The sequence below is a fragment of the Rhinolophus hipposideros genome (assembly GCF_964194185.1).
Source record: "Rhinolophus hipposideros genome assembly, chromosome: 7".
Taxonomy (NCBI): domain Eukaryota; kingdom Metazoa; phylum Chordata; class Mammalia; order Chiroptera; family Rhinolophidae; genus Rhinolophus; species Rhinolophus hipposideros.
In genome coordinates, this window is record NC_138053.1 from 54,974,187 (window position 1) to 55,232,742 (window position 258,556).

Here is a 258,556-nt window from a genome sequence, read left to right on the forward strand (position 1 = left end):
CTCATAAACTGTAAACTGATTTTACCAAATTATTTATTTCAAACATGTTATATTTGCTGCCAAGCAACTTAGACATAAACATGAAGTTTACTATGATGGGTTTTTACTTATGCCACCAAATGAAGCCATTTCTCCCTGAACCTTTTCACTCATGAAAATTCTATGAACTTGTTTTGTTTCTTGCTAACGATGGTGATGCGTGGACTGTTACAGCTGTGAGATGCACTCGAGTGCATGCACGACCTTCATTCACCACGTCCTCCCAAGGTAACCTGATACATCTTTGATAATAGAACCCCCGTGCACCCAATGACCCCAAGAGGAAATTAGTAAGAACAACTTTGGGGAGTGATTTCCTCCTTCCCTCATTCTACCGTCCAGTCTATTTTAAGACAGCTGTACATGAACAGGCCTATTGCCTGCATGACTCAGCCTCTGTTAACCATGGAGAACAGGCGTTTGCTTGGCAGGAGAATCAGCCACCATCTCCACGCTTCTATGCTTATGGTTGGTGTGGGGGTTTTCTCTTCTGCCCAGGCATGAGCATTCGATGATAATTACCTGTCCATCCTGTGCATTTAAGTGGAAGTTGCGCATGATTTGTTCCATAATGTTAGTGCATTTCTTGGGGACAACATCCCATTTTGGGGGTTGCAGTGGTCCCTATACCTATCACAATGATCCAGAATAAAGTCCGCCTACCGTCTTTAATAGTGTCGTTGAATATGTTTTTCTTTAACAGAGCCCAGGTTACAAACTCCTACCACAACCTCAATGGGAGTCATCATTAGCAAAACTTACTTCAAGTTCTTGTTAACATCATCAAGTTCATGTCATTGAACTTGTCAACATTTATTGAATTTTTCGACATTAGGCTAAACCTGTTAACTCTTTTCTGTTTAAAATCTGTAAGTAAATCTTTTAAGTCAATACCAAGAAAATAGGATATAGAGGTGGCCAGCTGATGCTCCAGCTGTGTCTGAAGCTGACCACTGGGTCTGCCAGCCCCAGGGCCTCCTGGGAGAGGCCCCACCATAGGCTTTTCTGTTTTTTTGTTTCCATTTTCATAAAATATCTTTTTCCACTCCTTTACTTTCAGTCTGTGTGTGTCTTTCGATTTGAAGTGAGTCTCTTGTAGGCAGCATATGTTTATGGGTCTTGTTTTCTACTCCCTTCTGCCACCCTATCTTTTGATTGGAGCATTTAATTCATTTACACAGGAATTAATTGTTTATAGATATGTAGTTATTGTCATTTTACTATTCATATTTTTGGGCTTTTTGTTGTTGTTGTTCTTCTTCTTCTTTAAAAAGTCCCTCTAAGATTCCTTGTAATTCTGGTTTGGTGGTGGTGAACTCCTTTAGTTTTTTTGTGTCTGGGAAGCAATTTATCTGTCTTTTATTTTAAATGATAGCTTTGCTAAGTAGAGTAATCTTGGTTGTAGGTCCTTACTTTTCATCAATTTGAATATTCCTGCTAATCCCTTATGGCCTGCAAAGTTTCTGTTGAGATATAAGCTGATAATCTGATGGGACCTCCCTTGTAAGTTACCAGTTGTCTTTCCCTTGCTTCTTTTAGGATTCTCTCTTTGTCTTTAACCTTTGCCATTTACTTATAATGTGTCTTAGTGTGGGCCTCTTTGGATTCATCTTGTTTGGGACTCTCTGCGCTTCCTGGTCTTAAATACTCATTTTCTTCACCAGGTTAGGAAAGTTTTCTGTCATTATTTCTTCAAATAGGTTTTCAATTCCTTGTTCTCTCTTTTTCTTCTGGTACTCCTATGATGTGAATGTTGATACACTTGATGTTGTCCCAGAGGCCCCTTAAACTGTGCTTATATTTTTGGATTTTTTTTTTCTTTTTGCTCTTCTGATTAGGTGTTTTCTGTTGCTTTATCTTCTAAATTGCTGATTCAATTCTCTGCTTCATCTAATCTCTTGATTCCCTCTAATGTATTCTTCATTTCATTTACTGTAGTCTTTATTTCTGACTGGTTCTTTTTTATGTTTTCTACCTCCATTTTTATGTTTTATATCTCTTTGTTAAGTTCTCCCTGAGATCATCGAGCATCCTTATAACAAGTGTTTTGAAATCTGTGTCTGATAGATTGCTTGTCTCCATTTTGTTTAGTTCTTTCTCTGGGTCTTGTTCTGTTCTTTGTCTCCCCATTTTGGCTGCCTCCCTGTGTTTGTTTCTATATATTAGGGTAGAGCCTGTATGTCTCCCAGTCTCAGTAAGGGTCTTATGTAGTAGGTATGCTGTGGGGCTCAATGGCGCAGTCTTCCTGGTCACCTGAGATGGGTGCTCCAGGGATGTCCCTTGTGTAGGTTGTGTGTGCCCTCCTGTTATAATTGAGTCTTGGTTGCTGTTTGTACATCAATGAGAGGAATTGATCCTGAGGCTGATTGGTTGTGAGAACTGGCTGTGACTACAGTGGAGGGGCTGTAGTTCAGGGGCTGCTCCTATGGAGCAGGATTTGCTTTAGCAGTGCTCTGGTGCCTGCCCAGTCTGTTCTTTGGGTGTGTTGTTCCCAGAGGTGGCCAGCTGATGCTACAGCTGTGTCTGAAGCTGACCACTGGGTCTTCCAGCCCCAGGGCCTCCTGGGAGAGGCCCCACCGTAGGCCAAGTTCAACCATAGCCTGTGCCCTGCCTGGAGCCACCTAGCATGGGCCACAAAGCAATCCACTGCCTGCACTGAGCTTGGAGATGCCCTGAGAGGCCCAGACACAAATCAAGGCTAGCTGTTGCTAGTGCCACACTTAGGACACACTGAAGCTAGAGGCTGCTTGTTTGGGTTTTAAGAACCTTTGAGAGATTTTAGGAAAGTCTGCAACATGAGTCAATGCAAGCCATTTATATGGAAAAGCCAATGGAAGTGGCTTGGGTGGGCTGGAAATTTGAGTGGGGCAGGGTGTCATGGAATCACAGTAAACAAATGGTGTTAGCCAAGTCAATGGACACTCAGATATGGCAGCCACCTGCATCTGAGGGGAGAGGACTCAACAAAGTAACAATAACTTCCGCAAGCTCCTCCATCCAGGAAAAAGCTGCCCTTCCAGCCCTCTCCTTGAAGCTAAACAATTCAGTTCCTCCCCCTATGTTCCTGGTGCCTTTCAAGCTGCTGCCCCAGCACTGGAGTTCAGAGCAATGAGTGTTTCAGCAAGTAAGTCTGTGTGCAGACCCTTTAAGAGGAGCACCTGCGACTGAAGCCACCCTCATCTCACTCAGCCACAATCTCCACTGGTTTTCACTGTCAGAAGTTATGGGGACGTCTCTCCCCGGCACTGGAACCCAGGCTGGGGAGCCTGGTGTGGTGCTGAGACCCCTTGCTCCTCTGGGGGAGACCTCTGCAGCCAAGATAGCTCTCCCAATTTTTAATGGTCACACATGGGTGTGGGACCAGCCTGTTCAGCAGCTCTGTCCCTCCTACCAGTCTTGAGGTGGCTTCTTCTGTATGTCCTTAGTTGTAGGACTTCTGTTCAGCTATATTTTTGATGATTGTCAATGATGGTTATTCTGCAGTTCAGTTGTAATTTTGATATGGTCCTGAGAGGAGGTAAGCATAACATTTACCTACTCCACCATCTTGACTGGATCTCAAGATAAGGAATTTTAAATACAGATATAAGAAGCAATTGGAATCATAGATTGAGGATGTTTAGAGATCTTAGAATCATAAGATTTGGAGTGAAAATGCCCTTTTGATGATACACACACAAACTACTTCCTTTGATTGATGGGTGAGACCCCAAATAGGTCATGTGTGCTGCCCAAGTTTGCCCAGCCAGTGAGTGGCAGAATTGAAATACAGGTGTCCAGACTCCTGGTACAGAGTCTTTATTTTCCTTCTAGGCTGCTTCCTTTTCTAATCTAATGGGGAAAAAAAAATTCACTTACAAGTTTAATATATTATTAATTCCAGAAGTCACTTTAGTGATCATCTGTCACAAGGGAGGAAACTGAGTCTCAAAGAGATAAAGTGTTTTACTTGGGGTCATAGGGTTGTGGGTGTACACCAATCACAGGGCAAAGGTGGCACATCTTATTGCCCAAGAGGGCTTTCTCTACCACATCACCCTGGCATTCCCCACCAGGATGATCCAAGTTCTTAAAGCAGGTGGAAACGTTTTTTGAAGTGTCAGATTATGGTGGCTGCCCTCAGAAGTGACATAATAAGAGGCTCCTTCTGCCAGTGCTTTGAGAAAATATTAGTTTGTCCTTTAAGGAAATCTAAACTTGCACCTTATGTCTTACTAAAAAATATGCCTGTGGTCCTCTTGGTTTTGTGACTTGTGGAACAGGACGTGTTTTCAGAGTCAGTGCATTTACATTTTCCTAGCAGTAAAATATTTCACTGCTTTCCTACTATTTAAGTTAGGTCCTTTGTTTATAAGGAATGCTGATGTAAGTTAGCTTGAGACAGGGGATTTTCTTGTAGGAACTGAGATCACTCCAAAGACTGAGGTGGCCTGAGGAACTGGTCAGCCCCAGAGACCCACTGCTCTCTCCATCTCTTTCTCATGGCTTTTTGCTTCTCCTTGTGCTACTCCTCACTTCTGTTCTCCTCTCTTTACTCACTAATTCTGCTTATTATAGGTTCCTGAACTTTCTTAACTCTGGCTTGCTCAGCCTTTTGCTTGCCTTGTCCCTGACTCCCCCTTACAGTTTCTACTCCTGTTGCAATTCTTGAAAGACAGGGAATCTGATTGGCTCACCTCATCTTTTTGCACTAGGACATAAAACACAGTTACTCTCCAGCCTATTGAATTGGCTGCTCTTTGGTCAGGTGCCCACCCCTGCACAAATCACACGTGCCCAAAGAAGGGTTCCATGGCCTGGAGAATTGCCTGCCAAATTAAGGGGTTCTTGGTGGGTCAATTTCTTTCACAGGGGCTTAGACATCATAAACACATCTAATGCATCTGTTTAAAAAAAATTAAGATTCCAGTATCATGGAACTGAATCTGTTCATTGGCATTATTTGTACATTTGGGGGGAATTATTAAAATACGTTATTCAGGAACTCTTTCAACTATCTAACAGTGAGTCATATCAATACTATAATTTCCCATCTGTGGAATGGTGGGCTCTTTTCCAAGTACTTGTATTGGGTTTCACTCCGTTGAAATTGAAATTTCAGTGTGTTACTGGTAGAGAATAAACCCATGCACCTTGTCCTCTGAGCTTTGTCCTGAGAGGGTCTTACAATGTCTACATTCCTGACCTGGCCCATTCCTTGATGACGCTTTACTGCACCTAAACCTTATTCTCACATATAAACTCTATTTTATAATTTGATAGAAATTAGTTGATTTAGGAGCTTGGGAAGGAGGGTGCACAGGAGTTGGGTAGACATGCAGAAGAAAGGGAATTCATCTTTACTGAGCATCTACCATGGACCTGCTGTGAACATTCTCATTTTATAGATGAGGAAGCTGAGGATCAGAGAAGATAAGACACTTGCCCAATGACACACAGCAAGCAGTAGTAGAGATAGAAATTAACCCAGATCTACCTAATTCCAAATCCTACTCTTTGTATCATTCATACCCTGGAATTAGTGGTTGAGAAGGGGTGTCGTAGAGAGAATGGAGAAACCATCCCAGGTAAAGGTCTAGAGGTGGGCAAAGAGAAAGCAGTGCAGTGTGGCAAATTTGACTGGAGTGGCAAATTCCTGTTGGCCTTAGCGGGGGAATGAATGTCAGAGGCAGCCAGATTCCTGCACAATATAAAGACCAGCCTAGGGTATATCTGGCGTTTTTGGAGGTCTTGGGGAATCACTACAGGCAAGGCATGATGTGATCAAGGCAGCTGTTTAGATTAGAGGGATTAGTCTGCAGACAGGTGTCAGAGGCTTGGAATAGGAAAAGACTCGAAGTGATTTAGGCACGCATAGCTGTGGGGGCCCCTGTAATCTTAGAGAATGTTTCACAGCTGGCTTCGTCATCTCAGACAGGGACCCCTTTACAAGTCTTCTCTCTCCTCGTCCTCTCTGTGACAATCACAACTTGGAATTGTCAGTCATCTAAGAGGGGAATTCTGTTATATAGCATCACCTTTGATGGAGAGAAATTCTTCTCATAATACATCCTATTTGAAACGAAACTTCCAAATGCTGCTTTTTTAAATTTTTTTATTTTTAAAAACAGAACTACTCCAAAGGGTAGTGAGCACTGAGAAGCTGAGACTGTGGTCTAAATTTCCCCTGAAAGTCTTAACCACTGGTGAGATTTTGTATATGTATCAATCATACCATTTCCATCCTCGCTCTCTGTTCCTGTCACTCCAAGTGTGAGAAGAGATAGACGATTGAGATAAGGAGAAGTTCCTAGGACTTTACCTTCTATTTCTCCTTTTTTTCTTTTCCATAGTAAATTACCATGAAATTACTTATAAGAAGTTGCAGGCCATTTGGCTAAGCTACTTGTGGATTTGTCTGGAGAAGAGTAAAAAACAGTCAATTTTCTTTTCTTCCCTGTGTTTTGCAGCTATCTAAGGCTATTTATATAACTCAGGCATGCCAATAAAATAAATAATGTTGGCACGGGAACATGTCTGTCTGTCACTGGATATTGAGTATTGAGTTTGGCGGTGAATTAGCTTGTCGGTTTTATTGGTGAGAAACTGAAGAGGGGAAAGTTTAACCGTTAAGCCCTGAGGGAGTCAGTAATAATATAGGAGGAAACCCAGTGGATAAAAATGGTGACAGGTTGACCTGCCTTTTCCTTTTGCTCCAGGCTAAACGTGGAGCCTCTCTTGTTTTGAAATACCTGAAGTCATAAAACAAACTTAAAACCTTGACAAAACAGAAAAAGAACTCCTATGTACAAACGTTAAACTGGTGTTTCCCCCTACCCAATGAAACAGTAATGAAACCAAATCAAAAACCTTAATTAATTGGCTGCCCTCAGTGTGTAACGCACCATGCTAGAAGTGAACACTGAATAATTTTTCCTTACGTTTAGAAACAGAGAATTTGTGGACTGTCATAGTAACAGTCAGCACTGAAGCACAGCTGGGTTGTTGTTAAAATATCAAATTTCATTTAGCGACGAACTTAGGGACGCACTCTTAGCCAGTGGTTTCTCTGCTGAGTGCTACAGTCACCTCAGTGAATTCTCCAGTGCTTAAAGCAGAGGCTGTTAGAGATTTCAGACAATACAACACCCGTGGATTCCTAAAAACATCCACTTCTTCGGGCGACTGTGTGGATGTGAGAACGGGCCACGGCTATTGGGTCCTGGAGCTTTGCTGTCAGGCAAGGATGAGGCCAGGTGCTGGGTGATCTTTAAAGCCAAGCCTTAGAGCGGTCCGGCAGCTGGGATAACCATGTCCTCCTCTGGATTCCATCACAGCTGGGCTGGGTGGGTTAATGGTGTTTTAGGTGGGAGTTTGGAGAAATAGTGTATATTCCACAGAACGGAGTTGGTCAAGGCCAGCTTCGTGCACAGTCCTGTCGGTATCCAGTTCTTATCCCGGGCTGGCTCATGGTGGTCTCGTCTGTATATTTGTATCTGGGAATTCCAAGATCCAGGGCAGACCGGCCACAGTGGAACTAAGGATGATAGGTGTTTAAGCTCCATGGAAAATAGCAGGAACTTTGGGGTTCTTGGACATAGAGAGTAGACTGTGTCAGTGTCGACCTCTTGGCAGAGAGGAGTGCCCCAAGTCGGCAGAGAAATCTCTGAGACGAACGATGGACAAAGCTCAGATTCCCCATCTTGAGACAGACACGTTTCATAGTCAGTGGATGCTTTTGGGCACAACAAAAAGCTGTGTCTTCCAGCCCAGACCACTAGTAAATGCCTACACAGAAGCTACCTCAAGGAGCCTTAAAAGTCTGTGGTTCACTTCAAGGTCAGACAACTCAAGGTTATCTGAAAGAATTGTATTTGCTTGGGATGGAGGCTGGGGTACAAACCCTCTAGTTCTGAGAGAAAACCTGCAGAGCGGGGACTGCAGGAGAATTGGCATGGCAATAAAGAATGAAAGCACCTGTTGAGAAGTGGAACACTCCAGAAGTAGTGGCAAATACTCTAGGGAGGTACCAGGGATCACTGGGGAAGGCAGGGGCCTTAGGAGTTTAGAGTTACAGTAACATAACCATGTGGGCACTCAGGGCCAAATACCTCTGTGCCCATCATCCACGCTTTGACTATCGCCAAAGCCTGTGTAGCCTAAGAAAACAAAGGTTTTCTCAATATTTGTTAAATATTGGCAACTTTTAAAATGTCACCATTGTCATCAAAGTTTTGTGGTGTGAAAGCCTTGTGGAAGGTGAATATAAGTGAGGCATTGGTCTGAGTGGTATGCTAGTTGCTGGGGGTTGGGGACAGAGAGGCGAGTCTTGGCGTAAGAATTGTCCAGCTACTTGGAGAGGTGACCTGCATATCTGACACATAAATAACATTGGAATATCTGATTCAGTGTCCAGTAATCGTCTCCAAAATTTATCTGATGGCGCAAATAGCACCAGCAGGACCTTCTCAGCTTCCTCAGGTGAGTTGCTGAGAATGTCTACTTTAGTTATCTCCTCAGTTTTGAGGAAGGAAAAGTCCAAATTTGGTCAAAATCAGCCTTCCTACCTCATAGCTCCTGTGAACTGAAATCAATCAAGAACAAGAATTGACCAAGTGGGGGGTATTTCTTTATTGATATTTTTACCTATTTATTTACAATAATAGCATATTATTTACTTATTGCTATGTAATTAATTACCCCCAAACTTAACAGCTTAAAACAATAAGCATTTACCTCACAGTTTCTGTAGATCAGGAATCTGGGAATGGCTTAACTGGGTGTTTTTAGCTTAAGATCTCTCATGAGGTGATAGTCATCTAGAGACTTGGCTTGGACCGGAAGATCAGTTTCTAAGATGGCACACTCACCTGGATGGTGACTTGATGTCTACCCTTGTAAAAAGCCTACTTCCTCACCACATGGACTTCTGCACAGGGCTGCCTGTCTATCCTCATGACACGGGATCTAACCCAGAGCAAGTGATTCAAAAGAAAGCAATCAAGAAGCCTCAATCATTTTTATGACCAGGTCTCCCATAAGTCACACTGTCATTTCATATCCTTTGGTCACATAGTTACTCCTATCCACTGTGAGAGGGGACTACCCAAGGGAATGGATACCAGGAGGTCAGAGCCATCTCAGAGGCTGGCTACCACACAGAGCTGCCATCTATTGAGACAGGCATCTTTCAAGCACATTACATACCATAATCCTTCAGGGTATTGTTTCCTTATTATCCCCATTTAACAGATGAGAAACTGAGGCTTTGAGAGACCAAATGACTTTCCCATGCCCAGCTTGCCCTTAATTTGCACTTCTAAAGAATAAAGATCATGCCATGCTTTTGATTCAGCACACAGGCATGGAGTGGCTACAGTGAGACAGGCACTGTGTTAAGATCTGGAAATCCAGGAACAGCAAGACCCAGGCCCTGAGGATGTGAAAGGAGTTTCAGGCACAAAGTTAGCGCTGTATTTAAGGTATGGTGGGGATCAACTGAGGGAGCAATCCATTCATTGTGGGTGTGAATGGGTTAGCAAAGCCTTCTTGCAGGCTTGATGCTTGAGATAAGTCTTAAAAGAGATAGGGCATATTCTCAGCTCGGAATGCATCACCACCTTCCAGCCTGAGGATAGGAGTGGGGAGTTCAATTGATTCCTACTGAGCTTGACCACCTTCGTTTCCTAGATTTGGGGCTATGTTTAGTGAAGCCACATGACGCTTTTCAATATGGTCTGCTGAATGGAGCCATGGGGTCTGGAGTCAGAAGACTCAAGTTTTACACCTTATTTTTCCACCCCTTTCCCCCCACCCCACCATAAGACCTCAGGCAAAATCTTAACTTCCTTATGCCTTGGTTCTAGCTTCTGTTAAATGGGGATAAAGCAATCTTTCCTTAGGTCATGGAGGAGGGAGAGTGGTTATAAGCACCAAATAAGATGAGAGAATGTAAAATGCTACTGAAAAGTTCAAAGCTCTGCTTTCAAAATGAATGAAGTCATGAGCTTGTTCTCTCGCAAGCATTTCTTCCCTCTGCCACCCCACCCTGCCCTGCTCTACAGACACAGAGGGGCTGTAATTTTCGTAGTTTGCATTTAGCCAAGGGGAAGAAGAAACGATAGCTCCTGAGGTTGTTTGGCCACGAGGCTACCTCTGAAAAATCTAGTGATGAGGTTGTTTGGCCACAAGGCTACCTCTGAAAAATCTAGTGATGAGGTTGTTTGGCCACGAGGCTACCTCTGAAAAATCTAGTGATGCTCCAATTGTCCACCTGGAGTTACGTTGCTGAAAAAGTGGGATGATGGGGGACAAAGAGAAAGGAGTACAATCGTTTTGCTTGTGACATTGTGTGCGCTGTGTGCAGCTCTTTCAGGATGAATATCAAGCAGGTGTCACTTTATGAGTCTCACTGTTGCCATACATTTCATTCTTTTAGAAGTCCAACATTCTTTTGTGATGTGATAATCTTGTGGTTTATTATTATTATTGCACAAGCGAATGAGCAACACTTTCCTGTGAAGGACTCTTTCATGTATAGATAAACCACAGCCTGCAGTTCCCCAACAAAAGGGAGGAATGCTGGCTATTCGGTAAGCATTTACCCTGAACAGGATGCTTCCTGGGTAGGCTTCTCCATACAGGTTACCACTACCTTCCCGTACATATCCTGGGCCCCATCGTCATCAGAGATGAACAGAGTAAGTACTTCGGGTGAATAAAAAAATCCCCTGGAAATACTGTTTCATATACATACGAACCTGGTGATACTATTCGTATGAGTAACATCGCAGGATATTGATCTCTTTTAGAATCGAGTCACTTTCCTGCATTATGCTCTCTGTTTCTTCTCTTGCCTGGAGCCTTGCAAAGCTAGCCTCACACTCTTAGGTTCTACTTTATCACTTGCAGTAGCCTTTTTTTCACCTACACAAGAGTAGCGTATCAATACAGTGTTAGAACTCTGTATACGCCTTGAAGCATGCAGGCAAATCTACTCCAATATACATCAGTTCCGAAAACATTTTCTCCCTTATTCCCAAGGAGGCTCAACCAATTCTGGGGTGAAATTTGGTAACCCTGGATTGGGAAGTGAAGATCACCTTGTTCTGTGGAAAGTGAAAGAGGAATTGAAGCAAGGAAGCTAGCTCTTCATGTAGTTCCAGAATATCTACTTTCTCTTATTACCATGAGTGGTCAAAGCCTCATTGCCTGACGTATTTTTTTAAATATGGTTTTAAATGCTTTATTGTGGTTAGAAAACATATAAGTATCAAACTCCTACCATATCCTTCAGGAACAACTTTTTTTAAAAAAAATTGACATATGGTAAAGTTAAGTGTTTTTTGGTGCTCAGTTGTATGAGGTTTAATGCATGTATAGATTCATTTAACCACCACCACAATCTGGACACACAACAGTTCCGTCATCCCAGAAAACTCTCATCCTGTCGCTTTGTAGTCACACTCTCCCCTCACTCCAAACCCTTGTTACCACCAATCTGTTCTCACTATAGTTTTGCCTTTTCCAGAAAGTCATGTAAGTGGAATCAGGATAATATATAATCTTTTAAAACTGTCTTCTTTCCCACAGTGTCCTCATACCTTTGAGATTCTTTCAGGTTGCTGTATTTGTCAATACAGCAACTATCAACTATCAAGCTATCAATACAGCTTATTCTCTATTATTGCTGAGTAGGAGCCGTATGGTCCTAGTGCATATTTAACTTCACATTTTTCAGTATAGCGCAGACTCTGTGAGTACCGGAAACAGCACTTGAGTAATCAAGTGAAGAAGTAGCTAAGGTTTATTCTTCAAATGCTATGGTTACTTGTCATAATCATGTTGGGTGGTCACCTGGAGATGAAAAGGAACAGGCAGTTATTGTTGCAGAGCACCTAGGCTTCCAAAAATCTCCTCTATCCAGCATTGGCCAGTTGTCAACATAGTTCATCTTCAAGTAGTCCAGTGTGTTTTACTGGCACTGTCTAACGTCATGGCTATCAACAGAGGGTGATAGTGCCCCTCGGGGGACATTTGGTGACATCTGGCGACATTTTGGTGTCACAGTTGGGGAGTGATACTGGCATCCAGTGGGTAGAGGCCAGGGAGGCTGCTAACCATCCTACAAGACCGGACATCCCACAAAGAATTATTTGTCAATAGTTCGGAGGTTGAAAAACCTTGATCTAATGTATCTCAGATATCCCTTCAAAAACCGCAGTTGGTGTGTTTTGGATAGGGCCGAAGACATAAGCTGAAAAGGGGCAGCCTTTTTGTCAAAAGTCATTATTATCCTCCAAATTTTAAATGAAAACCAAGGGAGTTAAGAGTCAGAAAGATGAGGAGAGTGATTATTCAAACCCAGAAAGAAATTGTTCAACCCCCCTTCAAATAACTCTTCTATACCTGTTGCTTCTCAGAGAACTGTGGTTACCTGCCTGTGGACCAACGCACATTCCAGTCTCTGCCCGCAATGCCCTTCACACTGCTCTCTCTTTACTTGGAGAACTCATCCTTACAGGCCACCCATCTGTGGGTGCCTCGGTCAGGTATCCTTCCTTATGGCTCCCATAACACCTGGCACTTACCTGTAAACTGACTTTCCTCACAGTGCCTTTGAATTTATTGGTCTGTCATCATTATGGTGTCCCCTGCACAGATTCAACGCCTGGCTCAAGTTGGTGCTCAGTTATTGTTGAGTTAAGAAAAACATTTTCTAGATACAGTTGGATATTCATTCATCTGTGTATTCAATCATTTAATAAATATTTACCTACTAAATGCCAGGCAATATTCTGAGTGCTGGAGATACAGAATTGAGCAAAAAGGACAAAGTACCTGTCCTCATAGGGCTTACATTCTGGAGCAGGTCTTAGCAAACTTTTTCTGTAAAGGGCCAGATAATAAATATTTTTGGCTTTGTTGACCATGCAGTTTCTATTGCAACTACTCAACCTTACAGTTGTAGTGTGAAAGCAGCCAAAGACAACACGTATCAATAAACTTTATTTACAAAACAGGCAGCAAGTGTGATTCGGCTCTCAGGCTGTAGTTTGCCAATCCGTATTCTAGAGAGAAGACAAATAATACATAAATATAAAACTAAAATAGTACATGCTTTTTTAAAAAAAAGGCAAGATTAGAGATAGAGAGGAGGAGGGGTGCAATTTAGACTAGGTGGTCAGGGTAGGCCTCTGTGAGGAGATGATATTTGATCAGATATCTGCATGAGGTAAGGGAACAAGCCAGAGAAAACAGCCAGTGCAAAGGCCCTGAAGCAGGAAAGTGCTGGGGGTCTTTGGGGAAAGGTAAAGAGGCCCGTGTGACAGGAGTAGAGCAAGTAAGGGAAGAGTGTGAGAACTGAGAATGGAGATCAGTGGGGACAGATACCAAATGGACTTTGGAGTTGTTTCTCGGTTGCAATGGGAAACGCTTGGAGGTTGTGAGGGAGGGAATGAGATGTTCTGAGTTTCTACCATCAAGCGCAAGGGGTTAGGGTGACTTTAGAGCTCCCACTTGGCCACATAGTGCGCTTGGGTGAATTAGGAAAAGGTGCTTCCTTCCTAGAGGTGGAAGCAGCCTGGATTTTAGCCTCCACTCAGCTCCTCTTCCAAATATCCGTGATTGGGGTACAAATCACACAGCTGTACATCATGGTCCTTGATCGTAAGGGCTGCTTAGGTTACTTAAACTCCAAATCAAATGGTATTCTTGAGACTTTCTAGGACTTTGATGTATTTGTTATGCAAATTATTATCGTTAAGGCCGTGGTTTCTGGGGCTCCAGCCCAGTTGTTGGAACAAAGGGGAGGGTGCAGAATCCTAGGTGTGCACCTTCCTTTTCCCCTAAAAGGAGTCTCAGCCAATGCCTGAGACCTTTCTCCACTGGGACAAGCACTTCATTTTGAGGGAATGCAAAAAGCAGCATAGATGAAGAAAATAGGGCAGAAAGTAAACAGCAAAGGTACCTCTCTAAGTTATGGAAACTTGTGTAAGAGGAACCTTGTGGTGATAATGATGGTTTTCGTTTCCTATTCTTTGTTGAACTATAGGTTGCCAGGAAAGGCCTGTCACACATTTGAGTTGAAGGATAAATTTCTCAAAATGTGAGCCACAACAGCCTCTTAACAGTAGGGAATGTGAAACAAAAGGGTGAGCTTGCTTCTGTCATTGTCAGCAGCTACATTTCTTTAGCAATTTGCTGTATTTCTGTTGGATCCGACTGGAACAAATATAGCCACAAACTCATCATTTGTTAGTTGGTCATCCTTCCTTTTTTCTTATTATTTTGGACAAGGAATCTAATAGACAAGGTGAAGAAATAAAAGGCATTTTCATCGTCATCTTTAAATATCAATGATAGGTGACTACAGAGGCTTCCAAAATAATTCTGGACAGACTCATCCCAGACCAGCATCTTTTCCTTTCCCATGTGCTTCTGAAAGTTTTGACACCAGGGATCAGGGATGAAGCAGTGCTTTCCAAACAGTGTGGATTTTACCTAAAAGTGTTGTCAGCTGAGTCATAATGAGCATCATGGTTCATTCTTTTCCCATTGTTGTCTTAATTAGGTGTACAATTTTCCTTAATATCACACGCATACAATCTTTGACTTCTACTCTGAGGTCTGAGCATCTTCTACTCATTTATGCATTTATAAGAATGAGGAAATGGCATCAAATTAAAAATAAATATTCCTCTCCTTCCTAGTTGCTACAGAAACACAATTTGGTTGCCTCAACTTAAAACAATAAAGATGAAAGTGATGGGATAATGTTATTAATTTTGTGGTAATAAGCCACTTCTAAGCTTGAATAGAGGATGTGACCCCGTAGCTGGGCTTTAAACCTAGACTTGAAGTACATAGTTAGGATGTATCTGAATATCAGGTCTGGAAATATTGAACTGGCAAACACATATGTTATTTTTAAGCTGTCTTCTCTGTTTTCCAGGCAAAATGGGTACTTGCTAAATATTCTCTGTTCAACAAACTGGGAAAGTAGAAATGTACCTTGGATTGTAGCAAAAGACAGTTTTAGTTGGTTAATCTCACCGTGTCTTACTTGGAGAGACTTAATTTATATCAAAGGCTGCACAAGATACTGGACCTGGAGATATATTTAGAGAACAAATGGGCAGCTCCAACTGGCCTTGTTACCTTTCTTCAGAATATAGCCCAAGGGCAGGTGGTGAAGAAAATGGGTTTGTAGGCCTGTTGCTTGCTTTTCTCAGTTTGACTTATTCAGATCTTCTCCCCAGAAATAAGATTTTATGCTGGGGGGGGAAACAGGACAGAAAACAAATCTCTGGTTTCTTCTAAGTTCCAGTAAAGCAGCCTCCACTCTTAGTCAGTGAGTGAAAGAGTGAGAACACAGGAAGCCAAACTCCGTCACCAAAGAGTCCAAAAAAGGGACCTAAAATATTTTTTTTTCAAAGGGAGAAGCATTAACAAAATGATGGGGAAGACGCAAAATAGAAGAACAGAGAAAGAAAAAAGAGGAAGTAGAATTTGAGGAGGAAAAAAACCATTAAGACATTAATTTATTGAAATGTGAATAGAAGGCAAATTGCACCCAACCTACTCAAGCTCAGCATGCTTGCCAAAATTTTAACTCGAAGACATGGAGACTCATATCACCTATCTGTCTCAGAATCCTCAACATGGAGTCAGGAGATTTGTTATCTAGAAATAGCAATGGTGCACCGGTTATCTCTGTTTCCCCCTCTATCTATGTCCAGATGTTTTGTGCATAAAAGGATTTCAATAGAGTGAAATAATCAATAATTTATAAGTCTCACTTTGCTACACTGGCAAAGTGAAATGTGGAATTGAAAGGAGACAAAGATTTTTTAAAAAGACTCAAATAGTCCTTATGAATAGAAGATTTATTTTACTTTTGGGCCAGACCCAAAAGTAAATGGTTCACTGAGTGCAATAGTTTGACTCTAAGAGAATAACACAGGCTGTGGAAGGCCAGGGATGTAGAAGTCCAGAGCCACCATTCATACCAGTTGGTTCACTGGTTCACTGCTCAGTTCTTCCCTTTGTCAAGACAGATCCTGCATGAGCGAGCTTCATGCCACCGATTGTTTACTTGCAATGCAGTCATCTTGTCACCTCCCCCTGTGCAGTGCAGTAGAACACTACCTTCATATGACCCTTCTTCCATCTCTAACATCCTAATGGGATAAAAGCGTGTTAATGCTGCTTATAAAGAGAGACTGAGTTCTATCCATTCAACTGCAGACTCCTAGAGGAATTTGACCCAATTGACATCAGCCAGGTGTTTTGGGATTCTTGTCTTCATTTTATAAGTGAGGTAAATCAAAGCAAATATGTGGGGAATAGCATCTAGTATACAATTTTTTCCCCCAGACCTTTATTCCTGAGTTAGTAGTATGCCCAACACACACCAACTCATTGGGCCACTTTTAGAGTAATTAACAGTTTGGGTTTTTTTTTTTTTTACCCCCATGAGTTGTCGTAGAAAGTCCAGTTGCACAGAATCTCGTCCAGATATTTTTGGTGACTCCAAAGAGTTATCTATTGAGTTATTGTGAGCAAGTTGTCTTGAGCAAGGGCCATTGTCCTCCTCCCTAGCTCAGTGATGTCTTTCACCAAAATCCCAACCCCAATCCCATTAATCAGTACTCTATGAAGCTTACATGGATATTAAAGGTTTCTGATAATGGAAACTTGCTCTTTGACCTATTCCCCAAAATGAGCAGTGATCAATACACCAGGTTGCCGAAATGCCCCTCACTTAAGTGAAGAAAGTTCCAAGACTGAGTACCTTCCCGATGATGGCAGGAAGAGATAGTCAGGCTGTTATCATTTTTGATGTAATTGAGTAGGATAGAAAGGCAACAGAAATTTAAAGCCAAATTCCTTTGCACATCTGTCACATACTAATGTGATTTTAGAATATAAAGGTAAGCAGTTCATCATGAGGTTTCCTTCTTCATTTAGGAGAAAACTCTTTCCCGAGTGAGAGAGAGGATCATGCTTTTTCTTTATAAGGAGCTGAGTTGGGTGTTTTCTCGTGAAACATCTAGCGTATGGCACACACACTTCTATTTGTGTGCTACCAGAAGAGGACCATCCTCGCTGTTTCATTTTTCTAAGAACATCCTTTGGACACTGCATAATTCTTAATCTGAACAAAGGAAATAGCCTATATCTTCCTTAAAGTCTATCTACAGCTACCTTTCCTGTGGACCTCTGTTCTCTCTGATTCCAGAAATGGAAGATGCTTTTGAAAACTGCCACCTTTTAAAAATGGTGACTCTGGGAGCCCTCTGCTGGCTACTCTATATTCTTCAGCTGTATACTACGTGGTGACGGAGCATGAGGCCAGGCAGGGATTACTAAAAAAAAAAAAAAAAAAAATAAGATACACATTTATGTATGTGTGTGTGTATAATATGTTCATATATGTATGTGTATGTGTATTCATATATATTTTAGCCTTTTTTTGCTCAGAGGCCCCTTTGAGGTTCTGTAGAATCAATGGTATAAATCAACTTTCCTGAAAAGTGCACACATGCGTATGTGTGTCTTTACACACATGTCTACGTGAGTGCTCGCGCACCCACATACACACTGTTATCATTTGGACAGCCAATACAGAGACAGAGTTTAAAACATGACCGCTGGCATCGGACTACCTGTGCCCACCAATTCTCTAGTATTACATTCATGAGCAAGTAACTTAACCTCTCTGAGCTTTAGATCCTCATCTGTAAAATGGGGTGATAAGACTATGTGAGGGTTTTCTGAGGATCAAATGAGATACTATATATAAAGTGCTTTGCCTAGCGCCTGATAAATGGTCTTATTATGTATTAGCTGGTGTTTTTTTTTTTTTAATTTTAATTGGAAATGACATTTCGTCTGCTCTCTAGTTTTATGTAGGGAGACAAACCCTATGGCCCCAAAGCCTCATGTTCAGTTGCTTGGTTCTGTCCTGGTTTCTCAGTGAGCAGCGTTTGTGTTGAATTATCTTTGGACACGCAAGTGGCCATCCTGTCATCAGCTACAAGAATGTACTTACTCCTTACACTACGTTGTTAATCCAATAATTTCTAGCCATGAAACCGAAGGTCATCTGAACCTTGTTGAACTTCAATGACTGCATAATGTGTCCCCCAGAGGTGCAGTGGGAGGTTCTGCTGCTCAGTTGCGAGGCATGTGACTTACCCCCATGGATTCCAAATGAAAGGGAGCCGCACAGCAGTCGTTGTGCAGGGTTTAAGCCTTCCTTTGTGATGTCATTTGTAATTCAACAGGATTGTCTTGCTGCCTGGGAGTGAGGGAGATGTGGGAGACTCCATGGCGTGGTGACACTGGACTGTTCTGAGAGAGCAGCTGGGCCTGACTTGGGGCAGGCAAGGAATTGGGAAGATGAGGGGTAGAAGCATCACTAATCCAGCAATGCATTTCCCAGGCAGGCCTGCAGGTGACAGATCGTGCTGCTCTGATGCCTTTCAGGCCAACTCAGGAGTTCCCAGTGCATTTTCCTCTCAAAGCCTGATAAATGAGCCTTCTCTCCTGAAGCAGCCAGCTTTGGAGTGTTTCAGCTGCAGGGTAGTGATTAGCAGCCCAGCGTGGGGGGTTTTCCCCCTCTGGACCTTCTTTCCCGAACCCCCCTTTTAATCACGTTGGTAATGCTGCCTCTGAAGCCCTTAGAAACCATAGCCCCAGAGGGTCAGCAGAACGAGGCTGGCAAGTGGGTACCGTGGGCAATTCAGTGGCGTTTTGATCCCCTTTCATTAGCGGCTTGGAAGTTATACCTGGAACCCTTGTGCTCTCCACCTACGCCCCTTTCTCCCCAAATCACTTCTGTCAGATCACCTGAGTGCTCGGAAATGCTGCGGGTAGGGAACCCTATGGAGTCAGAAATGGAAGAGGGATTTGGGGCTAATGTGTGAATGTCCTAGTCAGCCCAGGGCCCCTTCTCAGCCATTCCACCTCTCTGGGTCTTGGCTCTGTCATATGTTAAACTGGGAAAAAAAGAATGACCAGTATATGAAAAAGCTGTGAGGTACTTAAGCATATCATAGCAGATTATACATATTAACTAAAATCTGCCATGAATTAATTCACTCTTACAAAACATATTAGGCCCCATTATATGTACGATATTATGCTACATAGGCACTTTGGGGTCACATAAAACCAAGGTAGACTTCTGTGTCCTTCAGGAGACTCTATATATTTGGAGAGAAAACTTCTGTAACAACAGAAGGCAATGTACTTTATGTGTCAAAATGAGTGACATACATAATTGGTGCTACAAAAATCTGGAAAAGGTCCTCCTGTTAGTGTGTGTGTGCGTGTGTGTGCTCACACACAGCACTTATTATCTTTGTCACAGGGTGATAGGAGTATCACCTGAGACTTATTATTTATCCCAGTTATGATCATGTGGTCGTTTGCCCAGTTATCTATTTAATATCTGCTCCTCTTGCAGAATGAAAACTCCATGAGAACACAGCATTTTTTAATCCCCTTGTTTTGAGTCCATGTTGCAAATAAAAAATATTTCAATCAGAATTACACCAATATCCAATTTTGTTCAGAAGATATTTTTGAACTAATGCCATTTAAGCCATCTTAATTCCTTTATTACCTATGCAAGATAGTCAAACCATTGCCTTAATCATTTTTTTTCCACTCTTCTGAAATATTTCCATTGGAACCAATTCACAATGATTTGGTTCATCACTTTTTTTGTGCATAATGCATATCAAATTTCACTGATCACAGCTTCTGCCATTGTGATTTTTTTAAATGGGTATTTTATCTACTAAGTTTAATTTTCCCAAATCTATAGATAGAAATGTTATAAATTTGAATCTTAGGTTATTTTTGTCAAGCTCTGTGCAATTTTCCCATATGTTGCCTTAGTTTACATGGACGTGTATCAGGTTGGTGCAAAAGTAACTGTGGTTTAAAAGGTTAAAAATAATTGCAAAAACCACAAGTCCTTCTGCACCAACCTAATGTAAGTATGTGTAGATGATTGGGCCTCAGCCTCAGCTGAGGTCCTGCTATAAAATTGCCCGAAATATAAGTGAGGAAGAAAGCCTTTGAGGTGACTCCAGTCCCAGCCATCACCTGATTACAACCTCAGGAGACCCTGAGTAAGGACTGCCTGGCTGAGCCCAATTATCCTCATCCCCAAAGGATAATGAGAAATAATCAGATAATTGGTGTTGTTTTAAGCCATTAAATTCTGGAGTGTTTTAGACACAGCAATTGATAACCAGAACACTGTCCTGATGTCCTAAGTAAAGAGACACCTTTTTGTGTCTCACATACTGTTCTGTACTCACCAGGGCGATTTTTGGATTCTGGAGCAATAGACATTTATTTACAAGAAGTGAAAACAATCTACAGAGGCACATAACAGAGTTGGGGAATAAGACGTTCTGTCCAGAGAAATATTCTCATTAACAGAATAAGTACAAGCTTCAGGCAAATTGCTGAAGAGTAAGTAGATGCTTTAGGCAAATCATTGAATGCAAAGAAATACTTTTCAAACAAATTAACCAAATTTTAAAAAATAAAATGCTCACTATATACTCAACATACTTTTCCCTTTTTTTTTTTTTTGCCTTCAGAATCGTGTTTTTGGAGGGTGACCATTATGTACACCAGTTACCTCTGTACTAAGCTGCCCCTCAGTATGATTTGTGGTGATAGGTCACATAGCCCCGCTCTTGCAGTCGATAGGACACTAGGTACCTACTGCCCAGAGCGGCAGGGCTCAAGGTCACTCCTGCTATTTATCGCTCACAGCTTTTTTTTTTTTTTTTTTTTTTTTTTTGCTAATGAATGGTTGTTAGCTAACAACCAGGACCACATCTACTCAGGGCATAACAGTCATTTTAATGTTCTTTGTTGATGTTGGAGAAGATGAAAGATAAGTTGGGGGACAGGAAGCATGCCCTATTATTCCCTAGGACTTTGAAGGTAGAGAAATCCAAATATTTGTTTTGTTTTGTTTTTGCAAAGCACTAGGCACACAAGATGCAATTAAGAGTCTATGAAGGCAGAGAATTTCCTTTAAAAGTGGCTACTAATGCTTCACAGAGCATAAGCAAAGAAATTCTTTTGATATTTCTGAGCAGGAGGAAAAACTCATTTGTTTATATAATTCTTCAACTAAGGGCAGACATTCTGAATGTTACCAGAGTAAAACAGCAACAGTTAAGGTTTATATAGCACCTACTTTGTGCCAGGGACTGTCTTGCTTGCTTTCTCTATCTCATTCCATCCTCTGACCACACCTATGAGGTGGGGACTATTATTATCCCCCTTACCAAATGAGGAAACTGAGGTGAGCCCATGCCACACAGTAAGTCGCGAGAGCCCTTAGTATTCTATCTCTGAAGAGATTCTCCCATTTTCTCTCAGAAGAGACATAATGTGGTATAATGGGAAGGGTATGAGACTACGATTCTAGATTTTAATTTCAGATCCACTTCACATAAACGATCCCAATTTGGACAAGTTATTTCCTCAACCTGAGAGATGAGGGAGTTAAATAGGAGACTCAGAAAATCTCTCCTCCTCTCAAATTTCTGATTCTATGAACAAGTTTTGCCTCCAAATAATGATAAAGTTAGCCTTGGCTTGTGAAGCAGCACTGAAGAGTCTGCAGCACTCTAGGAAGATGCTGAGGCCTGAACCTCCCATGGGCACAGCTCACCAGGTGCTGGGCTTCAAACCAGCAAGTAGCAGATCAGTATGAGAAAATTCTGACCTGCTGTCATGACATTTATTTTTACCAAAAAACAAAATATACAAAGAGAGAACAGAGAAAATGATACACAAATGAGATGAACTTTAGAACCAAATATTTATGACCCATAGAAACCTGAGCAATACAGAGAGCATTATGTGGTTTTCCTTGGCACAAATTTTGAAAAGCACATGGCTTACCCACGCCCAAAGTAGTAGACATTTAAATTTTCGCTTACTTATTAGTTCTGAGAGCTAAATTCTAGTTTTGTTTGTGCTGCTGAGAAAACAAAACGGAATCCCAAGAAGTTTTCTGGGGGATTTTTTTTTTTTTTTATTTCTCTTATTTTTTGAGAAAATTTGACCTTACTGAACCTTGAATGAAAATTTCAAATGAATACACAGGTTCATATAGACACTATTATTTTACAGATGGAAAAATGAGGACTTAAGTATCTTGTTTAGGGTTACAGATAAATTCTGACAGAAGCAAGGAGAAAATCCTAGGCTATTGCCCAGCATGGTAGAATGGGGATTCAGACCTTAAGGGTATAATCTGCAAGTACCTACTTCCCGGAGTTAGTAGGAGTTGACCACTGACAGTGAAATTCCTTCCCACTGTTGCTTATTGGATTCTACTCTGGTACTGGAAGCTGGACTGGAGGCTTCCAGAATCCTCACCAGTTTACACAGGAGAAACCTCCTTTCTGAGAGAGCTGAGCCTTCTGTTCACTTGTATCTAGATCTTCAAAGTGGCAGAGAATATTAACTTCTCAGGTCAGCATGCAGCACTCAGTGAGCTTGGAAATTAAGGAGCAGACCAAGTGTTAATTAGTACAGTGTGCACTGGCGTCGGTGCCTGATTCCTTGGGACACCAGTGACTCACTAGAAGCAGGCCCCCTCCAACGTGATCCTACGGCGGTCGGAACCAAGGCTCACTCAGCCCACAGGGACTGGCTGAGCGGCTGGAAGGTCCGACGGCTGATTGTCCTCCTGTTTAATAGTATTACGTGGGATTTCTGGTCCTTGGGGGTATGGCAGAGCAGAGCATCCAAAGTGTAGGTGGTGACCTGGCCATTTATGTGCAGTTTCTCATAGAGCTCATCAAATCTGGCCAGAAGCGCGGGCACATCCTTCACTTTTTCCCTCACTTTGGCCAGCTGAAAAAATGCAGAAAAAGCAAGTCATTTCATCTTTGAAAGATTTCTTCCTGGTTCTTTCGATCCTCCAAGAAGCAGACATAAATACGTAGAAATGTATAGTGTATACCTAAAGTGGTAAAAACCAGGGTATGGGGCACAGAGAGGTATGACTGACTAAAAGGGATTCCACAAGCTACACACAAAATTCAGAATTTGTACTTGAAAATCATACCTAATATTTTATAAAAGGGGGTTTAAATGGCACCAACTATACAGTGAGACATACCAGGAAATGGAGCTCAAACCTGAATGGAACAAGTTTGTCCAGTTTAATGACCAGAGCAGGAGGCAGGGTCAAAATACGTACAGTTTTCAGTGCAATGTAAGATTGGTTTTCTTTCTTCAGAGAATGGAAATCTTTTGTGAAGAAATGTTGTGTGTTAGGTTAGGAACATGTTCCATTCTGGCATTTTTCAGAGTGTATTTGGGGTGGAATGAACACATCTTCAGTCTTGAGAGACAGGTTGAATGTGCAGATTCTCACAAGAACAGGTGAGTATGTGTCCCTGTTATTTAGTGTCCTGCCAGCCAAGGTGTTAGTTTTTGGTAGTGGCAAAAAGTAAGTACAGGGAGTCCGTACTCCAGAGTATATGTACCTCTACACACCACTTGCTTTTCTTTTACATCCTCTTCTCTCTGGCCTGGTTTTTCTCTTCTCACTTATTGCATCCACTTGAATGTTGGCTTCGGTGTTATGCATGGCAAGTTTTTTGGAATTTTCCTAAATACCATCACAGAGTCTAAGCTGGGACATAATGGGATTTCGGTTTACAAAGCTCTGTAGAGAACGGATGGGTGTGAGAATATGGAGACTGCTCAGGACGATCCCACCATTGCCCAGAGGAGAGGATGCTGGTTTAGACTGGGAAATGTACAGAAAAGACGGAGAAGCAGATGTATGTGAGGCATATTTTGGAGGTTAAACTGAAAGGATTTATTATTGAAGGGATGAGGGAAGGGAGGAATCAAAGTATCATCCCAATTTGGGCTTTATAACTTGGGGATGGGTGATGTCATTAACTGAGATAAAAAGATGGGAGGACCAGATGTAGAGAAAGTCAAGAGTTCTGTTTTGCACATGACTGAGATGCCTGTCAAACATCAAAGTGGATATGTGAAGAGTTTGTTGGATGTACAAGAATGAGGCATTGAGGAGAGGTCTAGACCAGAGCTTTAAATATTACAGTCACAAGTATATAAATGGTACTTAATTCTACAAAAATGAGTGGACTCAAAATTAGAATGTGAAGCTACTTTCTGAATGAAATAAACATTCTACTCAGTTCAATCCTTATTAATGATATAACCTAACATTTCTTGATGAAATTTAATTGTAATCAAGATCCCTAACATATCCTTTGATCATTTTCTAAATATACCATAATCCTATTTGCTACCTGCACACCTTCCTTTCAAACAAAGGCTCCCCACTGAACCTGCAGATAAAAAGTTTAAGCACTTCTTAATGTTCTTAAAAAGAATAGCATGTTTAGTCCTCATGTTCAAGGTGAAGTGACTTAATGTGCAACTTGTGGCTTCCAAAAGAAGCAAAGCAAAATACACCACACTGGAGGTCCTGTGCTCTAACTGCACATATGACATCAGTTCTCTTACATCACTACAAACATATTAAATGGAGTCATTGGGACCATTCTACAATTCAAGCAGGAAAGAGGTTGTATCCCATTGTTTGTTCATTTCGTTTTAAAAAATAAATCAGTGAAGAAACAGCTAATGTTTGAGTAGTTTCCGTCCCAGTATTGCAGAAAATCAACAAATCTTTTCAACATTCCTCTAGGGGTATAATAGCACCTAATCTCCACACATGAGACATTCTAATAACTGTTGGTGTAAACACTGAGTAGAGCAGTTGTAAAATATAGAGTTGTACAATATAAGACTCTCCATGCAATCTCACAAACATTTAAAACTAGCTCAAAAGCTACCTGGGTTATATGGATAATTCATTTCTCCACAGGCAATTCCCTGAGTGTCTCACGACACCCAGGGGAATACAATGAACTAGAGTGTGAGCTTTCTACTAAGAAAATCAGTCATCTAGGCTTTGGGGGAAAAATTGTTTTTCAGATAAAAACAATCAGTAGTTTTCAATGTGGAGCTTGTTTAGATGCTTTAGTCAGATAGTTGACAACATATTGATGGCCCAGATGTAAGGAATGATGGATGAACAGTAGTGCTATTGAGAAACTGATGATGTGTCAGTATCACACACACGCACACGATTATGCACTTAAAAGTCTGTTTACATTTCCAATGCCCCCACTTTTCCAAAAGGGTTTGGTTGGGTCACAACTTACACAGAGCTCAAGCCCCAAAGAGAAAGAAGCCTTAAATTTAATCATATCAGTTAGTTTCCTACCAAGCACCCTTAACCAGCAGGAAGAAGCCGTTGCGTGGAAGTGAGGAAATGGGATAGGGTGTGGAAGGCAACGGTGTGGCAGAGGGGGAGAAAGCAGCCACCTACCTTCTACTGCAATCCTGCCATCTCAGCCACCAGCCCTGACCAGTAGTATAAAAGGCAAGGGAAGGAGGGAGAAAAGCTGGGAAGGAGAAACAGCCAACAGGCTCCTTCGTTGTCAAAACGACAATACCTGTATCATTCTTAGCACTATGATCATTGCCAGTCATTTATGTTTTCTTTACAGTTATTTTTTTTCCCCCTTTAGGCTATATACTACTAGAAATATACAAATCACTAAATTTCAAGTGACTTATAATTACTTTCTTTGTATGCTTAAGCCATCAATGTGACACATGGGTTCGTTTGTTTCATTTTGCTTTCAATTTTTAGAAATTGATTCTTTGTCTTCATTTTTATTTAATTTTGTTTTAGAATTTTGCAAAGCATTTATACAGTTCTATTAGTGGGTTTACTTATTCAGGAGCTAAAACCACAATTCTAATTATAGAAGCATTAATGTGGTTTAATATCTGGCAAGTCTAGCACCTCTTCCTGCTCTTCTTTCACAGGGTTTTTGCCGCTGTTCGTCCTACTGTGTTTCCCCAAAAATAAAACCTAGCCGGACCATCAGCTCTAATGTGTCTTTTGGAGCAAAAATTAATATAATATAATATAATATAATATAATATAATATAATATAATAAATATAATATAAGGTCTTATATAAGTCCCTGTCTTATTCTTACCGGTCTTATGAAAGACCCGGTCTTATATTAATTTTTGCTCCAAAATACTCATTAAAGCTGATGGTCCAGCTAGGTCTTATTTTTTGGGGAAACATGGTACCAAACCTTAACTACAGAAAAAAACCCTTATGGAATTATATTTTTATTGGGATGTTACATTATAACGTTAACTTGGGAAAAAATGACTTTGTGAGCTTGAGTCTTCCTATCTAAACTTTGCATTTGTTTAAATAGGGGAGATAAGAGATCCCATAGCCTATTGTTTGCTAATGGGAATGATCCACAGAGAAGGGGATATTAATGATGCTCAGAGAGGGTGAGGAAACTTCTGGGCTGATGCCCTGGAGTGGGTCAGAGGGGACGGGCTCCTGGCCACAACTGGAGAGCTGTCTCTAGAGGTATGAGCTGTCACCATGGCTTCAGGAGGGCAGGCTGAGCCCACAGGGAGAGGAGCAAGAAGGCTGGCAATGGGGCAGCAGTTTTCTTCTGATTGCTTCTATTTCCTCCCAGAAACAGGAAGTAATGTCATCACTGAGAGTGAGGACTGGGGAGAAGGTACTAGAGGCTTGAGAGGTAGGAAAAAGAAAGAGAGAGCCAGGACCCATGCTAACAGTGTGGGGAAAAGAAGAACGTCAAGGGAAAAAGTTTTCCTAGCATTTCAGAGGATATATTCTGTTGGAAGGAAAAAAATCTTTGCACCCACACAGAGAAATCTTACCGTAGGAATGAGAGAGATTGCCATATTTGACCATCTCTCTAAGGAGGTGGCCTTTTTAAAGGGTGCCCTTCACCAGTCCATGATTTCTGTAGCAACCCCATACTCACCACTTCTTCTGAGAACTCATGTTTTTTCACAAATCTTGATAAATTTCCCTCAGTAGCATCCTTTAGTATTTCCATCAGGGTTTTAAACATATTTGACTGTACATGGATCATAATCTGAATGAAAAGAAGATACAAGCAAAACCAAGAGTGAGTCGGTACTCAACATTGAGAAACGCACCGTTAGATAAGCGTACATAGGTACCTACCCTGTTTTCATGCTATTTCCTAATTGATTTGCTTGCATAAGGTCAAAAAACTGCTCCAAATGTGTGTCCACCAGCCCAAACTTGTTTTCCAATGGCTAATCAAAATACCACAACATCAAAACTCACTTACGGGTAGAAATGGAGCGAGCGTAGATTTGGGGCGGGTTTTCCAACACTGGCAATTATCAGCTACGTGACTCTGGCCGGATACTTAATCTCTCTTTCAATTTCTTTATTTGTAAAATGAGGAAAATACCTTTACATGTTACATTCTGAGTTACTGTGAACATTACGTAAAATACCAGCACACAGAAGATAATTAATAAACATTACTATCAGCTTCTTCCTCCCTATTTCCTCTAGATTCGAGGCTATGACAATCAGACAATTTCCTAAGACTGCCTTTAGGGCCAATGATACCTTGACATTTATTTATTTATTTATTTATTTATTTATTTATTTATTTATTTATTTATGGTTAAGAAATTGAAGGCACATATGTTGCTGCAGGTATAAAGTGGAAGCTAGTTAAAGTTTTAGTGAGGCACTTCTATTTACACTATTGCTATTAAGGAATTTTCAAAAAACTGGGTACTGTACTTGGCTTTCAAAATGATACTACTAACTACCTTCCATCAGACAGACACAGTAACACAAGGAAAAAAATAAGAATATTATTTTCCCCCCTCATCACCAATGTTCATTAGTACAATTTAGAAAATACAGAAATGTTTAAAGAAAATGAAAATAACTCTGAATTCACCAACTAATGTTAACCATTATTTATAATTTTATGTGTTAGCTTCCAAACATATTAATTTCCCCCCAAATTTGATTCTGCTCTTTGTCAATTATCCAGTGGACATTTTCTTATAGCATTAAAAAGAAATTTAAAAAAAAAAGAAAATCTTTTAATGATGAGTGAATACTATACTGCAATCGATCATATAAACAAAATAATGCATCAAATAAAATATCATGCTTTACTATGTTGGTAAACATGCATTTTTTTAAAAATAAACTTGTTGATTTCTTAGACATAATTCCCAGAGGTGAAATTACAAAGTCAAAGGGCATAAACATTTTTAAGGCTCTTGGTCCTTAGAAAAGGTAGTTTTTCTGGAAGAGATATTCATTTTTGATACCAAACCAGCTAAGTTCTCTCAATAGTCCATTTTATAACATCTTATGTTTGCTGAACAGTTGATTAGGCCAAGGCTTATCTCTGGTCCTGAAGAACAGAAAGAAATCATCCCAAGTAGACTAAATCCAAAGGACTAGATCTAAATTCAGTGTTTTAAAGCACAGGCTAACTCTGAGCACACCTTTTGCTGGGGGACAACTCTTCATGGGTCTCTCACATTTGACCATAAGCACTGACAGCTTTTATTCCAAAGTATTTTCTCAAAGATGTTTGTATAACCAACAGCCTGGGAAGAGAGACAAAGTGTCTCACACAGAGCAAAGGCATACTTACTGACCATTATAAGAGATTTGGGTTCCTCAAATTCAGGGTTCCTCTCTTAATATGTAGCCCCTGTGTGTTTAAAAGGCATATAGACCTCTTCACATCACCCTATGGGAAGTAGGGCTCAGGGAACTGATACAAAAATTCTAATACTCTGACTAATGCTATTGCCATAAGTCATAAGCTGTCCTTTACCTCCCGATGTCTTGTACTTTCTGCCAGCATCCATGAAACTGTGGCAGGCTAACTCGTTAGCTTGCATGTAGAGGAAAACCTCCACTCTTCATAGTTCTTAACCCGTGTTAATAAAAACCAATCCAAATTTGGTTGGCAGTGGTCTGTCTTATTGAGGGCAAGGACAATCCTACCTTGTTAACTGCTACCTCTCCAGTGCCTGGCATCTAGTAGACCCTCAGTACTAACGAATGACAAGGGGGGCACAGCAATTTTCAAGGGTAAACCCCCTGAAGATGCATGTTAAAAACTATTAATGATGTGCTTCTGGAAGATTTCAACTTTCTTCCATAAGTTTTCCCAATTTATTTCCTTGCCTTCAGCAACTATCTCTGATTACTGCAATAGGGATTTCAAGAGTAAAATTCAATACCTTGAAGTGTACTGATGAAGGATGAAACAGGTGAGGCAGTTACTGATGAAAGGCAAAGAGAAATTTTTAAACTAGGAGCTTGTCTCAAATCGAAGTCTCAGGGTACAATTAAGAAATACTAAATCAGGGTACAGCACCTAGCTTTCATCTTACAGATTTCAAACAAAGGCTAGGAAAATTGAATTAGCAAGGAGCAGGGGTAATGTTGGTAAGAAAAACTATTAAAAAGTATTAACATACTTCCTGCTAATCGGATTTTCTATGGCCTCAGGAGTATGTTGAAAAATTACTGGATACCTTTGACGGAAAAAGAAAACAGAAACCCTAAACATGCCAGAAATTTGCACTTTGTTTTTTATTTTCTTTTTAAGTTTGCTATATTTGAAGTAGAATATCATAGTGTGGTAGAGACTGCTACAATATCTATTCTCCCACTCTTTTTTTGATAACAGGACTCCCCAATTTTAACTGATGCTGTCATGTATGGAACTCAAAGACGATCTTTCTCAGGTTTCTTTGCAACTACATGTGGTCATGGGATTAAGTTCCGGCCAATAACATGTAAGTACCAATTGCTGGGTGAGACAATTTGGAAAGCATCCTTTAAAAGCGCAAACTTCTTTGTCCTTCTCCATTCTTCCTACTTCTTGCTGGAGAAGCGACGCCATGGATGGAAGTCACGTGCTTAGGATAGTGTTATGGAATTACAGAAAGAGACTGGTTCCCTGATGATATCATGGAGTGTCACACCAGACCTAGACTGACCACCTCTGATTTTCTATGAAAGAAAAAGCCTCTAATTTGTACAAACGCTCGGGATTTTTTTTGACTCTACATTGCTCCCTATCAAATGCAATTCTTAACTTATACGCATAGGTGAGATGCTGCCACAAAGAGCTTTACAAGAAATGAGTCCTGTCTCTTCCTACTTGTGCAGCCCAAGAGACTTCCCAGCATGAGCTAGAACATTAGGTGACCTGAGTGAGTAGGAGAAAAGAGCACTAAAGCATTCACCTGTGCTAAATAAATGATAAAAGCAGCAAAACTAACCACTTGTTAATTCCCTTCCAAGGTAATTCAGTTCCAAAATGAGTGTCCATTTGGGGACATGCCAGATTTCTAGAGAAATGATTAGAATTCAAATAGAATTGGTGGAAAGTTACCCTGTGTTGGTCATCTCTGATACTTTAAGACATATTTGGAAGAGGAAATTAATCCTTTGATATAAGCAGCATCACTAAAGAGGGAGCTATAGTTCTTTTAAGGTTGATGGGTTTAAATTCAGAACAAAAGGGCAAAGTCAACATGTATGTGCTTTGATGAGATCACCTGCTAAATCAGCGCAAAACACAGCACATACTAGCTGAGGAAAATGGGAAACCAGACCCTCTGGGTCATATTGGCAGAAGGAGCAATTTCAATGAAAAAAAAAAATTGAGGAGGAATAATTGAGTAAGTTCAAATTCCAATTGGCAGCAGAAAAAGGATTTTAGGCATTAATTTTTAAAGTAGATCAGGAAATAAAAAAGTCATTTATTTCTGCTAATACTACTGAACAGACTCTACTCAACTTACTTGTCAGGTTTCCATTTCTTAATAATTAACAAATTGCCCCTAAGGATTCCAAGTAGATGACTCACACTTGGAGAAGCTCGGGCCCGTTAAATCATTTTTTCAAAAAACCCATTCTAATAACAGAGACCCAGAATCTGAAAGATTATTAAACCTGAGAATAGCAACCATCTCTTTTTCATCATTCCTGAAGAAGACGAAACAGGCTTATATTGAAATATGAGAAATTTAGATTGGACATTTGGAAGAATTTCCTGAGAATTTTTAAGCAAAACTATTTTTAAGTTTGCTGACAATGGATAATTCTGTGACCCAATTCATGGAGAGGATAATTCACATTCAGGATCAACTCAAGCTTCCTCACATAGTCCTTGCCTGAAACATGCCCATTCCCTACACTTATCAGCTGCCTTTGCTTTCCAGCTGTTCTTAAAGAAAGGGAGTGGTTCCAGCTGCCGGGGCTCACGAGTACACTTCCCACCATGCTTTGGATTTCTCCTCCTACTGTGAGTGGACAGCTTCACTCTAGGCAGGCTCATGTTTTATTTCCACCAAAGCATTTTCTCATTTGGGAAAACAAAAAAATCGTTGCTAGATTCTCATTAACAACTGTGAGAGATAGCCAAGGATTGAAATAGATGAGGAATCTAAAGTCAAGGGTGCACTAACAGCAGATTTGATTTTTGGCTTCTAGTCCTATGTTGTTTTCATTACTCAGGAGGAGCAGCGAGTCCCAATCCTGGAGAAAAGAGACACAGCCCTTCTCTCTGTAGATCTGACTGGTGGCTGGGTTTTGTATTCAAACAGATTTGTTTGTGTTAAAATCCTGACTGCCATTTAATTAACTGGGAGAACTTGGGTACTTTACCTACCCATTGAGTCTTCGTTTTCCACATCATGGAGACATATTGTTCTGACAAGTTGTATAAAGTGAACCAACAAATGTAAAGTATCTAGCATGGTACCTTAGCTAAATTATATTAAAACCCTGTCGATCTCACTCTTTTCAATATCTCGCCACCAATCCCTCTTGATCTCCACAACCTCACTTCAACTAGGAAAAGCTACTAATGGCCCATATAAACCTCTCTCACCATCACTCTCTCCTGTATTTCTTTCCTACGTGATGCTATGAACCACTTGGAATCTTTGCAATTCTACTTCTGTCCAATCATGAAATGAGGGCATCTGCAGGCCTCTCTCTCAGAAGCAGGTATGTATTTGGGATACCCAAAGCAGTTCATATCCAGCAGGAAGCAGAGATGAGAAAAGACATACGACATCTGCTGGAAGACCAGGCTTCTTAATCTGTTTGGCTTACCGGTATTGCTGGCTTAAATAACTTCAACTTCTGGACTCGGGACCTTTGCCACCTTGGCGTCCCAGACCTGCTTGAGCCTGTGAGCTTATCAGGCTGACCCACCTACTGTGATTTGCAGCTTCTACTTAGGTGTCCAGTCCCTTAGGTGATTCGCTGCTCACTGGGGCAGATGGGCCATGGCAGGCTGGCAGCATAAGAATGAAAATAGCTAATGTTTATTGAATGTTAGCCACATCGGGCAGTGTTTTATGCACCGTAGGTATATTGATTCCATGAGTTAGGTAGCATGGAAGGGATGCAATTAGCATGCAGATTTCTCTCAAGTCTTAGTAAAGAGACTGGAGTGTCCATCTCCCTTCTCTCTACACCTACAGCCGTCTGTAGTCATGTGTTATAGTTGCAGCATTTACCTCTGTCTTACACCTAAGCATATCTATACTTCCCACCTATTTACAAACTCCTGGAAACATAGGCTGTGTTGAATCCTCTCACAGGGACTATATTGTAACTTTCACACAATAAATGAATGAATTGAATTAAGCCCTCAAGAGATCAAGTCATTGTATACAAACAAAAACCTCTAGTCATTATTTTAGTACATTTCAAGCCTTACTTTAAAACATAAAGTCACTTACATTTAAATTAGTGCAGATTATGCTTTCTGGCTTCATGATTTGAGAGAAAATGGATATAGCTTTTTCCACCTGGTTCTAGAAAGAAGAAAACAAGTCATACCCCAAGTCATTTGAACATTACTCTGCTATCATAAAGATCATTTGAAGATGTCAGAATACTCCTGTTCGTGGTGCCCCAGGGTTTTGAAGTCCACAAAGAAAAAACATTGTTTGGTAATCAAGAATGTCTATTCTATAAAACACATCCTACAGTATCACATTACCGAATGTTTCAAGAATGTGCCTGAGTTCCAGTGTTTAAGAGGGAGGCATAAAGTTGACATTTTCCCTTTTCCCACTAGAATGAAATTAAAAAAAAAAGATTGAGAAACAGAAATGCAAACCTCATCTTTGACATAATTAGAACATAGCGAAACTTCAAGCCACAGAAGAGGTGGAAGCACTGCCCAAAACACTGGCTGTGGAGCAGGGGAAGGCCAGAGAAGGCAGTGAGAGGACAACACTGCTACGTATCTCAAAAAGAGCCCACAAAGTAGTTCTCAAAGGTGAGGGGCACGGCAGTGAAAAACCTGAATTCCTATTTACAATGATGGTAACAGAGTTTATGACTAGCAATGAGGAATCCTCTGGATCCTTTTAGTGGCAGAGCTAAGGCTAATCAAGGATTTACACAGATAAGCCACAGTCACAGGAAGCAGTATGTCACGATAGCAGCAGCAAAGAGACTTTTTATTGAAAACCCCCTCCATGCCTACTCCTATTGGCCAGCGAGAAATAAAGCCTATGCATATATGTAGGCAAAACTCTGCATTACATAAAGAAAAATCCTGCTAGCCTAAACATGGCAACACAGCTCTGGTCTCTCTCTGACATGGATCTTCTGCAAATGGCTGGTCTAAGAGAAACTTATGTTTTTCAATAATGAATGATCAAACAAGAATCAGCACATGATCTAATATAAAGACACTACGAGGAAAAAAAAGAAGAGAAAAAGAACATAGCAGAAGAAAATAAGAAAATAACTGGCAGATGAAGAAATCCCAGCTAAAAGTGTTTCCATGGATACAGAAATGAGAAAAATGAACATGATCAAGTCACTCAGAAATGGGAAACACTCAGGCAGGCGGCAGATTCTCCATGGCAATATACCATACTAGAAGACAAAAGAGCAATACCTAAAAAAAACTCGAGAAAAGTGTTACCTCAAAATTTTATATTTCACTGAACAATTAAAAAAAAAACAGGCAAATAATTTAAAATACCAAAAACTTGGGGAATACTGTTCCCCTGAAGAATTTACCAGAAGACATACTTCGGTCATAAAGAGATGACTGAAAAATCAATAGTAAAACAAGTAGCAGTAAACAATGAACATATTTAAATATATATAAGTCTAAAACCTATGTGGGAGATATGGTCACAGAATGGATCATAAATGTTATACACCTGTATAATGAAGAAATGATAATACTAACAAAAGTTGGAAAGAGAAGAAGGAAGATAAGCTGTGGAGAGAGTATGCCCATTTCCTTATCTTTACTACCTGGGGTCAAAAAAAAAATCATTTAAAGCTGACAAATAAAGCATATGTAAGGGAAAAGTGAATACTGTGAAAGATAACACATCAACCAAAATTGGGTGGTGGAGAAGAAGTAAAATAAGAGAGGAAAAAGAAGAAATATACTAATTTCACCATTACTTACAGCAGGAATTAATAGGTACTGCCAAAAGAATTAGAGGACTAAGATAATTAAATAAAGTTATGGTTTTAAAGTAACCACTAGAGCAGAAATATATACCAAAATAAAACCACCACATGACATAAGTGATCTAAAAAGTTACAAAAATAGAAAGCATCACTGAAACCTAAGATTAAATATGTGTTGTCCACACAGATGCGCTATATTAAAAGACTAGCAGTACCTTATAAAGCAAAGTCCAAATCTATGCAGTATAAAGAAGTAAACCTAAAACAAAATAATTCAGTAAGATTGCAAATAAAAGGACAGAAAAAGGTGTATGGCAGGTAAATGCAAACCTAACCAAACTAAAGTGACGAACAAACAAAAACAGGGATGGAGATATTATTAGACAAGATTGAATTCAAGGAGAAAGCATTAAATAAGACAAAGAAAGGCACTTTATGATGCTCCAATGCGTGATGCAGAATGACGGTTTCACAGTCACGATGTAACACCGACATGTCTAGCTGTGGCCCACATGGCATTATTTAAACTCATAAAGGAAGAAATATGGGAACAACGAAGAGAAACAGAGAACATACTCCTAAGAAGAGACTTTCATTCATCTTCCTCAACTCCTGGCAGACTAAGAACACAAAGCAATCCCCCTAGCCAGAGAGGGAAACTCAGAAAGGTAAAGCAGTGGAAGCCGGTGTGTATTCCTTAAGCCTTTGTCCTTCCATGACGGTCCCAGCAGTACATGGAAATGGATTACCCTGGTATTTTCACTTCTAAATAATGATAAACAAGAGTTCTCCAGCCACATTTTACCAGCCAGGTAAATCAACCTAGCTTACTTATTATTTTTGCTGCCATAAAATTTCCTTTTACTACATATTAAATGTGTAAAGGAGTTCACATTTTCTTAGGCTTTGGAATAGGACATCTTGGGAGGAACTCTTCAAGAGAGGGGGTTTCCAGGATTCCAGTTTTAACTGTCCTTCACTGAGGTGTGACGACAGGGAGGTCCCCTCTTCTCTGAACCGCAGCTACCTGTGTCCAGTGAGAGGGGAAGCTAAGAGATCACTGACGTATCTTCTAAATAAGAGTATTTGGGTCTAACTATGAAATATAATGGACCCCACTTCTACAATGGGTTCACTGTGGGAGTAGTCAGTCATCTGAGGCGAATTCAGCTTAATATTAAACTGTTCTCTGAGAACGTTACATAGTCAACTGATCACTTAAAATTTCACTTTAATTACCTGAGACAATTCTCTCAGAGGGCAGCTTCTCTCACTGATTTTCCACAGGATCCCAGCCAGCCCCTTCTAAATAGCAACGCACATTATGTCCTCGACTGTAAATGGAGACATTCTTTGGAGGTATAGTATACATGCCGGTGCCCTGGCACCAAAAGAATTGGCTTCTTTATGTGGACTTTTTCTTTATGATACAGCCAGAAGGGAAAAACAAATAAATAAAAGCAAGACCAAATGGAAGTGGCAACACGCTGCACATTCCCACGTCACCTATGTGCACCCCAAAGCCTTACCTGATTCAGAGCTAAAGCCACAGCAAAACAGGATGCTCTTGTGGAAAGGACTTCTCCTTTGATTAGGGCTTCTTCTCTTAATGTAGTACAGATTTTGAAAGACTCAGGGCTATTCTGGGGAGAAGATATTTGCAATGATACTTCCGATAAGGGGTTAATATCCAAAATTTATAAAAAACTCATAGAACTCAACACCAAAACACCAAACAATCCCATTAAAAAACGGGCAGAGGACCTGAATAAACATGTCTCCAAAGATGACATACAGATGGCCAACAGACATAGGAAAAGATGCTCAACATCACTAATCATCAGAGAAATGCAAATAAAAACCATAATGAGATACCACCTCACACCTATCAGAATGACTAACATCAATACATCAAGAAACAAGTGTTGGCGAGGATGTGGAGAAAAGGGAACCCTTGTGCACTGCTGGTGGGATTGCAGATTGGTGCAGCCACTACTGAAAACAGTATGGAGGGTCCTTAAATAATTAAATAGAACTACCTTATGATCCCTCCACTCCTAGGTATCTATCCAGAGAAATCCAAAACACTAATTCAAAAAAATATATGCACCCCTATGTTTACTGCAATGCTATTCACAATAGCCAGGACATGGAAACGACTAAAATGTGGATCAATAGATTGGATTAAGAAGATATGGTACGTATATATAATAGAATATTACTTGGCCATAAAAAAGGAATGAAATCTTACATTTGCAACAACATGGATGGACCTAGAGAGTATTATGCTAAGTGAAATAAGTCAGACTGAGAAAGACAAATACAACATGATCTCACTTATATGTGGAATCTAAAGAACAGAGTAAATGAACAAACAAAGCAGAAATAGACTCATAGATGCAGAGAACAAACTGATGGCTGTTAGATGGGAGGGGGGTTGGGGAGATGGGTGAGAAAGGTGAAGGGACTAGGAAGTACAAACTGATAGTCATAGGAATGTGAAATACAGTATGGGGACTATAATCAATAGTATTATAAATACTATGTATGGTATCAGGTGGCTGGGTACTAGACTTATTGAGGGGATCACTTCATAGTTTATATAAATGCCTAACCACCAAGCTGTATACCTGAAACTAATATAAAGTAATACTGAATGTCAACTATAATTAAACACACACACACACACACACACACACAGTTATGAGATATAAAGTACAGCATAGGGAATATAGTCAATGGTATTGCAATAGCTATGTATGGTGTCAGATGGGTAGTAGACTTGGTGGAATTATCAGTTTGTGAGGTTTGTAAATGTCCAATCATTATGTTGAAATTAATAATAATTTTTTTAAAAGACTCAGGGCTGTTCTGGAAGGAGATAAGATTGCTCTATAAATAAATGCCATGAAACTTCAAGTTGATTAAAATGATTAATAGTCCTCAGCATTTCACATTTCCTTTTGCAAGAATTTCTCAGGGCCTATCTCAAGCCCCTTAAAAGATTAAGAACCACATAGAGAATATTTGCAAATAGATGAGGTTATCTATATATCAGTGTTGCATCCTGCACAACACAAGCCGTGGGAAGGCGAGGGAGGCGGCGAGGGTTAAACTATCATAAAGAGACAGAGACTCAAATATAATTAAATCACAGAGGACCAAGGGACTCACAGCCTCAAGGGACTGGAGCCCCGGGGGTCACCGTGGGTATTTATTGATTTTTCACAATAGAAATCACATGATTAAGGGCAGGGTCTGCGAAACTCTTACACCATACAATAATCATTCATTCCAAATCCCATAATTGTCCCAAAGCAACCGATGCATACCATCCCCCAAATGACCAAGGTGTGGTGCATACAATCCCTGGGGGAACAAGTCTCACAAGATAAGATTATTCCATAAGCCAAACAGGAGGGGCGAGATGCTATTGTTTTAATGGGTCCATTACACCTGAGGGTAAAGGACAACAGTTGAGGCATGCCGTCAGCAGCTTCTCAGAAGAGGAGGGGCACAGCTACCTCCTAACTTTACATTAGCTCATGAGGGTCCTAGGGGGGTCCCGTCTGGCTTAGGTTGTTTCTCCCGTGAGAAAACTTACCCGTCTTTGACTGCAGACCCTGCTTACAAGGACCAAACATGGAGACTCAGAGTAGCATAAACTCAACCCCAATGAGGGACAATCCCACAGGGTCACCTTTCCCTAAGGAAAGATTGGAGGGGAGAGACTGCTAGGTTGCTGTGTGACTACATATCAGCAGCTCAAATCTAAATTAACTTTATTTTTAAAGCTCTTTGTCAATTTTCCAACTTGGGGCAGTTCCACCAGCAAACATACAGGTCTCTTTGTATCTGGACAGGCTGGTTTCTAGACACAGGTACCATAATATAAAAGTATAGTCAGCCTGCTACTCTATTAAACAATAAAGCTCCAATTTAAAAATATCCACATAAGTCAAATATCTGAAAGCATGAACACTAATTTGAACATAAATCATGAAAGAATACCATGAAAACAGAAAACTTAAAAAAAAATTCCAAGTGAGTGATACACAAACCAGCAGCCAGCTGAATCCTCTCCTTTGTACATGACGTGGGAGGATTAGGTTTAGGAGAGCAGCATCAGCTTTCCATCTGTGTATATATGCCATGACATGATTCACAACTCAAATCCTAAAGTAGAACCTGAATTTGACGAGAGAGGACAGGTCCGAGAATTGGCTTGGAACTTGTAATGGCTGACCAGTTCAATTTTTCAACTCCAGATTCCACTGAGTGAAACAAGCTATTCTTGGACACAACACCGGGGAGAAAAATCCTCTGGCCCTCTGTAAGTGGCAGAATGAAGTTCTCTCCACTTCAGTATACACTCAGGAGGACATCTCCAAGTAGGTTATAAAACTGGATATCACAATGCTGAATAACTGATGCTCAAGTGTTGTGCAATTATTTTTAACCTTTTAAACTGCAATGACTTTTGCACCCACCTAATATTTTCTTGGCCTTCTGTTTCACAGAGCCATGGAATGGTGTGATTAGGAAGGATCGTGAATAATTCAGGGAGAAGCAAACTATGATCCTCAGGCCAAATCCAGCCTATGGCTAAAATGATTTTTACACTTTTAAAGGTTTGTAAAAACACAAACAAAGAATATGTGACAGAGACCACATATGGGCCCCAAAGCCTAAAATATTTACTGTCTGGCCTTTTATATAAAAAGTTTGCTGAACTCTGAATCCAACACCCTTGTTTCACAAATAAGGAAAGTGACCAGTTTAAAGCCAGTCAATGCAAAAGTTGAGACTAGCCTCCAAGTTTCTCGATTTGCAGGTTGGTTTTCTTTCCACTGTAACCCAACTGCCCCTCTAGTTTTGGAATATTGGTATTGCTACATTTTTGAGGGGAGTTTTTCAATGGCTCATGTTCTTCTACCTTGCTTGGTGTTCTTTTGTTTTCAGCATAAAACAGTTTTGTTTCCAAAGTTTAAATGGCATGAATGACTACAGTTGTGCATGGAAACTTGGTCAATGCACTACTTAAGTTATCATTTATTCATTCATTCATTCAATAATGAAATAGTTTCTATGTGTAAGAAACAATCCTGATACAGTAATGACAGGGGGACTTAGGAGTCATGTTCTCCTCAGAGTTCATTTTAATGTTACGTACATTTATGAAAGACTGATTTTGTACCAGGCCATGTGTTAGGTGCTGGCATACCAAGATGCCTCAAGGAGCTTACACTCTAGTGCGGAGGATGAAATGTGCTACTACTTAGTACAACATCAGGCAGTGTCACAAGTGCCATATATGTGATACAAATAGAGTACAATCAAGGGATGCTGGAGGAGATGCCAACTTAGGTGACTATAGGAAAATTCACAGATGAGGACAAGTAGGCCTTGAGTTTGCCAATGAAGGATGTAAGATTTCCATTGGAGAGGGTCACAGAGAAAACTGGTCCAGTAGAGTCCAGCATGAACATGGGAGCAAGACTACTTGAAAGCAGAGCTGAATCCAGCATACTGTTTTCTGTTCTCACCATCTACGCAATTGCCAGAGAAGAGGGAAAGATGATAAAATTGCTTTTCCCATAATAAAACTGTCTGACATGGCTAACTTGAGTTTTCTAAAAATGAACACAATTAAAATGGAAATATCTGCACCAGATGGAAAACAGACGTCAGAAGAACTGAATTTTACTGTAGAGAAAAAAAATAAATCAATCCTCTCTCAAACACTATCCACAATGCTCTGAAGGTTAACAGGAGATAGTCTTACCAGTTTGTAGCAAATTGCAAAAGCAAGGACATAGGTGTCTTTGCTGAACTTCACATCTTGGTTTTTCATCTCAATCAATACTTCCAATGCACCTGCCAAAAGTCAGCAACATTAAATGCATTCAAGTGAGTTCAGAGTCCTCTACTGTTGATCTCCAGAGTTCTAATTGGTTCAGCACCATCTACTGAAACATGCATTTCCGCACAATAAAAGCTATTAGTGAAAGTCACTTAGCAACCAACTACATTTCAAAATTAATGATCAGGTTATACAGAAAGAACTAAAGTATCGTACGATGCAATGTTTTCACACTTAAACAATGAGTTGTCCATAATGCAGGCACTCATCAGGAACGTAGGCATCATTTCTGCATGGTCTATGGTTTCTCCAACTGCTACACCAGCAAAGACAGCTGAAGTTTTCAGCAAATATGGATTATAATACTTACTTTTATATTTGCCTTTGATAAATAACATATCCATCAAAATATTGAATGACGTGGAATCTGAGAAGAAACCTCGTAAGCGCTAATGAAGAAAAACAATAGTTAGTTAAAACTATTATGGGAGTATTTTTCCTTACACAGCACGTCACCTGTCCAGAACTTATTTTTGTGCATACCTTACTCATGTGGCCTCCTTACGTCTCAGATAGATCTCTGATAGGCCAAGGATTTCTTTTTCAAAAATTTAAAATGCTGCCCACTTCCTCTTGGCTGTCATGCCTCTGGCGATGGGCAGACAGAACAAGAAGCAAGAGGTACAGTAAGAGCTATCTGGGTTTCAGGAATACAGTAAAGAACATCTTCATGAAATGTGGTTCTGCCATGCTTCAGAGAAAAGAAACAAGCAATAAACCCTGGTGGGGGTGGTCCTGGAACCTGGGTGGCGGCATATTAACATGAGATGGCAGCTAGAAGTGTACTTGAGCACTAAGGAAGTAGAGTCTAACACAACTAAGATCCTCTTTTGGCAAACAAATAATAGAGTTGATAATTCACTTTCAGTATACTAATGATTATTAATGATTATTAATTCACTAATAATCATAATTATTTAGTGAATAATTCACTAAAACATTTTTCAATGGTTGTAAGATTTTTTTCCTCAACATTTTGAATGACATGATAATGTGACATATGACATTTAAATGTGCCATTAAATGCCTTGCTCAAGTTTGTTCTTTTTTGAGAGCAGACCCTGTTCTAGGTGCTTAGAATAAGGAAAGGATAAACAAGACACAGACCCTGCCCTAAACTCCAGTGGGACTTATCATCTAGTGGAGCTTAAATTTTAGCAGGGGAGACAATGAACAAGTGAAATAAACAAGCAAGAAAAATAATACACAATCTCACATATCAGTAAGAGTTATGAGAAACAATGAAACAGGATAAAAGGGTAGAGAAGATGATGGAAGATGGTCAGGGAAGGCTGCCTGGGAAGAGAGCTCAGTGAAGTACAGGAGAAAGCCTCCGTGATGCAGGTGTAGTGCCTTCCCGTCTGAGGCCATCGGCTTGGCACATCTCAGAAAGAAGAAGGTGCAGCGTGGAGTGCACAGGGGGCAGTAGCAGGAGATGAGACACCACACAGGGCCCTCTGGGTCATGGTCTGGGCTCTGAGTTCTAGTCTAAGTGTGATGAGAAGCCAGCAGAGCAACCACAAGTGCTAGCCATGTATGTTTTCAAGTAGACTCATTTTAAAAAGTAAAAAGAAATACATGAAATCAGTTTTAATAATGTTACTTAGCCATCTAAATCCAAAATATAATTTCAAGATGTAATCAAAGTAAAAAATTATTAAAAAGGTACTTTACATTCTCTTTCTACCAAAGACTGGCATGTATCACGTATTTTACATTTATAGCCCATATAAATATGAAATAGTCACAGTCCAAGGGCTCGAGATACATGTGACTAGTGGCTACTGTACTGGCAGCATTATAGGGGACACGGCAAGTTCGGGTGGAAGCAGCATTAGGCTTTATACCACTTGAGGCGAGTTCAGTTTACTCTGCTACTCCAGGAAACGAACTCATACATGACTGTTTCAAACACAAGCAGGTTTAGAAAACACAAAAACTCTACTTTTGTTTTCTTCCTTTTTTGTTTGTTTTTTAATCATTATACTCCTGGCTATGATTTATTACAATAAAACTTTTGTTTTCTTTTAATTACAACATTAAATTACAACATTAATTACAGGCTTATTATAAACTAGTCAAACAATATAAAAATGTAGAAAGTAAAAAGTGAAAATTTTCTATAATTCTACCCTCTAAAACATAAGCAGTTTAGTGTGTATCTTTCCAGATTTTTAATACATCTATCCTAAAATGTAAATATATATTTATTCTTTTAGGAAAAAATAGGCTCCAACTCATCCATACTGTTCTGAAACCACCTTTTCTCTGCTTAGTCATATGTTATGGTCATCTTTCTAATGCATAGGTGTCCTTAAAAGAGGGGCAAGCTGAGAGTTAATTCCACTATGGACAGAACCTTTATATGAACAAAAGTTAGAGGCAGAAGGGCAACTTAGTTAGTTGTGGAGGTTCCTAAAAATATTAAAATGTCCCCTGCAGGTTTAACAAATGTTTCTGACCATAGATAAATTTATAATGTCTCTGAGTCTCAGTTTCCTCAGCTGTAAAATGGAAATAATAATAGTAGTATCTAGTTCATCAGGGCTATTGTGGGAAATGAACATATAGTGCTTAAGCACAATGCTGAGGACATAGTCAGTACTCAATAAATAATTTAAAAATAATCGTTGCTATTTTGTTTTTAGGAAAAAAATTGGAATATATAAAAGTATTTTGAAAATAGAAAAGTACTTACAATGTAGCCTTCAACCAGAAGTAAAACTACAAAAACTGGAGAAAAGGACAAGAAAGGCAGTCTTACAACGGCAGCTGGTCTTAAACTGTCCCCCACTAAAAGCTCCTCAAAAGCGAGGATATCGGTCCCAGATGGACACACATCCCAGGTAGGTAGGTACCGTGTAATCCCTACGTCCCTTCCACATCGGTTCTATACCTCTGTGTAAAGAGACCTACACCTCTTCATGGGAGCCACTCCAAGGAAACCTTAAAAATGCAGGGAAGAGCTCATTCGTTCAGATCAGCAGCCCTTCTCTAACAATAATGTGTACAGGGCAGATGCCTTTCCCAACATCACTGAAAACAACCAAGTCTCAGCACAAGGAAATGACATTGGCAGTGAAAGCAATCAGGAGACAACCTGGTCTTTGATGAGCTCTGCTGCAGACTCCTCATCATCCAACTCGTAGCACAACCTCATGAAAAGTGGTCCAAACTTATACTCCCCCAAAGTGATGTTTCTGTTCTCCGCATGGTACCTGGTAACCAAAATGATTCAATGAGCCAAACGGTGGGACGGAGGAAAACGGACAGACAGACCGTGGCATGCACTTTGCTAGGTGCTAAGAACACAATAAAGGAGGTACTCTCACAGTCTGAAGGGGGAAAAGTGTAGAACTGAAGATAATCAGAAGAACCCTGATGTGCAGAAATATACCGGGCATTTAAATCAGCAAATAAACAAACTGGACGCCCACACACCCTGTGAAATAAAAGAGAGGAAAACGTACAGTGATTATTTTCTCAATCGGCCAACAACGCGCTAGGATGGAGTGTGGGCACATGTCTTTCCACACTGTATGTCAGGAAATAGCAGAGTCTCACCTCTGTAGCCCATCAGAACGACACTGCCTCCACACAGGAGCAAAGGAAAAGGCTGGGGGATGCTCTGTCCCCATCAAGGCTGGCTTCGTCCACATCTAGGGTGGCAGACAGCCAACAGATGCATTTTACCATTCAGACCAATCTCTCTGTTTTTCTCAGCTCAGGGAAAGGCATAGACAAGCTACAACTACTAGCAAAACGAGTTAAACGCCGGTTTGAAATTTTAGGTTTAGGTAAAGGCAAATTTCAAAGACAGGGATGTCTTACATGTGGCTTGAGATTTCTTCCAGCGGCCAGTCTGCCAGTTAGAACTGCAGAACTGTAAATCATTAGCATAAATTTACTTTCAATAACCAACTCTTTGTGCTTTGTATACCAAGGAGACAATCTAGTAACAAAACAAGTGCCTCGTGATTACATGTAATTCAGATTTTAAGACAATTCATACATTGAGTGAATAAATCCCAAATACCATGGGGACAAGCTCTGACTTTAAAAAACAGAACACTTTTTAACCTACTGAAGAAAGCCACAGTACTCTGTGAATAGTCTATCCTAAACATATATACTGCCAAACAGAATGATGATGTGTACTTAAAGACACATTTGAAATTCCAATTACAAAAGTTATATCAAAACATAAAGTTGTTACAACTTCAATGTATATAAAGAATTATCTGTATTTCTTGGGGCATGAATTATCAGTTTGTCAATCATATCTCAATAAAGCAAGACAATATAGTGTAGTGAAGAGGATTTTTAGATTCTGATTCCAAAGTGACAGTTCAAATCCCAGATCTTCTATTTATTAACCGTGTAACCATGAGCAAATTAACCACTCCTTGCTTCAGTTTTCCTCATCTGTAAAATGGAGATAGGAAGAGAACTCAACTCAGAGTTTTTCTGGGGATTAAATGAAATAGCATGCCATTGTATTCTGGTGTGGTGTGTTATGCAGCAAGAGACAACTGAAACAGCAGGATTTATGATACCTTTCTTCTTTCTACTTTTTTGGTATTTTTCAAATTTTCAATGAATTTTGTGTAATTTTGTTTTTTCTCTTCTTTTTGAAAAAAACATCAATTTTTTCACATTATAAAGTTGATAATGTCCACTATACACAAGTTGGAGAAATAAAAAAAGTACACATTTAGACAAATAAAAAATATGCAATGTGTAATTCCCAGAGAACCATGGTTAACTTTTGATATGTATTCTTCTAGTAGTCTATATATTAATACCTTGTATTTCTCTCTATAAGTATGCAATATAAATGCAGGTCCGTGTGTAGAAATATATATTTAAAGAATGGTAAAAAGAAGCAATGGACTTAATTTCAGAAATGCAGCCTATTGATTTGCTCCCGAGGAAGCAGAACCTTTGCTGGGTCTCACCTAACAGCTGACTGATTTCATGTGAGTCAGAAGGCTGACATAGGAAACTCTGGCAAAGGATCAGAGACAATGCAACATCACAGGCATAAGCTTGGAGGAGGGAGACTAGTCAGGAGTCCACGTGAGAGACGTCGAGGCCTGAACTAAGACACTGAGAAATGGGGACAGAGGTCTACTGGGGAAGGAGAAGCAGTCGGATTTCTTACCCTGTCAGGGAGAGCAAATGAGACTAGGAGAAAGAGGGAGGCTCCCCGGTATCCATCCTGAGTGACTGGTCAGTGCAACAGGAAACAAAGCGAGAAAGAAATTTATAGGGGACGTGTAAGTGGAGTTAGTAAACAGGCTGGTGATTTCTTGGGGCATGAATTATCTGTTTTTCTATCCTCAGCACTTGGCATGTAATAGGAACCCAATAAGTGTTTGCTAAATGAATGAATTTAAATGTCTGGAGCTCAGGACAGGCATCTGAATGACAGATTTGGAAATCATCAGTGTTTAGGTGATGGCTGAAATCTTGGAAGCAGATTAGACTGCTCAGGAAAAGGAACAGAGTGAGAAGAGACAAAGGCTGACAGAATTCTAAGGAAATGCCTCACCTGTAAATGACTTTTTTAACCAGTTCCACATCATCCCGGGATTCACACAAATGGAGCACGGTTCTCAATTCCTCCTTCAGGATGAGCTTGTTCTGGGTCAATTTCTCTTCCAACTTTCTCAAATAGGTTTCTGGAAGAAAGCACAGGGTGGTGGCCATCGCTAAGGCAGACCGGACTGTCAGAGTCTGACCTCAGGGCGAAGGGGAAGCCAGAACTTGGCATGTTGCATAGGGGCCGTGAGGGGCTCATGGCTATGCAGCCCCCCCATCCCAGGCTGGTCTCCTCGAGAGCAGTGTCAGAGACGGTGCATAAAGCAAAGCATGTGTGTCACAGGGGCACAAGCCCAGGCCCCATTCCTGACTTTCTAACCAGAATCTCTGAGGATAGGAGCGCAAGAATATGCATTTGTGACTACCTAGGTGATCCTTATGCACGCTGAAGTTTAAGAACTAATATCCAAGAGGGTTAGCCCAAAGAACTGTATTTACAGGTGACCCACAAGGGGAGAAAAAAAAAGAAAGAAAATGTAACTGAGATATCCAAACTATCAATTATCAGGGCATCTAGGTGGAAAACTGAAAGAAAAACTGAAGATACCTTTACCCATAGTGGTTGACACATGATTCAGGAATACTTCGGGTCTCTTTCATTTGGTTCAACTTTAACTCTCATTCCTCTTTGTGCCTCTCTACTCAGTTGTTAGAAAGCATGCCATAGGAGTATATAATGCATAGAGGGTAAAAAAAAAAAAGTCCCTTTTTAATAAGAATCATTTCAAGGTGATCATAATCTGCCTCTGTCCCTTGTCTTGTACCTGATCAACCAGGGTGGGGACGGGAGAACAGTCAAACACCAAAAGGAAACCACTGTTTCTTGGCATTAGAAAGGGACTGTATTCTCCCCAGAATGTGGGGTGAGATGCAAGGCAGGCACGAAGTAAGCAGCTGCTTTCCAGAAGGCAAAGCTGTTCTCAGTATCAGAAGCTGCCAAAAAAAAATTTACAGGATTTGCTCCAAGGCCCAGAGCTTTGAAGGAATGCTGCTTAAAGGAGTGGCACGATATACATTAAAAACATAAGATCTGGAAGCTGAAACAGGCACTGCCCTTGATTTATAAGAAAAGAAAGCCCACTAGGTTGTGAGATAATGTAGTGGGTCCTCCAATCTTGATTTGCAGAACCACATAATGGTTAAAGGTTTTAGAGATAGAGGGACCTGGGCTGAAATCTAGGCTCTGCCACCTGCATGCACTCTTGTCATCGAGACCTGATTCCCCATGTGTAAAGTAAGGATCATGACACCTATCTCATGGGGTTGAGATAATGTATGTGAAGCAGTTAGCACAGGGCCTAGCAAAGAGTAACTGCCAGTAAATCACAGACATTATTGTTCTCATTTTCATTCCTTCAATCACTCAGATTTAAGAGGATTTATTCTATTAAATATTTCTAAATAATTTCCAACATAAAAAATTTCAATAGGATGACTTTACATCTTTTACTCCTTAATTCTTCTTAATAAACCTTAAGAACCCAAAATTTCAACAACTGTAATTTGTATTTTAATAAATCAATCAAGATTTAAATGCTTATCATATATGCATACACAGAAGTATGGCTCCTGCCCTGGAAGGGCAAATTCTATTCAAGAAGACAAGATGTATTTATACAAAGTTATCTGACAATGGTGGTGACACATGACTGATTATAAATGTAATAGGAGAGAAGAGAGAAATCAGGGTGGCAGAAACAGACCTGGTTTGGGGAAGTGGAGATGTTACCAGAGAGGAAGAAAGCAGCTGGATAGGGTTGGAGAAACAGAGAAGAGGGGTCATTTTAGGTATGGGAATTAGCATGAGTAACAGCATAAACTTGGGGTAGGGGGAGGCGGAGAGGGGAGAACTGTGACTAGATAAATAGGAAATCACACTGGACTTCAGACAGGGTAAGGTCAATTATGGAAGAGCTAGGAAACCAGGGGGTGAGTTTGTACATGTAGTATATAACCCAGTCCCCTTTTGGAGTCTTATAATAGGAAATGTTGACTGGATTTTATAAGTATCAACCTGACAGTGGAGTAGATGGGCACTCATATGAATTGCCTCAGAACATATGCAGAACTGTCACAGCCTTAAAAAGACTATGACCATTGGAAATAACAACCAGATAATGACATGGAGTCCTAATTTTGCAAACTTCGCATAACTCCAAAAGACTGAAGTAAAATTTAAACTGGGTCTACTAAATAGGTTACTAATATATTCTCCCTCACTCTGAAGGCATATCTTCTTGTACCACAAGTGGTATTATATAAAAGTATGTTTGGCAGAGAAGTGAGGGGAGACTGATTTCTGAAGGCAAGACTGTGAGTGAAGAGAAGCAAGAAGTGTTAATTAGGTGCTCATAAACTCTTGACAGTGAGAAGCAGGACAGCAAAAAAGTCAGCAGGGACACACAAAAAGAGTTATTAAAAGAGCAGAATTTTGTTGTGTTTATAAAGATGTCGAAGAATTGGGAAAAACTCAATGTGCAGGAGAGAACGAATGAATGCAATAGATTCAATTACCTTTGGTGCCAGAAAGACTATGTGCAATAGCCACCTTCTTATGCTGAAATTCTTTTAATTTCATAATATTATCTGTAAGTAGATATCTTTTAGCTAAAAATTAGAGAAAGAAAAAGAGTAAAATTATTTTGTTTTATATTTAGCAAGTAACATGAGTAGAGCTTGATAGCTTCTAATAACTAATTTTATCTTTACTTAGTATAAGTAATCCACCTAGGCAGATACAAATATAAGTCACCCCAGAGGGAAAAACATCTCCAAACTAACAAAGACAAGTTTTGTTTGTGTGTGTGAAAGGAGCTGGTGATTGTGTGTGAGGATGGGTTGACAGGAATCTGGGATCTGAAAGACAAATAGACATTCACCATCAGGTTAAGGGATAACAAGGGAATTTAAAAACAAACTAACTAAAGGTCATCGATTAAATGCAAAACAAGTATATCTAGTTTACCTACAAAGAATCATATAGTGTAGTGGAAAAACTATAGTGTGACCATTGGAATTCCCAGTTCTGTCATTTCTGAAATGAAGTGTTCGGGCCTCTCAGATGTGGACTCTCAGTATCCTCAAAGATCACATCAGAAATCACTGACCACAACTTAGAAGAAAAGATGAGTTTGGAAAACATCATCATTTCTTTAGGATGCTCGGCTGTGCATGGAGTGGGTGGAGCTTGGTCAAAGGCTCACCCATTAAAAGAGCTCTGGGTACTGCAATAACAAGGTAACAACAAAAGTTGCTGCTTATTTATGAAAAGGCAGTCCAGAGAAGTGGTTACATCTGGACTCTGCTGTTGGGCTGCCGGTGTTCAAATCCCAACCCTACCGGTTCCCTCGGACCTTGGGCAGATTAGTTCGACTTGCTGTTTCCTCCTATATAAATGGAGAAAAGAATGGTACCTCTATTACTGGGTCTGGTTGGGAGAAAAGGAAAGAGTGTACGTAAAATGCACTGATACAAAGTATTAAATATTTTATTATCGCTCACCAGGATTTTCAAATTTAATCATTCTCATATAAAGATATTAAGGGATAATTTTACAAATCAAGAAACCTGCTCAAAGTCTTTCGGATTGTTAGCTAACACCTCGGCTCCCAATCTCAGTACAACCAAGAGGGAAGAGGGGTTTCCGGAGAGCAACGTAGCCCCATCCGAGGGAGCGCTACAGCCCCAAGGTCAAGAGCGCTGTCCTGTGGTTCCCTGGCACACCGGCGTCCACGACAGCCAGGAGCCACCGCTGCAGCCACGCACAGCCAGAGGGCGAGGGCACGCTCGGCTGCTCCAGGCCCGTAAATAACGAGGCGCTGTTATTTCTCCAAAGTGATGTGCGCTGAGCTGAGGTCCCTCCTGTCCCATCCCTCCCCTCCTTCACGGCCCGAGGCCGCGGATACCTCCGACTGGGCAGCGGCAGCAGGGGGAGCCTGAGCCTCCCACCCCGGGATACACCAAACTCCGCAGCGCAGGCAGCAGGACTTGCTTCGGGGGCCGAAAAGCAGCTGCCATGCCGTCCCGGGACGCACCAACTGCCGGAACAGGGAGGGGGGAGGAGCGTCGGCTCGACTGGGCCCCGCCCTCCACCGCCCCAGACCGGCTTTCTCCTTGGTATGCTCCAAGATGGCGGCCCCCATGGTGCGACGCGGGATCCTCCTGGCGCGGAAAGTACTTGTGCCTCGGCATTCCCTGGCAGGTTGGTGGCTGCTGCCTTCGTGGGGCTGCTTCCTCAGGTCCCTGAGCTCTATGTTCCTTGAGTGAAGGGAGCGGTGGGCTTTCAAGAGGAGAAGAAATGCTCCTGGAATCTAGTTGCTGGAGAAATGATTTGGAGCAGTTGGTAGCCCAGAAAGGGGAGGCAGGGTCTCTGACCCATTTCCATCGGTAAAATAATGTGTCTGCCCATCCAAAGATGGAAACAGCAGAAAAAGTCAAGGCATGAACGCTGTTGCCTATGATTTGCTGAGTTTGTGCGTTATGGATGATTGTCTTTTTGCGGACCGTGAAAAGTCCGAATATGTCCCCCCCACCGGGGCTCTGCATTTTCCTCCCCGCTGAGGTTTCCTTGGAGCGGCGTTATAAACGTTCTCCTCACCACCTCACTCCTGGCCAGACCCCTAGTCTTCAGTTGGTGGAAGAATTTTTCAGTATACTAATCTTACTTTTCCTGATGACATTGGGCACAACTTTTGATTGACCTTTCTTTGCTACAGTTTTCCATGTATAGACAATAAATCCTAATATAGTTACTTCTAAAAAGTACTTTGATACCTGAGTGAATGGCAGCCCACTCAAAACCTATTTGTTTAATGGATCTGCTGCTGAAGACATTGGAAATTTTTTTAAACATTTCCAGAAGCTTAGTCCTGACAAGTTATATGATTAAAATGCAATAATTACAATCCATGTTTCCAGTGCCTACTATCTCCTGTTTTCTACATACCTCCTTGAGCCCCTATAAAAAAGTAACACACACACTCTCTGGCTCACACTTTTTTAGGAACAGCAATTAAATATCAACGTGAAACCTCAGAGTTGGCCACCAGAAGTTTTCTGAGGATTAAACTGGTTGACCAAACTGGTTGACCTACCTGGTGAAAATATTTAATGCCACACATTAGATAAAGTGGTATGCTCAATACCTGGCGCGTCAGTAAGAATTAGCTGTTGTAGCTGTTTACAGGTATGTGTAGCTTTGTTGTTAGTGAATGCTTTTCAATTTAAACAAGACCTTAGATTGTTTGTCAGGGAGGGTATCTTGGTTGCTTAGAATGTTCGGGGGCAATCATTCTAACAAGGGAATGGAAATTAGATAATGGTGAATTGAGAGAATTTCCGGTTAGTATTTTGGTCTTAGTTTGAACTGGTGAACTTGTAGGTTATACACCTGTGCTACCCTCATTGTGGTAACTACTAGCTACATATGGCTATTTAAATTACTATAAATTAAATAAAATTTAAAATTCTGTTTCTTAGTTGCACTAGCTACATTTTAAGAGCTCAGTGGACACCTGTGACTAATAGGTACTGTATTTATTGGACAGCTCATAATTGAGCATTTCCATCATTACAGAAAGTTATATTGAGCATGCACTGGGTTAGACCATGGATGAAAGGAATTTTGAAATCAGGAACTAGAGGCTATACGGCAAATAATATCAGTCAGTAGGGTAGTACATTATGAACCACTCGGGGTTTTGAAAATGCTGATAACTTGACTTTAAATCATCAAAACATCTTGAACCATTGCAGGATAAGAGAGAAAAAATCGTCTCCTTTGTACAAACTCATGATATATAAATATTTGGAACACTTTGGTGCTTCCATTGACTCTCCTTACTTCATAATGAAGAAGGGCAACTTAAAATGAGCAAGAGGATACAAGGAAACTTTATTGAGTTGAACCAAAAAGTGACTTCACTAAATGAAGAGATTAGAGAAAGGAAACTTACTGGGCACCTACAACATAGGGGATGTTAGGTTAGGCACTTACGAGGTTTGATCAAAAGATACGGTGAATGTATAAATAAATAAAAAATTTATTACAATAAAAGACATATTGTCATTAATCCCCCACAAAATACTCCCCCTCACTTCGAACACACATCCCATCGTTCTTGCCACTTTCTGAAGCAGTTCTGGAAGTCCTCTTTCATGAGTGTCTTTAGCTGTGCTGAAATTCTGGTTTTAATTCTTTTCAGAATTAAATGGAGAAAATGTTTCTTTTTATAGCGGATATTTGAGTTAGAGCATATGTTTGCCTCAAAAACTTCCTGGATGAAGGGCAAGAAGGTTACCAAATTAGCACAAATGTGGTGGCTTAAAACAACACAGATTTTTTATCTTAGCACGCTGTAGGCCAAAAGCCCAATACAGGAGCCTACTGTGCTAAAATCAAGGTGTTGAAAGGGATGTGATCCCTTTGAGAATCTGTTTCCTCGCCTTTGCCATTTTTTAGAGACCACCTGCACTCGTTGGTTGATGGTCCCCGTTCTCAAACATCTTCAAAGTGAGCAAGGGCAAATTAAGTTCTTATATCATTCTGTCTTTCACACATCACACTAACCAACCTGACTCCCTCTTCCAGCCATCACCACAATCAATTTAGGACATTTTCACCACCTCAAGAACAAGCAAACCTATTTAAAGTTACTCTCCAATTTCCCCCAAGCTTTCCTGACTCCCTACCCTCCAAATCTAGGCAACCACTAATCTGCTATCTGTCTCTATAGATTTGCATACTGTGGACTTTACATATAAAGAGAATTATATAATATGTGATCTTTTGTAACTGGCCTCTTTTTCACTTAGCATAATGTTTTAGAGATCCGTCCATGTCATATCACATATATGTACTTCATTTCATTTTACTGCCAAATAATATTCCATTGTAAGAATATACCACATTTCGTTTATTCATCAGTTGATGGATATATGCATTGTTTCCATTTTTGGGCTACTATGAATAATATTGCTATGAACATTTGTATATAAATTTTACCTAGGAGAGGAATTGCTGGGTTATATGGCAACTCCAATGTTAATATTTTGAGGAACTGCCAAACTTCTCCAAAATGGCTGCACTATTTTACATTTTCACCTGCAATGCATGGGGGTTCCATATCAATAGCTAGTATCTCTCTTTTTTATTATAGTCATCCTACTGGGTATGGAGTGGCATTTCAATGTATTTTGCATTTCCCTAATGGCAAGTGATACTAAATATCTTTCCATGTACTTGTTGGCCATTTGTGTGTACTTGCATATGTTTGTGTGTATGTATACGTCTTTTTGAGAAATATTTGTTCAAATCATTTGCCAATTTTTCAGTTGATTGCTCTTCTTTTTAAATTTTGACTAGTAAGAGTTATTTATGTATTCTAGTTACAAGTCCCTTATCATATAAATGATTTGCAAATATTTTCTCCCATTCTGTGAATTGTCCTTTTACTTTCTGGATAGTGTCCTTTGACACATGAAGCACAAAGGTTTTAATTTTGAGTAAGTTGCCACTCATTGTTTCTCATGCATTCCTTGAGCTCATAATTATTGAATATTGCCATACGCCAGTCATTGTGCCAGGTGCTGGGAATACACCTATGTCATTTTGTGGGTTATCTCAAATTTGGCTTACCAGGTTTCTCTTATTTACCACTAGGGTGCTGGGTAAGATGTTATTGGTTGCTTTATGTGAAATAAGGGTAAATTTGCTGATCCAAGTCAGATGGCAATGTTTTTAGGAGTAACTAACGATTATAAAGCATTTGATTAATGCATTGAGCAACAGTTCAGCAAATGTTTTCGGTGCTATGGAGTTCTAGGGCTCACCTAGGCTGTAATTTAGTGGAAACAAATGGCTCCTAGTCCTGAAGTTATACGATCAAAATTACCAGCAGTTTTGCCCATAACATTATTGTAAAAATTTTCAGTTTTCTACGTCTTCTGCTTGTTAGAGCTTGTATGCTCTGAGTTGTGCATGTATGCTCTAACTGTGCATGCACTGAATTGTTAACAGTGCAATGTTGATTACAGTATCATGCTAGGATCTTCAATAATCTAATAAATTGAAGATATGATAGATATGTTTAATAAAACAGATAAACAGAACCTGTTGTAGAACCATACATGTTGATATAATTATCTTTTTCCTCAGGTAAAAGATGCCTGCTTTCTGCGGCATATGTGGACAGCCACAAATGGGAAACAAGAGAAAAAGAAGAGTGTCACCTTGGTAGGTACCTATGTGTCATTTCAGTCACTCCATATGTTTATTATCACATATTCATATGATGTATATATGAAATAATGCTTTTATGATCATCTAATTCAGATAAGCACATTTTCGGTCTTAAAATGAATTAAGACTATTGTTTCACGTGTGGCAAAATCATTTTTGCTATCCTGCAAATTTCTGTTTCTTTTTTGCCTTGACAATTAGTCTTTCTAAATTATATAAGCAATTCTTTTCTTTCTTGTTTTTGTCCATTTTTTATTATATAGTTAGTTGACACGCAGCCTTTCTGTTCTACATTATCTGCAGAGAAAAACATATTTCATACTTTCATCTTTTGTAATTTTCATTACTTAACTTGTGGTCCTTAGAAAGCTTTTTGACTCTTCTCTATTTTATCACCAGGTAGATTTGAAAGCAGTGTTATAATCTCATTTAAACCATTTAGGGAAAATAGTTGGCTAATATCTTCCGGGTAGTAGGCTCCTCATTATACAGAACTTCCCTTTCCCTGTTCCCTGTGTCGTATTACACAGATAGCAGCCTTTCTTTTATAAAAGAACAAGGCCTAAAAGAAATCACTGACCCTATGAGCACTTTGTAGAAATGTACATACTTCGTAAATATAGTATGTATTATATATAACATCATTGGAACATTGATAAAGTCAGACAATTGGTGATAGTTTTATGAAACTAATGTAATTTTTGGATCAGTTCCAGTACTGATCTAATATTTTCCCCCGTGGGGGTAGGGAAGGGACATTCTATTACAACTGCCTATAATAGCTACCTTGGGAGTGGCAGAGGGTGGAGTGGGAATGTTCAAAGAACTCATTTGCTTCCGTGATAGTAGGATTGCAAGAGCAAAGTTGGTTTGTGAGACCTGGGGTTGGGTGTATGGGCAGGGGCCAGCCAAAGCAGAGCTGTGTAGAGTCTGAAGACTAGTAATTGCATGCTTGCACTGAAATGTAGACTCACTGTGAACAACAGATAGACATACAGGTGCTCCAAATGTGGTGTGCTGGCAAAGTCAAATACCGTGGCAAATAAGGCATCATCATAAGTGACACAGTTTTATTCACAAAATGGTGAACTCTTAGTAAAGTTCTGAATGAATCCAAGTGCTGTCTTTCCACAATTTACATAACAGTTGCATTTATGGAAAATTTAGTTATTTTCAAAGTATGCCCCCAAAAGTGCTTTGTATTTATACTCGTATGTAAAATGGAGTTAGTTTTGTTCATTATGAACAGGTTATTTTTTTTAAATGTGAATGTCTGCCATGTCATACATGGCATGAAATATGGACCAAATATTTTAAATTTTGTTTTGGGAAATAATTTGAAACTTTCAAAAAGTTATAAGAATAATACAAAGAGCATCTGTATACCTTTAGCCCAGATTCACACATTGTCACCATTTTGACCCATTTGTTTTTGCTTTATCATTCTCTGTATGCACACACGTTTTTTTTTAACCATTTGAGAGTTTTTTTGCATGCATTATAGCCCTTTATCCTGAATGCTTTAGTCTGTGTACTAATGACAGTTTTTAAGAAGCCAGCTCCTTTTTTAACGAAGTATTCTTTTTGGGTTTGTCTGATATTTTCTCATGATTAGATCGAGTTGTGCTTTCCCAGTTGCGATATTTTCAGTGATATTTGTCCTTCTCCATACACATGTAAAGAGATACCTGTTGTTGCTCTACCTTCACTGGTGATGTTAACTTTGATCACGCAGTCAAGTGTGTCTGATTTCCCCTCTGGAGAGTTACTGTTTTCCTCCTTTATGACTAACCGGCAGTCTGTGGGGAGATGTTTTAATATCATGCAAATATCCTGCTCTTTATCAAAAGTTTCCCCCTAGATTTAGCATCCATTTATGCGTCTTGCCTGAATCCGTCTTTACTAAGAGAGTTACAAAATGATGGTTTTCCAGTTCCATTAGTACTTCTACATTTACTACTTAGTATTCAGGATTCTACTCTAATCAAGAGCTCCATCTTCTCTCATTTCTTTCTTTGAACTCTGTTATCCACATGGTCTTATGGATTGTGGATTCCTCTTTTTATGATTCATTACCATCCTTAATTATTTGGGTGACGAAATTGTCCCAGATTTGGCTAGTAGAAGCCCTTTCAAGCTGGCTCTCCATCTTCTGGGCTCATCTTCTACCTTTCGTGCTGTAGCTCTGGAATCAACTATTTCTCCAAGAGGTCCTGGTTCCTTTTAGTAGGGAATGGTATTAGAAACAAAGATCTGTATAATGGATGTCTTCTTGCTACTGTGGAGTTATTGCTTCTTGGCCCATTCAGTGGACAGGACTAGGAAAACATGTATACATATACACATAAGTATACAGGTGTGCACATTCATGCATGTATGCACACATGTACATAGTTTATAAATAATGAGTTCATACTGAAACCTCCAATTCCAGTTCATCCCCACAGGGTTCTTCTTTGCCTTCCTTTAGTCCATATTTGTATTTCCTTTTCATGCTGAAAATGTTGGCTCCCAATAGAGATGATGTTTTGATATGTTGGATTGTCTCAGCATCGCAGGTTATCTAATTTTCCTGTCTTCTGCCCATTAAGTGCCAGCAATGCCCTACAGCCATTCTGACAGTCAAGAAAATACCCCCATGTATTCTAAAATTTCCTTTAGGGCCAGTAGTACTCCTTTTGGAAACCACTGTTACAGTGAGGAAACCAACATGGACTCAATTATATTGCAAAGTTTGTTCTGATGTGCCATATATGAATTAAAAAAAAGTGCTATGGAAGTACAGAGAAGAGAAGAATTTCAGGCAAGTTATTGTTAGCACTTTCTTATATGAAGGGGAGATTAATAAATAAGACCATTGTATTTGGCACCTTGGTGTGGGGTATAGTCTGTTATAGTCTGTACTCTTGTTATTTGGAGACAAATCTAAGGGAAGATTTTCATGGATTCCTGAATAAACAAAAGCTGTTTGCCAGAGAATAAACATAATAATATGCAACGAATAAATATATGGGGGTAATTGTCTCCTCTCTGTTAAAATTGTAATACTTGGAAAAGCAGTACCGCCTGCTGTTTACTGCGCGTCCTGAATCTCGACCCAGTTAGATTTTTTTCCTTGTAAAGTATTTTTACAGTACTTTATACCTCCTTATGCAGTGTGATGTGAAAAGTCGGCACTTGGGGGCCAGACATCTAAGTGTGAACCCCAAGTCTGCCAGCTTTCACAAACTCAACCTCCGTTCCTGTACCTATAAATTGGGGATGATGGTAATGCCTGCCTCTGCTAATAGCCTGACATACAGTAGGTGCTCCAGAAATATGTGGAATGAATGAGTCCCTAGGCCACTTGATTTTACCCCAATATAAAGCGTGGGAGGTGAATAAGGTTTTGAAACTCAAACGGCTTGGAAAGAAAAGAGGTTCTTTGAGACAATAATTTTTTTTCCCTACTGTCTAACAGAATGTGAATAAAACAAACTTGAACTCCTGCGTGCTATTCATACGTTAGCCCTAACTCTTGAGTGTTTGGGATGGGAGATTGGCACTGAGAAGTGAGACCAGCGCGGGGTCAGGCGCGCCTCCTGCCGCTTCAGGAGATACGGCAGTAGGTGGCGGTGCGCCCCCTTCGGAGACCGCGGCGCAGCCGGTGGAGCCCGGCGTCTGGGTCCCATCCTTGCCGAAAGCCTCCCCGTGCGCGCGTGCGCGGAGGGCTACCTTCAGTGGGTAGAGCTCTGCGATTGGAGGTTGTTATCGGAGCGGCCTCGTGGGTTGGGGGAGGGACGATGTGAGGCATTAGCTCCACGCATCCGGGTTGGAGGGCGTGGAGGGGAGTGGAGCTGGGCAGAGAGGGAAGAGGTGTGGTGTGGCTCTTGGTCTTCCATCTGCTTAAACGATTTGTCTTCATGCAGAATCCAGTGCAGACGTTCTGGGTTCTTCTCTCTGATGGGCGTGCGGCTCTGGTGCCTCCTTTCTTCAGTGTCCTTTGTGGTTCTCAGAGCCTTGGGGAGGCTCTGTCCAGCTCCCAGTCTGAGGGTAGTTTATTACCATGGGAGTCTTGATTCACCTGGAGTTCTCTGTAGTACAGTGTACCTTCACTGCAGTCTAGGGGGCAAGCAGGCCATGAATGCAGTGCTGGTCCTTAGACAAAAATCAAAAGATAAGCTCTGTTCACTGCTAGCGGCGTGCCGGTTCTCTGCGAAGCCCTTCACACGCACCATCCTATTTAATGCTCACATCAGACGACTAAGGCAGCTGCTATTTACCCCTCAGAGATAAGGAAACTGAAGCCATGTTGTGACATTTGCTTAGAGCCGTACAGTATTCTATTGCTTTTCTGCTCAAAAATAGCTTTCTCTGTTACTGCTGTAGTACCTGCAGTTCTACCATAGTGTCTTCCCTTGCATTGAAGCAGTGGATTTCTTGCTTTAAAAAATACACAAAAAACAGCTTTTTGATTGCATTGTAAAATATTCTGAGAAGTGCACAAATCATTACTATACAGACTGATAAGTTATCACAAAGTGAGCAAACCTGTGTAAGACAGAACATTCCTACCACTCCAGAAGCCCTTGTTGCAGCTCCCATTCTCTTCAAAGGTAACCGTTATCCTGACTTCTGACACCATAGGTTAATTTTTTTAATGTTTTTAATGACATATCTGAAATATATACAAAAGTAGAGTGGTATAAGGAATCCCCTTTACCCATAATCTGGTTTCAACAGTTATCAGCCCTGGCCAATGTACTTCATCTCTACTTCTACTTATTTCCCCATCCAGATCCTTTGGATTATTTTGAGGCATATCCCAAGCATGATGTCATTTCATCCATAAATATTTCATTCTATACCTCTAAAAGATAAGGATATTTTAATACCATTATCACACCTAAAATATTAATAACTTTAAATATGAAATATCTAGTCAGTGTTCAAATTTCCCTGACTCTCAAATATTTTAATGGTTTGGTTGAACCAGCATGCACATAAGTTTTGTATAGTGTAATTGGTTATGTCCGTTCTTGCTGCTTTTAAAATATTTTTATAGAAACATAAAAGTAGAGAGAATAGTATAATGGACCCCCGTGTACCATGACCCAGCTTCAACAGTTATCAGTTCCCAGCCAGTCTTGTTTCATCAATCTTCTACCCCATCAGCAGATTGCTGTTTAACAAATCTTTGTTATCAGGTCATTTTATATGTATTTTGATATGTACCTCTAAAAGATAAGGATTTTTTTTTAGACCATAACTATATCATTTTCATATCTAAAAATTAGTTATTCCTTAACATCATTATATCCGTCAATGTTCACATTTCCCCTCAAATGTCTTATATATTTTTTTTTTAATTTATAGTTTTTTGAAATGGAATCCAGATAAGGTCCATATCTTGTAATGTGCTGAGAGGTCTCTTAGGTATCTGTTAATCTGTAGGTTTCGCTCTCTTTCTTTTAATGTATTTGTTGAAGAAAACAGATCTTTGTCTTGTAGAGTTTCCCACATTCTGAATTTGCTGTTTTTATCCTTATGGTGGTTTTAACATATACTTCTACCTTCCATATGTCCTATAAAACTGGCAGAGAAGGAGGCTTCATCAGATTCAGGTTTTTTCTGCTGTTGTTGTTTTACTTTTGGCATGAATACTTCATAAGAAGTATTGTTTTGTCAGGAGGCACACAGCAGGTTTTCCCTCTGTGATGTTAAGGCCATTCCTGATCATTGCTTAGATCCATTATGAACATTAGGAGCTGCAAACTGTTGCTATTTGAATTCTATCCTTTCTTCCTCACTTATCATCCAGAAAAATTTTTGTAACAGAATGTCCTTTCATCAACATTTTAGGTATCCTGAGATGCAGTTTGTATGGAAGAGGCAGTTTTCAATAATGAGTTGACCCCTTACCATCCTCCAAAGATGACAATAAGGGTTTTTAAAATCTGATTATAAATTTATGGATTTAAGCATTCCAGACATTTTTATTCATTGCAGATATTTTTTTATTGAAAGTACCTTAGTTCTCTGTAGAGCCGTAGGAGTTCTTGGGCTTTACAACTCAAGTCAGATTTCAGTTTTAGACTGTTTCTGTACTGGGCGTCCTTGGGGTTAAAATAAACACTGAATGAAAGAATTGCCTCTGAAATTCCTCTACTGACTGTCACATCTGTTGGAGAAGGTACAGGGTGAAAGTTATTATCATTAGCCAGTTAGTAGCTTTTGAATTCCACACTAGGACCCACAGTGAATAGGATTTAGGAGAAAACCATTTGAGGGAACGGGAACATGGTAGGAAGACAGGCCTGATGGAGAAGCTCCCTGGGTTCCATGAGAGGAAGTTTGCTTGTCACCCTGCTAGGTTCAGGGCCCAGGTGACTTAAGCTGAATTGGATGCCTGAGCCCTACTGAATTAAATATTTTACTTCTGATTTTTCAGTTTATAAGTAATTGTAAAGTAAGGGACACCTTTTGGTTTTGGTTACTGTTTTGTTTTTTAAGAACTCCCTTTCAGAAACCAAGGAGAATTTTACCATTGACACATTTGCGTTCAGGCTGAACCTGAGCACTATGGCCGTCTTTCACAGACGCCTCTCTCTCCCATTAGCTGAGGTTTGGTTTTGCAGTAGCATTTCATCTGTGAAAGCCTTTGGCTTGTTGCAGTAATTTTTCAAATTCTGCTCTTGAAGCCTGATGGAGATTTTCTGAAGCCTATTTTCTTAACTTTTATCAATTCCATATTTGTATCTCTGTGACATCTATTCATTTACTAGGTCATATTTACCATCAGCTGCCTAGTCTAAAGGTGGCCTGACTTGTGCATATCATCCTCCTTTAGTCTCATTTTTTAGTATATATGTGTAAAAAGCTTCGCTTCACATTTTTCCTTTTTTGGAACTATTTGTTTTAAACTTCCTGGTGACAGATAGAGAGACAAATAGAAGGAAATCTAAATATCTATATTCAAAATGGTTCCTAGATTAGTTTTTCCTACTTTCTTCTATTACTTTTATACATGTTATACTCGTATGTCATCTGTCCTTGTTTTTCTTTTTAAATGTGGGGAGCAAAAACACCATTTCAGCCTGTTTTTCAGATCACTTTTTCTAGAAAATATAATTATAACTTGTATCCAGTTATCTATTATGTAAATATTATAGATAAGGTTTGTAGATGGTCCTAAGCCCAGAAAGAGCTTAGGGTTGACCGAATGAATAAAAATGATGTACAGTTACACAGAAATCATGAAAAACGGAAACCATCTAATAATTTCTCACTTAAAACTCTCAGGATTCAATAGAGGATCCATCTTTCCTTCAGCGACCTTCCCCATCACAACTTTCACCCAGAGAGCCTGCTCTCTTATAAGACACTTCTTTCTCAGCACATCTCTGCTACAGATTTTGTGATCATTAAGAAGATTGCCATTTTTTTTCCTGAGAATTTTATATACTTTAAAGCTGTGTTACTTTGGTGCACACCAGGTTAAAATTATCGTCTTGAAAAAATGAATGTTTTTATCATTACGTAATGACCCACCTGTAAAAATAATGCTTTTTTTTTAAAAAAGTTTATTGGGGTGACAAGTTTAAGTAAAGTTACATAGATTTCAGGTGTACAATTCTGTATTACATCATCTATAAATCCCATTGTGTGTTCACCACCCAGAGTCAATTCTTCATCCATCATCATATATTTGAAAATGATGCTTTTTACCTTTAAGTCTATTGTGTCTAATGTTAATACAGCTACACCAGGTTTTGTTTGCCTGCTGTTTGCCTAGTATATTTTTGATACATTTATTTTTAACTCTTCAGTGTTCCTTTGATTTATATAGCTAGATTTTGTATTTTTAACCAATCTGACAATCGTCTTTTTAACTAGAAAATGTAGTCTATTTATATTGTCATTTTGTGATGACTGATATATTTGGATTTATTTCTATCATATTTTGTTATTTCTCTCATCTTTCTTGTTTTTTTGTGTTTTTTTCCCCCCTTTCTTCTTTTGGATTGATTACCACTGTTTTTGTTTTTTACATTTTTCCCCCTTACTGGGCTAGAAATTATTTCCTCAGTTTCTACTCTTTTAGAATGTTAGATTCTAGCATTCTAAATCTATATATTTTAGATAATTGCTCTAACTTCCAACATGTATATTTAACTTAAAATCTAATGTTAATCACACTCCACTATTTTTCAGTCCAGACATGCACATACCCCCAACCATATGTTTTGTCTGATGTTAACATTTTATCCTTTAAAACACAAACACAACACATTATTATTTTAAACAGTCAATTTTCCCTCAGATTTAAGCAGTTTTACTTATTTGCCATTCTTTTTAGTCTCTCAAGTTTTCTTTAAAAGATCATTTTCCTTCTTGCAAAAAAATACATCTTCTTAAAAACACAAATTCTACAAAATTCCTTGTTTGTTGCTAATAAATTCTCTGTTTTTGTTTGTCTAAAAATATCTTACTTTTCCCTAAATCTTGAAACATAAGATTATTAGATTTGTAAATCTATGTTGATAGTATTTACTCCCAACATATTATTCTACTGTCTACTGTTGTTCCTACTGAGAAAACACCTGTTGGTGTAGTTGTTTTTCCTTTATAAGTAATTTATATTTTCCTTCTGGCTACTTTTAAAATCCTCGTTTTCTTCAGTTTCACTGTAATGTATCATGGTGCAGGTGTTGACTTAATTGATTTGAGATTTTATGTGTTTCCTGAATCTGAAAACACATCTTTTGTTAATTCTAAAAAACTACTTATTTATTATCTCGTTGTGTATCACCTCTCCTCATTCTTTTTATTAACTTCTTTTATAAATTCAGTTAAATGTAGTTTAGGCCTTCTTATTCTATTTTCTATATCTCTTATTCCTCTTTCATACATTTCATCTTTATCTTTGCTGCATTCTGTGTCATTTCTTTTAGACCTTTCACTTCATTAACTCTCACCTCACCTCTGTCTAACCTCCTCTTTAACTTATTCACCAAGTTTTTTTTAGCAGCTTTATTAAGGTATTCTTTATATAAAATACACTGCACATATTTAATTTGATAAGTTTTGACACATGTACTTGTATGTACATCCATGAAATCTTCACCACAGTCATGATAATGAGCGTGTCTGCCACGCCACACACAGTTTTCTCCTACTCCTCTGTCATCCTTTCCTCCCCTTCCTGCTGACCCTCCCAGATTCCCAGGCAACCACTGATATGCTTCCTATCACTGCAAAATGAGTTTGTATTTTCTAGAATTTCACATAGTAAAATAAACTCTTTAAACCACTTTGACCAAAATTCTCAGGTTGACATATCATGTGTAACACAGAAGTATGAATTCGGCCGTCAGAGGTGTGAGGGCATAGGTGTCAGAGGATCCTCAGGGCATAGCGTCCTTGCATTTATCTTTGCAGGGTGCGTTATTTTCTAATTCACCTTCCCACTCTTGTAGCCCCTAAGTGGTCCTGGCTTTACCTGTGGATTCCTGAACCAGTTTGTCATCTTATAAAAGCCTCGGTTTTATCCTCGATGCCCCGTAAGCCATTAAAACCAAAGCTGTGTCTCTAGAGACCTGCAGATGCCCTCAGGTGACTGCTACCATCAGTGCTCCCTTACAAACTCAAGGCTTGTGCTCCTGTCCTGCCTTTGGCCTCTGGCATTTACATCTACCTTCTTGAAAGCTCAGTCATATTTGCAAAAAACTTTTAGAAATATTTTACGTAGGTGTTTTTCTACTAGGAGGAAAATTTTAAAGGATATTTTGTCCACCTTATTCCAGAAACAAAATTCCATTTAACATCTTTTCAAGCTTGGGAGGAGCATGCAAGACTGATTCTGTGTTGCGCCCATGGTAGTTTTTAAATATAACTCACTCTAGTCTTGAGAAGCTGCATCCCAGTTTCCTGGGGCTTTGTTTAAAAACTTGGATTCCCCTGGTCTCGCCTCAAACCTACAGAATTAGAATTGCCGTCTAGGTGTGAGGTTAGGAATCCTCAACCATGTTTGTGAACCACTACACTCCTATACTTGGAATAGTGTAGAGTCCTCAAGAAAATCTTTTATGTCCTCAGATCATCAATGGTGTTGTTTTCTTCAAATAAGAAGGGCATTTTTATACTAGTAGACATGTCATTTTCTGGGCATACTTCCACATTATCGGTACAGCGTTAAGTTTTGTTAAATAAAGAATTCAAATTTTCAGACTCATTTTCCCTTGTAATCTTTGTTGACTTCAACCATCCACTGCAGTTTATATTCCTGAGGAGCTGAGTGACGGGAAAGAAAGCATCTTCCTTAGCACATCCCTTTGAACAAAATCTGGGCATCTGCTGGGCCCTCGGTGAAACATGAAGTGTGATCTTGACTGTTGAAGCCCACAGTCCAGAAGCCTGTGGTGCCAGTCCTCTGCAGGCCGCAGCTGCCCCAGCTTTCCTGGCCATCCCTGCCCTGTGCAGTTTTCCGCCTCATTCATCACGCCGATGCTATCATGTGAAGTCATTGGTCACATATTTAGCAGCAAACCTCTCTCTGACTTGCAATATGCAAATGTTATTCAGCAGATGCTGGGTCTGCAGCTGTTGCCTTTTTGGAGGTCTCAGCGATTTCACTTGACGGAAGATGTCTTGCTGTGAAGGATTAAACCGGAATCTTGGGTTATCACACTACAGAAGCCAACCTAATCCAATGTTACGTTCTACATTGTGCACTATGTGAAATCCACAAAGAAATGGAGGCCACTTTAATTAGGCCAGTAGAGCCTGATCCTCCTTTTTTTTTTTTTAAGTAAAAGTTTAAATTTTGAATAAAGGGAGGTAATTCTTTTAATGTCTATCATCTCAACATAAGGGCCTCTATTATGAAATGATCATAAAGATTTGGTATCACAGGAGTGCTGTTTAATATCATTCTGTGAGCAACTAGATTTAACAATATTAATTTGCCTTAGTGTGAAGAGGTTTTAGGGACTTCTTTGTGTGTGCATGTGATGGGGGTGGGAGTCTTTATCTTTCTTTAATCACCTGGTGTCAGTCTCTTTAAGACTGTCATAAGAAAAACTGATTACTTTTATATCACACTAGGTTTTAGGGATTTTGCAAAGTTGTTTTACCCCAGTAGCTGCTGAATCAAGAGAGGGAAAAAAGTGGTCAATGCACTCAATAGGTCTTCAAAAGATACTTGTCCGTTGATTACCTCTGTCTTCTTATTACTTGATACAGATATCTTCCTTTCCCTAGAGTCTGTCAATAATAACACTTTCTTGTGCCTCCTTCCAGGGACACTTTATTGGTGTATTTTTTTAAAACTAAATATATGCTGGGATTTTTAAAATAGTCCTTACTGCAATTAAATAAATCATTTAAAAATTTTTTTAAATGTCACTAATATTCAGTATCTTCTTTGATTTATACAATAATGATTTCTAACGAGAGCAAGAAAGTGCATCACTTTTAATACTAGTTTTGTAATGATGGCAGCCATCTGGTAAGAGTTGTATCTGTTAAGTTGTCCATAAGAAATGTGTAAATTTAACAAGGTTCGTTTCTCTTCTTTGTCTTCACAGCTGATCTAGCATCTTTAATGGATAAAACATACGAGAGAAAGTTGCCTGTTAGTTCTTTAACAATATCACGGGTAAGAAAACCTAAATATATATTTTCAAACAGGAAGGAGGAAGAAAGCAAGAAAGGCTCTTTATATAGATGAAGCTGCATAAAGAAAGAATATCTTTCATAGGAAATATTTTTCCAGAATTTGGTATGTTTTTGTAGTTACCAATAGACATTTTATGGTGAAGTAGCAAATTTCTTTAACTGAAATAAAAGGTAATAAATTTTACCAGACTCTGCTATCAGTGATCACTGTTGTGTTTCTGATTTATTTTACTTTTTTCAGAATATATTATGCTATATGATGTCATGATTTTAAAAAATTGATACACTCTTCAAAGTAATAGTATTTACTTGTTAATATTGGAAATATTTTTGGTAGCTGAAAAAGTCTATAAAAATGTACATTAATGTTAATGTTAAACTGTTACAGAACAATGAAGAAGAGAACAATTAGGCTCGGAATTGGGAATAGGAATTGATAGTAACCATTATTGAACACCTTCTGTGCCACCTATGGTACTAGTTTTTGTAACATACATTATCTCATATGTTAATTCTTATAGCAGCCATAAGATATAAACATTACTACTTCCATTTTACATGTGAGACTCAGAATGGTTGATAGCTTTCTCAAGTTCACACAGGTCATAAGTGGAAAAATTGGGCTTCAAACCTAGTTCCCTGTGACATCGAAGTTCTTTTCCCTCAAATAATATCTGATTTGTCTTTATCACAAAATAACTTTGTGACATTGGGCAACTGGGCCCCTCTCAATTTTCTCATTTCCAGTATGGGGACGATAGTATCTTCCTCACAGGGCTGATGTGATGCTAAAATGAGATCTTAGTTGTGAAAGCTCTTTGTAGAAATTAATGGCACCATAAAATTCAAGGTTATTGTTAAATCTAGAAGAGGAAAAGGAAAGGAACTATCATCCTTTTTAGTCTGGGTCCTTTCTTTCTGCCTCTTGATAGGCTCCTTTTAGAAGGGCAACAGTTTAAGTCATAACATAAATTTTATAGACTCATAATTTTCAGATTGAAGGGGAACTTAAATACCACTGGTTCATCCCTTGCATGATAGATAAAAATCTCTGTTGCCATAATACCTCATATTTGTTTACGCAGCACCAAAGAGTTTAAAGAGATTTCACATGCATTTCTCATTGGAGCTTCAGACTCTTCCTGGCAGGTGCCTTTATTCTGTTTATGCAGATGGAGCAACTAAGTACCAGAGGGGCTATGCCATCTGTTTATGCCACACAGCAAGCAATCAAGAGATTTAGTTCTCAACTTCAGATCCTGTGTGTGTCCCATATTTCATCCACTCCTTAATGAGATTTCTAAACCAAATTCAAAAGTCTGAGTCCTTTTAAGAAAGTCTCTTCCCTTTTACTCTCCTCTCCCTCTTTATGAGGTTTTAATTATATTCACAACATGCATTATCTCCTACTCCATCTTTTTTGCCTCTGCGTCTCTACTTTAGGGTCCATCTTTGGACTAGCCCTTTCTGTTTGTTTATTTGGTTTAGAATTAAGGAACATAGTCACAGATTTTATGGTTCGAGGGGAGACTTGGTAGAAGAATCACAGGTTGACTAGGTCCATAGCAGAACTTAAATCAGAGTAGGAAAAATGGTTTCAAGATTGAATTCTCTAAATTTAAATTTTCATCGCTTGGACCATATTTTTGTTGTCATTAGAGACTTTAGCCATTTAGCTACACATTCCCATGTATTTGGAGCATGGAGTGTAGAGAAAATATCTGGATATAAAGATGAAGGGAAATATGAATGGCTAGTTGTAAATAGCGTAGTAAGTGTAGTAGTATAGTTGTAGAATAAGAGGATCTCTCTCGTTCTGAGTAAGGTTCATGTTTGGTTTTCACACAGTTTTTCTGACCAAGGTTGTTCTGCACAAAGAAAAAAGGGAAGCCTTTGAATAGTCTTCATTTGCATCTGCATAAGGGGGTGTCAAGGATGGCATCACACCACATGAACATTGTTCCAATAAAAAAATGGGCGTTTTGTTTATTTTAAGGTCAATGTGTGAATTAGGCCCGATATATGGCATAATTTATATTCAACCAAAGGTTTATTTTTTTGTCTTTTAGTTTGTGGACAACATTTCATCTCGAGAAGAGGTAGACCATGCAGAGTATTATCTTTACAAGTAAGTTTTTCATTTTATTTGGCTCTATACTCTCCTGTTTTACACCACTTTTTAGCTCAAATGGTGATATATATTATATACAATGTTCAGCACCTTGCTTTTTAAGTTTATGTTTTGGAGATTTTTCCGTATCAGTATATAGAGAGCTTCCTCATTTTTTATAATGGCATCATATTCCGTACTATGAATATCTTATTTAAACCGGTTCCCAACTGAAGGATCTTTAGGTTGTTTGCTCTCTTTTTATATTGTATACAATGTAATAATTAATAACCTTATACATGTGTAATTTTGAACATAATTCTCATAAGTATATACTTTTGTAATTTCAACAGCTGTTGCCAAATTGCTTTTCATTGAGGTTTTACCAGTTTACCTTCCCAGCGGCAGTGTATGAAAGAGGCCTATTTTTATAGGTTGGCCAATAAGGCTATTTTCACACTTTTGGACTTTTTCTGTCAAACTGATAGGTGAAAAATTATGTATCTATCTCTTCTCTCCCTTTTTCTATTCAGATGGAAATATACAGTTTTTGTACTGTTTGGCACCTATAATTAATTAAGACTATATTTTAAAACATTTTCTATATTACCACACCTAACTTCATTCTTTCTGTCAGCTGTGAGCCATCCGACTGTGAATTACAGATACACTCATCCATGTGTACAAAGAAGCATGTTCAGTACATTACCATCTATAGTAGCCATAACCTAAAGCTTATTAAATAGACTAGAATAACCTAAAGCTTATTAAATAAGTGACTGGTCAAATAAATTACAATTCATCCTTATTGTTTAATATTTCACCTATCAAATGTCTGTCAAAAGGATACCTTACAACTGCCTTTTTGTTATGATTCCATGTTGTGATTTTAAAAATCTGATGTATCATTTGTTCCAATTCCTAGTTTCCAAAAATGGACTCAGACTGAAATTTAAGATGTTTTCAGTAAGCATTGCATTAGACTGTCCCACTTGATCTTATGTTATTGTGATCAAGAAAGTTTCAGTTACTTCCATCTGGGTGCATTTTTAAAAGGTTTCTCTGTATAGTGGAAATTTATTCAACTTTCTTTTATTTGATTTTCAAAATAGTAATGATGTTTCTTTTCTTTCTTACTTTTTTATTTGGGGAAATTCTACCACTGTTTTGTTGTTTTCTGTTTAAATATAAATCTCAAGTAGATTACATTACATACTCTAAGAAACCTTTATTTTAAATTTAAGATGGCCTTTAACAATGTCCTAAGTTCATATTCTCGTTCCTGAAATCAGAATCGCAAGTGCCTTCCTATTCTTCATTAAGATAAGCATCAATAGATCCCTTGATGAGAGCAAGCCCTGTCTTCCTTTAGTGGGTCTTTGGTACTGTGGGGTGCCTTTGATAGTTATCTTTGCCTATGATGAAAGGTGTATTTGGGCTTGGCATCTGCCCAGTTCTCAGTCTTCTGCTTTGTTTATGGCAAAATGCAGAAAATAATTCAATTTCTAAATAGAAACTATTTCTTAGAATTCCATCCCATGGAATACAGTGCCATAGTCTTGAAAGAAAGAAGTCCCAAATTTACTTATGTTCGAAAGTAGCTCTGTAACATATAATTGATTTCAATGATGCAACATTCAACAGTATTTACTGAGCGCCTAGTATCCAGGCTCTGTCCAAGGTGCTGGGCGTAGAGCAGTGAATAGGTTGGACATTGTCCCTCACGGTCGTCGTACATGAGTGTAGCTGAGAAATTTAAGTCCTACCTTCACGAACTTCCATGATTAAGTCTTCATATGATACCCGGTTTTGCATGACCTGGAGTCTTGCTTAAAGTTTCATAAAATCTCTATTGCTTGTTTCCATACAGATCGTATAAAACACTGTTGTCCATTTTAAATCTGAGCCACTATTTAATTTGACATCCCATGCTTTGCTTAATCAAAACTAATATTCTAACTATGACCTATCACTTTTTTAGTTGTATTGCTTCTCCCCCTTCTATTGACAAGAAAATCAGCTTTCTTTTTCCCAGCTTTGTTTTATTTTTAAGAAAAAAAACATTTTTATGACTTCACGAGATGTCTGTTGGAAGTGTATGAGACTAGGTATAACTCCATAAAGCTGCATCCAGGGGTAGATAATGGAGGTTGGCTTGTGTTCACTCATTAGCTAGCTTTCCAGCCTTAGAGAACATACAAAACATAGTAATGCCTTAGCAAAAGTAAAAATTAGAGTTATGGTCTCTTAGAGTTTATCTACATTAATTGGAATCAAGAATGTCAATCCTGAAAGCACCAAGGGCCTGTGGTATTTTCATTAGCTAGGTCTTCAGCACGTCGTGGTCGTGATGCCCAGCACCCCCACATTGGATGTTTTTAGACATCTCAGTAAATGTACAATCACAAGTCTAGGGTGAGGAAATATAGAAGCAATTTCTTAATCCTGTAACTAACAGCTTCTTGCTGATCTGCCTGGAGGATTTTTCCTTTCCCAGGCAGTACTGTCTTTAGGGTAAGGCCCACAGCAGGGCTCTTGGCTGCCACCCCGGTCATTGGCTGAACTCTTTCCCTGTCTCGGCCTGTAGAGGTCAGACACTGCAAGCAGAGTGTAGCGACTACATCATCTCATCTTCTACTGATCAGATCTCCCTGATGACTATGTAAAGAGCGTTAGAGCCAAAGAGGTTTGGAAACCTCAAGTGACCCGTGGAGAGCTAATTGAACCTCTGCCGTTGTATCAGGTGCACAAGTAAGCAGTTCTAGCAGTTCAGGATGCTGCTAGCGCATGCCAGCTTGTTATTATCCTGTCACCCCAGGAGAGAATTCCAGCCTTTGAATCTCCTGAAGTACATGGGTTTAAAAGTTTGGGGGCTTCAACATTAAAGAGTCCCAGGGATCTTTTAAGGAGTGTTAGAAAAGCTGCTATTTAGACAGTGGGAGGGAAAGCAAATATCTAACCACCATTGCTGGGGCTGTGGGCTGTACTCTGGGGGCCCACAACCCCGTGTTCAGCATCTGTCCTGCCACGTAGAAACAAAACATGGTAACATTAAAGAAAGGGAAATGATCTGTAAACAAAGAATAATGTAAACTAAGGATGATTAAGGCAGTTAATGCCAGAAACTATATAGGTTGTCAATAAAAAATTAAAAAAAAAAACCCTGATAATACTCCACACAATCTAAAGGGAAAATAAACCAAGAGTAAAAATGATTAACACAATAAAAAGGCTAAATTGAAGTAAAACACACAAAATATGAAAGCTAAGAAACAAATTGAGGTATGCTACGAACTATTGGGCTGTAACAAAATAAAACATGAAAATAAGAGGATGAAAACATTTGAAAAATGAGATAAGAAGCACCTGATACAGGAACTTCAAAAATATGTATAGCTTTGGTTGGGAGGTGGGAAAATAGAAAATTAAAATTAAGGGATAGGAAATCCCGTATCTTGTAGTCTGTGGGTTACTGTTTGTTTTCTAAGGACCATGATGTTAGCTTTTTCTCCACAGGGATCCCCTTTTGGGGTCTGTCAGCTTAAGGTCAATGTTATTTTATAGAGAGCTTATCTGGAGTTTTCCTTGATCGTTTTGTGGAGAGCATTGCTTTCCTGGCCATCTAGTCAGTAGTTCTGAGCTCAGCACCTCCCATGTGCTGCCCACATGCAGACAAGTGAGCCCTGCGGCAGCTTCTGTGTTTCCCTTTTCAGGAGATAAGACTGCATTTCATGGTAAAATTGTGGCATTAGTAAAAGCCATTATTTTCATGGTTGTAACAAGCTTTAACAATTCCTATATCAGTATTTGATTATTGCATTAATAAAATGCAAACTCAAGCCATAAACATTCCTTCTTTCCTATGGTAGCCTCCTCTTCGCTGAGGATGTTTGCACATTACATTTTGAAAGGCTTTTTTAGACTTTCAAATCATTTTGGAACCATGGCAGTTTACAGATGCATGAAATTAAATGTGTTCATTTTATTATCAGAGCATAATAATCAGAATTGATCATTTTATCTCCAACATAATGGTCATTCCTGAAGGATAAGTGATAGAAATTTCTAACATATGTATAAAAACCTGTTCTATTTTAAGAATATAACATTTATTTAAAGTTGCCTTTTGGTTTTTAGCAAAAATGTGGGGAATGCTGAATTGTCATAAGAAGAAAAGATGGTTGCTGAGCTCCATGGAAGGTCTGTTTTTCTCAGAATACAGCTCTGTGTTGTCATGGAGAGTGGCATGCCACACTCATTAATGAGAAGAAGTCAAGGTTGCATTGCAGGCTGTGGGCTGTCAATACATTCATCCACACTGTACCTTGGCCTAAAGCATCTTTCATCAGTTGCTTAAGTGACCTGGCGGATACCAGGCGTCCCTGGTTGGAGACGGATGGCAGGTCAGGAACAGCTGGGGTGAGGCAGATGGCAGCCTGCATGTCTCCCGGTCCTAGTTGGCAGCCAGCCTAAAAAGGAAGGACCAAAATAGTTTCATTTTTCAATAAGCAAAAATATTCTGAAGGTGAGCACACTATCCCAGGCCTATGCTGTAAGCATCTATGTCTGCCTAGGCAAAGAGCAGGGGGGGGGGGGGGCTGATGAGGAGAGAATAGCATTCATGAGTTTAAGCAATAATGATTTTCCTTTGAGGGCATAGAGATTGTTTGCCTATTACAACAATAAAAAGGAATTAACTTTTTTTCTGTTAGCATATTGCCAGGTCTCATTATGTTTGAACATTATTAAGAAAAGCGTAAGATCCCAAGGGGCGGTAAATGACTCTTGAAGCATGTTTTAGAAACACTTCCATACTTTATATTGCCAAGTACTTTATTTAGTTCCTATTTGCTGATCCTAACCACAGGCCTGGGAGAGTTTCTTGTTGTTAATGGCTCTGCATTAGAGAATAGCAGATTGTCATGGGCATTGCAAAGGCTCATGGGAGCTTTGTGGTGAGAGTTAGGATGAGAACCCTCAGCCTCCGATCCTTCAGACTTTGCACTTCCCTCCCCACTGGTCTTGTGATGTTGTCCTGGAGCCCGGGGATGGGTGGCATGTTGGGTAACCTTCAAGGTGTACAAAACAATATAGTGCTTAGACATTTGTATACCTCGCAAAGTGATAACCCCAATAAATCTATTACCCATCTGACACTGGATCCACTGTTTTCACTCAGCTCCCACTTTATGAAAGTCAGTAATCACCTTTTCCTTTGAAGGCAAATTTAAACTCCCCTGGCAGAATTTGAGATGAGCATCCACGAAAACAGATTTCATGTCTATAAGACCAATGAATCTCAGCTCTGTTTATAAAGGAAGTTCTGAAGCCAACAGCAGGTTAAGAGAAGTATTTTCTAATTTGCCAGAACGGAGGTATGTTCAAAGGAAGGACATTTATTTAAAAAAAATTATAAATTGGTTGGAGATAACTAACTACGGGGAACAACTGAAAATCAACACAAACCCAAGATATAATAAATAGGTGAATTGACTATATGTAACAAAATGTGTGCTTTAGAGAAAACATGCTTTGGGCAGGCTGGAAGAGGGATTCATGTCATTATTAGCGAACAGTCATAAAAGAAATAGAACTTGAGAGCACCTTGAGGATTGGATAAATAGAAGAAACAGGAGCGAGTGTTCAAGATGGAACAAGCAGTACAAATGGAGTTAATAGAGTGGGTGAGAACGGGTGTTACAGGTGTTGACAGGGAACTGTCCTTACCAGGGAGACTGGGACCTATTGGGGAGCAGTGAGAAATAAGGGAGGCAGTTTATAGAAGGAATGGAAAGTAGTCAGGGGAGAAAGGAGAGTTTAAAATCTGTCGTTATCATACGTTGCTAGTAGACGTATAAATTGGTACAACTTCTACAGAGAGAACTTTGGCAACATGTATCAAAATTACAAATGCACATACTCTTTGACCGAATCATTTCATCTCTAAGAATTTAGCCTCCAGATACACTCATGCCCGTGTGAAATAATATTCGTTACAAAAAAGTAAAAATTATGTTCATCGTTTATGGCCTGGCTAAGTTAATTACTGTACAGCCGTACAGAGGAATGCTGTGAAGTAAAGAATAAGGCAGCTTTATTTGTATTTCATATGGAACAAGTTATAAAATGTGTTAAATGAAAAAAAACAAGGTACAGAACTTTTGTGTTACATTATCACTGTGGTTTCCGTGTATATGTACATATGTGTATATGTGCTTTGATACACATGCGTGCGTGTGTCTGTGTGTGTGTGTGTGTGTGTGCATGTGTGTATTTGCATAGAATTTGCATAGACTGTCTCTGGAATGATACATACACCAAAAAAACAATTAACATTGTTTTCTTTAGGGGAAGAGACCTGGGTGACTTTCCATTGACTTCTCTCTTGTACCTTTTGAATTTTATATCATGGGTGTATATAGTACTTACTCAAGAAATATTTTTTTAAAAGATCCACAAGATAGTCATCGTAGGTTTTTTGAGAAGTACATATCATACTAAAAATATTTCAGAAATATTTATTATTGTAAATTTTGGATTGAAAAGGAGGTGAGTGTTAGAGGGAAATTGTGTATGCATAAGGTGCTGGAAGGCCTGACCTGTGGTAATTGACAGTGAAACGAAGAGAGAAATCTTTTGCACATAGAAGGGGAAAATAAATCAACAGGATTAATGACAGCTTGAATATAAAGACAAAACAAGGAGGGTCCAAAATGAACTGCAAATTGAACCTCAGTGAATGAGAAAATGGCTAGTCCGTTGATAGAAGTAATAAATTGGAAGCAGATTTAGAAGACGGTAGAGTGTGGGTTTTTCTTTTGCATTTTCATTGTCCACACCCAGATTTACTGCTAAGTTTGCTGCATCATGTCTTATGCCCGCGGACCACACTTGAACTGTTTGAGAGGCACTGTCCAGACCTTGGAGAAAGAGCAGCTGCCGACACATACCGACCTTCGGGTCTTCCTGGTGTCCTGGCACCCGCTGGGAAATTTTAGACTATGTCATCCTGAAGTCCTAACAATGTCCAGAACCTGGCATTTAGACCTGGGAAGACGACGCAGTTTTCTTGGAGCCGTTCAACAAGTCCAAGCTTCCCGGGGATGCAGGCCTGCGGTCAAGCTCAGCGGTTCGTCAGCCTGACCGGCGTGTCTCTCTGGGACGGTTCTTTTTCCTAGGGCAGTCCAGGGAATAAACCAGAAGATATAGACTCAATGGATACAGAAATAACTCATAACTAAGCAACACGAAATTAATTAAACCCAGAAAAAAACCTAGAATATCCAGAGATTCAGTGGTAAAAATACATAATCATTTTTTTAAAAAAGTGCTGAAAAGACCCTGAAGAATCAGGATGGGAGGAAAGAGTCAGGTGACCTGGGTTTTGGGACCAGTTGAGTTCCCACTTTGATCTGTGACTTGGAACTAGTTAATAAAGTCTCTGGACATCAGCTTCCTAGATGAGCCCATGATATTGGATGCCTCTCAAGGCGCCTTACCCATCTAACACTCTGTGTTTCTCAATCTCATTCATAGAGACGCTAGACTTTATAACCAGAAGCCTCAACTTCGAAAGCATGCATTTCTGGTCATTGTGTAGTTTCTCACTCAGAACTTTATTTACTTAAACAGTGGAATTGAAGTTTCAGCCACATTAATTATGAATACCAAAAGGAAAACTAATAGATGTTTCCAGACGTGGGATTTAAAAGGAGCCTAAATAGATCTCATAACTGCAGAACCCTTTGTGGATTAAACCTAAAAAATGACAGTTTCATATAAAAAGATATATCCCAAGTTGTCTTTTTCCACAGTATGAAGTCCTTTGATCTAAAAATCTTTTTACTGGCCATTTCCATACCTGTGAGATCATAATCAAGGTACCAGGAATTACAGCTGTAGGACAGAGCAGAAGGCATAACTAAATATATTTACTAAAGAGACTTCAGTAAGGTTTTACATGTAAAGCTGTTTGATTTCACGATAAGAGATCTTTTCAAGAGCTGGTGCAATATTTTAAGGGAGAGATGAGTAGATAAACAGAAGCTTGAAGAAGAGATTTGTGGGAACAGAAGTTTCCATTGATTGCATTGTGAGTTTTGAGGCCAGTGACAGATAAATTCCTGAGTTTTTCCAGATGCTGTGTGTCTAAGAAAGAGGGCATTTGAGGAGCTAGAAGTATTTGATGTGAATTCTCTTTAGTGGTCTTGGCCACTATCATTTCCAAGATAGATTTCCAGCTATGTTTGTTTTCACTAGATGTATTTTATATTTTTGAGGTCTATTCTGTTCTTTTTTAATAGCAATGCTGATTTTAAGACAAATGGTATCACCAGTTTCATAGCTAGTAGTAATAAGCAAGGCCATTACAGCATCTGAGCATTGCATTTATTATATACGGGCCGTTACCCATCTCAGTGATGGATGCTACCAAGAGGTGAAACTCAAATTGGTCATTAGTCTCCATTGATAAAAGCACAGGCAGTTTTGATAGGAAGAACACTGAAATTATTGGTTAAAATGAGAGCTTTGTGGATCTCATACATATAGATTATTACAACCCTCCATTTGCTGACTTAATAGCAGGTAATAGCAGTTCATTAACATGCATAGCACACTTAAATACAACACCTTGAGACGCCAGCCATAGTGCACTACTGTTCTCTGAGTGTGCCCTGTACTTTCTTATCTTTGCCTATCCCACCCTACAACCTTCCACCCCACCCCCATCTTCTTCTAATAGAACGCAACCTGTCTTATGAGGCCTGTCCCAAATTCTATATATCCATAATCTTGCCCTGATTTTCACTATTTAAATATGATCTCTCTGACCCCTTCTGTGAAATTGTCTTTTATCTATTCAAGGGTGCTTACTTACTTTGTTTTGTCTTTTGACGAATCAAAAATATGTTTCTTTTTTTTTTCTTGATATATTATATATAATAGTTATATATATATATATATATATATATATATATATATATATTATAATAGTTAAGATCACAGCCTCTGGAGCCAACTTGCAAAGATTTGAACCCCAGATATGCCATCTATTAGCTGTGTGATTTAGTTACTTATATTCTCTGCCCCTCAGTTTTCTCATCCAAAAATGGGAATTAAAACAGTGACTGTGATTTAGGATAGTTGTGTGACTTCAAGAAATTAATACCTTGTAAGGCCCTTAAAACAGTCTTAGGACGAAGGTCAATGCTCAATACATTTTAGCTTTAATGTTAGCGATACTAAATTGTAACATGTTGAAAAACAAGGACTATTCCTTCCCCATATTTCTCTCCTTAGAGAAAAATGTATTTTGAACTCCAGTTTCATCAATTGCCTTCACCACCCCCTCCCCAAGGTCATCAAGGTACAAAGATTATCAGGACTCAAGGACAGAGAGAAATAGATGCTTATGAACACTAAAAGGTCACCACCCAGATGGAAAGGATGTCACATTTTGGAGGAAGCTGCCTAAAAGACAGCCAGTTGAAGGTCTCATATGTATACTCCTATTGCTAAGCTTACAGCAGCCAAACACCAGAAGGGGGCAGCAGAAAGTCATCTGCTTCCCATCTGTGGAGCAGGGAAAAGCCGAAGGTGATTACCAGTTAGGAACAATCTGCACCCAAACTGATCTCTGATAAGATGTTATTGAATCAGCAATCAAAATACAGATTAGACTTAAAAAGAGAGGTCTGTTCTGAGAGCTAGGAGCATGACAGGAAAACATTTAAACAGTTGAAATAGAAATTGAGGGACTGTTTTCACTGATTTTAGCTCTGATATCTGGAGTATACAAGAGCAGTTCAGAATGGCTGAAGATGTTCAATGTTGTCAGCATTCCCCACTATTTATTTTATTTTATTGGCTTATTCCCAGCTATAGAAACTGAGGAAGAGCTGCTTTTGTGTCGCCTGTTATTATATGGAAATCTGGGCTGATTGCTAGGGCCCTGCAGGCTAGGTTAGAATATACAGATTTTTCTACATTTTTAAAATTATTTCTTGCTTATGAAAAAAGTAACTACATGCTTTTTTTTTCAATATATAAAAGAAACATCACTCGCTTTTTAGTATGTTTCCTGCCAGGTTTTTTACTACACATTTCCATTTTGTTTGTTTTAAACTACTTGACACTAACTCTCAGATTTCATCTATAAATTCAATGTAATTCCAACCAAAATCTCTGCAGAATTTTTTTGTGGAATCTGAGAAGATGATTGTAAAATTCAAATGAAAGAGTAAGTGTCCAAGAATAACTAAGTCAGTTTTAAGAAGACTAAGATAAAGTGATTGGTTTACCAGATAGATAACAAGACTTAGAAAGCTACAATAAATAAAATGAAATGTTGGCTTAGACAAACAGACTAGTAGAACAGAATAGATAGAGCCCAGAAATGAATCTCTACATATGTGGAAACTTAAGATGTTTTACATATCAATGGGAAAAGAATGGATTTGTCAATAAGTGGTGTTTGGACAATTGATTATCTATATGGAAAAAAATATTAATTCATACCTGAAAACACATTTGCAAACATAGATTAAAAACATAAATAGAAATCATAACATAAAACTTTTAGAAAGAAATATAGGAGAATATATTCGTATGACATATGAAGGATTGTTTTGAACAAGACACAAAAAAATAACTGATAAGAGATTCATAAATTTTAATGCATTAAAATTAAAAAGTTCTAGACCGCAAAAGACACCATTGACACCATTGACAAATTAAAAGACAAGCCAAAGGCAAGGGAAAGATTTGCCATGAATGTAACTGACAAAGATTAGTATCTAGAATATATCTATAGATCAGTAAGAGAAGATAATCCAATAAAAAAAATAGGTAGGGAATATGAATAACAATTCACAGAATAAAAAACCAAAATGGCCATAAATACAACTATCTACAAAAGTAAAAACGATTCTTAGCTAACAAGCTGTCAAAAAACCCCTGCTGAGGATGTGACCCTCGGGCCCTAGTTTGCCAGCTCTTTGTCTATACCCTCACCTACTCCCCTGTTCTTACCATTGTTGGAGGGGAAAATCCCAATGTATCATTTCATTCATCCTTACTGTTTTGTTTTGTTTTGTTTTGTTTTGTTTTAAGGGAAAAAAAGTAAAGAGTGAAAATAAAGCTTTAACTCCTGAGCTGATTTTGGAACTTGTAGCTTGAGGAGAAACAATCAGTTGGATGTGTATTTCATATCCCAGGATGAGCATAGATGTCATTTTTATCAGTCCTGTAACAAATGCTGGATAACAGCAGATGGCTGGCATGAGCTCCTTTTTCACACAGGTTCCAGAATAAGAAAGATGACCTTGTTAACTGATAAACACCCAACTTACATTGATATTTTTTATTGATACTAATAATTTGACCTTTTATTTAGGCATTTCTCATACATAAGTACTATACAATGATTAAAATCAGAAATCTTAACAGTAATACAATACTATAATACACAGTCCATATTCAAATTTTGTCTGTTGCCTCATTGATGTTCTTTATGGATATTTCTTTTTCCTGGTCTAGGACCCAGACCAGGATCACACAGTATGCTTAGTGATCCTGTCCGGTTAGTCTCCTTTCATTTAGAAACGGCTCCTCAGCGTGTGTGTGTGTGTTCCTTGACATTGACCTTTTTGAAGAGTACAGCCCAGTTATTCTGTAGGATGTCCCTCAGTTTATGTTTCTCAGATATTTCCTAGGAAGGAAGGAGTTTGTGGGCAGGAGTACCACAGAAGTGATGTGTTCTTCCCAGTGCATCATTATAAGGAAGTACATGTTGATAGTGCGTTCCTATATTGGTATTAATTTTGATCACTTTAGTAAGCTGGTTTATCCACTCTAAATTTACTATTTTCCCCTTTATAATTAGTAAGTAATGTGTGGAGAAATATTTTGAAATGAAGAAATATCCTGTTTCTCATCAAATTTTCACCCACTAATATTGGCATCCTTTGATGATTTTCTAACTGTATCATGCCTTCTGTATTTTAGTTAGTATTTTACTGTAAGAAAGAACTTGTTCTTTCTCCTCATTTATTTATTCGTTTATTTCTACCATAAGGACTCATGACTTTATTTTACTCTGTAAGTTATAATCCATTACTATTTTGATACTCAAAATGTCCCAGATTTGGCCAGTAGGTGATCCTGTCTTTTGCATTGTTTTGATATGTCCCCAGCATTCTTCAAGCATTTTCTTATTTTCTAGCATCAAAATATGTTTTAGTCTCATCTTACGCTTTACCTGCCCCAGCCCTGGAATCAGCCATTTTTCCAAACAGAGCTGGTTCTTTTTAGAGGAGAATGGTATTGAGACATCAAAATCTGGATGTCACGTAATCTCATTGCTATTGGGGTGTCACTGTTCCCAGGCTTTCTCAGCAGACAGAGCTTGAAAAATCTATCTATCTATCATTTATCTATCTATCCATCTATCCTTCCATCCATCTACCTGTCATTAGGATATATATTTTAAACCATCTTGCTGGTGCCTCTAGTTTCAATCTAACACTTCAGGTTTCATTTTAGTTTTGACCCTTCCCTTCTTTTGTAATTCCCTTCTTTGATGGTGAGAAATCTGATTTTCAGTATTTGTTGCATATCTGTTTTGCAGATATTTTCTCCTCTAATATATGGCTAATTCTATTTAGTTTCTTAATGGGGTATTTTGATGAGCAGAAATTTTTAATTTTGATGAAATCTAATTTACCTGGTTTTTATTTTATGATTACTATTTTCTGTGTTCTAAGTGGTTATTGCCTACCTCTTGGTCATAAATATTCTTCTTTTTCTTCTTTAAAAACTTTATCAATTTAGATTTTATGTCTCAATTTAATTTTACATCTCAAACCAATTCTTCTGTATGGTGTCAGTGTTGACATTAATTGTTTTTCTGTATGGATGTTTCTGTTTTCTTTATTCTTTTTCCATTGATCTATCTATCCTCATACCAGGACTACACTCTTAATTACTGTAGGTCTTGAAGCTAGATGCTGTAAGTCCTTCAACTTTGTTCTAGCTTAGGCCCTTTGTCTTTTCACACACATTTTAGAATCAGATTGGCTAATTTCTATTAAATAGGCCTGTTGGGATTCTGATTGGGATTTTGTAAATATATAGATCAATTTCAGAAGAATTAACATCTTAATTTGATATCATAAAATATTGAGTCTTTTAACCCATGAACATGATTTAACCTTTTTTTTTAGGTCTTCTTTACACTTTTCTCAGCAATGTTTTATAAATTTCAGTGTAGGCGTCTTATAAGTCTTGTTAAATGTATTGTACTTCATGGGTTTTGATGTAATTGAAGTTGTTTGCTAAATTTCATTTTCTAATTGTTTGCTGCTAGAAGTACAACTGATTTTTGTGTCTTGACCCTTTATCTTGAGACCTTGATCAACTCACTCATTCTAGAAGTTGTTTGTACATTCCTAGTGTTTTCTACATATCTGGTTATGTTGTCTATGTATAGAAATGCATTTTCATCTTTCTTTACAAATTTTAAGCGTTTTAATTCCTTCATCTTGCCTTATTGCTCTAGTTAGGACCTCTGATACAGCATTGAATAGAAGTAGTGGGGACGACATCCTTGTTTTGTTCCCAGTCTTAGGCGGAAAGTGTTTAATATTTATTTCACCATTAAGAATGGTGTTATCTGTAGGTTTTTCAGAGATGATCTTTATCAGGTTGAAGAAGTTCCCTTTTATTTCTAGTTTGCTGAGAGTTTTTATCATGAATAGATGCCAAATTTTGTTAAATACTTTTTCTACAAATACAGATACAATCATATGGATTTTCTCCTTTATTTGGTTATTATACTGAATTATTTTTATTAGTTTTCAAATGTTAATCCAGTCTTGGATTCTTGGGATGAAGTCCCAAGAATGGATTTTTTTAATGTAGTCATAAAGCTAATTTAATATTTGTGTCTATGTTGTCAGTAATACTAGTCTCTAAATATCTTTGCTTATAACATCCTTATGTGGTTTTGGTATCAGGATTATGTTATGTTATAAAATGCATTGTGAACTCTTTCCTCCTTTATTTTCTCAAATTTTATATAAGACATATTATTTCTTCGGTGTTTGATAGCGTTTACCAGTAAAGTTATCTGAGCCTGGGGTTTTCTTAAGAAGATTTTTAAATTACAAATTAATATTTTAGAACAGATATATAGCTTCTCGATGTAGTTTTATTTTGTATATTTTATTATTGATGACTTTAACATGTGACTAAATGTTAGGAATCACTTGTATTTCTGTGAACTTTCTTATATCCTTTCTACTGGGTTGTGGTCTTTCAATTATTGATTTGTAGGACCTCTCTTAGTGTTTAGTAAATAACTTTGAATTTCCAAATGTATTATTTAAATATGCATTCCCTCCTTTTTCTCCCTAGTGGGGAGGTTCCAGTGATGGTTCGAAGTCTCACACTTGACCAGGACCTCAAATAGCCTGGAGGTCATCTTTGTGCAAATAAGAAAAAGACTGCCTTTTCTAGACAGATGAGTTAGGGGGAAAGTACCTTTTTCTGAAAGACGTAACCTTATACCTGATTATATCATTCCTGAGGCTGATTTTAATCCCTGTTCACACATTTGGTCAGTGCTCAAAATGAACCACTTCACCATGCAGACCTGTATGTAATAATCTTGAATTGCAGTGCACCATACAAATAATGTAGTCAGTGAAAGAATTGCAAGGAAAGCCAGATGCGTATTCCTTCCCTGGCCTCCTCCTTCCCATCTGAGCTGCTAGTCCCAGAGCTGGTTAATTACATCATTCAATAAAGTGCTTCCTTAAGTGGAAGTACAAATGGCTGTTTGCACCAACTCCCTGCCTTTGGGAATGCTCAGTCAGATCGGGGTGAGAGCGAATAAACCTCTCAAAAGTCCAGTTGGCCACCCATCAATTGGAATGACATTGTGGGTCATCAAGATAAAGGTCAAACTATAATAATGACCAGTATCTATACAGAAGTACATTGTCATCTCATTTTTTATTATCATCCTCATGTAACAGCCTGCAGAATTGAAAGGGCAGATGTTGTTTTGCCCTTCTTTTACCAATAAAGGAAGTAAACCAGAGAGGAAGCTTTTCCAAGGCCAAATAGCTAGTGAGCGATGGCAGAGGGCCCTGATCCTAGGCATTTTGAGGTTCGGACTCCTTCCTCCAAGTCTGAAAACACTTATTTCCCATATCACCCAATCCCATAAAAACATTATTGTCAGCTCCACAAACATCCAATTCAGTTAAATTTAAATCATCATGAAACTGTAGTGATGTGTTTCATCCTCCTCAAAGTATACGTTCATATTTTTCGCATGTTCATATCTATCTTCCTTAGTCGTGCCAAAACACTGTACTTCCTGTTCAGAAACACTCGTGCTGCAAAGAGAACAATATCTTTTTAAGGACAAAAGCAAAACTTGCCGAGTATTTGTTTTGATTTGGTAGAGGTCTATAAGCCTCTGGGCTTTTAGAAGGTTGAAAGAAAATGATTTTGAGAGTAAGATTATATTGTGATATATATAGTCCTATGATAAATTAAGTTTGTCATGTTTACGATTCCAAAATTTTATTATATTTTAAAGAGTTGAATTTTAGATTTTTCTCTTAGGGTGATCATTCCCTACCTTAGAAACAAAGTTAGCTTTCAACTCTGGATATGGATTTGAAACCAAGCAAGAAAACTGCTGAGGCTGGTTTTGGTGCCCATGTTTCTTGGGGTTGGAAGTCACTGTGAAAAGAGTTTATAATGCTTCTGGATGGTTTGTTCCTTTCTCTCTCTCTATTTTCATTGCCTCGTATTACATTTCTTTGCAGATAGTAATCATTTGGACTCTACTCTCAGATCTTTTTGGCCAAGTATTTTGTAGTGATTCAAATAGTTCACCTGGATATTTATCTGGAAAGCAGCATCTGACCACACATTTTTATTTTTTAAAGGTCTTGATATCTTATTACGGCAAGATAGTACTGATTCTTTTTCATTTGTTTTGATATCTACGTATTTGGCAGCTGTAGATTTGATTTTGACTGTAGGCATTTTAACTTTGGACAAAATGTATTTCTGGAGAACCACCAATATAAAGTGAACTTTTTGAGGATAATGATTATATCTTATTCGATTTTGAATTCCCAGCACTTATCCATGCCTGGAACGTAGCTGAGCCTCATTCAATATTTGTTTAATGAATGATAGAATGAAGTCTATGAGCAAATTAATGCCGTTTAAAATCCTAACTGCATACACATTGTCTTCCTCTGTATTGTTTGAACCCATTTAATGAGCAAAGATGGATACATTTTTTAGGCAGTTTCAAGTTAATCTCATTGTGAAACAAAATATGTCTAGAGAAATGTGGTTAACAGTAAGCCCTGGACTGAATTAGAAGTTCCGTGTGGCTCTACCAAAATTATTATAGTCTAATACTCCTCAGGTCACAGCCTTGCCGACCTCAGTTTTCTCATCCTTCAAGATATTAAGTGGCATAGGAATCACTCAGCTCATACTTGTGGAAATGCTCTGGGAAGCTTACAGCATTCTATAGCTACACATGGGCACTGCTGTCTGGGTGGCTTTCCTCAGAGTCCTAAGCCCCACTTTGGGAAGGTTTGGAGGTCTGTTTGTCACATAATTAAGCATATTTTTTACTTTGAGGAAAGGTTCATGAACCTAATGGTAACACATAGCACATTTATGGCTCCTTCTGTATTTGCTGCTTTTCCTGTAGTTCAATAACATTTTCCTTGTCATTTCTCTGTCTGTGGCTAGGAACTGAGTTGGCAGCAGCAACACAGGGCATGAAAAAGCACAGTGTCACTGGGGACATCACTTACATTCAAATTCAGGCCTTGCGAAGGTTGGTATTGAGCTCGTTTACTGAGTTAGGGCAGTCATGTGTGCACTACATCTCGTGATACTTGAAGGAAGCTGATACAGACACCCATTTCCGTGACATGTTAGGAGTGGGTCAGACACGGGAAGTGTGGGTCTTAGAACTAGGAGGAGGCAGTGTGGATATCCGATGTTTTTAGACCCCATTTCTTTTCAATTCTGTGAGAATAAAGGAACTACTACATAGGTGGATATACCGGGGGTGCCAAAAAAATGTATACACATGACTGTCTTCATCTTTTGTTATCAGTATATATTGAATATTACAATTTTAATACAGTTTTTCCTTTCTTAAAATGTGTATACATTTTTTTGGCACCTTCTCTACCTATTCTCAAATTGACACCGCTTTCTTTCTTTTTTTTTTTAATTTTGTATTAGTTTCAGGTATACAAAGCAATGTAATAGACATTTACACCCCTCACAAAGTGATAATCTTCCCACAATCTACTACCCGTCTGACTCCATATATAGCCGTTACAGTATCATTGAGTATATTCCCTATGCTGTACTTTACATCCTATGACTACACACACACACACACACACACACACACACACACACACATTTAATAGTAGTTGACATTCAATGTTCTACATCAGCTTCAGGTGTATAGCGCAGTGGTCAGGCATCTATAATTCCCACTGATAAGTCCAGCACCATCTGGCACCCGACATAATCTTTACACCCTTTCTATTGTTCTTCATGATTGACTCTTAATACCCCAGCACCTTTGCTTCATTGTTTTTTTTTAATCTATTCCACCAGGGCCTGTTGTTTCTCCCTCCACATTCTTGAATCTCCCCCTTCTCTGTCCTATGGAGTGTAATAAGAAGAGAGAATATTAGTAACAAATTTCAAATCAGAATCATTCTCTTTCCTTCTGAAAGTCTAGTTATTAGTTTAAAATAAGGAATTTGACCTTAAATTCACTGATGTCATAGATTGCTTGAAGTCATATTCTTGGTTTTCATAACAGAACCAGGCTCCTTTCTTCAATCAAGACACTAGATATTGCTTGTGCTTTACAAGTTATATTCATGGCTCCTTGGATTTACAATTCCCAGTTGTAAAATAGAGATGTGAACTTCATCATTCACTTATTTTATAACTGTGTGAGACATCTGTCCAAGAAAACTTTATTGAGGTGATAAAGCTGTGTGACTCATATGTTCTGACGGTCATCAGTAAGTCCACTATCATTTACTAGATTAGAAGTTAGAAGAGCAATAAAATGATTACTCAGCCTTCCCATCTCCTAACGCTCAGTCCTGTTCTTGAGACCACATATATCAAGGATAATGCAGACGGTTTATATAATTTGGTTCTAACTTAATTTTTCAGCCAGATATCACTACTCCCTAACATAAACCCTACATTTATGCACTTATCTTTCCTGGCTCATTCAGTTTTGCTCAACACATATTAATTGTATTTCCTCTGTGAACTGGGCTGTGCTGCTACACTGGGGATTTGTTCCTTTCCTTTATAAAGTCCGCCAAATGTTAAGTGCCCAGACTCCATGATAGCATTCCGGGTCGCTCCAGCCAGCAGTAGCCCCTGACCCGCGCACTGGTAGCACTCAGTTTGCATTACTCAGGTATATTGGTCACATGTAGCCTAGCTTTATGGTATTATCAGATTGTGAGCTTATCTGCATTTTCAGTAAACCTTGTCTGATAAAACTTGATAATTAGCAAAGGGCCCTAAAAATGAGTTCTAAGCTATCAATAATAGAAAGACAAACATTCAGTAGAAAAAAACAAAGAAGGCAAATAGACCGTAAGCATATGAAAAGATAGATGTTCAGCCTTACCACTAAATAGAATATGTAAAAAAATAATGATAACCAAATGAAGTGATTTTTGCCTATCCTATTGAGGAAGATTGAAAGTTTACCAATACCCATTTTCATGGCAACAGACCTTCTGAGCAAACCAGTGGTAATTTAAATTAGTACTTTTTTGAAAGAATTTATTCTAAGGAGAAATATGTATTGTGTTTCCCCGAAAATAAGACCTAGCTGGACAATCAGCTCTAATGTGTCTTTTGGAGCAAAAATTCATATAATACTTGGTATTATATTATGTCATATATCATATCATATATCATAGCACATATCGTATCATATTATATCATATTACATTATATTATACCTGGTCTTATAGTAAAATAAGGCCAGGTATATATTATATTATATTATATTATATTATATTATATTATATTATATTATATTATACCCAGTCTTATAGTAAAATAAGACGGAGTCTTATATTAATTTTTGCTCCAAAAGATGCATTAGAGCTGATTGTCCGGCATGGTCTTATTTTCGGGGAAACATGGTACATTGCTCAAGAAAACTAACTGTATTTGTTTATACTAGTGAAATGTGCCCATCATTAGGGGATTAGTTAAATCGCTAGAGGATTAGTTAAATAAACAATGGAAAACTAGCTCTGGGTGGTAAAAATTCAAGTAATTTTTTCCTTCTCTGTACTTTTCTATAATGATTAAATTTACATGAAAATTACAGTTATATCAGAAAAAACAGTTTCTTGCAACTTAAAAGAAGGTTTTCAAAGGAAGTTTGTAAAGAAGCTACTGGGGAAATTGGAATTTTAAACTGGATAGACAGAGATTAACAGATGTTCAGGAGGTCTGGTTAGTTACTAGTATTCAGAGCAGAGAGTTTTCTGGGTTGGGCCATCTGAGTGATCTTCAGTCTTGGACACTGGAGATCAAGAATACAGAAAATTGAAGAACTATGGTTGAGAGAGGGAGGGTGGGAAGCAAAGTAGATGTAATATGCTCGGTTATGAATATGGTGTTTGAAGAGCCTGTGTGAGGTCCAAATGGAGGTGTCTAGGAGGCAACTGAGTATATGGTTCAGTAGCCGGAGGAGATGTTTAGGCTGGAGATGTAGTTACCTACAGCTTCAATAGTTACCTACAGCTAAGTTTTTTTGTTATCTACACTTCCACCCAAGGTCTTTCTTAGGCATTGCAATCATGATGGCAAAATGGTTCATATTCAGCCCAGAGCATAGAAAGCACAAAATTTATGGACTCCCTCCGCTTGATAAGCCTCTAACAACAAAAGTTAGACAACGTAGTAGCCTTCTTTATCTGACACATTAGACATCAGTGCATAATGGAATAGCAGGTACATTCACTCAGATGTGTGGGCTGGGCTGTCCTAGCAGCTTCTCTGGTCAGAGTTCTTTGATGTCATCTGTCTTTGTCGTGGCCTCTTGATCTTTGTAGTGTTTTGATGGCAGGGACTCCATGTGTTGATCAAATGCTTGGGTAGATAAGCAGTGACTTCTGCTACTGTGTATAACCACAAAATCCTATCTCAACTGAGACAGACATTTCTAAATTCTCTTTATTACCACCACTCCAATTCACACGTAATAAATAATAACAGTGAAATTGTAATACATTTGGAGTGTCATAAAAATTTGATGCTTATTCTTTCTCCCCATCATGGCCTGGAATATGAATTTGTAGTCTCCTGAAACAGACTGCCCGTAAAACCCATGCACATGAATCTCCACAGGAGCAATGGAGCTACCACCACCAGGCAGATTCAATTGATTCTGAATGTCATAGGCATAGAGGGGAGTTTCTCTCTAGCAGCCTATAGTGAGCGAACAGAAAGAAGACATCAGTCAGGGAGGACGAAAAGTCTACAGTCATATTAGTGTAGGGAGAAAAAAATAGTCTCCAAAGGCCAGGTCATATTGTAGATTCATAGTCCATTGGAGCTGTTCAAAATCTTATTTGCAGATGGAAACTATAAACAGAGAAGGAATAAAAGACTTTCCCAAAGGTACGTAGCTATTTGTAATAGGGTACAGTTACATAAAACTTCTACCAAAAATCATGACAATTGTAAATAGAGTTGGGGGAGGGGAAGGAATCAAAGCTGAACCTTCAAGTACCTGGGATACCTTATCAGTGATTTTTCTTCCTACATACTGTGGTATGTAACTGACATATATAACTGCACATCCACTGTACTTATTCTTACATTTGTATTTAGGAAATCATCTTAGAGACTGCCTTCAATCCTGGGTTTACCAAGAATGGCATGGCTAATTGTTCTGTACAGGAACACACTACACCGTCTTATAAGAATAGTAATATCCTCTGATGATTGATGGAGGAATGCATTAGGCTTTAAGGAATCTCATAATGTTTCCATCTTATTCTTGAGATCTGATAACAGCAGAATCAGCATAGAGGAGCTGAGAACTTGTGGACATTTTATAAGAGAATGAGCGCATTCTAATAGACTGATTGTTTTGAAGATCACTTAGGCAAATAACTAAAATCAGCGCGTGGAATAATTCCCCCTCCTCAGAGGCTTCTTTCTGAACTGCTTCTACTCTTCCTCACCGTATATTTCTGCAGTCACACCCACTACAGTGCTAAAGGACTGGCTAGCTGGGAGGAAAGACAACGGGCAATACATTAAGGCTCAGATAACATAATTTACATAATGAAATTGTCAAAGAGCTCTTGCCAAGTTTGCATAATCGTTTCAAACTCACTTTTGTATAATGAAGAGGCGAAAGGGTTGAATGGATGATTTGAAGAGCTTCTTTCCAGCTCTACAATACTCTTACAATAGGATGCCTTTTGCACTGAGTTAGCATGGGTCTTTTCTCCTATCTATCCCTCCCTTAAATTTCATTTTACTCATTCTTCTAAAAATACTTTTAAGTATTTACATTTTGGAATGGCTGTAGCTCTGCTTCTTAAATATGAGGTGCATATTATCCATTTGATAGCGTTTCTGACGTGTGAGTATATGTATAAACCTGTAAGAAAGTACAGCATAATTCTGTAATGCATGGAATATATCAAATATACACAGATATACAGACATGTATGTGATGTCATTAGATGCATATAGTCACTGAGTGGATGTCGTAGCACATGGTGTCATTATGAATAATGGTGGAAACTCCAGGTCTGACGTAGCTCGCTAAACATCTGTTTATAATACTACATTCCAGGATCAGGAGGGAAATGACAATGGCTTTCATTCAGTATGATTCAAACCAAATTATTTTATCTCTAACTTCTGAAATGCAAGATTTTCTAGCTCAATGCCCCTTCCTAAGAGGATAATCTTACTTGGCATAACGCCTCCTATTCCAGTGTCGATAACTTGATTGGAGCATTAAGAAGCCCCGATTGTTGGTGTAGCCGTGGCAGCTTCCCCTTTGAGTGGTTCAGTTTATCTTCAGCAGGTGTCCATACCCCTCAGCTGACTCCAGCCAGAGGCCGGTGGGCACTCACCCGACAGAGGACTCTGGCGTAGACCCTGTCGTGTTGTAACCTGCCTTGCCATGCTTGTGAAAATCAGTCCAAGGGCAGAAGAGCACTAACGGGGGAACCAACTCCTCACTAGGTCTCCTCCCAACTTCCTTTCCCTGTCTGGACCTTTTTCTATTGTAAAGATCAGCAACCCTGCAACAGTCATCAGACTGCCTGGCACACCGCAGCACTGATTGGCTTTGAGCCTTTGTGATTGTAAAAAGGCTCTCTGTTCTCCCCTCGGCTTCCCCTTCGGCCCCTCATTTGAGATTGTTTCTAGAGGAAAGAGGGCAAAGGACTCTTTATCTTCTTACGGACCATGGTTTCCCTACTATTCCCATCCCAGTTGGCCAATGGCAGTCAGGTATTTGTCACACACGTGTGCCCAGCACTATGAAGTCACATCTGTATGGAGGGAGTTGGTCCTCCTAAGAGTGTACATAGAACCCTGGTCCTAGGAGCTCGCATAGAACCCAGGGGCCCTTTCATGGGGCTGTTCTGGCTGCTCCATCAGGTCGGCTCAGAGAGCTGTGTGCCGAGCCACTGTACTAAGCAGCTCACGTGCCTTATTTCCTCAGTGCTCAGGTCAGCCCTGAGTTGTACTCTATAAAGTGAGTACAGCTTTTATTCCCATTTTGCAAATTAGGATCCTGAGGTTTTACAGTCAGTTTCCTGGGGGTATAAAGTAGGAATGAGGTCTGTCTGATGCTTACCTACTTCTCTACTACCCAAGGCAGTTAGGCCGCAGGCCTTAACCTTAGGAAATACTCACGTGTAAAGCAACTAGTAAGCAATAGTAGACAGGATGTCATAAGTGCTATATCAAGTAAATAGACTGTAACAATAATGTTACTTGTGCGTGTGCGCGTATTTTTACTCTGCTTAGTTCCAAAAAGGATTAAAAGTTGTCAAAAGAAAAAAAGTTTCAAAATACTTACCTAATTCTCCACTGATTTTCATGAGGAACCCGGTGTTAAAGACATTATCACCTCTATTTTATAGATGACAAGACTGATTGATTCTCAGGTTGATTTAACCAAGTCTGTAAGTGAGTCAGGGCTGAGTTCCAATCAAATGCAGAGAAGCAAACACCTTACCAGGGAATCGTCTTGTGGCGATGCTGATCAGTCTCCACAGTAAAAGTGGCCTCCAAGCCTCCCTCCTGTCCAACATAGCAGTTAACTGTATTTCTTCTGCTCTTGGAAAATGACGTATTACTGTGATTTGGCTCAGGGCTCTATCAGACAGGCCCTTGGATGCAGAGTTAAAAGGCGCATGTGCCTTAAAGAGCACCTCCCTAAATAATACAGGTATAAAAACATGTCTGAGAGGGCTGGACACCCACTTTCCTCCTCTGGAAAGTAAACGGAGGATATACGCGTAGCTTTATTTATAGCTGTAACATGTTCTTTCTTAAGTATATTCAAAGAGCACAAATAAAGAGATTATTGGGAATGGGAGAGAAAAGTTGAATTCACTTTCCTATTGAGAGCCAATTTAAAAAAATTTTAGTGCCCGGTTATTATGAAATAATCAGGTATATAAATGAGGACTTGCATGTGCCTTTTAAGCTTGTTTTCGAGGCTCACCACATACTTGTTTTTTGGTAATCTCAGTCTAACCTCATTGAAGGCAAAGAATGTGTTTGTGTATCTTTGTCACTTAGTGCCCCGCATAATATCTTGATCATAGTAGGTTGATAAATGACCACATGCAGAAGAGAGAAGCTTTGCCCTCACCAAATGCTCCATTCTGTTGTAGTAAGTGATTCCATCTAGGTACAGGTGGAACTATTCTCTGTCTAGTTTAACATTCAGTTTTTCCTTAATATTATTCTATGGGTTTGAAGTGTTTTTGTTTTGTTTTTTAACTAGCTCCCTTGCTGTTTTGCCCAAAGTCAGTAAAGGAAAATTGTGCCTGTTCAGTGAAGGCTGCGTGCACTGTCGCAGCCATGTACGTACACACGGATAGCCTGCAGCCCCTGCAGCCGGGATTCCATTGAATGTGCATACACAAAGGACAAGCTCCCGACCATCCCGGCTCACTCGGCTCACTCTCCTTGTTTGGCATAGGAGCTAATGATGTTTAGGAAGCTAGGGAAGCGGAGGTATTTGCGTAGCTTATTTTCTCTCCTCCCCCGCAAAGTGCACCATCGTCAGACACACCATCAGTGAATGCACCCAGCCCTTGTTAGGATGCAGAAGATGCGTCCCTGTGTCTGGGTCTCACAGTGACAACAATAGAGACTCCTGCAATGATGTTTTCTCTCCCTGCTGTTCAAACTTCTTCAGTTAAGCCTGTCTGGAATCTATTTAACTATTATCCATCAAAGTTTATATATATTAAAATAAGGGGGAGGCAGGGTGGCACCAGAGAGGAGAGACTCTATCTTTGCCAGGGAGCTCTCTCCTCTCTTTATGACTCAGACTTAGAAAAGCAGAAGCCCTTGGAAAGCTGCCTGCAGTCACATCGAGGCAGGCAGCTCTCCTGGCACTTTCCGCCATTTAAAAAATGTTTTCTCAGGCAATAAAAGATGTTTTTCAAATTGTCCGTGCCCTCCTTCTGGGCCGGCCTAAGAGCTCGTTTAGCTGGAGCACGGCAGTTTTATGGAAGGGTTGCCGGCCAGAACAGATGAACCCAGGTCTTTGTATTTGGTATTTTACTAAGGAACTAGCTCTTCCATGTTCAAAATTTGTAATCATTCTTTCTTATGATTGTTATCATAGTGAATGGAATTGCCTCGACCCCTTAGTCTTCCCCAGGCATGAAGTGTGCATTTGGTCATTCTTAAGAATTTTTTCAGTATATTATGTGTGCTTGTACAATGTCAAATGTTTCTTTAAAAAGTTTGACTTTAGTATAGAGAGCGTTAGCTTGAGCTAAATAGAGAAGCTGCTGATTAAATGTAATTGTCCTGATTTTTACCATTTGGCAGCACAGGAAAGAAAGAAAGGTCACCCTAATTTTCCTACCTTCGTATACAAATAAGGGTATTTGGTTAAGCAGTAAATTAAAGCTTCCTGAAAACCAACTGGACTGACAAATCTAAATCTCAATTTTTAAACTTCTGTCCTTTTTAGCTACAAAAAGTGATTATGTCCTTTTATGGTTCCAGAAACTGGCAGGTAATTTCTTAATATCCCTATGGTCACCCCCATCTACACCCCCTTTTGTAAAGGGTTCAACCATTTGTGCTCTAGGAGTTGCCAGATAACAAGGGTTCTAAGTAGGTCATGGTGGTGAACTGTTGGGGTGATTATGATTACTTAACAGTAATTTATTTAAGGAATAAAAGTAGCAGCATACAAAACAATTTGTGTTGTATAAGAAAGTTACTTTGAATGGCTGACTTTTAGGTATATATTGAATACAATGAAGTATTCATTTTAGTAAAAAATATTTTACTAATGGAGGGATCAATTGCTGAAGATTTTATTTCCCACAAAACTTGATCTCCAAGTAAAATCTGCTTTTAGGGACCCTGAGTTTAACTTTAGTGATTGTATCATTTCATCTTGAAATTTCAGATGCCAGTTGGCAGGGTCCGCTATTCCCGTAATAATCTATGCTGACTGCCCAAACTGGATAAAATGATGTTTACCTGGTAGAGAAATGGAAGCTGATGGAATAGAGCAGAATACGCTGTTGGCTGAATGGTAGCTTGTTTATCTTTGTTTGTTTGTATCACTGCCTCAATTCTGGTTTAATAGAAACATGTAAATAACTGATGTTTTCATGAGTGGATTAGGCTTATTATTCTTTTCATTTTTTCATTTTTTTATTTATTAGTTTCATGTGTACAAAACACTGTAATAGACATTTATCATTTATACCCCTCACAAAGTGATAACCCCTCTCCCCAAGGCTTATTATTCTTTAGAATTATAAGAATTAAACTTGAGAGCTGGAAGGAGTTTTGGGGTCTGGTCTCGTCCAGAGTTCTGGTATATTTTGTTTGGCCTATATAGTATGTTTTCAAAAACAGTATAACAAGGCAGCCGGTTTGCTTGATGAGAATGCAGGCAGCTTTGCACCTATTATCTCACATGATTCTTCACGCATTTATACTAACTGGCCCCTGTAGAACTTTGAGTTCGTGATCCAGATAATCCTACCTCTTCATCTGACAGTCATGGGAACTAAAACCCTGAAGGACTGAGTGCTTTTCCAGCGGCAAACAGCTAGTTCAGGACAATTCAGAACTGTTTCATAACCTGAGTATTTTTCTCTGAATTCTGCTTCTAAATTTAGAAGAGTTGTTATTTATTTTTCATTATGTGAGAGACCTTTGTCAAACTGCAGGGATGGTTTTTAAAGATGTCTTACAAATAAAAGAATTGAGAGGTCACCATAGCCAAGATATAGAAGCAACCAGAATTCCCATCAGTAGACGACTAAATAAAGACATTGTGGTATATTTCTATCATGGAACATTACTCTGCCATAAAAAAGAATGAACTTTTACCACATGTGACAACGTGGGTTATTAGGCTAAGTGAAATAAGTCCAACTGAGGAAGACAAATACCATACGATCTCACTTACGTGGAATCTAAAGAACAGAATAAACGAACAAATGAAACAGAAATGGACTCATAGATATAGGGAATAAACTGATGGTTGCTAGGTGGGAGGGATTTGAGGGATGGGGAGAAGGTGAAGGGACTAGGAAGTACAAATTGGTAGCCACAAAATAGTCACGGGGATATGAAATACAGTACGGGGAGTGTAGTCAACGATGTTGTAAAAACTGTGTAGTGTCAGATGGGTACTAGACTTATCGAGGGCATAATTTCATAAATTGTAAAAATGCCTAACCACTGCACTATACACGTGAACCAAATATAAAATAATATTGAATGTCAACTATAATTATATATATATATATTGTTTTTTACCCACAGGATATAAAGTGCAGCATAGGGAATATTGTCAAAGGTATTGTAATAGCTATGTAAGATGTCAAATGGGTAATAGATTTGTTGGGGTTATCACTTTGTGAGGTGTGTAAATGTCTATTCATTATGTTGTTCTGTACACCTGAATCTAATAATAAAATATTTTTTAAATAAAAATTGAGAGGCAATGGTAGAATAGTACAGAGTCAAGTTTAGTTCCTGTTACTAACTGTGCTTATCTTGGGCAAATCATTTTATCTCACTGAACACCAAAATTCCTCATCTACAAAGTAAAGGAATTAGACTGGACAATTTCACATCACCTAGTACAGGGCTTGGTAAATACTAACTTCTGAATAAGTAGTTCAGTGAACAGTGGATATTGAAGAACCCTAACAGCACTAAATTGTAGGTTCTCTAATTCTACATAGACTTTTCTTCCTTCCTCTATCTCTAGTTTACTTGACCTGAGATGGCTTTCAAGGTCTCTTCCGATCTTCAGAGGAGTCTGTTTCGATTGAGAATTTGTTGGGGGAATTCTTTGAACCCATGTACTGTGTCCTACTCTTTTTGGTTTCCTCTCCTATCAGCTTGTCTATTCCCTGAACTTGTACTGCAGACTCCATGTGTCCTTTCATGTACGATGGGAACGAGACAGCAGGGGGAAGAAACAAGTAGGTGGCTTTCCAGAATGACCTCATATTATTCCCCGCCATCTGTAATCTCTGATCTCCTTTTGCCTTGTACAAAAAAAGAGAGCATTTCCTCCTGGCTTCATCTGTTTATAGGCAGGATGATTCTTCAAAACGAGAAGTGGATTATTCTTTCATATATAAATAATACTCATCAATTTCAACATACGTTATTAGTATTTATACAATCTTAGCGGGCCTAGCCACTGTTGCCAATTCATTAGGTATCTACTAGTGTAGGACACACAAACACAAAAAACAACAGAAAACTTGTCCCCTTCCTTTTAAGAGCTTGAAGGCTTAATAGGAGACTTAGAGTTACAGAAGTAGTAAATAGCTACGAACTTGGATTGTATAACTGGAAGTAAGTCCAATCTTAACTTTTGCTTTAACCAGAGAATCCCTATGGATTCAACTTTTCCATGAATTAGAGAATCAGGACTTTTAAAACATTGAGATGCTTTTCTTCTTTATTAAAGAAAAATAATTTGATTCTTAAGAAATCCAGATTAGTGCTGAGCTTCCCTTCCATCAAAAATGCCCCTAAAGAAGTCCATAATCTCACATGGAAACATACAAGTCTCAACACCAGCTTAATTCTTCCTGCTTTTATGCTGCTGTGCTTCATCGTCCAGGCCACTCTCCTTTGCCTGCTCATTTCTTTTGTAGCAGACTTAATCCTGACAACTTCACTAAGCCTAGAATACTTCTGAAATTCTCACTTCTGTTCCTTTGTCTTCCTCCTTTTTGCTCTCTGAACTTTCTTTTCCTCAGAACTATTCTGATCCACAGCCTACCAGTGATTAATACATGTGATCTTCCTGTCTTAGTCACTGTATTACTCATGATTTTTGCAGACATTTTATCTGAAGTTTCTAGCCAAAACTTTAGAAGACATCGGGAAATGTTTGTGTCTTGTTAAAATTGGCTCATTCATTGCACATAGATTTCCTGTTCAAAACCAGAAATATTTCCCTTATCTCCACCCAAACCAAGTAGTTCCCACAACTTTATGTGCTTTTATAAATAGGACTGGTTCCAAGATCCATTTCTTCTCAACTTCCTGCTGTTCCTTGCTAACGACCCTCTCCCTTTAGCCTCACCTTGCCCTTGAATGACTCTCTCAGGCATGAAGCTCACCTGTGTGTCCAGCTTTAAAGTGGCTGGTGTGGCCCCATCAGGTGCTTTTGGGTGCAATTTCACTGACAGGTCAATTGTTGGCCCCAAAGACAGCCATTTTCTGCTTTTAGACCATCTCAAAGAAGGTCCCTCAGCAGTCAGTGTAAATGCTTTTTTTCTTTTTCCATTCTCCCCACAAATAATCCTTCCCTGTTACCCATATACATCACTTTTTGGAGGCTGATAAAAATAGCATTCCAGGCTTCAGACAAAGAACAATTGGCTTCATTCTAACTGGCTCCTTCCCTTTCTGTACCATGAAAAAAAGAGAAGCAGAGCAGAGTCAATCTAGGTGTTTTTCTTTCTGTCAGAAAGGAGGCGATGTCATCTTTAAGACTATTTGAAGTTAGAGGAAATTGGGTAGACCAACAGGGATAGAATAGAGATTACTTTTTCTATACCTGGCACATATTTTGTGAATAAGAAATATGTCTCCTAGATTGAGAGAGGTCAGTCGGGCAAAATAACAGCCAGGTCAGAGAGTAGAAAGATAATAATTTGGGGACATAATATCCTACTTGACATTACTTTTTTTCTGTTCCATGAGAGGACGTGAAAAATAGACTATTTCTCCTAGAGTAGTTTCTCGTATATCATACCAGTGTGTTTCCAGGTGAAATGCTAATGACCTCATTTTTAAACCCTGGATCTGACAAATTTAGACTTTGAGTCTGAGATCTTGCAAGCCCCTCTTATATATCTTCACTTCAAAAAAATGTGTTATTAAGCTGCATTTATTTAGCACTTCACATTTGCAAAAATCTATGCCTGTGTTATTCTCTACCAAAATCCACTTACTTATCACTCTTTTTAGAACGGCAAACAGGGATACCAGCAGGTCTAATAACTGTATGTAGGACTCAGAAAGTGACTTGCAAACTGGGTTTTAATTTTTTCAAATTCTTTTTGAAAATTGGCAGAATATAAATTATACACTAACAGATAAAAATGGTAGTTTTATTACCTTATTTGCTTTTCCTCTTATAAAAATAAATAACTGTGGGGTTAGAAAGAGATCCTTGAGGTTATCTATATAAAGTTTTTTTAAATTGGCCAGCCAATTTAAACCTGGAAAGATTGCCTACAAAGGAGACATTAAGGGATGTTTAGGGATGACAGACTGCTCTTACCTCTGGATTGTGGTGGTGGTTACACAACTGGACACATTTGTCAAAACTCATAGACCGATATACATTGAAAGTACAGTCGTACCTCGGTTTTCTTTTTTTTATTTCTTTTTATTTTATTTTATTAGTTTCAGGTGCACAAGACAAAGTAATACTTAGACGTTTATCATTTATATCCCTCACACTGTGTGGACCCCCTCCCCCCATCCGCTATCCCTCTGACATCGCACAGAGCCATTGCATTTCCACTGTCTCTATTCCTAATGTTGTACTCCGCTTCTTGTAGGTATATGCATACATATATATACATATATATATAAAATTATAGTTGACATTCATTATTGTTCAGCTTCAGCTTCAGTTGGACAGTGCAGTGATCAGGCATCTACATCATCCCTGAGGTGGTCTTCCAAATGGGACACGTGTCCATCGGATACCCTACAAAATCTTTACCACATTACTGATTACGTTCCCCAAATTAATTTTCAAAACCCCGTGGCCATCTTGTGTTTACCGACTGTTTTCTAATCCCCTCACCTTACCTCGGTTTTCAAACATCTCTGTTGTCGAACATTTCAGTTTACGAACGTTGTAAATTTTATGGATCTGTGGTATCATTAGATAGTAAAATTCATGCTAAATTTCCAGTCTTAGGGGTTGATTTTAAAGGTCTGGAATGGATTAATCCATTTTGCATTACTTTCTATGGGGAAACCGTGTCTCGGTTTTCGAATGTTGCAGAACTCGAATGGGCTTCTAGAACAGATTATGTTCGAAAACCACGGTTCCACTGTATGCATTTTACTCTTTGTGCATTGTATCTCTGTAAACCTGTCTTCTAAAAAAGAAAAAAGTATTAGAACGTTTTTTAAAGGACAATTTAAAAAGTCAGAGAATGAATTCATTGGAAATGTCTGCGTCCACACTGGTTGGCCATTGGAGGGTGAAATGTGTAGCGGGGGGAGATTTTTCCTCTTGGTGCTTTGTTAAGGGCACACTCCGGACCTGTTTGTCAGAAGTGAAAGTTAACTGAAGTTGCCTTATAAGAAGAGTAAGAACCTAGGATCTAAAGCAGGAAAGAGATTTTAATCTACTGATGCCTTTATTATCCGTTGCTATATTAGACCCTGCCCCCCTTGTTTAAACACTTGACAGACATATAATAGTCATTACAAAATTATCTCACCAAAATTTAATTTTATTTGTGGTAGTTGGCAGCAACTACTAATTGATTGATGAAAGCAGAATTTCCAGCAGGATGAAAAAGGAAGTTAATTATCCTTTTAGAATGAGAAAGTGGGTGTCAGTGTTTGAATCAGATTCTGGCTTAAATAATCATACACACCTTCTTTGGTTCTAGTTCAGGAAAGAGCTCAAACCTTTTAATAATTACTGTACACACCTTGCTTCATGAATGAGATCCTCAGGCCACAATCAAGCTTTGGAGGCAGCTGTATTTTCTGCTTGGCATTCTTTCTTTCCTCCCCTTACCCGCTCACTCACCCATCTCCCTGTCTGCCCAGCTCAGGGACTGAGGTTTCCATCTGTAAAGCCTGTTGCCACAGGATACAGAATTCAAATTCACGAGGGAGGAGAGAAAGCTTCGTGTGTGTGTGTGTGTGTGTGTGTGTGTGTGTTTGAGGATGGTGGCTCTCATGATCAGCTAAACGTTGTGGAAAGCTTGCTCATTCATATGGAAGAGCCAGTGCTGCCACTGGCCACTGGATGGTGAAGCAGATGAGCTCCAGGCTCTGGCATCTGTGCATTAACCCCGCTCAGCCAGGAGCACTTTTATTTGTGATACTGCAACAGCTGACGAGCATGGCCACATTTGCCGTCCACAGCAGCCTTTACTTGAATCCCGTAGAAGAAAGGCTATCCCACTTTTTTTTTTTTAATTAAATGATGAAATTGATTACAAATAGGAAATCCCATGTGACTTTTACACACAGTAAAGTACCTTCTATGGAATCATAGTAAGTCTCTGGTGTTTTTCTTTTCACTCTGAACTTCTTTTGTACAACTGCACCTCCCTTCTCAGCTGTCTCTCAGGTGGCCACGACCTCTGCCCCCTTGTCAGTTTTGCAGCCTGTGATTCTGCTCCCCTTCCTTCCTGATGACATCAATCTTGGACGAGCTATTGCTGATTATAATAGTGCAGGCAAATGCCCTGAAGAGTCCTGAAGACAGGAAGCTTCTATGCCTGCCATTTGGCCATGATTTGGCTTCCTAAGCAAGTTCTGTCTTCACCTGGAAACCCCACTCAGCACTGTGGACAGAGATCTCTTCAACCCTGGGATAGCAGCTTTTAGAACTAGAGTCAGGACTTGAGAACATCCTTCCTCATTCTCTCCTTCTTCTTTTGCCTTCCCTTCCTCCAAGAGATGCTCAGGTCTTTAGAATTAGTGTAAGTTTACTTACATTTTGTCATCTGGAAACTCAGAATGTGTGCTGCCTTCACGAGCACAAGCGTTGTTGGGGTTATTGGGGTTGCATTTGTTTATCTTTTCCACACTCACATGGTTTACCTCGCTTGGCAGACTGCTGGCCTGGACAATAATAAAGCTTCTCGAGGTGAGCAAACAGCTGATGGCATGGGGCACAGAGGGAGGGGACTCCTACAGTGATGCCTGTAACCTGCCAGGCCGGTGGTCAGAGCAGGCGAGAACAAAAGCCAGTCTGTTTGGAGGCAAACTGGAAAATCAGTGTGTTAGTTGTGTTCTTGTCTCATTGCCTTTCTCCTGGCTGAAAGGGAGAATGCTGGTCCAGCAGTCCACAGAACCACTCCAGGCAAGTATCTGGTCCAGAGACTTACCTGCCTATCATATTACCCCTGGCAGTTGTGAAAAATGATGCAATTTTATCTGTCTGAACTGCTTAAAAAGTCATTGACAGGAATTCTTTCCAATCTCACTATTTAAAGTTAGACCCTACTATCTTAGTGTTTTGAGTTGTTCATGGTCTAGATTGCTACTCCCATAAGTTGTGTGCTGATTTCTTTTTTGATACTGATGGAGGCTTATTTGCTGCCTGGCTGGGAAGTGCAGGAATTACATTTGGGGCAGCATGTTTCGTAATATGTGTGTTTCCCTCTTATTCCTAAACTGACTTCATGTTGTTACTTAGTTGAAATGTTTTAGTCATAGGTATGTATCTGGATTATTAGGTCTTAGAAAGCAGAGATCACACCAAGCAGCGCTACTCCAGGATGGGAGAGGGAGTAGACGTATTCAAGACCCTTCTGAGTCGCTGACAGATCTCTCAAAGAGCTGCAGTGCAGAGCTGATTATAGGAGAAGTATGAAGTGTTAAAATACAGCATGAGAATGAAAGACGTTTCTGTTCCTCTAGGCTGCAGTTAGCCTCAGAAGGTTAGCAAATGGCTTTAAACAGATTTTCATTTGAGCTTTGAAGGTCTATAGCTAGGTCCTATCAGTCTTTGTTATTATTGCTCAAAGCCTAGAAATGGTCTGCAGATCATGAGTAAGAGAAATGGGGGTTTGGCTGGATAGGGTCATGGTGCTCTTATTTTAAAGTCCATCAAAAAGAAAAGTCATAACGGTAGTGGTCATTGGAGACATCCTACAGCAGATTAGATTTTAAATGAGGATTAAGTTTAAAATAATCTTGGGTAAAGTTGGTAACTGACATTTTTAAATTTTGTTTTGTTTGTTTATTTTTAAAAGGAAAGTAGACTGAACCTACAACCACTACTACCAAAAACACCTCTAAGCAACTCGCAGTGCCCCTTGTGTCTTTAGCACTTAATGTCCCACCTTGTATCGTTAACCTTTATTTGTATACTTTGCTTTTGTAATGAGATTATAAGTGCCCCAAACAGGGAATTTACAATTCTTCTTATATACCATAGATGTTAACAAGATGATCAGTACATAATAACATTTAATACCTGTGCTGATTAAAGCTCTTTTTTTATTTGCTGACGCCCTACTGTGGGCTACAGATTGTGTCAGACACTGAGGAGTCAGTGTTGAGCAAGTCGTTCTCTGCCCCTACTTGCCCAGGGAGGTTACAGGATAACGAAGAAGCAACACCATCATTTAAGCAACAGAACTGCTGTCACTTGACTTTTTTTTCTTTAAAAAATAAAATTTACTTGGCCAAGTTTAATTGGCCATCATACTTTACATGTCAGATTTTTCAGAGTAACGAGGAAAGGAGCTCAAGTAACTCAATTGATTTTTAAAAATGTGAGGGAAAGCATGAAATAGTAAAAGATAGATTTTATTTCATTTCTATGCGCAGGATCTTGTTACATCTAGTATCTCAGGCACCAGTATGATGCCTTCTTCTGATTAGATCACTCTTATCCTGATCATAACTTGACTTATTTCTATCTTTATGCTTTTAAAGAGGTTAATTCTGTAGAGAAAGAATAAGAGGGACATTTTCCAGTCAAATCTAAGACATTTCAAAAGACTGGAGAGGGCTAGATGACTCTAAATCCATAAAACAGTTTCAGATCTTATCTTTGCCAAATCTCTAACCAGAGCACTAACAAATAGCCTAAATTAAATACTACTTCTCACTTCCTCTCTTTTTCTCAGTTTTTACTTTGGCAGAGAACCTATTCAGCAGGAAACTACTCCCAATAGCAGATGGCAGGAAATAGCAGGTGGCAGATCGAATAACCAGCCTCTGAAAAACACTAGTATTAGCTTGTAGCCCTGACTGTCAAATATAGCACAAAATCCTTTCACTCCAAATTGCTGTCTTCCTTTTTTGTTTTTAAGAAAACAGTTCAATTTTTGTGGGGCCCAGAGATTGATCTGCTTTCCGAATGGTTAAAAAAAAAGTGGGACTTCAGCTGACATGATAGGATGTTTGAGAATCCATCCCAATCAAAACAGATAAACAAAAAGAGGACTGGAAAGCCCTTTACAGAACCTCCTCATGGCCCTGTCTCTGCACCCCATCTCTGTTCTCACTCTGTCTTACGGCATGGATTCCCAGGAGCCAGGAGAAGTCACTCAACCCACAGTGTCACCAGTGTATGCAAACTCAAGGCAAGAGTAGCATCCAGAATTCCTTTCTGAGTTCCATTTCTTTGTGGGAATATTGTTACTACAGAGGGTGCCAAAAAAAAAAAAATGTATACACATTTTAAGAAAGGAAAATACTGTATTAAAATTGTAATAATATATACCAGTAACAAAAGATGAATACAGTCATGAGTATACATTTTTGGGGGACCCCCGGTATATACACCTCAGCTTAGACTGCTTAGGCCTTTTAAAACCATGTGGGGAGCAGTAGGAAGCAAGAGGAGATAAACTGAAGAGCTAGAATGCAGCTATGAAGAAGGCTATGGAATTGTGGGTCCTGAAGACCCTAAGGTTCTGAATGTTCAATTTGGCTTAATTTTTATTATTTTTTCTTCTTTTTTGTTTTCTTTTGGTTCAGTGAAGAGTATCCCAATCTCTCCTAAGTGCCGCAAGAACTATCAATATTATCAATATAACGCAAAGCTGATTTCCCTCTCTAGAGTTGCTATGTTATTATATTTTTCGTTTTTCTTCCTTTGTTTCATTTTAAACTTCTAAGGTGTCAGCTTCAGCTTCGCATCTCTGTTCTAATGAAGTATGTACTTACATAACCCCATGGTTAGTAGAACACTTTCCCAAATCGTTTGTCATAAATCTGAGATTGAAATTAGATGTTGGGGGGCGGCCTGGTTGCTCAGGCGGGTGGAGCTCTGTGCTCCTAACTCCGAAGGCTGCCAGTTCAATTCCCACATGGGCCAGTGGGCTCTCAACCACAAGGTTGCCGGTTTGATTCCTCGAGTCTGGCAAGGGATGGTGGGCTCCGCCCCCTGCAACTAAGATTGAACACGGCACCTTGAATTGAGCTGCCCCTGAGCTCCTGGATGGCTCAGTTGGTTGGAGTGCGTCCTCTCAACCACAAGGTTGCTGGTTCGACTCCTGCAAGGGATGGTGGGCTGCGCCCCCTGCAACTAGCAACGGCAACTGGACCTGGAGCTGAGCTGCACCCTCCACAACTAAGATTGAAAGGACAACAACTTGACTTGGAAAACAGGCCTGGAAGTACACACTGTTCCCCAATAAAGTCCTGTTAGAAAAATAAATAAATAAATAAATAATAAAATTAGACGTTGAATTAGGGAATATTAAATAAAGAATAAATTTTTTATAACATTTTTGTTTACTATTTTTCCTTCTCTTTCCCATTTCAGACTTTATAGTTAATCATCAATTTTTTGTCAACTGTTGACTTTTATGACTTTGGTCACCAGACTGCACATCTGTAAACATCTAAGAGAAGGGCCTACTGATGGCAGATGTATTTTGGCATTGACATTGAAGAGTTAACATTAGTTTTCTCTCCTCTTATACTTTATTTAGATTCCGACACAGCCCCAATTGCTGGTACCTGAGAGATTGGACTATCCACACGTGGATTAGGCAGTGTCTAAAATACGGTGCACAAGACAAAGCCTTATATACCCTTGTAAATAAGGTGAGTGCTTTCTTGGCCTTTGCAGCTTGTTCTTTGAGTTTAGATGATACGGTGTTTGAACCTATTATAGTACAGCAAAAATTGTGCAAGAAATACCTTTTTAAAATTTTTTACCCTCAGATATCCTTTTTAGAAATGGAGTTGGATTTAAATTAACCCTTTAAAAATAAAAATTCCTGTAGCTGCTGCTTTTTCAAGCATAGTGACGCAGAAATGGACAGGTAGAAACAAAGGTAGTTCAATCACAAGAACTCTGCATTAATTTCATTTTAGGGAGTTTTTGCTCCGATGACTTGGGCCCAATTCAACTTAATATATGTTGCGGACAGTTGGTGAGTGAGAGACATTGCACTGGGTAGGGCATTGTCTAAAAGATGAACAATATCCTGTCCTCGCCCTCAGGAAACTAAGATTTAATAAGGCAGATAAGCAGGTTTACTAATAAATCTAATATTTGGCCCCAGGGGAAGAAATAGATTAAATCCTGCTCGCTTCCGTTCAGAGTTTAATGACAGAAGAAGATTCTTATGGAAACAAAGCAAGAAGGGTCTAAAAAGTCAGAAAAGTCTGTCTGATTTTCTGCTGCTCCTAGTGTTTTAGTGGAAAGAACACTGGACAAGGCGTGAGAAGACCCAGGCTTTTATCCCGTAATTTCCACCAATTTCTTGTAACTTCAGGCAGGTAATTTATCCCCTGGGTCTTATCAGCTCTAAGTTAAGTGAGTTGTACTTGAACCAGTGATTTCCAACCCTGGCTGCCCTGTAGAATCACACAAGAAGCTTTTAAAATTTATGGATGCTTTTCTCCATCCCCAAGATTCTGGAACCCAGGCATTGGTACTTGTTTTCAGTGGGTCCTTTTTTTTAAAAAAATAGACTATTTTTTAGAGCAGTTTTAGGTTCACAGCAGAACTGAGCAGAAGGCACAGAGATTTCCCATAAGTCCCCTACCCCCGCACAGGCGCAGCCTCCCCCATTATCAACGTCCCTCACCAACCAGAGCGGTACAGTTGTTACCATTAATGAACCCATATTGACACGTCCTAATCACCCAAAGTCCATACTTTTACATTAGGGTTCATTCTTGGTGCTGTACATTCTATGGATTTGGACAAATGTGTAATACCGTACAGAGCAATTTTACCGTGTTTAAAATTCTCTACGCTCTGCCTATTCATCCTTCACTGATATCTTTTTAAAGCTCCCACGTTGATTCTAATTTGCCACCAGGGTTAAGAGTCACTGGCCAGTTGATTCTAAGGCTCCTTCCAGCTTGCTGTAATGACTTATCATTCTAAAATATTTTGTTTAAAAAATAAATAAATAAATAAAATAAAATATTTTGTTTTCTCCCTGCCCCGAGGGATTAGTGCTGATTTGGATGACTGCTTTTACGAATATAGGCACTGTCCATGATCTGCAACCTTTCAAACAGTGGCCTCTGGACATTTTTTCCATTTCAGCACACCTGAGACATCCCGTACAGCATACTAGTAACAGTGACTCTGTTCAGCAGCGAGTCAGAACTGGGGTTAGGACGAACAGACTTCTCCAGGGGAATGTGTATACTTGGGAAAAATTCCTCAGGTGTTTCTAGTGGTTGGTGGGGGAAGGATGACGTAGTGTGGGGAATGGTGGTTAATCCTACTGAAGTAAAATTTAAACAAACAAAAATATAACCATAATTTAGATTGTTAGTAGCCAAACTTGATTGCGCATGAAAGTCACATGGGAAGGTCATTAAACCTTCAGGTTTCTGTGCCTCATTCCCACAGATTCTGATTTATAAGTCTGAGGCCTAGGAATCTACAGAGTTAAATTCACTACTAGAAAATTCTGAGGCAGATGCTAACAGGTCCACATTTGGAGAAATCTGGATTATCAAATACTCAACTGCTCCTGAACAGAACATCCTAGGAGCTGGATTAGTAATATTTTGTTGGCATATTTCTTGGATCTTTAAAAACCAGTGTAAGAGACAAGAGATAACAAGTGCTGGAAAGGATGTAGCAAAGAGGAAACTCTTACACCATGTTGGTGGGAATGTAAATTAGTGCAGCCATTATGGAAAACAGGATGGAGGTTCCTCAAAAAATTAAAAGTAGAACTACCATATGATCCAGCAATTCCGTTCTGGGTATATAGCCAAAGGAAATAAAATCACTCTCTCAAAGAGATACCTTCTCCCCCATATTCATTGCAGCATTATTCACAAAGGCACGAACGACATGGAAACAACCTAAATTTGTATTGACAAATGAACAGATAAAGACAGTGGTATATATATGTACTAGAATATTATTCAGCTATAAAAGAGGAGATCCTGCCATTTGTGACAACATGGATGAAACTTAAGGGCATTGTGATAAGTGAAATAAGTCAATCAGAGAAAGACAAATACCCTATGATCTTACTTATATGTGGAATCTAAAAAAGCCAAACTCATAGAAACAGAGTGTAGCATGGTAGATGCCAGGGGCCGGAGATCGGGAGAAATGGGGAGATTTTGGTCATAGGGCACAAACTTCTAGTTATAAGATGGATAAGTTCTGAGGAGCTAATGTACAACACGGTGGCTATAGTTAACAATTCTGTACTGTATACTTGAAAGCTTCTGAGAGAGTAAATCTTACATGTTCTTACCACAACCACAAAAAAAATGGTAATTATGTGATGTGATGGATGTGTTAATCAACCTAATTGTAGTAATTATTTCTCAGTGTAATGTGTATTAAATCATCATGGTGTACACCTTAAACTTATACAATACTATATGCCAATTATATCTCAATAACTTTGAGGGGAAAAACAGCCTGAGGACCAAAAAATGCTACATAATGTGATAATGTGTGCTTTCTCATGGGAATCCATTTTTGCATTGATATTCATGCCTCATAAAAAGAATCACTGAACCCATGGCACATGTGGGGGGTTTGGTGTGGTTTGTTTTTTTTTTTTTTTTAGCTAGTATGAGATGTTAGAATTGAGTTTTATTTTTCATGTATCAATTGTCTTATATCAGATACGCCCTCACAACTTTCTTACCCTGACCAACAGTTCCAATTACCAAACCTCATGAGTCACAGCTTCTATTTCATTGTCACAGATGCTGTAAAATGATAGTCAAATATTTTAAAGCTAATGGTGGCAAGTCTTGTCCTGAATAATATATAGGCATGTATTATAAATCGAGTTAAAGTGGATATTTTTCTCTGATTTTCCTGTCATTTTCATTTTCATTACAGGTTCAATATGGAATTTTTCCAGATAACTTTACATTCAATTTACTGATGGATTATTTCATAAAGAAGGAAAATTACGAAAGTAAGAAATGAATCCCAGGTCCATGTATAATGAGGCTTCAGCTCCCAAAGGGAAGTAAATGTAGTCATTTGCCCTTTTTTGTTTCTTAATGACATTTTACATCACTCTTTCAGTCAGAAATAGATTCGTGGTTGATTTATTATACCATTTGGCCAGATAGGAAAATCGTATCCAGGTGTTTTTTTTTCCTGAGTTTCTCAAGTTTATTTGTTCATGTCTCTTTAGGCAAAGAACAGTGAATTTAGTTAAGCAATAAACGCTGCCTGAGCTTCCGTGGCTAGTTAAGATTATAGTGATGCTGTTATTAGCTTGCCCTTTTTTTAGCATCAGCTAACTGTGTTTTATTTAAATCACAGTTGTTGTATTGTGTAAAATATAAAATCAGTTGACTTTTCTTAGGAAACACAGTATACTGTCTATGAAGGAATGTCATTTGCCATCACTAGGCTTTTATTTCCTCATCTGTAGCATAAGTGGATCCGTCATCTCCGAGATACCTTTACCCCCGATTCTCTGAGCCCATGAGATTAATTTAAAGTAACTTTTTAGCTTCAGCTGCAATAAGGAAGGTCAAGGAAGGATAGGGATTGCAGCAGACTGCAGAGCGCTCAGGTGGGACCCTGCCGGTTCTACTGCAGCATGCTTGTGCTTGCAGCTCCGCAGACAGTGAGGAAGGAAAGAGGAGGCCTTGCTATTTTTGTAAAGACACACAGTGGCTCTCCCCTTCTACCGTTTCATCCAGGCTTGGTACCGAGGAGCCATGAAAGAGCCATGCCTGTGCTCGGGGCGTTACTACCTCAGGAACATGGTTGTGGGCTGGTGGTCACTTACATGTTTATGACATCTGTGATCCTGTCATTGGATTCCATCACCTCATCCCTGCACGCCAGCACCCTCGGCTTATCCCATCACATCCGTACTCAATGATTAGGCTGGGCACTGGGCATCTCCGCCCTTCGTGTGGGCTCTTCTCTCCTTTCTCTCCTCTGGGTCTCTGCTCCGTCGTCTTTCTCATCGGACTTGCAGTTGCTGGCTGCCAAAGGATGTTTGCTGCATATTATTTTTTGAAATGTTATTAAATCTTGTCCATTTCTTTCTCCATTTTAAACATGCATTTCCTGAATTCAACTAAAAGATAATTGGCTTTTACAAAATCTAATTTTCATAACCTAGTCTCTGAACATCAGATTTAAGAATCCATATTACTGTATCATTGGAAAATTATGTAGAGGCAGTTTTCTCTCCTCACTCTCTCTGAAGGGATGGTGGGAGGATCAAAGGAATTCTTCCCCCCTAAATACGGAGTAAATAATTAATATTGAGTATTTTTTAAAATAAAGTTTTGATAAAGGCTATTATTATTATTTGGCAAAAACTTAGAAAATAATATACTTTTTATTGTTGTTAGGATAGGAAATATCAAAGTACATAAATGATTATGGAAGAAAAGGAAATTAATTATCCAGGCCAATCTAATTTTACTTCCCCAGTTGACTGAAATGCAGACAATAAATAAAAGACAAAGTCAGTTTGATTTATTTTTCATGTGTAATTTTGGATTCAGTAGTGAACAGTTGTGAAAACTGAGTTTTGTTTTTTTGTTTTTTGAACTAGATTTTTAGCTTTAACTGTGTTCTTTAAAAATACTGGTTTATTTGGATTTTGCTTTGTTTTTGTTTTTAATCTCTTCCGGGTCCTCATTTTGCTACTGACTGACTAGATGACTCCCTTGTCTGCCCGTCTGTCTCAGTTTCCCCACTTGTAAAAAGAATATAGAAATTCTTGCATGTGGCCTCATTCAGAACCATGACAACATGTACAAAACCAGCTGGCTAGGAACAGCTGCAAACCACTGTTAGCTCTTATAATTATGAGTGTATGCAAAAAGCAGTGAAGAGAGCAACTCAATCAATTAGTCAAGAATATTTTTGGTTCCTGTTATGTTGCAGGCACCGCATTTTAAACCTCTAAATTCTCATTTTAAACCTTTAAATTCTCTAATTGAACAACAAACATTAAGCAAATTAAGGAATTGTTTGAAGGATTTTCTTGGCTTCTATCTGTATTGTGGAATATTGAGGGAAAATAAAAATTTTTCAAGGTCTGATCTCCTATGGCCAGCATTCACGTGGAAACAAATATGTTGTATATTACACTCAGGAGCTTGTAATTTATGAATGAGCATTTTCTTTTCCCTTTGTTCAAGTCTTGTAAACTGAACTCAATTATCCTTTTTATAGTCATCTGTTTTCTGTCTTTGAAGTAATACCTGGGATTTAGAATTGCCTGTAGCATTGTCCTCTTTTGCCCTACCAGGAAGAAGTTCCCAGTACACAGAGTGGGGCAGTCAGCCCAGCCCTGCTCTGCTTGTCAGGATGACCTGGAAAATATAGTGGTCTCCTTCCTGTATGCCTCGTCTCTTCTGTCTGACGGGCATGATGACTTCAATTTGCTTCTCAATTTTTGAGGCATTTTCATGTGTATTATCTTGTTGGGTATTTCTTTTCTGTATTTGTTGGACTGTCCAACAGTTTTTTTTTTTGGGGGGGGAGAAGGTGAACAGGCCTTTTTTATTGGGGAACAGTGTGTACTTCCAGGACTTTTTCCAAGTCAAATTGTTGTCCTTTCAGTCTTAGTTGTGGAGGGTGCTGTTCAGCTTCAAGTTGTCCTTTCAGTGGAGGGCACAGCTCAGCTCCAGGTCCAGTTGCCATTGTTAGTTGCAAGGGACGCTGCCCACCATCCCTTGTGGGACTCAAGGAATTGAACTGGCAACCTTGTGGTTGAGAGCCCACTGGCCCATGTGGGAATCGAACTGGCAGCCTTCGGAGTTAGGAACACGGAGCTCTAACCGCCTGAGCCACCGGGCCGGCCCCCTGTCCAACAGTTTTTTGAAGTAGGTGGGACAAATGGTATCTTATTATTAGAAGATGATGCTAGATGAAATTCAGTGGTTTATTCAATGTCCTCACGGACAAGGGTGCAATGGCACCTGAGTTAGTGCATACTGGTATGTGCAATAGAAGCTAAAAGTTTGGGAAAGACCTAATTTGTAGAAGAACTGGGACCAGAGCCCACATTTTTTACTTCTTAATTCTGCCTGTTTTTGTATCACACCCCACTTTCGTTTTCCCTCCCCTCTCTCCCGCTCCACCCCCAACTCCAATTCAAGCTGTTGTTCTCAGTCTAGTTGGGGAGGACGCAGCCCCCTGGCCCGTGTTGGTGTTATGAGCCTTGCACTTCCCCCGGCTGAGGCAGTCGGTCGGGAGCTGCTAACGGCAGCTCACATCATCATCTGGCCACTCACTGAATCGAACCGGTGACCTCGGTGTTAGGAGCACAGTGCTCCAACCACCTGGGCCACCCCGCCCCCCCACACAGCCCACTTTTTAAGAGTGTTTATACCGGTAGTTACAAATTTGATGATGTTACCTGCAGCTAATGTCCTCTCGTTTTTACTTTGATTGTTTTGTCAGATGCTCTAGCTGTGGTTTTTGAGGTCATGATGCAAGAAGCCTTTGAAGCACCTTCCACTCAGCTCCTCTCCCTCTATGTTTTATACCATTGCCTGGCAAAGAAGACAGACCTCACTGTAAGTGATCTACCTTAAAGCAGTACCAAGGGCCTTAGGAAAAGCAAATAGCAGCTGCTCCGTAGGGATGAGGTGGCCAGAGGCAACCTCGGCTCAGAATCTTCCAAGAAGGTATCTGATGTGCAGCTCTGTGGCCATGTACAAGCAGGAAGGAGTGTTCAGTCTGTACATTGTAGTTACTGGCTCCTAACAAAGTGGAAATGGATGTCCCTCCATTCAGGAGAATCTCCCGTGAAAGTCCTTATGCACATTTTGAAACCTGAGCTAGGCTAAGTACACCCCAGATATTCAGAAATGGGTCACTGATAATCAGTAAGAGCTGGATGTGGCATAGCAAAGAAGCAGTGAGGTAGGTGACTTTGACCACAACCTCGGGTATTAAATACCAATTATTTGTATCAGTATTTTCCTGAGGTTACTCTGGGTCAATCCAGAATACTAAGTTTTGGTTTTATCCCTTAGTTTAGGTATTTAGTCACTATTTATTGCTATTCTAAGAATAACCACAATAACTAATATTTAAGTAGCACTTACTTTATACCAGGCGGTGTTCTTGGTGTTTCAAGTTTATTACTGCATTTAATCCTTACAACTCTATACAGATGAGAAGAATGGGGCACAGAGATGTCAGTTAACAGCATGAAGCCACCTCATGAAGCCAGGGACTGTGGTCCCGTAGTCCACCCTTAAACCTCAAATATAACATCAAAAAAATCCTACTTTGAGTAGAAACTGAAAAGGTCATCTAGTCCAGCCTGCATTCTGAAGAATGTGTGGTGTATTTTGCTTTTCTAAGATGAGTGTTACAGCCTATGCATACACCATATTCACTAGTTCATCAAATATCCATTGAGCATCTATGACATTCCATACATTGCCAGTGCTATTTATAGAACGGTGAGCAAATATTTCCTGCTTACAATCTATGAAAAACACAGGCATTTAAAAACAGTCAAACAAACACACAAATACAAAATTATGACGATACAAAGATGTCTGTGAAAAACCTAGTATTGTAGGGAATCTTTGTTTGTATTCTAAACTTAGATAGGTGAGTAGTCTTCCTTAAAATATTTCTTGGGTTAATATTTGAAGGATGAATAGGAATTAACTGGCAGAAGAGGGAAAGAAAGTCTAAAAAGAGGAAATAGCATGTGCAGGAGCCCTGGGGCAGATGGAACATGGTGAACAGAAAGGGGCTGGAAGAAGATAGGAAGATTATCAGTGTTGCTGCCACAGAGAGATGGTAGGAAGGACGTGGTGCGAGACAAGGTTGGAGAGTCTAGGTTGTGCTAAGGCACATCGTCTTCTTCAAAGTACTGAGAAGCCATTGAAAAGTTTCAGCAGCATGGAGAGTGACATAATCAGATTTGTGTTTTGAAAAGATGCCTCTGGCTGTAATGTGCATAAGAGATGGGAGCAGGGGTGCTATTAGGAGATGATTTTGGTTGTCTGAGCAAGAGGTGATGGTAGTGTGGGGAGCAAAACGTGGTGAAGTTGGAGAGTAGCCGATGGACACATTTGGGAGGCAAATAACATGGTGAGGAACTAGATATGGAGGCAGAGAATAGGGGTCAAATCTTATCTCCTCCATTTCTGACTTGTGTATCTGGACGGAAGAGTCGCCATGTGTTTGCAAAGGGAACTCTGGAAAAAGGCTAGGTTTTATGAGGAAAATCATTAATTTGGCTTTGAACATGCGCATCTTGAGATACCTTTGAGACAATCAAGAGATTTCATAAGAGAAATTGGGATCTTAATGGAAAAATCTGGACTGGAGATATAATTTATACATTCACATGTAAATATCTACAAATGAGCCTCAGAGCAAAAAGGAAAATCAGGAATGTGTGGACCACAAAAACCACGGGAAGAGAGTGGTCTACAATGTAGAATGCTTCTGAGGAAGATGAGAACTAAAAAGTTCATTGTAAAATTTAGTGGTGTGAAGGCACCAAATTTCCTGTGTTTCCGTAGAATAATGGAGCAGGAACCAAATCAAAGTGGATTGCAGAGTGAGAGTTGCGGAAAGGAGGCAGCTTGTGTAGGCAAGTGTTTTGAGGTGTCTAGCTGTGAAGGGGAGTGCAGCAGAGGGAAGAGGAGAAATGAGGGTTTGCTTTGTATTAATGGGAAAGGCAGACGCATAAAATGGAAAAACCTTGAGGACATTGGTGAAATAGCACCTGACTTAGTCTGTAGTATTACATACGACAGAAGCTAACAGCTTGGAAGAGACCTAATGCTTTAGCCATGGTTGCATTATGCTCAGACAAGCTTCAGAAAACCCTCTAGGACATTGTTTGTTTTCATGCATCTTTTCAAAAGCCCTTTTGGAAGTATCACCAATCCAGTCAGCGTCACCTCCCTGCTCAGCCCCCAGCTCAGCAGGGATGCTGCCTACGTGGATTTTAGTGCCTAGTGCATTCTGGCACCATAGATCATTTTCCCCTAAAGAAAAGAAAAAATGTTTTTAAGGTTCCCTATTTATTATTCACTGGGCCCATTTTCATACAGTTCATATGGGAGGAAATCAAACCTCACAGTGATTTGCTTTTGAAAGTGAAATGACCTGATCCTTAATTACCAGCAATTTTACTTAGATGCAGGCAGAAGTGCCTGCAGAGGTTTTGTGTTTCTCCCAAAGTGTTTGCTTTTTTCAGACCTTGAGAAATTACACTTTTATTGCACAAAGGCCATCCCAGTGGAAAGGTTTGGGTGCCATTAACACCTGGGGTGCCTCACTTACACACCCGGCTGGCTGGACTTCCTTCATTCTCTGCGTGCCCCCCCCCCCCCCCCCCCCCCCGCGACCTCTGAGTGCAGAGACCAGGGCAGGGGCAACCTGAGCTTTGTCATATGTATTTCCAAGCCCCATCAGGGCTCAGGCTTTCGCCTACTCATCTGGCACCCAGAAGATCACCGCTCGTGTCTGGGGAATTGCCGAGGCTCTCCTGTGGGCCCTGCTTTTCCAGAGAGCCCCCCGCCCCCGTCACTGTTGATGCCATTCTGCAGCACGCTTAACAATGCTTATGGTTTTGCCCCTTTTTTCTTATGTCTCAAAAGGCTCCGAGTTTATTGAAGTATAATTTTGCACCCTGGGTTGAAAGAAACGATCACTAAGTGTTTCTGATTGCCTAATTTATTTTTCAGAGCCACTAATCTATCTAAAAGCAACATAACGGTTGTATTTATTTTAACACTGTGAAGTAGGAGTCTTATCATTGCTGAATTGTTTAAAATTCAAAAGCTTGCTCCATCACGTCAGAGCGTGTGAGTGAATGTGGGGCTGACAGCGTGTTACATCTGTGTTGATTGTCTCGAGGCAGTGTTGGCCCAGAGTGTACTCTTTAGTTTTGGCTTGTTTTGCTTTTCTGATTGTAAAAGGAGCTCTTGTTCATTGCCAACAATTTGGAAAGTAATGAAAAGTACAAAGAAAACCAAAATTACTCATAATTTTATAAGCCAGAAACCTGTTAACATATTGGGTATTTCTTTTCTGTATTTGTCGTTAGACATAAATACCTTTTGCTTAAAAAATTGGGATTATAATCTACTTACAGCTTTGTTGTTTTGCTTTTTTAACTAAATGCTATACCATGTCCTTTTTCCTCCTTGTCAGTAAAAATCATGTTTTTGCATAACATATTCGTTGGTTGGCTGGACGGTGATCTGGTCTCTTGTGTTGCAGTGGGAAGAGGAGAGGAACTTTGGGGCGTCCCTGTTACTCCCCGGCCTAAAGCAGAAGAACTCAGTGGGGTTGAGTTCCCAGCTGTATGGCTACACACTTCTTGGTAAGCTAAGTGATCCTTACAAATACTGTTCTTCAGGGGTAGAACGAACGCATTCTTCTAATTCGTAATAAAATTATCATTTGATTGAAATTTGCTAGTGAAATTCCTATACAGCTTTCATTTTTAGGCAAAAAAAAAAAAAGAAAGACTTTGATGGCCTTACAGTTATGACATAAGAGAATAAAGAGGGTTCTAAAACCTGTCATCAGTGGTGCTAGTGGCAGTAGATTATTTTAGTGATAATCAAGGTGAGGAAGGACTAGAAAAAGGAAAGTTCTAGCCTTGTTTTGGGAGAACCAGCCAGTAGAATCTTCCCCAGTATTAACAAAGACCTTTCTCTTTCTAGAGACGTTAAAGTCCAGGAAGTGAGAAATTAAGAGTTAAGGCTGAAATCCTATCCGTGGGATTGTTTTCGGAGGGAGGGGAAGAAACTAAGAGAGCACAGCTAGGAGGCTTTGGGAAAGCAGAGAGAGACTCATCAGAGCAGTGTGACTGTGCCACGTAGGGGGAGGTCGCTTTACTCCAGTGACCCAGTCGCACTGAAATCAGACTGCCCTCTAGACAAAGGCTTCTGAGGTGTGGCCTCAGAACCTGGGCTGTGTGAAATCTGGGCAAATCAAATTCAACATTAAATGTGCATTAAATGTGCCCTGTTTTACAGAGGTTTCTTAGATGCATATTATTCTTTCATTCTCTCTCTTAAGTGATAGGCATTTGAGAAAGCACCTTTTCTTGATTACACATGGCTTCTGCTTACCTTGGTTTTCTGAAAATCATCCAAGTTATAGCAATTTGGCTGCTTCTGAAGTGGATCTTCACCAGCAAACTGCAGTGTGGCTTTCTTGGATGCTAATTCTGACATAAACTGACTCAGAGAGGAATTTCAGAATTTATCAGACTGGCTATCAGACTAGCAAAAGAGATGACCACTTTTTTAAAAAATCACCTTCTCCTTATTTGCCATCTACTTTTGATGCTGATTTATATGTTTTTGCCATCAGATTAGTATTCAGGACTGTTATGCTGCAGGAATTATTCAGGACGTTGTCGGGGCTAAGAATATTTACTTTGTTATTGCTTCTAAGCAGGGGCTTTGGGACTGGCGGCCATCAGATCAAAAGCTCTTTGCTTTCATTGTATCAGGCACTGTGTACGCACTCCCATGGAAGCAGCTTCCCAGAGTGTGACTGCAGTCTAGCCCCAAGCATCTTAAAGGTCTAAAATTATCTGTCACCTGATAAGCTTGGTATATTTATGTCCTCCTGCAGCTTTCCCAAATCCTTCCCAGGAAAGATGAGCGAAGGTGGATTTAAGACCTGGCCGCTCAAGGTGACTTTGGTCCTTAGTGCAGAAATGGTTTTTGTTCCACAGGAGTGCAGAGACCGTCCCACTCCCGACCCACGGACCCTGCTGTCTGGGGTCCATATCTTGAGCTCCAGTGGGGGTGGTTTAAACTCCCAAGAGAGGCATTCATGACCTGAGATCCAAAAGGATGATGATTTTATGATTAAAGTGTTGATGAAGCTCGAATAAAGGAAAGAAGAGCAAAATGAGGGCAGTCAATGGCGTGTTTTAGAGCATTTCAAAAAATGTCAAACATTTCCTGGCAGGGAATGTTGCAGATGTTGACAAGATTTTCACTGTAGGGAAGCTGTGGAATTTATTTTTCTGGGGAAGATTTTGTTCTTAAAACAAAAATAGTATTTCAGTTGCTTGACTTATTTTATAAGGGTAGCCCCATGTAGAGGCAGATGTATCAGCCTCTCTACATTTCCCTCAGCCCTGTGATTCAGACCTCCTCATAATCTCACCAGCCCAAATAAAAAACAGAAAAACAAGTTCATAAAATTTTATATTAAAAAACATATACAGTGAAATTTACCACATTCTGCATCATCCATCTGAAATGTCACCAAGGTGCTGGATTGGGGTGAGGCTCTTTGTACAGATTTAAAATGCTCTTTCTTCGTTTCTAGAACTGCCAGCTGAATGTTCACTCGTACTTTCAAGTCCATAGTCTCAGACATGGTAGGAATGCTTGCCTCAGCTTTCTTCATTGTTCCTTTTGGCCACAGGAAAGGTAGAACTGCAGCAAGGGCTGCGAGCCGTGTACCATAACATGCCCCTGCTGTGGCAACCAGGCTACCTTGACAGAGCCCTTCAAGTGATGGAGAAGGTGGTCTCAGCCCCGGAAGATGGAAAGCTATGTAAAGAAGCGGTATGTTCCTCAGCTCTAACTCAGTGAGCTTTAGCCCTCTCCTGTTCCTCATAAGTCAAGCTTGGAATTTGTTTTCATTATTCACCCCACCCCAACTTTCTTTATTTCTGTAGAATCATGTACTTATTCAGTTGAAAAGGAATGAAAAACCACAAACATTCTCAATGTTACTGATTAAAAAAAAACACTAGAAAATAAGATTAATAATCGTTTTTACAGCTCACTGTCTAGGAGGAAAACTATTCTTCTCCCTTAAATTTCAAACTGAGTTCAATAAAATACTGTACACCCCCCAGTAAAATCCCAGTGACAGCTCAGGAGAGGTTAAGATTTAATTTGAAATTTTTGGCTTTTCTGTATGTACCCTTGTAGTCCTAGAAAACTGCATGGTAATTTTTTTCCCCCCACAAAAGTCAAGAGATGAATGTGGGGATGGGAGCTGGCACAGTCTCCCTCTCCTTCTATTAACCCATTCTGTGGTGGCTGCGTGGTGCTGGGGGGACCTGGACCAGATGTTCCCTCCGAAGTTCTGAGGACTTCACTTTGCCTGCACTTGGAAACTGTCCTCCCACCAGCCCCAAAGCTCATCTCTCTCAGTCACCTAGGACTCCTGTCCAAGCAGCTTTCATGGCCCAAGTGAGGCCTGGAAGGACATTGGTTGTTTCATCACCGGGGGGTAAAAGCTAACTCTGAGCTTCCTGTCTGTGTTACCTTGACCCTGATCACTGGCACTCACCGCTTGGCTTTCATTTCAGTCATGAGATACACAAGTCTGGTGCCGGTACTGGCTCCAGTGAAGCATTACGTTCTTTGCCAGGCGTTTATAACAAAGCGTACACATTTTTAAATATATGTTCATATTTAACACTGCTATAGTCAGTGCTAGTGATTGGAAATACAAAATTATACATAAATTGGTTGGCAGGGAAATATTCTTTTCAGTCTGAGTCAGATTTGCATTCTTTGTATTCTGACTTGACAGGAATGCGATTTAGGTGTCAGCAGGAGTGGGATATGTGTCGGGTTTGGGTGTAATGTATGGGTAGCATTAAAAGGCTTGGGGGTAGGGGTCTTGTTCTAATGTGACATGGACAGACTTAATCGATTTCCAAGCAGGTGCTAATGCTGGCCTTGAGGTTCTTTCTGTGCCATCTCTAATGATTAGGCCCTCCGTGGGTCAGGGGAAGTGAAAGTGCGGGGGAGAGGGGTCAAAACAAAAATAAACCCTCTGTTTTGGAATTTACTTACTTTCTGGTCACAGAAATCACCTCGTTAAAATGAATTTCATGTGTGCCTGTCTGGTCTTTGCCAACAGCTTATGGGATTGTGCTGATCCCTAATGTAGAGCTACCCTGTGAGCTCAAATCTTTCTCTGAAGGAGGCCCTCGCCTGGGTTCAGCGGCTTCACCGTGGTGCATTCACAATGGCCCTTTGTTGGTTGTGGTCTGCGCTGGTTTTGCTTTCCCTTTCTTCCTGGTTTTGCTTTCCCTTTCTTCCATTTCCAAACCAATTGAGGAAGAAAGACCGAGTGTGTGTGGGCTGGGAGGGGGTGGAGGAAGTGTGGGGAGGTGTTCTTTCCTGCCCCTTGAGCATAAGTTTTGGATTCCTACCTGGTTGAGTAAAGGTGAAATCAAATGCCTTTGTGCTGATTCATGTACAAATAATTCTGAGCTTGCTTATTTGTACCATTTGTTTGTACTAAGTTTCCAATGCCATTCAATATGGTGTTTTTAAAGTAAAAACATGTAACCATTTTTATTTCCTATAATTTTATAAGATGAAGCTTCTCATGATTTTCTAGAGCCCAGTTTTTCCTTCCTTTCCCTCCTCCAGCCTCTCTTCCCAGTGCGCTGTCAGGGCCACAGGCTGACTAGCCCCCTGCCCCTCTTTTCTGCTCCACAGCTCGAGGTGCTGGACAGAGCACTGAAGACTCTGACTGCTCCGGCCCCTGCGTCTTCAGAGGAGCAGCCCCAGGAAGGGGAAGACAGCCAGGACTCGGGAAACCTGGCGGAGCAGTCAGACGTGGAGGAAAGTGAACAGTCCAGGCTTCCCCAATACCTGGAACGATTTAAGGTAAGTCACACCTGAACTGGGTCCCTCTCAGCTGTGCATTAAACGTACTTCTATGCTGTGGTGATAGACAAGCAACCCTTTCATGCATCAGTGTCACACACAGAGCATTAAAAACTGACTTCCAAAATTACACTTTTATTGCTTCCTACAGGAAGTGGTCTTAAAAGAAATAAATGGAATGTCTATGTTCCTTTTTGTACTTGAGCTAATGGGTCACCATGTTGTTCCCCAGACAGCATGTCATTACCCCCTCATCCCTGTCATGTGCCTGATGGATAGGTAATATTATAGCTTGTCCCCTCAGAGCAGTCACCTGACTCCATCACCGGGTGGAAAGGGTCTGGTTGTTTCTCCATATTGCATTAAACGTGCTTGATAATCCAGAAACGCAGGTAGAAATTACAAAGCCACATTTAAGTATGATGGAAATAAGATGCAGTCCTCTTCCCTTTGCTCACCTTTGGCAGCTTTGTGTTGTGTACTAGGGCCATCTGAATTGCTCTCTTATACTACATGAAGATGTAAACAAGTTTCCACTGTTTCTTTTCAGAACAGCCCCGAGCAGTCAAGCCACCTTTGGTAGCTTTCAACTGTGTGACCCAAAACGCTCTAATCAGAGTCAGGAAGAAGAGCCTTGTTCAAAGTTTAATCCCTTGGCCTCTTTCTTGCTTTGTTCCTCATCTATTTTGTGCAAAGAGAAAAAAAGTACTGCCTGAAGGAGAATTCTTCATATGAAGCAAAAAATATTTCCATCCATGCCAGCTGATCTATTGTATCACTTTGGGACAGACAGATATAAATTTTGCCAGATTATTACATTTAAATCTTTTCAGTAATTATGTTGAACCAGCTCTGGGAAACCTATTTCTCCATGTTATAAGGGGGATTCTATTGTACTTTTAGCACCTGTTTCAGTCAGTACTTCTATAAGGTCATTGCTCAACTTCCCACTTTTATGATTTGAGAAAGGCTAATTGACGTTCCCAAGGTAACAGAATTAGCAGTAGAGCCAGGTTAACAATGTAGATACCTGTTCTTTCTTCTTAACTTTGCCTAACTTTGCAGACTTACTTAGAAAGGCTAAAAACAAAAACAAAAAAAGAATTTATTTAGCCCATAGGTTATCGTTCACCATATACATATTGACCGAGTTTGTCACTCCACTCCTAAAAATGACCACCTCTTTCTCTTACTTCTTATATATTTAATCTCAGAGAATAGAAATCTGTGCCTGCATTAAATTCTCAGCCCTCACTCTTCTACAAATGCGTTTTTTTGAAAATCAAAGACAAGAGACAAATATTTGTTGACTGTTAGCTGTGTGCTAGGCACCACTGCATTTCATTGGTGATTCCTGTAGCTCTGGGTGGTAGGTACTGCTTGCCCCGTGTCACGTGACACCAAGATTGAGAGAAACCAGCCCATCGACTTTGGATTTGAACAAAAGTTTTCTGACTCTGAATTGAGTCCGTATTCTCACATTCCAAGCTCTTTCCTTGGCCTCAAACCACATGGAGAATGTTATCCGAAAGAAATAATTCTCATTTTATATTTCCTTTTCTTTCTGTTGCCTGATTTTTATTAGTCTTGTATAATTTGGGGCCTATTTTTATATGACGGACCCATCACACTGGCCTCTGGCCACTCCTTGAAGCCCATGGACCTACCCACCTTCCGCGCCCCCGTTGGAACAGGCCTCGTCACCTGTACCAGTGAATTGCGTCTGTTTGTGGAACATGGGGCTGTGTGGTATATCTAGGGCCAGAAGTGCCTCACTCTGATGAGCTACATCTTGAAGCACTTAAGTAGATTACTGTTTTTAGTACTTTGTTTCTCCAGGAGTACAATACAGAACAAACCAAGCTGCCATTTCAGATGGAGTTGTAAGCAGGAAGTATGCAAAGGCTGACTGACCTTCAGTGAGCACAGCAGGTGGAAGTATATAATAGTGCAGGCATCATGGGAGCTGTTTAGCATGCCATTAGTAAGAAATCCTTGAAATGGTTTCCATCTGTTGAAAGGAGCACGAGTTAGGCAGACATTTATCTCAGTTATTCTGAAGGAAAAGATATAGATGGGTTTCCTCCAATTCATCGGCTGCTTCTGCCATTTTGTTTGCATCTTACAGTTCTTTGGTTTGGTGCAAAAAAGTACAGAGTGGGAATGTAGATTTGTTATACTTTTGCCATCTTTGTGGTTCAAAACAAACTACAGAGGGAATCACAGCATATGGTGTTCGCTTTACATTTGTCAATGAAGAGGAGGAATCACCATGTTTTCCCGAAAATAAGACCTAGTCGGACCATCAGCTCTAGTGCATCTTTTGGAGCAAAAATTAGTTTAACACCCGGTCTTATTTTACTGTAATATAAGACTAGGTGGAATGGAATGGAATGGGAATGGGAATGGAACGGAATGGAACTTACATTAATTTTTGCTCCAAAAGACGCATTAGAGCTGATTGTCTGGCTAGGTCTTATTTTCAGGGAAACACGGCATGTCTTAGTAAAACTGTTGGGCTGAAAAAAAAACCAGCAAAAGCTAACAGGGCCTGGATGACAGGTTCCCAACAGAGTGCCTTTTTCTGCAAGCAGAATATGTGGAGGAGATTTTGCAAGTGTCTTAATCTCTTTTCCTCTTTGTATTCTGCTCCTACCCCACCCCCACCCCCTTTCTCCTCTTTTTTTCCTTTGTTTCCAACAGGCCTTACATTCTAAACTTCAGGCTCTGGGCAAAGTTGAGTCAGGAAGCCTTTTGTCTCTGACCACCCAGCTCGTCAAAGAACAACTCCCCACCTGTGAAGCAGAGGACATCGCGGCCTATGAGCAGAAGCTGCAGCAGTGGCATCTGGAGCGAGTACACTTGATTCAGAGGGAACAGGAGCAGAGGGAGAAGGCGAAGCAGGAGCACCAAGCTTGGAGAGCAGCGAAGGCTTCTGCCTGAGGGGCCCTCCAGCCCCCAGCCCCACCCCCCGCCTCGTCGCAAGGACTTCACTAGACCCATCATGGGAGGCAGTATGACTGCAATGGCCACCTCCGCTTCCTCCACCCATCTCTCCTTTTCTTAAAGCAGGACACTATGGTATAAAAGCCATGATGTTTACATATGAAGGCGCTGTGATTGCCCACCCATAATGCCAAGGGCTGTGGAACTATGAAGGTAGGCGGTGGTCAGACTGAAGCCACTAGCTAAATACCTTAGAGGGGGCTCTTGAGGCTTATGGTGGAATTCCTGGGGGACAGGGATCAATTTTGAACATCGAAAGTCTCTGATACCTGGCGATGGTGGTGGGAGAGGCCACAGTTGAAGTACTGGGTCTCACGCACAGTTTTTGGATGGTCTCTCTCTTCCCAGCCGAGGCAAACTGCACGTTCTGAGACCTTGTCCCTCTTTTCCTCTGTGCTGCAAGCACTAAGCCTGAGCTGGGTGTGAGATGCCCACACATCCCCACTTTCTGCTTCCCCGTCTACCCTTCCAGACCTAAACTGGGAGAAGTTCAGTACCAGAGCGAACACAAGACCCACTGGCTTTCAAATTTCAGGAACCTGTAGTAGCATTCTTCGACTGTAAGGGCTTTTGAGGAGAAAGGTAGGCCTAGCTCTGAAGCGTCCTTGGCTGGAAGTTTCTCCATCATATTAGAGGAACTTTTTTCCAAAGCATCGTCTCAGCTCCTTCATCAAGTAAGTGAAATGAGCCTTTTGTGTACGCACACGCACACACAACCACGTACAACTTGTGAACACACATTTCAGTCAGAGAAATTGGAGAAAATGAGAGATGGGATGGTGCTTTTGGTGCGCGGGAGACATGAGTAATTGTTACACTGTCAGATAGAAAATTCCTTCCTGAAGTTTCTCTGTGAAAGGGGTTTGGGGCAGCTCTTGCTTGCTATGTAGTTTTGCTTTTAAGTACAGTGGTGACTTTACTTCAGAATTGTGCTCTTTTATCAAGAACCTACGGAAATAAATGTTCTGGGATTGTTTTGGTGTATTCTTTGTCTTTTGGGGGAGGGAGAGAGACATAGGGAATCCCATCATCATCATAGTTACTATGATTTTGAAAAACACATTATCAACCCTCCTCCATTAGACTGTGGTATTTATAATAACAGCCACCACAATCCCTGCCACTTATTGAGGACTTACTGTGTTCCAGCAACACCTCTACGAGGGAGGTACTAGGAACCCCATTTCTGAATGAGGAATCGGAAACTGCACCCCCTCTGCGGTCAGGCTGGCCCTGCTCCTCACCCTCCGTGTTGCCTCCATATGTACTTGCAATACTCAGTACCCAGCACGGGGCCCTGGGGACTACCAAAGCTGACTCTCACTGAGGTAGCAGGTTATGACTCAAAGTCAGTTCTGACATTTTGATTCAGCCACTCCCTTATTGTATCAGGAGGAAGGTTCAAGGTAAATCGAAAGGCACATTTTGCTTGGGAATGACCATCACGCATGATGTTGCCTTCACTTTCCCTCCCTACCCATCCCTGTCATACTTTGTTTCCAGTCATGCCTCCCAGGAATTTTCCTGCTCCTACTCCTTGGGATTCCGTCCACTCTTGGAAGGAATTCGCATTTCTCTCAGGAACCTCTCCCCTCTGAGAGTCGTTTCCCTCTAATCTACTACCCTTTCCCCAGGCGCTTCCCTCCTCAGCTATAGGATACCCTTCCACATTCCTGGATGATTGTGAGATCTAGCTACAGTTGTCCTGTCCTTTTCCCTGGTACCACCTTCTGTATTTCTCCCATGTGGATGGAGAAACCTCTCAGTACCCCAACCTCGGGGGATGACCTTAACTGGCGATGACCTTCCTTCTAGCTGACATACCATAGTCAGCCAAACCTCCAGTCGCCAATCACATATCCAGGAGCTTAGAACCTGAACTCCCCTTCTCCCACTCCCCTTTCTCTCATCCCGTGACTCCTGCTGAACCAGCTTTTCCCTGTAACTCTCTGCCTACAAACCCTTAACCTTCGCCCTGTCACTCAAACCCTTGATCAACAGAAATCAGACCCTACTTGCCCTTCCCAGCCAGGGCCCTATGGTTGGCTGTTCCACTGATGCTCTCATTAGCATCTTTCATTTCCTCTCAATCTCTTTATCTGGCCCACTTGCCATCCTTGGACCTACATCCTTGGACCCACCTGTTATGGGTTGAATTGTGTCCCCTCCAAAAAAGACGTTGAAGACCTACCCCGTAAAACCTTAGAATCCTTGGTTGAACATACCGTCTTTACAGAGGTAATCAAATTATACTGAGGTCTTTAGGGTGGGCCCTAATCCAATAAGACTGGTGTTCTTATAAAAAGGGGACATTTGGACAAAGAAACAGACACACGGAGAAGACAACCATGTGACTATAAGTGGTGCATCTACAAATCGTGGAAGGCCAAGGATTGTCACCAAACACCAAAAACTAGAGGAGGCGAGGAAGGATTGTCCCCTGGATCCATCAAAAGGAGCATGACCCTGATGACAACTTGACTTTGGACTTCTAGCCTCCAGTATTCTGTTCTTTTAAGCCACCCAATTCTTAACACTTAGTTACAGCAGCCCGAGAAAACTAATACACCACTGTTTTCTTCTGACCTACTTTGTTGGCATACAAAGTCATAATATTAGACTGTTTGATTCCTCTACAAATCTATGGCTGTCCTCATCAACTTGATAGTCCTTTCATTTATCTTTCATTGACTCTGCTTTTCTACTTGGCTGAAGCCCCAGACTTTTGCCCCCAGAACTGTGAGCAGATGTTCCCGCCTCCTACTTTATCAAGAAAATTTAAGCCACATCATACCACCTCCGTCTCCTTTCTATCTTAAAAATTCTCTCCATCACCCCTCCTACTTCCAAGTGATGCACATCTCCTCACTCCTTTCCAAGGTTAGGTTCTTAATTTGTGACTTGCTTGCATACCTGCCTGTTCCAGAACCATAAGCCTTCCCTTTCCATTTTGTATGATCTCTACCAATTTCTTCTTCCAAGTCTACAGTCTTATTCAAGACCTCCTTCCGTTTTATAAACAGAAAAGCTTTTATCCTGCCACCAATCATGCTATTACCCTATCACCCTCCTTTCTTTCCTCATGAAATTTCTTAACAGGGTATCTTCCCTTACTGTCTAGCTGCTGGTTCTGTAGATCCTGAGAATTTGGCTTTTGCTCTGCTTGCTGCTTATCAACTGCTATGGTCCTTTTCCCCTCTGCTCCATTTATGTGATACACCACTGACGACCCCCTTAGAAGCCTGGTGACTGCAACGGACAGTCTGTCTGTTCTAACACTGCTGTCATGTGCTCACAAGCATTTGTTTGGCCTGTGCTGTGTGCAAGGCACCATACTGCATGCCTGCCGTGGCTATACACAGGTGAGTAAACTATACATCCTATCCTCAAGTAGCTTGGGTTCTAGTGAGGGCGAGGAGGCAGCACATACACACCTGAAAAGTATTAGACACAGGAAGTGATGTGGGTGTTCACAGAAAGCACTTCACGCCCGAGACAGGAAGAGCTCTAATGATGGGAAGTCATCATTGTCTGCTTTGTGCTTTAGTCACATAGGGCTGTCTCACCCCGGCCTGGGCAAGAAACGGACTTCTTCCCCTTGGAGTCTTGTGTAGAGTACATGTTCAAGAGAAATTATTTTAAGTTGAATTGAAATGAAGAAGTCAGACTAGTACTGTTTTGGTCAACACCCTCCTTGGCCAAAAATAAAGAAGAGTGATGGAAGAAGAAAAAAGAATGGTGAAGTACAAATACCTTACTCCCTTCCTCTTGGGGCTGTGATGTCTTGGCACCAAACTTTGCATTTTGTTTTCATGCCTTGTAGCTGGCTTTGGATATAAGATATGTGTATGGGAAAGTTGCTGTAGATTTTCCAAGTAGATTTTCAAGTAGCCTTGAAAATGACTTTCTTAAAGTCATTGTTTTCGCTCCAAATGAAATAGCATCTAGTGAGTAGAGGCCAGGGGTGCTGCTAAATATCCAACAGTGCACAGGACAGCCCCCATAACAAAGAACTGTCTGCTCCAAAATGCCAATTGTGCCAAGGTTAGAAACCGTGGCCGAGGATATATGAGCAGAGCATCCACAGGAATTTTTGCAGTGATGTAGATGAGAGCCAAGAACAATGTTTGTGCGCGTAGCTCATTGCAAATGATATTTCTCAGGCAAGAAACATAATTCATGTTAGTTTCTTGCCTAACTGTATCTGAGTATAAAATAAGCAGTGATACAGGCTGGACATCATTCTTTCTAAACAGAGTCCATTATGGCAACAGGTGAATGATGATTATATGATTTTGCTGTCCGGGATATATAACTGAGACCAGGAGTCTTGAGACAAAGTGAAGCTGTTGTGATGTGACCTCCAGTGAGTCCGCGGAATCCCTCGCCATTGCACCCAGTAATCTCTCTGGGTCTGTGTGGGGACAGAGTCCCAAAGAGCAGTTTCCAGGCTCTCGGCCTCACGTGGAGGGGTGCTGACTCAGGTAGTAGATGGCCATCAGCTATAACCAGTTGGCCGTCAGCTGTAACCAGTGAGCCACTGGCCACTGACATAACTGCGGAGCTGAGCTAGCAAGCGCAGATTGTAGCTAGCAAGTGGGGTTGGTTGGTAGAGAAGTGGACGGCGATTGTGGATCATGTGGCTCCTGCTTCCTGTGTCTCCAGCCCAGCCGCCAGCGAGACTATTGTAATATGACTCCCCTATCTATGGCTCCGTGGGTGTTCCTTTTTGGCCTCACCATGTCCTGCGTTCTTGTGTGGGGAGCGGGAGCTGAGATCCTGCATGACAGCCTGCATGGGTGAGAAAGGGATGAAGTTTGAAATTGGCTCAGATGTCTTCCTTTGGCTTTAGTGAGTCATAAAAGCAAAAAAATGTGGTGTGATTGTATTTTCATTAAATGGTTAGAGCTCAACTTTTCACAGTTCCACTTCAGAGTTGAACTCTGAGAAAGGTAAATGTTTCAAATCTTACTTTAGAAAATGGGGGCAGAGAAAGAAATGCTTTTCAATATAGTTATGTCAGGGAAAAAATGCGTTTTATTCTAAATAACAGCTTCTTAGCTCGAAAATAACCTTTTCTTTTCCCATTGATGTGGCCTTTTTGCTGCCTTGAGGATGTTATTACTTGTATGGTAGCAAGGACGCCCAAACAGAAGATGGTGATAATGCCCAAACTGTGGCAGTTACCACTGGGATCTTAGTTTAAAACAAAGTAGATAATACTTAGGATGTGTATTTATTGTGTGTGAACGGTAGGGATTCCAGATCTGAGCTGGACATGTTCAGGAAACAAATTTTATTCGTACAAAAAAAGCATCTGGAAATAAATTCCGTTATGGGCTTTAAATGCTAGATCAAGGACATGGGGAAGATTTATAAGGGCTTTATAAAAAGCACATTATTTCCTCTGAGGTACCCAGTGGCAGGAGAATTTTGCTTGCTTTTTTGGCTTCCATGATGCTTCATCTTTGCAGAGTTCAAAATTGTAATCCTTGAAACACTTCCTGGAAATGAATAATTTTACAGTGGAAAACAACTTCTTTAAAGTTAGTCTGATGGATGTCATTAAAATCTCAGTGATGATTCCCCACCCTGAGTGCTCACATGCTTAACCCTTTAATTTCTGGAAAGATTTCAGAATTGCTTCTGGCAAACTGACTGCTAATTGAACCCATCAATGAAGCCCCATGATTTGGAGGCACAATGTAAGATCAAAAGGAGGGTATGTGACAAATGAACATTATGACTCAGGAAAGGCTGCCATGGCTTTTGAGGCCAAAGGACCATCTCTGAACACAGAAAGGCCAGGTACTCGAGGTCTCTATTATTGAGTACTCGGCACATTTTCTGTGGCTGTGTGGTGGGAATTGAGATGCTGGCGTGTCCCTCTACACTCTGCCGTTCTGAGCAATCTGGACCCCCAGATACATTAATCTCTGCTGAGGCTTTGTGTGAGATGTTGCCTCGGTCTCGAATTTGCTTTCTGGCCAACACAAACACGTGCCAGGTCTCAGTTTAGACATCACTTCCGGTGCTTTCCCTACAGTCAATAAAGCTCACCCTTGAATTTTGGGAGCCCGTCACCCCAATCAATTAGGGCAGCACTTATGTTTTGTTCACCTTTAAATCCCCTACTGCTGGGGATTTTATTACCGACTGCTAGGTATAGAGTAAAGGAACAGTAATTTGAATGACTAAGGAATTCCTCCTTTGTTGAGGTACTATGTTATTTATAATCACTTTTCCTAAACAGTGTTTAGTTCCTGCGTGTCAGTCAAACCCACAATGTATTACGTTAGCTAGAGCTTATTCTGTAACAGAGCAAGAAACCGAGGAGATAAGTGAGGTGCTGGATGTAACTGCTGAGTATGATGGCCTCGTAGAGCTCCAGGAAGTCCACGATACGAGGGACCATCCAGTTTGACCATCTTGTCAAATCCTCTCCTTTTACAGGTGAGAAAAAGAACTCTAGATGGGATAAAGTGACGCAGGTACCACAGCCAGGCGTGATGGAACTAGGCTGAACACCTGGTTTGGGTTTTAAACTGTAGTTTACGTAGGAAACCCCTCCCAATACCCTCCTCCCACTACACTGGCCTATTTACTTTTTCTTTTTAAGCAATAATGTCTCTCCCTCACCTCTCAGTTTCTGTCCTTTGAGCCCAATGTCCTCTAGGGCTTAGTTATAAAAAAAAGAACGAGGCAACAGTTATAGAAATAGTAGGACTCTGTCCCTATTTTGCGAAAAGACAGGGAGCCCACCCTGAAAAGAACATTATCTCCCCGTATGAATGAATGCTGAGACTGCCACCCTGACCTCCACCCCGTGCGTGGCAAATCTCCACCCCTGCTGAGCCCAACTCAGTCACTCAAAACGCAAGACAGCACAGCACACACATGAACTTTTGCCACTTTTGTATTTTATTGTGGAACTGAGTTGTTTTTTTCTTTTTTCTTTTACATCAAATATCCTCAATGGAAGACGGGATATTGCACACAAATATCATAAAAGCACTACATATTACTTCCACTGGAAACTAATTTTCTACATTAGATATGACTGGATAGGATAGAAGTGATGCAGGATTATAAGACATAATACCATACACAGCTGCAGACTGACACAAACACCATTCAGAACAAGAGAGAGGAGTGGCAGGTGCCTCTCCGCTGGGCCCAAGACCACTTCTTTCCAGGCCCGGAAAGAATAGGGCTGCCTGCAGCACATGTAAGCCGCGTAAGCCGCCTCTGGCCTGCTGCAGGGTGTTCTGAAAAGGACAGCCCAGTCCTGATGCCTCATATCCATGGTCCCTGCTTTGGAGAGCTCCAAATGAGTGCAGAGAAGCTATTTTTCCCCCTTCCTTTTCAGTTTTTGATGCTGCCTTTTAAATCAACTTAATAAAGTCACAGATTTTTTTTTAATAATAATCATTTTAATACCAGGTGAATAACCTAATTGCTTTCAAAGAAATGTTCATCCTTAGGCTGCTTTTGATGTGTTGTTCAGTTGGTTAAAAGATAAAAGCTTACAGTTCCTTTCAAGTGGAAACAGGATCTTCTAAATCTGAAGCGCAAAAAAAAAAAAGTTATTATTACTCTAACTCACAATATCATTACTGAGCAAGAACCTCCTGTGACAGGTGACTAAAGAGAGGCAAGAAAAGCAATTTCAGAATCGTAGAACAGCTCCTGAGAGCTGAAATTTGGTAATAGAGGGAAAATGGAAGGTGGTAAAATTTCTATTAGCAAATGATTTAATCTTATTAAATGAGTATTGAAAAGCTCCTAAACTGTGTAAGCTATTGGAGACACTTAAAACATTCATATACACTGGGGAAACCATTCACTATGATATGTAAGGTTAAGAAAAAAAAATTTTTTTGAACTCCATGGAAAATGGCATTTGGGGGAGAGGGGTTAAGTCATTGTATTCAGTCCACCACAAGACTGAGAAAGCATGCATGGGAGTTGGGTTTTGAGAAAGGGGATAGAATTAGTTAAAATTGAAAATGGAAGATCATCTCTAACATTTAGTCTCCATAGAATTTTGCTTAAGAATACTACCGAAAAGGTCATGATCATGAGTGCTAGCTATCCTGATGGGATCCCATCATTTAAACGGAGTGTGAATTCCTTCCACTCAAATATTCGATCTATACAATTGGACTAAGTAATCAGTGTGAATAAAGCTCCTAGAAGTCTGTGTCAATCTTTAGCTCTCACTATGAATGTACATGGTACATTGTGATGCCTGTTACGAAACTAATCGTGTACTTGTGGAACTAGCAAAATTAGGTTAGTCACCCAGGTAAGAAAGGTTTCTGGAAGGACAGGCGCAATCGGTAATGCAAATATTGGCTTTCCTGGTATACTCAGGCTCTGTGGTCATCACTGAGAACAACGGATGGAGAAGGGCACTGATACATTTCATAGGAAAAAGAGCCACCTGACTAATGACAGCTTTTGTATATTTTCCCCCATTACATCCCACAGCAAAAGAAAAATAAGAGTGGGATAGAATGGTTATAATTGAAAACTGGCTGTAATTCTCCCGAAATGTTTCTATTTTTGAAAAAGCAAAGTAATGTGTTAAATAAATTTAACTTGGGAAACTGGAAAATAATTCCATCTTCTAACAGAAAAATCAACCAGAGGTCTGGATTTGGCAAGAATGCTGGAAATCTGTTTCTCTTCCCATGCATGATGTGATCTAACTTAACAACTAATCATTAAGTAATTATCTTGAATATCTTAGGTTGTCTCATAAGTTTGAAGTCGATGAGTTTACACTCAATGAAATTCATTTTTGTCATAATGAGTTTTCCATCATGTGTTAATTTGTTTGTACCCTTATTCACTATTTTGTTCTTTAGGACTTGAAAAAAAGTGGAGTAATAAATAAAAGCTGACTTTCTAGAGAAGCCTAAAAAAAATAGAATATTAATTTTTTTTTAAAAATTAAACATTTGAAAATGTAATTCACAGCATTAAGTAGACTGCGTAGGTCCTCAGTGAAGGGACCCTGAAGAAGCATTGTTTAAACCCTCATAGTAGTTAGCAGTGCAAAACATACACTTTACCAGACAAAAATAAACTACGTTACTTTGGAAATAAATAACTAACATAGAAAATAAAATGAGGTCATTGGTCACTACTCCGTAGATCTTCGAGTCTGTAGGAAACGCAACATGACAGAGCACACAGCATAGTTGTCACTGAGAAGTTTGCCACATCTGAACCCCAGGGGCATTGATCTGCAACTTGAAACTTGACGTCAGTTTTAATCATGATCTGGCTTCCCAGACTCATAGTTCAATAATGACAATGATGGAAATAATCTCTGAACTCTACATGATGAACCGTCAGAGTTGGGATTTCATTTGCTTTCAATGTATTACTTCTTTATTTATTTATTTATTTATTTATTTATTTATTTATTTATTTATTTATTTTCAGAAAAGAAAATCCCAAAGCAAATTTTAGGTAGGGTTCTTTGAACTTTTCTTAGCTCTTTTACCTCGTGGTTGAAGATCTTGAAAGAAGTATGTAGGATATCACTGGATGATGTAAAGGCCTGGAAAAGGAGTCTATCATGCCATTCTCCCCTACTCTCAAATAGCACGTACTCAGGTTTTTTTATGTTATGGGAATCAAGGGGTGGGAGGTATCGCTATTCCTGGTAGTTATGGGTTTTAATAAATATTATCACTGCAATATCAGACTTCAGTCTCACCAGAACTTCAACAAACATTATTCATTTTTTTGTCTTATGAAACAGTTGGAAAAAAAAAAAAGACTGTCACTTGAAAATTTTCTTTGCATTTTCTTGCAAATGAAAACATTTGTTAAAAAAGTTCATCTATGAAAAGTTCTCACATACCTAAAAAAAAAAAATTCTTCTGTACACTTTGTTCCCATAATTATGCTGAAATTAATGGAAAATTTAAAAAAAGCCAATGTAAGACAAAGGAAGGTAAATACTGTACACTTGCTAAGTACCTCTTCCACCATAAGATTCACTGTTTTCCCAGTTCTGATCATAGAAGCCATTTCCACCTTGAACTTGCAGAAGCCATGAAAGGCTCAACTTGTTTGGCTGAGGGGCCACAGGGGCACTAAGGTGGTATCCCACATGCACGACTCAGCATCAAACAGTTGCACCAATCAGATCAGCTTCAAGTACCCCCACGCGCACACACATGCTCCTGTAACTGGAGTAGCTATAATCCTACACGGATGTTTTATAAACTTGCTGTCTCACGTTAAAAAATAATAAGTGCATCAAGTATCTTTGTACATTCAAGTCACTTCCTAAGGCAAATTGTCTACTGTATGTACTCCCAACTGCTTTGGTATTTGCTTGTTAATTGGGGTGGACATGGGTGCTTCCGCATGCAGGTTAACTGACTGAGAGTGGACTAACTGGGTGCAGATGCTGGGAGCATGCCTTAGATCAATCTACTTGTGTGTTGGAAGAGTCTGAGAGTTCTGATTGGGGTTCAAACCACTTGCATGTCTAATCTACGCTCGTTACGTTATGTCAGTATGCAGCCTTCAAATTGAAGGAGCTTAATTAAGGCGTGAAAAATCTCACAGGTCCTCATAACAAGTTTTGTTCTTTTTGTTTTCTTCCAGCCAACTTGTTTTAGAAAATTAAGACCCTTTTTGATGACTCAGACTGACACAAATTGAAAACGCTGTCTATGTAGATTACAGAATACAGACTGCCTGAGAAAATGCAGACCGAATTGGTCATTTTCTCTTCCTTACTCCACCCTGCTCTCTCTTTTTCCTCTCTGGGAATCTCACCAGCACTCTCTACCATTATATCTCCTTCTCTTGCATTCTTTTTCTTTCTCATTCTCTTTCTCTCTCTCTCTCCTGCGTTCTCTCTTTGTGCGCGCGTTCCCTCTCACTTTCTCTCTTTCTAAGACAAATACCTAGCAGAAGTCAGTTGGGTTTGCTAGTGCATGGTTTCCAAATGTTCAGCAGAGATGAACTGGGGTAGGTAATTTTGCAGTAACTTGAACCCTATTGTGGGAATACTGTAACTTCCCTTCGCAATCAGCAACAACTGAGACATATTAGTGACTTGCATCACCGTGACATAGGATAGCGTTTGGCAGGTAACAGTTCAGCAACTTATTTCGATGAATTGACTTTTTAGAAAAGGTGATTTCAAATTGAAGAATTTCTGGAAACAAAGTTCCAATCCTGTGGTGTGGCTGGCCTTGGTCTCTACAATTCGATCTTGCATGCAGGGAAGGATTCATCTTGCATAACCACGGTGCTGCTGCTTGCTAAAACCATGATGTTGAGGTCTTGCTGTTTCTCATGGGTTTCCTGGTACCATTCCCTCATCACTTCTGAGTCATGAGTTGGGATCAGGGTCACCTGCAGGGAGAGAGAAACCAGCTTAAATGCAGAGCTGGAAATCAGGTGAAAAATATAGAACAATAAGGTGTTAATTAGACCATCTGAAAGACGGGAAAAGGAAGGAAAATTTTCTATTTTCCTCAAGAAATGCAAAGGACTTTTCAACTTATATTTTCCAGGAACCAGAATAAAGCTGGAAAGGAAAAAAAAAAAATCAAGGTTTTCTGGGGAGAACTGAAGACTAGAACCAAAAACAACTAATGACTCGTCAATTAGTTCACCTATAAAACTGGTATCTGTCAATTTTTCAATTCTTTCATGGTAAGACAAGAAGTGCTTCAGTTAAGGAGGAATTTCTTGTATTTCCTTTAACATACCTGGTAAATTTTCCATCAAAGATATTGTACATTTAATCCAAGGAGCTTTGGTTATTATTGAAGTTCAAAGCCCTCTAACACTTCGTATTGAGAACAAAGATTTGTATCTTTAACGTGTATGTGGTTAGGGATGGAAAAGTGTGATAAGTGGGTACTGGCCTGAATAATAAAAATTCCATCAGTATTCCTTAAGAGGCCACTGGTGCTTCTCATGAAATTTCACATGATTAACTAACAAGTAATACTATTTATTATTATGCAAACACAGTGTATTACCCTGTTCCCCGAAAACAAGACCTAGCCAGACAATCAGCTTTAATGCATCTTTTGGAGCAAAAATTAATATAAGACCCAGTACTATATCACACTATATTATATTGTACTATATTATACTGGGTCTTATAGTAAAATAAAACCGGGTATTTATTATATCATATCATATCATATCATATCATATATATTAATGACCGGATCTTATAGTAAAATAAGACCGGGTCTTATATTAATTTTTGCCCCAAAAGATGCATTAGAGTTGACCAGCTAGGTCTTATTTTCAGAGAGACAGGGTTGGTGACTGTGCAGACAAATACAACTTAGATAAGCAAAGATCACAGCTGAAATAATAACGCATGGTTCTTGGCCAGTCATGACGTTTGTGACTTGGAAATATCCTAGTGGGGACCACCATCAGCAGTGCTCCTCCTGTGGCATTTCACATGCATAGTTGGTTTTCTAAATGGCCACACTCTTAGCTTTGGTCTATTCGTGAAACATAAAGGAGTAAAAACAATTCCTTAGCAGATCTCACATGCAAATACGACCACTTTGATTCATACACACATACTCTTGGTATATCAGGGGGAAGGACAAGTGATCTTATCTGCCCATTTTGCAGATAAGTAAATTATGCCTTAGGTTGGTAAAGTGGCTTTCCTCCCAGGCCATGGTTGTTATTAGTGCCCAGAATAATATATTAGACGACCTTCTGTGTGTGAAATCCACTTTGTCCTCAGGATATTTCAGGAGTGACAGACCCATGGGGCACCACACAATCACAACACAAAGAGTCCTTCCCTCCGCCTCTGGGCACAGCTCCTCATGCAGTGCAGACACTGTCCTGGAGCTCTTACCTGCATGTTGCTGCCCCACTGGGCCTTCCCTTCCAGCAAGGCATCCAGGACGGCCCGGCTGGGCTCCTCAGCAGCGGGGTCATTCCCACTCACCACGTAATAGGATGACCTCACTCTCTTGAAAAATTCGACATCGACATTCTTACTATTGCTGTGGTTGGGAATATAGCACAGGTCCAAATACACAGGGGGGCCTGGAGGCACAGCTGAGGGCTTGGCCGTCTTGGTGGTTCCTGGCCCTGGGTGAATTCACAAAGAGAAAGCCAGGGTCACAGGAATTGAAGAGACCCACAGATCCAGTACACCTTCCCTACTCATCCTCAAGAAGGTCCATAGGACATGCAAAGGGGGGCCGGGCATTTCCTTCTCTTTGTAGAGGGCATTTAGTAGTGGCAATTTGAGAAGATATAAGGAGGTTGTTTGCCATCTCACCAGGAAATGAAGAATGGAAAGGTTTCCCTTTGTGGACTGCCCATTAGGAAGTAAGAAGAGTTTCAAGGCATTCCTAAACGATGGAACTAATGGTAATACTTCTCCTAAAAGAGGTACTAATGTGCATCTTAATTTGAAAAATGATCTAAAAACAGATTTTAGAAGTCAAAAGGAAGCAGCTGCATTTGGTAAACTATAGTTAAGCAATGTAGTAACCCCCTGTTAGGGTCTCCCTTGAGAGCAATTTGGCCACAACTGAATATCATACCCTAACATTTGACCTAGTGAATGGTTCCGATCTTATCCTCATGATTCCCAAGGCCCTCAGCACCTTAACCTCAATCATACACTGATGAAACGCCATTCTCTCCCCTTAGCACAGGACTCTGAAAAGTGAGATACCTCAGCCTACACAAAGGCTGGATACCAAGCTTTGGCAAGAGGAAGGTTCAGAAAGACGAGGTTTTCTCTAGCCAATCAGGACATACCAGACTGGGGAAAGAGTCATCCGGCTGCTAACATTCCCAGTGTAGGTCAGAAAAGGCCTGGGCAAAGTAAAGATTCAGATTAACCCAAAAGTTTCCTGGCATCTTGTTTGAGGAGCTCGCATTCTGACTTGTTCTAGTTAGAAGGTTTAAACTTTTTGAAACATTAATAGAACTAGCATTCTAAGGCAGTGCTCTTCACCCTGGCTGCATAATTAGAATCACCTAGCAGGCTTAATGCTGATGCCCAGGCCCCTTGCCCCAGGGTCTGACTTAATGGGGTTGGGGTGAGGGCCAGGGCACCACCATCTTTTAAGAGCACCCCAGATAATTCCAATGTGCAGTTGATCTGAGACCACTGCTGTAAAGTCATTTAAAATACCAACTGGATACTTAATCCTATTTCCTTTCTCCATTGGGATGTTTAGACTGTCATCCTAGAGTCAAAACCAGCAGTGAATTCCATGAACTGTCCAGTTTTATTTTCAGGGGGTTGGAGGAGTGATGAGAACCAGCCAACTGATATTTAGATACACTGACTCATTTTATAAATAGATGAACCAGCCATTTTAATGAATCTGAGCTGAAAACCCTCAAAATATCCATGGATAGGCCACCCAAAGAACTCTGACTTATAGAAGTTTAGGAGTTACAGTTCTAATAATTAAAAAATGCCGGTAATTTTCCCTTGCACACCAAATCAGTACCATCAACACCAAATGAACACTGCTCATATAGAAGAACAAGCTGAGGAAACTGCCAAATGGCAACCCAGGTTTGTTTTAAAAATCAATTAATAGTGCAATTTTGTCTTTTTAGAAATCTATTAGGGTGCTTGCTTTGGCAGGACGTACACAGGAAATCTATTGGAAAAGCATCTTCCAATTAACTCATCTTTATTTATTACTTTGCCTTAAGATTATCTCTTTAAATGACAAAAAATGTTTTTAAAAAAATCAATTGTGTGGGCTAGAGTATACATGTTTGGCAAGTTGGATAGCAAATTTCAGTTGGCTTTTATCTGTTTGAATGGATTTCGTGTTTTATCCATGCAGGTCAGTTGTCACCTCTTATACACCAAAGGGTTCATTATCTGGTGGTTTTCCATTAATTCCAAACATGAATAAATTGTTCTCTACATGCATGTAAAAAAGAGGAAATCTGATGAGAACTGAGTCTTGAAATTGGTCCTCCATGTTGATTAAAGTAAAACTCTGCAGTTGTAATGCTTCCTAAAAGCTAATGAATTTGAAAGTCCCAATGTTCATCTATCAGATTTTCCCTAATAAATCAAGGAAATGTTTTCTAAGTTATTTTTGCTTTACATATTTGGGTCAATTTACATTACTGTGTGAACTGTGGTCTAAAATCCCAGAATAACTACATAAAGCAAATAAAATGTATTAATGCAAATCCCTGTGATTGGTGTGAAGCAAAATGAAGCTGGGCAGTCAGATCTGTTCCATCAAAACCCAGGTCATTGCTGAAAACTTTATCAATTTGGGAATCGGAACCAACACAGTAATGATCATAAGTCAGGGATATTGCTCCTGCCATATGCAATTTCAATCTGAAATAGAATTCTGAGTTTCTGTTAGCAAGACTGGGGGGATAAGAAGAGCCTTCAATATTTGTCTCCCAATTTGTTCTGGGTACCTTACTGGTCAACTAAAATTATGGTATTTGTTGGCTGATAAGAAAACAGAGCTTTGCCTTCAGCGAGGATGTAGCCCTAGCCTGATGATGTTTTAAGAAAAATGTTTATAATTTTTTTAATTTTAAAATGTTACAAATTTTATTTTTGAAATTTTTAATAAAAAAATGGAATCTAAATCTTGGGCCTATGCTAATTATTCCAGGCTTGGCTTGGAACTCTGGTTCTCCCTAGGCCTTTGGGTGCTCCAGGTCTGTCACCTGAGATTCATTCTGGAGCCAGCATAGCTGAAGCCATTGCTAACAGTTTTCTAAAGGAGCTTGAAACACATCTCCTTGGTTCTGAAGATTCAGAACAAGGCTGCGGTTGCTGTGTTGCAGAATGAAGCAATCCCAGGAATCACATCTGGTGAATCAGAGCTGCTCTGGGCCATATGCCAAGCTATCCCCAAGCCTACGGGCTACAGGGGGCCAAGATCTATACTTTTTGGTGGAAAAGAATGGTAAAGGGAAGGGAGAGCACCCAGTTGTACTGTCTCATCTTCCCAGCACAAAGCCAAATGGAAATTCAAAGGTTCCAGGTAAAAGTGGACTAGTTGTGGGCTGTTATCAGGATCCTGGCACTGTCCACCTACCTGAAGTTGCAGTCTTTACCGATTTGGATGTGGAGACATTGGTAGCATTCTTGGTCTCCTTGTCTTTCTCTTCCCCACGTGCAGCTTTGACCTCAGGAGTGGTGGTGGGTTTTGATGCTTTTTCTACAGATTCCTTCTTCTTAGGAGAAGCCATTCTGGACACCTTATCTGAGGATTCTTTCAAACCCCCTGGTTTTGGTGAAGCCGCAGAGGGTTTGGACTTCCCATCACTCTTTTTGACAGGTGAGGATGACTTGGTCTTTGTACCTGGCTTTTTGGTTTTGGTCTTCTCTTTCAGGTCTTTCTTCAGAGCTTTGCCCAGGTTCTGCTCAATGGCCAAGGCCTCTGGGTCCATCATGGACACATCAGGGTGGCGTGGAGAAGGGCTGCGGTCCTGCATGGGGGCCGGAGGTGGGTCCATGTGTTTGTATGTAATGGTTTTGTCTGTGGGGATGGTTTCTGATTCATCTTCGGAGTCGATATTTGCATCAGCGGTGATGGAGGGGCACTCTTCTGTCTCTGGAGGGACATCGGAGTCGGTCTGGGATGGGGCTGACTCACTGACTGAGGTGGGAGGGGTTTCATCACATTGTCGCCCTTGTGGCTTTCCTCCTGGAGGTGGTGGGGCTCCCCCTGACTGAGTGAGGGGCTTCTCGGATTCTTCAGTTGCCTCTTCACTGGCAAACCATTCAAGAGGATTGGGATTAATGAAGGAAGGTGACAGCTCTGTCTTGGGATGCTTGTATTCACAGGAGGATACAAGGCATAAGTCAACATCCTGGCGAGCCTCTGAGGGGGACTTCTTTTCTGTAGGGTAGCACTGGTCTGAAGTCTGATAGGAATATGTAGACCCCTGAGGGGTTCTAGTGACTTTCTCTGAAGTCTCATAACAATATGTGGAAGTGTCAGGGGTTCGTGTAGTTTTTGTAGCGGTCTGGTAGGAGTAACTTTCAGACTCAGGGAAACTGGCAATTTTCTCAGTGGTCTCATAAGAGTAGCTGGAATCCCCAACTGTGTGGCCACCATCTTCAGAGTCGTCATAGCCATTGCTGATGTCATCCAGCAGCCTTCTAGACCTCTCAGTCTTTTCATAGTTGTAACCACTGATTTCAGGGGTTCTTATTGTCTTCTCACTTATCTCATATGAGTACCCACCCTCTTCGGGGGTCCGTGTGGTCTTTTCAGTAATTTCATAGGCATAGCCACCATCTTCAGGTGTCTTAGTGGTTTTCTCAATGGTCTCATAGGAGTAGCCACTGTCACATGGGGATTTAATAGTTCTCTCTGTCTTCTCATAGTAATAGTTACTCACATCTGGGGTCCGGGTAGTTTTCTCATGAGACTTGTAGTCATAACCTTCTTCATCTTGGGACCTAGTTGTTTCCTCAGGCTTTTGATAGGCATAGCTGAAGTTACCAGGTGTCTTCCCTCCGTTGTTCTTCTCCATATCAGATGCGGTCAAATCTCTATTCAAGGCTAGATGGTGTTGCATCGTATCAAATAGCATCGAGGCACGGTAGCCATAGGGCTCTGTGGATGTTGCTTCCATTGATGGAAGAGAGGAAGTGTGGCAAGCCATGTTCTCTTTGCCTGCAGAGGTAGAATCTGAAAAACTAGGTGAATTTAAAGGAGAGGACTCTCTTGGGGTGAGTGGAGAGATATCAGATTTTGGTGACAGCTTCTCTCCTTCCAGGCTTTGCACGTTTTCAGAGGTGAGTGAGGCATATAAGGATATATTTCTGGGAGGGGCTACATCAGACAGCATATCTTCCTGGAGAGGAGAAGCTATCTGAGAAGGGGTATGTGCAGAAGAGGTGGATGGGGAGACCTCGACCTGAGATACTGAGATGAGCTCAGAAAGATCATTATCTTGAGTGTAGGATGGCTCCTCCATTGGTGGTATCTTATGTGATAAACTAGAATCCTGCATGTCAGAAGGACTGTAGTCCACCTCAGTTGGCCCATTTTCAGTGATGTGAAGCATACTTGCACCCACCGTAGGGTGATCTGGAGACTGTCGACTGAAGTCCATAGCAAGGGAGTGCTCAGGGGATTCTTGACCAAATTCGATGGACATTGAGGATTGTTCAGACCTATGATCTTGAACTGGTGTTCTGGATTTGGCTGTTTTAGGGGAGAAGTCTGGAGGAGAAATTGACATTGGTCTTGGGCATTCTTCTTTAGAGGGGGACATTTCTGTTTCCTGGAAGGTGGTAGGCGTTTGCACAACAGACACAGAAAGGGAGTCATCTACTTCTGTGGAATGTGGGGACCCAACCTCAGCATGCAGAGAGGGAGACACGTCATCTGTTGTTGGCTCTGGAAATGAGCTCGTAGCCACAGAAGCTGTGGAGACTGAGGCCACACCCTCCATATGAGAGTATGTATCTTCTGCTACACCCTCATCAACAGGAGTAGCTGACTTGTCTGAGACAGTGCCTTCAGAAATGGACATCTTAGTGTCTTCTTTAAAAGATCCGAACTGACTGACATCTATTTGTGTTGGAGAAACATCTCCTCCTAACTTCCTTTCATCTAAAGCCAGTCCTGATTGAGAACTCATGGGTTCAATATCGTCAGTTTTCTTTTGTTGACCAAAGTCTTCCTTTATTGGTATAAAGTCTGTGCCTTTCCCTTCCTGTTTGTCTTGGGAAAGACCAGTGGAAATCATGCCAGAAACTGGGCTTATGTGGTCTGGAAAGCCTTGTTTTCCATTCTTTCCTTCAAAGGGGCTTTCCATACATCTACCAGGAACCTTGTTTTCAGCACTTAGAAAATTTTCATATGCAGACTCAGATCCGATTAGGGGGGGACTCCGCAAAGGAGACAAAACTTTTTCAATAGGAGACTCTGAGTCAGGCACAGGTTCATCCATAGGGCTTATGGAAGCCCTTTCATTCTCATCTTTGGCATCACTGAATTCAAAACTCACTGGAACTGCTGGTGGTTTTTCATTGACTTCTGTGGGGAGGTGACTGGATTTCTCGTCAGTGGGAGATTGGTAGTAAGGTGTGTGGCCAGCACTGCCAGTCACAGACTGAGAGGGAGACACCACTTCCAGGGTCTTATCCTCAGGACTAGCATGTTCTTCAACTACTTCTTGGGTCACCTCAGGAGACACTGAGGCTGCTTCTGCCTTTGATGATACTTTAATCTCATTAGGTGTCAGAGAAAAGTTCACACTACGTTCACCCAGAGGGGTCTTTTCTATGGGCGGAGACGGACTCAGGGATGGGCTCTTGGATGGACTAAGTTTTTCATCTGAAACTGCTGAGACAGTGTCTTTAATAGCCAGTGTGGCACTGGCTTTCATGTCTTTCTCTTCAGAGCAGTAAACGTCACGTAGAACAGATTTGCTAAATTTATCTTCCTCCATGGATGAGGGTGGTGAAATGGTGGAGGCTGAGGCATTGTAATCTTTCCCATCCGTGGCGTCTGTTTTTGATCCTTCAGATAATCCACTGAGCGATGTAACAGCAGGTTTGGAGTATTCCTGAGAATACAGCGAAGATTCATATTTGGTGATATTTACAAATTCCTGAGATGGGGACTCTGTCTCTTCATTGTTGGTCTCGTCGCTCATCACATCACGAGGAGTAGACATCTCATCCATTGGGGTGGGCTCACTGGATATCTCAATGGTAGACTGAGTGTAGCCGGAAGTGGCAGTGAATTCTTCAGGCTGGTCTTCGCGATTCTCCTCATCAGAAGCGGTGGCCTCGCTCTCCGAGCCTCCAGGCAGCGTCTCATCATGAATTGAAGATGCAGGTTCCCGGGCAGGAGACTGGGCTCCCCGTTGCTTGGTTGAAGCAGTAAGGAATCCGTACTGATCCTCAGCACCACCAGCCTCCGCAGCCTTGTCAACCACGGCCATCACATAATCTTCAGCTTCAGCTCTTTCAGGCTCATATTTGTCCTCTCTGGCATCCTCAGCTTGGTCCTCCTCATCACCCTCCTCTTCAGATTGGTCAGCTCCTTTCTCCACCGCCTCGTCCATGTCTTCTTCTGCTCGGTCATCCCCGCTGACCACAGACTCCCTCTTCTCCTTGATGTGCACATCTGCCTCGGCCTTCGCCCTTTCTTCCTCCTCTGCGAGACTCTGCCTGGAGGTGCTCACACACACATTTTCTTCACCATCCTCTTCTGGCTCCTCCGCCTCCTCAGTTTCTGCCTTCTCCTCGTAGTCTCCAGTCTCTGAAGATTCTTCAAAACCCGCTCCTTCATCTTCAAATTTTTCAATGTCGTCCACCCCCTGCTTCTCGACTGGCTCCAGCTCCTCGGGTGTTTGCTCACACTCACCCTCCCCTTCGGTGGTGGTGATTCCCTCGTCAGGGGACTCGGCAGAGCCTTTGAGGACTTCTGTCTCTTTCTGGATGACGTAGGCTTCGACCGGCTCAGTTTCCTTCAGTTTCCCTTCACCTTCAACCAAGTCCAGCTGAGGCTGGATGTCTCGCGCTACGTGGACCTCTTCAGCCTTTAGCTCTTCGAAGTCCTTCGTTAGGTCCTCGGGAGATGACATCAGGGACCTCTCAGCTTCCAGTTCTTTGGCAGGGCCAGTGGTTGCTGTTCCAGCTGCCGCCGCTGCCACAGCCGCTGCAGAGGCCACAGTGCCGATGGCTGCAGCTGCAGCCTCTGTTGGCTTGCCTTCCTTCTTAATGACTTTAATTTTCCCCTTCTCCTTTAGCTTCCCGGCAGCAGCAGATTCCTTCTTGACAGACTCTTCCTTCTTGGGTACTTTTGGTTTTAACGCAGCTGGTTTTTTTGCTTCAGATAGAGGAGTAGATGATTTCTTTGAGTCTTTAGGAAGTTTCTTAATTTCTTTTTTGGGTTCCTTTTCTTCCTTTTTAATTTCCTTCTTTTCTTCCTTCTTAACTTCCTTCTTGGCTTCCTTCAGTGGTGTTTCTTTCTTCACCTCTTTCTTGGATTCTTTCTTCTCCTCTTTCTTGATTTCTTTTTTGACTTCCTTTTTCACCTCTTCCCTTTTTGTTTTTTCCTCCTTCTTAATAAGTGTTTTGTCCTCCTTTTTAGCCACTTCTTTCTTTGGTTTATCCTTCTCCTCTTTCTTTTCTTCAGATTTTGCCTTTGTTTCCTTTTTCACTGTCTTCTCCTTGGTGACTTTGGGTTTGACATCTGTGGCTTGCTTTTCAGCCACCTCGGCTTTCACTGGGGGAGGCTGCTCTTCTTTGCTGGGCACCTCCTTTTCGGTCACTGGTTTGGTCTCTGTTTTTACTGGCTTGTCTTTTTTCACCGTTACCTTTTCTTTGCTTTCAACTTTGGGTGGCTTTTCCACGTGATTCGCTTTTGAGACCTCAGAGGTTTCTTCTTTAGACTCCTTTCGCACAGATTTGCTGGCCAGTGGTTTTGTGGCTGGCTTCAGACTTTCTCGGCTATCAGCCCTCTGTTTCAGTTTTACTTGTTTCACAGCAGGAGTGGCCACCTGGCCAGTTAGATCCTTCTGGGTGGCCAGCGGCTGTTTCAGGAAGTCTAAATGTTTGAGCTTTTCCAGTCCTTCCAGGATATTGTATTGAGTGCTGTTTCCAGGAAATAGGACTCGGATGATTTTCTCTGCAGGATTTGCTGGATGCCACACAATCAAAGATGAGACTGACGTTAAGTAGGAAACTGGGATATCTATTTCTTGACCATTAGGCAGGATTAGTTCAGCCTTGTCTTTGTTGGTGCCAGTCCACTGCTGCATAAAATACTGCATTTCCTTGCTGCTCTTGACTGGATTAAGCACATACATCTCAAGTTTACCAACTCCCATCTTTTGGAAAAGAATGACAGGATCAATGGTATTGCCTACACTTCTGTATAGAGGTTCTGGTTTCATGGACAATTTGTTTAGGTACTGGAGAGTGAAGCAAGCTTCTTCAATGCTTCTCTTCATCTTGATGTTTGGCTCTGGGTTTTTCAGACTTTCAGGGACATTGAGAAATACAACTCCTAAGTCAGGGGAGATGAGGTTTTTCATCCAGTCACTATTGGTGGTAGAGCCCTGAGACTGTTCTTCCTCAAGCTCTGCAATTTTCCGCTGTAGCATGCTGTTGATTCCAGGCAAATTGTCATCCCCAATGTGGGTGAGCAGGATGGAGTCCACTCGGTCCAAGTGTCGGATGAGCTTCCAGAAGCAGGATTTTCTTTCTGATCCTCCGTTGATGAGCATATTGAAGCCGTTCACTGCAAACAACGCAGAATCGCCCCTCCCTCCTGGAAAAATGTAGCAACAGGGCTTGGAGAGCTTTAGAAATCCACCCGATGTGGGAGGTTCTAGGATATCAAAGGGAGATGGGACTTCCACTGATTCTGAGAGATACTCGGTAAACTCGGAAAGTCCTTCCATTTCTGGCAAGATAGAAGCTGAGTTGAGTTTAATATTAATGAAGTCTTGGAGATTGTGTCTGTCAAGATTGGAGTTCTTCCAGTCCCCTTCTTCGGGACAGAAGAGGGTTAAACTAGCTTTGTTGGCAGGATGGGTGGTACTCAGTAATTCCCCAATCTAGGATATAAAAAAAGTAATAATAAACAGAGAAAGAAAAGGATGAAGTGAATGTCATCACTGACGCATCCTCTCCATCTATTACTAGATGTTATAGGATCAATGGATGTACACAGGGCTGATTTCAGAGATGCTGGCTGTTTAAATGCTGAAGTATTTCTGCTATGGTAGGCGAACAGCCTCTGTCCTGACGTCCCCCTACTACTCCCTTAGGTCTCAGTCACCACCCTCTGAGACATGTGCATCGTCTGTTTTTGTCCAGCAGGGGAACTCCAGAACTCTGGTCCAATCCTAAGATCAGGGACCACCTGGAAGATCAGCGCCTGGACCACAGCGGTTATGAAATACATTGAATTCTTACCCCTGGGTACTCGCCATGTAAAAATGCCCTTTAAAAAATATTGTATTATCACAGGGGAAGGCTATGTGAGTCATTTCACCACAGATAGAAAATGTTTTCTTTTATTCTACTAGGCTTGGTAAAAAGACCTGATGGATACCTTGAAGATATTTAGATATAGTACAGTTATTGTTGTCTACTTTTAGACTTTGGTAGGTACAAAGGATAAAAGTTTGGTGTAGTTCCCCACACCCTCGGGAAGACAAGAAGTTATAGATTGCTCATTACGACAAAATAATGTATTAGTTCTGGCTTCAGTTCACAATATTTAAAACAAGAGTGGTTCACCCAGCAGATTCTCTACAAATACAAATGCTTTTATTGAAGACATGATAATTAAAGCAACTGGGTAATTACACAAGCAAGTAGCCAATTTTGTCCCCCATTTACTAATATTTAAATTCAAGGTGGGACATTCTGCTCTCTCACAACTCCTGTTCTTTTCAGGGCAAGCTGTGGGTAAATGGCTAAGATCAAATTTGACTCAAACGTTTTTCAACACATTGTTTAGTATTTCCCATAGGATGGGAATGCAGAAGAGCAAATCAGGACTGAAACAGACATTGTGGTTCAATGAAAATGCTATTTTACGTTTCACTCCGTATTATAGCTATATGTTTCATGGTCTTAGCTTAGTAAACAGTGAGGGAGAATCAAGCCATAAACTCTAGTCTTCTTTCAGTTGCAGCAAAACTCATAAATCAGCCCAGACATTCAATGGAAAAGAGCTCTTTGTCCTTGATGGTAAATGATGAAAGGGCAAAGCAAAGACTCCCTATGGCCCAAGTATCCCTGGGCCAGCAGATCTGAACTCTTACCTGCTAGTATTAGAGTGGTTTCCTTTGTCTCATACAAACCCCCAGATACATTCTGAGTCTACTAGTGTATATGTATGCACAAAGGTAATTTATAGAATCTAAATATCCCTACATGAGATTGCAGTAAAATAGCCATTTTTGTTTTGTTAGCCTATTCATTCTACATTTTATGTGAAGGGTCACAAAATAACAAAACAACAAGTCTGAGTTTGCTGTTTCCTCTGACTTAACTTGATAATCTCCTGTAAAAGGGCTAAGAATCAACTATTTTGGAAGCTAAGGAAACTGCAAACGTGAATGGTAACTATCTCTGCGATAGTCTTTGCTCAAATTATTTGCTGACCAAAGCACACATGAGCACCAAGTATGGATCCTTGTCCGATAATTAGCATAGAACCTCATCACCATCACTATCGCACATTTAGGATTCTTATGACTCTCTCCATTCTAATTTTCACACAGGGCACACACAAACTATTCATGTTTTATAATACATTTTAGAGGAAAACTCTAGGATAACTCAAACTGTTGAATCTTTAATAGTGAGATTTTAAAAATTTAGTCTATTTTAATTTTTGAAATTCCACCCTAACTGAGGAGTGTTGCAGCAAAGGGTTTGTTCCAGTTGTGTGTAGGTGTATTCAATCACTAGCTCTTTTTATGTGACATAATCACCAAGTTCAAGGAGATGGTAAAGACTTGAGGAATACCTTCCTACATTCTATCTTTTCACCTCTACTCAGAGAGTTCCTACGAAATGAAGGAAAACAATCCCAAATAAAAATAAGGTTGTAGAGAATTCTGAGGAAGTCAAGGGTAATTGAAAACAGCAAAGAGAGGCTGGTGAATGGAAAACTATGACGTATAAGGGAAAGAGGGAAAAAAGCCATCACTGTTGGACAGGTTTCTTTTCATAGAGGGAAAACCTGGCCCTCTGGAGAAGCAGCAGCATACTGTGCACGATGAGACAAGAATGCAGAAACTGAGGCTAGGGAGAGCTCTTCAAGAAGGAGATGGATGGATGGAATGGGGCAGAGAGAAGAAGGAGGAGGAACAACTACTACAGCCTCGGAGCTACACAGCAGAAACCAACTACCCACTTCTCCCCAGAGCCTGCCTCCAGACCTGTACTCCAATGAGAGAGTGACCTGTACACATGAGAGAGTGAGTGCCTCAAGGGCAAAGACTAGGTCTTATGAGCGTCCAGTCCACAGTGGCACTCAATCAACGCTTATTCAAAGAACAGAAGAAAGCAATAAGGAGGCTCCAATAATATGAGCAGTGTACCGGTAGGTCTTAGCCTTAGAAACTGAGGCTTCTTCTAAAAGAGTTTGGAAATACTCATCCAAACTCTGATGGTAAATGATAGCTATGATAGCCCTTATATTAAGAGTTCCTGAATAAAAGGAAACACATCTTCTATATCTCTGTATCATAGTTAATTTTGTTCCCCCAATGTATCATCAGGCTTAATAGCCAGATGTTAGTTGAACTGCACGGAACTTGGCCAATTCAATACGTACTGTCCTCCTAGAGCAGACACTTGGGAAGTGACATGAGCCTGCTCGGACCTCTCAAGCACACTGTTTGTTACCCTCCCCTTGTTCTTAAAAAGATGGATGAGAGACATGACTGGAAGAAATATTGCTTGGGGCAAAGATAGTCGTTTTTGTCAATTTCTTTTTCTAATTAAATGCAGGCATACTCGAAGAGGAAGGAAGATAAAAGAAGTAAACGACTTTACTGTAAATAATATTAATGAAAATAAGATTTGAATTTTTAAGTCATGACCTATTAACTACGTTTCCTTTTTTGATTAGATTACTTGCTTGGCTAATGAGGAAATACAGTGGACAGCATATCTCTGGTTTTCAGCAAGATGTTTCACAGGATCTCTGAACAGAGTGATAACAGAATTAGGTGGAGTTGTAGCCAGCCATGTAAATAATGCTGCTTAGTGTCAACCTGGGAAGAGGTCTCTGATGGGCTTCCTCAGGGCTCGTTTATGTTTTACTGAGTACTGACTTGGATAAAAATGGTGAAGACATGATTATCAAATCTTTGATGGCACGAAAATGGGAAGCATAGCAAAATGTGGGATGGCAGAATTAAGACGTTTACAAAAGCTTTGGACATTGGGATGATGATTCATTGGGTCAACTCTACCAGGATGGTATTCTAAAGAGATAAATGGAAGGTCCAATAAACCAGCTAGGTAAATTACGTGCAGGATTTAGAGATGTTGCTTAACAATATCCATGGAAAAGACTCAGGGATTTTAGTTTACAGTCAAGTGGATTTATCATAAAGTTAAAGAAGCTTAAACTTTAAGGCCCCTTACTGGCATGCTCCCAAAGCCCTATACTTAATTGTGTATTAATAATTTTGTTTTCTTTTTCTGAAAGGGAGCCCCCAAATTATGTAAATTACAGAGCTCCTCAAAGCCTGCATCCCTTCCCCACTGACATTTAATTGTGGATGGTAATAGTCCAGTTACTTTTAGACTTATTCAATAGAAGATTGTATTGAAAACTATAGAAGTCATTGACTCGCAAAATTCTCACCTTGTCAATAACCCCGGAAGTTTGGTGTCCAAGATGAGTCACAATATTTTATTAGAGAAACTAGACCATAAACAAACAAGAAAATAAACAAGAGAACAAACTGAAACAAATCTCCTTGCTGGCTCCTTCTCCTTGACCTTAACCTCTAAATGCTAGACAAGGGCCCTTTTCTCTTCTGCATTGCTCTCTCTAGGTCACTTCAGCTATTTTCTCATATTCTGATGGCTTCCCAATTAATAGCTTCAGCCCAACTCTTAGTTCCCTGAGCTCTGGACTCATATCCAACTTGGCGTCTCATAACACCAAGGCACTGAAGCATGACAAAGACTGAACTCTTGAATTTCCTCCCACACCCATTCCCCTTTCTGCCAATGGAACAAGTTGGAAGGACAGTGACCGGGGAATGTAAGGAGCCATTAATATCTTGTCTTATGAAGAACAGTGAGTGAACCTGAAACTAATTAATCTGGAAGAAAAAAAAATTGGCAGCATTGGTGAAGGATGTCTAAGACACTGTCAGGTAGAACAAGGATCACATTTCTTCCTCGAAGATACTATGAGACAAATAAGGAAAACCTTTCTAACAGACAGACTGAAAAATATCCCCTGGAGATGGTGATTTCACCATCCTCGGATTTCAGGGAGGGATGGGTTAGCCAAATGATTGTTCTATCTCTAAGTTCTAGGTTTGTAGTTGACCTCCAAAGACTAAGACTCTCCTAACCTGAAGTTCAGAATGCCCTGATAATTCCATTTTTCAGTCCACTGATTTTCAGCTATTCTTGTCAAAAAAATGTATCATTTTTGTTTTTCCCCAAATTGTGTTTCTGATCTCTGGAGAGTGACTAGTATGTATCAAGGACTGGATAATAAGAACAAAACTGGACACCAAATGGCCTTTAAGGTCCCTTTGTTACTGAGTCATTCTGACTCAAACCCTTTTCTCAGGGGCGCGCGGATGGCTCAGCTGGTTAGCGCGTGAGCTCTGAACAACAGGGTTGCCGGTTCGATTCCCACACGGGATGGTGGGCTGTGCCCACTGCAACTAAAGATTAAAAATCGTGACTGGACTTGGAGCTGAGCTGTGCCCTCCACAACTAGATTGAAGGACAACTTGGAGCTGATGGGCCCTGGAAAAACACACTATTCCCCAATATTCCCCAATAAAAATAAATAAATAAATAAATAAATAAATAAAATCGACTCTTATAAATAAATAAATAGGCAAATGACTTCTGGACTGGCTACGTGAGGAGCTCCCACTTGCTCCTCACCATAACTACCATAACTGGTGAAAAAAACAAAACAAAAAAACCCCTTTTTTCATTGCAATAGCAGGAAATCATAGCTCCATAGGCTTGTAACCAGAGTCCAGCAATTTTCAATCCACTTTGGATGTGGCAGCCTTTCTTCAAAGTCCACAATGTCAAGGAGACAAAGGCTGAGTTGCTCTGGTTGAAGCAAGAGGAAGCATGAGTTCCACCCAATGTTCTCTCCCCCTCTTACCTTCCCCTACCACTGCTGACACCACTGCTCTAGTCTGTTAGGGAGAACTCTAGAGGTCCTTTTCCACATGTGTTGAGCATTACCTTCTCCAAAATATTGGAATGGGAGTTACTGCACAGACAGAGTCTCTGGCCTGAACAACACTTGCCTGAGTCTTGTGAGAATGAAGGTGTGTGCTCTCCAGAACCCACCTTAGTGATTACAAACCCTAAGGAATCTGCCCTTCCACAGAACTCACATTCTTCAGTTAAGGCCAGTTCTTTTCCTTCTGTAATCAGTGGTAAACTCTGATATGTGCATAGTCCATTGTGCTAACATTCTACTTCCACGGGCTAATAAAAATGATTTAAGCAACAATTTCATAACACTATGCCTTACTCAAAGAGAGAGAGGGGTATTATTTGGGGTCTAGACAGGTGAATTGTGACACCACCTCATTTAAAGCTCTGGCAATGACAAACCCTTTTCTTTACATATGTCCTCTGTTTGGTTTTACGGCAGGAAAAAAAAAAAATCCAATGATGTGGATAGAAACCAACCACTAGAAATTAGCTGCAGAACTGCAGCAGAATGCAGAAGAGGCTCCCATGTGCATACAGATGAGCGAAGGGTTCAGGGCTGGCCCCCGAGCCTACAAGCAGGACAGTTAATCATCCACCTCTGTTACTGAACCATGGGGCTGTATCCAGTCCTCTGCCGCTCTCTCCCTTCCCCAAGGCAAGGTTCTGATAATGTGTGTGGTAGCCTCTGGGCTACCATACAAATGCCCAACTGCCGTCAGGTACAACATAAACATGGGGACACAATCAAGCAAAAGATTCTGACATTAAAGTGGTCACGCACCAATTTCAGGGCGGCAGGTAGAGTGAGAATTGTAGTTCTAGCTCGGGTATTTCAATGTGATTGAATAACTGGATCTTTACTTTCTGTGGGTACAATGGATATGAGATGGATATGTGGGTACAATGGATATGAATGGAGCCTGAACTCTAGCAGCCTGGGAGGATGACAGATCACAAGCTCTAGAGAAAGACAGGGCAAAAGGCTTCATTTTGAAGTGGAAAGGTGATACCAGCTGTGAGTGAGCCCTGGGCCCCTTCTCGCTGTGAGAAGCCAGAACTATCTGCCTCACGGCCCAGACGACATCACACCTTCCGAAAGCTTGGCTTTTCAATGTTTCTTTTCACAATTTTTTATTCCTCCGCAGTGGGTAGAGAGTGAAACATAGTTATGTCATCCAACCAGTCTTTTTATAGAAGCCTCCAGGTGAGCCAAATGAAGCTGGGCAGTTTATTTACAGCTCTTGCCAGTGATGACAAGTACACAGAGGCCTCTCAGTGAAGCACAGCCCAAGGAAGATTAAATGCAGAGACAGATGACCCTTAGCAACACCCACGAGACTGAGATGCCGCCATCTCAGGAAGTGCTCAGGAAGACGGTTTTAAATAGAAGTGGTAACTCCTCCTGTCAGTACTTCTCCACGTGGAAATCTGCTATCAGCTACCCAACCTGTTGCGGTGACAGTCCTGAGTTGTTTCTGTAACTACTATAAACAATCAAAATGAAACAGGCACATTACTTTGGAAAGAGGAGTTTCCCAGCCAGGACGAATTCTCAAGCAGAAACAACCAAATTAAAATCTTCAATCTGATTTTCCTAAATGCCACTGTCATCATCTAGTTTTTAATACTTCACATGTATCATTCTTGAATAAGATATATTCATTAGAAATATTCGTATTCTAGCTTCAGTCCAGCTACTTTAACCCTCTTTTTTCTTAGGGGCATTAACTTGCCCCATGAAGGTGCCCCATTTTCCTATATGTCTTCCCTTTCTCAAGCCCTATATTTTTTGGGCTATTCAAACAGCCTAAGTTCAAACATTGAGACCAGGCATTCAAAGTAAGAGAAATCAGAAATAATTGGATCAGGAAAAATAAGTAAAAGAGATCAGTGAAGTCCTACCAAAAGTCCAAGAGATCTTTGGAGTATTCTTTCAGAAAACAGGAAACTTGGGTTTTCTTTTGGGCTCATGGAAATGAAGCATTTCCTTCATTTTTGCCATCTGTAAAATGGAGATTGTTCCAATCCCCCTCCATCTGTATCTCGGGCACATTAAGAATGCGGCCAATTAATTATAGATGAGTGCTCTAAATTCTTTTGGTGATGAGCCACACAACTATAGAGCATACTAGATCACAAGTTTTGCCTATTTCAAAGGAGGTGTGACATTCCCTTCCCTTCTTCTATCTCCCTGGAGTGCTTTCAAAGAACAGCCTGAGGCTACCACAGTAACCAAGCAATTGTAAAATTTAGTCTCCCAAACGAGAGCCCACCTCTTGATCGGTGAAAATCTCTATGAAGTTCTGGAAGGAGAAAGAGCCGGACTGGAGAATGAGCTCTCCGGTATTTTCAAAGCACTGTCCGGTCAGCACGAGCAGCTTGTGTCTGGCAGCGTCAGTTATCATCAAGCGCACCTGAAACACAGCACAGGGAACAGAACGTGAGTCTCTGCCATCCCACCATCAGGACCAGGCTGGCCCGCGGAGTGCTTGAAGTTTATGACCAGCCCAAATCATTCATTCCCCTGTATTCAGATGTCCCCTGGGGTGTTGGACAAAGCCGATGACTATGGTTATCAGCTCACCCAGGAACACCATTTTCCAAATGTGGCTACAATCAAGAGAGTAGCAGTCGTTGACTTTCTCCCCCTAGTTTCCTTGTCTTTTTTAAACCTGTCAGCACAGCTGGCAATCATTTGTTTCACAGCTGTGTCTACTGGCAGCATGTGTTCTTGTGAGACTTATGAATATGTCACAGGCTGAGTCACCAAGTATAATCCAGGTCCCTCAACTGCTGCCTCAGGAAGGTTTCCAACTAGGGTCCCAAGTCAGCCTCTCCCATCTAGGATCCCTTTCCTTCCAAGCCACACACCAAACACCCAGCTCCAAATGCAGCCTCCGATGGGATCAGTGAGGTACCTAACATTGGAAACAACCAAAAAGCTGCCCCTGAATATTTATGTAGAATGGTAAATGGTTTGCCCTAAAGAACACTGGGAACTTTAAGTGGCAGGACGCCAGCCTGTCCTTCAACAGAAACCCACTCTAAGTCCCAAGGTATTCATTCTAACCGATTCTGCTCAGCACAAACTGACTACCAGGCACCATGGGAGGGATACAAAAGTAAACATGGTGTGAGGACCCATTGCTCCCTCAAACCCCACAGTCTAGTCAAGGAAACACACATATACCAAAGTAATTTTTTCAGTCCCATCTGCTCCACAGGCAAGTCTGAATTCCTTAAAGAAATTCCTTATTTTTTCCTTTTCCATTTCTCACAGTTATTCTAGGCAGTCTGCCTAGATATATATTAATCTTCCAGCTTTTTTAAAATTACATTTATTTCCTGGTTCTGCTAGTCACGTAGAGATTGCTAGCCCATCACTTGTCTCAACTTTGTGCTTTAATGGATTGTCAAAGAGGTCCTGCTGATCTGGAGGGAAGTGGGATCAGAACAGGACACATAATGACAGCCAAAAAGTGGAAGCAACCTAAATGTCCATCAGCCGGTCAATGGACAAACAAAATATGCTATATCCATACAATGGAATAGTATTCAGCCATAAAAGGAATGAAGTACTGATACAGGCTACAATATGGATGGACCTTGAAAACATTATGCTAAGCGAAATGAGCCAGACACAAAAGGCCACATATTGTATGATTCCCATTATCTAAAATATTTAGAATAGGCAAATCCATAGAGGCAAAAAGTAGGTTAGTGGTTGCCAGCAGCTGGGAGAAATGGGGAGTACCTGCTAATGGGTTCAGGGTTTTTGGGGGTAATAGACATGTTTTAGAATTAGATAATGGTGATAGTTGCACAACTTTGGAAACATACTAAAACCCACAGAATTGCACACTTTACAAGAATAGATTTTATGGTATGTGAATGGCATGGTACATAAAATATGTCCATTTAAAAAAAACAGGCTACAGTCACAGAGATGCTCAAAGCATGGGCAGAAGAGACATTGTGGATAATGGGGGCCCCCGAGGACTGTGGCTACTGGACTGTCCAAGAAGCAACCCAATCTCAAGGTTGCTAAACTGTTAAGAAAGGAAGCGGGCAATAGAGAGACATCAACTCCTCTAGCCTGGGTCACCAAGGATTCTAGACTTTAGCCAAGTTCCTATCTTACAGTGGGCTCTGAAATACCCAGTTACTCTCTGGCAATTTCATGTGATGTGGTAACAGCGATATTTGTAATGAGAACATCCAACATCTCTATTTCAGTTGTTGTATGCTAGGCTCTGTTCTAAGCACTTGACACTTCTAAGCACAACATTAAATAGGAGCATTAAATGTAAACACTGTTATGATCTCCATTTCGCAGATGTGGAAACTGGGATAAAAAGACAGTAAATCACCTGCCCAAAGCCACCAGCTAATTAGAGGCACCACCAGAGACCAACCACTGACTAGGCGCAAGTAATCATCCTGGACCCGGAACTTCTCTCTCCCACGTCCCTCTCCTGCTACCTGCCCCAGCCTCTCCAATCAGCTAGGTCCTGTCACTGCGTGAGGCCGCACCAGAGATACCGCAGAGCTGAATACTTACCTCAGTGCTGACTGCTTCATCTGAAGGGTTGATCAGGACCACTGTTTCTAACACATCACTTCGGTGATGAAGGATCTTTTGTCCTGCAGGCACAAAAACATAGACAAAAGAGGAGACCTTTAGCTTTTCCGGATTAAAATTGCCCTGCCTGCTTTTGGGATAGCAGAGGCCTTTCTGCCTCTGATGAAGCACATGACACCAGGATTCTCCACGCCATCTTGGGAAACACAATTGGTGTTACTAAACAAGTGTGTGCGGACCCCAGCAGGTTTCTCCTGGAATTGGGTCCGTGTGGTCTTGGGCTCCTCACGCTCTCATAACCCCCTGAGTTTTCATGGTTGAGCGCCAGGCTGCTTCTGTGTGTTAATGGCAGTTTTCATCTAAGACAAGGGGTGGATGCCAGGAAAACTCAACGGGGCTCTTGACATTTCCTTTCTCATGGTAATTGGGGATGTTTCTCCGTATCAGCCTTTCTACTGGTGAGAAAAGTGCTGAGATTAATTAGGAGCCTTATTGTGAAATGAATGACATCCAGAAACCCTGGCTAACAATTAGCCCAACAACCATTATGGCTTTCTGAGGCAGGCTTACAGTCTGTTGGGTTATTCACTAATTAATTCACTTGCTCATAGAAAAGTGGAAAAACTGTGAGCAAATGAAAAGTAGAGAACAACTCTCCTGCTGGACACGGTGGCCAAATTGCCCCCTAAAGACAAGCAAAGTTGATGGGGAACAACAAAGCAAGGTGTTATGGAAAAAAAGAAGCCTGTCTAAGGAGGGCTGAAATTCTTCAGGGTCTTTGGCTCCACACCCCTGATTTCCCATACCTTGGAGATTTCAGGGACATTCTGTGGCTAAAACTACCTCCAGCTGAAGTAGACTGAGGCCTACGGATGACCTACAAAGCCTCCCCTCCATGGACAATAAGATGAAAGTGATCAGGTGCTCTGTGGCCAGCGTAGATGATAGACGCTCTGCAAGTCTATGAGCAACAGAGAAAACGTGGGAGGGAGACACACTGTTGGGAGGGTAAACCAGAATATGTCTGCTGTTTGGAAATACAATGAAACTTGGATAACAGGAGGAAATGGAATAAAATCTGAGGAAGGCAGACACCAAAGGAGAGAAATACAAGAAGAGAGAATGACTAAAACGCAACTGTTTTCCAGGAAGACAGTTGGGCATTTCTTCAAAGCTAAAATAGAATTACTGTATGACCTAGCAATTCCACTCCTAGGTGGACAAAAGCAGAGACTTGAACAGATACTTGTATGCCAATGTTCATTACAGCATTATTCACAATGGTCAAAAGGTGGAGACAACCCAAATGTCCACTATGGATGAAACTAAACATGGTATATCCATGTAATGGAATATTCAGCCATAAAAAGGAATGAAGTTCTGATACATAGAACATGGATGAACCCTTAAAATATTATGTTAAGTGAAATAAGCCAGACAAAAGGACAAATACTATACAATCTTATGTGAAATATCTTGAATAGACAAATTCATTGAGTCAGAGAGCAGATTAGAGGTTACCAGAGGTCGCGAGAGAGGGAATGGAAAGTTACTCAGTTTCTGTTTGGGGTGATGAAAAAATTTTGGAAATTGAGGTGATGGTTATACAATACTGTGAAAGTAATTAATGTCAATGAATTGTACATTTAAATATAGTTAAGGGCCGGCCCGGTGGCTCAGGCGGTTAGAGCTCCACGCTCCTAACTCCGAAGGCTGCCGGTTCGATTCCCACATGAGCCAGTGGGCTCTCAACCACAAGGTTGCCGGTTCAGCTCCTCGAATCCCGCAAGAGATGGTGGGCAGCGCACCCTGCAACTAAGATTGAACACGGCACCTTGAGCTGAGCTGCCGCTGAGCTCCCGGATGGCTCAGTTGATTGGAGCGCATCCTCTCAGCCACAAGGTTGCCGGTTCGACTCCCGCAAGGGATGGTGGGCTGCGCCCCCTGCAACTAGCAACGGCAACTGGACCTGGAGCTGAGCTGCGCCCTCCACAACTAAGACTGAAAGGACAACAACTTGAAGCTGAACGGCACCCTCCACAACTAAGATTGAAAGGATAACAACTTGACTTGGAAAAAAAGGCCTGGAAGTACACACTGTTCCCCAATAAAGTCCTGTTCCCCTTCCCCAACAAAAAAAATATATATATTTTAAAAAAAATAAATAAAAACCTGCTAAAAATCATTTAAAAAATAGTTAAAATGGCAAAATTTATGTTTTCTATATATTTTACCAGAACTTTAAAAAATTAATAATGTAATATACCAAAGCCCACTGAATAGTACACTTTAATTAGTTGAATTTGTATGGTAGGCAGATTGTAATCTCAATAAAGAGGTAAGAAAAAAAAAAAGCAGTCCATGGTACACAGCTTAGTTAGGGGTTTTTTTCTTTCATATCATCAAGGACCAGAAGTAGTATGGAAACAGCAACAGGTAGAAATACCACCATCTCATCATCAAGCCTGTTCTCCTCCATCATCTTATCTTTCCTAACTGCTAATATTTACCATTAGACTCCACATTAGACATGGAAGAAACCCAAACTAAACAATAATGGTGTCAGGCACTGTTCTAAGCCCCTCACATGTACTAATTCACTTAATCCCTAGAAGAGCTCTATGACATATATACTATGACTGTCCCCTTAAGCTATGAGGACAATGAGGTCTACAGAAGAGAACTATCTAGCCCAAGGTCACACAACTAGCAAGTGGTTGAGCCAAGACTTGAACCCCTATTCGCCTGGCTTCTAGAGTCCTCCTTTTCACTGCGCTGCAGTGCTGGTAATTGGAACTAGGATTTGGAAAAAACAGACAAGGTACAGACATCGAATGCCAGGGGAAAGCTAGGAAAAATCCAGAGGAATAAAATCAGAGATGTGCTTAAAGAAGCAAGAAACCAGAAAGCATTAGAATATTGGCAAAAGGGAGAAAAAAGCAAAGGTATCAGAACACCCACATAAAAGAGGGTAAAATTAAGAGAAAGTTTGTGATCCTTTACTTTTACTCCCAATGCCTGAAAATGAAGAAACCCCCAAACAGAACCATGTCACACAGTTTGAGCAGGCAAAGGACTGAGCCTCAAGAAAAATAATTCAACTCAGCCATAGGAAAGAACATTTGTTTATTACGAATGCGAGTCTGTAATTTGCTGGATGTTGCTTTTTGGTTTGGTTGTTTTAGCTTTTCACAAGCATATGCATTTAAAGCTCAAGCAAAAGAACATCAAATTGAATAAGCAAATGATAAAACGACAATCAGCAAAAACACGAAAACTGTACCCTTTCTAAATCTTTCCATCAGTGGCCTCCTTGAAACAAAGACTTCGGGAGCTTCTAAGGCACTAAGTTAAGACAAAGTTAAGCAAAAGTTTAAGACTAAAGACAAGTGAATAGTCATTTCCTTGATCATACTTTTGACGTGACTGCTTTCAGGCAGCATGACGCTATGCTATGACTGACTATATTCTGTAAGAACCCATAAAAGCAGACTTGGCTTCCTCCCCAAAAGATGGTAAAGGAATCAGAGCCCCTTTCTTTTGTAAGTGATCTACACGATGTGGCCACCCTGTTAACTACATTCTTCCAGACACAAGATTAAGAAGCAACATCAGCCCGACCAGCCCAAGCTTTGGCTTTCCCAGCATGCCCCTCCCAAGACACTCCCTGGCAGGGGGCTTCTTACCATCCACAAGAAGTTTCTTTCCTCTGTGGCTTCATCATTTGCAAACAAAACAAATACCATGTGACAATAGCCGGTTACCTTTATCCTTCCAAGTCAAGTTTCAGAACTGTTTGTTCAGGAATTCAACTAAGGATTTTCTTTTTTTTTTTTTTGTCCATCTTTGGAAATACTGACAGCAATGACACAGACGTGCATCCAAAATGTCATGTCTGCTCTTTCAACAAAAGCCTTTTTATAGGATTGGATTTGAATGAAGGAGGAGATTTAAAGAGAGAGAGAGAAACTTCAAGCTCTTGTCACAGACGGATGTTGGCCAGATTCTTCCCCCGACGACGTAACCAGGGGCTGGGCCTTCCGAGCATCTGGCAAACCCGGGGTCTGCCTGAGGGGCCGGAGCACCGTGCCCTCATTCCCGGCACCCCCATGGGATGCCAGCTCTTCTGGCAGCAAGCGGCTCTGAGCTCTGGCTGCTGGGACGCTCACAGAGCTGCATATTTGGGGAATGTTTCACACTGGGAAATGGGCCAGGCATTCTGAAGGAGAGGCCACCACCCTCGCCTGCAAAGGTCTTATTCAGTTGCTTCAGAAAAGAAGTTCCCAGGAAAGAAAGACAACACAGTTGCTCTCTCTCTCTCTCTCTCTCTCTCTCTCTCTCTCTCTTTCTCCCACTAATAGTCTGCATTCTACAGAAAGAGCTCACAGGGGAACCATTAGGCAGCCCCAATGACTAATTAAATCTCATCAGCATTGGTCAGAGGGAAGCAAAAGCAGGGGCTTGAGATGGAATGATTGTCACTACTGCTTCGATAAGACAAAGTCCGTGAAGGCTCTCCACAAACTCAGTGTAATTGTGAAGGGGCAATGGGAGGAGGGCATGGAGGGGACTGTTGACAAAAAAGGGGTCTGCTCAACCTTAGAAACAACACAGGATGGCCTGGGGAACCCCCTAAAGCAGCAGGATCCTTGCAGACAATGAGACTTTTGTTTGTACACTCCCAAAGGCCACGCTTGAAGCTCACATAAGCCTGTATTTTTCAGTTATTGCTGGGACTTCTTTCCTTTTTGAAAATCTGGCAGATTCATTGAATCTATGTGTCTTTTAAGGTTGGACTATTCTAGTGGTTTATATTTTACTATATCCAGGTGACTTTGAAATCTCTTGAAGCAAAATTTTATTTTCTAGGTATATAATTTATAAGATGCTTATGGGCTCTCCTCTCAAAGGAGTTTAATGTTCATCTAAACACACCACACACATACATACACAAACACCACACACACCCCCATATACACAAACACCAGACACACACACACACACACACACAGACACACACACATACACAAACACCATACACACACCATACACATACACACAAATACACACACACAACACACACACCTCCCACACACACACAAGCTCTCCCCTGGTTTTTGAGGAGGCTGACCATGGCTGAATTCATAGACACCCAATGCTGAGGTCACAAGCAAACCGCTATAAAACTTGGAACCTTCTCTTTGCACACAGCTGACCCGTCTCTCCCACAAACACCCCCCACACATCTGTTAACATCTCTGCTGGGGCCAGAGCAACTCCTGCAACAGTCCCAGCCCAGGCTGGCAGCTGCAGAATGAAACAGCCTAGTGCAAAGGAGAGAGTGCTGGGCCTAAAGTCCCAGCAGTGCTAAGAGATGGGGGAAATCCCATGATAAAAATAATAACTAGCAATGCTAAAACCTTTTAGATTGTTTTTAAGTGGATGATAACTCTGTATGTCTTGGGGATAAATATTTAATTTCTATTTCCATTAGTGATCACAATCCAGAACATTGCTTCCATAACTCCCTTTACTTGAAAAATGAACACTTTGCAAGCATAATCCAGAAATCGAAGCTGAAGATTAAAGAAAGCCTTCAGTATCTATTTGGTCGATAGGGAGGATCCGGAGTCATTGACACAGATGGACGGGTAACCAGGACTGAGTCAGGGCTGGGGCTCCGGCAGAAGAGCCCTCGTGCCTACCTATCTCTGCCCCTTGTTCCACCACTGCCTCTGCTGCCCCGTCTTCACCCACCAATTCTTCCGGTCCCTTGCCCAGGTGAAAACCAGAGTGGATTCTTTTTGGAAAAGGGATTTGACATTCGATTTAGCATTAGAAAAACTTCCAATGTGAAGAAGCAGAAATCTTAGAGAGGGTTAAAGAAGGTTCTAGAATTAGAAAGGGAAAGGCATGGGGTAAAGGACTGGGATAATTTGGGTAGAAGGAAGGGTTGGTAGATCAACAATGGCCAGAAGCACAAAATATCATGATGTTAAAGTCTGTTTTCTTCTCTGGAAGGAAGGGAGGGAAGAAGGAAAAGAGGGAAGGAGAAGTGGTCTCCCTAATAAGACAAATGTCCATAGGATACGCTACAAAATCTTTACAATGTTATTATATTTTCCAAACTGTCTTGGTATCCCAGTGGCAATATTGTGGTTACTGATTGTGCTGTCTAATCCCCTCACCTTCTCCCTCATCCCCACCCTCCTCCCATCTAGCAACCCTCAGTTATTCCTCTATATCTGAGACTGTTTCTGATTAATTTGTTCATTTATTCTATTCTTCAGATTCCACATATAAGTTTAGAGATCATATGTATTTGTCTTTCTCTGTCTGACTTATTTCACTTAGCATAATGTTCTCTAGGTCCATCCTTGCCATTGTAAATGGTAAGATTTCATTCTTCTTTATGGCTGAGTAATACTCCATTGTATAAATGCACCACAGTTTCTTGATCCAGTTGTCTACTGATGGGCATTTCAGTTGTTTCCGTGTTTTGGTTATTGTGAATAGGGGTGCATAAATTTTTTCAAATTAGTGTTTTGGATTTACCTGGATAGATACCTAGGAGTGGAATTGCTGGGTCATAAGGTAGTTCCATTTCCAGTATTTTGAGGAACCTCCGTACTGTTTTCCATAGTGGCTGAACCAATCTTCAATCCCACAAGCAGTGCACAAGGGTTCCCTTTTCTCCACATCCTCGCCAGCACTTATTTGTTGATTTATTGATGATGGCCATTCTGACTGGGGTGAGGTGGTATCTTACTGTGGTTTTTATTTGTATTTCTCTAATGATTAGTGAGGGTGAGCATTTTTTCATATGTCTGTTTACCATCTGTATGTCCTATTTAGAGAAATGTCTCTTCATGTCCTCCGCCCATTTTTTAATCAGGTTGTTTGTTTTTTGTTTGGTGTTGAGTTGAATGAGTTTTTTAAATTTTGGATATTAACCCCTTATCAGATATATCTTTCCCCATTCAATAGGATGCCTTTTTGTTTATATGGTTTCCTTTGCTGTGAAAAAACTTTTTAGTTTGACATAATCCCATATGTTTATTTTTTCTCTTACTTCCCTTGCCCAAGTAAAAATATTACTAAGGGTAATGTCTACAAATTTTCTTCCTATATTTTCTTCTAGGAGTTTTATGGTTTCAGATCTTACATTTAAGTCTTTAATCCATTTTGAATTTGTTTTTGTATATGGTGTAAGAAGGAGGTGCCTGACCACTGCAGTGTACACCTGAAGCTGAAGTTAAATAATAATGTCAACTATAATGTAATATATATATATGTATATATATATACATATATATACATATGTATATATATAGTCACAGGAAGTGGAGTACAGCATAAGGAACAGAGACAGTGGAATTGTAACAGCTATATACGATGTCAGAGAGATAATAGATTGGGGGAGAAGGGCTATCACTTTATGAGGGGTATAAATGTCTAACTATTACATTGTTTTGTACACCTGAAGCTAATAAAAAACAAAAAAGAGGGAAGGAGTAGGGACAGAGGGAAGGAGAGAGGGAAAGGAAAATGAAAGCAGTGAGAGTTCTTCAACTCCATCTCTTCACCAAAGTGGATTTGCAAAGAGGAAACCTCTCACCTCCAACCCCACATGCAAAAAACACTCCCAGGGCTAAAATTTAGCTAAATGGATGAAAGCAAGAAATAAAAGGTATTCAGTGTAGAAACTAAAAATTAATTACCAACACCGCACCCAGCAGCTTTTCATAACAGTGTTTCTGTTTGGAGTAACATCCAGGCCTCCTTTCTGCAGGAATCCACATAACAATGTAAAGAAAATGTGCTAAGAGATGGGAGAAGTTTGAAGAGAAAGGCTGCATGTGTGGAGGGAGGGTAGATGCCTGCATCAGCAGTTTCCTAGCAGATCTCTTCTACCAGAGCCCTCACAGAAGTCCTTTCTATCTCTCATAACCAAGGCTGGGCCCAGAGCAGGCCCCAGGCCCAGCCCCAGCCTGGCAGGAAGATGTTTGCTAGGCTCCCTCCTCTGCGGGAGGGAAGGTAGGAGCAAGTGGGGAAGCCTCACAAGCAGCACTAAGGCCGGTTCCCCAGAGCCTTGATAGTTCTCCCTGTCTCCTTCTATACCACCTCATCATTTCCAAGCAAGAAAAACAGAAAGAGAGAGAGAGAGAGAAACGGAGGGTGAATATGGGTTACACAGTAACAGTGCTTCTGTGAGGCCACCATCAGCAGATGTCTCTCCCAGGTGCCCGAGAGTAAGGGCTCAGAGGTGGCATCTGGGAGGAGGGCTAAGGAGCCCCACCTACCACAAGCTTCCCCTCAGATATGAGGGAGAATGTGTGTCACGTGGTGTGTCATGCGGGGTCTCTGGTCCCACTCCCCACATAAGAAAGCAGGACATGGTGAAGCCAAAAAGGAACACCCACGGAGCCATAGATAGGGGAGTCATACTACTATATTCTCGCAGGCTGCCAGGTTGGAGACACAGGGAGCAAACATCCACCACTACCCCAACAAGGGATCTTCCTGCACCCCAGTCTCTCTGGCGGCTGGGGGAGACACCCACAGGAGGATCCACATGATCCCCAATCTGCTGTCCGCTTCTCTGCCTGCCAACCACCCAACGCCCTAACGCAGCCCTGGCAGTTACATCAGTGGCTAATGGTTACCTGGTTACAGCTGATGGCCAACCAGTCACAGCTGACGGCCATCTACTACCTGAGTCAGCACCTTTCCACGTGAGGCCGAGCCTATAAACTGCTCTCTGGGACTCTGTCCCCACAATGTGACCACAAGGCAGGGCTATACAACTCAGCCCCTCGCGCCTGCCACTGAGACTCTCTTGAGGAAACACAGGTGCTGGGAGACTTGGTTACACAGATCCCCAAAGACCAACAGTGTCAGCAGAGAACAAGGAAAGCCAGCTGTTACCGGTAAACTGTACAGATTCCCCCTCGGGGGAAGTAAAACTCCTAACATTGGAGGGAGTCTGATTTCCCAGCGACTCTCACACATCAAAATCAACTTGTTCCCCTGTCATATCTATCTACTCTTGCAGCTCTCAGCCTGAGGCTGGGGAAAGGGCCCTTTCTAGGCTGGGTGTCCCAGGGACAACAGGGAACATGGGCAGAAAGATGGCAGAAGCTGGTTTCCAGGTTGCACTCATGTTGGAGAACCTGCCATGTGCTTTGTGCTATGCTACCTGAATCCAAATAATACTTAAACACCAGGCAAATACATGGAAGTGGTTAGTGAAAGCACCAAGCTCTGAACACCAGAAAGCCAGCCCATCGCAAGAACACTGGCAGGAAACCCTTACAAGTGTAGAGTGCTTTAGAATTTTCAAAACATTTTGTCCTTCAGTTGGTACCTTGTTTAATCCTCTTAACATTCCTGTGAAGTGGTGGGGAGAATTACTATCCCCTCTTCATGGACCAAAGATCTGAGCTCTAGTGACGTGCCCAAGGCCTCGCAAGTGGGAGAGCAGAGCTAAAACCCATGTCATGCTCCACATGGTCACTCACGGCCAAGACCATAACACTATTCTCTTCTCCACCTTTTCCTGATCCACCTTCGTCCAAAATAAAGGTTTACAAGTTGTGATGCCAAGATTCCCCTTTGTAAGAGGTGAAAATGCCGCCTGGGTCAGCCAATGGTCAGCCAGTGCTTGCTGAATCACTCCCCCCTCCAACGGGCACGCTAGCTTCCCACATGCAACCCAAGGCCAGTTCTCTCTTTGTTTCTGCTGAACAATCAGAGCCCAGTTCTCTCCCACTTTCCCCCTGATATTCCTGGAAATTGTGTTTCTTTTCTGTTGGAAATAATTTTTTTGTTTGTTTCTGCATTTGTTTCATCTCTGATGTTCGCTCCTGCATGTCACATTGCTCTCCAAATTTTCAGCATCTGTTTTTTTAAGAGAGTAAGAACTTGCATTCTATTATAAACAAGTTCGGGAGGTTTTGTAAATATGTATTTTTTTAATTTAATAAGTTGTTTATCGCTTGGGAGTTAGATAAGTTTGGGTTTTTTGTTTGTTTGTTTTTAACCTTAGTTATCTTGTTTTACAGAGAATTTAGTTATTACAGAATTGGAGTCTATACCTATTTTTCTCTATATTTCCTAATCTTAATTGTTCTTCCTTTTTGTTGTCATTGGTTTGGTTTGGTTTTTCATGTGTCTGTTAGTCCTTCCACCCTATCCTTCTCTTGGGGTCTCCTGCTTCATATTTCCCTGATTTTTAGATACTCAGCTAAGCAAAAAACCACACACACACCCCCGGACTTCCGAGTTTCTCTCCTTGTCCTAAACGTGTTCACTGCATGCAGAGACAAACGAAGCCTTCGGGTGACATGCAGGACGACCTTAAGCATGGTGGTAGAAAGAGCTTCATTTTACATTGCACATCCCCTCCCATTCCAACTGCTCACCCTAGGAGAACTTGTGTGGGAATGGGATGCCAGGTGACAATAGGTCCGATTCCTTTTGCAGGGTTCTCATTGGACCCTCTTTCTAAATCCTCTCTTCAGGGTTTTTTCCCTATCTAATCCCATTCTCTTAGGTTCTCCTCTCCCCTTTTCCCCTCTCACTTTTTTAAATTCCTCAAGGCAGAGGAATGAGAACCCAGACCACCAAGGGTGAGAAGTGGAAGAGTGAAAGAGTTTGTTTCCTTTTTCTTTTTCTGTTTTATGCCCTGGCTGAAAGAAATAGAAATAAATGTCATCGATTGTGCTGGTGAAAGTCTGGCTCCCTGGAGAACATCTAGGGAGAGATAGCAGTGCCCAATGTTGGCATGAACCGAGGGTGACAACTCAAAGGTTATTTCTTCAACAATATACAGATGCTACAGATTAAAATAATGATAAAGACACACTTAGTGAAGGGCAATGTATTAACCTGTTAGAGGAGACAACTCAGGTCTCTGTTCAAAGAGATTAACAACCACCTAGCACTTTCCCATTTACAAAGTGTGATCCTCTGAGCTTGCTCATTCACACCTCCATGATGGTGGTGTGGGTCTCGGGGGCTCAGGCGAGCTGGGAGGTCTGGGTGCCCTGTTCTCTAAAAAACCTGCTGCACACAAAGAAAAACACTTACGCTCCTCATGCACAAGAAAGGAGTCCCTTCTGCTTTCAAGATTCAAGGAGCCTAGGAACCAAGGAGAAAAAGTTCTGCCCAGCAGTCTTATGAGAAGAACTTGTCACTCTTATGTACAAGGAATCAGAATATCCTCATCTCACAGAACGGCAGCACCCGAAGGAACCCTGGTGACAATTCCATCCCCTCTCTCTCCTCTTCCTTTACAAAAGAGAAAGCCAAACCTCAGAGGCAAACAGTGACCTGTCACAGGGAACTGACTGTTTTATTTGGACAGCTGCCAAAGGCAATTCCTATGCATATTGTAGACAGTTCTCTTTGGAGGGGTAGGTGCTAAAATAATAACACTGCCTTTCATCTGTGATGCACTTCGTGGATTATAAAATCTTTTTATTTGCATGTTAATCATTAGCACATCACAAAGATCAATTGTTATAATTATTCCTATTTTATGGATAGGAAAATTGAAACTGATCGGGCAAGTTATTTAATAAGACTTAGCTGCCTTATCCAGCATCACAGCGATAAAATAAGCTGTTGAACTAGATTTTAAATCTGGCCCGGCTGCCTCCTGATCTTGCCACTGCCCTGTAATGTTTCTCAGATTGTTGTAGGAGTTTACAAGGTCCAAATCCTCACTTTTTAAAAACAAAATTTATCCGACATATATTTTCCTTAGTGTGTTATAGACTACTCCCAGCATTTGAAATGTAGGTTTGGGAATTATTTTTGTTTTGAGGACACATACCTTGTGCCACGTACCCTGCCAAGTACTAGGTTAAACCATGAGATTGCTGATATCAGCTACTTTTAACCTGAAAAATAGTGCTTTCTTATGGTTCAGCAATTAGGCCCAACTTTCTTGAGATCAGAATAGGTTTCAGAGGATATTTTTAAATCTTACTGGTCTCCTGCTTTTCTAAGAGAGGCTTTTTTTCCTGTTTGTTAAGACAATATGAATTACTTATAAAGGACACAGTTCTGATGTTTAATTCAGGCAAATTAGTGCTGCTTTCATGCACTAGCAATGAAATTAAAACAGGAATGTGAGATACAGAGAACAAATTGATGAATGCCAGATGGGAGGGGGTTGGGAGGCTGGGTGAAAAAGTGGAAGGGATTAAGAAGTACAAATTGATAGTTACAAAATATTCACTATGCTGTAAAGTACAGCATAGGGAATACAGTCAATAATATTGTAATAACTATGTATGGTATCAGGTGGGTACTAGACTTATTGGGAGGATTACCTCGTAAGTTATATAAATGTCTAACCAATATGCTGTACACCTAAAACTAATATAATATCGAATGTCAACTGTAATTGAAACTTTTTTTAAAGATTTTATTGGGGAAGGGGAACAGGCCTGTGTACTTCCAGGCCTTTTTTCCAAGTCAAGTTGTTGTCCTTTCAGTCTTAGTTGTGGAGGGCGCAGCTCAGCTCCAAGTCCAGTTGCTGTTGCTAGTTGCAGGGGGCACAGCCCACCATCCCTTGCAGGAGTTGAGGAATCGAACTGGCAACCTTGTGGTTGAGAGGACACGCTCCAACCAACTGAGCCATCTGGGAGGCAGCTCAGCTCAAGGTGCCGTGTTCAATTTTAGTTGCAGGGGGCAGAGCCCACCATCCCTTGTGGGACTCGAGGAATTGAACTGACAACCTTGTGGTTGAGAGCCCACTGGCCCATGTGGGAACCGAACCGGCAGCCTTCGCAGTTAGGAGCACGGAGCTCCAACTGCCTGAGCCACCCGGCCGGCCCCTGAAACATTTTTTTTTCATTTAAAAGGAGACAGAATGAATGTGACGCTCTCCCTATCTTGACGGGAAGATAGTTTAATGGGGAGACTGGTAGTATTGACAGTGTCTAATTTGGGAAATGTAATTCAGAAGGAATGTCTGATACACTGCAGGAGCTCAAACAATATTTGATAAAAGAATACATAATAAAAATGGCTAAGGTATAGTGAATACCTGCCCTTGCTCGGGCATTGGCCCATGTTCTTGATGTGTGGTTATGACATTTAATCTGCGCATTAACCCTATGAGGAAGGCACTATTCCCATTTTACAGATGAGGAAAATGAGGCATAGGACAGTTAAGCAACAGGACAAGGGAGTATGGAGCTAGGATGGAAGCCTACCCCCGGTGGTCAGTTCCCAGAACCCGGGCTCTTAGTTAACAGGCCATTTTAAAAGAGGAAGGTAGGCAGAGAGGAGTGAGTTTGGTTTGGGTGAGTTGAATTAGAGGTACCTGTGGGAGATCCAGGTGGCTCTGTCCAATAGGCGGGCAGAAGTGGATTGATGCTTAGGTGATAGTTTGGGCCAGAAGCACAACTCTGGAAGGCATCATGTGCTTCCAGGTGATGCTCTAGGAGAACATAGAGCCTTTTGATGAGAACAGTCTTGGGAAACACCACTATTTAAAGGGCAGGCAAAAGCAGGAAAAAAGCCATGAAGGTGATGGCGAAAAAGCATAGAAGTGACGTGGCCATGCCTTCTCTGCTCACCTTCTCTGCAGTCCCTGAGGTGACCCAGCATTGCAGTGCTATCCTGATTTGCAAACTTAAACCACCTCCACAAGAGGAGAGTCGAGGCAGACTATCCCAAGGACATTAAATAATCCAATAATAATTCATACCTGCATTTCAAATTCAACTCAAAACATACTTTGACCTACACATCTACTGCTCTGATACTTTACTTAGCCTGTGGGCATAACTTTATTTTCTGTCTGGGAGACATCTGCATGGTGGAAGAAAAAGACTGTAGGCTGACAATTTTTAGAATGTAATATACCCCACAATCACCCAAGGAGCTCAATAAATGCATGGCTACCCACAGAGGGTCTGATTCAGGAGGCGGGATGGGGCCTGAGACCCCGCATTTCTGCAGTCTCTCAGGTGATATTGATGGTTCTGTGACCTCTTCTTCGAGAAACAAGACAGTGTAGATGATAAATACACTATTGAACAATAACAATATAGTAAGCGACCTTATTTAAAATCATTATCACATTGTTTTTATGTATTACTGTCCTAATGTCTGAACATACTGCTAGAATTATTTCCCTTGGGAGTAAATGTGATCATTAAAGTCTTAAGCAACTTTTTCCAGTAAGTATCGATTCTCAGAATCATTTGACAGTTTTATCTGACATTTAATTTGCCATCAAACTCCGGCCATTGATCAAATCCAGAGAAACAGTTGACCTTTCGCCCTCATCTGTTACTGGTCAGGACCAAATCGTCCACATTATTCACCCTCAAAGCCAGCTGCCTTAAAAACAAAAATCAAATTAGTCCTTTTGGTACTGGCTATTGAAAAGGAAACCAAAATAAACACAAAATACAAACAACTAACAGAGCAAATATTACCCCTCGTTGCCTGTTGGAAGCCCTTAGCCCTAGACCAAGGAGAAACGTAGCGAGTTGATTTTTCCCCAATAAAGTCCCGAGAGGGCACGATTGCCCGCAGTGGCAGCATCAGCCTGGGGCACAGCAACCAGCTTACTGATGTGCCAGGAAGGAACTTCTGAAAGTCAAGAGTTAGGAGGATGAGGCTCAAGGGACCTGAGTTCTGGTCTTCGCTGAAGTGATGCCTCAACTGCCACCAACTGGAACAAGTAATGGAAGGGTGGATGCTCGGGTCCTGTGTGCCAGCCGTTATGAGTAAATCTGGTCATCTCTTTAAAAGTATTTGGCATAAAGCCTTAGCCCAACCCAAGGGCGCTCTGACTTTTGTTGTTTGTTTTAGCTTTATTTATTTATGTACTGCCTCATTCAGCAGGGGAGGTGGAGATGGCTCAGTCATGCATGCTGACGGAATCGGCACCTGTGTATTTCCACTTTCTACTGTTGCCTGTGCTGTCCAGTCACGGCTCAGTGCTTGGGCTGCCCAGAAAAGTACACCCAGTTCTCACTGAGCTGGGGCCTTCCTTCTCCTAGTGCTGAAGGGTAATTGTCAGCATTCCATGGCCGGAACCCAATTCCTCTTTACTTTCCTGTTCTTTGCCCTCAGTTATGTTCATTGTCTGCTGACCCAAAGTGAAGTTCCGCTGAGCGCCTGGTCCTCCACTTCTCTCAGTCACATGCTCTGCTCAGATTTGACCAACTCCGGAGCACACTCTTTCCATTTTGAAAGGTCTTTTCTTTAAACTCATGGCTCCCAACCAGTCTCTCCCGATCTCTGCCACATCTCCATCCCTTAACTGTGTGCTCTAGCAAAGGGCCCCAGGAGAACCAACATCCTTGTTCACATGTTTTGCTCCTTAGTATGCTCTTTTTCTTATTCTAAGCAGAGAAGAGATTTCTCCAGCCCCTTCTGCATTATCCTCTGTATGTTGTTCTAACACAAGAAGGGTGCCATTTTTGAAGACTGGATATAATAGATGAACACAAGGCTTTGGGTACATATTTTAGCCCTACTGACTAAAAATTAAAAAAAGACCATGGTACAGGGTCTTGCCTGGTTCACTGTTCTGGGCATATCTTCAGAGACTGTCACAGGCGATGTTGAGCCCCCATGTATGGGGTTGTTCCAGCTTCTCTTGGAGGGCACAGAGGCAGGAAAAAATGTATCAGAGGAACTTTCTCCAACTAAACCCTTTACCTCTCCTCCCTCAACCAAATCCAACCCCTACATTTTAACAGTCAAATATTTATTAGAAGAGCACAATGAACTCATGAACTAATTTAGTATTATCTTAGGAACATCATGCACAGAGTTGACCCTCGAACTGCTTTTCATACCATTTCTTGTTTTTAGAGAAATAAGAGGCCTGCTGACTCAGGCCTAATGCAGAATCGTACTTTGATGGAAGGATGTAGGCCCTTGGCTTTCAGGTCAGCCGATGTGTTTTTTTTCATTTCACCTAATAGCATTCAATTTCAGTGAGTCATACTATTACTAGTTTACATGAAATAAACTGGTAACTTACCATCCTGATGTATTCATTTAATTCACATTAAGTAATCTAAATTTTCAGTACATCAGATACTCATGCTAACTGGTCACTGCATTCATTTTTTGCCCCAGTCAGATCATCTGCTTAAAGGTTGTTTTAAGTAAAGGGTGTTGCTTAATGATACCATTTACAGTGCCATAAAATAAGGCATGATACCAACTTAAATCTAATCTATTCCTTATGGGTCCAGTTCACATTTCATTTCCTCTGGGGATCTCACCCTGTCCACTTCAATTCCCAGAGTTGTCTCTTCCCACACAATTCAGATAATGATTAATGGTCCCTATACCATATAACTCAATTAAAAGAAAGGCATAAAATTTATATAAGCTATTACATCCAACCAAATTTGAATGTCTTATTCATAAAATGCTTTCACTTACTTTCATGTACATTTGAACTTTCTGTGAAATTGCCAATTTCTGTATAAATCTCACAGAACCTAGATCAGAACCTTCTACCTATCGGTATTCAGGTATTGATGGTCTTTTTCAAAGTAAGGCAACTAAAAATATAGATATCCATAGTTACACACAAATACCCATTCAATTTCTAAGAAGGATTTAATGTAACAGTGTAGATTGAAATTCAGCCCGGAGAAGGGAGCGAATCAGGTATCCACTTTCAGGATCTGAAAAATATATGCCTGTGTCGTCACTAGCAGGAAGCCCACTGCCATACATAAATAAAAAGGAAACACTGTCTAGCTCTTTGCATGTGATTAGAGCAAAAAATGTCCTAAAGTATCAGGAATTGTTTGTGTTTGTTTTTTCACAAGTACAATGAGTTTTACCTCTAGTCATCCAGCATCCCTTATGATTCCTAAAAGAATTAAAATAGGACATTCACTGGGAAAATTTTAGTTTTATTTTGTACTCAACTACAAGGTCTTCACAAGGTCACTATTAATGGGGTGCCACAGTATGTCCCCATACCGCATTTGACCCTCTCTAGGAGATTGCAGTTGAACAACTATAGATGCAGATTTAAGAAATGTGATGTGGGAAACAAGGAATAAGTACAGCGTCGTATATTTAACTAATATGTACTTAACAAGCAGAGATTTGATCTGACACGATTCAATCAAATCTAAGTGGCATTTTCAAGGCAGTAAGTGTATTCCAAACAAACAGATTTAGCTCTCCTGAGGAAAAAAAGATCCAAATCCTATAATGTAGAAGTGATTCAGACAGGCAGCCAAGGAAAATTTACCCTCTTCTATCTTCTTTTAAGAAAGACTGAAATTTCCGTTTAGAATGAATTCAAGAAGGAAGGCAAATAAACTGGAGACTTTGGGAAAACCTGCTTTTGAGAAAATCTCCAGATTTTAATTTCTGTGAGAAGTAACAGGCTCTTACAAGAAAATTAGCATTAATAAAATCACTTTCTACATTCCTATCTTTCATTTTTCACTACTGGTTATTTTTCATGTATTTATACACTTGCGATACATGCAGTCATCCATATGTATGCTATGCAAAGTTCGTATGATGCATTACTCTTTGCTCTCTCGCAAATAAAACAGGGTACATTGGGAGTATGTTTTGTCCCAGTAAGGCAGCTTTGAGAAGGGACCGAATCAGGCTCCCCTGTGGAGTTCTGGAATATAACTATAAAAAAGAACACCTGATTCCACTCCAGAAAGCAACACTGAATGTTTTCCCATGTATTTTGGAGTAGAGGCTGTCACTGGAGGAGACAGAAAGGGGAGACGGGCACATTAAGGTCGAAGAGAGCACTACTGACTCGATGTAGACTTGCTCTCAGGAAAATGGAAAGGTTCAAACTTAAGGGTTGGAAAGGCCGGAGCAGAGCCCATCTGAGCCCTCGTTGGTTCAGAGCCTTGGTGAAGCAGCACGAGCTGGACAGGATGGGAGCTCCTGACTGCCAGCTCCGTCAAGGACAAAAGGAGCCCAAAACTAAGGAAATGAGATGTGGGTCCTGGGTCTGGTTTGAGTGTTGGCAATCTTTTCTAAAAGAGACTAGAACACTCTGCTGCATTCCTAACTGTGAGGTTAGAACGCACAAGGCCAGAGCCTGGAGTGTGCTGGTCACGACCAGCGTCTGCGCAGTGCCCTGGGACGTCCCTGGCTCTCTCCCTAATTCATTTTTTTTGGAAGCTTCAGTACAAGGCTATCATCCTAGGTGCAGAGCCAGGTGCCAGTGGATTTACTGCAGTCGTATTATGCAAATCACATTGAAGAAAAGGGACCAATGTTCATCTGCCTCCAGGCCAGTCCATCTCCACCCTCCCTTTAATGCCTGAACTTTTTTCAATGAAGAGGTTCCAGAATGGGTAGGAGGTCTTCCCTCTTTCAGAGGATTATTTTGGTTCAGGCTCTGGAAGCAGCTTCTTAACTGAAATCTGACCACAATAACAGCTCCAAATGAAGGGGATGCTCTTTTTTTTCTTACAAAGTCAGGCTTTGCAAAAGGAATCTGCCCTCAGACAACCAGGACTTGGAGGAGGAAATGGACCAGAAGAGGATTTCATAATATAAAACAGACTTCCCTCCACTGGCACTTGACTGTGTATTCAGCATCTTTTGTGCACTGTGGCTAAATGTTTAATTTGAGACAAAAAGTTGTGTAGGAATTTTTAAACATGTAGTAAGGAAACTTAAACTTGTTACTTTTTTCTCACAATTCTTAAAAGATAAGAGCTGATGCTTTAATGTGTTTTCTACACCGTTCGGCAAAATATCTGCATTGCCTTTCTATCAGATCCAATCAAATTCATCATGAAATTCCCTAAATGTCTAACGTCTATTAAATTGTTTTAAAAAATAAATTACATGTTTTAATTATAAAAGAAATTAAGGGTTATTGGGGTAAAACTACAAAGTCCATTTTGCAGTAATTCGACACTTGGCTTTTTTTATGTCAAAGATGAAGAAAAAATATTATTTCTATGCCCTGGCCTGTTTTTTGTTTCAATATAAAATGTCTGTGCACTTCTTGTGTTTCCCTGAAAATAAGACCTAACCGGAAAATAAGCCCTAGCATGATTTTTCAGGAGGACATAACATAAGCCCTAATGTGTCTTTTGGAACAAACCTTAATATAAGACAAGGTCTTATTTTCGGGGAAACACAGTAGATAAGCTTCATTAGAGAAACCATTATTTTAATATGTTAGTCAGTTTTTATTTGATTCGAAGAATGACAGTCACCCAAAGGTAGCTAATGGAACACTACAGTTATGATTTGACAAGGAAAAAAAAATATTGTGCGTGAGTTTTTCCTATTAATGGATAATTATGCTAAGTGGGCCCAATCGTGTGCCCTCCTCAGTTTACGATGGAATCTTATGGTGCACAAAAAGAGGTGTCTTGTCCAGAAAAGTCATCGAGAGAGAACAAGCTCACACTTTCTTATTAATATTTACAGGAAGCTCTGATAACTATTCTGGGATTTCACCTTGCTAACTTTCTATTCTTTCCAGAGGTGAAATTTTTGCTTCTAATTAAAAAAACCAAAAATCCAGCTAATCAATTTCAGACAACGGAACAGATGCTGCAGAAAGCATCACATGTAGGAAATCACAGCCTCTGCTCACTTATTTTTCATAAGACTTACATGAAAGAGAGAGGTGCTGATTTAGCAGAATGCTAAGCCATTTTGTACATTCGAATCCCCTTTGTTCCTCCTCTCTTTTTTGTAATGTCTACATTTTGGCATTTCTGCATTGCCTCTGGTTTCAGAGCTTCCCAACCGAGTATTTCCCATGGAAAAAAGAAAAAGGAAATATAGCAATTAGCATACATTATGTGGCTGCACCAAACTAGTGTACTCACAAACATGTCTATGTGACAGGCAAGTCGGCCCCGTTTTGTCTTGTTTCCTGGACTGCCTTGCCCTGCTCACACAGCCTGCCATTTGCCAACTAGAGATGCCTGCCCCTTCCCTTCCTCAGCTTTCAGCTTTCCCAGCCCCTGCACAGCCCCGACAACTCTACTGGCTTGAAGTATTTAATGAGTTTTTCATTCACTTTTGGCTCTGGAAGCCAGCCAACTACTGCTGCCGAGGACTGGCATTTCCCTTTATACATTATCAGAGAGCAGTCATAAAGACAAGTCATGTCACTATTGAACTTCTACAGGGAGGATTCCCTCAGCATCACATCATCACAAGAGCTTGTTGACTGACAATAAAGGAGCTAAAAGCAATCACCTCAGAGAGTCTTGGGGAGAATGAAGGAGGCACGTCTGTGCTTGAAAGCAATTTCTAGGGAGTAAACACTGCCCTGTAATCAGTGGGCCTCAGTGAGAGAAGGAGAACTAGACAATACTGACTGCTCTTTGGGCCAAAATTACATGCATTTTTACATCTAGGTGCAGGTCATACAATAAGACACTGGACTGTTCTTCTCCACCACAATTCCAATGGCTGATTCTCTCCTCTCAGAGGCTGGAAATGGTCCACATGCTATCCTCACCTCCCTGGACTCTTGTGTGGGTCATGAAACAGCAATGCTCCTGGTAGGGAGGCTGTGTGTAAGCCACAGGAGCTGTTACTCCAGGAGAAGATGTTGAGAAAACTCTCTGAGACTTGAAGTACTGGGACATAGCTCGTGAATTATGCAGTTTTTCCTGCATTAGCCAAACCAAAGCTAGGATGATTCAATCTGTTTTACTCAGTCTTTCTGGGTCTTTGCATATGCAGTTCTTACAACACCTGACCCCTCCTATTTACTTGGCTTCTTCCTATTGGTCCTTGAGGACACATCACTTTTGTGGACTCTTCCCTGGACGCCCTGTCCCCAGAGCAGCTGACGCTCACTGCAATGGTCACACAAACCAAACTGAGATCCACGTAGTCAGCACTGAGACCACTCTGATGTCAGGAATCAGGAGCCAAGACGGAATCTGGTGCTTCCTTACAGATGGATGTTTGGCATTTACTTATTATTCATGAGTGGAGATGACTGAAAAAGCCTTTTTAACTGAAATTGTAGTTTGAGGTTTTGAAAAGAGTACAGTAATATTGATTTAATAATGGATGTAGAATCGTTGAAAGGAAGCTTTACAAATGAGGCAGACAGGAATGAAGATTGATTTAGACTAAAAGTTATACTCAGATATTTTTAAATAGCTGCAAAAATGTATCCCATACAAGCTATGATTCTACCTATTCATAAATACCCAAAAGCAAGTTGTTAAAAATAGGTACCTGATTTAATCTAGTCATTAAACAAATGACTATATTTTACCGACAACTATGGGTTTTAAGTCCAATCAACCAATAATTTAAAGCATTTTAGAGCCAAGGCTCATTTCCAGAGACTGGCTGAGTAAGGTTGGTTATCCTATGAGGTAGTGAGGCCCCCACTGTGGAGATGGATATAAAACCAGGAGCTGGTGGTCCACCTATCACCAGTTCTAGAATGGTGGTTCCTGGTCCAGGCTGACCTCAGAAGTACACAGGGTACTTGTTAAAATTGCATATTGCTGGGCCCAATCTAGGCCTACTGACTGAGAATCTCGAGTCAGGGTTCAAGTCTGTGATTTAAAATCTCCAAGCAACGATTCTGATCACCAGGCAGATATGGGAACCTCTGTTCCAGAGATTGTTCTAGTGCTGAGGAGAGGGCTGACCACGCTGAACATTTCTCTGAGGACCCCTTTCGGTCCTAAGTTTCAGTGATTTATAACCACATTTGACACTGTAACAAGCAACTCCTTTAAGAAGGTTTTCCTCTTCTGAACATAGCAACATGGTGATCGCTGGGATTTGAAACATGAGGCAATCATAAGTGGTTTTCACAAGTAAGAAAATAGGAAAAGAAAGAGGTGGCTTTTCAGAATGAAATAAAAAGACCTCCAGCCAGGAGGAAGCCAGGAGAGGGAAGAGGAAAAGAACTATGGGAAGGAGCTAGAGGCCAAGGTGAGAACAAGAACAAATGACTGAGCAGAGAGGTCTTGTTTTATTTCCCGACTGGGTGTAATTCAACCCACCAAAAACTGACAAGAGTGTTGGCCATAGGCACAGCCCTCAGAACTGTGGGGTAGTAGTCAGCAAAAAGAAGATGGTCCCTGCTTTACGGGAACACACACACTCCCACAGGAGAGAGAAAGTGCTTACGAAAGGACAAAAGAAACTCATGGGGTAACTGGAGGGTTTCAGAAGGCTTCCATATAAGATGGCATCTAGATGGGACCTAAAAGATGAAGGGTAAAATGAAGCAAGAAGCCACATAGCACGGAAGCCACAAGCCCGGGAAACAAGCTCTCGGGGGGGTGTGATCCAGTCCAACCAGAAGGCCTATTGCCCGTAATCCAGCTTTACGGAAATGTGAATTTGGACAGATCTATTCCAAACCCCCGTTCTACAGACATAGACATTATCACACAGCAAGATAATGGCAGAAACAAGAGCCAAGCATGGGTAGCCAGACACCCACGCTTTTTCCTCCCCAAAGGACCACTGCAGATTCTGAGGTGGCTCCTCGAGGGCCTCATGACCTCACCGCTCTGTGATCTGGGTGCCTGCACTCTGTCACATAGCAAACGGAAGCATTCCATGAAGTGATATCATCTCAAGTGATATAAAGGTGTCTTTGATGCTTAATCTAGATATTACTCAGATTCCTTATTAGAAGCCAAAGATGGGCTACAAGAGAAGCAGTTTAAGCTTAATTCTTAGGTTACCTATTTGGGTCAGTGATGGCAAAAATATGGAATCTCATCCACTTAGGCTAAAACAATTGGCTTAGAGATGGTCATGCATTCTCCCTTCTTTTAGAAAAGGGTTAGACTAGAAAACAAAACAGCCTGATACACAAAACGATGTAGAGTGGAAGTAGGGAATTCTAATCTAACACAGAATATCCAGTAAATGGCCTCTCTTTCAGCTCTTCTGGGTTTTGCTTTTACAGTCTTCAGAGACCCCTCGTGGCAGACTCTGAAGGATAAAGGATACTGCACTAGCAGCTTTCAAGCTGGGTGGCATAATCACCCCTGAGCAACACTCACTCTGTTGCAATTACTGTCCCACCCATGTGCATTCATAAAAGGTCTCCAAGTGGAGTGGGAAGTGTTTTTTAATGATAATAATTAAATATTTTCTAAGTCCTTACTGTGTTGAGTCCCTCACAATACATGGTAAACAGCCTCTGGGTTCCGCTGAGGTGATAAAATCTCAGAAAGGAAATAGAAATGATGTGAACAGCCTTATATTTCTTTAGAAATATTTCATAAGCACGACCATAAAGTAATACATGTAACTTCAGGGAGTAAGGTAGTATGCTGTTCAGAAAGAACTATTTCCTTTTGTTTTTGTTAACTTTATTCTTTTATTTTTTAAATGTCTTCCCTTTTTTAAGAATTTTTCCGGGGAATATTGGGGAACAGTGTGTTTCTCCAGGGCCCATCAACTCCAAGCCATTGTCCTTCAATCTAGTTGTGGAGGGCGCAGCTCAGCTCCAAGTCCAGTGGCTGTTTTCATTAGTTGCAGGGGGCACAGCCCAGCATCCCATGTGGTAATTGGGCACAGCCCACCATCCCATGCAGGGGGCACAGCCCACCATCCCATGTGGGAATTGAACCGGCAGCCTTGTCGAGAGCTCGTGCTCTAACCAACTGAGCCCTCTGGCCTCCCTCCAGCAGCTCAGCAGCAGCTCGTTGTCTTCAATCTAGTTGTGGAGGGCGCAGCTCACTGGCCCATGTGGGAATCGAACTGATTAGAGCTCGGGCTCTAATCAATTGAGCCATCCGGCAGCCCCTTGTTAACTTTGTTTTTTAAAGAATGTTTTCATTTTCCGTAGCACCATTTTATTTTCATCCCTCCTCCAAGAAGTCAGAGAAAGGGGGAGAAAAAAAGATGCCCTCCCCATCATCATGGCCCTCACATCAAAGATTTTTTGTTAGTCACCTTGAAGAAATCTCAGAAGAAATGAAAAGGTCTTTAAATTGTTATATTGAAAATGTCTTTCATAGGGAAAAAAAAACTTCTGCCTCTGTTTTTGGTTCTTCCCTTTCCCCCCAGCTCAGATCCTCATCTTGTCAATCATACTCGTTTTACCAAGTGATGTGATCACAGAATGTTAGGTCTCAAGCACCACAGAATCAGTCCAGTGCCTTGGTACGGGCATGATGTTGCCTGCGGCGCTATCTCATACTTGAAGGTCGTTTTCTAAAATAAAATGATTGCATTATGAGGCTGCTGAATCGATGCAAAAGAAGGCACCATGCAACAATCAGACGACACAGGAACATGAAGAAATTGTTGTTTTTTTTAAAAAAAAGCTTATTTCTAAACAGTGTAATCAGCCAGGCTATTCCCAGCCTACACTCAATTCCTAGACAACAGTCATGGTTGCTGAAATAACTTCAGCTATTTCTAGCTTAGCAAAATAAATATAGGCTCCAAGAAAACTATAACTTGTAGCAAAAGACTAATACTATTGTTCTTGATTAAAGATGTTATGTTCTTTTCAAAAATAGCTGAGAAGTGGCTGTAGGATTTTTTTTTTAGGGGGGGTTAGTTCTGAACATACAACTGATCACCCCCCTCTTCCCCGGTCCCTAATCTACAATTACAGCTTTTCCCCTCCTGCTTCCCAATTTTCATTTAATGCTCAAAAGGAAAATGGAAATACAAAGATGATAAAAGAATGGGTGAAATCTTCCCCTGCTCAGTTCAAAACACATTTTTGTCCCCCTCCACCAAAACTAAAAAATAGCCATCACATGTTGGCTCTAGAAGACACACACCATAGAAAGAAAGCTAAGGTAACAGATAAGAAGCAAGTCAGGTATAATTCTAAGGGAGCCCCATCCTCTGCCGGCTTAAAAGTCTTATTTCATGTGGACAGAGCCTGCATGTACTCCACTTCTCAAGTTCAAACAACCACAAGGAAGTTCTGGATATCACACTACTTGTCGAACATGGTTCCCCTTAATATTGAACTCAGATTCAGACGTTAATTTGGTATGAAACTCTAGTTCCTGTAGAGCTCCTGAATCTTAATAAATGTTCCTTTCTTTATTTCCATCATTCAGTGACTGAAGTGCTCCCTCTACCATCCATCAATGCCAAATTTTAATGAACATTAAGAGTCTAGAAGGCACTTCCTCCTCCAGGCCATAAGCTAAATCACCAGTATAATAATGTTTATCAAGAACATAACGCAATATGCAACTTAAAGAAATAATTTCATATACGGTACATAACCAACCTAGAAGATGGCCCAGGAGATGGTTTAATTATTTGCCAGACCTTAGGAAGTAAGCACTTGGTAACATTCTTAATTGTGTTACCATATCCTAGCTGCCTTTTCAGGAACTTCCACATACTGAATATTTTTGTTCCCTCCAAAGACTCAAAGAATTGTTGCTGCTTTCAAGGATTCTTAAGAAATTAAGTCCAAATGTAGACATAATGGGGTAGTAACATATTGTTTTGACTAATTCTTAAAATCTTCTTCAATAAAGGATCACCTTTCAACAGCCTTTTATCAAAGACAGATTTTTCTCCAGTCTTAACTGCATACGGTTCCTTCTCTCCTAGAGGCAGTGAAAGAAGCAATGGAGACAGGCAGACCTGAGTTCAAATCCCAACCCTGCAAGTTGCTAGCTAAGATATTTAATCCTTCTGACCATCAGGTTCCTCATCAGTAAATGCGAATAAATGATAGGATCCACACATTGGAAGGCCGGAGTGAGGATTAAATGAGGTCTTGTTTTTAAGGAGCCTGTCCTGTCCGTGCTCAATACATGGCTGTAGCTATAATTACTATAATAATTGGAATTGGATATATTGCCTAAATCCTTAACTTCCTGTATAAATGAACCCTTTCAAAATCAAAGTATAGACACTTATATGAAACCTCCCTGATCCAAATTCCCTGTCTTCCTTTTGAAGATGCCCCAGTTGTCTCTGATCAACGTTCCCCACTCAGTACTTACTCCTATAGTGCTTGGCGACAAGAGTCCCAGAGCAAAACCAGCACAAATGCTTAGTACTACCTCAGTCTTCCCTGTTGCCTTCCTTTTCCATTTCCATGTGCACCAGTTTGGGATCCCATTAGGAAGTCACCAAAATTCCAAGTTCTCATTGCTTTACCAATCAACACATTGGTGATCAATACTCTCTGAATTAGTCATCCTAAAATCACAAACTAAAATATCACTGAAAACCTCCCCCATTCGGCCACATGGCATTTCCCTTGTGCCTCCACTGTTGCTATCTTTAAGGGAATTTGGTCACATTTTCCGAACACTTTTTTTTTTTTCTCTTCAATTGCTTTAGTCACCTACATAGTTGTGTGAAATGAGGACCAGATTTGGGTTCATTTAGTTTAGCATCATTTTAGAATTTTGCACTATCTCTTACTAGTACATCTGTACTATAATAAAAATCAGAGGAAAAAGAGTAATAACAGCTACATTTAGTAACTACTTTCTCTCTGCAAGGCGTTGTTGAAAGTGCTTTGCATATGTTATTTCCTTTACTATTGTCACTTCCCATAGTCCAGGAGCAATTACTGAAAGGTTTTGGACTTTGCTTCTCCAGCAACAATCCATTAGGGAATGGCTATGAATCTAATCAGGCAGGTATGGGCTGTCTCGTCATTTTTTCCACTTTTAGGGACTGAGATCAATAATTCCTTTTAGGTTCTGCTGCCCACTTGCCCCTAGATCCTCCCCTCCCCCTGTAATCAAAGCTATCCTCCCCAGTCAGTCTCTAGGGAGGGCGTGGGAGCGCACGGCTGGCAGTCACCCGAATCCCTCTCCATCTTGTCCCTTGGCTCCTACTGTCTGCAAGTCACAGCTGCAGCTGTTGACCTGTGTTTTGCTGCTATTTGCATTTCAAGTAAGTTAATAAAAGCAAAGAACTAAATAATAAATTGGAGATTTGTGTTTAAAACAATGATAACAAAGGCCTTTGATTAACCCACAGTACCACAGAAAAGCAACTCAGTTATACCACTGATGGTACATACATACAGGACCTCTCAGCTCTTTATCTCAGGATTTTTATAAACATGACCCTCTCAATGCAGTGAAAAATAACATCTTCGGGTAGAAAAACTAGGTCAAGACAGATGTTAAAAAAAGGTACTGATTTGCATATGGTTACAATTAAAGTCAGTGAATCATTCATACATCTGTTTAACACACATTTACAAGCACTCACTAAGCGCTGGTCACTGGGTCCCCAGCCAGCCAGAGTGGATGTGGGGAGCCGACAATGTATTGCTCTATAGAAATAACTCTACAGCGAGCGAGTAGGAGCTGGAAAGGCCACAGGTCTGGTTCATTTTGTGCTGCTTCTCAGGTCTGACTCACAGGTCTGCCCGCATCTCAGTCTCCTCATCTGTAAAGTGGGGGCAGGTAGGAGGAAGTTTGGACTGCTGCTCTTGAGAGTCCCTTTCTGATCTGACACTCAAAGGGAACGGGTTCTTTGGTCTTCCTCTGTGTCCTTGTGTATGTCGGAGAAACATTATTTCCCATATTGTACGTGAAACCAGAAGCTCCTCGTTTGAGTCCCTAAATCTTACCAGGTCCTGGCTTCCTCGTATATAAAATCAAAACAATGACAATTCTTATCTATAGAGTTGCTTCAGGATTTAAAAGGAGAACCATAGGAGAACCACGTCAGAAAGCCCTGTACAAATGTGAGTTATCAGTAACATCCGTGAAACTTAACAATCATCTTCAGGATCAAAAATCTTTTTACTTTGCTTAAGCATCTGTCATATTTTCAGCTTTAACTACTCAATTAGTACACCATGGCTTTTATTATGCGGCCATGCTATTCCACTCTCAGGTTGCCTTTTTTCTTGAAGAAGATGAGATTTTAAAATGTCCTGCTCTCATCTATTATCTTCTTGGTCCATAAATAAATGCTTCATTTAGCCAGAGAGATTTCTGTTTTTTCTCCCACACTGAGCACTTATCCACAGGGGTGCTTAAGAAATTACAGAAGAGTCGGCTGACAAGCAAGGAGTGGTCAGTGTCTCAGGCAAGGTCCACACCTGCCAGGCTGGTGCTTTTTCCCTGCCGCCTTCAAGCAGCCTGGAGTAGCAAGCGAGTAGTGAATGGTGTAAAATAAAACTAATCAATGTTTCAGAAACAGAGGTAGTGAAAGCAGGGAAGGAGGTACAGGAGTGCAAGCTTGGGGCGCTAGATGTGTGCTCAAAATGAAAATCCTTCAACTACCTCTTGGACTCTTTCCATCGGATATTCTACCAAAAGGCTACTCAAAAGTAACGGGAAAATTGTCAAGAAATGAAGTGACTTAGAAACGGCCACCCTAGATCAAAACACCACTGCTCACTTGACTCTGCTGATGCTGGGAATGTTCAGGTGTAAGGACCCCTAAAGTGGCTGTGTGTGCCTGGACAGTTGTACAATCCCTCGATGCAGGACATTACCCTGGTAAGGACTTAAACACCGTTCTACTTACAGAGAGATTTTCATTTAATCCATCACATATTTTTGTTATTAGTACAACTACCAGAAACTTCCAAGGACGGGAATAAAACCACAACCTCTTTGTTTGTGAGCCAACACACTCTCACTAAACCATAGTCTCAATCACTGCTTTTATTAAGTCAGTGCACTGCTCAAGAATCGCCAATGGTCCCCAGTGCCCTCAGAACTTAAACCCAAGCTCTTCAGTCTAGAATGTAAGCTCTTTCACAAGCTGGCTCTCTGCTATACTCTGGAGGCAGTAAGATGTACAAAACATGAGATTATCACTCTTGAAGAGTTAAAATTCTAGTCAATGAAGTCACATTTTTGTATATAAAATATTTAGAAAATAATATATAGTAGCATACAATCAAGTGCTAAGACACTGAAGGGACACAGTGTGTAAGGACATTGATTCACCTCCAATTCACCAGAATGTCCCATCTTCCATTCCTAGTCTCTTTAGAAGAATACCTAACCCATTGTCAACCTAACCCATTGGAGTCTAGAATAATCTAGGATTTAGAGCACCGTGATGACATTAAAAATTTTAATGCACTTGAATTTGTCAGGGCAAAAGTTCCCCAGATCAAGCCATTCTCATGATGGGCAGAGATTGAGAGGTGCAGTTAAGGTGCCTGTTCACAGAGCAAGGAGGAATGCACCAAAGAGGAGTGAGAAAGCTCAGGAACTACTGGAATCCCCCCAGAACCAGTGGATCTAGGGGGAACAAGATCTCAACGAACAAAGGCAGCTTCCAAATTCCCCAAGCCTGGTCACAGAGAGTGGTACAATTGCTAGACCCAGAGGCCTTGTTCTACAAGTACCCTCCTCCTGGTGGAGGCCCTGGGTTTATTTATTCAGGAAAACCCTGATTGGCAAAGTTCATGTGCTCAGCTGGGCAGTATACTGGGCACAGCTGAGACATAAGCCTAATTGCTCCAACACTTCCTCTGACTCTTGCTTGCCCGTGGCCATCTGTATTGGCCAAATTAACTAAAAGTTGTCAAAGCTCCCTTTGTGTTGTATAGATACTACCTCTGGGTCTGTTTACAAATAGATAAAGTTGTTAACAGCAAACTGGAATGGGACCAGAAACATTCAATTGGTCAAAAAAATACATCAGGCTAACATACTTGGAGGAAAGTCACTGAGTCTCTGAGGCAAAACATGGGCAGTGAGTGGGGCCACCCCAATTCCTTGGCCCTAAACCCTACCCCCTCTGTTCATGGCACTTCATGTGCACATGATTTATAAAGAATTTGACGGTGTCATGTCCACGGTGACAGACACACAAGAGTGAACTAGGAATAGGAGACAAGTAATAAAGAAAATAAATACCCCAATGAAAATATAAGCAAAACAATAAAAGTAATAATAATAATACCACACCAGTATACTTGTTCTGTTTTTTGTTGTTCAATACACGAGAGATTTTCAGGGCATTTTATTCAAGAATTGCTTTCTAACTATAGTTCCAACCTAAGTTTTAGTCAGAAATTGTGTTTTAAAGATCATCTTGTCAATCTAAAGAAAGGAGGGGTTTTTAAGTACAGTAGCACAAGGTGTGGGGAGGGAATCTTTGTGCAGCATGCTGCCCACAAGGTTGTAGCCAACAGCTGGCATCTTCATTCGCATTTTTTATTCAAAGTCAACCTGTGGTCTCTAAACAAAGGGAAAGAGATCCCCCCCCTCTCCTTGTTTGATGACCAACAGAAGGGAACCCAGAGAATAAAGATGGGAAAGTAGACTGATTCTGACATCTCCAAGGAATTATACTCCTAAGTGCCGATCTTTTTTATCCACCCCACCACCACTAGCCAAAGCCACACACCACCCCACTGCCTGTGGTCCTGCCAGGATCCAATTCCAATCTGTCTTTATGAATTACTACCACACTGACTCTAGGCCTCAATTTTGCTTGCCTTCCCTTTACTTTTGAGTAGGACTACAATGGAATATTGGCACCCACGGAAATGGCAAAATACTGTTGCTTCCAACAAATACTTCCAGATTTTAGCCAGTTAAAAGACCTCATACCTTCACATGACTAAACTTCAATGAGTGATTCTTGTCAAATCAAATGTGGTCCCCGCATGTTTGAGAAACAGTTTTCCAGAAAGGAAGGTGACATGGGTTTGGCACATCCACACCCCATCCCCGCTCCCTTGTGAGTGTCACAGAGCAAAGCTAACGTGTGGCCTCATGTGTGTAAATAGGAAGGAAAGAAATACAAATCTGTGCAAAAACACTCAGCAAATATGTATCTGAGGCGAATACAAGGTAACTCAGCAAATACTTGTCTATCGTCTGGTCAGAATTCATAAAGCCAGACGCCAGCCCTAGCCATAGGCAATTTCCTGACTAAATTTTGTTTTCCTATACTTACTCTTGGGGCCCTAGACAGGCTTTCTTCTCAGACTTCAGACGGCCTTGGTTTCCTTGTGGTTCCTTTGGTGGAACCACATTGCTACTTCCTGTTACAGAAAGGCCAGCCAGCAGCCCAGGGTCCACACTGCAGCCACGCTGCTCACAAAAACCTAGCTGTACAATCTTGTCACTCAAAATCACATTTTTCAACAAAAGCTGTATTTAAAAAAAAAAAAAAAACCTGGGTGATTTATAAGAACTGCCATATAAACGATAGCAGGAGTATCTAATATTTTTCTGTATATCTAAAATTATTCAAAAATAAAAGAAATGTCAGAAGTGATTAAAAACACACTCAGTCTTGACGCAGTGGTTATTTTCCACCTGAAAACTAAGGGAGGGAGTCGTGAAAACCACAGTGGGACCCTGGGTTTAGGCCAGCCCAGCACTACATGATCAGGAAGACCACACCTTTCAGTCTCATCAAGATGGGTTTTCTAAACCTTTAACAAGCTATGCAAGTAAATGTATGCCTACTGGGGACAGTTTGGATGACACAAATGAAGCAGCAGCTAGCATTTACCTATGATCATGTTCCCGCCAAAACAATCATTATTGTTCATCTTTCATCACATTCCTTTCATTTCCAAACATACGTTTTATTACATAGTTGAGAGCATACTGGAAACACAATTTTGTGGTCCTGCTGTCTTCACTTAATGTTCTACCATAAATGACTTCCCCCACATTAATCCAAAACTGTGCAAACACAAGGTTTAATGGCTTCCCACTGACTCCACTGTGCACCAGCTCTGCAATTTCCTTGACCATATACCAACTGCTGTAATAAGGGTACATCAAAGTTATGGCTGTTCAGTTAATACCACAGGGATGGCTCAAGGAAAAAAAAAGTCAGTCCTGTATCCAGTTCTCTCTGGGTTTAAGTTACTCCTCACTGTAAATTAAGCAAAGGAGGTTGTTCCAGAATGTTTAGGTCCATTTTGGCTTTGTGGGCAGTTAATAATGCTTAGAATAAAATGCCAGTCACCACCAGAGAGAAAACTTTGGACAATGAGAAAAGAAAACGCAAATTAAGTGTCCTGGGTAATATTGGTATAAAATCTTAAATGGATTCTAAGTCAGTATTGTATAACATAAAAATAGCAGACATCAAGACCTGTAAAACCATGGTGCTGTTTTAAATGAACCAGTCTGCTTGTGTTGCACATTACATCAACACATTCATTTTTGTAAAAACTAAGTGAGAATAAATATCACCCAATTTTAAGAATGAGTGAATCCTGGGCATGTAAAAGACGCAGGAATGGCCTAAGCCTAGCTTCTATTCAGGGAGATGGGACCCCATGGATAATACTCACTCAGAGGCACATATACACAGCCAAATTCTAAAATAAACTTAATCCTGTTAAGGTTTTCCTCCTCGTGGTGCACTGAGGTGTCTACATCAATATTCAGGAAGAAAAACCAAACATACACAAAAAAGTCAGCTTTGAAGAATAAATTTAAATTCTTATTTGAATTTCGTTTGTCTCACTTCCTCCCTTCTGGCTATAAGATGCATCTGGAACTCTAAGAGAAGACTTTTCTTTTGCTTCCCCCTTTTACCCCCACCCTCATCCCATTTTCAGCTCCAACCCACCTGTCTCCATGGTTCTGAATAAAAGTGCAGAGAAGTGACAGGAGAGGGCAGAGGCATCCCCGTTGAGCAAACAGACTCTGTCCAGAGGGCATCCTGGGAGACTTTTAACAATGTTTGGAGAATCAAGTTCTCCAATCTTAGAAAGTTGGACCAGAGTCTTACTATGAGCCAATAATCTTCTCAACAAAGGCAACAAACCACCAAACACTTCTTGTCAAATGTAGTGTTCATCAGATATATGTTCAGAGTATACAGTAAAATAAAAGTCAATTTGGAAAAAAGGAAAATTTGATTTTGCTTACCACCTCCCTTAAATCTCAACATGCCTTACTAGTACAATTTTTCCAACAGGGGATAAAACATTTGGTGAGAAACAGGAAATTTCTTCTGGGTTAGTTTGAAGGCACAGTGAGCCTTAAGACCTCAGGAGTGGTCCACTACATTCTTGACCATGTAGCTTTCGGGAGTCCAGAAAGAGCAGAAAACTGTGTTGGGATTTACACGAGAGGATTCATTCCAGAAAATATATAATGCGCACCTACACAACATGGACCAGGCATGAGGCTGGATGCTGGTGAATACAGTAAGAAATAAGACACAGTCTCTGCCCTGGTGGGGGGTAAGATGGTAAGCAGATAATCGCATACACCTTGACAGGGTGCTGGGAGAATGCATAGCGGGGGAGCCTAGGGAAATCTGGGTATCAGACAAAGCTGGGTCCTGAAGAGTGAGCAGCTGTTCTCAGCCAGGTGAAAAAAGGAGGAAGAACTGCAGTAAATTCAAGGAGAAAGATCAGCTGGACATTCTAAATGTTCCAATTTGGAGATCACAGAGGGGTGGACAAAGGCACTGTCACCTCCCGACTTTTCGATCTCAGCTCCACACCGGTTGCTCCTTTGAAACCGCTTTGTAGTGGAGAACCTCCTTTGTACACAGTCCAAACTTGTATGACCTGGCTTATTTTAAAGACCATTATGGAGCAAGGAACCCTTTCCTCCATTGCTACAAACGCCTCTCCTTTCCTCTGTTTCCTTTTCCCACCTCATCATTCCCTGTGTGTGTGGTGAGTGGACCCCGCGACCTGGAGCTGTAGTGCTCAGCGTCCAATGAGCTTTCCAAAATGCGGACTCCTGGACCCCACCCGTGGAGGCTCCCATTGAGCCACCCTGGGATGAGACTCAGAAATCTGTAGATTAATCACATACACCCCCTGCCAAGTAATTCCTCTCCAAATTTTAGCTATTCTGGTCTTTCTGCAATTAATCTGAAAAGAAGAATATTCAAAACTAGCCAGGTAACACTGAGGATAGGTGGATGACTCCTTAGGAGGCACTCGCAAAGACCGCCTTCGTGTGTGCCCTTCTTCGGCAGGCCTCCACTGGTCTCCATGAACAGAGGGATTGAGGGGTGCCCTCTGAATCCCTAGGGGACAGGGAGGAGAAAGGACTTTAAGGATTCCTGTGCAGCCTCAGGGTGAAATGGAAAATTCTAGGAAACAAAGCTTCAGAAGTGGCTTAACTAAGCTGGATAAGTTCTTTGGTCCCATAATAGCCATTGCAAAAGGAGTGTTTTATGACAGAAGTACTTATGAAATAATTCCTATTTTAAAAATCTTCATACTCCTCATAACTACCATGAAATTTATTTATAATTACTATGGATCATTTGCTATAAACTGGGAACGTCTTTACAACCAATTGTTCTTCTATTTAAGGAAACCTACCATTTCCCTAATTTAGGTGATTTTCCCTCCTCTGTACCCAAGAGAAATTTTGGAAACCACTGTCCTGAACTCTACTTTGCACAGACGCCTTTTCATTCTCACGTGAATTTTTCATTTGGGCCCGGTAAGAAGGCTTTGTTTTTCAGTCTATACGTCTGTTAGTGAAGACGGTAAACTAGATCCTCCTTTGTAGTCGGCAGGGTTTCCCAAGCAATAGCCACCAACCCCAGTCCAAGAAATAGTCACCAATTTTCTCCCTTGACATCTCTCCCAAGTCCTCCCCTCCCAGCTGGCCATCCCTCACACCACTCATCTTCTGCCTGCAGGCAGAAGAGAGGATGGGCAGTCCCAGGGAGGGGGTGTGAATACTGGCCAATTAATCACCCAGTAGGGTGTCCTCCTTAGGCTTTGTCCTGGGCTTCCAAGGATGGGGCAGCTATGTCAGGAGCCTGCCTCTCCCTCCCAGACATCTCCCCCCTTGCTTTTTTAATCACTAAAAAGGATTTTTCCAGTAATTCATATAACCTGGAATATAAGCAGCTCCAGAGGAAGTAGTAAGGCACAGGTTTTCTTCAAGATGTTGGCTCAGTGACAAAGACAGTCTTTTCCGATACGGCTTTACTGAGAAAGGTGCCAGCAGTGTTGATTCTAGGCTTTGTTCTTTTTTTTTAAAAAAAGAGGACTTTGATAAAATAGATTCTTCCATCAGCTGTGTATGAGAGTATCCTTTAACACATCCCATTGCCAATTAGGCTGTGCTTTTAAAAAAGGTTTTAAATGTCTCTGAAAGGGGCCAATGCTGTATGTCGAAAGCCTGTACTTCTTGTGCTTGGAATTCATTTGCCCCAAACCTACAAAGGTCCTCAGAAGCTCTGCCTTGGGATTCAAGAGTTCTTTAACTAAAGAATATTTTCTACTGGTATTCGAGGTCTTCAGAATTGAGTAGTGTGGTCTCTGGAGCCAGACTGCTGGCTCTGAGCCCCTTCTCTACCACTCACTGGCTATGTGTCCTTGTGCAGGCTACTTGACCACTCTGTGCCTCAGTTTCCTCATGGTTAAACGGAGATAATGATAGTACCTCCTTCTTGGGAGGTGGTGAGGATTACTTAGTTCATACATAAAAGTCCTCAAAACAGTGCCTGGTACATGGTGAGTATTCAGCAAATGTGAGCTGTTATTATTATCTCTCATCAAGAACGCAGATCAAGACAGGCAGGCTTCATGAAGGGAAGGGGAACAAACCCAGACTCAAAAGCCACTAGCTCTGGCTGATAAAGGTAAAGATTCTTCCCTAGAATATGATTCACCACAGAAATCCCTAGAAAGGTGGACTTCCTGAAATTATTTTGAGGTTTAATAAAAAAAGCAATCTAGTCCAAATTGGATGAGCTGGGTGACTGTGAGATCCAGCCCTGGGGCACTGTTTAAATTTTTGGTTCCGGTATCATGCTGAGCTAGGGGGGGAAATGATTTAAATGAGTTAATGAAAAATTTAGTCTCTCTCTTTACAACTGGTAACGGAAGGGTTTCTGAAACAGCTCAACTGAACAAGCTCCTTTCTTATAAGAGAGATTCTCTCCTTCAAAAATAAAAGGAATTTACATAGCTTTTCCCAAATCACTCCCAGTGAGTCCCTGAGTTAGCCTATCTCTTTATCCAGCTTCAGCTTTTCTGTGAGGATTCCTGGCAAACTGCCCACATTTCTGGGTCTGACTTTACTCCTGAATGGAATTTAATGGATTTGGCTAGTCATTCATTACTGGATCCATGTGGAACAATATAGTATCATGCTTCATGCATAATAAATAAATGACATTTCTAAAACAATAGGAATGAATATATCTGCGATCTAGAGCAAGATCCTCTAAGGGCCCCACTGGGCAGTATCATAATTACCTAGTGATTTAGAACAACTCAATTTTCCACCGTGATTGCTTCGTGCCTTAAGGAAATCCAACACTTCACCACTTCTTGGAGAAATGTTTGGAGTCTGAATGAAATATTGTCAGGTGAAATTAGGTCACTTCTGAGTTGTGCAACATTCCCCTTCAAAATCTTGCTGATCATACAAACACTGAATACAAAACACTGATTCGTGTATTACACTCCATCAGAAAGACAAAGCGCTTGCACTGGCGCCCCAGTTCACTCTGCTAATGGAAAACAGCAAGCGGTTAAGACCACCATCCATCAAAACACAAAAAGAACTCATTCAGAGAAATGACAGGTGCACAACAATGGAAAACAGGATTTTTTTTAAGTATATGGGCTGCTGCCCAAGATTAAAATCATCCTGTGTTTAATATCCTTCTTTCTTTGTGTTCCTCTGAGGTTTAGAATTTTCTTTTGGCAGAGAAACAAAAAGGTTGATGCAAGAGACCCCAAATTCCCAGGAGGGTCTTTCTATCATTTCATACTATGTTGGTGAACACTTTCTACTGTGGCTTCTATCATTTTCTTTAGAGGCCAATGCCCTCCCCTTCAACAGTCCAGTGGCTAAATGTGCACAAGGGTAGTTCTCAAAAAAATATTAATCAACTGAGCTGAGGAGGGAGTTTGTCCCAGACAGTACCCCCCACAGCTGTACAGAACGTGATCTGCACTGACACAGAAAGTAATTCACAGGCACTACTAGAGATAGGCAGAGATGGGCCCGCCTCTGAAATCATGCACAAATGGCAACAGTCTCGGGCAACTCAGATGGCCAAGAGGAAAGAGGGATTTGTTTCAGTTGTAAGAAGGAATGTATTCTAGGGCCTTCTCACACAGCTTCTTCTCATGTATTTCTAGTTATGGCCTATGCTACCCCTCAGAAACACTGCTTGACTCATTTTCCCCCAGCACCCTAAAAAGCACTGTTGGAAAGACCCAAGCATGACACATCATGTGTTCAGAAGTGCTTTATCTAACAGTCTCAACAATAACACATTCAGCCCAGAATCCAAAAAAAAGGGGGGAGGGAAGTGCCCCCAAAATAGATAACAGTCAAAGCACTAAACCTCAAAGACTTTATTTCAGGAAGATCCCTCAAAGTTTATCACACAAGATCAAATCTCTTCTCTTTTTTTCTCCTTTACATGGGGGGTGGGGAGTCTAGTAGGCTGGGTTTTGAATCTACTGTAAATTCAAAAAAACAAAATAGAAGGTACTGGGTTGAGCAGTGTTCCCCCAAAATTCTTGTCTGCCCAGAACCTCAGAATGTGACCTTATTTGGAAATAGGGTCTTCGCAGACATAATTAGTTGTAATGAGGTCATATCAGATTAGGGTGGGCCCTAATCCAATGACTGACATTGTTGTAAGAACAGAAAACAGAGACAAAAACACAGGGAGAACACACCATGTGGCCAGGGAGGCAGATTGGAGTGATAAGCCAACATAAACCAGATATTGGAGTCTACAAGCCAAGGAACGCCAAGGATTGCAGCAACCATCAGGAGAACTAGGAGAGAGGCATGGAACACATCCTCCTTGAGAGCCTCCAGAAAGCAACCAACCTGGCTGACATCTTGGTTTCAGACTTGTGGTCTCCAGAACGTGAAAGAATAAGTTTCGGTTGTTATAAGTTCAGTTAGCAATTCTTCAATACAACAGCTCTAGGACACTCACCTGAAAGGGCACTTAGAAATAATTAAAGGTAATTTAGAAAGAAACCTAAATCACAATACCAAGAGAGGAGACCAAATGGATATGTTTTCTAAAAGACATGTGAATTAAAAAACACCATAGATGGGACTCTTTTGTGGATGGCAAACCCACAGGTCCTCCCCAATAGGACACTGAAGGCATAATGACATAATCCAGTTGTGGATGTCCATAATGACTGGTTTTTAAAAGGCTGGATTCTGTTCAGGGTGTTCAAACAAGGCCTCACTGAACTGCCTCACCCCACAATCCTAAAAAGGAAATGTATTTGTTTGCCCCTTGAATTTCACTAAACATTCTCTCATATTTAGCATCTCAACATGGCAGCATATTATTTTGTTACTAAATTCTCCAGTCTAATATTACACATTTTCTTTTCTGAGAATCCTGGTCAAACTATACAGCTTTTCTATGGTTTGCGTAAAGATTTTTCTACACTTAGTCAATATTTGTGTCTTTCTATAGCAACTGCACACACACACACACACACACACACCTTAGGAACACAACAGAAGAATCCTGTTAAAACTCTTAACACATTGATACTGCAATATAACTTTTCACTATCGATTTCACACAAGAACCAGAAAATCTTATTTCTGAAGGATGAACTGTGAAGCTGGGCTTAGAATAATTATATCCTGTCCTCAAATCACTTAAAAACTCTATGTCTCACTCCACCACACTCCATCTATTAAGAAATAGAAAATAAAAACCGTAAGTTAAAAATGTTTAAATATAGACTATAGCCCATACAAAAATGGCCCATAAGAGCGCTCTGATTTAGTCTTTGATTCTTTGCCTAAACACATGTGCTGAACTCAGTTTACTGTTTGTTTGTTTGTTTTAATTGAAATTTATGCTGAGGAATTTCTCTTGTTCTACTTGAGGAGCCTTTTTCTCTGAGAAACCTCTTTGTCTATTTCAAGTCTCTTTGGCTTGAAAAGCCCTAAGTCTCCTCAAATCATTTCTGAAAATGAGATGTGCACAACTTTAATGTAACTCTTTTTTAAATAATCTTTTTAAGGTTCGATAATATATTTGTTTCTAGATCATTATTTCTCAATAAGCTCCAATATCCTTGTTTAGTAGTTTCCCTGCCTCTTGTCTGGCCATCAGGTTTCAGGTTGTCACTGTGTTAAACATAAGACATTTTGCAGAAAGCCCGCCCCTCCTCCTTGCCTAATGAAAGCATGTGGATGTGGAATGCTAGGCCCCACCCACAGGTGGGCAGACCTCTGAATCACAATCCCATCTGTGCTGAAAGCAGAGCCCAAATCCCCACCCCGCAGAGGGACTTAAATCACTCCCTTTCACCTTGGCTTTAAAAGAGCTCCAGTTTGCCCTTAGCCTCCAGCCAACTTTGGGGAGGTGGGAGAGCAGGGGGTCACACGGGGGGCACTGAGAGGGTGGTCCAGCCCTTAAACCAGTCCCCCTTCTGTCACTCATGCCGCTGGGCTTGAAGCCCAGGTGGACATGGTCAGCACACTGTCACTGGTTAAGGCTCCACATGTCTCCTTTGCTTTTGCCCTGTCAGCATTTTAGGATTTGGGGTTGGGGGCTGCGTTCCAGAAGTAACAAAAATTACCCATTTGCAGAAAAACATGACAGGGCTTTACAACCTCGAAGTCTCTCTACAGTGCGTGCTGGGAGACCCAGGCCCAATCACTGGAGTCTTCCTTGTCCAAAGTGTTAAAGACGAGGGGGAAGGTCAGCCAGAACCAGTGCAAATGATGGATTTGCTGTCACCCCCTACCTTAATCCAGAATTAAAGTAGAAACAATTGGAAGGGGTTTCTTTTTCTTTTTTAACCCAGCCTCTTAGTAATATGATATTATTGCCTTAGGCTTTTCTTTCTTTTTTTAAACTGTGATCCTCTTACAAACCAAACATAAAATAGTCTCAGAACCTCTCCATATAAGGAGTTTTTAGGCAAACTGATTCTACCAGTTGTTTCTGGTGCTCAATGGAGAAAGTCATTTTAGGGCACTTTTAAGCTTTCCCAGTCATGTGATGATGGGTTGTGGGGGTGGGGAGGCTGAGGAGGCTTCACTGAAAAGGGTCTAACCTTTCTGAGCCTCGGGCTGGCCATGAGTGGGAAAGGTCACTCTAGCTACTGGTCTCTGCTTGATGAATCAATGATTTCATTTGGCCTGAAGGCAGGGTGGCCTGCTCTGCCAGGAAAATGCCTGAAACAAAGGCTCTGAATTCAGGTTTTTTCATCTATTTCTAACTGGATCTAAGAGGCCACTAAAAACATGCTTTAGAAATTAAAGGCTGGATGACTACCAAATCCTGTTCGAGGACCTTCAACCAGTTAAATCGTGGAGCACTGAGTGACAATTGTTCAGCCCTGGCAGCTGTGCTCTGAGGTAGGTCATGGTCACCAGTGCTTCAGGGAGGTAGATCAAATGCAGAAGAGAGGAAGAGATGGGAAGAAACAAGTAAAGAAGCTGAAGGGCAAGAGACGAGTGAGGTGCAGGAGTGGAGTCCAGAGAGGTACATGGTGGCCCTGAAACCCTGCAGAGCAGGTGCTCTGCCCTCCACCTGCCCAGGTGGGGCTCCAGAAGACAAGCAGACACCAGGAAAAGCACAGGTAGTCAGTCATGCTTAATGTGCGAGGCAGTGGACATCTCCAGTAATGGTATGGTCCAGAAGATGGGAGGGAATCAGACAGCACATTCCTCACTCCCAGGAGTTGCTGCCTACAGCTGGGTACTTGTGGTACATCCTTCCAATCACAAGGATCCATACACTGAGAGTAGGACAGAGACAAAAAGGGAAAAGAAGAAGATGGACACGGCAAACAAACGCAGCCCACTTAGGTCTTGGCCCTTTTATCTTCCAAGGTTGTCTAAAGTTGGTGACGATTTCATTCCTCTGCATAGGTATAATGTGACTGCTTCCATAAGCACAATTTTATCTCTTTTCAGATGCATTCTCCTTACTTGAAAACAACTGGATATGTGTAGATCTCCTCTTTAACATGTTCCTCCTATGTTATTTGTGTCCTCGTTTCTGCCCCAAGGAGCTTAATATAGAAAGGATCTATTTTCCTTTCCTGTTTGTCTACAAAGAAATTTGTAAGTAACATTTAATAGTTCTCAAGGATATTTATTAGTGTTTCTCTCCATTCTGGGTACCTCTCCAAAAAACTCTATACCAGTGTTCTTCAAAATGAGGTGTGCAATACTTCAATGTGGCATGAAATCAAATTAGTGAGTCGCAACCAGTATTTTTTAATAGAATAGAATGAAATAGAAAATGTCAATGCAATGCAGATAGTAAGAAAAGGTATTGTTTTGAGAATTTTGTTTCATTATATGTATGCGTTGGTCACCACATATTTTTTTATACTGTGGTTAAGGTAAAAGAAGTTTATAAAACATTCCTATACAATATATCTCTGAATATAAGTTTGTCTTTAGGTTAAACAATAAAATTCCCTCAACTGGACCCTTCTTATGTACCAGTGTACTGGATAGCAGACTGAGCTCAAGTCTCAATAACAAAACTACCTCTACCACTGATGGGATGAAAATTAACTTGAATTTTTATATAGGAAATAATATATTGCTAAAGTATATATTATATATATATATACTTATACATATATATATATACATATATATATATATGTATATATATATATATATATATATACCAGCTTTGTTCATATTCCGTGACATATCTCTGCTTGTATTTTGTGATATCCAAGAGAATTAAACTGCTTTTCTTACCCTCAAATGTAGTCCTTTTCAAGGACTTACGTCATGGTAACTTGCTCTTCAAAAAATGACAGGACCAGAATGACATCAGATGCATCTGATCCAAGGGTATGACCCAGAGGGAGCCTCAATCCGCCTTAGCATTAGCCAGATACCACAAGAGACTCACCCCTCACCTTTTGGGGCTCAAAACTGCATCAGAATGCCAAACTGAAAAAAAATAAAAAGAACAAACATCCAGCTGGAATACAACTCAGACTTCAGAAAGATTGGTGACTTGCCCAAGGTTAAGTACAAAATGTATTAGCAGAGCAGCCAGAATGACAAGCCAGGTTTTCAAATCCCAGCCCCAGTGTGATGCACTTTGATACAGATTAAATATAGAGGCACGAACTGACCCTAGAGGTTACCCGAGTTGGAGATAAGAGATTAGTGAATTTTAGTCTCTATTGGCTGTTTTATGTATCCACTCTAACCTCTTTAACTCAAACTGACATCTGTGGCTTTTCCTGCCATGTCATTATTCCACTACATACTAGTTTGAGGTTTCTGAGGTTAGTAGTCATAAGAGCTTTCCAACCTCTGCCTCAAATGAGCTCTATCTTCCCCAGACATGTAACTTACTACTGAAATCTCATTTCCATGAGAAATACAAAAGCAATAGTGATTCATGTCTCCAATGCGAGGCTTACCATTTTTGAAGATACTTATACTTTTTTCTGACTGTAAAATAATATGTGCCCACCATACAAAATGTTAAAAAAAAAAATAGTAAAGAAAACTATTAGGAAGAAAATTAAAATGTTGACTTACTACTCAGTGATAACCCAAATTAAAATGTAGGTGTATTTTGTCTATAAATATACAAAACTTCTTTTGGTACAAAGTTATGATCATATATCCTGCCCTTTTCACTGAACATTACACATCAGTAAAGATTCTTTAAATATATGCTTTATAACGTGACCCAACTATTGCATCCTATTGATGAATCATTGTTCATTACCATTCACTATTATTGAGAACTTTAGTTTTTTCCAGTTTTCTACATAAATGAATAATGCGGCAGTAAGCATCGTTTTATATAGTTGTGCATACATATTTCTGCTTATTTCCGTAGAATAAATTACCAGTAAGGAATTACTGGGTCAAAGTGTACGAGCATTAAGACTCTTGACATATATTGAAAAATTCCATTCCAGAAAGGTTGCTTATATCCAAATAGCAGAACATAAAGGTGCCTATCTTGTCCTCTGCCAATGATGAATAGTATAATTTTAAAGCCTTATTTATATGTAAAAATTTGTATCTTGCTATGTTCATTTGTATTTCTTAAATAATAAGTTGAACGTTTTTTATCTGTTTTAGTTTATTGGCCATTTTTAATCTCTAACTCCTTCCCTGCCTGCCCCATTCATGTGTGTGTGTGTGTGTGTGTGTGTGTGTGTAAATTGAATGTTCATACAGAAATGTTAAAGTTTTACTTATTTATTTGTAAGAGTTCTTTATATAATAAGGATATTAAACTTTTGACTAAGGCAAATAATTTGGGAATTGCTTTTAATTATGTAACAATGTAAAGTGACAAGATGCATCGGTTTTGACACTGTCACCAGCATAGAAATAATTCATTCCACCTGCTGGTAAAAAAACAAAATAAAACAAAATCGATGGTAATCTTCATATTTCCAAGATAGGATACAGAGTTAACACCTTTTTACATGCTGATTATATTAAAGTGTTGGAAACAAAAGAAGAACGGTTGATTGGAATTATTTATAATATTTCACACACATGGATCCAACGACTGAGAAGCTTTGCTCACATTTAAGTATTTTTAAGGTTACTTCACTTAAATGGACAAAAAAGTTTTGACTCATATTAGACATTATTAAGAGAAAACAAAGTTTAGTTCTGAATCATCTGAAAGGTATTTCCGGTGCCAATTTTGTATTAATACATAGGTATACGTGCCTTGTTTTAAGGAATCATAAAAACTTGAAAACCCAAACTGAACAATCAGATGAATGGAGAGAGGTGGGCTTATTATTTATTTTCACCAAAGACATTTTTTTAAAAGGAAAAAGACATCTTCAAAGCAGAGTATCTCCTACACACGAAAATGGTCTGATGGTAAATCATTTAAAATCAATACAGGCTTGACTTGTCCAGGTAAATTAAGAGAAGCTGCTGCCACTTTAATTAAGATGGGACTTACCGTTAAAGATCAGAAGGTTTACATGTAATTCAACTGGAAAATATGGTTTAATGTGTGGCTTACATCAAGCGACAGTTGGGGAACACATTTGTTGCCTGCATGCCCCTAGTAAACTGATCTAGGAAATACAATCCACTCAAAGGTTCTACACCAACAGGCTGTCAAGATGATCAACTAAGTACAGCAACAGGGCCAAGAGGTCATTGATTTCACTCATATTCATGGAGGTCAACAGCCAAGTTACAGCATCTATCACCGATTGGTCAAACATCCCTAGGAAGATAAATGGAATAGCTGCTTTGTAAAAAGCCATCCTAATGAATGAACTGAACTGACTTATGGTACTGTGAATTATTACTCAGCCCTTGAGAGTTCTGATATAAACAACAAGAAAATCACTCCAATAACCCCGCTGATTTGTATGCCACACAGTGAAAGCACTCAGTCCACTGGGTGGAAAAAGATGCAGAAATTTGAATCTCTCTATAACTTGTAATAACAAAATATGAAACAAAACTGAGTTTATGAAATTTTAATGAAATACATTTTTATATTGTCCTTGCAAAACAAAACAAGAAAAAAAAGATTCATGTATTATTCACTCACCTTTGCAACCTCTGGACAGGATTTTCCTTATAGGCTGATTTGGACTCCGGAGACAAAAATTACAAGTTTATAGTTTGTAATCAGGGGAGAATGCAAGAACAGACTCTAATTGGAAGGGAAGGGAGGGGTTGGCCAACAATCAAGTAGCGAGAACAAAAGATTATGCCAACTCTGATTTGGGGCAGGATCTAAGACAGGGTAGCAGTAAAACAATCATGTCCCCCCTGTGAAAAGCAACTGTGAATGTCTCCCTTTTCCCACCATCTAGGCTATGAAGTCTTGGGAGGTGGGAGGAGGGTGAAGAACAAATTTTAAGTTATCCCAGAGAAATAAACCCACAGACGAGGACAAGCCCTGGATGACAATGTCATGCTGGGAGCTTGGAGAGGACACAACAGGCCCTGGGCAGATGACCCGACTGCCCCATTAGTTTCCCTTTTTCATGATGGCATTGATCAACTATCTTAAAGTCTCTTTCCTTACATCTCAGGGTAAAGCTCTTAGTTCCCATCCCATATAGTAATAATAATAATAACAACAACAACAACAATAATTAGATTTATTGCTCTTGGCCATCCACACAGAGCAATTTTAGCTTCCAAAAGCAATTGCCAATTTCCTATTTGTACTATGTTTCCTATGAACTTCATTTATATTCAGGTAACTTGTAGTAAGAGAACTGTCTTATATTTCAGATAATCTGAAGTGTGCTGGAGATGGGCGGGTGGAGGAAACTGGTAATGTGTCATAAATTCAGGAGAGAAACTCGGAGAGAGCACGTGCTGTACACAAGTATGCCTAGTGCAGTAACTGGTACTTTACATAGCAGGTAGGTACAGCACAAGTCAGTGCCTTCTCTGTTCTCCTCATTCCACTTGAAGGCAACAGGACAATGATTCGGGTGGTCTAGTCCTTTCTAGAACACTCACAGAGATCTTGGCACACCCAGGTTTCCTCCCAACCAGACATCAGAACACTGACCTTGAAGAATTGCAACTGAAGACTTTTGGTCAAATTCAGTTGTGCTACACCTCAAAACCATTCAGAATCTTACTTCTAAAATACCATTCTAATAAGCAACAATTGGCTAGGTAATTGGACCTAAAAAGTCAGAGGAAAGAGAAATAGCTTACCAGTTACCTTTCAAGGCAACACAAAAATGAAAACGGAAAGGTCCCAGGGCAATCTGGATGGAAAAGTATCACGTGGCAAGAGGGCCTGATTTGGATTGGATCCATCCTTCCTCACAAGACAACTCTGTTCCAAAGAAACTGGATGCTAAGAAAATTCTGGTGTCCAAATATAGAGAACTGTGAAATGTTATAAGTGTTTTTGAATATCTCCAAAGAAAAATCTGTGGGGTCTTTTTTAATTCTCTCAGTGCTTTGGCAAAATTCAAAAAGATTGAAATTCCAGAGCCTATCTAATCTAGGGACCCTCAATCTCACAGCTCTTAAGTCCACCCCCCTGGGAGGGAATCTAGACTGGCAAGAGTCAGTTCCCTTATCTATGTCTGTGAGAAACTGACAGAAATGGGAGAGAAAAAGGGAAAAAAGGGAGGTTTGCCAGCTTTACTCACTGGAGTCATAATAACGAGATCACCTCAGAACACTAGCCTGTTTTCTGCAAGGAAATAGTTTTTGGAGATGAAAAACAATAGCCAGTAGGTACCAGGCACAATCCCATGAGGTGTGGGCACTATTGCTAGTTAACTCCATTCTAAAGATGAATAAACTGAGGCTCAGAGTAATTCAGTTGTCCAAGGTCACATAGCTAAGTAAAAGCCAGAGCTGGTATTTGAACCCAGCTTTTCTGGGGCAGTTACTGGTACGTTGCTCCAAAGGAGGACAGGACTCCCTTCCCCCACGTCTGATCGTGATTTTCTTCCTACGCTTATTTTTGTTGGAGGAGTTGGAAATGATTGATAACAATTATGTTCTTCCACAGCCTCAGCTCTAGGCTCGAAGCATCTTCAACATCAGGCCTCTTCCCTGATTTATTATTATTACTACTATTATTATTAGTTTCATATGTGTCGGGAACTAAGAGCTTCACCCTGAGACGTAAGGAATGAGACTTTAAGACATACTCAATCAATGCCATCACAAAAAAGGGAAACATTTCAGAGGTCGATGGGGCCAGCTGCCTGTACGCCCTTGCTACCCAGCAGTGGCCAGTCTTTGCTTCCTTTTTTCAGGGACATTTTCTGCAGCAGGGACCAGGACATTGAGGGCTTTGAGAAGAATGATATTCTGCCTTTTTAAGAAAAAGAGCAGATTTCCCAGGCATGCTTTGTGTCCCAGACTCTTTCACTAATTGATAGAGTGGCATACAGAGCACATTTCCATTCAAGCAGTCAGCACATGTCGGCTTGTACCTTCTCAAGTTTTACTTGTTTTGTGTTTTTTTTTTCTTTTTAAAAATTCTCCTATGAAGTGGGACGACAGTTCTTGTTAATAAAATAAAACCAAATTCTTCCTAATGAAAATGTCAGTAGGACTTCTCTCTTCATGTTAATCTCCTGTTTGACATGCAATGACATCATTCCACAGAAGCTGGGGACAAATGTAATGTCTGCTGTAATTACAGGCTTAATATGCACGATAAGGGAGGTGGCCATGAGGTACTGGCAAGCCCTTCCCACTGCGCCCTCCCTGGGAATACAACTCGACCCACCAAAGCAGTGGTGGAGTCTTGCTGTGACAATACTCTTTTCAAAGAAGTAGAAATCAAAGCACGACCTCAGCCATAGATTCAGGCTTGATTTTCTGAAGCAAACATTATATTCTCAAATGACCATTGAAATAAAATTGCATTTTTCTCATTCAACCAAGTCAAACTGTGGTGTCACAAAAGACAACATGTACACTCATAAAACTCTCACTAACAAGCATGCAGAAACTAACGGTAAAAAGGAAAGCTGTAATTCATCAGGTTTTCATCCAATGACAATACGAATGAATGTAGCACTTCTTTTGGCAGAAGCTAGAAGTTGAGAGAAAGGATTTTCTACAATACCATAAAGAAGAGAGGGATTTATATAAACTCTTGAAATGTGTAAAGTCCTGATTAGATAAAGACAAATGGAAATTTTTGGTTCTAGGGAACTTCAAGTATAGGGAACTGATAATGCTATAAAGAAACCATAAACCTGAACAAATTATGGTTGAATACACTGTGGATTTTATAGAGCAGCAAATGTTACCAGTCATTTGAATATTACAACAAGACGAATCAACTTCTTCTGCTTGGCTAACATTTCTTATTCCTTTCATTGAACAGCAGGTTAAAAGCATTAACCATTAACAAAGGTTTTCTTCTTTTTTTAAAAAAGCACCTTTATTTAAAAAAATCTTTTTTTAAAAAGATAACATATTTGGTAAAGTATACTATTGGTTTATAGTTAAAAATATATGCACATTATTTAAAATAAGAATACTATGCTGTTTACCATGAAACCAATCAAGTTTAACAGAGACTTTGTTTTGTACAAATAACATGTGTGAGTCTCTCTTTAAAAATACAATTTTAAAGCGTATCCAAGATGCCAAAATGGTACCAAATTCTGTAAGCAAAACAAATTTTGACAAATAAAGATTATATCATTTAATTATGACTTTGAGCTGGAATTAAGAAGGCTGGTGTGTTAATATAGTAGCAGAACAAAAGAGCTTAATATATCCTTATTGACATTTATGAATTTCTGAAATATTCATGAAAGTATACAAAACCAGAAAAATTAACCATGATGATTTAAAGAGGTGGCCATATGCTGAAAAGTGGAGGGTAGAAGTGGTTCAGCAGGGAGAGGAAGAACTGCACTAAAGGGAAGTGAAATACACATTTTTGAACACTCTTGAACATACACTCCACCTCAAAAAACCAGTACATATATTTACAAGAGCCAACATTTATAGAGCACTTAATATGTTCCAGCCACCCTTTTAATGCTTTACATGTCCCATAGCCAATGAATTTTCATACGTCCTCTATAAGGCAGGTTTACAGATGAGGGAAAAGTGAGGCACAAGGAATTTAAGCATGAGATAGATGGAGCTTACATTTAACTTGGGCACTATAGCTCCTGAGCCCCCACCCTTCATCAATCTGCTGGACTTGAAGTTTGGAAAGGTTTTGACTCATTCTTCAAAATACCTGGCCCTAAGTTTAGGATGCAAAGACCAGAAAAAGAGGTCTCAGTTCTCTATTACAGGGTAACTGACACCTCCATTCCCTCAGCTCCCCACCTTTCCTCCAGCGTTTCAGAACCCAGCAGAGACTGGGAGTAGAGGAAAATCCACAGTCCTGCATTACAAACAGAGCTGAATGGTTTGTCAGGAAAAGCACTTACCAGCAGAAGCAGAGGGAGGAAGAACCCAGAGAGGAATACATGCTGGTGCATGGCCTTTCTTGCATCTTATTTGTACAAAGAACTGCAGGTCCCATCTAATTCTCTGTCAGAGGCAGAAGCTCTGACAGTGAAGACATATAATATCTTCCCAGGAAAGTGTCCCACACCAGCTTGCTGGACCATGGACACAGGGTGGGGGACATAGACCTAAATTTGACTTCCAGGTTCTCATCAGGAAAGGGTGAAAATGCCAGCACGCAAGTGGGCAGTGAGAATGGCTACAACCCTAACTGTTAGTAAATGCTGAACCTGGACCGCCTTCTCCCTGTATAAGGAGAAAACAAACAAAAAATAGGAACTTTGAAAAGATTCTGCAGCACAAGGCAAAAATGAGCATTGTCTTGAGACTTGGTGGAAAGCCTATTTTTAAAAACAACCTTCTCTAGGGAATAAAATAAAATTTTAGAAAATGATACTTGGTATCTATAAAAGATGGTAGACATAGTCGCTATGACATGACAGAGAACAATAAAAACAGATTAGGCTGAATATAGGCAAAGATTTAAAAAGAAGCCGGTGGAATCAACAAAAGACTTCCAAGAAAGACAAAATGAAACAGCAGAATTTGAATCTGCATCCGAGGCAGCAAAGAGCAGAACAAACACTGCAGAATACTGACAGCGATGTACAGGATGAGCGTGAAGTCCCCCAGAACACATGGAAAAAATCAAAGAGAAAACAATGGGAGAAAATGATCAGAGAATGAGTACAAGAACAAGTTCTATGATAAGAATTATACATATTTTTAAGGCTGAAATCAGAACCATAGGAACAGAAACAATGAAAAGGATACATGGGGAAAAAACACTTTGCTACCTGAGAAAAGAACAAAGTGCAGACTGAAAGGGTTCAGAGCATTTCAGAAATAAAGCCAATGATAACTACTTATATCTCCACATTTCTTTACAACGTATTTTAATTTCAGGTAAGAGTCAGGAGAGTAGCCAAGATTTGGGACTGAGCAAATGACTAAGAAAGTTCATCTGCATTCAACTGAAGTCTGAACACCTTCACATAAAATCCTACATAGAACAAGAAAGTCTGTTCTATTTTTGACTTCATGGTGAAGTCAGGTTTTATTTTTCCCAGGACAAGGCCCTGGTCTCAAATAATGCATGGGCCATCTGCTTCAGTCATATCTTACAGGTTAAAGAAAAAGCATTTTTCTATGCAAAAGTTGAGATTTTAGATACAAGAGCTATCAATGGAAGAGGAGGAATGGACATTTAAACCACAAAGTAAATGACAAATGACAGATGATCAGAGATGTTATTCAAGAAAGCTGCTTATAATTGGTCTGAAAAAAATGACAACATCGGTAAGAGAGACTGGACTAAGAGAGCCTTGACAATGAAGCAAGTGACGATCTGTGAAGTAAGCATAGGGACAATCCTGGGAAGACGTCACTGAACCTCAAAGCACCATGTACATAGGACATGCTCCAGAACGACTCGGGACCCACAGTCAAGTTACAGCATAAACTGAATTCTGATCCAGAAATTTTGGTTGTTTCACTTCTCTATCATCGGGATTTTAGGAGCCTAGCAAATTTGTAATTAATCTCATGCCTTTAAGGGGTTGATGAATATTCAGATAGTTCCCTTTTACTTTCATTCTTAACTCAGAGCAAAATAGTAGAATCCTTATGAGAATGGTAATATATTCACAGAAATAATTTTAAATCATGTCGATTTATTTGTTCCTATTTCCTAGGAAATATGCTGCTGTAGCCTCACATTGATCCCTGTGAAATTCAAGAAATATCTATATAATCTAGATTAACAAGTCGTTTAATGCTAACGTTGCATTAAAAGGGAAACACAAATACAGTGTCCAATGTCTAACATAGAAAATAAAAACCCTTCATCACAAATCTCAGCTCTGTAAAGTTCTATCACTTTCCCCCTTACTAGGTGAGTTTCCTCTCTTACATCCTTATATGGCACCATATTCTCTTCCCTGGTACTTAGCACAGATTTGTACGACTGTTTGATTAATGTCTGCCTCTTCACCTTGACTGAGCACTCCGTGGAAGACCACGTAGGACTGTGGATTTATTTATATTGCTTACTATGGTTAATTTCAGTATTTAACACAGTACCGGATCTCATAAGACAAGCAATATACATTTGTGGAACGAACAGACAGATTGAGGGAAAATGTGTTCATTCACTGTTCAGCCAAGCAAGTTACTGTATCCTAAGAAATACGAAGAACTTTATATAAACAACACAACTTGGCTTTACACATTAGCTATGATTATTAACTTGGCATTAAAACCAATTTTTTTATATACTAGAATAACTTTTCTTACTATGGGTTGATAGTATATCACAGAATATTAAATATAAAAGAAACCTTAGAGATAATAAAACTGAAGTTCATAAATGCTATGTAATTTGTCCACAACAGCACAAATCTACTTAGCAATAGAACAGGGATTAGAGTGCAGATTTTGTACCCCAACCTCTACCCTCCAAGGGCTTTGTCCATTGCTTCTTAAGGCAGTGCCTCTTAACCAGAGCCTCTAGGTTGCCAAGTCTCTGAAAGTAATTGATAGTTTATTATAAAGAAACATTTGCTACATACACCTCAGTGTTTAAAGGAAATCTGTAATAATGAAAAAAAAGTTTGCAATATAATCACTGCAAATTTTCAGATTTATTATGTGGCTTATTTTGAAACCTAAGAGCTAATTATACTTTCTCAAATCCATGACATCTCATTATTCATTGTCTCACTCACACTGTACTAAGTGCCAGGCACTGTTCTAAGACTCTTTACCAAGGGACATTAGCCTAAGGCCTTCTTAGTTCTATGGTTAACAGATAATTGCATTCCTTTGCTCTTATCATTCAGTTGCAATTGGGAAGAAGCCATTTCTGAAAAGTTAGAATCCTAAAAGATTAAAAAATCTAGTCCTTGTGATTCAAGCTCTTGGGCTGCCATTTTTCTCATTCAAAGTAGGTTTTTGTTTGGTTGTTTTTATCTTTTCCTTCTTTTTAAGTTGTAAGTTTGAGCTTTTTAGAGGCGGGTAACTAGTTTCATATTTTTGATGAATCTGCTTACCAAGCATAGAAAATCCATTTGCTGGCTAAAGGATTCCAGCAACAGAAATTTCTATCTGATGATGGAATCATATTTCTGGATGACTCTGGAGTGAGTCAATTTGTCAAATTATTTCACTTATATTTATATGCTGGAATGTTATTCCAATGGCTCCAAATAGTCTCTGTCCTATGCATAAAATAATAAAGTAAAAATAAGAGTACAATAATATGTATAACTAATACATAATGTAATGTTTCTTTAAAAAGCAGACACTGATCTGACTAGATGTTTTAAAATAACCCACACCAGTATTATTTGTAGAAAAGAAGGCTGTAATTGGACAGTAGAGAGGGTGTATTAGGAAAAGGGGAAAGAAGAAAAGAGAAACAGGAGAGAAAGATGGTATTAGATGGGGGGAAAAGCATGAGTGATACAGATGAGAAAACAATGGAAGGAAAGGAGGTAAACCCACATAAAAATGACACTTTCTCATCAACAGATATTTACTTGGATGTTCTAATGCTTCTTTAAAAGGGAAAGATGTTTTTGAAATAACATAAAAGCTAAGTCACTCACACATATAATTACATATGTGCACGTAAATGTTACATAACTTTAGCCATACCTTTCTAATCCTAGATTCTAAAGCTATACTCGACAATCTTAAAGCATAGGCGATAAACCTTTAAAAACAATCTCAGGGGCTGGCCCGGTGGCTCAGGTGGTTAGAGCTCCATGCTCCTAATTCCAAAGGCTGCCGGTTCGGTTCCCACATGGGCCAGTGGGCTCTCAACCACAAGGTTGCCAGTTCAATTACTCAAGTCCCACAAGGGATGGTGGGCTCCGCCCCCTGCAACTAAGATTGAACAGGGCACCTTGAGCTGAGCTGCCGCTGAGCTCCCGGATGGCTCAGTTGGTTGGAGCGCGTCCTCTCAACCACAAGGTTACCGGATCGACTCCCGCAAGGGATGGTGGGCTGTGCCCACTGCAACTAGAAAACGGCAACTGGACCTGGAGCTGAGCTGCGCCCTCCACAGCTAAGACTGAAATGACAACAACTTGAAGCTAAATGGTACCCTCCACAACTAAGATTGAAAGGACAACAACTTGACTTGGAAAAAAGGCCTGGAAGTACACACTGTTCCCCAATAAACTCCTGTTCCCCTTCCCGATAAAATCTTTAAAGAAATAAAAATAATAAAATAAAAATAATCTCAATTCTCATTTCTTTTATCACTTGGTTGGGTTTTTGTGTTTATTAGTTCATTAAGAGGTAAGATGATACATAGAGAAGACAACTATTTTAAAAATTAAGTTTTCATATGCAACAGATACAGGAAGCAGAAAGAAAAAATGGGTGGGACTTAGGAGTGGGGTGCACTGGTTGTATGTGCAACAGGACAATGTAAATGAAATGGGCTGATGCATATTTTGCAAACTCTCAGATTTTTTTAAAGCTATCTGGACGACTGTGGTGCTGCTTTCTCCACACTTCCCTTCTTTCTCTACAGCAGTCCTGAGTTCTTCTGCAATATCTAGAACCAATGAGACATTTTCAGAAGCAGCATTACAGCCAAGGCTACCCATTGTTCTAGACAAAAATACAATCGTGTTAATGACACCCCCTTTCTGACAGTCTAGTGACCACTAGCGTTCATGACGAAGACCTGAGCACAGGGGACTCTCCTGACTCATCCCACAAGGACTCAGACTGTTCTGAGCCTGGGTTCCAAGGAGGTGGCAAAGTGCATTCTTTTATGTGACTGCATCTCTCTTGGCCTGTGTTTCAATAAAATGCCAATATTTGCCCAAGGAGTGCAATACCTCTTTGTAAAAACCTCTCTTTAAAAGATCACCCTGCTTGGGAGGAAGAAGGAATAACAGATTTCTAAGTGCGTGCTTTCTATAAATAGTTTAAGTATGTCCTGGGTTAACGTATTAATTTGATTTAGCAATCCTAAGTCATTTCTAGATAAATTTGAGGTATTAGTATAACAGAAAGCACTATACCATTGAGTTCTAAAACTTCAAAAAAACAATAATCCCACATTGGCAACTCTCTATTCACTAGACTATTTGATAAACAAGAACACCATATTTAGAAATAGACCACCATCCATAGAAATAGCATCATTAATGTTGTTATTGTACACAGATTATTTCATTCGGGTTTTAGAACACTCTGTAAGGTTTGCTAGAAAAATGATATTACATGTAGGTTTTAGTGAGTGAATTAAAGGTTTTTGCAAACATGATCAAATTAGGGATAGGACCTAATTTGAAATTGTTACCTTTAAGGTATTAAAGATACCAACAATCATAGGATGTATTAGCATAAAAATCACTTTTCCTTCTGGATAATCATGGCTTTCTGATGATTACCTGTATGCAAATTATACACTGTCAGGAATAATTTGATTGGAGCATTGCTTCCCAAGGGAGCTCATATCTGCACGTGCTGCCTTGTTAAATCACGTTGTGCTAATTGATGGTTCACATGACAAGATATGCATAGCTGATCATGCTTATTAAAATGGAGGCCATTCTCAATTAGCCATAACAAATGATGTACCTGCGACTTTGAACCCACTCAGCCTACAGATGATCGCCAGAACTCATGAAATTCAATCTTTAGCCTCCTTCCAAAGATCTGTGCCTAAGTAGCTAATCTGAGGCTCAATGCAGTACCAAACATCAATGTGGAAATTCTAATTATAATGAAAAAAAAAATGCAGCTAGTTCCTGTTTGGCACTATGTAGATAAAACAAATTTGACTTTTGAAACACTTTCCATGCAGGTGTTTGGCATTGTGCAAACACCATTAAGTTTTGTCTTGATCGGTCTGTCTGTAAGGTAAAGACAGATGGAAAAAGCAAAGGGCCAAGAATTCCCAAACTAGGAAATCAGCCTGAGTGTCACAAAGCTGTGCATATTCCCCTGAAATTAATAACCCTATCAGAACAGACAGGCATATTTTCTAAACTAAATTCTTTCACTGAATTTTAAAACCTGTATTAAAAAACATTTCAAGCTAAACAGAGAACAAGTTCCCTTCTACATGTCAGTAGATGAGGCAATTTAGTAAAAATCCATGGAATCATAGAATATAAACACTGGAAGCGACTCTGAAATCATTTAGTCCATCCTTTCCCAAATTGTGTTCTAGAGAAATCTAGATCCCTGAGAAAGAACGACGTTAAAAGTGACCAGTTAAATAGGTTAAGAAAATTTATGGTTGTACAAAATTAAACAAGTTTATTTATAAGAGGTCACATACATTACGGTTCCTCAAAGAATAAGATCGAGTATGTCTAGATTCCCAGACTATTTCATGATGGAATTCTTTTCCCACTGACTATCTGTTAATGGTTTACAAAACTTACAGCTGGCAGAACCAAGTCTCAAGTGCCCTGATCTAGTCTAAGCCTTTTATTTTGCTGAAGAGACAAGGCCTCACAGCAACTTTTCAGGGGTCTACATGGGCAACAATAGTCTCAGGTACATCCAGAGCTGCTGCATTAGGTAGGCTTCCAGGTCTCTGGAGAGGGGAGGCTCCTGGGAAGGAGCTCACAACACAAATCCCCTTCCTGCTTCCCCTGATACAGGAACAGCTAAATCAGAACTCTCCAAAGTGTCCATTCTAGCCTCAGGGCAGTGAACCAAAGACTTCAGATTTATTTCCATAAAACCTTTCACTTGTATAATCTCTCAAGCGTCTTCAGAGTCTGCCAACGGACAATATTCCAACACTCAAAGATGAAGACAATCTTGATATCGAGCCTATACATTCTGTTCAGCAGTTCGGTTCTCACCTGCTTTCCGAGGGGGTGAATCCTTAAAATAGTACTTGAGTCTTTTCATAATTAAATTAAATGGCTTACCTTAAAATATAGCTCCAAACTAGGGAAATTAATTCAGTTTGAATCCAAAAGTCTTTGGTCACAAAGAGAATCCAGTGTATTAGATCTGTTGTATTTCTGCTTCAGTTTGTGTAGATAACATGATTTTAGTGTATATTTTTATGTACATACCTTTTTAAAAATAGCCTGAACAAACAGACGTTACAGAAGTACCCTCCTGCAAAATTCTCGTTTGGCAAATATTATATACTAACTTGTTCTGTTATCTTATTTCCACGCTCAGTGGTAAACAACTCTCAGGCCAGGATTACTTTATACACTTTATTTAGGTCTGCAGAGCCAGGAACTGGAACTGGAAATGTGTCTTGATACAGGAACTACTACATAAATATCTAATGACAGACTGGCTGATAATAGGGCACCTTCTAAAAAGATGTACCATATACTGAGAAAAGATTATCACTTAACAAATGGATTAGAAGATAATGTATAGCTTCCTTCCTCGATCCCTCTCTTGTCTGTCTGTCTGTCTCTCTCTCTCTCTCTCTTTCTCTCTCTCTCTCTCTCTCTCTCACACACACACACACACACACACACACACACACACAGAGAAATTAAAAGTGGAAGGGTTTTCTATCAAGCAGTTTTCACACTTGTTTTCTTGTTTTTCAGGTCTTTTACAAACATCAAAACTCCCAGGTGAGAGTTTAGAAGGCAGAGAGTTAACTGCTCAAAATGGCTGAGCTCTGCACCAAGAGTGTTGCTGGCCTGAGTTGCAGAATTTATTCCATCTTTACTTTTATTGTTATCAAGGTAACTTCCCCAAGTGTGACACTTCCACTGACTGACATGTCAGGAACCAAAAAGCAACATCTATAGGGAGTAGTGTCCTGGGGCAAGGTACGCTCAAAATGCAGTGCTCCCTCAGGGTAGCAGCTGTTCCTTCCCTCGACTATCTGTGTGAGATGCAAAGAAGGAATCTGTGAATTTGGTCCAAAATGCTCAACTGTGGCTCCTTTATTCATAGCCTCCAAAGAAACCTGTTTGATTAAAAAAACAAGAGCGGAAAAGAGCAGTTTTAGAGGACTTTCCAAACCAAGGCAGGTCCTCGTGATGTTCATATTTTATCTTAACCCCTTGGACAATGAACCCCACAAGGCAATGTTTAAAGGAAACCTCAGTTTGAGTCTTCAACATGAAGCGTGCAACCTCAGACAGGACCCACATCCAATAAAACACCACCTTCCCTAAGCGGTTTTTGTTCGTTTTTAATTAAATAGTTTTATTTTTAAATCATGTGTAGACTGTCCTGTTGAATTTTCTGTAAGCAGTTATCTCACCAGTCCCGACTACAGGCAAGTCTTTAACATAGGTTGGAATTGTTTATTAAAATAACATTATTTTTGTCTTGTGTTTATGTTAATTTCTCCAGTCCCTGTGGTCATTTTTAAGTGTATTTCCCCAGGGGCACTTCTTTCTTTCTCACATTTCTCCACCACCAAGGAAATCTGACGTCCCAGGCAAGAGAAATTACCGGTAGACCACAGAAGAGAAAACAAAGGCCTAAGCCCTGGAGTATGATGTTTGGGGACACTTGATGGTTGCCTGGGTAGCGTTTAATTAGTCCCGGGTTTCAGATGGGGGTGGGGGAGTGCTGGTACCTGGGTAACCTTTGTCACTGTTACTAAACCTATGATCAAACAATATAAACGCAATCCCTGTTATGATCTCCATTGTCACCCCTTCCCTTCTTTAGGAATTTGAGTAAATCTCAATCTGTCTTTTCTCTCCCTCTCTCTCTCTCTCTCACACACACACAGACACAGAGTTTGGAAATTAAGAAAACAGCCTTTTAGTGTTTTCGAAAGCTGTAATGACATTTTTCCCAACGAAATTATAAACAGCGATAATGCCTTATTCTTCCATCTATCATTCCTTTACAATCCCTTGCTTATTAATAAGCACTCAAAAATAGTACTTGATATTTTTTTAAAGAAATCTATTAATGTATGCCTTATTCCTCACTGTCCACCATTATTTGCAGCAGGTGTCCATAAATGCTGAATAAAATACCCGAGACAAAAATGCAAAAGCAGGCAGTAAAAAGGACTGCATGTGCTTGGTGGTTTACTGATGTTGCACACTTAAAAACAAACAACAAAACACTTTCTTTGGTCTCTGGAAATGAAGACAAGCACTGACAATCAGCAGGAGATGTTGTCCTTGGTTGGCAGTGTTAGCAGCTGTTCTGAAATGCACTTAGTTGGATTGAATGACGGGTTACTGACATGCCCCCAAAATGGCCACTGGGCCCATGCAGCCAATTTTCTTCCACCTTTGTGTGTCTATATTGAGCGGTTCCACGGTATCCAGTAGGAACCACTTGAGAGACACTACAGTTGGTAGAGTAAAACATCCTTTTACTTCAAAAAAAAAAGTGAGATAAATAGGCATTTCTGGATTTCTGGGGTGGTCTGAATGAGCTATCAAAAACCCCAAAGAATGAAAGCACCTGAGTGGCAAATGAAACACCATGTTATTCCTTTTTGCTGCCCACACTTGCACCCGAAAAAAATACATTAGTGTATGAGGACCTAGGGATTTAAAGAATCACCACGTTTCAGAATTGAGCAAAATGTAAACCTCACAGGAAACAGGCCTTGTGTTGCATACACTACAAAATTCTGGTTCTTGGAAAGTTTGGCTCTTTCACCATTTCAAAGGAATGCGAATGGGGCCGACCAGGCAGTTGACCCATCGGGCTCTAACATGTGAGTGAATGGGAGCACTGAGGCGGGAGCAAAGCGCAGGAGGGGCTGCTGATTACTTCACCGACTGCACCCCAGCCTGGCTGGGAAGGCTGCAGAGCAGGGGGCAAGTGGAAGAAAAGGTGAATGATTTGCATTAAAATGGGAGTCCCCTACCCAAGCGGGCAGCATTGACCTCAATGGATGTTAAACAGAGATCTGGTTACTTCAACAAAAATAAGGCTACATGTCATTTTCTTCTAATACTAGGACTCCTCCCATAAACTTGGATGGTGATGCAATGAGAAAAGGTGAGCCGAGCAGTGTGGGCATATGGGTAAGTGCCTGTACCTGTACATGCGCACCTGAGAGAGAAAACATGAGGATTAAGTATCTCCATTCCCTCTGAAACTGAAGATTCCTTGAGGGTTAAGTCAGCCTCTTGAATGTAACTGAACATGTATTTGTGTGCTTTATTGTTTAAAGGTTGGGAGCTGGGCTGAAAACATATTCATTACTCCCTGTCATAGAGCAATTGATGCATTCTAGGCACGTACAATTAGGCTATAATTCTTTACAACGACAGACTAAACATACAAGTCTAGACAGAGATAGGAGATGGCTGAAAATATTCTTAGACCTTTGCTAAGGGCGATTTAGCATTTTCTTATCATTCTGTTGGCAAATATTGTAAAACCTTGACTCACTAATGTCAGAAGGAGTAGAGGATTCGCATGACTTAAATTCAAGGGGCTTGATTTTAATTCTCCATCAAAAACCAATCTCGAGGCCAGATATTTTTAGCAGTCCCTCAGCACAGATCTGACGATGCTCAGCTGTGGTTTGTTTATCTTCTAGACAAAAGGCATGGGTTCTTAAACAGAACCACCCATATACACATTACAAAATCAATCACATTGTATGAAGGTTTTTGTGAATGTGATCTAAGAGTTATAAAACTAGTGGCAAAATGTAAACATGTCAACGTCTTAGTATTTATTCAGTTGACTAAGAAAATAAACAACAAATCTCAGTTTCTTAAAACTGCCAAAGTCTATAGTCACTTGTTGATTGGAGAAAGTAGAACGAGTGGTAGAACAGAGTGGAAGAAGTTGCCCATTGAAGGGGAGCAGAATACGTGACCCCTAAATATGCCACTTTGGCATCTGTGGATTTTTATGAGCTGAACGCAAGACCCAGAAGACTCAGGAAAAACTTTTACTTCTCCCGGAACCATCTAGAAGAATTTAATTAGGGGGCCTGACTCATAGAAGGAGCTATTACCAAAGGTAACTTTTTCCTGAATGACCTACCTACATGGCAAGGCAAACATCTAATTACCAAACATCTGCTCTTCTTATTGTCCTGTGAATTACCCTCCTCCCCTTTGAAGTTCCAGGCCCTTAACCTATTCCTTAGCTCAGGGTGGCATATGACCCTCAATTGCCCAACTTGCCCTTGGGTTTCATTATCTTTGTGAGATTAAATTTGTGTTTCTCCTGTTAATCTGTCTTACTTCAATTTAATTAATAGACCAGCACAAAAAACCTACAAGGATAGGGGAATTTTTTTCATACAGCATGGCTAGATTTATCACAGTGAGAAAGCCGACTCCCACCCTCTCCCAACAGCATCTTTACATGGGCACCAACGGACCACTGTGCAAATAGTCTTCGACCCTGCCCTAAGGTTCTGCTATGCCAGTACCTTAATGCATTGCTTCCTTTTGGCTCTCACACCAGAAAGACCTTCCTAAACTCAGCCATAGAATGTTGCTGCCCCTACACAGGCCAAGCAGCTATGTTCCCTCTGATAATGCTGAATGCAAAATTGTTTCTTTGAGAAACATCTTTAATACAAATTTTAATATCGTTACAGAAAGGAAGCCAGCCCATTATCTAAAGCCAGTATTTCCCATGGATAATAATAATAATCACCAAATATACAAGTCAAATAGATTTTCAGCAATGGAGACAATTTTAACACTAGTTCATGTTTATTGTTTCACCATGTGACAGGCACTGTTTCAAGATCTTTACACACATTAACTCATTTGATTCTCATGAAAATTCTATGAGGTAGAAGTGATCGTCCGTGTTTTACAAACAACAAAACAGAGGCATAAAATGGTTAAGGAACATGTCCAAGATAATCTAGTAAATAGTAGTCAGAGCTAGGATCCGGAATCTGCACTCTATCATTATGCTATGTTGCTGGTGAGGATTTAGGTTCTCAAAAATGTTTAATTATTTTAATAGGCAGAAGTGGCACAAGGATGGGGGAAAAATTAAAATGAATTTTCCTTCTAAAATGAAGTGTCCCCTTGGATTAGGAATGGTTTGTATTTGTTGGTTGTTTTGAAATGATATCTAACACAGACAATCATGGGGCATTTCCTATAACCCCTAGGAGATACCCTCCTTTATTGTTATATGTATTAATAGAAATAGATAGCTCTCAAGTTAAATTAGGGAAAGAAGCAAATAGGAATGGAGAATGAAGCCTAGCTCTACTCTTGTGGTGAGGCTTCTAAAAATGATTCTCATCCAATATGATCAAGGTACAAAAAACATGCTATAATATACAAATAAAAATGTGTATGATAGCATGTAAATTCATCACCATAAGGAAATATAAGACTGTTGCTCTATTTTGAAAAGACTCGATTGTTGAACTTGAACTTGAGTGAAAGCCTGAGAGTAACTAACTTTTTCAAACGGGTCTCCCTTGAGCCCGCCCAGCTTACATGTGGCCAGGAATGGTTTTACACCAGGACAGATCAGCAGACACCTGCTCTGAGCACACAGCAGATGTCTGTTGAAAGATCTTTAGGGAAGGCAATGCTGCAACAGGTCTGAGGCATTCAGGTGGCCCTCGATGACTGCCCATTCCAAGAACACAGTCAGCCACAGTTGCATGGCGCTTAGCGATCCCAGAGCTCCCATTCTGAAGAACTGGAGGACCTGCAACCTCACCATTCACACTACACAACCCCCACCTTGTGCAGAGAAAGCGTCATAGTCCGGTTCCTGCTCAAAAGGTATTTATTCAAGATGCCTAAACCTTTCAGAGTGGTCTTGAATGAGACCTGCAGTCCTACAAAGATAGGCACAATGAACCTCAAAAGCAAGTTTAAAAACTAGTACCTGGGGTAAACTAGTACCAGAGATCAAATATGGTGCTGCTAGTTGCATTTGAGGCAATCGCCAGCCTTTCATAAGCTGTCTCCAGACACAGCATCTAGCTCAGCACAGATACAACTAGATGGGTAACCAATCCTTACTGTAGGTGATGCAGGAAAACGAAGGAAAATGGGGTACATGAGGCTAACAGGGTGGGTTGTGGGGGACCAACCTTCCCAGTCCACTAGAGTAATACTAGGTCTTTGGTCCAAAAATGGTTAATTCTTTAGCAATTCTTGCAGCCTTTCCCTTTGCAACACTAGCTGTCATTCTATAAAGTCAACCCAAGCACGAATGCACAATGGGAATCACAGGCTTCATTTACCAAAAAAAAAAAAAAAAAAGTAGTTTTACAACCAGTCATAGTAAGAAAGTCAGAACAATCTACAAAGAAAGGATAAAAGCTTGAATGTTACATTTTGAAACACACTTGTTAGATACCCTTTCTACTTGTTAGAAAAGGGTACTTCCCTTATTTCCCTTTTTTGTGAGATGATTTTTAAAGTTATGGCGGTGTGCAAGACATAAAAATACAACACAGTAGCAAGGAGGGAGAGAAACAACCACATACTGTACCTTTACTTCTGCATATCATGTGCTTGCTGTCGGACAGCCTCTGGATCATTCTGTCTTTTGTCTCCATGCAAAGTTACTTAGGAGCTGATTTTTCACATGGCTTTACAGCAGGTTTACCTTTTTTTTTTTTTTTTAATTTTTTTATTTATTTAAGTATGTTTTTCTAGGACCCATCAGCTCCAAGTCAAGTAGTTGTTTCAGTCTAGTTGTGGAGGGCTCAGCTCACAGTGGCCCATGTGGGGATTGAACCAGCAACCTTGTTCTTAAGAGCACCATGCTCTAACCAACTGAGCTAACCGGCTGCCCAGGTTTACCTTTTAATGAGTCCATTCTTGCTCCATTTTTCTTAGCATCTTTACTCAATTCCATTCTTGAAAGCTACAATTCCTTTGATAACTAGAACATGTGGGGTTTTATTCTAGTAGCAAACTCAAAGAACTGGGACAGTCTCAGGGGCATATTGCTGCAGCCAAGCGTGATTTATGAAGGCGCAGACATTCCGTAAGTGGTTTCAAACCTCATCCTGCACAAGGCTGATTGAATACAATGTGCCAGTCAAAAGACACTGAACCCATTCCTAAGTTATATGGATGCCAATAAAATTAGCAGTCATACAACAAAATCACGTGGACAGAAAAGAGTTCTCTCCACTCTATTTTACATAAAATTGAAGTGATATTCAAGAAATAAAATGCAATACATTATCTAGGATGGATCAATCTATGCAATACATTATCTATGATGTATTTGGCGAAATACATCTCAGGTTTGGAGTACTTATGGGCCATCAACTCTGCTCATAATTTGAAATGTGACCAAGTGGGAGAAATATGGGTCACCGATCACAAGAGGAAGACAAGACAGGTGAGTTTGCCTCATCCCCAGTCCTAGAGGTCAGGGTACATCCCCAGTGAAGTGGCTGGTCGGCAGCAGCATTTGCACCTCTGACAAAATTGTGTGTCCTTACCTTTAATTTTTCTGTAGTATTCTTTTTCATCTCTGAAACAGCAGTTTGGAATTTTTAACAGCAGTTTGGAATTTCAGACTTTTTTTACCCCCACTAAGAAAAGCGGATGATATTGCAAAGATGAAATGATGATGTATATTTCATTTTGAAACGCAGATGTTTCCTCTATCTTGGGAGGGAGGGGAAATAAGGGATTCTGGAGGCATCCAATTCATAACTTCATTTGAGTAAAATTTAGCATTTAAATAGTTTGCATTCCCTTAAGGTCAGAGCACAGTAAGATAGCAAAATAAATAAATAAATAAATGACCCCAGAACTTAAAATTTCTCATTAAGAATGGACAAAATACATAATCCACACAGTGACAACTTAGAGTTGACTTTCTTAAAATATGGTTTCTGGCTAATCCAGTAGATAGTAACAAATATAAAGAATCCTTTAGCAATAAGAGAAAGTCTTTTTTGATGCCTCAGGCAAAACTTTCCAGCCAATGGCCTGTTTCCTCATCCTTTCAAATTCTAGGTTAACTAATACAGAACCAAAGCCTCACCTGGGACCTCAGGAGAGAATCTTGCAGAGTGTCTGGATACAAAAAGTTTCAGTTCTTGATCTAAGTTGCATTCAATCAGGTTTGTGTCCCATGATCGGATTCCTAAGGAGGGAAGTGAAGACAGTTGACAGACCTCCAGTTAGTCATTTCAGAATGGTTTGGAAAACATCACTGTAACATTTCTCAGGCTTTAAGGGAGGATGTGGAAATTCCTTTTCTGAAGAGCTTGGTAATGGGCAGCGGACACCCACAAGATGGGAGGGCTGGGGACGTCTCTCCACCAGGCCACAAAGGAGGGCTAACTAGCAGTGTGGACTGAACTTCTGCCCCTCATAAAACGTAAATGCAGCTTTTCTGGGAGAGTGAAAGAAAACAGTTATTAGGAAAATGATAGGCTTTTTACTCCAGGGAGGGAATGGAAAGGACAGGAAGATGGTGAGCTCTGTAGTAGTTAAAAAGCCATCCAACATTATCTAACTGTCCTAGGATCCACTTATAAATGGCAACAAAATGGAGAATGAGGGTGGAAAAGCCAGAGATGTGGGGGCTGACATTGGAGTCTAAGCCTTTGTTTTTAAAATGAGGTTTTTGCAGTGTGCATATGCAGTTTGTGTGCATGTATAGTTTCTTCTTTTTTTTTTTTTTTTTTACCCATATCTCACTTTTGACCTTGGTTTCTCTACCCCTGGATATCAATTCAAACTTTGTGTGATCTTTTGATAAAAAGGCTGGATCTCAATCTTCAAGACTTGGCCTGCTTGCCCTCCAGGGCTTTTATTTTACCTGACTAGCTTGGCAAGCAGCTCTTTCATTCACAATTGTTAGTTGTATTGAATTTTCTTATCCAGAGGCTAAGAAATGTGGCAACTTTTTATACTTCATAAGCTTTCTGCGAGAGTTGGGGGCCATGAACTGTCTCTTTCCACAGAAGTTCAGGTTTCTGTTCACTAGGCTAGAAATGGGGGCGAGAGAAACACCAGGGCAAAGAATACTGAGGCTCCACTGCCTTTCTAGTCGCTTTCTTCCTCCTCCATCTGCCCTCCTCCGTCCTGCCCTTCCAAAGGGGCTAGCTAGAGGACAACCCAGAAGACAGAGAAGGGAGAACTGGGGTGAAACTCAGGGAAAACTGGGGATCCACAGAACTCTGGAGTGTATGTTTTTATATACATTTATATTTTCCCAAATAAACAGCTCACAGTAGAGCCAATATGTAGTATCTGTGATTGTACTCTTGCATGGAGCTTCCTTCATTGCCAACAATCCTCTGGAACAATACTCATTTATTACATACCTACTAAAATAAGGGGCTGGAAGCTCTAGGTATAACACAGTAGGTGAACTATCTCTAGGTAAACACTGGATCGTTTAATCATTTTTGCTGGTCATCAGTTATGCAGATGGACTTGGGAGTATAAATGGCAGTGTGTTATTTAAACACTCCTCAAAATCATTAATGCATATCTGCATCTACTCCCATTTATCTTGTTCAGTCTTCCTATCTTGAAAGAATCAAAGTAAATTAAATAGCTAGACAGACATAGATATATATATAGATATAGATATAGATATATAGATATAGATATATATAGGTAGGTGTGTGTGTGTGTGTGTGTGTGTGTAGACACACACACAATAAAAAAAGATGCTGGAAACTAAGTTCACTGCACATCAAAAATATCTTCAGATTATATACCAAATAACTTTTGGACTATGAAGAATGTTTTCCAATAGATGTATGTCCACTAAATAGAGGCATACATTTCTCATATAATCCATGGAAAAAATTCAGGTGTGAAACAGTTAACATCCCTAAAGAGAGGCTAAGTTATGAGGGAGCCTTTACAGGTCTCCCTGGAAACATTAACAGCCTCAGTTTGCATTTGTGCTAATGGAGTATTTAAATTTTAACAAGAAAGGCATGTAGAGATTTTGTGGATCTTTTCAGTGCTGAAATGATAAATGGGTTCTTTTTGTTTCACAGAAAGCTTGACAGGTTGAAAAGTCTGAATTCATTAGAATATTTTACTTCAATCTATATGTACACTATATATTCATCTAATGTAAAAAATTGTTAAGCTCCTGTCTGAGCTGCTCAATTTGTAATTGTCAACTGGATTCTTTGTGCTCCAGGTCTGAGCTCCAGGTCTTCTGACTCTGTCAAGTTGGGTCAATAAGTTAATAATGAGACATATGTATTTAAATTAAGTTCATACAACTTTTCTGCCTTTGTTCTAAGTAATGTCCAAGTTGCTACATCATTTGAATGACTTCATCTAGGGTTATACACAGACTTGCTCTTACATTGTTGTTTGACATTTTTTCCCTTGGTTTCAATTAAATTGTCATGACACATGCAATTAATTGCTTGCTTTATACTTCATAAAGTCCTGGCTGTATGATTTGGAATTTAGCAATGGAAAAAGCATGAGATAGTAGAAAACCCATTTGGTAATTTTTAAATTACATTAGTAAACAGCTGATAAAAATATTTCTCATTTTTATACACCAATGAAACTAACAATTTAAGCTTCTCTTTTCAAAGGAGCAATTTCTAGCCAAATTGCTTCTTAACAATGCATTATCACTGCTACCACTTATAAAATAAAGGTTACAATGGATTTACTGGTTATTTTAGTTGGAAAGAAAGCTTTTGGAACCAGGCCACTTTCCATACCTATTTTATTAGGTTGGTGCAAAAGTAATTGCAGTTTAAAAGGTTAAAAATAATTGCAAAAACTGCAATTACTGTTGCACCAACCTAAAGAAATAAAATAGTTTTGTAATTATTTTGTACCTTCTACTAGATAATGTTCCTAAAGGGAAATAGTATTTCTCAATGAAAATTCATACTACATTTAGTAGGTTTATGTATCTCCTCATTGCATCAAAGAGAAAGCCATTAGTGGGCCCTCTTTTGGGCCTATGGCTTTTGGAAAAGAGGTCACTCTGAAGAGGCTTTCAGAAGCAGGTCATTCTGGTCTCTGATGGGTTGTAGAGAAGCCATGATAAATTCCTGGCCCTTTTTCCGACTACCCCCACCTCCCGCCCAATAAACTCCAGGTCAAGCTCTTCCTTGAGGCTATGCTTCTCCAGCACTCTATGATGACTATGCCCCTTATTGGCTTACCCAGGTGGGGACAAAACAGAACAACTCCACCAGGTGGAGGAGATCAATCTCCACTCTTTAAACTGCTGGGCCTGGATGACATCTGTCACCCCTGGGAGGTTGGGCCATGCCCAGGCAGCCTGAGAGCTCTCCTGCCTAATTGGAGACTGTTGCCCAACACTGGAAGGCAGTGCCATTACTCTGTCAGCCATTTCTCCAGCCAGTGACCAGGGAATAACAAAGGATCTTTCCATCTCAGTTCTCTGACCCCAGAGGGTATTGGTGCACAAAGGGGAGGCTAACGTACACATGAAGTTTACAGATGGAAAAAGGAGAAAAGGTTGTGAGTGTGTGTGTGTGTGGGGGGGGGGGTCATCACAGGAGAGGTCAGAGTGAACAATGAGGAGCCAGGTTGCCTCACTTCATACAGGTTAGATCTGGCCAAGTTTACCAGTCGTGCAAACACTTCACAGGATTATTTAATAAAACCAACGATTTTTAAAAAGCACCTCCCATTTAAAGGCTAACATCCGTATTTCTAAGAGATAGGAGACTGAAGAAAGCAGAACAAAACGTCCGAGCGTTACCAGCTCGGTTCAGCGTTACACGCTGAACCAGCACATGGGTTCTACTTGACAGTTATTTGGCCTTTGACAGGTTGCTTCTCCTCTATGAGCTTCAGTTGCTCCTTCTGCGAAGTAGGCTTCTGAATATTTTTTTGCATGTATCTAAATGATGAACCTATAACCATAAGATTCTATTTGGAAAACTATGCTAAGATGCAATTTGAAGTCAGATTAGAATCATAAACTCTATGAATTAAAAGAAATGAAATGCTAAACTCAAGGTTTTATTTCTCTGAGAAGTTTTCCCTTTTTTTGCCTTGATCTAACATTCAATTCTTTTCTTCCTTTTGTTGAGCCAACAACTTGATGTTCATAATATATGTGTGATGTTAATGCAGACACTATCTTACACACACACCTCATGATTTCAAATGATGATAATTTAGGTCTGAATAGCATCTCACATGAGAGACAAAAGAAGTGATTTATAATAATTTATTGGTCTAAAAGTTAGAACTTATTTAAAAAGTAAGCTTGTAGAGAAGATTAACAATGAATCATCAATTTAATGACCTTAAATTTGGGGACTGGCTTATATTTCAGCATGGATCATAGAAGCATTAGTAGATAACACCAATTAAGCAGTACAAGCAGAAATCCATCTGCCTTTTGACTTTGAAAAGTATGAAGATGAAAATAATTGAACACTCTCTAATATTCTTTTTACCCCCAGGTGTTGATTTTCTCCTGTTAAAAGTAAAATGAAAACCAAATCCCAAACTTTCCTGAGTTCTTATTTCCCTTCAGTCTTATCTTAGACTGAAAATAGTCAACAGTGACATCTGAAAGTTACAATGTAATCAGCTAAACTTACATTTAAAAATCCACGGCAGTAGATGTTACACACATCTATCTTTTTATGAACAAATCTTGCTGACTACCAATGTAACTAGAGGAAAGTTATATTCTTTAAAAGTAATTGAAAGCATCAAACTGACAGTATTCCTTTAAAACAATAAAATGAAACAATGAAAACTTTCACATGGCTCTAGAATTCAATTTGAAAAGCATGGATGTATGTCATCTACATCCTAAAATAAATCAGAAGGGGGGGCGCTGCTAAAAATGGGATGGCTGTTAAGTCTATGATGGGGGGCTACTTAGGAAGTGGGCAAAGGAGGTGCCAAGGAACGGTAGTTGGTGGTAATGACAATCGTATGGCATAAAGTCCTGCATAACTAACTAAAGCTAGGAAAGAATACTGTTTCAAACTTAAGAAATGACCAAACCCTACATCAGGCCTTTTGAATATAGCTGAGAAAATGAGTGACCATCTGTCTTCCTTGTTTTCAAGAAGCATATACTGAGCACCCACACCAGGATGTTCCAGGCCTGTTGATTTACTGCATTACCACCATCTTCCTGCAGATTGATTTCCTAGGCTTCCTCAACAATCAGAAGGGTAAAAATCCAAGTCACCAAGGTCTCCAAACCGAGCATCAGTCGAGGTGGGAGGGCAAATAGGAAGCAAGAGTAACAGACGCTGAACTGCTTTCCCAGCCTGCAGCATACAAGCAGAGCCGAACCCCCTGGAGCATCTCCATCTTGCTTCACACAACACAGCCCACAGGCACTAGCAACAACAGCAGTGGTATCAGAGTGACCTCTGGAGGAGGCCCAGCTGGGTCCTGAAGGCTGAGGCAGCAGCATATCAGGCATGGGAAACAGAGCCCACTGGCCCTGTTGCTAAGTCATCTCAGGCTCTAAAAAGCTAGAGGCACTTAGCACTGAAAGTCCCTGCAGCTTGGGTTGCATTCGAGACCCCAGGACTCAGGAGAGCAATCTCCGGAGAAAAAGCATCATCTGTTACAGTGCATAAGGAAATGGCTCTGCTCACTTACTCAGTTGATTCTTAATGGGATCAATACAGCCATTTCGGGGTTTCATGCAAAAACCTAACCAAATTAGGGAACGAAAATTCAGGAAGGCATGGTGACTGAAAAGGGAACATGAGGGGGCTTCGGGGGTTCCAGTCATGTCTGGTTCTTGTTCTATGTAACCCAGGTGTGTTCATTTTGTGAAAATTCACTGAGTTCCGCATGTATGTGTGCCTTTTCCTGTCTACATACTTCAAAACATTTTTTTAAAAATTAAAAAAAGTCAGGAAGACAAATCTGAACGTTATCACTAAGTGTTAGTGTAAAAAAAGAGTAAAGAGAGCATTTCACAGCAGAACTTGAATGTGTCTATTTTATCTTCAAATACAAGAGCTTGAATAAACCCCCTGAGGTATGGGGTAGTGAAAGGATGATCAACAGAGTAACAAAGCAGGAAGATAATTATGGTCGGAAGGTGATTTCTGAAGCAACTCCCTGCATGGGGCGCAGCCCACAAGTGAATGACTATACAAAGGCAAGCCTGAAATTGGCTGTTTGATCTCCTCTGATATTAACCTGATATTAGCCTGATGTGCACTAACATCAAGATAGGGCCAGAAAAAGCAGCGATGCTGCAGGGGTCACACTTCTGTCACTTACGAGTGGTGTGACCTTGAGCTGGTCCCCTTCTCCTTCCTGCCTCCTGCGGCCCCCACCTCTAACATGGGGGTGATGGTCCCTCTCCTAGCACCACATCGGGTGGTTATGAAAATTTTCTACATAGAAAAGCACATCCTAATGCATTGTTATTCTCCGGCAATGATGCTGACAAAAAACAAAAAAATTTTAACCCAAAGTCATTGATTCATACAGTAGCCACACCCAACGTCAGTACGTGTGAATTTTTTCCAAGGAGAAAATGTGCAAATGAACTAAATTAGAACAGAGCCGATTAAAGGCCGATAGTGTGAAAATAAGGGTTATCGAGATGCTGTAATAAGGCATTTCATTATATAAATCTCTTATTCTTGATTTTTTATTTTTTTCCGAATAGAACACCACATCTTAATTTTGCTCCCTTTTTTCTTTTTCATCTGAAAGGGAAAATCAGGGCTTTAAAGTTAAACAAAAGAACCAGGTCTGCAACTCGTCCCCACCCTGCCGCCTTTTGTTCTGGGGACCCGCGGCCGTTTCCAAACGCAGAGGCAGATGACTGACAAGCATTCCGTGTTTCCATCCAAAAGAAGGTTTTTCCTGCGCGTTTTAGCGGGGCGGGGCGGGACCGGGGACCGAGGGCTGCGGGAACGCCCTTTGTCCGCCTCGGGCCGCCGTAGAGACCGCAGTGCGGACTGCACCACGCCCACCGCCGGTGTCTCGGGGCAGAACCGCCTCGGCGCCACCCAGGAGGACAGGGTGCGGGCTGGGGCTGCGGAGGGGCCCGGCGACCTTGTCAGGGACGAGGGGCGACCTGGGCTGCGGGGGGTGACCGGAAAGGCGGAGGCCAAAGCTGCCCCCCCGGGCACGCGGAGCGCAGCAAAGCGGGGCTGGGGGAGAGGTGGGGGGCGCAGCAGCCCTGAGCCCGGGGCCCCGCGGGCTGCGCCCTGCGTGGGCGCCGCAGTGCGGGGCAGGTGGCGGGGCTGCCGCAGCCCGGGGGGGGGGCGGGGGCGGGTCGGTCTGCGAGCCCGAGGCTGCGCCCGCGGGACCCCACGGCCCCGCCCAGGGTTCCCGGCAAACCGCTACTCAGCCTCTGCGGAGCGCGCACCGGGCGAGGCGCTGGCCCGACCCGCCGACCCCTCCCTCTCCCCTCTAAGCCATCACTCCCGAGGCTGAGACTTTTAAAAGAAGCAGCCCCACCCCGCAACTTGGGGTCCCATTGTCCTTTCTCAAAGCTGCAACCGAGGTCCCAGGGGCGGCAGCGAGGCTGGCGCCGTCAGGGGACGAGGTGCAGGCGGTTCTCCATCTCTGCGTCCCCGGGGGGGTGGAGGGGGGTGGGGAAGCGGGCGTGGCGCTAGGACTAGCCTCGTCATTCCCAGGAAAGAAAAGATCGGAAGGTTTTAAACCAGAAAAGGCATTTCTCGGGGGGCTGAGGTGGCCGTGGTGAGGATGATTCCCAAGCGGGCCCTGGCACAGGGTGCCTAAGTCTCCGGGCTGCGGGCGAGGTGGAGGGTGGGGGGGCGTGTACCAGCGTTTTGTGGGGGTGTGAGCGGGGACTGAAAGGAGTGGTTAGAGCATCAGGTCTCTTCCCCCACCCCCCCCACCCCCCACCCCTTTTGCTTCCTGCGGTTGCGGCTTTATTGTGGCCTCTGCTCTTCTGATACCTGCATTTCATTTAGCGGGAGAGGCGGTGGTCAGCTGGGATCTGCAGACCCAGCCTGATGACAGATCCTTCAAGGTTAGAAAAGACTCTCCCCCTGGATCTCAAATCAAATTCACACTGTTCTCTGGAATTAGCTCAGAAAAGAGTCAGGACCGCAGGCGGGAGGTGGCGGGGAGAGGTGGGTGCTGGGCGCGCCCTGGGTGGGGTCGTGTTTGTACGTCTCCCTGAGCGCGTTCCCTGGGGGCGCAGGGCCTCTTACCGAGCTCGATGTTGCCTATGGCGCGTCGCAGGTGCTCCTCGGTCACTATCTCGCCGACGACCACTAGCAAGTAGAACTTGCTGTCGAGGAAGCGATGCGACAGGCTGGGCGAGGTGGACGCCGCCGGGTTAGCGATGCTGCCGGACAGCTCAGGCTCCGCGGCTTCCACCACCACGGTCGCCATCCTGACTGCCCGCTTTGCCTCGGCGAAGTGTCCCGCTCCGGCCGCTCCTCGCCTCTGCGGCAGGAGAAAGGATTCTCGCCGAAGGTGCTGTCTCCGCTCCGCCCCCTGCGTCCCCCCTCCTCCTGGCGCTGCGCGCCACCTCCCCCTCCGCCCTCTCCTAGCGCGCGCGGCGGAGAGGAGTAGGGAGTGAGAGTGGGCGGGGAGGCGGCGCTGCTTTTATATGGAGACTAGGCTAGGAGCCCGGGAGGAGGAGGAAGAGGAGGAGGAAAGGACCACCCGGCACATCCTCACGCGGTGGCTGCCTCGGCTCTTCCAGCCGTTGGCCCAGGGCTGATGTCATCTGCAGCAAATCATCTCGCTCGAGGCCCGGAAGCCGGAGGGATGAGGTGTGCGGACAATGGTCAGGGCAGGGCTGTGAGGCACGCGGTTGGGGAGCCCTGAGGGCCCCTGTTGCAGCTGTGAAGGAGGAAAACACTCCAACCTACACCCCACACTCACCCACTGCCCGCTCCAAACCCTTACCGGTTTGTATAGGAGAACGGGATGGGTTCCATTTTCAGAATGTGGGTATCTACCTTATATAGGAGGGGCACAAGTTAGGCTTCTCTGCCTTGTGTCCCTGTCTGCAATGAAGCCAGGTTCTCAGGAGTTCTGATAGCCTAGCAGGCATGGTGTTCAGGGTACCCCGCCCAGGAATATGTAACCTGTCTATTCTCTGGCCTTGTGGATTTAGGAAGACACACAGTATTTACCAGCTTCACTTAAAGATACATAAAAAATGCAAAACCTAAACCTACTATTGTTCAAGCTTTGGACCCTACTCTGCGAGGCCCAATGATGAAAATGTACTGGCTTTGTGGTGATCATAGGAAATGAGAGGGATACAGATGCATTAGCTTACATACAGATTTCTTAATAATATGCTGCCCAGATAGTATCAGGCATAACAAAGAATAAAGAGAAGATACTGTCTGTACCCAGCAGGATTACAGTGACTATAATGTACTTTTCAGTTCCTTGGGGAACACACAAGCAAAATTATTTCATGTGACAATGATGTCGTTTAAAATATATGAAGCATTAGGAATTTTTATTGCCTTTGTCTATGTTTAGAAGAACTCCTAATAATGTTTAAAGGCAGCCCATCTACAACCATTTCTCACAAACATACTGAATATAGCTTCTGTCCCAGGAAAAGGGAGGTGGTGGTAAGGAAGAAACAAAATGTGCAGACATGGTAGTCTCATAAAAGATGGGGATTAGAGGCTTAGAAGAGAAGATAGAAATTAGAGTAGTCAATATAGTTTTAATACCAGAATGCATACTAGTAAAAAGAAAATATCACCTAGATATGCTAAGATTTTCGAAATAGCCTGTTATCTTAGCTGTTAACCACCATGACTTACTGGTGATAGATATACTTTTTATTCTTAATTCTTTCCTGAGACCCTGGCATGGGAGACATAGTGGGCAGCCAAAGGCAGTGGCCCATCCTACATGACAATGTGATCAGTGGGAAATAAAGATACCATCTGGCCCTCAACACTTGGAGTTTGTGACAAGCTCACTGGTGAGTTGCATTCACCAGTAGATAGTGACAAAGAGTTTCCAAGTGAGATGGTACCAGGTTATATCTTGGTCAAGAGAAGGCATTTGGTTGCTGTTAGAGAGGTGAAGCCAGCACAGAAACCCATAACTGGGGAAGAAGTTATGGTGAGGAGCACTGTTTGTTAAAGGTCAGCCATTGGAGCCCAACGCCATTTACTGACTATCTTCCATTTCTCTGACCCACCTTTACTTTTGTTTATGTAATCATTTTCTTTAGCTCTATTTCTTTTAGTTAATTTTTTTTTTAAGATTTTATTGGGGAAGGGGAACAGGACTTTATTGGGGAACAATGTGTACTTCCAGGCCTTTTTTCCAAGTCAAGTTGTCCTTTCAGTCTTAGTTATGGAGGGTGCCGTTCAGCTTCAAGCTGTTGTCCTTTCAGTCTTGGTTGTAGAGGGCGCAGCTCAGTTCCAGGTCCAGTTGCAGCGGGTGCAGCCCACCATCCCTTAAGGGAGTCAAGGAATCTAACTGGCAACCTTGTGGTTGAGAGGATGCGCTCCAACCAACTGAGCCATTAAGGTGCCGTGTTCAATCTTAGTTGCAGGGGGGGCTGCCCAACATCCCTTGAGGGAGTTGAGGAATCGAACTGGCAACCTTGTGGTTGAGAGCCCACTGGCCCATGTGGGAATCGTATATGGTGTTAGGAGTATGGAACTCTAACCGGGCCATACACCAGGCCGGCCCCTTAATTTTATTTTTTAAATGAAATTCTTTATTACCGTATGAGCGGAAACACTAATCTTACTTGTTAATAGAAGGTATCCCTAAAACTAAGAATAATGAAAATAAGATAATGTAATTAAATTCCTGCTATATACTGTTATTTGCTCACGACTCTGACCCTAGAGATTTGTATTTTCTCTAGATTAAAAGTGGAGATTAGCAAGTGTTAGGGAAGTGTTCAAGATATTCTAGCACCTAACTGAGTTGTTCTTCGTGTCCGAACAGAAGACTGGATGAAAATAACAACCGGAGGACTTGCTTACTATGTGAGTCAGTGCAGTTTAGTGCCATGACCAGGGCATCACCTGTTGAGGACACGGAGAAACAGAGATGATGGCAGAACACAGACTAGACATGCTGCTTGTTACCATAAATCTTTGTAACTTTGGGTAAGTGACTTACTCTGTTTGACCTTCAGTCTCTTCATCTATATACTGGGAAGAATAGTATCTTTATAACTGCGTAATAGGAGTAATGATATAAGGTGTAAGTACCTAATACAGTGATTGGAATATAGTAAGCACTCCAAGCATGGTTGATCAATAGACCTCTCATCTCTGTTTCTTGGACAATGGATTAAAAGTATCCTTACAAACTGTGCAGGTGACATCAAGTTATGCTCCACCACCAACACTTCTACAACAAGAATTACAGTATGAAATTTTACTACAAAATAGAAAACCGCCCCCCACCCCCATCTCAAGAGAAAAGATATAGTTCTAAGGAGCAGGAAAAGGAAAACTAACCTATAAGGGTGCCTGTGTTACCTGCTGCCACCTGACGTCACCTAGATGTCCCAAAGGCACCTCAGACTCAACGTGCTCCAAAACAGAATCATCTTGGCCCTCCAGACCTGATCTCCTCACTTTTCCTATTTCGGTAAACAGTATCCCCATCTATCCTATGATACAAGCCAGAAACATCACAGGCGTCTTAGCCTCCTCCCTGACCTTTAACTCCACGTGCAATTCAGCATGGAGTCTGGGCAGTTTTACCTCCCAAATCTCTTCAATCTCTCTACTTCTCTCTACTATCACTACCCTACTCCAAGCTACCATCTTTGTGAGAAGTCAGGTTAGAAATTGGGTTCTGAAATCAGACTGCCTGATTTTGAATTCCAGCACCATAATTTATTAGCTGTGTGCCTTGGGCAGGATGGGTAATCACTCTATGCCTTGGTTTCCTCATTTATATAGTGGAAATGAATACCCACCTCACCTACAGGGGGATAGTTTAAATATGTAAAGTGCTTAGAACAGTGCCTTGTATGTAATAATCACTCAACAGGAGTTAGTTGTTTTTGTTGTTATTATGTAATATTTACTATGAAAAAATCAAACATATATAAAAGTAGAATAGTATATGTAAGAAACCTCCATGCACCCATTATCCCCAATCAAATGATTTTTACAGTTTGCTTGTTTAAAGTAAAATCTAAATGAGGTCCATTTTGTCTTAAATCCCTTTTAATCTATGGCTTTCCATTCTATCTTTTTTTTTTTTTTTTTTTTTTTTTTTTTTTTTTTTTTTTTTTTTTTTGCTTGCAACTGTTTGTTGAATAGTGGAAACATTTGTTGTGCAGTTTCACAAAGTCTGAATTTTGCTGATTATATCCCTATTATATATTATATTATTTAAGATGTTCTTCCATCTCCTGGATTTTCTGTATAATGATAGATCTAGAGGCTCAATCAGATGCAGGTTTGATATATATTTTTTGTAAGTATATTTTTTAAATAGATGATATTGTGTTCTTCCATCAGGAGGCACATAAAGACTGGTTGACCTCGTTCTGAGATCTTAGCAATCATTGATGATCATTACCTAGATTTATTATTTCATTAAGGGTTGGAAAATGATAATTTTCTAATTTTATTCTTTCTTCATCTGACACCTGGAAGACTTCTGTTAGAAATATCACCCTATCACTTGGTTAGCCTGAGGTACAGTTTCTGCAGGAAAGGAAGGATAAGTACATGATTCATTCTCTTTATTTGCTAATTTTCAAAATAATGAATTCATTCTATTACCTCCTCCAAAGGTGATTAATAATTTTTGTGTCATTAAGAATATAACTTGGCTCTTCATTTCTGTGGCCATCACTGAAGTGTCAGCAGCCAAAATAAAGTTCAACCCCTTTGTGACTTCTGACTGCAGCAAGAACTGGAAAAGCCATTTCAGTGTACCTTCCCATATTCACTGGAAGATTATATCTTCTCCTCTTTCCAGAGAGCTGAGACAGAAGTACAGTGTTCGATCCATGCCCATCCGAAAGGATGATACAGTTCAGGTTGTACGAGGCTACTCCAAAGGGCAGCAAACTGGCAAAGTGGTCCGGGGTTACTAGTAGCCCAGGGAAGAAACATATCATCTACGATGAACGAGTGCAGTGGGAGAAGGCTAATGGCACAACTGTGTATGGGCATTCACCCCAGCAAGGTGGTTGACACTAGACTAAAGCTGGACCAAGACCACAAAAAGACCCTTGAACGGAAAGCCAAGTCTCGCCAAGTAGGAAAGGGAAAGCACAAGTAAGGGCAAACACAAGGAAGAAACAATTGAGAAGATGCAAGAATAAAGTAATCTTACATAGAGCTTTCATTAAAAACTGTTAAAATGAAAAATATATATGTATATATGACTTGAAGTCATTATTCATGTTGCTATTTTAATTTCCCCATCTTTGACCAGTGGTATGATAAGATGTTCCCAGCTCATCTGGTACATATCTGACCTCAGAACCTGGAATTAGCCATTTCTCTCACCCTGGTTCCTTCAGTGGGAAGTGGTATTTAGAGACTGTCATCTGGATACCACGAGTGACTTGGTGCTACTATCTTGTCATTGTTTCTAGATATTTTCAGCAGACTGGAATAGAAAATACATTTTTTTTCAAGGTGAAATACATTATTGAGTTCGTACTATACTGCCAACTTGGGATCAGGACTACAGGGATTGCACTTAACCTTCAATTTTACATCAGTATTTCTTTTGTCTTATGCCAAGCATTCCAGTTGTCAAAGACACCAAGGGTGATGGGATTAGAAGAGCAGAGAATTTCTCATTTTCTTTATCTGACGGTATATACAAATTATACTCGCAGTAGTCTCAGATAAAAATGGACTTGCCAACAATGTGATTGCTAAAAGCAATTTAAATTTTTTGTGGAATTACTTTTGTTCTTAGAATATATCACAATAGAAAACCAAAATTCCCAGTTGTCAAAGACACCAAAAAGACCACTTTTTTGTTTTATCCCACAATTGATACCTAAAAGTCTCAGAACAACAATATAAATGCTACTGATATCAACAGTATTACTGAAAGCAGTTTAAAATTTTTTTGAAAAATTTTTTATTAGATATAACCCAAAGAAATGCAGTTTTAAAGTCACTGAATTAATTCTTTTTTATGTGATTATGCCACTAACTCAATACATAATTAGGTTTATATGTTTCATTTTTTTATGCTTAATTTTGCTTTATAACTAGGTAAAATATTTGGTTCCAAAGTCAAAGTGATATCTACAAAACAATTGTATTCAAAGAACTTCAGTTTCTATCCCTTCCTCCTCTACCCTGTTCCCTCTCTGTCCCTATAAATAACTCTTTTCCTTGGCTGAGCCTTCTGTTTTTAAAATGTTTATCTTTTAGATATGTGCTCACTTCGGCAGCACATACACTAAAACGTTTATCTTTTAGATAAACAACAGCATATATACACAATGTTTTTTCACTTAACAATATATCCTGTAGGTAACCTCATAATTATATGAAGTTAATGTTAATGTTCTTCATTCCTTTTTATAGCTGCATATTAACCCATTGTCTTTATTTACTATAATTTATTTAATCAGTTCTTTATTGATTGGTATTATTGAGTTATTTCCAGTTCAGTTTATATTATAAACAGTATTGTAACTATTGTTTTTCCCTGTACAGCAGCAAGAGTCATTTGACTGGCATCAGCATATCCACTGGGACCCACATCCAATCCGTGCTTCATACCATATGGAGGGTAACGTTTTCTGATCTGGTTATTTCACCCCAACCATACTCGACCTCTTCAGAAGGTTCCCATTGTTTGTAGGGTAGAGATCAAACTCCTTAGTGTGGTCTACAAGGTCCCACAAAGTCTCATCCCTGTTTATCTTCCCAGCTTTGTCTAGCCCCCCACTTATCCTTACTTTTCAGCTTCAGCTACACTGACTTTATATCAGGCCATGCTTCCTCCCAGTGCAAGACCTATCCCCTTATTCTTCCCCCTGCCAAGAACACTTGCTGGTTAACTTCACCTAGTTAATGTCTACTTTCCTGTAGAGAGCATCTCAGCCATCACTTTCTTAGGGAAGCCTCTCTGACCTTCCTCACCAGGTCAGTTAACCTTTTTATGCACATCTTTAGCTCCATGCCCCAGTTTTTATTTGTAGCACTTGTCATCATTCCAATTTTATATTTTTATATGTAATTGTTAAAATTTGTCTGTCTTCATCACTGGACTCTCTGTTCTATGGAGGCCAGAACCATGTCTATCCACCCACACTCACACATACCCACCAGCTCACCGGAGGATTCCCAGTGCCCAGCATAGAGCATTTGCTCAATAAGTGTATCAGTGACTACATGAATGGCTTCTAAGCAATATACTTAAAGCACCTAGCCCAGTAACATGGCTACTGGGCTAGGTGCTTTAAGTATATTGCTTCAGTGAATTCCCACAAACTTTCTAAGAAATTAGAAACAGTAACATGGCTACTGGGCTAGGTGCTTTAAGTATATTGCTTCAGTGAATTCCCACAAACTTTCTAAGAAATTAGTTTTGTTATCATTTTGATGGCTTAAGTTCTCTTTTACATTTCTGATCTTGGTAATTTGTATTTTGTCTTTTTGTTGTTGTTGTTCAGTCTTGCTGTGGTTTTATCAATTTTCATCATCTTTACCAAAAACTATATTTGGCATTACTGATAGTTTTCTATTATGTGTATGTATTTTCTCATTGAGTCTGTTCTTATCTATACTATTTCACTCCCCTGATTTCTCTGGGTTTTATTTTACTTCCTATTTTAGCTCCTTCAGAGGCTCAGATAATTGGTTTTTCAGTTTTTCTTCTTTTCTGATATATCCATTTAAGACTATACATTTCTCTCAAAATCCTGCCTTAGCTGCACCCTACACATCTTGATATGTTGTATTTTCATTATCATTCACTTTATAAATATTTTCCAATTTCATTGTGATTTCTTCCTCTGCCATGAGTTATTACTGCTATTTGACAGATGAAAAAGGTAACAGGCAGAAAAGTTAGTTTGTTCCAAATCACAGAAAACCTGTGAAAACTCAGGTATATCAGACTTCAAAGTCCATGACCTTCCCTATATAATACTCTTCTTCCTTGCCATGGGAATTAAAGCAAATTAAAGAAAATGAAGCACAGCAAATGTGTTGGTTGGGAAGAGGAATAAAAGAGAAGGATCTAAAAGTCAGAGTAAATTTCATATTAGATGAGCCTCTAATATTGTTTTATTATTTAAAATTAAAGTGATTCTAGACTATAGGGCAATATGTTACTTAAGGGTGAAGAAATAGTCTGTTTTACTCATCATTGGTTAGTCCTTTCTTTCCAAATTTTAAGTTAGCTGTAGAAAAATTAACAGAATCCGAGGAAAGGAAAAAAAGGAAAATTATTGACAAGGTATGGCGTATTCGAGATGTTAAAAGTATATGTGTTATGTCATGGTGGGAGCAGCTTTTCTCTATGTCCATAAAATCATTGGGTCTCACTCTTAGTAGTTAGTTATAGAGAGAAGTTTCTGAAAATTTAGTGGTATTCTTCATAGCCAGAGGAAAATCTCATACTATTTCTGTGCAATCATTCTTGACTCAGACAGTACCTCTTCTTTTCTTTTGGTAGAACAGTGAGAAAAATATTACACTAGGAGGCCAATTAACTGAGCTCTAATTCCTTCTTCTATCTGTGTGAACTAGGGCCTTCCCATCACCACCTTTCAACAACCAAACAAAACCTTGTGTGTACAGAATACAAAACCAAAGTTGTTTCTCCTTCCCCATCCCTATCTCCACTTCCCTTTCTGCAAGTAACTACTATATTAAGCTAAACTCTGTGTGTGTGTGTGTGTGTGTGTGTGTGTGTGTGTGTGTATTATACAGGGAAGGTCATGGACTTTGAAGTCCATATATAACAGGTCAGACAATTAAGTTCACAAACTTGTTACAATGATGTTGCTAACCGTTTTTGATATCAGAGGGATTATTCATTATGAATTTGTACCAACTGGATAAACAGTTAACCAAGTTTACTGTTTGGAAGTGCTGAAAAGGCTGCATGAAAAAGTTAGATGACCCGAACTTTTCTCCAACAATTCATGGCTTTTACAAGGCACTGTCTGTAAGGGAGTTTTTAGCCAGTAAACAAATAACTGTATTGGAACACCCTCCCTACTCACCTGATCTGGCCCCCAATGACTTCTTTACCTGAAGATAAAGGAAATATTGAAAAGAAGACATTTTGATGACATTTAGGACAGCAAGGGTAATATGATGACAGCTCTGATGGCTACTCCAGAAAAAGAGTTCCAAAATTGGTTTGAAGGGTGGACTAGGTGCTGGTATATATACATATATGCCCTCCACACACATATATTCATGTATATAGTTTTTCCTCCATACACAGAATAATATTTTACATACTATATTTCAACGTAATTTCCCTTTGGATATCTTTTCATATAAATGTATAGAAATATACCGTATATTTTAAACTACTGCATAGTAGCCCATAGAATGAATTTACCATAGTTCACATACCTTTTCCATTAGTGGTCCTTTAAGCACTTTGTTTCTTTTCCTATTCTAAATGACGTTGCAGTGACCATGATTGTAAGTGCTTCTAGGTATGTATCTCTGAGCCTAGAAGTTGAATAGGTGGATTGAAGGTGATACATGATTTTAACATTTAATGACTCCTACCAAATTACCCTACAAAGAGAATTTAACAATTGAAACTCCTACTACATCATTGCCTGTTGCCCCATACCATAGTATAAATCTTTGTAATTTTGTGCTTATCAAATAGAGAAAAGTATTTATTTAAAATTTAGCTTTTTTATTTGCTTTTATTAATTTTTTTAACTAACTTCATTTGTCCTTAAAATATGCCCCTTTTTCTAATTTTCTATTGGATTGTTGGTTTTGTGTTTGTTGGTTTGTAGGAGTTTTGTTTTGTTTTTCATTTTTCTTTTCTTTTCTTTTCTTTTTTTGGTTAGGAACCCTGTGTGCAAGTTTATGGTGAACATGTTTTCATTTCTTTTGGATATATTCCTAGGAGTGGACTTGCTGGATCATACAGTAGCTCTCTGTTTAACTTTTTGGGAAATGACTGTAGGAACTATTTATATAATCTGGATAATAAGCCTTTGTCATCAGTATATAGTGCTTCATCTGTTAAGTTTGTATGTAAACCCATTTATGATGTCTTTGACCATATAAAATATTAAGTATATTATAAGATTAAACCAATCTTCTTCATTTATAAATTATTAGAGGTTGTCTTGCAGAGAAAGGATCTCTTACCCAAAACCTTAAAACTAATCTCCTAGTAATTTACAGTTTTGTTCAATCAAGAGAGCATTTAATTCAGTAAAGGTTCAATAAAGTTTCATAGACAAGAAATATTTGAAATTGTCCTGGAAGAATTTTTTTTCAATATGCAGAGATGGAGAAAGGACAATGTACATGAAAAGGACATCATAAGAAAAAACAAGTAGAACTATACTGAACCAATTCTTGAAAATAGCTAGTGGCTGACTCCTCTCTTCTTTTATACACAACTGTGGCTCACCGAACACACTGTTTTGTACTTTGCTTTTGTGACTTAAGGTATCTTTGAAATATTTCCATAATTGTCATAAAGAGCATCCTCTATGCATAGAATCCCATTGTGTATGAATATCATAATTTATAACTTCTATTTTTTTATCACTCCTCTGTTGACGATTACTTCCAATGTTTTGACAATATAAACAATGCTGCAGTGAATTAGATTCTATATATGTCATTTCCCACAGGTTAGAGACTAACCACAGGATAAATTTCTAGCAAAATTGCTGAGTCAAAGGATGTGCATGTTTGTAATTTTGGTAGATGTTGAAAATTTACCCCCTGTAGATTTATATCAGCAGGTACTTTTTTTTCGGGGGGGGAGGGGGCAGTATTACCAGTAACATATGAGTAAGTAGACTGCTGATTCCTCACAATATAAATATTTTCAAACTTTCTGATTTTTGCAAATTTAATTTTAGTTGCATTTCTCTTATTAAATGAGAAGTGAGGCTGGCATCTTTCACATGTTTAGGGGCCAGCTGCATTTCCTTTTCTATGAACTGTTTATATTGTTTTCCCATTTTCCCATTGGATGGGAATTAGTGTTTCTTCTGAATTTGAGTGTATTCTTTTTACATTGGGGGACTTAGCCTTTTTCTGTAATATGATTTACAAATATTTTTTTCTCAGTTTGGAAATTGTTTTTTCACTTTACATATTGTAGATTTTGCAGTGGGAAATATTTTTATGTAGTTAAATTGAACTATTGTTTCACTTGCAGTTTATGAGTCCTGTATTATATTTAGAAAGGTCCTTGCCATTCTGAGATTATATAAGAAAAAGTCTCCTAGGGTTTTTCTAGTACATTTAACACTTTATGTTTAATGTTTTGCATGTATCCAAATGAAGACTGTGAAATATGGATCCACTTATTTTTTTCCCCAGCTCCACAGCGCTTTGCTGATAGAAGATTTTGCAGAATTTTTTAATGATCTGGTAACTGATCTTTCTTCCCAGTTGATTTTGAAATGTGTCAGAACAGAAACTTGGATTTCATGTTTTCAGTCCGTCACTCACCCTGCCCTTTAATCCACTTCAGTATCAACCCCAAGCTGTACCTATTATCTGGCAGTTAAATAGTTCTGCATTTCTTGACTGCTGGGGAGGTGAGAGTCTGTCTGGGTTGAGGTGAGGCCTACCCAGGCAGTGGCTGAAAATGAGCCTGGGGCATTCTCGGCCAGTACCTTTTCATTAAGCTCAGGCTTTCACCAACTACAAGTGCCAAGTGAGTCATACCGACACATGTAGAGGATGGCATCCTGAGAGGAAGAGAATTATAGTGGAAATAGCCAAGCCTGCTTGGAGACAGAGCTTCTCAGCTGGCACTGCAGACAAGCAGCCGCTGCCACAGCAAACAGCAAAGCAGTAACAAGCCTCACTTACTCAAGGTGGGAAGTTGCACACATAAACTGCCTTCCTGGGCCACTGACAGGCCCCAGGGATGATATAGTCCAACCAGCTCATAGGCAGGAAAGCCATCACTCACCAGTGGAGGTGCTCTGGGGTAGGCGTGAGGGGTGCTGTTTCAGGACTCTGGGGGAAACATCTGGAGGGCACCAGGCCCGGGAGAAGTGGCTCATGTGTCCTCTGCCAAGCATTAGCAGCGACAGCTGAGCACCTGCAATCTCCCCACGCCTCTAGGCCCCAGGGGGGCACAGAGAGTTAGCTCCAGGCTCGGGGTAGTCAGGAAAGTAACATGTGCACATACAAATATGGTGTAAGGAAGCAGTAAAGGTCCAGGTTGCTCAAAGGAGTGTGGAGGAAGAAGCAGGTTCATCCAGGTGAGAGGGCCGGGAACGTTCAGAAGGAGGAAGTGGCATGGAAACCTCCGGCCGTCTGTGAGTATAGTCAGCTATGAGAGAGGGGAGGACCTGAGGACCACTTTATGAGGCCATAGGAAGAAAGCAGGTGTAATGGTGTGGCAAGCACAATGATTGGCCCCCCAAAACATTTGTGTCCTAACGCTGGAATCTCTGAATATCCTACTTTATCTGGCACAAGTGATTTTGCAGGTGTGATTAAGTTAAGGATTGTGAGATGAAGAAATTATTCTGGATTATCTGGGCGGGCCCAATATAATCATTAAGGGTCCTTATGAGGGAGACAGGTGTATCTCTGAGTAAGTTAGAGGAGATGCAATGATGGAAGAGAGATGTAATGAGGTGAAAGGAAAAGAGAGATTGACATTTGAAGGTACACTGCTGGCTTTGAAGGTGGGGAGAGGGGGCCATGAGCCATGGAATGTGGGTGGCCTCCAAAAGGTGGACAAGGCGAGGAAGCAGACTCCGCTAGAGCATCCAGAAGGAACGAAACTCTGCTGACACCTTGGTTTTAGGACTTCTGAGCCCTAGAACTGTAAAATCATAATTTGTGTTTTTAAACCACTAAATTTGTAGCAATTTGTTAACACAGGTGTGTAAGACACTTTGGGAAACATAATTCTTTGAATAATTCCTTCTGGGAAGTAACCATATAGTCTGGCATTCTGCATGGTGGTGCCCCAACCCTACCCCACATTCTGGGCTGCGTTATCGGAAGAATTGGGCTGGGAACAGATGAAGGCTTGGGACGGTTTGTGACTTGGCACTTCTCATCTTTGTGCTTCTCATAGATCATAGCCAAGGTACATGGTATTCACCCTCTAATAGATTGGTGCTAGGCAAGAACATCCGAAAACCACTGGGATTTAAAACAGCAATACAATCGAAGTTGCCCATTAGAAAACTGTGGGCAATTTCTCTCGAATCCCATGGTAAGCAAGTATCTGATTTCCCATTAGATGGTATTTCATGTTTTGCCATTTCTGAAAAGAGCTCAGTTCTGTTTAGAATTCTATAGTTGCTTATAGATTAGTTACTTCAGAGATGGATTATTTCTATGTGTATGTGTGAGCACTTTTTAAAATTGATAGGAAAAAGGGAAATCTTATGCTGTGATATTGGTGCACAAAAAGATAATCATTTGTTTGGCCACTCATGCATTCCTTCAGTCAATACGTTCTTAATAAGCATCTACCATGCACCAGAGACAGTTGTCGTTCCTACAGTGATGCTGCAATAATGAGAAAAACAAGCTTGGTCCCTACCCTCACAGAGCTTACTTCCCAGAGAGGAGAAGTGCAGATATGGAAAACCAGGGGAAATAGAGAATGGCATTTTAAATATTCTTTAGAGGTGAATAAAGGAAGGTTCACTGGACAAAATGCAGCTGAAAGAATTGCGAAGTGACACAGAGCCCACGTGAAACAAGGCAGCATCCTGAATGCCCTTGAACCACCATTTCTCCATCCACACCAGGGAATGAGAAGCTGGCCATGACATAAGAAAGACTGAACTGGCTATAAAGAATGTGGAGAATCTGCCAAAACCAGAGGAGTGTGAGATGATGATCAGACTCTGACCAGTCCCCGTGTAACCGGGCATTTGTACTCCCTTCACAGTTTGTAGCCGACCTTAGAAACATCGTCTCTGAATCCTCATGCTTTCGTTTTCCAGAATACAAAACCAGCAGGGAGAGGTTATTCTGACTACCACTAACAGATATTATCACAACCTTGAGGAAACATGACTATATTTTCATTTCTCAGCCTTTTAAACGTATGCCCTCCTGTGGTAAATATAAAAACCGACTGCTTTTTAAACATTTGAAACTTCAAGATACATTAATCATCAGGATTAAAAACAGACCAAACCAAAGCAAAGGGGAATTGTTAAAGAAGCTCCAGATTTGATCTGGAAAGGCGCTTTAGTTTAACCATGACAGCAGCATGGAGTGGTAGCACCCAGCGTGGAAGTGTGGGAGAGGGTGATACTTTGGTCATTTCAACCCAAAGGCCACTGACCTAGTCTTTGAGCCACACACGCTCTCCCTGGCGTACTGATCTACCACTCCCCTCACTGTCACCAGTGGGACGATCCCAGGAAGCTGGACCAATATTTGGGTATCTGACTTCTTCTCATCCTAAAAAATAATTATTAAATATCCACTCAACATAGTTGATGTAAAACTGTCACACTACCTAAATATAAACAATGGGAGAATGAGCCTAAAGACAGTAAGAGGAACCACCTTTTGGATATTAATCTTCCATCCCTGTCTTCCTCTATGTCCCACTGTGTACTCTCAGAGATTCCCAAGGAAAAGGTCTTTTTATAGACACTGAGTAAATTAAAAAAAAGAAAAACTCTCAAAATTCGGGTTTCGTTTCCCTGTTTTGCCTCATTTATCTCTGTCTTAACCTTCCTCCACTCACTGAAACATTTGCGAATCTTAATGTGCTTCAGAGAAGATTTGACTACTGCAGGCAACTCTGAGTATTGAGTAGAAGTCAGCATTTTCGGCCCTTTTACCTAAGTCCGGCTCTTCCCGGTGACACTAGTTATCTGCGGGCCCCACTCTCCCTCAATCAGTCTATGGAATTGGCAAGGTGCCAGTCCTACAGGGAGGCTTGTCAGGTGGCAGCTGCCCCAGGAAGCTGGCCTGTCTGCCTCAGTCCCGGCTAGGCATTTATCTCAGGCACTGGTCAAGCGCCATCCTTTCTCCTTCTGGAGCCTCTTATATCCAGGGGTAGTCCTTGATGTACCTCTTTCTTCTCAGCCTTGAGCCCTGAACACATTTTTCTGGAATGACCTCTTTCCTCAGCATTCCTTGTGATTCTAAAGTTAGCCTGTGCCCCCTCCCCTCCACATCCCCCGTTGGCCCTCGTGCACCAGGAGTGAAGCCAATTGGCCACGCCGATGCTGGGATTCCACTGCTGATGCCTGATCACCCCTTCTCTGAAGGCCTCTGCCTCTGCCCATGTGTCTATCCTTATTTTATTTGGTTTATGATAAAATGCCCCCTGACGCCACCCTTACTCAGCTCTTGCTCCACTTTGGGAGAAAGAATTGATGAATTTTATTTCACATGTCTTCTAAACACACAGCCTAATCACTGAAAAGTTCACATTGGTAGAATGAACAGCAGGGTAAATGTTGCAAAAGGTGTCTCTTTCTTCCTAGGGTGGAAACTGTAGTTGTTGGAAGGGAGCCACCACCCCTGCAGCTCACAGATTACAAACAGAGGCTTTCAGTTCAGTTCTTGGACTCAACAACTGAAATGGCTATGGGCAAATTGCTAAACCTCTCTGTGCCTTGATTTTCTTATCTCTAAGATAGGGTGATAATCATACTTATTTCAATGCGCATCAAATGACTTTTTTTTTAATTAAATTTATTGGGGTGACAATTGTTAGTAAATTTACATAGATTTCAGGTGTACAATTCTGTATTACATCATCTATAAATCCCATTGTATGTTCACCACCCAGAGTCAGTTCTCCTTCCATCACCATATATTTGATCCCCTTTACCCTCATCTCCCACTCCCCACCCCCTTACCCTCTGGTAACCACTAAATTACTGTCTGTGTCTATCAGTTTTTGTTTCTCATTTGTTTGTCTTGTCCTTTTGCTGTTTTTGGTCAAATGACATTTAAAAACAACTAAAGGTCTTAGCACAGTGTCAGGCACACAGTAGGTGCTCTATAGATGTTAACTACAGTTACAAGAGATGCTAAGAGCATCTCTCCTGTTATCAGCTCAGTACCTTCTGCAAGCCTTGGATAGTAGGGCTGATTTCTCTTACCCTCATTTTTCACTGGACTGGATCCAATGCCTGATGTTGCTAAATCCTCACTACCCCTGGATGATGGGCTCATCATGGAAGTGACAATGTAGCTTTCGAGTTTTCCTGTCACCCAGGCTGGACTTGGAAATTATTTCTAGATTGCATATCCCAGCCAGCTGCAGAAAGAGTAAGCACAATACACATTTCAAAGCTTCTGTGTTGGTCACACTTCAGTATAAACTGACCTATTTGATAAACTTCAAGCCACCTTAGATTTCTTATGGGTTCTGTGTTTGGTTCTTTCATTAAACTCAGTGGTCATTGCTAATTTTCTCCCTGAAATAACCCTGACTCATTCCTGTCCTAGTTTTCTACATACCCATTTTTGACCTTCAGTGTTGTCTGTTTTTACTTTCTTGGCATACTGTTAAATAGTACAGGAATTCAGTCCAAACAATTGGCTGCTTTTTCAGGGACAATCTGCACCCCAAAGAAAAGCAAAAAGTATCTTTTGCCTCTAGGATGTATTTGTACTCTACACAGAACTCCATTTTTAGAAAATGTCTTCTGTGTGAGCCTATTTATTCTATCTGTCTGAAATAGCCATACCTATTGATGATTTTTCTGGGCTCCTGAAAACAATATATAAAGCTGTTTAAAAGCCAATCTGCCCTACTAGCGTAAAAGCTTCAGGAGGCCGGGGGCAGGGGGAGGAGGTCTGGGAATGATAGCTGGCTGATTTAGTTTGTATCCTTGATGTTTGGCCCAGAGGAGGCTCAGAGAAGGCTCTCAGTAAATGTTTGTTGAATGAATATGTGCAATGTTAAAAATGGATCCTTCTATTTTAAGAAATCCTATACTTGAACATTTTGCATTTGACAACTCTGAACTAAGAGTGGACAGGAAGCTTTTTTAGATGAAGTGTCTATCCCAAGGCCCAGGGGTGGCCAGAGACAGTCAATGCTTCTGTCAGGAGCTTCATGCCTGTCCAATTTGTTGAATTCCAGATACACATTCACTGGAGAAATTATTCAGTGCAGAAATGTGAGAAGCTATAAATATACAGACTCTAATGCAATCCAGAGGAATTAAAAATCTAACACTAAGGAAAGCCCCCAATGGAAAGGCAAGAAGTTCATTAGGAAAAATTTATAAGATACAAGAAAAGATGATTAAATCTGAGCTAATAATACATCTAACATTTTAATAAAAATAGTATGTGTAGATGGCATGAGTTCACCAGTTTTATTACCGCATTTTGCCATGTATAATGCGCACTTTTTTGCCCAAATTTGTGAGGGAAAAATAAGGATGCACATTATACATGGGTAGTACTCATTCCATATCTTTATACCGTGTTTCCCCGAAAATAAGACCTAACCGGAAAAGAAGCCCTAGCACGATTTTTCAGGAGGACATCCCCTGAACATAAGCCCTAATGTGATTTTTGGAGCAAAACTTAATATAAGACCCAATTATTTTCAGGGAAACACAGTAAATGTTTTTCATTCTTTTATTTATGCTTATGAGTAAAAAGTGTAATAATAAATAAATAAATAAATGCTAAACTTCCTTTGTAATACAAAAAACAAGTACCTAAATATAAACAAATAAAATTTGAATTGAAAAATTAAAATGAAAGATTTTTTTCCCCCTGAAAGTTTGGGCCAAAAACATGGGTACGCATTATACACGGGAGCACATTATACATGGCAAAATATGATAACCTCATTATTCAGTATGTTTACAGAACTCTAGAAAGTTGGTAACAAGTAATTAAGCAGAAAATTGTGAAAACCAGAGCATCTACGTGGCTGCAAGATATTGGGCCAAGCGCTTTCAACCCCCTGGCAGAGATATTTATCAGTGGAAAGAAGAGAGGAAGGAAGGGAGAGAAGGAGGGGGGGAGGGGAGGAAGGAGGAAGGAAGTGAAGGGGAATAATTTTATGGCTTCCGGCCATGGAGTTGTCTCTTTCCACCCATCGCGTCTCCCACCTGTAGACTTAATGACTGGATTAGCTTTTATTACATTGAAAGTCTCCCTGGACGGGCCGTTTCCTTAAGCTCAGACCTGGTGAACTGGAGCATGGCTGTAGCACCGGCCTGCCTTGGCCGTTCATCCTGTTTCACTGTCTACAGAGGACCCCCAAGCTAACCTCCACCAGAAAGCCAAGTAGCGTGGTGGGGAGGTGGGAGAGCCCACCCTGGAGTCTGGTCCCATTCCTTCCTACTGTGTTAACTAAAGAGTGTTGTACACAATGCTTATCCCAAAAGGTTCTCCATGAAAGGAAGACTTCCAAGAACTTATGATCCTGTGCCTAGAAACAGACCAACGCACAGGGTAATAGAAGTACCTTGGAGTAAATGCAAAGTGAGGGTTCAGAGATGGGAAAAGGCACACAACCTATTGGGACTTTGAAAAAAAGGCTTCACAGAAGACGCAGCATTGAGAACTTTGAAAGGTACACATTTTCAAAAGATTGAGATGGGCATTTAGGGAGGGCGTGGAAAGCATGGGGATATTGGAAGCAAGTGGCTGCATGTGGCTGAATATAGAGGTCACGCAGGGGTTAGTGAAAGAGGACCCTGGACAGGTCATTGGCAGCCTTAGCACAGCAATGCTTGCATGCCGGATTGAGACAGCTGGATGAGTTCTGTTGACAGTGGGCAGCCACTAAAGGTTTTTGACTAGGAGACTGATCTAATAGGAGCCCTGCTGTCGGAATGATGGGAAACTATGACAGCTATGGCCAGGTTATGGCAGAATAGATAAAGGGGAAACAGAGACGCCAAGTAATATTCCATTTGAATAGAAGTCAAGGGGAATGCTAGTGGGACCCTAACTTAGCAGGGGAAGTAGAGACACTAAGAACCCATCAGTGGCACTTAGGGTCAAGGCTCCCCATGGTCTGTCCGCTACCTGTCTCTGCAGCCCAATATCTCACCATTCTTGTGCCGCTCACAAGTTTCTGTGAGCTCTTAATTACTTTCACATCTTTGCATTTGCTGCCCCTTTTACCCCAAATAATGACTGAAGATGATGGTGATGATGGTTGCTGACACTTACATGGTGTTTACTATGTGCCGGTGACTGTTAGTGGTTTCTGTCCCAGAGAAACCCTCATTTTTTTGAATGGTGCCATGCCTTTTCTCGTCCTCCACTGGGGGCTGGTGCCAATGCTATGGAGTGTTAAACTGAGATTGTAAAAATGGGGTTTCTAGCCATGCTAATATTTTTCAGGCACACACCTAATTGTAATTGAATTTTGTTAGAAAGTCAAAAGATTGCTATTCTGTATTTTTTGGGCGTATGTTTTTGTGTCTGCCTATTTTTAGAAAAATCCCAGCTATACTACAAAAGACCAGGAAATGATCTCACCATGCTGTGACTACATAAATGCTATGTTATTATCTGTTTTGTTCACCTTTGTCTGTATCCACAGCATACAAAACAGTTCCTGGCACATAGTAAGAACATGATGTAGCTGCTGGATGCTTGAAAAACTGAATGAGTGAGCGAGTTAACAAATTAATGAAATTTCTATAGAGATAGGCTGTGACCCCCTAAGTAAGCTCCTCACTCTTAGCTCCGCCTCTTTTTCTCTCCTCGTCAAACCCACCAAGACCATAGCCACCCACTCACAGTGTGGTCTTGTCTCCTGTGCTCTTCTCTGAGGGTCACAGAGAACACGATAGGACACGAATAATGGCCTCAGGACAACGTCAGGTTACTGCCTCTTCCCCAGGCCTGGCCCTCCATTACTGAGGACGGGAAGGGGCAGGTGGAATATTGCAGAGGACAGTCTCTGACAGTGAGGGTGTGGGAGAGTGAGAAAGAGCAGTGTTTGACAAGACTTGCTGCCAGTTATTGCTGGTGAAGGAAATTCTAAGATTCTAATGCTGAGACGCTCTAATGGTGCCTGGAATTCCGAGGACACAGCTTCTACTGTCCTGGGTTTCATGCACAGAGAGCTGAAGGTCAGATGCCCTCTTTCCTAACCTCAGAGTTTGAGAGTTTAAGTTCCTTCCCAGGTGATAGGAAGAGATGTGAGTGAGCATGGCTGAAGACACTTGGGGTTGATGGCAGAGTGTGACCGTGAGAGTGAGGGGACTAGAAAGACTTAGAGATTGAACCAGGGCCTGTGGGAAAGAGAAACTCTTAACTCTTATATCAACTCCCTGCAAAAACCTGCCAAATAGCAGACGTGCATCCTTCCAGGAATATGAGGATTTTTAACCCAGAGGGGACCAGATTCGCTCATATTTTTATTTTACTTCTCCAAATTAGAGTTATGATTACACAGTACCTAACAAGGCAATTTCATTCCCAGTGCTGGGTGGGGAGAAATATGGTAATGATTGACGGGAAGGAAAAGTTGAGAAAATGTTAGTAAATTCAAAGAAATCCTCTTTACATGTAAAGAAGGAAAAAATGCAAGTTTTAGCATGGCACTAATTTGCTTGATCACTTTAGTAAAATAGAAAATAGTAAATGAATTGTCACTTTCAGAGAAAACCAGTTTTAATATTTTTGATATATATCCTCCATAATGTGTGTTAGAGCATGTTATATATATATACATATATATATATATACACATACATATATATATGTATATATATGTATGTGTATATATATATATGTTATTCTATTTTTGAATAGAATTTTCCATTTTTAAAATAGAGTCATGTTTATATGCTATTTTGGGCTTATCATGGATATAGATTTTCTGGATCTGAAGCTTACAGAATTTGGCTGTCTTCTTTAAGAAAATGATTCAAAATGGTGAGGACAAACAAACATATGTACAGGGCCTTGGAGGGGTCCATGCAAGTAAGGGGTCCTAAAGTTTAAGCTTCATTATTGTCTCAGTAACTCCCCCTCTTTCTGCGCTGGTTTGAGTTTCTCCCCACCTGAGCGCACATGGTAAACCTCCATCAACTTCTTCACTCTCTCATGTCTCCAGTGAGGACACGGAGAACAGCTCAGTTCAGTAACACACGTTGAATTCACCCCAGTGTGACTGGCCCTGGGACTGCAAGGCGAGGTAGTTGGGTGCCCAGCCTCTGCTCCCTTCCAGGAAGGACTCACAGCAGACAGGCCGTGTGACCTCTTGGCTGGTGTCTCCCAACGGCCTGTGTACAGTCCAGTTACTTCACAAGCTCCTAAAACAAGGAGCAACACACAACATGTTCTCACCTAGAACCCAGCCTAATGGATCTTCCTGGTCATTTATTTCAAGCTGAATTCTCCAAAGTGTAATTTGGGAAGATAAGATGTCCCACCTGCTGCCACTTCCCGTAGTCACATTGTCTCTCTCCCCCTATCGCACACGTTCCAAGAACCTTTGTTCCCACCATAGGGCTGACGGAGCAGGGTCCTGAGATCTATCAAAATTGATGTTATTATGTCAGTGATATAAATAATGTAGCTCCAAGAAGGGGGAACATGGATTTGAAGACTCTAGTTAAATATAGTTCAAATGGTGCTTGAAGTTAATCACTGTAGCTTCAATTGGAATCTTTAAAGCTCCGAATTAGAAGGCAATTAAATCCTTTCTACTGCATTTGAAATGCGCACCATAAGGCAAAGGGAGCGTGACCCCAGTTAAGTGCAATGGTGGAACAGAGCAGACGTCAGATGTGTTTTCCGTTTTAATACATTAACCATGAAATTTTAAAAGCAAATATTAGGATAACCCTCATTTAAGCACACATGGATATATATATATATATGTCTAAGTTATTATCAAATACTATTTATTAATGTTTCACATTCATTTTTTAAAATGCTGCAAAATAGGTGAATCCATCTTAGCAACCACCCAGTGCCTTATGGCCTGCTGTGAAGGATTCTGGATCCCAAGTTCTCAGCAATCCTCAGCGGGCACTATTCAAAGGGCACTCTCAGGAGACCTGTCTCGTCAGTATTATTCAAACTGCCGTATGATGAGGGCTCATCTCATTTTTAAATACCTCCAAGGAGACAGATTCTCAGACACTCTCAGTAACTAGTCCAGATTTCAATAGTCAAACCACAGGAAATTATTGGCCAACATTAGGGGCAGTAGCAAAAACAAAACAAAACAAAACAAAAAATCCCTCAAAGTACATTCACTTAATGGAATACTATGCAGCCATGAAAAAAGAGAAGACTCTTTATGTACTGATATTGAAAGATCTCTAAAACATATTGTAAAGTGAAAAAAAGCAAGGTGCTGAATATAATATGTTACTATTTGTGGGGGAAAACAGGAATAGATATGCAGTTGCTTGTATATGCACAAAACATCTCTGGAAGGATACACAGGAGAGAAAAACCCAGTGGAAAAAGCACAAGGGAGGGTGGGAGATTTTTCACTGTATATAGTTTTTGAATTATAGTCCAGGTGATTGTACTACTTATTCAAAAATTAAATTAAAAATAAAAGTGTAACTAGGTATCACCTACAGAAAACCTATATTTCTTATGCTATAATTCAAATCTGGTTTCTGAGCTTAAAAGTCAGATGCTTCCATATGTTCTCTGTGCCTTCCCTTAGAAAAACAGACCAATGGGACAACATTCCCTCTTGATTTCCCTTCACAAAGGTGGTCTTTGAGAAGTATCTCTCTGGTAGTAGCAAAATGAACAGGAAGGGAATTTAAGGTGTCTTGATCCTTGAAAAGGGAACTTTTGTTTTCTGGATCATTCATTCGGTTTTCCCTGGAGAAGGGAAGATGGTAACTGCAGCCTTCTCAGGAAGTTACTACCATGTTTTCCCGAAAACAAGTCTGGGTCTTATATTAATTTTTGCTCCAAAAGATGCATTAGGGCTTATGTTCAGGGGATGTCATTCTGAAAAATTATGCTAGGGCTTATTTTCCGGTTAGGTCTTATTTTCGGGGAAACACGGTATATGGTACCAGCAAGAGAAGTCCAGCCAGATCCCAAATCATCCTTCTGAATTGCTGTAATGATTGGCAGCCCCACCACTGCCAATAGCAGGGGCAGGGCAGTGCTCAGAAAGCTGCTTTGTGATCTCCTTGAACAGGGGCTGAGGCGTAATGGGGCCTGAACCTGTGAACGTAGCTGGGCAGAAATCCTTGTTCTCTTGAGGAGACAAGGCAGGAGGACACACAGTAACTGCAGCCGCGTCTATCTCTGATGCCGAGCAAAATCATTCCAAAACGTAAATCTCCATACAGCCAATGCAACGACCAGCTTTTCTTTTTTTAATCTGAGATCTTTTGATATTGAAAAGTGCCACCAAAATATCAAAACAGAACTTGCAACCATTTTTATTCATTAAGACAAGGGTCTCCTTGAGGAAAAAAATTAAAGAGCCTTGTAATAGCTCCTATTCTGCTTTGTGGATATGGTGGTGAAGTTTTGTTCTCACAACGTCTCATCTACCTAAAATAAATAGCAAACGATGACAGCGTCAATGGAAAATAAAAGACATTTCGGTTCATCAATAACTGGACAGTGATAAAAATAGGCACTTAGAGACGCCACAGCTACAACGTGCGTTCCAAGTTCTGTGCTTGTGGTAGGAAATGGATTCTCTGGCTGATAGCTGAAAAGTCCTTAGAGGCAGTGGTTCTCTAAAGAGCCCCCCTCACACTTGAGGCTCTTCTAAATGTCCCCTTATTTTGATGCATCTCAGTGTTGCTCAGAAGCTAAATAACATACAAAACATGTTGGGCGATATGCAAAAAAACGTTCCTGCTCCCTCTTTCCAGCACCCCAACATCAGCTGCTCAGTAAGACATCTGACCACCAGATGTTGAGACGAATGCAGAAACTGAGGTTTGCAGCGATGAGTTGCTTGTCATTTCTTTCAGTGAGAATTTAAGCACCAGCCCTAAAAAGTTGAAGGTGGGAGGACTACAGATCCAGGCAAGGCCTTGGGGGAGAAAAAGAATGTTGAAGAAGAAAGAAGAAAGAAGAAAAGTTTCGGTATTCTGCATAATGTGGCCATCGAGCCTCCATTTGCGTCCCAGCCACTTCTTGAGCAAATCATTCAATTTCTCTACTTCAGACTCCCCATCGGTGAAAGGGAGATAAAAATAATCCAGTTGCAAAGATTAAACACCTATAAAATACATTGTCATTTAGGGCACAGAGAAAATGCTCAAATATTGGGAGCTGTGATTAACACGGGGAAGTTGAAAAGGAAGCAAAGCGTCAAGTTTCTAGTAGCCTTGCCTTAGGAGAAGCCAGTGAGATCAGGGATGAGATCACATTTTATTGTTCCAAGTGCAGGCCTGGAAACCAAATGGAAAAGTCAGCAAGAGGATGATTGTGCTGCTCTCAGCCTGTCCCACTGGTTCTCAGGAAGGCTCTCCCACCACGCAGTCAGTAACTCCTGTGTGAGCCCACTCCCCGCACCCCCCAATCTAGTAACTGGAGCCTTCCTTGTTTATCTGCAGCTCCCTGCCAGGCTGTCATCTAGGTTATTCCAGAGTTGATTTGTATCCAACATGACTGTAATCAACACAGTTATCACACCATAAAACCCAAGGTCACATGAAGGTGAAGACGGACTAAAGAATCTATTATGTTCAATGAAAATAATATGAATAAATCATCTTGATTTAAAAAAAAAAGAAAACACCTAAACTCAAGCAAAGCATCATCTTTTCATGTGATTTGATGACTTGCTTCCTTTTCTTGAGGCACACGGGCCTTTACTTGTCTGAGGCAGGACAAGTCTTTTGTATTCCATAACAACAGTGAAGAGCGCTGTTCCTGGAAACTATTTGGGGACCTATATAATTCTACACAGAATGAGAACACGATGGATTTCAGGCAAATCCTTTCTTAAAAGGCACATCAAGGCAGGAGATTGCTGCTATCGGTTTTATGGGCTACAAGATTCTTCCCCTGAGAAAAGTGAAGACTGAATGCCGTGATGTGGTCGAGGATGGGTTTCTTGTCCTCACTTATGTGCAAACAGGCACTGGACCACAGAGGGAGAAGGTTCTGTTTGAACTTTTCCAAGGCCCTCTGAGACAACTGGCGCTAATTTTCAGATCACCAGCTCTTCCACAAATGCTTTGTGTTTTGAGCACTCCAGCTCTCCTAGAGCTCATGTGATTAATATCCTGCAGACAACGTTGAGCCCGAGTCCACAGAACACAGAAGCACACGTAGTGTCCAGGTAAATACCATGAAGACAGGCACATCGGCTCACACAGGCTCACAGGCTTGTGAGATACCTGGCTGGTCTGAATTACTTGGAACAATCCAAATTAGGCTGGGATCACCCAGGTGGAGTCTGCCTTTCTATTGCGTAGGACAGGTCTGTGTGTTCCAGAGTTCCTTCCAAGCCCAGTCTCTCTAACAAGATTGAGCCTTATAATCTGTATGTAATAGTTCCTTTAATTTATAAATAGCAGCAATGTAGAGAATACTATCTTATTATTATCCTTTCTTATATCTTATAAGGTATAATGTATATTATATATCTATGAATACAGATATTTGAATATATTAGGTTGGTGCAAAAGTAATTGCGGTTTAAAAGGTTACATTTTTAAAAATTACATTTGCACCAACCTAATATTATACATAACACATTATTATATCTTATTATTAGTCTTTCATTGTGTGCTAAGCACTTTCACATGTATCTGTGAAAGACTAAAGCATATCTGCGTTGTTATTGCCCCTAAATATTTATACGTGTAGCCACAGTTTAAAGGTGTCTCAAGGGTCTTATTTATTTTAAAAGCTATTTTAAATTAGTGCAGCAGTGGGCCAATATAACAAAATAACCAGATTGTAGTCCACCTCTGCTCAGCCATGCGCCAGAAAGGTAACAGCTACATAGATAAATAAATCTCACACTAGCATTAGTTCTACCCACTTATTCCTGCATGGCATAGCATTTTGGCTTTCCACAGCGCTTTCTGTTGAATAGCTCAGCAAAGTGTTCAAATTGTGGGCTCTTTTTAAGGACCAGTATCTTGTACAATCCCCCTGACTCCAGCCTTCTAGCTTCTGAGGCACTTGGGGTAAAATGTCTCTAGTCCTGGGGGAGCCAGATAGTTCTACCTTTCCAAATAGTTGGGGATCCATCATTATGTGTCGGTTTTGAAAGCATTTTCATTTCTTTGTGGCATTGTGATCCCAGACCTAGGATTGCCTTTGGCAACAGGAACTTAGGATTCCTCATTGCCTATTAGGAATGTGGGTGAGAAAAATGACAAGCAGGGCAGTTTCATCTGTGTGACTAGACATCTGACAAACTGTTTCTCTGTGTGCATTTGCACTTGTGCAGGAGTTTTCTTCAAAATGTAATGTCCTTAAAGGGAGACAGAATCTGTGGCCTGCAATAGAGGCATTTATTTTTGTTTGAGTGACCTTAACTAGCAAAATTTGGTGAAATATCTCTAATTTTAAGGAGAGCTATTCCTAGAAATATTTTAGCAGGAAAAAAATGTATTAGTTTTCTTTCATCCATTTGTATCTACCACGTCTCCCTGGTTTTTTTTATTGTTTTCCTTCCCACGGCTCTTAAAGGGCCAAAGAAAATTTTAAGCTCCGGCAAAGAACCATACCTCTAAACACAATTTGAGAAAGGAGGCACTGTCTGGAGAGAAGATGGCATATGTGATATACACCACTATGGAAGGGCCCTCTAGCCTGGTGGTGGCAGCAAAATTGGGAAGGAGAATTAAAGTTTGCCTGAGTTATTATTAATTACAATAGTGCTGTGCCCTCATTTAAAGAAAAGATGATTTAAAAACCCCACAAAACTGATGTTATAAAACATGTAAGCGCATATTACGTTACCACTGTATTTTTCATTTTGCTAAAGAATTTGCCCTCTGGGTATCGTACAGTATGTTTCATAGCACAGTGAAAATTGCATTCAGTTTTTAAAAGATGTTTCACACACAGTGTGATTGGAAGACATATTATCTAAAATTTTAAATATATATGTTATATGTGTTTTATATACAGAGGGTGCCAAAAATGTATACACATTTTAAGAAAGGAAAAAACTGTATTAAAATTGTGATAGTCAATATATACCGATAACGAAAGATGAATACAATTTATGTGTGTACATTTTTTGGCACCCCCACTATATACACATATATTGATAGATGGCATTTTTATTATTTATGAAAACACTGCACACAAAGCATTATTCCAAATATTTAAATTACGCAGTTTACCTTCTCTAAAGCTGTACTGAGTGAGCAAGACAAAACTGGATGAACCTCCTGACATTAGACAAAGTCTACTTAACCCCTACACCACGCTTGACATACTGGAGTGAGCATTAGTACTGGGCTCACAATGTCCTCAAGTGCACATGGTATTGGTCTGCTTGGGTTCCAGCTCACTGGCCCCAGCTGCTTCCAGCTGCTTCCAGACGGAGGGGAGAGAACCTTTCCTGTTCACTTGGATTGGCTTAGGTGACCCCCAATGATAGCAGTAACAAAAATTGCACAGCAAGCCTGCCTGCGGGAGCTTATTGGAAAAATGAATGCTGGATAGCACCTTGGGGCCCACACCTGCGCCAAGCCCTGCATTCACCTCTGGCCCCTCCTACGGGAGAACTTCCCAGGGCAAGTTCTCTTGCCTTTGTTCTCTCCTAGCCAGAAACTGATGGAAGGTGGGCATTCTGGAGACCTCCAAGGGTTGCTGTTCTCCCACTTTCCTAGTGGTGTCTCGGTGGCCGCATCTGTGAATGGGGAGTGCCTGCCTCGGCGAGTTGTTGTGATGGTTAAAGCCTGTGAACTGTTTAGTATAATACCTGGCACAGGGCGACCATTCGTAAATGTTTGCTGCGGCTTTCATCCTTGGTCTCTTAGATGATGATGTAGGGCTCCATCCAGAGCCGATGGGGACGATGTAGGATGGAGAAAATAAGAGTTTCTTAGACACTCTTCCTGATTTGCTTCAGTTTCTTTATAAAGGGGTGGGAGAATTGGGGGGCTTCTTCCCAGTTAGAATAGAGGCGTCCAAGTGCTGGAGCATCTATTGAGTTTTCCAAGGCCCTGCGTTTGTAGTCTGCCATATTAGGCTTCACTGTTTTATGTCTCACAAAATTTCTTTTTTTTAAATATTTTGAGCTATATATTTGTTCTTTGAGCAGCTTTGTGTAGGACAGCTTTAAGGGGAAAAAATACTTACAGGCATATTCTCAAGCAATTAACTTGCTTGTGAAAATGGATATGAGCAAACCCAGAAATGCAATGCGTTTTCCACTTAAAATGAGAAACTGATTTCTTGATTTAATTTTGCAAACCCTGCATTGGTATCCACTTATTGGAAAAACCGAGAGATGTGCATCTAAAAATAGAACCAAGATTTATTGGATAACTACTGTCTATATCCTATGTAAATATGAATGTTTTCTTTCCCTCCAAGTGGTTAAATCTGGAGAGCTGCTGAGATGAAGGAGTTTCACGTCTTATAGATGTGACAGGCTCTATTTCAAGAGGTGTTTAATGCTGTGATAGATTAAAAGTATATTCCTTTCAATGTTTACAGCAGACCCAACAACTGACTGTTTTCATCCTCCTTAAAAAAAATATGTGAAATCCAAAGCTGAAGTTGTAAACTACAAAGGAATGGTGTGGCTGCCTGATTCAGAACTGGTGGTATGAAACAGGCCCTTCCTGTGCCCTCCCATGTGGTTCCTGCCTCCGCTCAGGGTAGGGGACTTGTGTCTCTCTCCATCAGAGCTTAGAGCGGGACATGTTTCTTCTGTCAACTGCGCCTCCTGGTTTCATGCCTTTCCCCTATTTCTCTTCTTACTTAGAACCCCTCCAGTCTACCCCATCTCCGGGGCCCAGACAACTTCAGTTTGAAGCCACAGTTCAACTTCCCTGCAGCAGGAGAGAATTGGGGGGTTACAGTCTCATAAAGCTGCTTTATTTATGCATTGGATCCAGTGCTTTCCCAACAAGGATGTGTACTGAGGTCATAGAGATGTTTGGGTGTGTGGTGGTGTTTGGGGTCATCTTATGACTAGGGCACCGTTAGTGAAAGAAGGCCAGGGGTGGCCAAACTCCTGCAATGTATGGACAGTCCGTACAAGGAAGGGTTGTCCCAATTCCAATAGCGTCGCCATGGTTTCTACATTCTTTCTAAGTCACTCTTCTTTCGATCATAGGCCTCTCTTTCCTTATCTAAGACAGACTTTCAAGGCCACTGACCCCTCTTTATAGAAGCTCCCTCCCAGCCCCATTCCCACCAGAGGCTGAGCTTTCTGTGGGGTAGTGTTAATTCTGTGTGTAATTCCAGCATCGAATTTGGGCAAGATCCAAATATAACTCTGGCCCTCTCGCTGAGGACATCATCATTTATGGGCCCAGAATGAAAACAGAGTTGAGGATGGACATCTGACTCTAATATCTGAGCCCCCAAGCTCTTTTTGCTGGTTCTGTTCCCGCTCACCCCTGATCTTTGACCCCGGCCTCAACCTCAGACCTTCATGTGATTCTCACTTCTGGCCTCTTGTTCCCAATCTTATTGGAGTGGCAGCCTTTTCTCTACTATTAGAGACTTTTTCTGTCCAGACCCAAATCCACTGTTCTGAGAAATGCACCCCTAGTGTGGTCATCTCTGAGTGGCAGGATTAAAGATGGTTTTTATTTTCCCCTATTTACGTGATTCTAATTTTATTTTTTAACAATGGCCACATATAGTGTTGTCCCTCTCCCCTTTGTCCTTTATTTATTTTTCCTTTAATTACATGATACATTTGTGTTATTTAGAAAAAAGGCAATCTAAATGGTATTTAGAGTAAAAGGCAACCATCCCACTTCCCTCCAACCCCCTTCAATTTATCCTCTCCAGAATTTGTCATTAGTGGCTATGTATCAATCCTTAACTTTTCTATGCACTTACCTATAAACGTATGCATATGTTCGTTATAAACTCAGAAAGAAAATAAAGGCTGACAAATGTTTATTTTTTGGCAGCCAGGTGATGCACCCTTCTGGTCAGTCTCCATTATCATCTGTCTATCCTGAGGTTCCTTCTCTCTCTCGGTTCAAGTTCCTGCTCCGTCTTCTCAGGACCTGATTGCCCTTCTCTGCATCTGTTCTTCAGGCCACCCTCCATTCTAGCCACTACTTTTCTCTAAAGCCTTTTTAGCTTTTCACAAAATCACTCCTCTGCTTTGTCAGCACATTTGATTGATCTTGCCCTATTCTTGTCACTACCAGATTCCTTTCTAAGGAGGGGGCTCAGGAGTCAGATGTGCTAGTATTAGGCAGTAACATACAGGTAGGTGGCCCCCATCTTCCTCTGGGTGTCTCAGAAATATACCTTATAAAATACTTAAAACAAATTGCATTTCATCATATATTCTCTGTAGGGTGCCACCTCAATCTTAATTTTAGGGGAGATGAAAGACATTTTTACCACAACTTTTTACAATTTATACATAATAAAACTATATGGTCAGTTTTTCAGCCCCAAAGCAAGGATTCGCCCCTTAGACACGTAGTTGAACATCTGATATGTGGAAAAATCCAACTGAGAGCAAGAGCTAAAAATAGAATTCAGAGCAGCAATGAGTCATGGCCTAAGTGAACAAATACTTTAAATGATACATTAAATAGAACAAACTCGCCAAATGAACACTGAGGCTGGCTTAAAGTTATCTTCCACATCTCAGCATGTAGATGTTAGAGCGCCTCAGAGATATTGGGGATCATGAACACTTTTTTGGTCACTTTATTATTTGTATTTTTCTTCTTCTTAAAGATGTGATTTGCCCCACCATCACCACCACCAACACACACACTTATTTCAGTCCTAAAATAAAGGTTGATTCAGACTGACGTTTTTTTCCTCCCTTAAATGGCTGTAAACCTATCTCTGAAATAGATAAACAACCTGGCTCTGGGCTTAGCAAAACAGTCACATCTATGCTAATCCCTGATCAGCCAGGTGCTTGCCCCCTGGGTGACCTTCAAGTAAGACCAGCCTCCCTGCTCTTCCTAGTCTCCAATTACTTGAGACAGTAACATCAGTAACATTAGCGTGCTCTTCTGCCCTCCTGGACTGCTGCTGCGAGGTAGGCTAACAAATGAAAACATGGGGAAGCCATTTGCAAAACGGAAGCCCTTGGTGCTGCAGGCATGATTAAAAAGGGACAGGTCAGCTCAGACCGGAAGCTCTGAATCCTGACTCGGGCTCCATCCCCAGTCACAAAACTCAGTCACCCCAAGCTGGTATCAGGCTCTATGCTTGTAGTTGGGGAAAAAACTAAGATGAAACAGTCCCTCCAGCTGGGCAGACCTGATTAAACCACATGAAAAATCAGACAACAGTATTAGAAAATAACTAGTGTCACCACCAAGTGTCACAGGATGTAACTTCTGTACTTGGAGTTTAAAATATCTTGTATCAAGATTTCTTACCTCTCCAGGCCATGTGCCTTCTCAGGACTGCAACTGTTGTTTCCCGAGGTAGCATTTGATGCTAGCCCACTTGTATTGTACTGTTTCATGTATGCTT

At 40.6% G+C, this 258,556-nt stretch overlaps 3 protein-coding genes and 1 pseudogene across 11 annotated transcripts; 2 read left to right on the forward strand and 2 right to left on the reverse strand.

Annotated features, from left to right (window-relative positions):
* Positions 1–21,867: 21,867 nt before the first annotated feature.
* On the reverse strand, positions 21,868–50,085 carry PTCD2 (pentatricopeptide repeat domain 2). 7 transcript variants are annotated; one of them, XM_081054441.1, is made up of 10 exons: positions 49,914–50,049; positions 48,523–48,615; positions 45,959–46,088; positions 43,505–43,622; positions 40,715–40,793; positions 40,267–40,358; positions 36,011–36,124; positions 32,774–32,848; positions 26,965–27,078; positions 21,868–22,929 (listed from the first exon to the last, which is right to left on the reverse strand). In XM_081054441.1, exons 1-10 carry the CDS (start codon positions 50,023–50,025, stop codon positions 22,705–22,707), a joined length of 1,152 nt encoding a protein of 383 aa, XP_080910567.1. In that variant the 5' UTR covers positions 50,026–50,049; the 3' UTR covers positions 21,868–22,704. The 7 variants fall into 7 exon arrangements, with proteins under 7 accessions (XP_080910567.1, XP_080910570.1, XP_080910568.1 ...); XM_081054444.1 differs by lacking the exon at positions 49,914–50,049 and adding an exon at positions 46,556–46,646 and having other exon boundaries at positions 48,523–48,560; XM_081054442.1 differs by lacking the exon at positions 48,523–48,615 and having other exon boundaries at positions 49,914–50,085.
* A 32-nt stretch (positions 50,086–50,117) lies between these two features.
* Positions 50,118–123,628, forward strand: MRPS27 (mitochondrial ribosomal protein S27). Of its 2 annotated transcripts, XR_013993701.1 has the most exons (12): positions 50,130–50,209; positions 54,164–54,241; positions 65,815–65,885; positions 67,975–68,033; positions 104,537–104,651; positions 107,896–107,974; positions 111,448–111,563; positions 115,252–115,354; positions 117,430–117,572; positions 119,475–119,645; positions 122,349–122,804; positions 123,124–123,626. XR_013993701.1 is itself a non-coding variant. In XM_081054448.1 (11 exons), exons 1-11 carry the CDS (start codon positions 50,137–50,139, stop codon positions 122,586–122,588), a joined length of 1,248 nt encoding a protein of 415 aa, XP_080910574.1. In that variant the 5' UTR covers positions 50,118–50,136; the 3' UTR covers positions 122,589–123,628. The 2 variants fall into 2 exon arrangements, 1 of the variants encoding a protein (XP_080910574.1); XM_081054448.1 differs by having other exon boundaries at positions 50,118–50,209; positions 122,349–123,628.
* An 8,476-nt stretch (positions 123,629–132,104) lies between these two features.
* Positions 132,105–227,699, reverse strand: MAP1B (microtubule associated protein 1B). The gene is made up of 7 exons (XM_081054591.1): positions 227,060–227,699; positions 218,935–219,036; positions 155,150–155,232; positions 152,862–153,002; positions 138,740–145,238; positions 135,535–135,773; positions 132,105–134,045 (listed from the first exon to the last, which is right to left on the reverse strand). The coding sequence occupies exons 1-7, from the start codon at positions 227,241–227,243 to the stop codon at positions 133,890–133,892; spliced, it is 7,404 nt and encodes a 2,467-aa protein (XP_080910717.1). The 5' UTR covers positions 227,244–227,699; the 3' UTR covers positions 132,105–133,889.
* A 2,849-nt stretch (positions 227,700–230,548) lies between these two features.
* Positions 230,549–232,286, forward strand: LOC308500172 (large ribosomal subunit protein uL24-like; annotated as a pseudogene). Its single transcript has 2 exons — positions 230,549–230,648; positions 231,683–232,286. The product of its transcript is annotated as a large ribosomal subunit protein uL24-like (transcript).
* The last annotated feature ends 26,270 nt before the right edge of the window (positions 232,287–258,556 follow it).

What these genes read in the sequence shown, in the direction of transcription:
- MAP1B (XM_081054591.1), bottom strand. Translation starts at nt 227,243, where the DNA reads ATGGCGACCGTGGTGGTGGAAGCCGCGGAGCCTGAGCTGTCCGGCAGC. An exon ending in AGATTTTCACCGATCAAGAG is followed by an intron (nt 145,239 to 152,861) that starts GTGGGCTCTCGT and finishes TTTATATCCTAG; the next exon opens with ATTGGGGAATTACTGAGTAC. An exon ending in GGTAAAGACTGCAACTTCAG is followed by an intron (nt 135,774 to 138,739) that starts GTAGGTGGACAG and finishes GAATTCACCCAG; the next exon opens with GGCCAGGAACCACCAAGACG.
- PTCD2 (XM_081054441.1), bottom strand. Translation starts at nt 50,025, where the DNA reads ATGGCAGCTGCTTTTCGGCCCCCGAAGCAAGTCCTGCTGCCTGCGCTG. An exon ending in GTTAAAAAAGTCATTTACAG is followed by an intron (nt 43,623 to 45,958) that starts GTGAGGCATTTC and finishes TTTGGTTACCAG; the next exon opens with GTACCATGCGGAGAACAGAA. An exon ending in TTGCAATTTGCTACAAACTG is followed by an intron (nt 36,125 to 40,266) that starts GTAAGACTATCT and finishes TCTTCTCCCCAG; the next exon opens with AATAGCCCTGAGTCTTTCAA.
- MRPS27 (XM_081054448.1), top strand. Translation starts at nt 50,137, where the DNA reads ATGGCGGCCCCCATGGTGCGACGCGGGATCCTCCTGGCGCGGAAAGTA. An exon ending in GCCTCGGCATTCCCTGGCAG is followed by an intron (nt 50,210 to 54,163) that starts GTTGGTGGCTGC and finishes CTTTTTCCTCAG; the next exon opens with GTAAAAGATGCCTGCTTTCT. An exon ending in GCAGAGTATTATCTTTACAA is followed by an intron (nt 68,034 to 104,536) that starts GTAAGTTTTTCA and finishes TACTTTATTTAG; the next exon opens with ATTCCGACACAGCCCCAATT.